Here is a 261,133-nt window from a genome sequence, read left to right on the forward strand (position 1 = left end):
AATAGATAGAATCACTAAAGTAGGAGCCTACTACATTCAATTCAAGAGACTCACATATCTTTGGGTAGCTAGTACTCTTCTATCCACCCAAAATATCCCAAGATACCCTTCAGATAGGTTGATGCTCTTGGAGATAGCCTGCCAACTCACTTTTGCACATGACAGAGTAAGGAAACAACACAAAAGGACATGGGTCTAGCCAATCACAATTGGGGCATTCAAGGTAAAGAAAAAATAGGATATTGCTACCTTTGATTCAAAATGGGATCAATATCTCTTAGAAGAATATAATTCTCCTCGCCCATACTTTGACAATATTGGGATGGTCCAACATCTAGCAGGAAAAGAGTGCATCCATGTTGAAGCCCTAGAAGATCATTGGATGAACGCAATAGATGATTACAATGTCTACATAAGGGACTATTATAGGATGAATCTATATTTAGCTAAGAATGTGCTAAAAATAAAGATTCCTCTAAAGGCTGTAGAAAAGGATGCCCCATAAGTCATGGATCCTTTGTATAATAGGGGTAAAATATATGACAAGCCAATTATAAATGCAGAGATAGGGTGAGAAGAAAATGATGACATAGATCATCAGGCTAGACATGTGGTCGAGCTAACAAGGGAATGGATTCAAAAGCCATTTCACATGGATCTAGTTCCTCAACCCATACCTCTACAAGCTATGACCAGGCCTTAGAAAGGAAAAGGTGCTAAGGTCACCATACTAAACTACACTGCTCAATCACTAGTAAGGCTAGAAATGGTGCATCAACATGAGTGGAAGGTTGAGTATTTAGAGGTAGACAAGGGAAAGAAGAGGAAGAGGGCAGCCCCTAGAGAAAGGAAACAAGTGGTTGAGGCCGAAACAACACCATCTTAGTAAGAGCTAGAGCCAACAGACTAGCCTCAAGCTGAGCAAGAGAAACCTTCAGAGCAATCATAACTAGAGAAGCAAGAGGGGGAATAGCCTAAGGAACATGGGGTCCCACCATTGAGAACTTTAGAGGAAGTCACCTCCCCCTTAGAGCTAAAGAGAGCGAGAATAGAAACAACTGTGGTGGGTGCTAAGAGAAAGAGATTGAAGAAGAAGAATACTCCCGCCTCATAGGTTCCAAAGACCAACCTAGAAGTAGAGGATGAGGAAGAAGGGGAACAGATAGAGTTTTTCCCCTTGAGCTAGAGAATCCAGTCGATCAAAGTTTCCAAAGAAGAGAGAAAAAAAATCTCTATTCAAACACCTCCATCCACTCCAAGAGAGCCTATCCAAGTGGAAACTTCAGAGGATCAATAGAAGAAGTAGATAGTAGAGATGGAAGGTGAAGGGATAGATGTCTTTGACCTCTTGAACTTTGATTTTATGCTAGTGGACACTAAGATGATGGGTGAAAAGATAAGAGTGACTCCCAAGGGTGAGCCTTTAGGAGAGGATTGGAATCAATTTCCTCCTTTGCCTCAAGGAACTCTGGGTATTTCATCACCACCATCACAGGATACAACTGCAATTTTGGATAAAGGGTAAGTAATTCCACTTCCTCCAGCAATACAAGCAAAACCACAAGGTCAGGAAATAGAGGAAGAAGAATATGAATACCTTCATGCTGATAAAGTATCAAAAGAGGGGAAAATATAAGAAACTCAAAAAACTCCCCTTGATACAGAGGCTAGATCCTTAGCCCACCAAAGCACAATAACTCCTTTTGAAGGTCTTTCTCAACATGAGAAGACTCCAGAGAGGAGTAATAAGGGAAAGGAGTCTACTTCAGGACCAACCTCTTCAGCCTAGTGCATGTCACCTATGAGGACCACACCATCATGGTTGAAGAGGGAAGTCATGTTTCAATAGAAGAAGTAGTTGGAGTTGATAGAAGAGGAGGAAATGAAGGAATTGATCAAAGCAATAAAGAGGCCTGAGCGACCTAAAGGTGATGCTAGAACACTTGCCTTCATCATTAGGAATCAAGATCAGGACCTTTTATGTCATATTTCTATTCCTCCTCTTGCTAACACCAAAGAACTAAATCCTAAAGATTACAAAATCAAGGAGGTTATGTTGGGAAAGTCCACAGTGGACACGACCAAAGTGTTGATGACTATAAGCCTGAAGGAGGTGTTCTAACATATGGATCAGGATGAATTAGAATTGATAACATTGTGAAAGTAGAATGAGCTACTGAAAGGCTACCTGAATGAAGTAGTGGGACCCATTGACCTAGAAAATCCAAAGGTCACTCTTGGAGTTATATTGGGAAGGAAACATATGGACCCATAGATGGACTCATTTTTGGAAGCATGTCAGTAATAGCGTGACAATTTTGAGGAGAGGGTAGTGTAGGTAATACAAGGCAATTTGAACTTGTTGTACAACATCCAGTCAAATGCCAACAAGTTAGTTCCCATTGTGAAAAAAGATTTTGATTTAATAGATGAAGTCCATAACTAGGCCAATGATTTATAGGAACTTAGATCAATAAAGGGCCAGAGGTACCAGATGTTGATAGAGGTATATGCTACAAAGGAGCTTGATAAGCTTGATGACTAGATAGAAAAGATATCTACGAGTAATAAAGTAATGGAGGGATTACATGAGGGTATCTAGGAGATAAAAATAAAGCTCAAGAGAAATTTTTGGAAGTAAAGAGGTACTATAACACTGCTAGCCTTGACATTTTTAAGGATGAATTAAAGGCCAAGCTTTTTGCAGTGCCATCAATAGTCCAACAATTCAGAGGAACTTTTGAAGATGCTTTGTCAGATAATGATATAAGGCAAGCATTCAAAATCAAAGAGGCATTGTTAGAACTAGACACCAAGCTTGAGAATTTTGCAGAAACTCAAATAGAAGTTAGTAACTACAAACAGATAGTAAACAATAAGTATAAGGCTTTAGATTTACCAAAATCTAGTCAAGCAACAAAGATGATAGAGAAATTCAAGAATAAACATCTAGACATCATTTTCATGTAAAGAGGGAAAAAACCCAGATGCTAGAAATTCAATTTTGACATTTAGAAGACTTTTTAGTTTTTTGGAACCTGTCACAGAGGTGCACAGGTGTGCCTTTCAAAAAGGTGCCCCAACAATTTTGAAGAAGAAGTAGTGCATTGACAGTTAACTCCTAGTTGCTAATTTAGAGCATTACATGCACCAGAAACACATGTTGATGATATTTTAACTCCCAGAAATGTCTAAAGAAGGCCAAGCTTCCATTTTTAGAGTTTCCAGAGACATCTAGATATCTCACAACTTCTATCTTCTTATATTATTATTCTTTCATTCTTTTGTGTTATGTAAAGGCTTATGCACCCATTAATAGATCTAAACAAGGGTGGAGACCTACTTAGCACCATTTAGAGAGTCGGTTTTTATATATTTAGATCTATTTGATTAGTTTTTAGCATAAGTTAGCATTTAAAGAGCTCTCACTCCCAACAGAAATGGAGCAAATGATTTCTTATAAATACATGGATGTAATATGTACTCCAGGTTGTTATTTTAATGCAATAATATATGCTATTGGTGCTCTCATTCTAAGTGTAGTTATTCTTGTCAGAGTATGTTATTTTTGTGAATGCATGTTCATGAATTATAATGGAGCCAATATTTTTAGTGTTGTTATGATTGTACGGTCTTTTAGTTCTGGTGTTTTTCTTATGTTAACAAATTTTGCTATTGTGATGAATTAGAGAAAGGATCATCTTTTTCTAGCATACTATTTTGTCTCATGTGAGTGCACTTTTTGTGGCCTCGTGATTTGATGAAACATAAAACATCATCTATTTATTATTGAAGAAGTGATGTTCCTAATTTAATTAGTTTCCTACTTGATCCTTTTGATAATTTAATTCACAGATGTGTTGTTACCTTGGTTTATGTTTGTTAGGAATTTTCCTTTTAGTTATTTTCTTTAATCTTTCATTACTCTATCTTTGTTATTTTCTTTTCAAACTCTTGGTTAAAATATGAATTCATATATTTGAATCAATAAATTGCATTCATCATAAAACATAAAATACAAAAATATATCTCTTTCGGGGTTATATTTCAAACATCAACAAATTGTACAAATTGGTTGGAATTAGCAAATGATTCCTCGTGAACATACACATTTATCTTCAATTGAGTTACCTAATCAATTGAAAAACCCACTTGAAAACTTGGAGTTGGTCCTTGATCAACTTTTCAAGAGAGGGATTTGAGAGGGCCTCTATCATTCAACATCGTGCTAAATGATAGCTTAGCCACATTCAAACTTAATACCTAGGTCCGACAGACCCTAACAATCGGTATAGAGTTGGCCAAATATATTTTTGAGATTTATTTGGGAAGTTTTGGTTTGCCAAACTTTAGAAGGCCATAACTTTCAAATTGTTTCTTTGATTGTCTATTACAACCACTTGTCAAAATCCTCAGCTTCTGATCTACAAACTTGGATTTGTGCAAACACACATCCATTGAGCTTTGGGGCCTCATCTGGGCATGTTTAGGCCTTCAAAACTAAGCCCAAAGTTTTTGTACAAAAAGTCCACAATAACTCCACTAATACTTATGATATGGCACTAAGCCTAAACTGATAGGCTGATGTGACTGAGATGAACTTCCACCTTTGAAATTAGGACATTTCGAGCTTGTATGACTGACTTATTGAGTAGCAAGTCTCCATGGATAGCAATTGAAATGAAATATTTTTGGTTGATGCAAGATTGCTCTTAAACCCAGGATGCTCCTGCATGAGGTTTTTTTCTTTACAAAATTCATGAATAATACATATGGATAATCAAACCATATAAAATCATAAAAGACCTAATTGAAAGGGTAATTGGATTCAATGCACATGGTATTGATATATCAATGAATGTTGTTTCACCAAGGTAAGAAACCTTGTTTACTAGAGGAAGGATAACACAAGATGCAATGAGGTGCACCATAAGTGACATTCCAAGCTCTAAATTGAGATTTGCAGCCATGGTTTGGGCTAAAAGCTATGTCACACCAATGGAAGTAATTATGTTCTAGGAAAGATAGCTTATGAAGTAGTTTAGATCATCCGCAATAAATCTAAAGCTGATCTATGTGGGTATCTTCACAAGAATATATTGGAAAGGTAATGAATGAGTTTTAGAGTCAAACTTTGAGATATGTGTTAGGATCAACGACAAATATAGATAATAGTTACATGCAAATATAACCAATATCAAAAAAGCAATAAATCACACAAAAGAGAACACAAGATGTGAGAATTTGACATGGTTCACCCAATCCCTAGGCTACGTCCACCAATAGCAAGCCCAATATTATTATTATTCGATGATTATAATCTGTTATCCCTTGCAGGTCAATACCACTACAAGAAGCTACAATATCATCATACATTGTTAAATCTCTAATCCTAAGCCATTTTTATACAATTTTTTCCACTTACAAAATTAGGGTTGGAATAAGTCATCCAATAGAAAAATAATAGTTGATGCCTTTTACAATAGTAGAGTCATTTTTGGCTTCGAGGTTGTAATATCCCCACTCCTAGTTAGTTTGGGATAAGTAATACTTACAAAATAATGGTTAGCATCACAACAATAACAAAACTAACTATATTATTCTACCCTCTAATTTAACCCCAATCTTAAGGATGTCTCTGGATCAAGCTTCCTAGCTCATAGCTACCTTGTCTTCCTAGGAGTGCAACCCTTAAGATTCTTCTTGGATAGGTATCCTCTATCCAAGGCTAATCACATATGCATATGTTGACATCATCAAAATATTCTGGCACATTGATTCTCGACCATGACAGACAATGGAGATCTTAATATCTCACATGCTCCATGCTTTGAGTCTCATTAATATCCATGGTGTTAACCCCATGAGCTAACACAATATTATCCACAAGTATGATTCATTAATATAAATAAATTCATAAACATAATTAAAAATATATAATCCATAAACATACCTTTCTTATTGTCTTCTTTCCCAAGAGTCACAACCTTTCATAATACAAATCCTTTGAAAAGTCACAATACTTTATAGTTATAATCCTTTTGAAAAGTCGCAACACTTCATTAATACTTTTTTTTTGAAAAGTCCCAATACTTTATAATCACAATATTTTGAAGAGTCACAACTATTCATAATTATGACCCTTTTGAAGGTTCAGATCCTTTCAATATCATTGATACCTTTTCCAAAAGTTACTTCCTTATTTTTTTCATATTACTTGCCTCTTCCATTTTTCCTTTTTGAACTCATATCTTCTCCTCTTTTTTTTCCCCTCTCTAAAATAAACTCTCCTTCCTTTTATATCTTAATTTTAATGAGTCATGTCTATTTGTTAAAACATTTCTTGACTTTTATTAGATTTAGTTAATTTATATTATTCTATATTATGTTATTTATTTACTTACTTGTTTGTGTTTATTATTATTTGTTAATAAATTTCTATTTAGAAAGTTAACATACTTTCTGCAATATTGTCTCTTGTATTTAATTTTATTTCTTTATTTACTCATTAGAATTTTATTATTTTTTAATTATTTGAAATATCACACTAAATATTATTTAATTGATAATATAGATTAAATAATTATTATTTCTTATTTGTATATTTTAGTATTAATTTTAATATGATTTTATTATCATTATTTACTTAACAACATTGTACTATCGAATTATTCTTAAAATTCTATCCTAAAATGGGGATATGACAGTCCACCCTTCCTCAAATTAGTTGTCCTCAAGCAATTAGATAATTTCTTTTGTTGAGTTGAAATATGTATTTCTTTTAGTCTAAGTTCTTAGGTTGCTATCATAGATATGTTTGAATCCTTTCTAATGGTCATTAACTTTCTATGTTACTCTTTCATATAAATTATTTTTCTAGATCATTTTTAACCATCTAGGATGACAAGATCATGCTCTAATACCATTCCAATGTCCCCACTATTAGGGTTAGTTTGGGACAGTTAATACCTGCAAAATAATGGTTAGAATCACAACAATAACAAAACTAACTATATTATTCTACCCTCTAATTTGACCCTAATCTTAAGAACGTCTCCAGATCGGGCCTCCTAGCTCATAGCTACCTCATCATCTTCTTGAGAGTGCACTCCTTAAGATTCTTCTTGGACAATCATCCTCTATCCAAGGCTAATCACATATTCATATGTTGACATCATCATAATATTTTGGCAATGGTAGACAATGGAGATCTTAATATCTCGCATGCTCTGTGCTTCGAGTTCATATTGATTATCGGCCATGGTGGACAATGGAGATTTTGATATCTCACATTCTCCATGCTTCGAGTCTCATTAATATCCATGATGTAAACCCTATGAGCTAACATAATATTATCCACAAGTATGATTCATTAATATAAATAAATTCATAAACATAATTAAACAAATATGATCCATAAACATACCTTTCTTACCTTCTTCTTTTCCAAGAGTCACAACCTTTCATAATACAAATCCTTTGAAAAGTCACAACACTTCATAGTTATAATCCTTTTGAAAAGTTACAATACTTCATAACTAAAATCCTATGAAAAAGTTCCAATACTTTATAATCACAATATTTTGAAGAGTCGCAACTATTCATAGTTATGACCCTTTCAAAGATTCAGATCCTTTCAATATCATTGATACCTTTTCCAAAAGTCACTTCCTTATTTTCTTCATATTACTTTCCTCTTCCATTTTTTCATTTTGAACTCCTATCTTCTCCTCTTCTTTTTTCCCCTCTCTGAAATAAACTCTCCTCCCTTTTATATCTTAATTTTAAGGAGTCATGTCTATTTGTTAAAACATTTCTTGACTTTTCATTAGAATTAGTTAATTTATATTATTTTATGTTATATTATTTATTTACTTATTTGTATTTATTATTATTTGTTAATAAATTTTGTTTAGAAATTTAACATACTTTCTACAATATTGTCTCTTGTATTTAATTTTATTTCTTTATTTACTCATTGGAATTTTATTATTTTTTAATTATTAGAAATAACATAATAATATTATTTAATTGATAATATAGATTAAATCATATTAATTTTCTATTTTTATATTTTAGTATTAGTTTTAATACGTCTTTTTTATTATTATTTATTTAGCAACATTGTATTATCTAATTATTCTTAAAATTCTATCTTAAATGGGGATATGACAGTAGTGCTCCCGAAAACCCCCACAGGGGTGTTGCCCCTTGACCCTATCTTGGTGGCACTGCCCCCAAATCCTTGTAGAAATAATTTGGGGAAAAATCACATCGAATAAACCAAGCCTAATTAGGCTCTACATTACAACAAGCTCCCACTTGGGACTAATCAGACTCCACAACAATAACCTCCCACTTGGAAATTGATCATAGCATTGTTAAACCTATAGCTCCCACTAGAATATCAAACCACCCTGGACTCTGTTGTTATTTTATTTTGTTCAATCTAGAAGACTAATTGAAGCTGAAGAGGAGTTCAACTTCTGCCTTGTTACTGCCATGATAAACATATCCGTTGGATAATCATCTGTATGTATCTTCTCCATCTTTAACTATCCATCACCCAAAACTAATCGAATGAAATGGTACCGCAATTGTATGTGTTTTGTCTTTGAATTTAGAGTAGAATTCTTTGCAAGATGAATGCCACTCTGGCTATCTATGAAAAATAATCATCCCTCTTGTGGTGTCCTAGTTCTTCCATGAAGAACTAAAGCCATATCATCTCCTTGGCTACCTTTGTACTAGCAACATACTTTGCCTATGTAGTGGATTATGTATTCACCTTCTATAATAGAGAAATCCAGCTCACTATTTCCCCACCAATAGTAAATACATAACTTATAGTATTTAGTCTGGTATCAATATCCCCTTCCAAATCTAAGTCAACATATCCCTCTAAATCAATAGTAAAGCCCCCAAAATGTAAATACTTACTGGATGTTTCTCTCAAATATTTGAGAATCCATTTAACTACATTCCAATGTTCAATCCCTGGATGACTCGTATACTTGCTATCAACTCCCACATCATGTGCAATATCTGGCCTTGTACATACCATAACATACATCAAGCTTCCTAAGGCTAAAGCATAAGGTACCTTGGACATCTTAGCCTCCTCTTCTAGTATCTTTGGAAACATCTTCTTATACAACTTCAAATGAAGCATGGATTGGTAACGAGGTGAGTTATTATTTTCTTGTGGAGTCCTTGGAACAGTTTTCTATCCTCAAATACCATTAGTGGAGAAATAATCTTCAAATTCATAACTGCAATACTCACCACCATTATCATATCTAAGACATTTAAATTTCTTACCAATATCATTTTCAACCAAGCATTTTCATTTCTTAAATGTTTGAAATACATCAGATTTATGTCTAAGGAAATAAACTCATACTTTTCTAGTTGTATCATCAATAAATGTAACATAAAAATGAGATCCACTTAGGGAATATACCTAAGTTAGTCCCCATACATCTGTATGCATAGGCTCTAATTATTTTTATTTATTTTTTTCGTCCCACTCTTCACAAAACTCGCTCTCTTTTATTTTCCATACAAATGACTTTTACAAAAATTCATGTTAACACATTTTAGACCTGGTAAAACTTTCTTTGAATGAAATAATTTAATACCTTTCTCACTCATGTTCCCAAGTATGTTATGCCATAGCGTCATATCAAAATTTACATCAACTATTTGTTCTCCTACTCAAGTATAAAAATTGTTTCTAAACATTCATTTTTCTCTGAAAGAATTAAAGTAGAAGGAACAATATGAATGTACAAAGATATAAGGTGCCTACTTTCACACCTTTTGCTACTACAAGGGAACCTTTTGAAACCTTCCAATTTTTATTATTAAAAATAACTATGCAACCCTCATCACCGAGTTGCCCTGTTGAAATTAAATTCATACTCAACCTTAGAACATGTCTTAGCTCATGAAGTAGCCAATTATTCCCATTTTGCAACTTAATTGTAACTTTTCCCTTTCCAAAAATCTGATAGGGTTCATTATCCCCTAAACAAACAAGACCAAAATCTCCTTAGACATATTTAATAAAATAACTTCTATGAGGTGTAGCATGAAATGAAGCCCTAGTATATAAGACCCAAGAATCATCAACACTTTCTAAAGAAAGAAGCGAAGCATCCTCTTTAGATTTGTTACTTACCACATTTGTCTCCTTGTTCCCTTTTGGCTTATCTCCTTTATTGTTCTTTTGAGTCCAACAATCTTTCTTCTTATGCCTTGGTTTCCCATAGTACCAACAATCTCTTGGTCCTCTAAATTTAGACCTCTTCCCCTTTGATTTTTCTCTAGATTTCCCATAATTTTTTGAATTACTTCCTCTCATAGTCATTCTACCTCTACTTTGTGCATTCAAAGAACTTCCTAATGAATATCCACCTGAGGGTTTCCTATGAGTTTCCTCACTCAGAATAACACTAATCACATTATCAAATTTTAGGGTATTAGATCCAGAAATAGAATTACTCACATCCATTACCAAGCCATTCTAGCTTTCAGGCACAAAACACAAAATCAATAGAGCCCTAATTTCTTCATCAAAATTGACATTCATAGAAGATAACTAACTAGTAATAGTATTAAACTCATTTAAATGATCTGAATCAAATTCACCTTTTGCCATCTAATATTAAATAAATGCTTCATGAGAAATACTTTATTTGAAGTAGAGGGCTTTTCATATAGCTTTGCTAGGGTTTGCATCAATTCTTTTGTCATCTTCCCTTTTGTAATGTTAAATGTCACTAGTGGTTCCAAGCATAATTGAATACTTCCAAGTTCCTTTCTATCCAAAATTCCCCACTCTTCATGTGTCAAAGTTTCCTATTTCTTGGATTTTCCTTCCAACAACTTCTATAAATCCTTCTGATAAAGATAGTCCTCCATTTGCATTTTCCATAACTAAAAGTTTTTCCCATTAAACTTCTCAACCTTTAGCTTACCCTTGTGTGCCATCACTCCCACTCAACCATGAGACCTTCCTGCAAAGGATAGCTAAACCAAAAAATGAAAAAAATAATGACAGTTTGTGCTAAATTAAAAAAATGATGATAGTCTAGCTCTAATACCACTTGTTAGGATCAACTACTGATAGAAATAACAGATACATGCAAATATAACCAATATTAGGAACACAATCAATCACATAGAAGAGAACACAAGACACAAGGATTTAACATGATTCACTCAATCCATGGGCTACATCCACCAACAAAAGTCCAATATTATTATTATCAAGTGATTACAATCTAGAATCCCTTACAACTCAATACCAATGCAAGAAGCTGCAATCTCATCATACATTATGAAATCTCTAACCATAAGCCATATTTATACAAGTTATTTCTGCTTACAAAATTAGGGCTAGAGTAACTCATTGAATAGAAAAATAACAACGATCACCTTTTTTAATAGTAGAGTCGATTTTGGCTAGAACAAGGCATTGCCCCTTGACCCTATCTTGGGGCCACTACCCCCAAACTCTCATAGAAATAATCTAGGGAGAAACCATGTCAAATAAACCTAAGTCTGATTAGTCTCCACATCACAATACCACAATAATATGGATCCATTATGGTATACATACTCTTCTACATAAGGGTATAATTTCCCAGATCACAAAAAATCAAATGGAGCAAAGACCAATTGATCATGGCTTAGATAGGAGAGTTATACAAAACATTGGAAGGAAAAGGAAATGCCATGATGTGGGATTATTTCAAGAATTTCTAAAAGGAAATGAATCAGAGATAAAATGATAGCCCTAGTGGGAAGATATAATGATAATATTTGCTTTCTAGCAAGCACAAATATGTACTTTGTGTACTTAACACAACCCAACACTCTATGGCTAACACATTTTGGCTATGAGGTGCAATAAAAAGAAGCTAGGCACCACATACAAAGGCTTTTAGACTCTAAGGAAATCCTTATTCTCCCAAGGTTTGGCACTTGTGTAGAAATTAGAAATAGGATCTTACTAGAGTAGAAGGAAATAACAAAAAGGAATCAAATACCTTAGAGAAGAAGAGAGTTGTCCCCTAAGGAACAAGAACCTAAAGAAACATAATCATAAGATGATACAACTGGAGCAGATGTGATCACTAAAGCTACTGAGGAAAAGGAAGAGGAAGTGCCACCTACACCTAAGAAAGGTAAGAAAATTTTGAAACCAATTCCTATCAATGAAATTGTAAGCATAGTTCTACATAATCATGATTACACTATTATCAAGAATAGATTTACAAGGTTTACCAAAGATAACAAAGAAAAAGTTATAAGTGTTGTATTATCTAGCTTAAGGATGATAGAAAGAATACCATATGATGTTGGGTTAGAGTTTGCCAAAGATTTAAGAAAAATGTTAAATAAAAAATGAAATATTGGAGAAAAGGATTACAAGAAAATAACAAAAGACTCCATAATAAAGATGAAACCTAGGATGAGTGAGTCTCAAAAATATTGCATAGAAGGAGTGTACAGAGGAAAATTTCATAACACAAGTGATGTAATAGACCTTATAACTATTCAAAGGAATCAAACAAGAACAATCATTAGTAAGCATCTAAAGTAGCTAATACTAGACATTGATGCATACCTAAAAGGTAATCAATTACTAAGTAGTGGAATGGGTACAAGAACTAATAGTCCTAAGAAAATGGGTACTAAGACCCACATAAGAATAGAAATAGAGAGAAAAGAGAAAGAAAGGAGACAAGAAACTCCTAGTCCTCAAAGGGAGGAAGATGTATCAAAAGAAGGGGAACAAGAATTGACCAAGGTAACTCAAGAGGAGAAAGAAACACCAAAAGAAACTGAGATAGACAAGTCTTCAACCAAAATAGAGAAAGATGAACAATTGGTAGACATCCCACCAATCATACAAGTGGATAACACAACAAAAAGGAGAAAGTCAAGTCATTAGAAGACATGACTCAACAAAAGATCAAAGAGACAATCAAAGTAATGGCCATTTTTATTGATTCATTAGCAGAGAATGAAGAAGACAAAAGGGAGGAATCACTTGTCATAGTACAGATACAAGATGAAGAACCTTTGGAAGACAACTCCCCAATTGTGGAAGAGGATGTGGAATTCTCATCCAAGATAGGAGAAAAGGAAACATACCCATAGAAAGAAAGACAAGGTATTATGACTAGACTTGCATTATTACAATTAAAGGTATTTCAAAGAATGACACATGGACAAGATAGAAAAAGAAGAGAACCACACTTGTCCAGAAAAATAGGTGGAGAAAAAATAAGAAAAAATAGAAAAGTAGTCAGATATTCATCCTTATCCTCATCATCTTCTAGCTACAACGATGAAGGATAATTTTATGAGAAAGATGTCAAACTAGCAGAGGGAAAGGAGGAGTTAGATGTGCTCATGGAAGGTAAGAAAGAAGAGATTCAGGACTTGGATATAGAAGAGATATACAAATACAAGCAACACTTGAAAAGGAAAGCAAAACTCAAAAAGGAGAAATGAGCTAACACCTTGGTAATAACTAGAAATATCATTGTAGAGATAGCATCAGATGTTCAATATGATCCAAATGTGGATCTCATTAACCAACTCTCTACATTGGTTGACACAGTCAAAGACGACCAAGGAAGTGTAGTGCCACTAGTTGAGAATCAATTTGAAACCAAAAAGGATGAGCATTATACAAGAACAAGTTACAAAGAAACAAACCACTCTATAGGAAGTCACATAAAATTTGAAAGAAACATTATAGACTTTAGACAAAATCATGAGCAAGTCATTAGATCCAGATGTCATATTGTCGAATCTAGAACAAAAACTTCAACAAGTTCAATAGGAGCTACAAAATATGAAAGACAACTACAATGTACTAAGTGACTCTATAGTTGACTATTTTTCCAAAACATGAGGGACACTACATCTCATTCATGAGATCAAGGAAAAATAGGAGAAATGAGCACTTAGGCTCATGGAAGCACAAAATAAACTATCTCCCATGGAAAACATCATTTAGACACAAATTGTAAGAGAAGAACTCATCATCACCAAACTCCCAAGAAACAACATAATTGAACTAGAAACACTCTTGGGGGAGATGAAAAGTGAGATAATTTCTCTCACAAATTAGAGGGCATCATGGGACACCCATCTTGCCACCTTTTAGGGCCAATATCAACATGTAATCAATAATCTATAGCCCTAGAACAACCTTCGTCATTGATGAAAAAAGAGGGGAGAAAATATATGAGACAAATAGGTGGAGAACACAAGTTGTAGAATCAGAAAGGTCGAAAATATAAGAGGGAGGCATACCCAAAGGGGTAGAATATACAAAAATGGGGAGAAAGTATAAAAGGTAAAAATATCAATTATGGAGAACATCGAAGGAGTAAAAACAAGCAATAAGAAGTGACATGGAGAGAGATAGACATACTATAAAGAGAACATCTAACACCTTTTGTCCAAGTCCATCTACTAGCATTATCCATAAGTACAAGAAAAAGAAGATTGGGGGAGTATGGTGCTAAATAATGTTTTTCCATCAATGCCAAAGGGGCAGATTGTTTGCCCCACATGCATCTTTGGCATGAAGAATAAGACAAGCATGGAGTGTTGTCATTGATGGCCAATAATATTTTTTTGGAAAAATGTATGACAACTAGTCAAGAGGATGCATGGTGGAAGAAGTCTAGAGTTATCGGCTGAGAGGCACACTAGCATATACTCTAGCATGCCTATTGGAAATAAGTTAGAAATAGATACAAGTTGATATGAGTCATCAACACAATGAGTCACTATTGATGTGATAGAAAGGAAAAGATAAACAATTCAAGTAGGCAAGGATGGTAGGCTACCGTTAGGATTTACTATAGATAGAAATATTAATTACATGCAAATATAAACAATATCAAGAAATAATAAATCGCATAGGAAAGAACACAAGACACCGAGATTTAATGTGGTTCACCCAAATCTTGGGCTACGTCCACCAAATAGCAAGTCCAATATTATTATGATCTAGTGATTACAACCTGATTACAATCTATAATCCCTTACAGCTCAATACCACTACAAGAAGCAATTTTGCATCACACATAATAAAATAATCCCTAACCCTAAGCCTCTTTATACAAGTATTTTTCACACTCTAGGGGTACAACATGTTAGCCATATGTCAACCACAAGGTTGGCCCCAACCAAATTTTTTTTCCTATGTATAGTACTTCCCTGATTAGTCATCACAAACTAATAATCTCCCACTTGGTGACTAATCAAGATCCACTCTAAACAACAATCTCCTACTTGGAGATTGATCATATAGCAATATTGCTACCACATAGGGCTCCCACTAGATCAAACCACCCTAGACTCAGCTATCATTTTATTCTATTCAGTCTAGAAGACCAACTAAAGTTGAAGAGGATTTTAGGTTCTCCCTTGTCACTACCTTTATAAACGTATCCATTGGATTGTCATCTATATGTATCTTGTCTAGCTTTAATTGGCCAGCATCTAGAACTAACTGAATGAAATGGTATTGAAACTGTATGTGTTTTGTCTCTGAATGTAGACCATAATTCTTTGCAAGATAAATGGAACTCTTCCTATCAGTAAACAAATAATTATCCTTCTAAGGGTGTCCCAATTCTTCCAAGAAGAATTGAAGCCATATCATCTCCTTGGTTGCCTTTGCAGTAGCAAAAGACTCTGCCTCTATAGTGGATAAAGCATTAACCTTCTACAAATGAGAAACCCAACTCAATGTTGCCCTACCAATAGTAAATACATAACCTATAGTACTTTGCCTGGTATCAATATCCCCTACCAAATTTGAGTCAACATATCCCTGTAAATTGGTAGTAGAGCTCCCAAAATGTAGAGACTTACTGGATGTTCCTCTCAAATATCTAAGAATCCATTTTACTACATTCCAATGCTCAATTCTTGGATGACACATATACCTACTAATGACTCCCACTACATATGCAATATCTAGCCTTGTACATACCATAGCATACATCAAGCTTCCTATAGCTAAAGCATAAGGTACCTTGGACATCTTATCCTCCTCTTCTTGTATCTTTGGACACATCTCCTTAGTCAACTTCAAGTGACTAGGTAAAGGCGTGCTAATAGCTTTAGCATTCTCCATAGAGAAACATTGCAACACCTTTGCAATATAATCAGCTTGAGATAATGTCAATTTTCTATTATTCCTATCTCTACAAATCTTCATACCAAGGATTTGTTTTGCTGCCCCCAAATCCTTTATAACAAATGCATGTGCTAACTAGCATTTCAACCCCTTAATGTGATCCATGTTAGACCCAACTACAAACATATCATCAACATATAAACATAAAATAATGTAGTCATTATCATCCAACCTCTTAAAGTAAACACAATGATTTGAATGACACCTACTATATGCATGCTCATGCATAAAACTGTCAAATTTTAGTTACCATTGTTGAGATGCTTGCTTCAACCCATATGAACTTTTCTTCAATCCACACACTAAGTTCTCCTTACCTTTGACCTCAAATCCCTGTGGATGTGCCATATATATTTCTTCATCCAAATCACCATGAAGGAAGGTTGTTTTAACATCAAGCTGCTCCAAATGCAAATCTTTAGTAGCCACAATACTTAAAACAATGCAAATAGAAGTCATTTTTACAATAGGAGAGAATATCTCATCCAAATCAATGCCATTTTTCTATGCAAATCCTTTTACAACTAACTTGGCTTTAAATCTTTTATTATCTCCATCCTCTTCTTTCAACCTATAAACCTATTTATTCTATAAAACTCATTTACCTACAAGCAACTTGCATAAATCCCAAGTCTTATTTTTCAGCAAGGAGTCCATTTCATCTGTCATTATAGACTCTCGCTAAATCTTAGTATTCACCTATAGAACTTTATAATAACATTCAGGCTCACCAACATCTGTTAGTAAAATAGAGTACAAAGAGGGAGAAAATCTTTATTGAGATCTACTTAGCCTTGTTGATCATCTAACATTCACTAGAGTGTGTGGTATTTGTGGTTGTAGTTGTTGCAAATCATGAGGAATTGCTAGAACATCGTCTTTTGGAGTATCATCCAGCACTACATAATCATCTTCCTTCTCCTCACGTTGTTGCAATAGATCTTTGTACAACACTTTCTAATTGAATATGACATCCCTACTTCTTACAATTTTATGATTTTTAAAATCCCAAAGCCTATAGCTAAATTGACCAATGCCATATCCAATGAATACACATTTCTTTGCCTTAGCTTCCAGCTTGGTTCTATTTTTAGAATCCATATGAGCAAATGCTTCACAACCAAAGGTTTTGAGAAAAGAATAACTCACCTTCTTACCACTCCATGTTTCCTCTAGAATACCATAGTCAAAAGGAGTAGAGGGACCTCTATTAATCATATATACAATAGTATTGACAACCTCTGCCCACATGTTTAAGGGCAACCCATCATGTAGCCTCATGCTCCTTGCACACTCGATTATAGTTTTGTTCATATGTTTAGCCACTCCATTTTTTTGTGAAGTCCTTGAAATAATTTTCTATCTATGAATACCATTAGTGGAGAAATAATCTTCAAATTTATGATTGCAATACTCACCACCATTATCAGATCTAAGACATTTTATCTTTTTACTAGTCTCATTCTCAACCAAGCATTTATATTTCTTAAAACTTTGAATACATCAAATTTCTAAGGAAATAAATCCATACTTTTCTAGTTGTATAGTCAATAGATGTAACATAATAATGAGAGCCACTAAGGGAATATACTTTAGTTGGTCCCCATACATCTATATGCACAAGCTCTAATCTCTCACTATTTTTTTTTTCCCTTCTCACTCTTCACAAAACTCACTCTCTTTTGTTTTCCATGCACACAACTTTTATAGAAATCCATATTAACACATTTCAAACCTAGTAAAACTTTCTTTGAATGAAGTAATTTCATACCCTTCTCACTTATATGCCCAAGTCTATTGTGCCAGAATGTTGTATCATAATCTACATCAACTGTTTGTTCTCCCAGCTGAACTGCATCAACTGTTCTTGAACATTTATTTTTCTCTTAAACAATCAAAGTAAAAGGAACAATATGACTTGTACAAAGATACAAGGTGCCTACTTTCACACCTTTTTCTACTGCAAGGGAACCTTTTGAAACCTTCCAATATTTATCATTACAAGCAACTACACAACCCTTATCATTGAGTTTCTCTACTGAAATTAAATTCCTACTCAACCTTGGAACATGTCTTACCTCATGTAGTAGCCAAAGATTCCCATTCTGCAACTTAATCTTTACTTTTCCCTTTCCAAAAATCTAAAAGGGTTCATTATCCCACAAATAAACAAGCCCAAAATCCCCTTATACATAATCAACAAAATAACCACTATGAGGTATAGCATGAAATGAAGTACCAGAATCTAAAACTCGTGAATCATCAACACTTTCTAAAGAAAGAAGAAATGCATCCTCTTCGGATTTGTTACCACATTTTCCTCCTTGTTCCCTTCTAGTTTATCTCCTTCATTGTTATTTTGAGTCCAACAATCTTTCTTCTTATGCCTTGGTTTACCATAGTATCGGCAATCTCTTGATCCTCTAGATTGAGACCTCTTCCCCTTTGAATTTCCTCTTGATTTCCCCTGATTTTTGAAATTATTTTCTCTCTCACTCATTCTACCTATGCTTTGTGAATTCAAATTACTTCCTGATGTAGATCCACTTGAGGTTTTCCTACTAGTTTTCTTAATCAAAATAACACCGATCACATCATCATATTTTAGGGTATTAGATCCAAAAATGGAATTACTCATAGCCATTACCAAGCCATTCCAGCTTTCAAGTAAAGAACACAAAATCAAGAGAGCCCTAATTTCTTCATCAAAATTAAAACCCATAGAAAATAAGTGATTAGTAACAGTATTAAACTCATTTAAATGATCTATAATAGATCCACCTTCTGCCATCTTCATATTAAATAAATGCTTCATGAGAAATACCTTATTTGATGCAGAGGGCTTTTCATACAATTTCACTAGGGTTTCCATCAACTCTTTTGTTGTCTTCACATTTGTAATGTTAAATGTCACTAATGGTGCTAGGTATAATCAAATGCTTCCAAGTGCCTTTCTATCTAAAATATCCTAGTCCTCATTTGTCATAGTTCTCTAATTCTTGGTTTTTCCTTCCAACGACTTGCATAAAACCTTCTGATAAAGATAGTCTTCCATTTTCATTTTCCATAACTAAAAGTTCTACCCATTAAACTTGTAAACCTTCAGCTTACCCTCATTTTCCATTGCTCCCACTCAACCATGAGACTTTCTTGTAAAGGATAATTGAAAAACAACCTAGTTTTAATACCACTTTTTAGGATTAACCACAAATAGAAATATCAATTACATGCAGATATAAATAATATCACAAAATAATAAATCACACAGAAAAGAACACAAGACACCAAGATTTAATGTGGTTCACAATTCAATGATTACAACCTAATTACAATATGTAATCCCTTACAGCTCAATACCACTGCAAGAAGCAATTTCATATCACACATAATAAAACTGATACAGAGCATCTTACAAATCAACCAATAAGTGGGATGCATGTTGATCCTTTCAAAATCTATGAAATAATTTTATTATACAACATGTTTTAATACAAAAACATCAACCCTTCTCCATTATTCATAATTATGTTCTATACCTCTTCTTGAAAAACCCTTTGGTGGAATTGTTCCAAATTAGACCTATTAAAACATATCCAAATCTGAGTACAATATAATATACCAATTAAAAATTATGCATCTTATATGATTTTTGATAGTTGAGAACTTCCCAACCAACTTTTGAGCCAACTTGTTACATTCTTTAACCCTTGTTTACACTTTTTGCAAAGCTCTAAAGTTGCAACATTTAAACAACTTTTACATTTTAGAAATTTTGACCTAACGACCCTATTCCAACCTTATAAACATGTCATGATGGAATATTAATCACCATTTACAATATTTTTATCCTTCATTGGGTTTACAAACAAATTTTAACCTTGTGACCAATTCATGACCTTACTAGGACAACTAGGGCAAATTGACAACATTTACAATTTATGACAAAATGGCTTCATAGCCTTTACATCTTGACCAAATACAAAATAAATGACTCAAATGGATTTAAATATCTCAAATAAGGAATCCTAACCTTCTCATGTTCTTATACTTTAGGTGCTCCTGTACCATACTCCCAACCTTGAAAAGTTTCTAGGTCTCTTGGAAGCATGGAACCAATAACCTGCAAAAAAAAATCAGACCAAAAATCTTCACATTTTTCTTCACTCAACTTATTTTCCTCTTCATACCTCTATCACCATAATCTCTTCCTTAAGGACATAGGATTGCCCTCAAAATCACCTTCTCAAATACTCCTATTAGTGGAGCATTAATGGCTACAACTTCCATGATGCCTTATTAGCCAAAGATCCACCTTTACCATATTGCTTTGAACTCACCAAAACTAAATTTCCATGTGTCTCACCTAGGAGTCCTTTTTGCCTCTCTCCCTAGTCTCTTGGCATTCATTGGACCTTCCCATGGCCCTTGACAAAACTTCCATATATGTCAACACAACAACACAAAATCTTTCTTTCGCAGCAAGATGGATGAGCACCTATAACCATCAACAAATCATAACCAAATCTTGAAGGTCTTGGTATGGATCACCTCCTTCGGCGCTCTATCCACACACTCAAGATCTTCAAGCTCTAATACCAATCTAATGCAAAGCATCTTACAAATCAACCAATAAGTGGGATACATGTTGATCCCTTTGGAATCTATGAAATAATTTCATTATATAGAGGAATCTCATGAGGCAAAACACAACATGTTTTAATACAAAAACATCAACCCTTCTCCATTATTCATAACTTCTATTTTATATGTCTTCTTGAAAAACCCTTTGGTGGAATTGTTCCAAATTAGACCTATTAAAACATATCCAAGGCTAAGTACAATATAATGTACTAATTAAAAATTATGTGTTTTATAGGATTTTTGATAGTTGAGAACTTCCTAACCAACTTTTGAACCAACTAGTTACATTCTTTAACCTCACAACACTTAAAGTTGCAACATTTAAGAAACTTTTACATTTTAGAATTTTTGACCTCACAACTTTGTTCCAACCTTACAAACATGTCATGAAGGAATATTAATCACCATTTACAATATTTTTATCCTTCCTTAGGTTTACAAACAAATTTTGACCTCTTGACCAATTCATGACCTTATTAAGACAACTAGGGCAAATTGACAACATTTACAATTTATGACAAAATGGCTTCATAGCCTTTAGATCTTCACCCAAATACAAAATAAATGACTCAGATGGATTTAAATATCTTAAATAAGGAATCTTAAACTTCTCATGTTCTTTTACTTTAGGTGCTTTTGCACCAAAAATAATCCCTAACCCCAAGCCCTTTTATACAAGTATTTTTCACACTTTAGGTTTACAACATGTCGGCCATATGTTGGCCACAACATCAACCATGACCCAAAAATTATGAAGTATGTATAGTACTTCCCTGATCAGTCACCACAAACAAAGAACTATGATTGATGTACAACTTAGATTGGAAAAGCTACCAGCCTAGACCCTAGGCATAAGGATCACAAGTTTCTTATGAAGAGAGTAGACATCGAATTCAAATTTTGAATTAAAAAATGTGTGGAACAATTTGGTTATGGGTAGTTGTGCCCTAACATCACCAAAAGGATATATGCAACAAATTTGGAAAATATAGTATTTGTTGTTGAGGTTGTAAAAAAAATTAGAGAGGAGAGTTGTGGACATAGTGAAACTACTACGAGGAGAGAAGATGTGAGAATACAAAGAATGGAGAGAGAGAAATCTAGTTGGAGAACATGAAGCAAAATGAAATAAGAACAATAAAGAACTATTGCAAGCAACTAAGAGAGAGGTGAGAATAGAGTTCTCATCAAAAAAGTAGAAAGATTAGTGCATCTTCAAAGGAGATAGAGCAAAGATCTAAACAATAAAATATGTGCCACATTCAAGTCAAATACTTAGCATGTTTTCTTACCATTGCATCTATTTGTAAGCTCCTAATAGGGTTAGCTTCATATGTAAGGTTACTCTAAAATCCTCTAACAAGGTATCTCTCAGAAGGAGACATGTAAATCCTCTAACTGGGTAGATTTAACAAAGATTTAGTAACCCTAACAAGTTGCAAGCATTCCTAATAGGATGCACTTCTAGAAGAAGCAATTATAGCTCTTAATCGGACACCCCTGTCCATGAATTACAAGGGCTAGCATGCATATTATCCCCACTTTGGTTTTCATCCTCACATTGAGGGTTTCCACATACAAAATACTTGTGTCAACTCGATGAATGCTTTTGTGTGTGAGTTGACATCTTCTTATATTACTACATTTATATTGTTTCTAAGTGTAAAGTGGGTCATATTGAGATTAGTTGGAAGAATCAAAATATTAACTAATTTTATGAATGGGATTCCCTCTTTGTACCGGTTGGGAACAATAGTTTAGACACAACATCAAAAAGAGAATTTTTTTTAACATGAAAGTGATATTATTAAAAATCTTAGGAAAGGATTGAACTCTATAGGAAAGAAAATTTGAAGTAAAGATAAGATTGCCATAAGAAAAGTTACGTTGACATCCATTGTTAATAACACTATAAACTGCAACAAAAAAATATATATTTAGTTTCATCACATATTGTTTTTAGTAAAAAATAACTATTAAAATTTGTTAAGAGGAGAATACTTTTGGATGATAGAAATTTGGAAATAAATTGGGCAATTATGTGTAGAACTCCTCATGTAATAGGATTGATGATGAAATCAAAAATTTTGAAATATCATTTTGGAATGATAATACTTGTCCTTCATCAAACACAAGGTTAGATATAATCAATATGAACATTGAATACAAAATATTAGTTGGACACAACACAACATAAAATATCTCTCATTTTGTATTTCAAATCCTAAAATATAGATTGGAAAAATATTATTTGAAAGGTTGAAGCCATATTATATCAGTAGAAACAAAGTGTTTGAAACTTTTTGTTGATGTTGTTATCATTTTGAATTTAATCTCCACCATCATGGTTTCTGAACTATTGGAGAAGATACTTTTGGTTATCAAAATGCTCGTCCTAGTAGACAAAGTGAGTTCATATAATCTATTTTATGTAACAATATAGATGATGCAGTTGGTCAAATAAATTGCATATAAGGAATATTGTTGGTCAAATAAATAGTATTAACAAATGAGTGTCAACACACTTAACCATTTTTATCATACATGTCGAGTATACAATAGATGTCAAGCAACTCAGAATAACATATGCTGAGTGATACAGGATATAACGAGAGCCAACCAAACTAGGAAACATAGTTGATGCTAAGTAATCCAGAAATAGCATGTGTCGGGCATCAATAATACTTCATGTGCCGAGCAATGCAAGATCAGCATAAGAGTTTATATTTGCACAAACTAAGATGTAAACCATTTTTGGAGCTGACTTAAACAAAGTTCGAAGGAGAAAAAGGATAAGGACGGATCATTTACATTCCCTATACAATTTGCATGCAACCAATTAGAAAAATAGTGAAGGCATGCAACCAATAAGAAAAATGCAAAGTATAAGTGGGAATTTGAGATTCAATATGGATCGTAGATCCATACCTAACCCTAAGCCTTCACATTCATTATAAGGAGAACAAATACACCATTGTATGTGTAGAAGAAAGCAACATAAGGGGAGATTATAGCAAAATTTCAATGTGAAGAGAAAAGACTTAGTGGAAAGAACAACATTTATATATCTAGTTGATCAGAACAAAATAGGGGACATATCTAGAGATCAGATCTAGCAGAGATCAGAAGAGGAAAAGCAGATAAAGTGCTTGAATCAAGTAATTTGAGATTGCATTCAATTAGGTCAAATTTTCTAATACTCTCTCACAATTGTATTAGAGGTTGAAATCCTATGGTGATAGGTTAGCTTAACAGCTAGGTAGGAGAGTATTTGGAGAAGGTCAAGAAAATCCTATGTATTAGGTGGGTTTAACAACCTTTTGTAAATCCTTCAACAGGGTGACACTTCATGTAAGTGTTTGTAAATCCTCTAACCAGGTCACTATTGACACAGTGTAAAAGCCTTTAATAGGGAAAACCACTAGAAGTGGTTGAACTCATTGCTGCAGTAATTTTTGTGGGTGTCATCCCCACCCTAGTTTTACCTTCTTATTCCTAGAGGGTTTCTGGGTCATCAAAATTTCTTGTGTTATGTGTTGATGCATGCTTTCATTTTATGTTTTGTTTATATGTTTACTTGCATGCATGATAATTTTATTTATATGTCATTAAGGGTTTGAAAAGGATTAAAAAAAAATTGGTTACTTCTTATTCACTACCCCCCACCCCCCCCCCCCCCCCCCCCCCACACACACACAAGAAATACTCTTCATATTTGAACATTTCAACAATTGGTATCAAAGCACTGGTTCTCACAAGGAGAAGCCTAATATCTTGGAGAAAAAGGTTAGAGGATGGAAGTCTTCAAAATTGGGAAGATCATTGATAATTAGGTGATTGATGTGCAACTAGCTCTACACAAAGTAGAGGAAGCCAAGGAGGAACTGAGAAAATCTTTGAAAATAAGAGAGCAGATTCACACCTCACAAGTGTTTTCCAATGGAGACTCCAAGGAATTTGATGTAACAATAGCAAAATTAATGGAGAAAAATAGAGCACAAGCTGAAGAAATCAAATTACTCAAGCTTGAACAAGAATCACAAGCCATATTGCTTTGTGAAGTGACTGAACAAAAGAAAAGAGCTATTGAAGGCAAGGCCATGGTAGAAGAGGATAAGAGAAATCTCATCAATAGGCTGGAAGAGAAGACAATTGAATTTGAAAAGATTTCAAATATGGAATTAGATACCTTTTGATATTGACATTGAGATCTCCACCTTGAAGATATTGAATGAACAATTGTAGAATGAATTGAAGAGAGAAAAGAAAATAGTAGAAAGTTACAACAAACCCAATGAGGCCATCAAGTACTTTGAGCAATTGTTAAAATCACCAAGGGCTATTAATGACACTACAGGACTTGGCTACATCAACACTGAACAAAGAGAATCATCCAAGGTTGCAGAAGAAAGAAGCACCAAAGGTAAGAACAATGAACCTACTTGTCATTTCTATGGTAAAAAGGGACATACCTCTAATGTGTGCAGAAGCAAGAATAGTCATCAGCATGATAAGCCTACAAATGCAAATTTCTATCACTAGTGTAAAAGGCAAGGACATTTAACACAAGACTATAGAACCAAGACCATGAAGACATCGAGATTTGAGGGTCATTGCTACAACTGCAAAAAATATGGACATAGAGCATTTGAATGTAGATCAAAGCCTATGTGGACACCCAATCAACATACAAGAAGAAACAACTATGCACATCACTACAATGGGACTATAATACAAGGCAAAGTTGTCACTACTGTCAAGAATATGGTCATGTACCTCAAAATTGCATAAGAACAAACTTCAAGGGGAACTATAGTAGATGGTTGAGTCAAATTACTTGTTTTAGCTGCTTGAAGACTGGACATGTTAGTAGGAATTGTCCAACAAAGGTCAAGGTGCCCAAGACTGAAGTAAACAAGGGCAAAGAAAAAGTTGATGTGGAACATATTAGGGAAGATATGAAGAAGACATGGCAAAAGAAAGGTGAATGCAGCACATCAAATAGAGAGATCACTTCACCCAAGAGATCAAGTGATTACACCTCATCAAATTAAGCACCAGAAAGGCACATGGGGCTGATACATATAAAGATGTATCATACATCAACCCAAAAGAACATAGGAGCACTGCAAAGAAGAAATCTACATAAGTTAAGATGTCAGGATAAAAGTTGGAAGATGATGTTGAGTTACCTTTGGTTGCCTAGTAAAACTATAGTACATGCTAAGTTGAGTAGTCTAGTAGCTGCCGAGTAAGACTTGATAGTGCCTGCCGAGCAATTAACAAGATCAGTAGATGCCGAGTGAAATGAGATAGTAGCTATCGAGTGAATGAAATACAGTTGATGCCAAGTTGGAAAATCCTTTGGAAGCTGAGTGACAATTGTAAGCACAAAAGCAATAAATGTTAGGATTCAAGCCTAATAAAAGGTAAAAATCATTCATTTTTTGATCATTCAAACAAAGAGCAAAGACAAGCAAAGCAATTGAGCAATTTCCTAGTGATCAAAAGGCAATTTGTAGCAATTTAACAGCAACCCAACTCTGTTTCATTGATTTACCAAGTATTTCATTCAAGTACCAAGTTACGCAGTTTGAAAAAGTTTGTTTGAATAGTAAACCCTAGTTAAGTTAGAAATGGCATCTGGTTCTAAATTTGCAAAGGGAAAGGAAGGTTTGGAATTCAATTAGTTAGCAATGAAGTTAGACAGCCAAAGTTTAGACCCATCCCTGAAGTTGCTTACAAAAATGATCCCGTTGGTGCCCTATCTGTGATTCCTTGATAAAGTAGTAATGGTTCAAGATGTATGCAAATGCTGCAACTATAAGATAGGAGCAATAGGAGATTTGGAGATTTTTAATGCATTTGATAAACTCTATGAAAATGGGATACTTAAAGATGAATTCTCCATAGTTGAGAAGAAGGGTCTGACCAAAACCCTAATTTTCCCCATTGTCTTTAAAATAGAATGGATATGTGTTGTGTTAAGCAGAATCCATGATGGAGCTTTTTGGTTAGAAACAGGGCCAGTAAAGTTTACAAAGAAAATTGTACATAGGGTTACTGGTATTCCAACCCTAGATCAGCCCAAGACCCTAAGGAGTGATAAGAGAGAGGCAATTAAGAAAAACACTGGTGCCAAGTGGAATAATAGGGGCATGACAATTGACACCATCAAATACCCCTAATTAGATTGTGTTATAATGATTATATCTCACAAATTTTACCAATCCAGCAGGTTAAACAATGTACCCTGCATAGCTATAGATGTTGCCTATAAGCTAGTGAAAAAAGATCATACTTATGATCTTGCAGAGTTGATGATGTAGCAAATCAATGAAAACTTGGGAGCCATAAGGAAATCCAAAGGGGCTCAACGCAAATTTGGCTCAATTTTGATTTGCATGTTTTTCTACATTATGAAAGAATTCCCCTCCATAGGAAAGGTGAGATGGGATCCAAATAAGACCATTGTTAATCAAATAAATGGATTCATTGATCAAATGGGTGAAAACTTTGATGCCCAAATAACCAGTTATTTTGAGGATTTCAAACAATCCATGAAATAGAGAATGAGAATTCCAGTCTCATTAGTGGAGCAACATGAAAAAGACATTTGTTTTTAAGTGGATATTGACTATACCTACATACAAGCAGTCATCCCTAGAGACAGATGGCTTAGACCACTGGGCTATGAACTTGATATGGATCAGGCAACAACAACTATTATAGCATTACTTACAGAGGAAATTGATAAAACTGCAAAGCACTTTGAAACACATGATGTTGTCAGATCAAGGGTGGTAACAGACCTCAAAATAGCCACAGTAGTGAAGAAGAAAGATAAATTGGTCAAGAAGATCAAAAAGAAATTTGGGGCAGATATTGGAGAGATATGTACTACAGAAGAAGCAAAGGAAATAAGTGATGATAAAGAAGAAGATGACAATGAAGGATATGTGCCTCAACAAGAGTCTCTATAATTGACATAAGGCTTAGGAGAGGATGAAGAGGAAGGTGCAGATAAAGAATAAGTCGAGGAAACATCCATCCAAACCAAGGTCATCAAAACAAAGGAAAAAGCACCACTTGCTCCTCAGCCCAAGCCAAAGAAAGTGGCAAAACCTGCACCCAAGAGGCCTACTACTAGAGCTACTACAAGAGCGTCTACACAAAAGGAAAAAGAAGAGGCAGCAAAGAAAAAGAAATTCACTGAGGAGACTGAAGAAGAGCCAAAGAAAAGAATAAAATTTGTGGCTCAACTTGATTCAGATGAAGAAAGGACAGAATCAGAAGACCACAGTTAGTTTAAAGTGGTAAGTCATCCACCTAAGTCTTCTATTGAAAAATTATGTGCTAAGATTAGGAATAGTGACTTAAATGATTTGAAGAATGTAGATTTTAATAAGCTCACAAAGGATGAGAAAAATAAAATAGAGAAATCTATCTATAGTATGATGGCAGAATATAAACATACACCTCTTGAACTAGATAGTTGATTGCCAAAAGAATTATATAAGATTGTAGAGGATAAATGGCATTTTGTCTACAAACTAAGAAAGAAATAAGGGAGTCTACCTTAGCAAGAATGTTGCCTAATTTGACTAAAATTCAAATAACAAATGCAGTCAAAAGGTACAACAGTAGATTTAATCCCAAATACAGGGCATTTAGTATTCTACAAAATAAAATTGAAGAGGTTGTAAGCAAAACCAGAAAAGTGTGGAATATTATATACAAGAAAATTTATGATGTATTTGATGAAGAATACAAGGTAGAAGCAAGTGCCAAAACAAAAGAAATAAAATATGCAAGAAGGAAGAAGGTAGAGGAGAAGAAGCTATAAGAGAAGAAAGTGGAGGAAGAAAAGAAGGATGAAGAAGAAAAGGATGAGGAAATGAGTAAAGAAGAGGAAAAGGGAACATATGAGCAAAAAGAACAGAGTGTGTAGGACACTCAACTACCACCTCCTAGCCCTCCTCATTCTACCATCACACTGCAGAGACAATCAATATAAAGGATGTTATTGACACGTCTGGTCAAAATATTAATCCATTAACTGCAAAGGATCTAGCAAAGATCCTTGACTAATCAATACAAGCAACTAGACTATGTTCAAGCCCAATATTGGTCAGTGTTCATGAACTCCAGAAAGCAGTAGAGAAAGCAAAGGAAGTCAACGTGCAAACACAAGAACCACCTATGACCACACAATCTACTAGATTTCTATTCCTTCCTCCACCATCTCCACCAAAAGAAGTTACTGATGCAGTTTAGGAGCTGAGTGTAGTAGCAGGGGATCACAAGGGCAAATCAATATAGTCAACAGGTACACCCCCAGCCAGAATGATAGAAGAAGAGAAACAAATTGAAGAGAAAGAAGAGATAAGAGATAAGGAGGAATCTGCAATACAAACTTTGGTTGAACTGCCCAAAATAGGTACTCCTACAAAAACTCTTCAGCAGCCAAGCACTGAAACATTAGCATTGAAAATCAGAACACTAGGCTCAAGCTCAAATAGGGTATCTAGGACAATTCATTATGGAATTCCTGAGCTTGATGAATAAATAAAGATACCCTACTATGAATCCAACACTCTCATAGAAGAAAAGATGAACGAGATACAAAGTGCATTGGATAGAAGAAGGAGACAAGAGGCACTTAGAAAGGACTACAAATATAGGCAAATATTAAATGAAATCAAGGACATATTCATGGATGCCTTCAGCGTACAGTCTCCAAATGAGTCAAGGCCAATTATAGAGCAACTATCAGATATAGTTGATCAGGTAACAAATAAGGACCATGATACAAATGACAAACTAATGGAATGGTCAGAGAAGAAGTCCCAAGGTAAGGTCAATAAGAAGATATCAAATGATATCATTTTGGGACAAGTTAACCTAGCTAAGAAAATAGATAAAGTTAAAATTGTACTTGGGAATATATTCTCCCTTTACAATAAATTGTGTGATTTTTTAAACTTCACACATGAGACTAGCCAGAAAATAATGAGCTTGGAGAGAAATCTAAAGATTTCTAGCATGCAACTTCCTACCAACCCAGCTTAGAGTGAGAAGCATTTTTCTCAGACGCTTCACACTCAAAGGGAACTAGTTGTATTATCAGCAGAGCAGGCTAATATAAAAGCCAAGTTAATGCAAATTCAATCCTCCATCACCTCTCACTTGGAAGTACTCCACAAGGAGAAACTATATGTAGAGACAGTCCTAAAGAAAGATCCCAATCTTTCTACACATGAAGGACTTGTGAACTGAGCAGCAGAGCTTGTAATCCAACACAAGTCATTGGATATTGCATTAAGCAACTGGGATGCAACTCTGAAGATACTCCTGGAGGTTAACAACTCATTTTTGGCCAAACATGGTATCACTCCATAGAACCCTTTGACATCAGTGTCAAAAAAGGAGGAGATGTATTAAAGGGGGAGAAATAAGCAAAGGAGGAGATATGTAGACATTATGGGTAATTACCAAATATTGACAAATTTTGATCATATTGATTACATTCTTTCACTCCATTCTTTCATTCATTTTAAAAATAAAGTGGAATGATTGTAAATAGCCAAAAAGGGGGAGACAAGGATTAAAGGAGTGAAGAAGAGATGTAAAATTTTGGTAATCACATGGAATACAAGGATACCACACAGATCAGATACATCATACAGGCTTAGAATGCAGAAACAAAATGTAGAAATAGGTCAAAGGACAAAGAGGATCAGGCACATTGGCACATAATTCCAATTTCAAAGGCATAATCAACTCAGGGGGAGTCATAAGGTATATTGCTACTCACAATTTTTTGAAATTTTGCATGTAAGTTGAGCAAGAAAAGAATGTACGCAACAAGCTTAGGATCACTAATGCTTAGTTAAATGTTTTTGACACTCATGTCAAAGGGGGAGATTGTTGGTCAAATAAATAGTATTGACAAATGAGTGTCAATACACTTAACCCTTTTTATCATACATGTTGAGTACACAATAGATGCCAAGCAACTCAGAACAATGTATGCCGAGTGATATAAGATATAACAGTTGCCGAGAAAACCAAAAAATGTTGTTGATGCCAAGCAATCTAGAAATAGTATGTGTCGAGCATCAGTAATACTTCATGTGCCGAGCAATACAAGATCAACATAAGAGTTTATATTTGCACAAACTAAGATGTGAACCATTTTTGGAGCCAACTTAGAGAAAGTTCGAAGGAGAAAAAGGATAAGGATGAATCATTTACATTCCCTATGCAATCTGCATGCAACCAATCAGAAAAATAGTGAAGGCATGCAACTAATAAGAAAAATGCAAAGTATGAGCAGGAATTTGAGATTCAATATGGATTGTAGATCCATACCTAACCCTAAATCTTCACATTCTTTATAAGGAGAATGAATGCACCATTGTACGTGTAGAAGAAAATAGCATAAGGGGAGATTATAGCAAAATTTTAGTGTGAAGAGAAAAGACTTAGTGGAAAGAACAACATTTATATATCCAATTGATCAGAAAAAATATAGGGGACATATCCAAAGATCAGATCTAGCAGAGATTAGAAGAGGAAGAGCAGATCAGGTGCCTGAATCAAGCAATTTGAGATAGCATTCAATCAAGTCAAATGTTCTAATACTCTCTCACAATTGTATTAGAGGTTGAAATCCTATGGTGATAGGTTAGCTTAACAGCTAGGTAGGAGAGCCTTTGGAGAAGGTCAAGAAAATCCTATGTATTAGGTGGGTTTAACAACCTTTTGTAAATCATTTAATAGGATCACACTTCATGTAAGTGTTTGTAAATCCTCTAACCAGGTCACTATTGACATAGTGTAAAAGCCTTTAACAGGGCAAACCATTAGAAGTGGTTGAACTCATTGCAGCAGTAATTTTTGTGGGTGTCATCCCCACCCCAATTTTACCTTCTTATTCTTAGAGGGTTTCTGGGTCATCAAAATCTCTTGTGTTATGTGTTGATGCATGCTTTCATTTCATGTTTTGTTTATATGTTTACTTGCATGCATGATAATTTCAGTTATATGTTATTAAGGGTTTGAAAAGGATTAAAAAAAATTGGTTACTTCTGATTCACACCCCCCCCCCCCCCACCCTCTCAGAAGTACTATTCCCATTTGAACATTCCAACAACTATGTGAAACATATATTTATTTGGCTGTTTTTCCTTTGGTAATAAAATTATTAACATCACAAAAATGATAAATTGTAAGAGTTACAAATATGTAAGGAATGAAACTATATTTGGGAAAGAATTGAAAGGTTTAGAATATGTTGAAGATGAGATAACTAATAAAGCATTTATGGAAAAATTTTAAAGTTTGACTCAATTATATATTCATCATCTTTTTTTCTAAACTAGATTTTTTTTTTCAAACACTTAGAGATAATCTTCCACTTGGAACTATTCTATCAGTTGTTGATTTTACAGAAAACTATTCTTTTGTGATCAAAAGGCTATTCAATCATAATACTATTTTTTAGAGTAGGTTACTATTATGGTACATGTGTTTTATCATTATGCATAGTTAGATATGGATGGTATTAAAAGCACATTTGTAGCACGAGTTGTCAATAAAGAATATCAGTTTTACATAAATGATGATAAAGAACATGATATTTATTATGTAGAGCACTATTTCAAGATCTTTTTTTCAAATCTAAAAGAGTGAGAATTAAATATTGATAAAAAAATATGTTTTATTAGATGGGTGTGCCACAAATTTCAGATCATCTAGACCATTTTATGCACTTTGTTGATATGATCATAATGAAAATGTACCATGTATGGAGTTTCTTTGAGAGTGGCATGCAAAAGGTGAACATAATGGTGTCGGAGCTTGCATCAAACGTGCTCTATGAAAGTATCAAATGAATTATAAGGGAGTTCACATAAATAATGCACATGATTTTTTAGATTATGGTAAAAGAAAGTTTTGAAGGGACCCGAAACCCTTTACAAAAAACTAAAGCTAAACAATAAAGCACCACTAGGGTTTACAAGGACCTAAAACCTAAGGTTTAAAACAAAAAAACTAGGTTTTACAAGGACCTAAAACCAAAATTTTAAACCATAAAAAGTGACTAGGTTTTACAAGGACCTAGAACCTAGTGTTTAAACAAGGCAGAAAGCAAAAAGAAAAACAAAACTAGAAAAACTACCTAAACTAGCAACCTGCACACCCACTCCACAACTAGCACCTACAACAACTCTTTGATAATGTTTTCCACCACTTTACCTACTTCTGCAATACTTTGGATAATGTTAGTCGGAGTAAGAATAGGAGCCTCAAAAGCCTTAGCAACCTTTTTCCCTGTGCTCTGTCTAGTTCTCTTACTAGGTCCACCTGAACTCCCCATCCCTACATTACTAGGAGACATTATCTCCTTATTACTCTTCTTACCTAAACTGGTGGGCGCAACACACAAACTAGAAAGTGACCTATTCCATTTTATGACCACTTTTCTTTATAAGGTAATGAAGCTCCTACTCATATTCTTTAAGCTTATCAGGGATGTTACCAATTTGCACTTCCATCTGAGTTCTCCTAGTGCATTCAACATCCAATTATTTCTGCATAACCCCCATTTTCTTCTTGAGAACCATTATTTCATTATACAACCAAGAATCACTCTGAAGAGAAGTCTCTGCTTTAAGCTTAGTAATGTGAAGAAAGGAAAGTTTAGCATCCTGAGAGTCGTCCCTCCTATCAACCACATCCCTAGGCTCAGAACCAACTGCAATGGTCATAGTATTAATCTAGGTATCGATATTAATACCGAGATTCTCTATCCTTTCTTCATTTTATTCTTTACTCTAGCTATTGTCCTTACCTACATGACCTTTTTCTTCAATCTCCTTACCAGTATCCTCCCCCATTTTCTCCTCACTAACATTACGAGAAGGGTGATCACTTTGTTTTTCATCATTCTCCCTGAGGGCATCTGACCCAACATTTGAGTTTATATTTCTATCCTTACTTCCCTCCACATTGTCTTTACTAGTTGACACCCCTTTACTCCCAAAGTAACCATCCAGGTTAGAGCTAAGATCCCCCATTTCTATTTTCTCATCATTATCTGAATTCTCAGATTTAGTAATTTCTTAGTCCTCTTCCATTTGAAAACCTTCTTGCTATCACTAGCCCCTTCTTCCACCTTTATTCTCTTAGAGTGGGGATCATTACTAAATCCTTTCCTTTTCTCAGGAACCAGAGAGGGCTCTATAGCCTTACTTTTACAATAGTTTTCAATAGTACAATTAAACCTTCATGAAGCATAGGATGAGACTCTTTCTTCCTATGTGCATATAGGCTTTATTTCAGAAAAAATGGAAAGGAAATCCTATCTTTGTGCCTAAAATGATTTAAGAAAATAAAGTGAAATTTATGGACTCTCTTAGCCCTACCATCAAGAATAAAATACTCATGGATGCATGACAACACATCCCTCTAGATAACTTTTATTTGATTCAGTTCATAGAAGTCACCATTTTTCTCCAAATTCTTCTCTTCAGCTTTCATCTTTGGAAATTTCTTGAAAGCCGCATTGGAGATGCTAGTCTCCTTGCTAAATTTAATCTCTTCCATAGGAAGCCCCGTAACCTCAGCAACAAATTCTTTAGTCAATTTCACCATGACCCCATGTAAAATAACTCTATCTTCAAACCGATTTTTAAAGAAGGCTTCTGTAATATGAGGTTTATACCCATGGAGTCTCTCAATGTAGGACATCACTTTACTTTTCTATAAAATCTCCCACACAAAGGCCTTAGCCTTCCAAACCTTGTAATTGCTCAGCTCTTGCTTTCTTGGTTCCCCACCCATCTCGAAAACCTAATTTTATTTGCAAAACACTAGAGTAGCGAAAACCAAAAAAGATAATAAAGTATTGAAGATTACTAAGGAGATAATAACCTTACTTACATGCTAAACGCAAGTCATTATAGCACAAAGGTACTTCCTAGGGAATCCCAAACTATCCTCCATAAACCCACCACTCTTCTTCATAAATTTTCCAATCTTAGGAAATCTTTCCTTCTCTAGCATGTGTCCTATCATAATTAACAATCACCATTAGTTCCACATCCTTGCATAGATCAGCATGCCACCTCAACTTGCTTTCCCTATAGACAAATTGGTTGGCAATCCAATCAGCAAATGAATTACCCTCTTGAAAAATATGAGAGAATATTACATTATCAAATTTCTTAATAAGGTTTTTGATTTCCATAATACTTCCTTCAATTGCCCAAGTAACCAAATTCTTGTTATTGAGCATATTAATAATGTTAAGCGAATCTCCTTCCATCCAAAGATTCAGATAACCAGTTTCCACAGCCAACCTTATAGTATATAGTGTTGTCATAGCTTGAGCTTTATGGCTAGTTGAAATCCCAATAGGGATGGAAATAACATCAACAATTCTACTAGTATGGTACCTCAAAACCCCTCCACAACCAACTTTGCCAAGTTTTCCTTGAGCAGTAGTGTCAAAGTTACCTTTATCCAACCCATAGGAGGAGATTCCCATTTAACATTCTACCTCTAATCATCAATTTTGATTTTATAGCCTTTAGTCTGCATAGGATTGTTGATTTGGATATCATCACTCAGTTTTCTATGAGAATTGAAGTTTTCTTTGATATCTCTAATTATATTATGACCAAGAACCCAGTAAGGAATTTCTTTGTCTCTTAAAATTTTATTATTTCTTTCTTTCCAAATTCCCCACCAAAGATGGGGTAGAGTTATTTTCCAAAGAAAACCAATATTAACCTCCTTAGAAGGACATGTTCAGCTCTGGAAGTATTGATCAATATTATTGTGTTGTACCCAATCTAAATTCCAGTAGTTAAGGATGTAACTCCACACTTTTTTACTATAATTGCAATTTAAGAAAAGATGATTTCTATCTTCAGAGTCATTTTTACATAGGCTACATCTATTAACCACATAAACCCCTCTTTTTTGCAAATTGTCCACTATTAAAAAAAAAAATTGAAGCAAGATCCAAAAAAAATGTTTATTTTAAGAATAAGACCTTTAATCCAAGCTTTAGTCCATAAAGGTCTAAATCCCTTTTCCACAGTTCTAAAAACAAAGGATACTTTAAAACAACCTCTCGATTCAAATCCCCAAATCATTTTATCTTCAATATGAGGATAAAGGCTAAAGGCATTGAAGATTAACTAAATACTATAAAAAGCCATATTACATTCAACAAGGTTAACCCATTCATTATTAATCAAGTAATTCTCCACAAGAATACCAAAAGTCTGTTTACATCTATCAACAAGAGTTCTATCCTCGTAATCCTTAATCAGAGGATGATCTAGAATCCAAACATCATCCCAGAACCTGACCTTTTTCCCATTACCCAATTTCCAAATACAACCTTTGATTAAAATATTTTTAGCTCCCTACACAACTCCCTAAATAGTAGAAGGAGATAAAACATTAGTATAAGAAATAAAATTAGACAAAGAAGGAGCATCAATGAGGTATTTATGTTTCCAAATAGTACTCCACTCCTTATTGTCATGATAAACTCTCCAACCCTAGGTAAGAAGAGCTTTATTCATACTCCTAACAGACCTGATCCCTAGACCACCATTCATTTTAGGCTTACAAATTTCATCCCAAGCAATTAAAACCATTGTCTTCTTATCCTCAAAACTAGACCAGAAGAAGTTCCTTTGGATTTTGTCAATAGAATTAACATATTTAGCTAGAATCCTATAGAGAATCAAAGCATATCTGGGAATACTTTGGAGACAAGCCTTGAGAAGAGTAATTTTACCAGCTTGACTCAATAAATTACCTTTCCATCCTCCCAATTTCTTGTTGAAGTTTTTAATAAGATCTTCCCAAAAAGAGTCCAAGGGATTAGGCCCTAGAGGGAGACCTAGATAAATACAAGGAAAAGACCCTATGGAGCAACCAAGAATATTAGCAATCTTACTCTATCTAGAAACAAGGGTATTGATAAAATACAAAGAACTCTTATTCTAGTTGATAAGTTGACCTAATTCAAAAGAATGGAGGTTAAGGAACTTTTTAAGATTCCTTGCTTTCCTAACCTTAGCTTTTCCCAAACATATTGTATCATCCACAAAGTTTTCATGGGAAAAAATAGAAGAGGGCGACAAACCTTTGATTTCCCCTAGAGAAACCAACTTCCCAATATATTTGCCCAAACAATCAGCCATAATAGTGAAGATGATAGAAGATAAAGGATCTCCCTGTCTCAACCCCCTAGTAAATTTAAAGAATTCTAAGGAACATCCATTAACCAAAACAAAAATCATAGTAGTAGAGATCATCTACAAAATTAGCTTCACCACATTGACACTAAAACCAAAAGATAATAAGATCTTATCAAGAAAGGATCATTCAACTCTATCATAGGCTTTAGTAATATCAACTTTCATAATAAAGCCCTAATTATTAAAAATAGATAAAGAGTGGATGTTCTCACGCACATATATAATAGAATTAAGGATTTTTCTACCAAGAACAAAACCATTATGTTGCTCAGAAATAAGAGAAGGCAACAAAAGCAACAACCTCAAAGTCAGGACTTTTCAAATAATTTTATAAAAAGAATTGCATAGACTGATAGGCCTAAATTGATCTAGAGAATCTACATCCTTTTTTGGAATAAGGCATAGGAAAGTTGAATTAATTTCCTTCAACATCCTTTTAGCCCCCAAAAAATTCTTTAACAGCATCACACACATCTTTCCCAACCATATTCCATTGCTTCTAAAAAAGCAACATAGGAAAACCATCCAACCCCATTGATTTATCCCCACCTAATGAGAAAACATCCTTATAAATTTCCTCTTCCTTAGGGATAGAACACAACATTCTATTTTGCTCTTCAATAACCATAGAAGGAATAACATCCAATAACTCTGCCTGATCAGTCAAGTCAATATTAGGATCTAAAGACATTAAAGAAGAGAAAAAGGAGACCATTTCCTCTGAGATTTCCTTTTCCTCGGTTAACTTAGTACTACCATTATTAAGACTTGAAATATGAGTTTTAGCTCTATGTTTTAAAGTAGATAAATGATTTTTTTTTGTTTCCATCACCTTCATCTAGCCAAACAGATTTGGATCTCTACCTCCAGTAAATTTCTTCTTTAGTAACAATATCATGATACTACACCATCTTCTCATTTTCTTCCATCACTAAATCCATGTATTACCCTTTCCTTTGAATTCTATCTTGGATTAATTGCAAATCCTCTTTAATTTTAGATTTGTTATTAAAAAAATGTTACCAAAACATCTTTTATTCCAAATTTTAATTTTCTTTTTGACATTTCTGAGTTTAGAAGCCACATGAAATAGAGATGTTCCTTCAATATTTATGTTCCACCATTCAGCCAACTGATCTTCAAACTATGGATGCTACAACCACATTTTTTCAAATCTAAAAGGAAAATTCTTTTTGTTGTGGATAGTCTCAGTAGTAAAAAACAAAGGAAAATGGTCCAAACCAATCTTCTGAATAGCCTTAAGAGTACACACAAAATCTTTAGTCCAATCTAGAGATATAAGAACTCTATCCAAGTGAGCTTGGATACATTCATCACCTATCCTTTTCTTACTCCAAGTGAACTCAATACCATGAAAATCTAAATCCATTAAGCCTTCCTTGTTAATAAAATCATGTCTACCATCTAGTTGACTGACATTTCCCCATTTTTTTCATGCTCATAAAGAGAAACATTAAAATCCCCCAAAAAAATCCATCTACCATAATACTAATTACTCTTCTTCTTCTTTTTTGTTAAAAATGGACAAGGCTATTATATTTTATTCTAAACTACTTCAAAGGCTCTAGGAGGAAAGAAGCAGTGAAGAAAACCTCCCTTCCTAGCTGAATGAGCAATATATATACAATGAGAAACAATCAGAATCTATCCAAAAAATGAAACTAGATTCAAAAGTAAAATACTACGTCAGAAGCCTAAAACCCCCTAGTCATCTGTCTGATACTAAATGAAGAGACTTCACCCAACACCCATGCCTAATCTTTATCATCTTTTAATGAATTGGCTAATGATGTTTGATCCCATTCAATTGACCCTCTTATCCAAAGCAACCCCTTTATTGGCTAGCCAATCAACTAACCTATTAGCCTCCCTAAAGCAATGTGAAATTTTGAATTCTACAAATTTAGAAAGTAACGCCCTCACCTCCTAGACAATATAGTGAATCTCCCAACTAGTAGACTATCCTAATGTAATGGATGAAGTTATAATTTGAGAATCCCCATCTATGTGGATTCTTCGAATGCCATTAGAAATTGCAAGACTCATTGCCAAGTGTAAAGCCCTTGCCTCAACAATGTTATTAGAACCAATTAGAATCCCAAAACATGTTGCCCGAATAACTCAAGAATTAGAATCTCGTAAGATATAACCCACCCCTAAAATCTTAGGATTTCCTCTTGAGGCTCCATCAAAATTGAGTTTAACAAAATATTTATCGAGTCGATCCCACTTAATGTCCTTCCTTCTCTCCTTCTTATTTTGTTTGTCTATTAACACTCCTTTGAAGGGGATAGAAATGAGTGGTCACCAATTCAAAATCTTGGAATCATGAGAGAAGAAAAATGAAGATGGTGACTTAGATCTGGATGTATATGCATTGATCATCTCAGACACTAATTTTTCTACAAACTCATAAACTTGAGCTATTGAACAACTCTCTTGTTTAAAAATTCTCTTATTTCTTTCCTACTAGGTACTCCAAGTGACAGCTACTGGAATCACCTACCAAATTTGAGAAAAAAAAAAGACTCTTTATAAAGAAGAGGCCATTGTTCAAGAAGGCCCTGAAGGTCAGCCAGCAAGGGGCCATTCCAACCTAACTTACCAAGTGTCCAATACCAAACATCCTAAGCAAAGGAACATGAAACTAGTAGATGATTGGAATCTTCAAGATGCTTTCCACACATAACACACTGGAATCTATCTACAATGTCTAATCTAAAAAGGTGATCACTAGAAAGATTTCTTTTAAGGATTGTCAACCATAAAAAAGAGCCTGCTTTTGGCAAGACAGCAGGGTGCCAACAAAATCTAAAGATGTGTCTACTAGGATGAAGATTATTGCTTGTCAAAGAAAGATAACCAAACTTGACTAAATACCTACCATCTGGAGCTAATGTCTAAACTAACTTGTCCTCATTATGGTTAATGTACAACATCCTTTGTTCAAAGATATTAACCAAGAATTTCTTCTGTGACTGTGTAAGTTGAAGCTGAGAGAGATCTTTCCAAACTGTCAAGAACCCATCATCTTTTGTTTTGGTTAGAACAAAATAATCCTTTACTGTCAATGCCCATTGATGTTGGAGAAGAGTTTTAACTGTTAGATCAAATTTTGGCATGGAAGAAATGGGGGGCAAGCCATTCCATGAGCCATCCCAAAAAAGAGCCTTATCCCCCAAATTTACCACCTAGGATAAATGGGGAAGGATAACTTGTCTACATTTGATAAAAAAATTCCACATGGCTGATCCAGAGGGAGGGTCTTTGATTGTAAAAATCCTAGTTGGATCATCAGAATCCAAATACTTCATCCTAATGATCTTAACCCATAAATATCTTTGATTCTCATATATTTTCCAAGATAGTTTGGCTCCTAAACTAATGTTTCTCTCAAAAAGGCTAAAGACCAACACCCCCACAATCTTTGGGTAAACAATCTTATCCCAAGCTACTAAAGGGACCTTAGCTAAGTTATCCTTATTACCCTTCCAAATAAAATCTTTAATGTATTTTCTAATATTTTCCATGACTGTCCTGTGAGCCAAGAGCATTGATATAATGTAGTTGGGAATGGAAGAAAGGACAAACTTGACAAGAAGGATTTTTCCCACAAGGGAGAGGCATCTTGCCTTCCAAGAAGTAATCCTGTCTCTTATAGATTGAACTATGTTGTCCCAAAATGAAGCTTTACATGAACCTTGAAAAAGGGGGATGCTAAGATATTTTCTAGGATTTAGATCAAGCTCAAAGCCAAGTAAATTTTGAACAGTTGATTGAATTGATCTTGGGAGATTAAAAAAGAATGTCTTTGATTTTGACTTGTTTAATTTTTGGCTTGAGAAAGAGTAGTAAACCTCCATGGTTTCCTTGATGACCCGAGCCTCCTAAAGGGAACCCTTACCATACAACAAAGAATCATCTACAAATAATGTGTGGGTAATCAATAGCTCAGAGTGATGAACAGAAATACCTTCCCAAGCACCTTGAGCATTCTTAGTGGTGATGAGTCTACTCAAGCCTTCTACTCAGTGAAAATGAGCACCCTAATTTTGAAAAGATTGATTCGCAAGAATGTGAGTTGTGTTCTAATAACATTTAGGCCATGCTTTATCCACCCAAGCACTTGATTGGAAAATCCATTGAGGTTCATTTTTAGACAAAGAGTGTACTAGTTCATCCAGCCATCGATCCGAGCGAGAAACCCTTTGGGGAACTGAGGATGCCCTAGCAGTTGAATCATGAGAAAGCTTTGCCCTGAGATCCTAAATTGGGAAAAATTGATCTACCTCATCACTCCACCACTCCAATATATCTCTCACCTTTACTTTATCTCTTTGGGTCATTCCTACCTCTCACGCCTAATCCCTAGTTGCAGATTGTGCACTCTTATTAAACCTAAACTTCTGCACTCAGTCTCTATTGGCATGACTGGGAATAGAGATGGGAAAATCTCTGATGGTGTGGTTGGAACTTGTTTTGGGGGGCCTCTACTATTGTGGGTGCCATGGGGTTGAATCCTCAAGGTAGGGGCAGGCGCAGTTGTAGACATCGTGCCCTATGTGTTGTTAGAAAGAGTAGTCCACAACTTTTTTCTTCCACTCTTGATGTTAGGTGCATACACATTGAAAATATACCATTCATTATTCTTGCACATGATGTTGTTGAATGGTGCAAAACACTTTTTGCATCAATGAGGTTGGCACACCATCAAGACTGGGTCAAGTGGCACCATATAGAGTGTTTTGGGAGATAATATGTACATGTGCACATATGTATTTTTAATCACATATACATCTATACATAGATAACTTAATAAATCACACAAACATGAAGAAAACATAATTTTGATTAATTAAATAGGTTGTTAAGACTTTTAAGAAAAATAATTAGCAGGTATAAAGCCACATTTGCAAAGTGTGTCATTATCCTTTCTAATATTGCAAAAATGACAACTTTTGAACATGGTATGGACATCCCACAAAATATGGTGGGAGGGTATTTGTTGTCACATGTAAAGGATAGAAATGCATGATAGTTTTTCTAGAATTTTTTATTGTGTTAGAATTTTTTAATATCAACATTCCACATCACACATAGTGATCCATCATTAGGATGAAGGAAAGTGCAAGAGAATAGAAAAAATATAAGTTGCAAAGTAAATCCCACTCAGAGATAAAAGAAGAGGTTGAGAAAGGTGGTAGGAGAAATGAGAGGAAAGAGTACATGAACTAGACATAACAAAGGTGAAGAGAGAGAACCCAACAATAAGAAAAAATAATAAACTTTGAATGAAATACAATAGAACAAAATAAATAAATTAAAATATATAAGCCACAAAAAAAATAAAAGAAATATGAAAGACACCACTACAAGATTCAGAGTAAGATGTACATATAAATAAAATAATAAATGAAATAAAAAGAAAAAGTTGCCCATGAACAAAAAATAGACAATACAAGACATTTAAAAAATAAATTAAAAGAACATATAAGTCTAAATCTATATATAAACGAAAAATGAATATAAGTATAATAATTTATACAAAAATAAGAAAAGACTACACACACATACATACATACATTAATATATACATATACATACATGCATATACAAATATAAACACACACATATATACATATACACACACACACACACACACATATATACATATATACACACCTACATTTATACATATGTATATATGTGTGTGTATGTATATGTGTGTGTGTGTGTGTGTGTGTGTGTGTGTGTGTGTGTGTGTGTGTGTGTGTGTGTGTGTGTGTGTGTGTGTATGTATGTATGTATGTATGTATGTACATATATGTATATATATGTATCTATATGTATGTATGTATACATAGATACATATACATATACATATAACTTATCTATATATATATGCACATGCACACAGACAAATAGGTCTACAAAGAAATGAATATGAACTACTAAACAAAAGGTAGAAAAAAGAAAGAATAAAAAGGCTATATATATATATATATATATATATATATATATATATATATATATATATATATATATATATATATATATATATATATATATATATATCCTACAAATATTGTGGTTGTACTTATTTAATTTCTTATGAATGCAAATGTGAATAATTATCTCTATTCTTAACACTATCCTATATTTACAATAGATGAAGGATACGCAATTTTTTAAACTACTCCAACTATGATGTATGAAAATAAGAAGGTGCTATTATAATGCATATTTAATTTCCCATGAATGTGAATGTGAATAATTATATCTATTCCTAACACTATTCTATGTATTTAGAATAGGTGAAGGATAGGTGAGAAAAAAAAAATTAACTATCCTAACTATGATGAATGAATACAAGGAGGCACTATTATAGAATGAAATGAGAAATTTTACTTCTGAATGTCCTTTCCAATCCAAGATTAAAAACTTTAACCAAATCATACCATGCTAAGGGGAGTACCTTCATCAATATGTGGGAAATAATGAAACTACCACCACTAACTTATTTTTACCCTTACAAAGATGCGTGTGATTCTTGGTATAACTACATACCAGAATATAGATTGTTAAAACTAGCAAGGTTGCTTCCAGTTTACCAATTATGAGCCGAAGATAGTTTTGTTTTGTATTAGCACTACCTAAGAATCAATGGAGGATTTTTCAAAATACCTTTTAGAATAGCTATGTTGAAGTTATTATTTTCTAAATGCTTGGCAAGGGAAGAAAAATATACACAATTGAAATAGAGTAAATAAAATGAGAACCCCTAAAACTAGTATGAAATGAATGGAACATACAATTGTTTTAAGTTACTCAATTGTGTTGAACTATGATTACTGGCTCTTACACTTATACCTTGACAAATATATCTTGCACTCTCCTCAAAATATACATGGCTTTTGTTAGCCAAGAATAATAAATGACATTACTCACGAAAATTAAAAAATGAAGTTTAATAAGTGTCTACTAGTAGAAATAATTCACATTCCTGTGTACAAAAATGTTAGAGTGACATCATAGGTAGTCCAACTTGACAACATACAATATTCTAAGTAAAATTATGTGTTGAGCTATGAAAATTTAGCATATGTTAGATAGATAGAAAAGTGGTTTACTCTTAGGGCCCATTTGGATCATGGATTTGGACAGGAATTAGAATTTAAAATCCTTAAAAATTCCTAATCTACTGTTTGGGTTTGTAAAATGGGAATGGAAAAAAATAAATAGAATCCAATATCCTCATTTACCCCCCAAAACCAGGATTTGGTATTCCATCTAAATAGATGGAATTAGTCAAATACTCATTCTAATTCCAATTTGCCAAAAATGAACATTCCAAATTAGTTGAAATAAATTTGTTTTTGGCATCCACTCACATTTGACCCTCACTTGCGCTATGCAAATACAAGATTTTGAAACTTGTTGCCGCCGCTCATGTTTTAGATATGGATTTCTCAAACTAGATTGTATATGTTGATCATGTTTGTTTCACTGGCTAATCATCCAAAGTCTTTAGCTTTACGATGTCATCTACGTGTTGCAATATTGTTAGAAGCATGAATGCTGATGATATTCCTATGGGGGAGTATTGTAGATATGTTACTATGATGATATTTTACATTCATGATTGAGTTTTTCATTGATGTCAACATAGCAATTTTTTGTGGTATCTAATAGAAGAGCAATAGAAAGATCAAGTTGGTACGGATGACTATTTGAGTATTCTAACTATCCGAGGTTGTGGGAGATACTTTTGAGTAACTAGTATTGTATTTAATGTCTGAAGAAGAAATGATAAGTCTGGAAGAAGTTATGTAAGTTTTGGTGATGTTTGTTCTGAGATAGTGTTTACAGAGGCATGTTCTAGTAAACTTGTTATATATTTTAGCAGAGTTGTTATTTTGAGAATTGAGGTTGAGGATTTGAAGAAGACATATTGGTGATGATGTGGCTAAGATCACTCATCATAATATTGTGTGTATGGAAAGATATTCAAGTTGCAAGGCAGAAGATTAATGTTATCACTAAGTGTAACGTGTTCTTAATGTGGTCCTATAATGATTAATTAAGAAGGTCTAATAGCTGACGTAGGGATGTTTTATGGACTTGGTATAAAGGAAGGACATTTTCCTTTATCATAAAGCATAGTTGATGATTGACGATAAGCAATAGTAAGAGTGGAATGTGAAGTTGAGCAAAGCAGTACAGAAGTGAAGGAAACTTCATTGTCGAGGTTTTACTAAGTGATCTGAGGTTTGATATTTGGATCTAAGGTTTGTGATTTGGTCTACAAGGTTTGACAGTGATTGGTTTAGTTTATAGAACAAAGGAAAGAAGAACATGATAGTAAATTGCATGTTTGAGTAGTGAGCTCTTCTTGTAGTTGAAATTGCATGTTTGGGTAGTGAACTCTTCTTGCATACATTGTACCACAACTCCTAACAAGGTTGGCACAACTCCTAATAGGGTCAGAATCTCCTAATAGGAATACAAAGTCTCCTAATAGGGACTCTATGTCCTAAATGTTGTAATAGACTCCTAACAAGGTTCATCCTCTAACAAGGAATATTTATATTAGTACATCATCTTGTAGGCGTCATTGCCACTAGGGTTTTCCCTCTGATCAAGGGTTTCCCTAGTTAACATATTTGGTGTAATTTTCTATGTGCATCTTATTATGGTTGTTGTTTACTTTAGTTGAATGGTTAAGTTTGTTTAAAGAAGATACATGTTTTAATTATTGGATAACTGATTCACCAACAACCCCCCCACCCCCCCCCCCCCCCCCCCCAAAGTTATCTTGGTGGACTATTGTTTCTAACACTATGTTGCACTATGTACAATGGCATGTTTTTGGGTCACCTAGACAAATAAATCAAATCTCTTTGGGTATGCTTCCATCTATTTTTTATTTAATTTTAAATGGGTGTTTGAGCATGGCCCTGAAATAGTGAAAAAGAGAAGAGTATTTGGTAAATGCGAGTAAGCGATCCAAGGGATTATTGGATGCAAAGTTTGTGATATGGTATTGACATCAAAAGTAGCAAAAATTTGGATGTGAAGTATGTTAAAAGACATCACACACTAGATCAAACAATTGGAGATAAATAATCAAGAGTCATGACAAGACGACTGAAGAATGATATGGGTTTATTATGTGAGTTTGAGCCTAAATCTGTCAAAAATGCTTTGGAAAATGAAGATTGGATCAAGGAAATTAATGAAGAAAATGAGAAAATTGAGAAGAACAAGACTTAGACATTGGAACCAAAACCAAAGGATAAAAATATGATTGGAATTAAGTGGGTGTTCAAAAACCAGCTAAATAAGAAAGGTGAAGTCACAAGGAATAAGGCAAGACTGGTTTGTAGGGGATATGTACAAGAGGAAGAAGTTGACTATGGCAAAAAGTTTGCCACAGTTGCAAGGTTAGAAGGAGTGAGAACTTTTCTTGCATGTGTTGCTTACATGAAATTTAAAGTGTACCAAATGGATGTAAAATATGCATTTTTGAATGGAATTCTGGAGGAAGAATTCTACATTGAACAATCTGAAGGTTTTCTTGATCCAAACAAAAAGAAAATGGTATGTAAGTTACAAAAAGATTTAAATGGTTTAAAGAAAGTCCCTTGAACATGGTATGAAAGATTACACAATTACTTGGTAAAAATTTATTTTGCAAGAACTAATGACAATAGCAATATGTATATAAAAAGTGACATTGAAAACAAGATTTTCTAGCTGAAATTTTTGTTGATGAAATCATATTTGGAGCAATGAACACAAATCTTTGTAGTATCCACCTTTTAAAAATGGTGTGCAAATAATCCTAAACTCGATCCATATTGTTGGTATAGACCCCATGCGTAGCCTACTACTAAATCCTTTATCAAGCCACACATTCTGTCAAACATTGGCAAACGCTTCCATTGGCGAGCATTGTGGTTTCAGTCATATTTATGAACTTTTCTGATGTAATCAATGTTATTGTTGTCTTCTTCTATGTGGGCTTTACTTTTTTGGCAGTTGTGTTTACTGTGAATTTTGTTTTGCTGAAGACGAAGGGAAAACCTTAGAGGATATTGTGGAGTACTTTAATAATAGATCCAAGGGAAAGAGTGATATCCCAAGCCAATTGGAGCTTAGGAATGACAAAATCAGTAAGGAACAAAAGGTGGAGAAGCTACACTGAAAAAGAAAGTAAAAATGCTTGTTTTGGTTGGTATTTTAATTCTAGAAATGTGTAAAATCAAATAGAGGAAATGTTTTTTGTCATTATGAATTCTTGATGAACCAAACAATCCAAATTAAATTCCTAAAACCATAATATGCATTTCAAGTTCTAGAATCCCATATCCAAGATTCTAAATTCCAATTCTCAAATTATATTCCAGCAACCAAATGGGCCCTTATAGTATGACTTCACTTGAATTCCAATAATAGGTCATTATGTCTAACTTGATAAAAAAATGAGTCAATTATATCATTTTTTCCTGAAAATAATATGTAAATTTGACACTGTTGACATGTGAAACCCTTGCGTGATTTTAAAGAAATTGTTTCACCATTTCATAGGTTCAACATTTTTAGATTTTAAGCTACTAAATTGAAATTCCTTATGGATGATGTAGGGTTTTCTTAATTAATGCTATTAGGACATATGCAAGTAGAAACAACCCAAGAGAAAATTTATGTAGAGGATTCATATCTTTGTATCTTCTCCAAATATGTTTTCAAGCTCATCAAACATGAAAATGATCTTTGATTTTTGGTTGAAGTTGGTACTCATGAGTTTTGGGATGATGTTGTAATGAAAAATGAAAAATTATGAGCTAGAGTTTTGTTTTGTTATTTTTCAAATATTTCTTGAGTTCATGAAAATTTTGAAAAAATCCTCTTGTTAATAATTTAATGAATCTGAACAATATTAAAAAAAAATATTTTTACACAAAATACTTCATTAGTTAGAACTTCTCATTAGAAACTGCACCCAAATGCATTATTGTCGATAGGGGAGTATGAGGCAGGAGAACTTGAAGATAAATGTAATAATCATTGAATTCCATGAGTCTAAGCAATGTAATAAGGTGTCCTAAATATGTTAGGGGCCTATGGATTACTTTTGCTTGTAATAATGACCCAATTTTAAAGCCATCTACATGTTTGACATGCATAAGTCTACATGGTCAAAATTAGTCGAAGGGTCAATAATAGAGGAGGAATTGATGTTTTGAGTTATTAGGAGGATTTTAGATCATAACGAACCTATTGATTGTATTTTTAAAGGCTTGAGTGAAAGATGTAAAAAATGTTGAAAACATGCTTGACAATTTTTTGACAACAAATTGCACCTTTTGGGCTCTGGCCAAACTAGTCCTTCCAATAATAATGAACATTTAAAAAAATAGTTGAGGGAGTTATTCCATGCCTACATAAGGTCCTATGGGTTAAAAATATTCATGGTTAGATTTTTATTTTTATGATTGAAGAAATAATTTTTTTAAATTTTCTTACAAATTTCAAATTTGTTCATGTTGTCATTGTATCTTAATGATTGGTGGTGATGTATATTGAACATGGATGCATAGGTATATGAAGTATTATCATACTGATTTTGGTAGAGTTTGGAGAATTTTATAGGCAAATTACTAAGACCAAGTCTGCAACCCTCTCCATCTCAAGGGTTTGGACTTTAAATGACTCTAACTTTTCCACTGTGGGGATTTCATGGCCCTACAAAGGAAATGAGTAGAGACCATGTACAACATGATCCCAAAAGAATTTTTGAGCGAAATATTGGGAATTTGTAGATTTTGCAAGCCCCAACTGGGTATCTTTATGTGATCAACCTATAAAGAAGGATAAATTATTGTGCATATGAGCATTTTGAATGGATCAACCCAATTTGACTATGAAATTAATATTTTGAGGGTTTTTTCTAGCAATTTTGGAGCCATTTCCTTGTTCTTTCCAATCCATTTTAAGGGCACATTCTTTGTAAGTCAAGTCTAGTTAGGCGTAGTAGACCTAATTAGCCCAATTAGTGTTCAAAAATTAGGAGGAGTTGGAACTTGTAGATCTAAAATCTCAAATAAATTGAAAAAGGGTGGTGAGAACTTGCATTTTCTTGAGGGGTCCTTTGGAAAGTTGGAGAAAAAGGGATAAATTACTCATTAGGTCAACCTAATTTAATTAGGCCTTCTTCCTAGTGAAGTTTGTGCAATGAAGACAATAGACATAAAATGTTATCAATGATGGTTGATTTGAAGAATTCTAAGCATGGTAAAGATAATTTAATCCACTCCGTGCTAATATAAATTCATTTTCAAGCATAAGGAGAGTACCCTAATTTATGTGAGATTAGATCTAGGAAGTAATCTTAAGTATCTTGTCATACGTATTACTTTTGTCTTTTGATGAAGTGTCCAAAGCCCCAAAAGAATGAGAAATGTCCTTAAGGCCTTGAAGGTGATAAGGAACCTTATGATTATTGGGTTGTAGAAAAAAATTGATTAATTTTTCACTATAGGCTAAGAACACCAAGTTTCTATGTTGGGTCTACTTCACCATCACTAGAAGCCTAATAAAATGTCTTCTAATATCTAGGTTTAAACTTCACCATTTTATGTTTAGGAACTCTCTCTAGACATCTAGATGTCAAATGACCAATCATTTTACATTTAAAAAATTTCAAGGGAAAATTTCCTTCATACTTACCTTAACCTCTTAATAACCTCTTAGCAATCATGGTTTGCAATTCTTCTTACTTCCTTTCCTCTTCCTCAATTTCTTCACATTCCCTAGCATATATACCATATCTTGCAAAACTTGTAAATTTTGTAGCAATATCATTATCAATATATTCTTTCCTTTAGAATTAGTAACCTTACATGTTGATTCTACCTTAGGTAAATCATCTCCAAGTTTATTCATTTTAAAGGCAGATAACTTATCAGCCAATATTTCTCTTGTTGCATTTTGAATAATTTTGGTCTCTTCAATAGCAACCCACTTTGGTATCATAGAAAGAGAAGACACTCAAATGCATAGTATAAAATAACATTATATATTAATGTTAGATGTATCATATAATATGTGAGATATGAAAATGCCAACATCTAAAATAAATAAAATAAAATAAGCTATGGAAAAAATTGCAATAGGTGCCATAATCATAGTATACAAAGGATAAATCAATATACATTCTCAAACCTTAAGTGAAAGATAGAAGTATATAAAAATTAAAAAATATAAACTAAATCTCAAGGAAAATTAAGAATTATATATGATTTGATAATATTAATTATAAATATTAAAGTTAAGATAAGGTTGTATGAGCTCTATCATACTCTCTAAGTTTGAAGTATACAAATATTTTCTATATTGTAGTTATTTAATTTAATTTTTTTTTATGAAAATATAAATAATTTACATGGATATAAAAAAAATTAAAACAAGCTAATAAGCTTTCTACTAGTGAGAATCGATAACCTAATAACTAATGAATACATGTAAATAGGAAATAAGAATTCTTAGTTATATAACATGCACACACATACACATGTGTGCGCATGCACATGCACACACACACACACACACACACAAGTTGGGATCCAAAGAAATAAAATTGACAAATTGATAGTTTCACTAGACGTGATGTTTGGTTGAAAATATGTGAGGACAAGTTAGGGGATTATGGAAAATCCATTATTATGGATCTATATTATACTTTTAATCTTGTACAATGTAGCACATAGACCACTTAACTTCACTTTGTGTATTGTGTCTTGGCTTATATGACTCCCATTATATATGGATTTTTGATATTTTACAACCTTGTAGGGCTATTGATTGCCCAAGGGGATATGCTCTCCTTGGTCATTTTGGACCAATAATTGAACGTATCAATTGCTATTCATACATATGTTCCTAAAACATGTGTATCAAATGAAGATTATTTTTGTATACATATTAAAGGATGTGTATGCAAATAATAGTCAAATGTTTGTTGAAATGTGAAATGGTTCAAATAAATACATTGAAATTCTTTAAACACAAGGATCTAATAGTACGACATGTCAATATGTATTTAGTTTATAAAAAGAAGAAAAGTTAAGAATTAATTTCATTTAATTTTTGCTAGGAAAAAATTGTGATTGTGACAAATATTCCATGATTACAAATTTATCTTAGGATATAAGAAAACCCAAATAACTATATATATATATATATATATATATATATATATATATATATATATATATATATATATATATATATATATATATAAAGTAAGTAGTGGGTATTATAAAGCACCAAATGAGAATTTGCACAAAAAATACTATCTTTGTAAATTGAATTAATCTTCTCATAATAAACTGCAATTATTTTTTTAAATAAAGTATGGAACATGCAAATTTTAATTTAGTATTTGGAATTTCTTTCTAATGATATTAAGTCACAGTATATCGAATACCCTCCCCCATCTTCATGTGTTAGCATCTAGGTGAATTATTAGTTCTTTCATTAAACCATATATATTTGTTCCTCTAATATTATTTCTTTTTACCACCACTCACAAGCTTCTATTCAATTGTAGGAATCAATTTGGTTGGTTGCTATCATAACAAGTCTTCTCTTACCTTTAACCTTCTATATATTCATGTTCCTATGATCATAATTTATTGAGGAGGTTTTAAGCTCATTTCTAATTAAGGAAATTTAGAGAAGAATGTGAAGATGCAGATATTTGTAAACAACCTGAGAGGAGAAACTATCACCTTTAAGGTCGAGAGTAGTGATACCATTGAAAATGCTAAGGCAAAAATTCAAGTGGGTGTTGACATTTGTATATGATTAGGTTTTCTAAATTTTATTCCTTTTACTAATTGTCATTTTAGTGAGAGAAACTTTTCTTTGAATATTTTGAGATTTTTTTTTAAAATGGGCCATGCCATCATTAAGGAATTTCATCTTTTTGTTAGGATTATTGTGTTGTAATCGATATGTTTTTACTCTATTTTTTTGTGCCTTGCATTGATCTCTTGTCGAAGATGAGTGTTTTATTTTAGTAGTGGGTTTTGTATGTTGATTTCTCTCTTGGGCATATTTCTCTACTTGTATTGAGTTTGGACTACAATTGAATATGTTGCTCTAGGATAAGGAGGGTATCCCAACATATCAACAATGGTTGATATTTAATGAGAAAGAGATGGAAGATGGATCACCTCTTGTGGATTATAATATCCAAAAGGAATCAACTTTTCTTTTGTCGGTTTCATTTAGTCTTGCTAGAAATTGGTTGAGAAGAAGAAGGATCAATAAGCATAGGTTTCTTGTTACCTTATGATGGGATAAGATAGGAATGACAATAGGTTGAGTGTTGGAAGTCTAAATTGGAAACCAAGGAACTTAGGATAAAGTGGTCAAACTATAAGATAAGGATCAATAAACATAGTTTTATTGTTAACTTATGATGGGATAAAAAAGGAATGAAAATAGGTTAAGTGTTGGAAGTCTAAATTGAAAACCAAGATACTAAGGGGGTAGGGAGGGGTGAATTAGGATCCATAACACTTTAAACTTTTCAACAATTCTATAATGCATTCACCACATTTACCATCTCATATCCAATTACTTATGCATGCATAACTTATATAATCAAATTGTAATAACATATATATCTAATCTATCATTCACATGCATGAAAAGTAATCACATGACACAAAGATTTTAGTTACCCAAAAACACTTCAAGGTGAAGAAGGTACAATTGGGGTGGGGATGACACCCACAAATCTTCACTACTGTAGTAATAAAGTTAACCTATTAGGGTTACAATGTTTGACCATATCCAATGGTCTACCCTATGAGGGGTCTACCCTGTTAAAGTATTTTGAGACTGTTAGATCTCACCCTAGTAGAGGATTTCACACTTACAACAAAGTAAGGATTTTGTTACAAGATTTACAAAGATATGTTAAGACCACTATGTTAAGAGATTTACCCTATCTCAATATATTAAAATTGATTCAGTACCTAATCCTTTGTCTACTCTGATAAGTTGATGTTGGATATCATCTTTCCAATATGATTTGATCTCTTGATTTGATATGGCTCTTTTGTCCTCCACTGCTTGACCAGGTCGCTTTCTCTATTCTAGAATAATATAACTCTTTGTCTCTCCTTCAATGTTCACACATTCACACTTGAATCATATGAATAGCTTGTTCACTCCTTCATATCAACATACACTTCACCATTCAAAACTATGTCAAGTTCTACGCTATTTAAGTATTTCATAAAGAGTTTTCTAGATGCTTCCTTATTTTGCCTCTCCATCTAATTTGTTCATCACAAAACACAGGGATCTGTGATCCACATCATAAAATGCATAAAAATCTCTGTAAAAAAAATTTAAAAGTATTAAATATCATGTCTATGTCATCCTGGAATAGTTTACATCAAAGTTTGTATCATTCCTGACTTGAATGTAAATTTTGTGTTGGTTGACACTTACTGTTTTTGACACTCAGCACTCACTATATATGCTATTGACACTCAATCTCTACTATGCTTGGTACCTTTTATGTAACTTGACTTCAATGTGCTCAAACTGCTCGATTAACATTAGGCTCAACTTACTTTTAAAATACCTGGTGGCCATATACTTTCTCAGCTCCTATAGAGCTTAGTATATACATGTTTATATATAAGTCTATCTCATGACTTAGCCTATATAGAGTAGCTTAGTCGTAGTGATGACCATCTGACTTTGCCTAGTATATGACTAAGTGTTTGACACTAATAGACAACAACAGTTAGAGAGATCAATAGTTGAGATGCAAGAGGAGGAACTACACTAGCTAGAGAATTTGATGTGGGAGGTGGTGTGTCATTAGAAATAGAAGAATTATAAGAAAGAGGTGTGGAAAGTGTAGGTAAAAGACCCTGAGTAAGGTCCTTAGGCATAATTAATAATATTTCTATGCTTATAAGCTTGATATGATTGGAAAATAAAATAATGAAGAGAAAGAGGTGTAGTATAAATAGAAGGCCAAAAGAATTCAAGGACATCACAATTCCTAGGCCTGGAAGGATGGTAAAAACTCTAATTAATCATCTTAATCTCACCATCATGAGAAAAATTGATGGATTTATGGATAGGATAAGCAATGGCATGCATGGAAGTCAATCTAGGTAAACCAAACTTCACTTAGAATCAATAGAAAGTAGGGATGAAATTAAAGTTAGTATCCACCACTTTACCACAAAGTTCAACATACAAAGAAATGGAACCATGAGGTCTATACAAGAAACCATTACAAGTATGAACCCAAGTATCGGTTGAATCATAAAAGTCAGAGTTCAAATGGTTGGTAAAAAGATGTTCCATGGTGATGACATTAACCATGGAAATAGGATCAACAAGACAACCATAAAAAGTTGACTTAGCAACCCTAACATGAATGTAAAGAGGAACATTAGGAGCATTAATAGTTTTAGAATCATCAAATGTAATAGTAAATTTGCTTCCACGCTTAAGTGAAGGTTTAGGATTAGATTGAAGTAGAGGTTTAGATTGAGGCTAAGGTTTAGATAAAGTTTGAGGTTGAGGTACACACTCCATAATATTTACAATAAAGTTATCATCTTCCATCTAGTGATCATAAACAATGTGTGTAGTGGAGGAATAAGAGGGTTGAGATAGCATGTTGGTAGTATGTTGAGGTAAATGATTAGTGTAGATTTGAATATTTTGATTAGGGGGTGCCAAAAATTTATTACCACTATCATGATTATCAACAAACAAAGCATTATAATAAATCAGGTCTTGAACCTTATGTTTCAAGGAAAAATATTGCTTAGTATCATGACCAAGTTGACGATGATATTGACAAAAGACTTTGGAATCAAAGTTTCTAGCAGGAAGAAGAGTTATAGCAAGACGAAGTATAATAACATTATAACTTACCAACCTTACCATAATACGATGCAAAGGCTTAAAAAGAGGACTAAACTTATGATTCATCCAAAAAATTGAGGAAGAAACAACAACACTTTTGGATGCAACAACTACCTATTCATCTACTATGTTCATTTCTTTGTTTATCTTGACATATTAGTTTTTAGGTTTTTTAATTTTATTGTTTCTAGGTACATTGTCACTCTTATTAGCTAGTATAAGAGCCATTGGAGTGGTGCTATCAAACTAACTCACTTGTAATTGATAATGATGAAGACCTACACAAAGTTGTGAAAAAGGTAAATTTGGTAAGAATAATCTTATCTCTAATGTCTCTTTGAAAATTGGCAATAAAAACATGTTGAATATCAATAGGTACATGATAAAAATTCTGAGCATGCAAATGCTTAAATCTAGCAATAAAATCCATCACTTTTTCCTTAGGACCTTGCTTACAACACATCAAATCAATCAAGGAGTCCTAAGGACCAATGTTGTTTTGAAGTTTTAGGATAAAACCATTAGCAATTTTATAAAAGAAAATAATGGAATAAGGTGGTAAGGAGAAATACATTGTATCACCTTGTCACCAAAAGTGTGGGAAAAAAACTTGTCTAAAATCCTATGGTCATGGGTGTAATCACTGTACACTCGAAAGTGTCCCACTCTAAACCCTTCTATCCAAACAATTCCATGAGTTGGAATGCTTAGATGCCGGCTTAGAGCTCCCTATCCATGGAGTGCAAGAGAGTATATTTCAAGAATAAAAAGGCTCTCAGATGAGCCTTAGAGATACTCTTCTTGCTAGTAAACCATGCAATGGGAGGTTCCAAAGACAAGATGCAAGAATGCAAATGTCCCAAGGAGTTCCTCAAGGATGCAATGCAAATGAAGATTAAGCTAGAATGAGAATGTCAAATGCAGCTATGCTAGAATATGAATGAGAGTGTTACAATCCAAATATTAAGCTATGTGAGAGATTATTGCAAAATAGAAGCTAAACTAACATGCAACATGAATCTAAGCTAAAATGCCATGGATGAGAGAATGTAGACAAGGAAGAGAAGTTCTCCACAAAGCTCCAAAGAAAACCTGTTAGAAAACCTGCAGCATAACAATGTTCAAAAGATGGATGGATGCTTTGAGGGGGAAAGCTCTCTCCCTTTTAAAGATGTATGGACGGTAGAGATCAAGATGAAGATGGTGGATGATCAACGGTGGAATTTGAAAAGAGGAGTGATCCATGTGCACACACAAATCAACCAATAGAATATAAGTTGACTTGTCATATAAGACAAAAGTCACAAAGCCTTTTCTTTTAATTGCAAAATAGAAAAAGGACTTTATGTGTGCACTTTAAGTGGGTTAGAAGAATGGGGTCTTTTATTTAATTAAAAGGGGACATGTTCTTTTAATCAAATAATGAACTTAGGATAGCATAGTCAAACTATAGGTTATAATCAAATAAATTGATTATTAGCAATTTGGTCTAGGTAAATGATTAAATTAATTTAGCTAAAATGCTGAGAAGGGGGCTAATAGTCTAGATGACCATTTTTAGGTGATTACATTTGCCCCTCTTTGACTAATGCGTGATCGATCTGGGAACACATTATGTCAAAGAAAATCGAAGCCAAGTAGACGATGATAGATATAGATATCTGATTCCAAAGAATGAAATGCAGAAATAGATAGCAAGTCCTGAATGCACAGCCTGATAGCGGTAGTACTGAACACTAGGAAGAGAACAATGTTAGAATTCAAGAAGAATGCTAACACTTAGCAAAGTAGATAGATGAAGAGCAAGTGAAAAGATCAAACAAATGCTCCAAAGAAGTAGATAGCTATAGTAATCAATGAAAGAGTATTTCTGCCCCCTCGGGATTGAAATTGAAATGAGGTAAGGGGATGCAAAAACTAGCTAGACATGAGAAAATTAGAATATAGCAATGTCCAAGATGACAGATAGATGATTAGAACCCAAGAATGACTATATAAATTTTTTTTGATAAAATGCCCCTGTTTGACTAGAGTTGACCTTGAAGGATATAGCATAAAAATAAGGTCAAAATGAGTAGAAAGGTGATTTTAGACATGAAATAGTGAATTTAAGTAGATATGAAGTATAGAAATGATGAAGACATGAAGAAATGAAGATGCCCGAGTGATGATTCAGAGATTAGACCTCAAAAGGTCAACTAACTGCTCAGAAGAAAGTAAAATTTTAAAAGACAATTTTGACCATCAAGATTAACTCGAATTTGGATTTTGATCCCGAAAATGAATCTAGGATGTCAAAATTATTTAAGAGGTCAAAACTTTATATAATGTGATGATAAGATAGAAAAGAGATGAAGCGAAAGATTAAGAAGGTGAAAAGACATGAACAAGAAGAAAGTAAAGAAATATATGAAAGGAGTTAGCTGATATGTCCACAAAAAGATGAAGAAAGAGAGCTCTTCCCATATGCAAGAATGCAAGACTAAGCTAGAAAATGAACCTAAAATGCAAGCTAATATGCAAAGTGGTTTACCAGCAAGAAGTGCATAACATTTAGACTCTTAATTTCATCATTGAGCATTTATTAGGGACATCATGAGATCATACAACCATCACTAGTATAACTATGAGGATATGAATATGATCGATATTAGATAGGTATGTGGAAATCCAATCTAAGCATCAGAGACATGTAAGTCAAGATAACTACACGATTAGATTCCCTAAGTTTAATTTAGCAAGATTACACCTGTATCAAGGCATAAGCGCCAGGATCAACCCTGAGTGCGGTCTTGCAAAACAGTCAAGGATGATACATCTGTAAGTCAACGTGTTGAATAGGACCAGCATAAATGCTTACAACACTATAGACAAACAAAGTATACCCACAAGCAGAAATCAAGAAGACATGCCCCATGCCCCCAGTCTTCTAGTCAATGACATCCTCGAAAGACTATTAGGGAGGGAACACATGGTAAAGAAATCATCATAGATAGCACACAAAGTAGATAAATGTCAGCATAGCTCAGTCGTTTAAGTGTTAAAGTGTGTGTGTGTGTAAGTCACTTGGTCATTTCTTCCAGACTTGATTCTGATAGTGAGAAATACCGCGACATTGGAGACCGTAGGTAAACTATCTATAAAGTGTTGAAAAACACTTGATGTCAAAGTGGGGGAGGTGTTGAGAAACACTATTTTGTGAGTTGTCAAAGAAACCCTAATGCACAAGAATACCTCAATAGGCTAAGCAGTTGTGCCCCCAAGATGAGGACAAGAAACAATTCCAATCTAGGAAATGTGTAGCGAAGTGGATGATTGAGATTGATAGACATAGGTGCAAGGGTTTCAAGTAGTGCCTGTTTCCAGGTTTTCACCACTTGACAGATTTTTTCAGAATTTTTTTCAATTTTTTGTATTTTTGTATTTTTGATTTTTTTGGTGATGCATCAAAGTGCCTATTGCTAGGTTTTCACTAAGAAGATCTTTTTTTTTTTAGGACATTTTCTGATTTTTAAGATTTTTTCAGCATCATATATGATTTTTTTTGGAATTTTTTAGAAGGTTTTAGATATCACTAGTTCTCAAGCAAGATCACATCATTTTCTCCCAATGTCTAGCAAGGTATAGGACACAATGGAGAAACAAGCCGATAGATAAGCAAAGATGCATAAGAAAGGAATGTGAAGCAAGTGAAAGTGATCCTCAAGGACTGACTCCTAAAGAGTACCCCAGCTAGGAAAAGAGGTGAAATAGTCATATGAAGCATGTTTTGGATAAGCAATGGAAGTAATGAGAAAGATAGCATGTAGGATAAGCGGCGAAGCCAACAAGTGTGATAGCATATAAGATAAGCGATGGAAGCCAATGAGTAAGATAGCATGTAGGATAAGCAGTGGAAGCCAATGAGAGAGATAGCATGAAAGCGTGTTTCATTTATTATGATCAAGACCAAGGGGTCAACGAGATAGTATAGCAATGGGATAGAGCAATAAGAATAAAGCTCAAGATAGAGGCTATGAGTGAATGGGAGAGCACAATAGAAAATCTCGTGGATAAGATAGCCAATATGCAAAGATAGCTCAACATTCTCAAGATCAAAGAGAGAAGAAGGGATAGATGGATGATGGAAGAATTACGCATGATGCCTGTTTGCCAGGTTTTCATCATGGTACTTATCCAAGGTGCCACAAGAAGTAGTTTTCACCATAGGATAAATTTATTTCTCTTTACTTTTGCTACCAAGGTGCCACAAGAAGTGGTTTTCACCAAGGCACATTTTCATTTTTTTCATTTTTTCATTTTTTTTTTTGAATTTTTAGAAAGAGCTCAAGCTTTTTGAATGTAGATAGTGCTCCTATAGAAAAGATAAGTCATGATAAGCCAAAGCCATAGAAAGGTATGCTCAAAGATGTTGATAGGGTGATGAAAGAGAAATGGTAGTAGGAAGAGTATATGGAGGATAATAGTTCATGTATAGAAAGTAAGTGTAAGCTTTAGAGGATTTCATGTGGGTAGCTAAAATATTGGACAAGATCAACATTGACACACACCTTGAAGGGTATTGGAACAATGGAGGAATCATGGATGAAGTAGCTTGAGGTTTAGATGTATGAGGTGGTAGAAGAGATTTGGAAAAAAGTGGAGTGGAAGGCTTTGGAATATTTTTAGAAAGATTTTTGGAAGAAGATGGAATGGAAGCCTTTGGAAGCTTGAATGTCAACTTTGAAGTATTTTCAATATTCAAGTCTTTTAAAAGAGACTTGGGAATCCATATAGCTTTAGATTTTCCTTTGGATACTTCAAAACACATTTCTTCAATAATGGGTTTAGGTACCCATATTTTCTTTGATTTAGCTTTTTTAATAGTGGACCTTTGTGGTCTCTTTTGTGAATTTTCCTTCTTAGCATTCACATGTCGATTAGATGGGACATAGTGATCTTCATTTTTGAATGGATTCTTATGTTTATTCTTACTTCCAAAGGACTTAGGATTTTTGGATGAATAAGGCTGATATGACTGGTTTAGGTGGATAGATGGGTGATAATTCATCAAGGATGAGCGTCTTTGTTGATCTTGAGGTATTATAGGAGAGCTAGGGAATGAGCTAGGAGTTAATGTAGGAGATGGAGGACCATAAGGCCCCAATATGGATGGAAGGTTTGAATGTTTTAGCTTAGATGGATAAGGACCAAGGATAGATTTAGAAGATGCAAAGGGATAGTGGGAAGGGATATCAACATCTTTAGAGTGAGCAACATGGTCAAAGCCATCAATAGACTCATGAGTACCTTTGATAGGAACAACATTTTTAATAGAAGCACATGAAGCTTGAGCACAATTTTGAAGTGGATGTGGCGAAGTAGAACATGAGGGGATGCTTTGATCTTGACAAGTAGCTTTGGATAGCATATGAAGAGAACTTTTCTCATAATTTTCAGTAAGCTCAAGGGAGATAATGGAAGTGGTATCTTCATCATACTTGGGGGGTGGACAAGATATAGGACATGGAGGGGAAAAATCTTGAAAGAGATGAAAGGGTGCTTGATCTTGATCTTTCTTGACATTTATAGATTTTTCTTTTTGAGAGTCCTCTTGACACAGAGCCACTTCTAAGGACAAGGGAGAATGAAGAGTGAATAGAGTAGTGCTTGGATTAGGCATAGTAGTGCATGAAAGTTGAGGATGTTTAGGATTGGTAGCATGGAAAAGGTTTGCAACCAAGTGAAGGTTAGCTTGATTTTCTTTTAGAGGTAGCCCTTGAGGGTACACATATTGCATATGGAAAGCACTAGGTTTTTTCTTTGTTGGAGGTAATTTGGAAAGATCTGAAGTGTTGAGAGATGCACGAGTGTTGGAAGAAGTGGAAGATGTAATGGAGCCACTACTAGACATAGGTTCATTAATGTAATCTTGCTCAAGAGAAGTATCCTCAACACATGAGTCACTAGAGGTTCCAAGATCAACAATCTCATCATCAATAAGATCTTGGATTTTATGTTTCAGCTCTATACAATCAGAAGTAGCATGGTCATTAGATCGATGATAGGCACAATAGGTATCCAAGAATGGGTTTCCATATGAGCTAGACTTAGGTAACATGATGATCTTATTGCCAAGAAGTTTTTGCAAAGTGTCATCATAAGAATCTTCCAAGGGAGAAAAAGTTATATTAGAAGTATGTCTAGAGTCCTTTTTTTGTTGCTCAAGTGAATAGAATGCATTCATGCCTTCATCATTATCTTGGTCAAAGATAGGTCCATCATGAAATTTTGTAATAGGCTCAAAATAGGTATCACTTGCTTGTCCTTTAAAGAGGTCTTTAGATCTAGAAGATGAAGACATTTGATGTCTTGAAGTAGAGCATGTAGACCTAGAAGAAGAGGATGACCTCAAAGAAAGTGACTCACATGCATGTAAAGACCTTAAGGAAGATTCATGTAATGATGAAATCTTCTCCTCTAACCTTTTCTCAAGTTTAGACTTCATTTCTGTCATGCGCTTAGAGAGATGAAGGTAAGAAAGATCATTTGTCTCTTCTAGTTCTTTGTATTGCGCATATAGATCTTGAAACTCTTTAGTAACATGGAGGATATCATGATCATCTAGATTCAGTTGAAGTTTGGTAGCACAAGATTTGAATTCCATAGTGGTAGATGCAAAGCCAAGCATAAAAGAGCCTAGAAGATAACTTGATGTTGAAACTATAGGAGGTAGAGTGTTTACTTGCCAAGATAGTAGAGAGAGATTAAAGTGACTTGTCAAAAAATATGTCCAACAAACTTACGACATGAATGACTCAAGTCAATAGCTAGGCAAGATGCCCAAATAGCCAAATAGATAGAGCAAGCAAGGTGACAAGTGAACAACTCTCCAACCCAAGAGTGTAGTCAAGAAATCAAGGCAACCATTTCAGCAAAAGGATAACTAGCAAGCATGCATAGACCATGAAGACAAAAAGACCAAGAGCACTAAGACCAAAGAGCCACTTTAAGCATGTTCAAGAACTAGAGACATAGAAGATAAAAATCAAATGATGAGACTCCCCTTAGCAAGAAACACAAGAAAATGTTTGCATTTGATGTTTTGACTTGGTTGACAAAGTTTGACAATAGTTGATAGCATAGCAAGTTTGATGTTCAAAAGCAATTTCTTTCCAAGCAAGATAGTGACACATGGAGTATTCTTCAAACAATCAAGAAAGGGACAAAGCAACCTTGTGTGATACAAGCATATGTGATGTCTTAAAATAAATCCCTAGAACTATCGTCATGTGTATGTTCAAAAGATTTTCATAGGTCTAGCACATTCGAGAACACATCAAGCAATATCTACCTAGAAGTCATGGTTCATTACTCAACAACTTGGCCCACGCTTGATGCTCCTTTGCCTCACACCAAGTGGTTTCCCACAAGAGATATTGGCTTTGTCATGGAAATGCCATAAGCATAACCAAGGGAACACATATGGTGAGTGTAAATCTTGGGGTGATCCGGGTAGTCCACTAGGATCAATCCTTGCACCAAGAAGTTGAGCGGCTAAAAAAGGTAGTTACTAACTTAGGGTGTTTAGATAGGGCTTCCGTTCATAGTGTTCCTCTTGCTCCCAATTACGGGACACCTCACCTTGCGATGAGTAACCGATCTCGCGATCACAAGAGTACCTTAAGCATTCTTACCTAGTGATCTCCCTATGGTTGAAATCCCATAAGCGATCACACTAAGTGAAGATAAACATTATGTCTACCAAGGTTTTGTGTCCTTGATAGCCTTGAGTTTATAGTGGGTTGGAAGAGCCAAGTAATCGGCTTGTTCCCACTTGGGTCGTTCCTCTCAGGTTGTCCGAGAGCAGGCCCTCTAAAGGATTCTAACTACACAAAGTGGATCAAATTTTGGAAGTCAAGATTTCTGGTTCACCACAAGGGTGAAGAGCATACTCTCCTATTCCAATCATTTTCTCCCAAACACGCCAAGAAGATTTAGTTACCCCTTGCTTTTGAAACCAAATGGCAAGTCAAGATTTCTGATTCACCACAAGGGTGAAGAGCATACTCTCCTATTACCAAAAGACTCCAATCACAAGTTTTATGTGCCTATGAAAAATGAACAATTATTCAATGCCACACATGAAAACAAAAAAGCAAAAAATTTGGGTTTTTATGCTTTGGGCAGCCCTGCAAACAATCGTTAGTAGCCCTTGTGCATTTGAAGCTTTGACATGCGTTCTTTTTATGCAATGTTTCAATTTTTTTCACAAGGATGGCAACCTGAAATCACAACTTGTTAGCAACAAAAGTTAGTGTGAAATAACATAAAAATTTGCAATAAAAAGTGGTGAGTTGCTTCAAAAATCTAATTTATCTTCCAACCAAGTACATGCAAAGAAAGTGCAAGTTAATCACAAATGCTTTCATTTTTACTCTTTGGTTTTGACCTAGTCAACAAGATTGGACTTTTTTGCTATGATTTCGTATCCAAAAATGAAAATGAAAAGAAGAGACCCCTATTAAAAATCAGAGAGATTTCCAAAAATGCAAGAAATTTTAAAAAATCTCTTCATTTGCTCCCTAGAGATTGATTTTGTCAAAACAGGCCAAATTTATCAAATCGAGTTTTTTGATCCTTAATACGATCTCAAAATTCAAAACACAAAGAAAGAACCCCCATTAGAATTCAAAAATCTTTCTGAAAATGTAAGTTTTTCCAAAAAATGCGCTGATTTGCGATCAAAAATGGCTTTTTATGAAAAATAAAGAAAAAATCATAACTTTCGAAAATCATGTCAAAATGCTCTGAAAATTGGACTGAGACATTTTGAGCATATACCCAACTTGCGAAAAAAATTTCAAAACCAAACTCTAAGCGGTTTGAAAGATATGATCAAATCTTTAAACCAACTAAGTTTTTGGCCTTCAAACCAATTTACTTATGGGTTGGCCTTAAAACCAAAGTGATAATTCTACAAAAGCATTTGATTAGATCCAATATTCTGCTATAAAAAACTAGAGATAAAAAAATGAAAGCAAATGGAGCTAGAACTTGATTCAAGCCCCACGGTGGGAGCTCTAAGCCGGCATCTAAGCATTCCAACTCATGGAATTGTTTGGATAGAAGGGTTTAGAGTGGGACACTTTCGAGTGTACATTTTTGGAACCTCCCTATCCATGGAGTGCAAGAGAGTATATTTCAAGAATAAAAAGGCTCTTAGATGAGCCTTAGAGATACTCTTCTTGCTAGTAAACCATGCAATGGGAGGTTCCAAAGACAAGATGCAAGAATGCAAATGTCCCAAGGAGTTCCTCAAGGATGCAATGCAAATGAAGATTAAGCTAGAATGAGAATGTCAAATGCAGCTATGCTAGAATATGAATGAGAGTGTTACAATCCAAATATTAAGCTATGTGAGAGATTATTGCAAAATAGAAGCTAAACTAACATGCAACATGAATCTAAGCTAAAATGCCATGGATGAGAGAATGTAGACAAGGAAGAGAAGTTCTCCACAAAGCTCCAAAGAAAACCTGTTAGAAAACCTGCAGCATAACAATGTTCAAAAGATGGATGGATGCTTTGAGGGGGAAAGCTCTCTCCCTTTTAAAGATGTATGGATGGTAGAGATCAAGATGAAGATGGTGGATGATCAACGATGGAATTTGAAAAGAGGAGTGATCCATGTGCACACACAAATCAACCAATAGAATATAAGTTGACTTGTCATATAAGACAAAAGTCACAAAGCCTTTTCTTTTAATTGCAAAATAGAAAAAGGACTTTATGTGTGCACTTTAAGTGGGTTAGAAGAATGGGGTCTTTTATTTAATTAAAAGGGGACATGTTCTTTTAATCAAATAATGAACTTAGGATAGCATAGTCAAACTATAGGTTATAATCAAATAAATTGATTATTAGCAATTTGGTCTAGGTAAATGATTAAATTAATTTAGCTAAAATGCTGAGAAGGGGGCTAATAGTCTAGATGACCATTTTTAGGTGATTACAATCACTACATAGGACTTGAAAAGTCTTAAGACAAGTCATAGGATCACCCTTACCATTATAAGTATCAAGGTGAGGCATATCAACTTTTTGAGGGAAAACACCATGGATAATGTCCAAGGACAAAGGACTACCCATATCACATGTAGGCACATTGAATTTGGATTAAGTTAAGGAAGCAAGTTGTTGCTACAAGGAAGAGACAGTTTGAGTAAGACAAATGATGGTGGAATTAGTAGAAGAAATAGTGGGAATTAGCACATTAGATACACTAGGAAGAGTGTATGAATTGGCATGAATATAATGTGCTACAAGTGGAACATTTGGAATCATAGTAGTAGAAGGATTAGGATAAGTATAAGGAACACAATTATATGAATGATGTGAGCTAGGCAATGAAGTAGGCAGAACACTTATAGGAAGAGAAAGAATATGATGACTCACACTAGGATGATTGGATGGTTGAATAGATGTAGTTTCAATAGGTGGAACACAAGTAGAAATGATTGATATAGGAGTGGAAATAGGAATGGAAGGTTCAACACTAGTGACAAGTGGAATCATACCTATTTTAGATGTAACTTGAGTAAAAGACTTAACATGAGAATGGAAAAGGTGAGTAAGACCACACAAAAGATTAACACCATTCTCATCATTGCAGATCACTTTCTTAATAACATCGAAATCAACAATAATATCAGTATTATGATTCTATTGAATAAGCCAATTTTACATATTTTCAATCTTAGTAGAAAGCTTATGGACTTGGGTAGGAGGAACTCTTAAGCCTCATCTTCATCATGAGATGAACGTGAAAAGTTATTAAATAGGGGGAAGAAGATTTTGAATCAAAAAAAGGCATGAGCCTATAGATTTGCATAACAAGAATGCTATAAGTAGGGCTTTAGGTAATAAAGCTCGTACACAAAGAAAGGTAAGAGGAAGATCACACAAAGGAAATCTAACCTTAATGTATGAATTAGAACATAAAGCACACAATGTAATCTAATGAAAATAAACACATAGAACATGCAAAGAAAAATCACAAGAGATGTATTTAACTAAATAGAGCAACATAAAAAGGAGGCAATCTGATCACCACAAAATAAAGAGTTGTCACAAGCGGGTTCACCAAAATGTATAATGAATATGAACACACAATAGAAGACAACAATCTAACTCCAGTAAGATAGGGCGACAAGTTTGTACAAGGTGAAATGTGAAGCAACCATAAAAGGTCTTAGTTACACCACATTTTGGGTTAGGGTTGACCTTATACCTCAAAGAGAAGTTAAGGATTTTGATCCTTTTAATTTCAACTGTAAGGCTATAAGATCTAAGTAGATTAATGTAATCCAAATGATGCACTAATGTAAACTAAGATCTAATGATTATAGAATTAGAGAAAGAATATAAGATACTTAAAACCCTAATGTAGCAAGAGCTATGACATACAATTAAGACTATCGATATGAAAAAAAGATTTGTTGAAATGAATAAGACACTTAAGTGACTAACATTAAAAAGTGAATAGAATATTGGATCCAATTTTCTGCCCTCTATACTACTCCAAACAATGAAGAAAGTTGGTTCTAAACTTAAAATTGTGAGATCTACAAAACTTAAAAATCATTCAGCTCCAGGTTAGAGTCAACTTACAGGGAGGGTACCAATCTAGGATATGGTCAATTTGTAAGGGGCATGGATGAAATACGACCTTGGCCTTTTTGTGTCTGATCGTAAAATTGATTTTGGATCTCCGAAATTCGACGAAAAGGGCATCCAAATTTGCACTCCATTTTTCCTTCTGAGATTTGTAACCTGTAAGAAAAATAGTTTTCTTTTGTTGATGGGGGTCTACCTCAGTCAAACCTCAATTTAGGAATTAACCTTGAAATAGAAATAATTGCAATATTGGAAATATAAAGTAAATAAATAAATTCACCTTACAAATGCAATAATCTCACTTTACCAAGTTGATTTGGATCAAGGTGTGAATGTAGAAGAGGGATGAATGTTGAAACCCTCCCTTGATGATAAAATTCACCATCACCAATGGAGGAAGCTAGATCTTGGAAGGTTGTGACATGAACATGGAAGATAGATGAAAAAACTCCAAATGAACTCCTTTGAAGCTCCTTTAAAGCAACTTGAATGCAAGAGATCTCCTCTCCAATAGCTTGCAAAATGATCTCCTTGAATGTACTTGAAGATAACTTTAATGCTTGAATGCTTGAATAGGCGTGATTGATGCAAATGTAATGATGAATAGGTCTTGGATGCTTGTAGATGTATGAAGATGGAAAATGAGGTAATTAGATGTTTTTATAAAGGATTTAGAATAAAATTCCTCTCATTGACCAATCGAGCAATTAAAACAATAGCTCAGATCAACCCTCACACAAGGGCCAAGAAGGGGATAGAGAATATGTACCAGGATAGGGACACACTACATCCATGACCTAGGTAGGGATGCACTACATCCATTACCAAAGGTAGGTATGTACTACGTCCTTGACCTTGGGCCCAAAAATATCTGGGATTCTCGCAGGGTCCTAGAACAAGCACTCATTTTAGAAAATTCTATGTGGATCTTGAGAAAAAACCCTATATTTATGTGGAAATGAGATTTTCATGATTAGAAGATGAAAAAGGAGGACATCAATAAGATAGGTCCTACCTTGATCTTTGCACCATAGATCAAGAATACCACAGAGGATCCATTAGATCATGTCCCAATTCCATCTGGGAGGAATAAAAAGAGATAAGAAGAAATGGGAGAATGAAAATTATGATGAAATCTCATTAAATGGTTCTATCCTTAAATTGAAGTGCTTTCAATTTAAGACAATATAGAAGGTAAGACAATTTTCTCTAGTAAAAAAAATTCTACCCTTTAGAGTAACAAAAAATAAATTTCTCTTCATGCTATCTCCTTTTTCCCCAAAATGAACTTAAACATGTGAGTTTATGATTTGATTTTCATCCCATATATGCCTACCAATCAAAACATGCTTTATCTTTTCAATCAAGCTTTGTGAACACATACATAATTAATCCCACTTGCACCATTACATGTATTGCAAGTAAAATCTCTCCATTTCTTTCATCCATCTAAGACTTTGCAAATGGTTAAGTCAAAGGTACCACAAAGTGTAATAAATTATTCCCCAAAGTGATTACAACCATTAATATCCTTTTAACAACTTGACCATTGTTGATTGCTTAGTTTCAAAGCCAAATAGTATTGTAGTCCTCTTTGGAGAAAATAATATTATCTTGCTCATAAACTATCCTAGAGTTGAAGTATCCCATTAGGAGAATTTATCCCTACGAGAAATCTCAATAATATCTTTCGTTAATGTTGCAAAAGGCTCCTTATTGTCCAACCCATTAAATTTGAATGTTCTTGAAGCTTGTGGAACAAAATAACATGTTGCATTTCTAATGTAGTTTTCAATTTTTGAGATTTTGAGCCATATATATTGTTTATTTGAATCCTCTCTTTATAACTTAATAATATGCCCCATCTTTCTCTTTCACCAAGACCATAATACCACCATGCCCTTTACCATTTGTGATTTCCTTGTTTGAAGTCACTAAGTTAACATACCTTTTAAACATAGGAGTCATGCACCCTTTATGCTCATGAGTTCTCATGAGATAATTTATGTCTCTACAATTTGCAATAGTCCCTAACCTCAGTCCCTGTCTCCATGAATAACCCCTTCAACTCCAAAAGACTAAGGTTAAGAGCCTTTGATTGGTACAAGGGACTCTCAATTGCTTCTTCATTTTTTCTTGCCCATACTAGGTTTGCTAATTTTATATCCATTAAAGAAGTTCCTGCTATTTTCTTGTTTCCATCTTTCTTCCCTGAGCCCCAAAAAGGGTTATAATTGCTTTTCCTTTGTACAACCATACCCTCTTGTTGCTCTAATTTTTGCCAGTTCCTCCTTTCTTCTAGCTACCTAATAGTCAAGCCCTCATCTAGAAAGAAACAAGAACTTCTCACTTTTTTTTTCTTAGGAGTTTTTTCTCATGTACACTGGCTAGTTAGAGCCAAAATTTGAACTAGTTAAGGAATGCTTGTCTATTTCAATAATGATATGTTGACATTAAGAAAGGACACCCTTTATCCCCTACTTCGTTTGGTTTATACATTGATAAATTAGGAACTTGATCAAGAAAAATGGATGGAGGAGGGGTCCAATTGGAAAGATATGTGGTGAAGCTACTTTTATACTTTAATGATCTTATCTTAATATAAAAAACAACTCATAGATTAATAAGTCACTTAAAGGCCCTAGATCAATTTAGTTAGGAAGTAGGGATGCAAATTAGCACATCCAAAACCAAAATTATGATTTCTCTTTAAATAAGAAAGAAAAACAATTTACCTTTCTTTTTGGAGGCAACCCATAGGAAATGGTGAAAGAATGCAAATATCTTGGGATTGACTTCCACTATAAGTTCAATTGAGAGACTTCTAAAGTGAAAGGGATATAGGGGGGTGGAAAGCATCACATCTACTAAAAAATAGGTGCAAAAAAGTTGAATTTTTTCGGACTGAAAAATCAAGATTACTCTTTTTGGTTTTCTAGTCATCTGGTTGTTCTTTATGGTTGAAAATTTTGGGGAGGTAGCATGTCAAAATATGGATGGATACAATTAGAGAGAACCCAAAAGAACCTAATCACAAGTAATCTCAAAGTTAAAACCTCAGTACCATATGAAATATGTTTAGTGGAAGCATGTACTTTTCCATTTGAGGTGTCAACATAAAATGACTAATAAACTATTTAAAGAAGGTTGAAAATATTGATAACTAACATTGGCCCAAAATTATGATGAAAGAGGGTCACGATCATAAGAAGAAAATTAGTATGCAATAAAAAAAAATAGTGGTTGAGCAAGTCTAACATCAAGCAACATGAGTGCCCTAGTATGAATGAGGAAATAAAAAAAATTGTCATTGAAAAGTTTTAGATTACCATGTGGACTACTCATACTGGTTGAAAAAAAAATCATTACATCAAAGAATCCAACCTAAAAATACCCATGGAGAAAAATCATATTTAGGGGAAAGTATTAAAGAGAAAGCAAAGTTGTTGGTGGCATAGTTGAGGATGGGCTCATATCATCTTAGGCGCAAGACATGTAGGTGGAAGAGGCCCAAAGAGTTATGGGAAGGGAGAACTTGGGTATTTTGCAAGATAGGTGCAATTGGGACAACATGCCACTTTCTCATAAAGTGGGAAACATACGAAGATATCTGTCATCAATACAAAATCATCTTAAAGGCGAACAACATGCACACCTTGTTTGATGAGGATAAGATCATCCAAATTGCTAGCTTTCTAATCAAGATTCATAATAAAGAGATATGGTATTGAAAGAAACATGAAAAGAGCTCAAGGCTGTGATCCCGTAGTCCCCATAAACTGATCAATCTTGTTAATATCATTAAAATCATTCACCCATTTAGTTATTCATCACATATATTCCGCATCCTCTAAGCCTAACAATCTTACTAGTGTAGTTCATCTCCTAGAAAATCAATTGTCGATTAAGGCAAGGGTCTCACAAGGGGGGCTTAAACTCTATTTTTGAGAAAGCGGGTGGTCTCATGAGAAAAATTTTGTTTTGTTACTGGATTATTTGGAATCTTCTCCTTAAAAATAGAAGCCCTTAATTGTTAGCAAGTAGTAAAAAAGGGGCGGGGTTGGAAAAAAAGGGCGGGGTTGGAAATTGCCCCACCAACTTAGGAATGCTTTTTGCCACTTGTCAAACATTTGGATTTTTGTTAAAAAATGTTATATAGGGGAATTAATTTTTTCACTTATTTTTATGCCCAATATTTAGAAGATGATGTTATTATTTTTTATGAGACCACCAACTTCCTTAAATTTTGGAGCTAATTTTTTTTTTTTTAAAACTTGAACTATACTACAAGTCATGGGATCACTAACTTTTGAATATCTCTACAACATAGACAACCACTTGTACTCTATATTATAGGAAGCTCGGTTCCATAAGACCCCACCCTAAGGGTGCGGTCCCATGGAGGAATGCTTCCTAGAAAAATTCAATGGGTACCATTGAGACTTTTTAGGATTATTTTAAAGTGGGAGGTCCCATTAATTTTGAAGTGGAGTTTATGCTTAAAATTAAACCTCCACAAATTATGGAAGTTGATGGTCCCATGGATTGTTTTATCCAACATTGTCAACTTACATGACTTAATAATTAAAAAATATATATGATTGACAAGTGGCAGATAAAAAGCCTAAGTTAGTGGGGCAATTTCTAGACCCCACCTTTTCCACCTGCTCAAAGTAGCTATTTTTGAGGAAAATATTCCAGTTAATCCTGTAGCATTTTATTTTTCACTTCATAGTACTTTTCACTCCATAAAAATAGATCTGAAGCCCCTCTCATGGGACCGCACCTAACCTTATGTCCCCATGTTACTGCTTAAATGAGATTTCTGCTTAAATTTAAGTTATAAAGTGTTTCCATGGAAAAAGAAAGTTAGAGGAAAATGATATTTTAAAATCTTTTCCTATTTTCACAAAGCAGTTATTTTTTAGCAAATAAAAATAAGTTGTGGAAAAAAAGGGGGGCTGAAATTAAGTAGTCACTGCTTATCGAAAATATGGACATGTGACTTCATTAAATTCTTTCCCTCCTTTACTTTCCACCAAATTCTCTCTTTTATTTTCTACCATAATTTCCATTCAATTTTTTACTCACAATTTACATCCAAACTAATCGCTACTTAAAAATAAGCAATATAATTGAGTTTGCATAAGGCCACTTCTCCATATTTTATTTCTTAAAAGATTGAAAGTGACTATTAAACAACATAAGCCTAGCAACAACATAGAGAGCTTGCCCTAAGAAAACTCTTGTTTTTATAATAACATTTATAATCCCATGTGAGTGAGTTTATCTATAGATATTTATAGGTAATATTGGGCTACGTTTGGACATGGTATTTGAAAAATTTGACACTTCGTTCTTTTTACATTCACTTTTACACTACAAGACAATTTCATAGGGTTTTTGCCAATTTCAATAAAATGATTCACTCCATCTTGATTTGTGTTTTAGTTGTTGAATTACTTATTTTCTTTCTAGTTACACATTTCTTTGACTACGTTCAAATTGCTTTATTTTCAGGCCGTTGTTTTGGCTGAATTTTGTCATGGGCAGCTTAAATTTTTTAATGCTGCCGTTTTTGATTGCTTTGGTCATGGGGGATGTTCAGGCGCAGTCCGAGTCTGCTGGAATCGACTCGTCGATTGCTGCTGCTAAAACTGATTTAGAGCGTTTGAGGTCATGGGTCTTTCAACTTGGTATATCTCTATGGCTCTTATTTTTTCTGTTTTCGTTTGGTATATCTCTGTCGAGGATATACACCATATTTAGAGCGGTCGAGGTTTGAGCTTGGTCCACATTCTCAAGGTTTTTGCAACGTGCATAAATATAAAAACAAAGAACGAAAACGAGGAGCTCAGATCAAATAAATTTTAATAATGGAGGAGGAGATTTAAATGGATAGATTGTTGCTTTGAATTCCAAAGTATCTAGGGAATCTGGTAACTGAGGTGTTTTGTCCTTTTTGGCTCATCCATATTTTAAATTTGTAACAGCTCCCCGCAACATTTTCGCAAGGTTATGTGCCGTTTTACTGTGGTAAGAGGAATTTGAATCTCCACCATGCAAGTGTTGTCCTGTTAACAACACACTAAATCTCCCATGGATCTGACATTTCTCAGAAATCATATTGGAAAGCAAAAATTTAGACCAAGTAGCATATTGTAATTTTGCTGAAATGAAACATAATGCCACACTAGAAGAGCTAGTGCATAGCTAGATAACGCTTTTTCTTTGATAATTATATTATGACTCTGTTAAATTATTTCTGTGTTCAATTCACGTTGGATTCCACCGACTAAAGTCTCGAATACATCGGAGTTTTTCAAATTATCAACAGGTTTGTGTTATTCTTATTTCCAATTATAACCGTCCTTGCAGGGTTCCAAAATTGATTGACCTGTTAGGTACCACTGTCTTCTACCATGATACATTTGATGCTTTCGTTTTTCAACCCCTAAATATTATCTTTACACGCAAAATTCTTGCCAGTGTGCTTGTCCAGATACTTGCAAATAAATGGAGTTTTGAACTCAGTGCCAGTGTTGGTACGAAAGTTATTGAAGCCGCCGAACAAAGTTTTTCTCACAAGCCGTTTGATAGAAAGTTTAATGAGGTTGGGAACTTATTATTCACGAGGGCCTTGGCAATCAACTTGGGTGCATCTATAATTATCTTAGTGAATTAAATTTTTAATGAAGGTTTTACATATACAAAGTCATATTAAGCTACCCGATTTGGGAGGACGAGTCTAATGCTGTACCTCTTGGTTAAGAGTTGAGGACTGAGGAATATCTATTTTGCCAAATTCCTATAGGGCATGATCCAGCCTCATTCCTTATTTTGATGTTGGAGCCTTGCAGTCAGCAAAACTTGATCCCTGGTGGACTCATTAAAAACCTTTCAACTTCACAACTAGAACAAAGGGCCATTGAATCTTGAATGTTCTTCGGAAGGAGAAAATAATGCAAAATTGAGAATGCAATGTTAAATAGTTTTAGGTGCAACTTTTTACTTCTGAAGAGGCGTGCCACTATTCTATGTTACTGTTATGTGTACTCCCAGGTTTGTTTTTGGCCTTTCAATCATGTAAATTTTTTTGTGTTTGTTTGCCGTTATGGTTGGTATTTTACATTGACATATCAAACTTGTCTTGCTCAGTAAGTGCATGCTTAGTTATATGAATGAATTGAGTATTAGTTCTTCTTGGGAAGGAGAAAATATAACGAAGTTGAGATTACAATGGAGTCAGTCGTGTTAAAAAAGAGTTGGTGTTGTTTTAAGTGTAATCATATATTATCATAGAGGAATTGTTGGTATTCCATGTCACTATTATGTATATTTCCTGGTCCGTTTCTGGCCCTTCCATGATGGTAATTGTTGAGTATTTGTTTGGTGTCTTGGTTGGTTTTTTGCATTAATATGTAAATCAAATGAATTTTTCTCTTACTTTTGATTCATTTGTATGGCAGAACTGAACCTAAAGGACAAAATTAATGATTTAAACGTCAAAAGAAATTTGATCATTCAAAGACAGAAAGAAATCGAAGAACAGTCGCAAACTATTATATCAGTACAAAATATGATAGAGGTTTTGCAGGTGAGATTAGTATTTAAATATTTCCAGTTACGAATTAGATTAGGGTGCACACAACTTTTCATTAAATTTCATGGACATTACATCATATCAGTGATTCTTGGTTGATATGCAGTTTCTTTGGTACCTAATGTTCAATATTTTTATACCTGAAGTTTTGAGCTGTAATATTTTGCTATTATTTTTTATCCACATTGGATTTATATATGAATGGCACCATTTATTCTTGTCATTTGTGACAAAACTCTAACAACTATTTGTAACTTTGTAATTTCATATTATTGGGAATGGTTTCTTGTTTCACTATGATTTTATAAATTTTTAGCTATAAATCTATTAAGACCTTTGAAAAATCCATAAAATGAGCCAAGATGCTTACTGTAATGTCCCCCATTTAGCAAGTTCCTGGAGTTAGGGTTCGTTATCTCATCATTGCAACCCTCGTGAGTTGACGATTGATTTTGGGGGTCTTTGTTGCGGATTTACTATTTTTTCACTTACTATTTTTAGTAAGTCACTTTCGACTAGTTCCTATTCTTGGCAGGGCAGTGTTGGCAGTGGTGGTTGCCTATTTTTCAGTCTTGGGCTCAGGATGAAATTATTTTGGGAAGTCATATTTATTGCATTTACAATGAGACTTTATAAATATTAAATGCACTTATAATTATTAATATGCTTTATATTATAAAGTAATTGCCCTTTATATTATAAAATAATGTCCAAGTGAAGAGTGTAATGGAGAAGATAGGTTGCATAAATGCATTATAAATATGGCTTTCATCTGGAGAGAGAAGCATTTTGAATATTATATTTTTTCCTTCTTGATCATCTAGCTGAGGGTTTTGAAATTCTGATAATTGTTCTGACGTTGGATTGCAAATTGTTGCTGTTGTATAACAATTTGTCAAGTTTCTCCATACTATTTCCTACTGTGTCTAAGGAGAGGATTATTCCTGAGATTAATTGATTGAATTGGTGAAGGGCTGTTTGCTGGTGAATTTCTGAGAGCTGTGTTTGATATTTGGAGTCATAATTGTGTTTGTCAAAGTCTAGCGTTTCATTTTGGGAAGCGGCTGATCATACGGAAGCTGCATTTTATTTGGATGGGCCTGTATTACTTTCTTAGAGGCCTGCATGGGCGATTTTCAGACCCTGCGTTTGTATTTCAAGCTCCTGTGAATTATTGTCAAGGTTACATTTGGAGTTGGGAGCCTGCTGTAACCTTGTTTATGACCTGCAATTTCATCACAGGCTCAGGCCACTAATTTTAGGCTTGTGTTTCACCTTTTTTGCTGGCCATTTCGTTGTTTGGCAATTGTACCTAAGTTTGGGAGGGGTTTCAATATTTCCAAGGCTGTGTTTTTGAATTAGGAAGCCAAAGTTTGGTGTGCATGCAGTGGCATATATCAGAGGAAGATATCTTGCATTTTCGAGGTTCCTTATTTGATGTTAATATATTCAATTATATTGAATTAGTTATAATTTTAATTGTGAGAAAAATCCCTTACATTTGTGGTCAATTGTTGCTTCCATATTTTACTTTCAGTCATCTTTTCTTTAAGTATTTGTTATTTGGAAAAATCCAAAATCGGCATATTTTCCAAAAAGCACAAAAAAACAGATATCTCTTAGATGCATGCAATATCTGGTATGCCACGAGGATGTTATAGATTGAGCAGTTGAGTGTAGGATCATGCCTACTCTGCAGAGTGTCGATAAGCCAGATTATTTCCCATATATTCAGCAGTTGAGAACTAAACACTCTAAGGTGTTTAATCATTTACCTCCTGGTAGACCTCTGAACAAAGGGATTGAGCATATCATAGAGCTGGAGAAGGGCACTAAGCCCATCATGATCCCACCCTATTGACATCCGAAGCGACTGAAGGATGAGATTGAGAAGACCATACAACAATTGCTTGACATAGGGCACATTAGGCCTAGTAAGTCCCCATTTGCTTCTTCAGTTGTATTGGTGAAGAAGGATGCTACTTTGCGGATGTGTATAGACTACCAAATGTTGAATAAAAAGACTATTAAGAATTGGTACCCGATTCCATGGATGGATGAGCTCATAGATGAGTTGCATGGGGTAAAGTATTTCTTGAAGATTGATATGAGATCGAGATTTCACCAGATTTGAGTTAGAGAGCAGGATGTAGAGAAAACTGCATTCAGGTGTCACTGTGGACATTTTGAGTTTTTCTCATGCCTTTTGGCTTTACGAATGCTCCTACTACTTTTTAGTCTACTATGGACAAGGTGCTTCACAGTCAACTCCAGAGATTTGTGTTGGTATTTTTGCCGACATCTTGATTTATAGCAAGACTTGGGATGACCATGTTGCTCATTTGGATATAGTTTTGGATATTCTGGATAGGGCTTCCTTGTATGCCAAGGAGTCTAAGTGTGCTCTTGGCATGACAAAGTAACTATACTTGGGACATATAATCAGTGCTGGTGGAGTTCGCACGGTTCTTGATAAGATTCATGCTATTGTGGAGTGGCCTACACTTGAGAACCTGACGCTATTGAGAGGGTTCATTGGTCTTTGTGCTTTTTACCATAGATTTGTGGCAGGTTTCTCCTGACATGTGGCTCCCCTTACAGATTTGACTCTTAAGGGTGCTTTTCAATGGACTACTCAGGCACAAGAGTGGTTTGAAAGGTTTGAGTCTATCATGACTTCATGCCCTGTGTTAGCTTTACCAAATTTCTCGAGACCCTTTGATTTGCATTGTGATGCAAGTTCATGGAGTTAGGGTTTGTCAACTCATCATTGCGACCCTTGTGAGTTGATGATTGGTTTTGGGGGTCTTTGATGTGGATTTACTATTTTTTGACTTAATATTTTTGTAAGTCACTTTCAGCCAATTTCTATTCTTGGCAGGGTAGTGTTGGCAGTGGTGGTTGCTTATTTTTTAGCCTTGGGCACAGGATGAAATTATCTTGGGAAGTCATATTTAGTGCATTTATAATGAGACTTTATAAATATTACATGCACTTATAATTATTAATGTGCTTAATATTATAATTATTAATGTGCTTTATATTATAAAGTAATTGCATTGTGATGCAGGTTCTTGGAGTTAGGGTTTGTCAACTCATCATTGTGACCCTCGTGAGTTGATGATTGGTTTTGGGGGTCTTTGTTGCGGATTTACTATTTTTTGACTTAATCTTTTTAGTATGTCACTTTCAGCCAGTTTCTATTCTCGGCAAGGCAGTGTTGGCAGTGATGGTTGCCTATTTTTTCAGTCTTGGGCTCAGGTTGAAATTATCTTGGGAAGTCATATTTATTGCATTTATAATGAGACTTTACAAATATTAGATACACTTATAATTAACAATGTGCTTTATGTTATAAAGTAATTGCTCTTTCTATAATAAAGCAATGTCTAAGTGAAGAGTGTAATGGAGAAGATAGGTTGCACAAATGCCTTATAAATATGGCTTTCATTTGGAGAGGAGCATTTTGAATATTATATTTTTCCCTTCTTGATCATCTGGCTGAGGGTTCTGAAATTCTGAGAATTGTTGTGAAGTTGGATTGCAAATTGTTGCTGTTGTATAACAATTTGCCAATTTTCTCCCTATTGTTTCCTAGTGCATCTAAGGAGAGGATTATTCCTGAGATTAATTGATTGAATGGGTGAAGGGCTGTTCGCTGGGGAATTTTTAAGAGCTGCGTTTGATATTTGGAGTCATAATTGTGTTTGCCAAAGTCTAGCATTTCATTTTGGGCAACGGCTGATCATAGGGAAGCTGCATTTTATTTGGACAGCGGCCTGTATTACCTTCTCAGAGGCCTGTGCGGGCAATTTTCAGACCCTGCATCTGTATTTCAAGCACCTGCGAATGATTGTCAAGGCTGCATTTGGAGTTGGAAGCCTGCTGTGACCTTGTTTATGACCGGCAATTTCATCAGAGGCTCACACCACAAATTTCAGGCCTGCATTTCACCTCTCTTGCTGCCCATTTTGTTGTTTGGCAATCGTACCTAAGTTTGGGAGGAGTTTCAATATTTCCAAGGCTGCGTTTTTGAATTGGGAATCCAAAGTTTGGTGTGCATGCAACGGCATATATCAGAGGAAGATATCTTGCATTTCCCAAGTTCCATATTTGATGTTAATATATACAATTATATTGAATTAGTTATAATTTTAATTGTGAGGAAAATCCCTTGCATTTGTGGTCAGTTGTTGCTTCCATATTTTACTTTCAGTCATCCTTTCTTTAAGTATTTGTTATTTGGAAAAATCCAAAAAAAGACATATTCAAAAAAGCACAAAAAATCAGGAAAACATCAAACACAAAAAAATCATTTATTATTTCCATCAGCATTTCAATGGGAGACTAGACAGAGTCTTTACACTTACTTCATGGATCTTACATACACTAAGTGTATCATCCACCACCACGCATTCAATATTTTTACTTATCAGGATGCTATAACAAGTCAGGTTGTTGCTACTTGCAGTCTTTCATGTCACAAGTTACAACCCAATTGCATGAATGATCACATTTTGAAAATTGACATCCCCTAACATCTTTTTAATAATTTTGTAGAATCAGAAATATTAAGAAAAGAAAATCAAATCATTTGCTTGATGCAAATTACATTATCCATCTTTATGAATTTCCGAATCCATGTTAAACTTTCATTCTAGAGCAATTCCTTAAAATTGGAAAGAGTCATATATTCTTTCACTCAGTTGTTCGGTTCTGTTTTGGTCCACATTGTAAGATAAGTAGTTTAATTTGATGGAGACAAAGTAACAAATTTAAATATGTAACTCATAAAAATTCAGATTCAGGGTTACCAATTTCTGTGTATGACAGCTATTTTATGAATGTTGACATCTTGGTGATTTTAACTTCTATGGTTAATCTGAAGTTCTAAGGGATTTGGGAACTTAAATAGTCTATCCTTGTTTTCTATATTCATAAGTTAAAAAAAATGGGTTTATGTATGCCCTTGGAAAGGAAACAATTCTTCACTTTTAAATTCTTTAGAGTTTTAGGTGCGGTAAGCCATATAAGTATATTTGCATTTTTTTTGATAGTGATAAAAAGAGTACTGAGATAAAAATCATACAGATCTCAAACTACACTTGCATGCCATATAATTTTACACATATTTCATTCTTCTTGTTTTTAATGTTCTGTGTCTTTTCCCTCTTTGAGAAAGAAGAGTTTTTAACCTTTATTTGTGCTTCTTGTAGAAAAAGGAATCAGGAAACACAATTACATCACTAGCAAAGGCTTATGCTGGAATTAGGGAATTGGAGGCACAGGTTAGATTATCCTTTGGTTATATATTTGAATTCTTAAGACAAATTTTCAGCTATCATAAATTGATATTGTACATGGTTTCTGTATTGCAGTTGACTAAGCTAGTCTAATAGTAGAAATATATGTCAAAATATATTTTGATCTCAGACAAAAGCAATATTTTTTTAATGAATTCAACAGGTGGAAGGGCTTAAGGAGTCTATAAGAAAGCTAAAAATAGAACAATCTCACTTCAAATTGCAAGTAGATAAAGCTGTAAAGAAAGCTAAAGACCAAGCATCGAAAAATAAAAAGGTTCAAATCTGATTCACAGTTTGATGCAAGATAACAATGTTATTTGGATGCAACATGCAATTTTGTAGTTCAGACCATTTTTTTGTGGTTTATAAATTGTGAAATAGAACAGATTTCATTGAAGGCTATCTTTGTATAATTTCCAAATTATCTGCAATCCTGCATACTTAATGCATGTGAATTCATCGCAACAAACAAGTACTTAATGTTGAATTTGATCACGTATCTTCAAGTGGATTTGAAGCGCATAGAGCAAGACATTGACATCTTTAGGTTGGACATCATATGCTATTTCATGCTAATTATATTTTTCTACCAGTCACTGGAGTACGCTCACATTTTTATTTTAATTGAGTAAAAAATTGTTACATCCCAATTTTTGCCCTAATTTCTCTTTAGTTAAAAATAGCCGTTGAACCAGAATAATTTTTCATGTTCTAGTGAAGTTAGCCGTTGTGTTCATGTGAAAATGAATATAGTTTTTAGCCGTTGTGTTCATGTGAAAATGAATATAGTTTTTAGCCGTTGTGTTCATATGAAATTGAATATAGTTTTTAGCCGTTGAGTTCATATGAAATGAATGTAGTTTTTAACCGTTGTTTAATCAGTCATTAATTATGATGAAATTCCTAACGATATTTTATAGCAAATTATGAATTATGAAATTGATGTATTGGCAAGAATGATTGTTTTTGAAGGTTGTAGGATAAAGACTCGAGAAGGAGGGGAAGCATTACGAAATGAGGTCATACAGAAGTGGGATGATCATATGACCTAGTTATTAGGAATATCAGGTTTGATCAAAAGTCGCCCTGGCAAGATTGTTAAAGCTTGACAACAAAGTTCAAAGTGGAAAGTTACATGAGCTAAAAATAATACAAGATTATAAATTAAAATAAATAAATAAATAAAAACTTCTTACCTTTATTTATTAAATAGTAAAATCATTTAATATTAAATCATTATTTTGATTAACATCACAATTAAATATTGCAAAGTGGCACTATTATATTAGGATCTATAATACAATAATGTCACTTTGTTTTTATTTAATTATAATTTAGCCAAAACAATAATATAAAATTAAATTATATTAATAAAACCTTTTCACCTTTGTTCCAACGTTTTCATATTTCCAATCGATGGAAATTCAAATCGCGTGGAGTCTTGTAACGGCAGAAGGTGAAAAGCCGACCAAATCTTTTATATTGCCTTTGTCGTTTTCAAATGGAAGGAACCATATTCCCGTCTGCTCTTGCTTTCCGCCATAGTCTCAGAGTTCTGTCCTCATTAATCCGAGTTTGAAAAATCCTTGAAGGTATTCTGCCGTGAGATATTCAGTTGACCTTTCTGCCCCAAACAACCATCGCCTGCAACACCATTCTCAATAGCCATGATACCAAATATCTGAGCATACGTGAATCAATCCCAGCACATCTCTGAGCGACGGAAATACTGTAGATATTTGAAGAATTTACCAGTCTGGGCGCACAATAATCAGAGCCAAGTAAGGGTGTAATAAAAACGAATTCATTTCCTTTCACTCACGTTTTGCATCTTTTTCTCATTCTGAGTCGAGTTGATACAAAATGCATAGATTGGAGTCTTGTTGTTTCTTTTCTTTTGCTTAGAAAAAAAAATACAATAATGCCAACAGAGCTTGATTACTTAACTGTTTATTAGAAAGATGATCTTTTGATAGAAGCCAATTAAGGAAGTAGTAAACTTATGATTCCATCTTAAACATTGTCGGATGTTACCAAATTCCATCACTTAATTCAATTATACCTTTGAATAAGGATTATATTTTTAACAAACCCTGTCATTAATCTGTAGTTTGTGTCATGAAATGCTCTGCTCTCAAACTAGTAAACGCAGTAATAATGATCACTCTGTATGCCAATGAAATTCTGAGAATGCAGAATCATAATCTTATGAATAAGATGTAACGAGTTCAGGCATCGAGGAATCACTGATCTAAAGATCTGTTGATGGTGTGAGGTGTAGATGAACTTGACACAAGAAAAACAAGAAAGGTATCAATAATTGTTAATAATCAAAATAATCTGATTAGCTCATGTAAAGCGACTTTGAAAATTAATTGTCAAGCTGAGCGGTGGAGATTGGGTTATTAAAACCCACCTTTGAAAAATCCCTGGCCAGGGCGATAAAAGGGCAACATGCCACAACAAAAAGATTGCGTTGTTGTCCTGATACTTCAGCTATTCAACCGAATAGTTGTTGGGACCTCAACCCACCTGAGTACTCCGATGACTGGATTGATGAATGTCCCAAGCCCGACCTTAGGGTAGGGAGGGCCGTTCTATTTATTTAGAACTTGTGGGGATAAGTAAAAAGGTCTGCGGTTGGGAGGTTAAGCCTACGTTAATGCTTCTCCTCACACCAAAGTCAGAGCTTAGTCAATTAATTGGAAAGGTCTCTCAAGTAAATCAGTACGTATCTTTGTTTTTTTTTTTAAGTTTCTTTACTTCTTTTATGCAATATATGTATACAACTGAAAGATTCTTTTTCCTGAAATAGTTGTATCTTAAATTGATTCTTTTTAGTATGTTAGATGTAGATTTTCTTTTCAACAATTTAGAATAGATTATTAATTTGAAAATCAGTAATTTAAAATAGATTTAGTTATAGTAGTTAGTTTAGATATATCTCAACAGATAAATTAGATTATTAAATTCAACTGACTTTAAAGTTATAGAAGAACCAGATGTTACAAAAATATATGAATTTTCATAGTGATGATAAGCAGTCATTGCAAAAAATATATTATCTGCTAGTACCATGTTAGAATATGTAGAGTACCTCGGATATCTCATTCAGTAATAACAGTTCCAGTTAGCATGTAGCATCAGTTAACAAAGATAGTAATGGTTCTAGTTAGCATGCAGCATCAATTGACTAACACCAAGTTTCAATTCCTGTTAGGATATAGGTTTAGATAGCTTTTAATAAGACTTAGTTAATCCATGCGCCAATTTTAGATGCCAACTAAATATAGACTGCATCAAATCTCAAGCACTAGCTAAGTTTATGGTAAGATTATTTTCTGTTTAGCAACGTGGGCATAACAGTGGATGTGCACAATTTGATCATTAAGATAATAGGACATTTTTATAATGATGATAAAAAATTCAACTGTATTGATGTTCTAAAGTTTAAATGGTCTTTTGACAAAAGAGATCAACCAAAGACTAAATCAGTTGCCTAGTTTTTTAAATTAATGATGATCAAATTCCTTTTTAAAGATTGGAGAAGCAGATAGAGAAGAAAGTTATGCAGGCTATATAAATTGCCAACACATATACTACCTATCACTTTCTTTTTGATATAGGGAGACTTAAGTGTGATTAATGGGACTTTGGAGGAATTTAGGCAAAATCAGTTTATAACTTTGGAGAGAGGGGAAAAGGATAAGTGATTATTGAGAATGTCAACCGGGAAGAAAAATTAACAAATCAAAGAGCATGAGTGTATATGACAGTCATCTGCCATCATTTTGAAGGCTACAAGTAATTTTTAAATATCTGCTGCTTCTATAATGTTCAGAGTCCAGACTTTATTATTTCAAAAGGTAACTTGGAGGTACACATATGGGGTGGAGAAAGGTTTATTCTTGTTTTTCAGAATTGCTCAACAGTTACCAAAGGACAATGTGTATGGATGATAATAGTGGATATTGAACTTGTAGCAGATCTTGGAGAAGTAAAAAAGAAAAGACTTCGAGGTTTAGAGATTTTGGAGGAATAATCAGTTTTTTATGTTTTGTATGAAATTTTCATTGTTCCTTTCTTATATTGAGTGCAACAGTAAATATTAGTTTATTTATGTTAGATATTCTTGACACTCTCATGAAATCTCTTGTTAAATTCCCATATTTGTTGCGAGTCTATTCATTTTCTTATTTTAAAAATATTTTCAGGCGGGTTGACTTATCAAATTCTGTTGTTCTACTTATTGAATTTGCCCAGCTCTCTATTTTCAAAATCCCATTTCTGCACATATTTGTTGAACTCTGCCTCCTGTTTGGCAAATTACTGTGCTGTGCATCATTTTTTTCTGTCGGTAAAATTATAGTATTTTATTACTTTAATAAGGATAATTACAAGATAGAGCATTTTATATTCTGTCTGTAACAGAAAACTGAAACTGACATACCCAGCTACCCCATTTCTGTACATACGCACCATCACAATATCAAACTATCAAAAATTGAGTGCCATACACAGATCTCGACCTGCAAATTCCACCCATTCCTATCCCAATTTTTACAAAACTTTACAAAATTGCCTATGAACAAGCCTATTCAGACTATGTCAACACTTCAAAATTCAACTGACAAAATTGAGAACCTGGGACAAAAAAATGTTAATTTTAGTGATTAGACTTAATCTAAGTTGCCGGTTCAGATTCTGGTTCAGATGCGGGTTCAACATTCGGGTTTGAAATTCACTCAATTTTTTTTTTGGTTTAGGTTCGGGTTTGTTTTGGGTTTGTTTGTACAAGTTTTATTTTTATTTTTAATATATGTAAAAATATGCTGCAGCAAATAAATTCATACACCACTATGCTAATATTAAAGCAATTTAATATTAATATTAAGATTGTTTACACATCGGGTGCTCCTTAAGAGCTACGACTTATTCAAGCTCCTTTCGAGCAATCACACTAGAAACAACAATTGGAAGACCAAGAGTGACAACTTAGAATCCACTTCTTACAAATGAGATGAATAGAATCAATAGAAGACCGAGAGTCACAACTTAGAATTCCACAAATTTCTCTTAGGATTTGAACTAGGGTGTCCACAATGAAAACTCATTGCTTCAACCAACTAAGCTAAACCCCTTGGACAATATTAAAGTAATTTAGCAAACAACACCACCATATATATTAACGATTTAGTTCGAATGGCATGACAAAATGTCAAAATACACCACCATATCAATATTTCAGTTCAAAAACTTTAAAATAGTAATGTCAACATTACTAATCACTAATCAATAATTACTCATATGTGATCAAATATCAATGTATCATCAAAAATCATCAAAGAATTCATCATCAGTAAGCAATTGCTGATTAGAAGCACAGTTAGTGCCACTAGAATCAACAGTCTCAGCCATAGTGTCAGGATTAGCTTCATCATCACTATCTATCTCAAGATCACCATCTTCAATTGCAAGTGCATCAAAGTGTGCTTCCAACTCTGCAGCCTCTAGTTCGACATCCCAATGTTTTGCCTCCCCCTTTTTGTAGGTATTCTCTTTGTGAGTTGGGAGCCCCAAGTTTGATTGCACAAACATCAAGTTATTTGCCTTCTTGGAGTTTAGTCGGTTGCATTTTATTGAGTGGATGAAGGAGTATGTGCTCCAATTCTTCTTAGATGATGATGAACTAACAACCTATTAAGATTTACAAATTTGAAATTATAGAGTGAAGAGTTTTGAATATATACCAACAACAAATTAGGAATTAGAATGTTAAGATTAAATAACTTACTTGTGATAAAATTTTGATGGCAATGGGCTGCAAGTGTTGGTACATTTGTCCATGGAAGTACCATCATTTATGAGCATCAACATTGTTGTATTCAGGAGCGTCAAGGCCACAATCGGTGCTTGCAAAATTCATAAATTCAGACCTCATTGCAGGTCGTAGGTGCTCGGGAAAGAGTCTTTGAAGGGCTGCTTTGTATACTTGAGCAACTTCAGGATCTCTGTATGGGGCAACTCTACTGATACTCCCTTTGAGGACCGATTGGCTATAGAACCTGGGGTTTAATGCAAAGGCAAGTAGATGCAAAGGGGTAGTCATTTTGTTCCATCTCTCTACCATGATTACTAGTAGCTTCTTGAAGAACTTTTCATTAGGATCATGCTCTTTCTTATTTATGATATTTGTAATGTCCTCAATCATGGAGTCAATGCCATCATATACCTCACGCAAGCAAGGCCTATCCATGTTAGTATATCAGATTATGCTCAATACAGGTTCGATGATCTTCAGAAGGTACTTAACACGATCCCACCGAGTCATCTAGTTTTAATGCCTTTATGGCAAATGACTTGGCACTATTAGATTGCCTCCATATGCTCCAATTAGCACTGGTTACCATACTAGACAATGCCTCTTCAACCTTGACAAAGTGTCTCAAAAAAATAGTGATGGAGGCAAAGTGGGTCTCAACAACCTATTTTAAAACAAAGTTGACTAGATTTCTAAAACATGTTTAAATTTTAAACAATTGAACTTGCCTTCAAGAGCTCCAATTTTGAGAATTGTTTGAATATGGCTTGCATCATACATTCGTTTGTGTCAGACATTTGGATATCTTTTACCTCTTCATACATTCTTTTTATCCACTCAACCTTAGTGCTAATTTTTTGCAGCATTAGGTTGAGTGAGTGCACAACACAAGGTGTCCACAAAATGTGTTCATACCTCTTCTCAACCAATAAGCCAACAACCCTACAAATTTTCGCATTGTCGGTCACTTCTTGGACAACATTTTGAGGGCCAACTTGCTTGATAGCTTGGATGAAAATGTTTACAATGAAAGGATTGTCCTTTACCTCTCCTTCACAATCCACAACTTTTAGAAACATTGCACCTTTTGTAGACACTGCAATAACATTCATCAAAGGACGGTTCCTTGCATCTTTCCATTCATCCGATACTATTGCCACACTTGTTTCAACCCATGAATCCTTGATGGACAACATGACATTCTCTACATGGGCCACCCCATCATCCAATAAGGTGGTGCTTATCTTCTTATAACCAGAGCCCTTGAACTTGTTTGGAGCCTCATTAACTGCCCTCACCATGTATTGCCAATACAGTGAGCGGATAACATTAAATGATATTCCACTTGCATAGACACATCTGGCTATGGCTTGATTGATGATGTCTCTAGCTTCATTTTGAAATAATGATTCCAAGGGTCCCATTGCTCTCTTACTTACAATCTGTTGTGAGGGGGACACAAGAATGGATGGCCCTCTGCAGTTGGTTCAGTGGGTGTGGTAGTTGAAGACATAGATGATGTTTTTCCTTTCTTTTAAGGCCTGCCACTTTCCAACAAATGTGAAGAATTTGCCCTCTAAGCAACTTCCTTTGCTTGCTTTTGTTCTTGAATATATTTGTTTACAATGTGATTTGGAACGGAGGTTTTAGGTAGCACTCTGTTTACTCTTGGCTTTTTAGTACAAAATTTAATGCATTTTTGAGGAATAAAGCACAAATGTGCTTTCACTGTACTGTAATGTTCCTGTTATAAAATAAATCAGTAATCAAACTATTGTTAATGGGCCGATTGATTTAATATGTCTCGGACCCATTTTTGTTTTGTTTCTGTAGTTTGTGTTGCAGTCAGCTATCTTTGTACGCCCTTGGAAAGTTTTTCCGATGGGTATTTAAGCATGGCTTGTAGGTAGTCATTAGGTATGCAATTTGGATTATTTTCTCTATACTGCGAATTCCTGTTGGAGTTCTCTGTTGCTCACCATTTTGGAAGTGAAAGACCTTCCCTATTTGGTTTGTCCGATTTCGGTGGGATTCGACCCTCACCCTATTTCGTCTATAACACTTTGCTTGGCTTTGGCAAGTCGGAGCACCATCTCTATAGTTGATGCATATATCTATATTCAGAGTTGTATTAAGTCTCTCATTCTAGTGTGGTATAACACATTTGGTTAATATATTGAATTGATATCAATTACAGTGCGTTACCCTCATTTTGGAAGATTTCCAACTCCATCATTCCCCTCCAAAAGCTCATTGTATGGATACCTAGTGCTACTGTACGACTGGATTTGGTCTACCGTACAGTCATCTTGGCCCACCGTACGGCCTTTTCTCTCGTCCCACACCTGTCCACCGTACTTTCTCCCAAAGATAGTATAGCTTTTAACCAGTTGTGTATGACTGACTAGTAGCTTTCTCTCCATTCCATCAGAGACTGTATGACCCTTTCCTTGTGTCACCGTACGACACATCTTCTGCTCCATACCATACCATACCATACGACCTCCCCATTGTCCGTACATTTGCAATTGACATCCGTACACCATCTCAACTCAACCGTATTGGCCTCCAGATCATCGTATGTATTCCATTTGATTGCCAAATTGTCTAGAGAAAGATTGTTTGTGAATCATGTATGGGGAACGTATCATTACAGTGGCATTAGAGCTTCGATCCTGCCAGCGCATGGACAGTGAATGAGAGTATATAGCCGGAAGAGAAGAAGAACCCATTTCGTTGATAAAATGGTTGCCGAACCGGAACCCACAACTACCGAACTTGTGGCACTACTAAGAGAGCTTGTGAGGAATCAGGCACAAATCAATGATACTTAGCGACTCATGGAAGAGACTCAAGAAGTGGTAGACAATTAAATATCCGGAGAACAAAATGGTCACAACACAGACGTGGTGTTGGGTAAAGAAAACCCTCATCAAGCATGCTCTCGACCTTCCATGCCATCTTTTCCCCCATGGATGGAGGCACCACTCGGAGGGAAGCAACCGACCTTTGAAGAAATGCAAGAACAACTGAGAGAAGACTGGAAGAATGTGAATTTGGAGGAAGATATATCCTACAAAGATTATGCAGTTCTGAGAATGAGATATTTGAGAGGCCGAAACAGAGGATATTTTAATGATCTTAGGAGGAAGTTGAGTAAAGTAAGTCTGTCATCATTTGACGAATCTGGATCCATATCTGCACAAGCGTAGGTAATGAAGGCAGATACTTTTAGCTTAATCTCATGCCAGAAGAAGAAGCAATTAAATTTGTGGCCTTACACTTGGAGGGAGTTGTGCATGAATGGTGGCATCATGACACCATCACATTGGGGCATAATCAAATAAATACCTATGCAGAATTCACTGAGAAATTGATAGATCGATTTTATGGTAAAGATCCGAAACTCAATTTCAAAGCTTTGGCACAACTGAGGCAAACTGGATTGGTTGACCAATACATTGCGGAATTTCAGAAACTTTCTATTTTAGTCACGAACATTTCTGAAAGGAGACGGATAGTTCTCTTAATGGACGGACTGACAGAACCACTAAAGGGTTGGGTAAAAGGGTTCAATCTTGCCACCTTGTTAGAAGCCATTAAGAAGGCAAGGAGTATGGCATCATCAATGATGTCATCCTCACGAAGTTACTCACATTCCAAACCGCCGGTGTTTCTGAGGGACAAAGATAACAAATCTCCATCGAGAAAGCCATCATTGGACGAAGCTACTAGACAGGAGCTCTGAAGGAAAAAACTATGTTTCAACTATAAAGGACCATGGGAACCGGGCACAAATGCCTCGGGAAAGGAAAAATCCACTACATTGAGGTTGTGTCCAATGATGAGGACGAACAGAAAGATGTACCGTCTGAAGACAACCAAACCCATGAGGACACCAAAATGGTTGGTTTGAACCATACAGAAAAAATTGCAGCATTGGTATGACACAGAGGAACTATCGCCCTAGCCAGTAGCCCGAGGTGCATGATTTTTCATGTATGGGGAACCCTTCAAGAACAAAAGGTTATGGTGATGCTCGATAGAGGAGCCACTCTAAACTTCATAAACTCATCTTTGGTGAAGTGAAGAGGTCTACCTACGGAGACACACACAGGATTCTAGGTCAAGGTTGCCGGAGGGACTCTTCTGCCCTGCACACACCTTGTCCCTTAACTAAGTATCACAATGGCAAATCACATTGTGACCAAGGATTTCTTTATAGTGGACCTTGATGACATGGAGGTTATTCTGGGCATACAGTGGATGGAGACACTTGATGAATAAACTCAGAGCTTCAAACAGATGGACTTCACTTTTGTTGTTGATGGAAAGAAGGTTGTTCTCCGCGGAACGACAAATGAGGGTCCGAAGAAAGTTTTTGCACATCGAATGGAGGCAGTTTTTTGGCATGATGATGTTGCTTGGGTTGCACATTGTTTTGTCTCAGTAGAACCTATAAAAGGGCAATGGACACCTCCCTAGGATGATGATCTCCAGAATATTTTGAGTGATCATGACAGAGTTTTTATAGACATTGCTCTTGGCATACCATCTCATTGAGGGTTTGAACACACTATCGAGTTGGAAGCAGGAGCCAAGTCAGTCATAACCACACCCTACCGCCATCCCAAGAAATTTAAAGATGAGATAGAAAGGACGATTCAGGAACTACTGGAAAAATGATGGATCCGTCCTAGTGCTAGCCCTTTCACGTCATCAGTGGTATTGGTCAAAAAGGACAAGAGGATGCACATGTGTGTGGACTATCGTGCATTGAACAAAAAGACAATAAAAGATAGATATCCCATTCCAAGGATAGATGAGTTGCTGGATGAATTACATGGCATAGTCTATTTTTCAAAAATAGATCTTTGTTCCAGATACCACCAGATCTGCATAAGGGAAGAAGACGTGGAAAAGATGACCTTTCATTGTCACTACGGGTATTATGAGTTCTTGGTCATGCCGTTCGGATTAACGGATGCAGCTGCTGAATTCCAACATGCATGAATCTCATCTTCAACAAACAATTGCGTAAGTACTTACTGGTATTTTTTGATGGTATTCTTATTTATAGCAGGACATGTGAAGAGCATTTGAAGCATCTGGATGAAGTCCTAAGGATCATGAAGGATCAGTCCTTGTTTGCTAAGCGAACCAAGTGTGAATTTGGTATGACAAAAATATTGTACTTGGGGCATGTTGTCAGTTAATATGGAGTTCAAGTTTATCAAGAGAAGATTAAAGCTATCCTTAATTGGCCTCCCCCAAAATCACTCACAGAATTGCGAGGGTTTTTCAGACTATGCAGTTATTACCGGAGGTTCCTTAATGGATTCTCTCAACTCAGTTTACTCCTAACGAATCTAACAAGGAAGGGTTCTTTCTAGTGGAATGAAAAGCCCAACTCACTTTTGATAAGCTGAAAGAGGCAATTATCACTTGTCCCGTACTTGCATTACCTGATTTCACTTGATTGTTCATTCTTGAGTGCAACACATCTAGAGAAGGCATTGGTGTGGTATTGATGCAAGATAGACACCCCATAGCCTATGAAAGTAGGAAGCTTACGCAAATAGAACACTTATATTCCATTTATGACAAAGAGATGTTGGTCATCGTACACGTACTAACCAAGTTTTGACAGTATCTGGTAGGTGCCAAGTTTGTCGTTCGTAGGGATCACAATAGTTTGAGATATTTTATGGAGCAATGAGACTTGAACGAGAGGTAACAAAAATGGGTAAGCAAGGTTCATGCTTTTGATTTTGACATTGAATATGTGAAAGGAAAGAACAATGTGGTTACAAATGCTTTGTCTAGGAAACCTGCCATCTGCTTACTAATGCAGATTTCAGTTGATTGGAAAGCACATTTGTTGGTAGAATATTCCAAAAACACATTTGCCTATGAGCTAATGGATGGCAACACCCAAGGTGATCAGTACAAAATGGTGGATGACATCATTTACTATAAGAATCAAATATTTTTAGTCCTAGAATCCAAATTGAAGCAAAAAATCTTGAAGGAGGTGCACGACTCACCCTTGGTAGGACACCCGGGCTTCCTCAAAACTTACAGACGTCTCAGGGAGAGGTTTCCATGGAAAGGTCTTAAAGGAGACGTATTGCAGTATGTAAGAGAGTGTGCAGTTTGCCAGTAGAACAAATCCGAACATACTCTACCTGCCGGGTTACTGCAACCTTTGCCAATTCCAGAACAGAAGTGGGAAAGTATCTCAATGGTTTTAATTACTGGACTTCCCAATGTGAACGGAAAGGATTGTATTTTTGTGATGGTTGATAGATTGACTAAGTACACACATTTCTTCGCCATCCCCTCAGACTTTCAGGCCACACAGGTAGCCGATCTATTTTTCAGAGAAGTTTTTCGTCTACACGGGTTACCTCGAAATATTGTTAGTGATCAGGATGGATGCTTTATCAGTATCTTTTGGACAGAACTATTTCGACTGGCAAGGACAAAATTGTCACCAAGTACTAGTTACTACCTTTAGACAGATGGATAAATGGAGATTCTGAATAAGTGGCTCGAAGGTTACCTTCGGAACTATGTTTCAACACAACAACAAATGTGTGTCAAATGGATACACCTAGGGGAATATTGTTACAATACCTCGTACTACATATCCATCGAGATGGCACCATTCAAAGCTCTATATGGGTATGAACACCTTTCCTTCATCGATACAATTTTGGGTGATAGTCACGCACCAAGGGCGAGGGACTGGCTTTAGGAGGGACAGGACATCCTAAGATGCCTGAAAGAAAACTTACAACGGACATAGAATCAATAGAAGATGTACGCTGAGAGACACTGAATAGAGAGGAGTTTCAAAGTAGGAGACTTGGTTTATCTTAGGCTCCAGCCATATCGACAATCCTCATTGAAGGAAAAGGGAAAAGAAAAATTGAAGCCATGATTTTATAGCCCCCATGGAGTAGTTTGCCGAATCGGAGAAGTCGCCTATGAGCTGGAACTTCCGGAGGGGAGCCGTATTTATAATATTTTTCATGTTTTGTGCCTAAAGAAAGCCATGGGATAGAATGTCACGTTAGCCGCAGACCTTCCGCCGCTCAATGAAGAAGGAAAGCTCATACTGGAACTAGCCGAGATCATCGAAGTACATGAGAAGACCCTATGGAACCACACGATGAAGGAATATTCGGTACATTGGAAACATTTGTTGTTGGATGATGCGACGTGGGAGGGGAGTACATTCTTTAGCATCCAGCATTGCATTTGCTTGAGGACAAGCAAAATTTGGGACGGGAGGATTGTAATGTTCTCGTTATAAAATAAATCATTAATCGAACTATTGTTAATGGGCCAATTGATTTAATATATCTCGGACCCATTTTTGTTTTGTTTCCGTAGTTTGTGTTGCCGTCAGCTATCTTTGTACAACCTCAAAAAGTTTTTCCTATGAGTATTTAAGCACGGCTTGTAGGTAATCATTAGGTATGCAATTTGGATTATTTTCTCTATATTGCGAATTCCTGTTGGAGTTTTTTGTTGTTTGCCATTTTGGAAGTAAAGGACCCTCCATATTTGGTTTGTCTGCTTTTGGTGGGATTCAACCCTCACCCTATTCTGTCGTCTGTAACACTTTGCCCGGATTTGGCAAGTCAGAGCACCATCTCTATAGTTGATGCATATATCTATATCTGGAGTTTTATTAAGTCTCTCATTCTATTGTGGTATAACATATTTGGTTAATATATTGGATTGGTATCAAGTATAGTGCGTTACCCTCGTTCGGAAGATCTCCAACTCTGTCATTCCCCTCCAACAACTCATTGTACGGATACCTAGTGCTACCGTACGGCTCGATTTGGTCTATCGTATGGTCATCTTGGCCCACTGTATGACCTTTTCTCTTGTCCCACACCTGTCCACTGTACTTCCTCCCAAAGACTGTATGACTTTCAACCAGTTGTGTATGTCGGGCCTGTCACTTTCTCTCCATTCCATCAAAGACCTTATGACCCTTTCCTTGTGCCACTGTACGACACATCTTCTGCTCCATACCATACTGTACAGCCTCCCCATTGTCTGTATGTTTGCAATTGACATCCGTACACCATCTCAACTCAACCGTACTAGCCTCTAGATCACTGTGTGTATTCCATCTGATTACCAAATTGTCTGGAGAAAGATTGATTGTGAATTGTGTATGGGGAACGGATCATTACATCTACTATAAGAGCTACTAAATCCCTCTTTGTAGTGACTACAAGTCCACACATAACCTCCTTCACCTGATATTGGTAGAATCATTTGTATATATTTCCAAAGTGCGGAACATTTTTGTCAATTTTGAAGTGGGGGTTATTGGCAACAGAAGCACTTGCAGCCATGATAGAATATACAAACAAACAAAACAAGTTACAACAACGAGAAAATAATCAAGAAAATAAACCTAAACAAATCATTTAATTTTGTAAAAAATGCAAAACAAACAACTTTCGGACTTTTAGTCATACACAACAAATCAAAGATCTGCAATCACATATTAAATTTTAATACATATGCTCTCATAAAATCAAAATACTTATACTTACAAACATATGCAATATTGAAAACAATAGTGTTACAGACTTACAATTTACAAAATTACAAACATATGATACTATGTGGATGCTCAAACTTGAGTTTATAGGAGTCTTAGAGAGTGCATCTTTTAAGCTGAATTTATCTCATGGATCATTAGTTACAGTTATTAAAGCTCATTTGTGGATTAAACTATTCTTTATACAATATATATCAGATTTGAGTGATCTCCTCTTAAACAAGTTATTGCAGGTCTTGCCTGGATTAATTGCAAGTGCACAAAACTTATGGAAATAGTTAATGAGTAAGAACTTCCACTATGCTTCCATTATGAAATATTAAGATTCATATACATTCGATAATGATCATAATAGTGTAATAAAATTAAAAAGTTTAGAAACAATTAAAAGACTAACAAAAAATTAAAATACTTGTAAATGCTCACTGCTCGAATGCTGGCAAAGTGGAAGTTTGGCTCACTATAGGTGCTCAAACACTGGGAAGTGGGAACAAATATGCACAACAAAATGAAGGTGGTCGAAAACTTAGAAGCCATTGACGACGTCGTTTTAGGTCCGCCTCTCCATAAAAGGCCAAAACAAGGTTATTTTAGGTTGAATGAAACAAAAAAGCACTTTATTGCAATGTTGAATAGTCAATAAAAAATCTTTGTTACCCAAATTCTCTATGAAGTCATTGAAATTTTGCCCAGGCTCTGTTGACGTTTATCAAATTTGCTCTAAATTCCCCCAAAGTCGACTAGGGTTCGAAATATTGAATCTGCAGGGAATTTCATAGGAAAAAGACGAATTTGACAAGACTTAGAATCGACTATGAATTTGAGAGAATTGAATGTCGAATTTGAGGTTTTTGGAGCGAATATGACAACTTAGGACTTAATTATCAAATTAGAATAGAAAACTAATAATCAAATCAGATAGAGTAAACAAGAACACAAAGACATTGCCCTAGGAAACCTCCTCCTCGAAGGAAAATCCTAGCATTCAATTGAGATATTTTATTATTGCCTTTCAAAATTCAATTACAGACCTCAGTATGTGTATACAAAGTCGCAGATCTGGGATTTTCTGAAGATTGCAGATCAATGAAGCAAAACTGATATAATCACGACTTTCAATGATAGCAGATTGCCAATATCAGATTGCAGATATCTATTCTATGTCAATAGATTGCTGCTATGAATTATATCACTGCTGATGCAAAGTATATGGACGATTGCTTCTTTTAGATACAAGGTGCAATTTCAATTCCAATCGCTGCTAGAGGGATATAGATATGATTCCAATCATTGGGAAGAGATATTATTCTAATCACTGCCAGGTAGATAATTATTTCTGAGTCAATGATATATATTTTGGCAAGTACAAGGCCTTCTCTCAAATTTAACTCCACAGGTTGGCCTAGTATTGGCACTCCAATTTGCAATTTTGGGTTAGATGTTTGGGCCCAACCCAAAGTCATGAATATTGAATAATGAAAAGGTAATAATTACGGGTCCAACCTGATGATCTATAATTGAATTATTAATTTTAATTTCTAATTAAAATTAAGAGAGCTAGAATCTGATCTAGCTGCCAAGAAAAACAATATTCCCTCTTAGCTAGGGAGGATTCTAGATAAATTCATAGATTCTTTCCATGAAATCATCTCACATTGCCTGCGGAGGATGACTCAAAATATATTGTCATTGACTCCATTATGTCCATCGTACATACCTATAGAGGATGGATCCACCTTGCATTGCCTTTAGAGGGTGGAAGAGGTCTAGGGCCTCAAGACTTCTCTCCAAGAAGGTCTATAAAGTACACTACCATCTTGCATTGCCCGCAGAGTGGATGATACAACTAGATTTATCATTGATGTTGAGACTCCTCTTCAGTGAGGATTATGTTCTCCACAATTCCAAGCCTATCTCTAAGGGTCTGTTTGGTTCGCAGAATTAGCAAAACTGGTTTTTGATTTAAAATCAAGTTTTGTCAAAACCAGGCTTTTTATTTCTAAATCTGGTTTTGAGAAAATAGTTTGCCCCGTTTGGTTAACCTGGAAGATGAGTGGGAAGATAAAATTTCTGCGTTTGGTTCGTAAAATTGGAATAGGAATTAACCTTTTTTCAATATTTTTTTAATTTAAGATTTTAAATTTATTACATTTAAAAAAAAATTTAAATTTGTTTTTCTATTCATTATATTTATATTTTATATGATTTTGTAATTTTTTTAAAATTTTAAAATTACTTTTTAAAAAAATTGGTAATTTTTTAAGTTATTGAATATTAAATTTTTAATTTATTTCTGAATAAGGTTACTTTTTGCAAGTTCCAAAAACTAGTTAAAAATAACAATATAGTCATGACATTACTATAATTTGACCTAATGTATGCATATAAAATTGTAAATAAGCTAAATTTTATTTATTGTCATTTATCATACAAAAACTAATTATAAACAAAAAAAAATTCATTTTATATCAATATTTATCATACAAAAACAAGTTATAAACAGAAAAACATGATATTTTATTATTAAAATTTATCATACAAAAACATGTTACATCATGACATTACTAAAAATTTGTCCAATGTAAGGTTATAAATCTGTAAAAAACCTTCAACATAATTATGTTTCAAACAAAAAAGTCAATCTTTATACAAAATCATAATTTTATGTACACTTACTCATATGGTCCCAGCAAAGAAGTACAAATATAATACAAAGAAGGCATCATAGAAAGATAATTTCTGCCATTGCCATAGAAGCAACCATGGCCCTATCCACCTCTCGAACCTCACATAACTTGCACTCCATTTCTTCAACACGTTGTACAGTTGTAGCTGGGGCATTATTGACCTAGTCAAAGTATCCACATCCATTATTCCCCTACAATACCAAATATATGTTGGTTCTTGCAATAATGTTTAACTTATACAATTATTTAAAAAAAATATTAACCACCTTTTTTCTATTTGGGCAACACCAAAATTGACACCCAGGATTAGTTTGTGTGTTTGATGTCTTTAACAAGCACGGGGCACCACATCGACACATTGGCACATTCAACAAAGCCATCAACCTATTATACATATTGCAATTTCAAATATTACATTATGTAGATGAATATGATGATAAAATGTATAGTCCAAATTTTATTAACATCATAGGGCAAAATAAAATGAATACACATACACCATGTAGTAAGTGGCAGGACTAGAAGGATGAATGTGGACCCTTCCACTTATAAAAATGAATGCTGAGATCATAGTGTGCTGGACATCATAGTGAAGAATATAAGGAATTGTAGTGTGTTGGACATCATGTCCAATAATGTGGAACTAAAGCTTTTGAATGTAGAGTTGCTGGTAAACATGATCCTATAGAACTAAATTGCTTTCAAACTGTTGGGTACCCTCAAAACTTGGCAAAGTTTGGGGCCATTACTCAAGTACCTTACTAGTTCTATGCTGAATGTTATCTCACTTTTATGCACCTCCCAGTGGAACACTTTCCAATGACACCTGGACTATAGGACAATTGATTCAAAACTAGGGTTTAATATGCTACACTAGCTTTGCAAAATTTATGTTGAAACAAGTTGAGTGAGGTGCAAGGGTAGGGGCAGCAGCTAGTATCACTGCTTACAACTTACAAAAAGTAGTGCAGCACATCCATAGGCAAAATGAAAGCCCATTAAATACCAACCAAAATGGAGATGCTGTCATCAGAAATGAAAGCCAACTGTCATCCAACCAACTATAGAATGAAAGCACATTCATAGACAAAATGAAGAATAATATACGAAATTCAGATTGTTAAAGACAAGATTACATAAAATAGGACAATAATAGTTATAAGTCATCACTTTCTTGCAATATGATTGTTAAAACATTGATTCGAAGGATTCATGTCATAATTCAAATCAGCAGCATTATCCATTGGTATGTTGAAATCTCCATCATCATCTAGATCAGCCGCCTCATCCATCAAGTGTCCTTCGTTGTCATGCACTGTTGTGGCTGCTGCACCTTCAGCTATGCCACTGCCCACAACGAAGGTTAATTCATTGAAGTACTGAAACGACTGCCTCTTATACACTTTGGCCTTTTTGAAAATTTTTCTCTGCAAGTTGGCACAATGAATTAATTAGTTTATTTTCTTTCAGCAAATACTTTATAAGATAGCTTATAATTTAAATCATAAGATTTTGAAACAACATATTACCTTGAGAAGCTCATCCCAGACACTTTCATTGGCATCCATACACTGAGTGGCCTCATTCCATGCAAACCCACTTGTTTTTTTCAATTCTTTCATAACTCTGTAGCAAACCTTCCATGTCTTGAGCTTATTTTTGAAATTGTCTTTTGATAGATGTAGGTTCAATTCCACATTGAACTTCCTTTCAATTGAGGTCCATGCCTCGTTTCTAAATCCACACTCTCCTTTTCTACCGAGATGGACTTGCTCCTGGAGCAATTCAAGATACTTGTGTTTCATTTCACGGGTCCATAATACCTTCCTTGCACAAGGAGGTACATGGGTTACCTGAATTGCTCCATCCATACTATTGATCAAAATTGGAACCCATAACAATGAGTTAACGAAATCAAATACATTGAGCATATAAATGAGCGTAACCAGTTTAAAACAGAAAGTATATCATCGTGCTGTATATAAATCAGCATAACCATTTCAAAAACAAACATTCTCTATTCTTGGCATTCTGAACATAACCATTAACCAAAAATTCAAAGTATGCTGTATATAAATCAGCATAACCAATTTAAACTGAACAGTATGCATTAACATCAAATGAATTAGAACAATCAAATTTGCATCTGGGTTATGAGCAACTAGAAAATGAAAACAGGAGCATCTACTTAGATAGATCAGTGTTTCAGCAATGTATACACCAACAATTCAGAATTTTGTATAGGTCAGCATTTCAGATTTTCTTGTATGATCCATCATTAAAATAATGAAGAACTAATAAGAAATGTAAATAGTGATCCAAGCAGTGTATTGGGTAGTAAGACTAGTGTAGTATAGATCAATATCTCAAATAACAAATTTTGATCATCCATCATTAGAATAATAAAAAATAAAACATTGATAAATAAATAACTAAAAAAAAGTCTTAACTTACAAACAATCATAAATAGCATTTACAATATGATAAAAGGAATCTAGTTAAATAATATGTCTTTGCACAAACCAGATGATCATGCATTATGTACCAACATTGATCTTTCTGAGACCTCAATCTTATTGAAGAAGGAATGATGCAGAAACTATTGTAAAGATCATACATAACATCAAATAAATTAATAAGAGAAAACCTCCATATTAAGTTGTAGGGGTTGAGCACACATTTGGTTTAATGGTAAAGGAATACTCGTAAAGTCACCATGGTTTGAAAGCATAAACAAAAAATGAAAAGAAGTTTTCAAACTTAGAGGCCCCAATAGATTAGATACCTCAAGTACATTAATGCTGCCATTACCTCAAGTACATTAATAAGACAAAATCAACATATTCAGTTGCAATCTTCATAAATACATATACATTAAAAACATAGCTCCAAAAATCACCTTAAAATTGCCGAAATCGCCAATTTGGTGATAAGATTCATGACTCCTGATTTTTTTTGAATCGGAAATTGTTGGAGGCGATTTTTTCATGCGAATCGCTTGAATCGCCAATATCGGCGATTCATGGCAAAAATCACCAAAATCACCATCAGGTATCGCCAGAAATCGGCTGCGGCAGCAAGCATGAAAAGTTGGACTTTAAAAAAAAAAAACACATGTTTTATTTGCTTTCTAATTTGTCTTTCCTCTTTGTTATAACCCTAAAGGGCCTTCTATTTGCTTAGCATGAGTAGAAGAGAGGAAGAGTGAGAGAGAAGAAGAGAAAAGAAAATCCATAAGTTTCCAACTGGCAAGAAGGAAAAGCACCAAAGAGATCAGAAGTCCATCTGGGGAGGCCATAAATTGCATTGGGAGCATTAAGGAGTCAATATCAACACTCCTCAACTCATTTGCCAGAGGTAAGTGCTGGTTTTTTTTTTGCATGTTAGTGTATTATGCATTTTTTGTTAAATTTTTTTAGTGTTCATTTGCAAATCTTGAATATTTTTTATTTTTACTAAATTGCAAACTAGGGTTTGTTGTTTCATAGCATTTGTTTATTAATTGCAAACTTTGATATTTTACATGAATTTTTTTATTGCAGCAACCTTTTGCTTTCATTTTCCAATTTTCACAATGGGTAAAAAAGATGAATGCTGGAAATATAATGAAGAGTTTCCTAGAAGAACCAAATATCAAACAAAATGTATATTTTGTAAAGAAAAATAAAATTCCAGAGGTATCTATAGATTGAAATATCACATTGTTGGCATACCTGGTCATGATGTCATAGTTTGCACTCATCAAACTGTTGAGGCAAAACGCACTTGTTTAGTGGCATTAGAAAAAATTGAACAAGACAAGTTGAATAGGAAAATGCAACTTGAAGGGTTAAGAGGTATTGGCTCCTGTACTCCCGCATCCGTAGCTGCATCTACATCTGCATCTGCATGAGCTTCTACATTCGTAAGTTGCAGTGTAACGAGACTCGGATTCGGCAAGGGTAACTTGACTCGTGACCTGGCTCGGCGGTGACTCGGCAAAGTGAAAAAACTTCAAAATTTTGAGATTTTTTAGGATTTAAAGAACATTCCATGCACCCATTATTGAATAAAGCGTAAAGATACAATAACATCATTAAATAAAAGATAATTTGATCATAATGCACATGCCACATACTTAAAGTTAAAAACTTAAAACTTAAAAGTCAAACATCGATTACATATGTACAATACTACAAAGTTACAAACTTACAAAGGTAAATTGCTAAAAGTAAATACTATATTACTAGTAATTAAAGTCAAACTAAGATAAATCCATGCAAACCATCAAAATGTATATGTATTATCATTTATGCATTATGAAATCCAACACATCAAGATTCAATAGTCATCATCAAATTCAAATGTTCCAAATGCTGATCATATATTAAGTTACTGTTAAACTGTTAAACAAAAAGTTAAAACAGGACTATAAGTCTACACCTATGGCTCCTAGTCGGAGTCCTCATCACCATCCTCATCCTCAGGTTCATCCTCATCGTCATCCTCATCCTCATCCCTAACCTCAGCCTCAACCTCAGGCTCAGGCTCAGGCTCAGTATAATCTATAAAATGCCTCTTAGTAAGGCGCCTAAGGTAGGTCCTGGATGTCTCAGTAGCCATAGCATTAGCTCGTGAGGTGCCTCTAGGATCAACTGTACTCTTTGCCTCTAGCTCTGCCAATGTCTGTGAGGTGCCACTAGGAACAAATGGAGCTCTCTGGTCCTCTACTGCCACAGCCACAGCCTCAGCCTGGCCCTTTCTATTTGCCTGGTCAAGCCACAGTAGGTCCTCATCATCAAAGACAGGATCAATAGCCTCAGTGATCCAATCAGACTCTGGATCAACCTCCTCTAGAGTAATCGGAGAGGTGTCACTATCCAAAATCTCCCTGATCCTAATGTGCAGGTTGTAGTGCACAACGACTAGACTATTCATTTTCTGCACAGACAACCTGTTATGCCTCTTCGAGTGGATGTGCTCGAACATGCTCCAGTTGCGCTCACATCCAGAAGCACTACTTGGTTGGCTCAAAATGCGGATGGTGATTTGCTGAAGGTTTTTGGTTGAAGGCCCAAACATTTGCCACCATCTATTTGAATTTTGAAAAAAGGAAAATAAAAAAATATTAGTCTCATTTCAAAATTTGAACTTTAAGTTTAAAGCTAGAAATTTAGAAACTAGATTGTATAAGGCTTAAGCTGCAATCTTTACCTGGCTGCAATTTTGTACGACCTTCTTTGCAAATTTGACTTGAAAAATGGGCCCTGATGCATTATTATAGGCATCCATCTCAAGCAATATATCTGTGGGATTAGGGGACATCTTCGATACCACTGTGTATAGGCTACTAAGAACCTCCTCATCTGCCTTGAAATCATCAAGGAAACAGTATGCCGGATTGAGGTAATAGGCTGTTGCGTGGATGGGCTTATGAAGCTGATTTTGCCATCTCCTATCAATTATGTCCCAAATAGGGCCATAGTTTTCTTCAACTCCTACATATTTGGCCTTAATAGTCTCCTTGACCCTATCCATACCCTCATAAATGTAGCCCATAGAGGGCTTCTCGCCATCAGCAACTCATAGGAGGGCTACAAGAGGCTCGATGATCTACAAAACAATTAAACAAAAAAAAAATTTAGTGAATGATGAAACTTTGCAAAGTTGCACAATGAAAATAAAACAAAAATATGTATGAGACAAATTAATTTATAAAATTTTAAGACTTAAGCTTTTAAAATTTAAAATTACCTCCACAATCTTCGAACATGGCTCCCAAAAATCATCATCATCATAAATGCATTTTGTTGCATCTATCCCTGCAGGGCTGCTCACAAAGGAGGAGGAACTCCATTATGGACCAACAAACATGCACCTCAACTCTAACCTTGAACTCAACAAGGATTTTAGTGTGATAAAGTTAGAGGCAAATCTTGTGATACCAGGACGAGCCAACTCCTTTCCCTTCGTGTATTTCCTCATAGTGCTGAGGACCAAGGCATGATTATAGAGGAACTTACAAAGATTTTTGGCCTCGGTAACACATGATTTCACCCATACAAGCTTGCCAATATCCTCTAACATGAGGTCGATGCAATGGGCTTCACATGGAGTCTAAAAGATTTTTGGGTGTTTCTCCATCAATAGTTTTCCTGCAGCAATTTTAAATTAGTTAGTAAACAATGAAATTTTTTGATGTGTTAAAAAACTTTTAATTTTCAAAATTTAATGAAAAACTAAAACAAATTTTTAAGAAGTAGAACTTAGAAAGTTAGAAGTTAAAATTTTACCTGCAACAACATAATTAGCTGCATTATCTGTCACCACTTGGACAACATTGTATTCCCCCACCTCTCTTATGACCTCTTCAATAGTCTCACATAAGAATTTTGCATTTTTCACACATGAGGAAGCATCTATGGACCTCAAAAACATGGTGGATCCTGAAAGTGAAAATTAAACAAAATAATTATCATTCAAGAATCAATACTCAATAAAACAAAATTTTCGTTATTCAATAATAGTATACATTAAATTTTAGACTTCAAGAAGTAGAGCATGATGAATTACCTCCGCTAGAAACAAGAAACTTTAGGAGGGTTCTGGACCACCTATCTGTCCATCCATCTGTCATGATGGTACACCCCTTTTGGCTCCAAATCTTTTTGTGGTCCTCCAACTCAAGTTTCATCTCCTCAACCATATCTAGCAAGAGGGGGCCACTCAACTCATCTTCAGTGGGGGCTTTGAACCCCGCACCATAGATGGAAACTGCATCAATCATCCCTTGCCAATAAGGAGTCCTATTACATTTATAAAAACATTTTAATTAGCATATTTCAAATTTTCAACATCAAGTTAAAAGTATAAAATTGAATGTAAATTTTAAAACTTAAAATGTAAAACAATCAAATATAAATGAAGTTGAAAACTTGAAGTACCTGGCTGCTATAAATGGAATGTCGCAGAAAAATCAAAACTTGCAAATTGCTCTTGCTCCAGCTTCATGTATCTCCCTATTCTAGCCCATGCTCTCAAGTGAGGGTTGTGCACCAGGAGTGGTACGCGGTACAAAAAAGTTGTCCAACTTACTAGATTTTCTGACTCTAGGACAAAGAAGAGCAGCACTGTTAGAAGGGGCAACAGCAGTAGCATCACTAGAAGTGCAAGGAATAGATGTAGAAGAAGCATGAGCAACAGAAGCACTAGGACGATAGGGGGGACGGGAAGAACCTTCTCCAACACAGCCTACTGACTCAAAAACATTTGCAGATGAGCGTGGAAGGGAACTAGAACCAATCAAAGCTAACTCTTCTAATTGTTTTTTTTTAAATTCTTTTTTTTGTTCATATTTTTCCAAGGCTACATAATAAAAATGTTGAGCCTTAACAGTTGCAGCTCCACAAGGCTCAATATCATGACCACGTAAGCCAGCAATATGGTATTTTAATCTATTTATCCCTCCCCTATTAATGGTTTTGTAAAATAGGCATTTTGTTTGACTTCTCTTTCTACCCGGAAATTCTATGGTGAACTTCCAACACTCATCTTTTTTGTTTGCCTTTAGAGAGCTTGGGTTTTTTACCTCTAGAAGCCATTATGATTTAATTAAGGAAAAAGGTAAAGGTTGCTGCAATAAGACATTTTAGACCAAATATTACCATTTCAGCATTGCATTTTATGAAGATCTAAAGTTATAAAAAAACTCATAAACAAACAAAAAAAATTCATGCAAAAAACCCATAAGCATAGACAAAAAAATCATCAAAATCTAAACAATCAAGTTTTACCTCTTTCAAATGCTTTGGGAAGTGTTGAGAAGAGCTCCTATAAACTTCTTGATGATCTAAATGCAAGCTCCAATGTCACAAATGCAAGCTTTTCTCCTCCTCCTTTCAGCTGGTTGCAAAACAAGAAAACTCTATTTCTCTTCTACCTCTCTCTCTCTTTCTTCTTTTCACTATAGATTGTTATGGGAGCCCTTTTAGGGTTATATGAGTGAGAAATGTAAAAAAAAATATTAAAAAAAGTTGAAAAAAATTATATTTTAATGGTCTAATTTTTGCCTGCCGCGGCTGGGTCAGGCGAGTCATTCTATGACTCGCGAGTCACGCGAGTCACTCCCCATGACTCCCCGTGACTTTGTCGCTCGCGGGTCATGAGTCATTGTGACTCGGTGAGGTTAGCGCAGCTCACTGACTCGCGCGACTCACGTGACTCGCTGCGAGTCACGTTACCCTGGTAAGTTGTGTTGGAGAGGGTTCTTTCAGGGCTCTTTTTCATCCTAGTTCTAGTACTCATGCAAGTGTTAGTGGTAGTCGGTCTTATACTAAGACAAAGTCCAACACCAACCTATTGCAACCTAGAGTGCAGAAAAATAGAATGGATAGTTACTTTGTGCCCTACACTACTCCTGGCTTCCAATCCACGCTTGAGGGCATAGGTTTGAACAAAGAGATTCATGATGTTGCCAAAAAAGAGATTTGCAAATTTTGGTACTTTTGCAACATTCCATTTATTGCAGCCAGGTAATTGATTCTTTTTGCTTTGTTTTGTTTAAAGTTAAAAGTAAAAGTAAAACTTTAATTATATCTACTTGTTTTATGATTTGAGTTTTTGACATCTAAATTTCTAATCAATATCATTATCTATTTGTGACAGGACTCATTGGCTGAACATGATAGATGCAGTTGCTATTTGTGGTCCGGGGTTTAAAGCCCCAATTGAGGCTGAGTTGAGTGGATACCTCCTGGATGAAATGGTTGAGGATATGAGGCATGAGCTTAAGGACAACCGAAAGGAGTGGATCGAAAAGGGTTGCACCATCATGACTGATGGTTGGACAGATAGGAGGGGAAGAACACTCCTCAATTTTCTTGTATCCTGTGGAGGTGATTAATCATTCTACTTTTTTACATACATAATTTTGAATCGTGATTGACTATTTCAAATTTTGATTTGTTGATTGCTAATTATAATTCGTTGTTTTGTTACTCATAGGATATACCATGTTCTTCAAATCCATTGATGCTTCTGCTCATGTAAAAAACGCCACATACTTATGTGAGGTTATTGAGGAAGTCACAGCAGAGGTGGGGGAACAACATGTGGTGTAAGTGGTAAATAATGCAGCAAGTTATGTTGCTGCAGGTAAACTTTTAACTTTTCAAGTTTTGAAAATAAATTTATTTGAATTTTGAACTTTTTCTAATTCTAACTTAGAATTTCTAAGTTTCCTAAGTTCTAACATGTTTGAAATTTGAACTTCTAATTAACTTAAAATTGTTGTAGGTAAACTTTTGATGGAGAGGCACCCCACAATATTTTGGTCCCCTTGTGCGGCACACTACATTGACTTCATGTTGGAGGAAATTGACAAACTTGAGTGGGTCAAGTCGTGTGGAAAGGGCAAAAAATACACGCAAGTTTATTTATAATCACTCATTTGTCCTTAGCACAATGAGGAAGTACAGAGGAGACAAAGGGTTAGCTCGTCTAGGTATCATGAGGTTTGCCTCGAATTTCATCACCTTGCAGTCCTTGTTGAACATCAAGGGATGATTTGAGGAGCATGTTTGTATGGCGGGAGTGGATTTCGTCTTCCTATGTTGTGACCACTGCAGGGATAGATGTGGTGGATTGCATATTTGATGATGATGGTTTTTGGAAACCTGCTAGAGAAATCCTTAAGGTAAATTTATTGCAATTTAAGATTTAATATTTTACAGTTTACTATGCTAATTGTTTAATGATTTAGTTTTACTTTAAGTTATATTATTGAATTATTCTATATTTAAGTTTTGACTCAAATTTTTGTTTTACTTTATATGTAGGCCACTGAGCCCCTTGTATCTCTCCTACGAACTGTTGATAGGGAGAAGCCCTCTATGAGCTACATATATGAGGGCATGGATAGGGCCAAGGAGGCCATTAGTTCCCAGTATGCAGGAGTGCAGGAGAAGTATGCCCCTATTTGGGACATTATTGATAGGAGATGGCAGAATCAACTCCATAGACCCATCCATGCAGTAGCTTACTTTTTGAATTCGGCATTTCGTTTCCGTCTTGACTTCAAGGCGGACGAGGAGGTTCTCACTGGATTATATACAGTGATTCAGAGGTTGAGTACTGATGAGGATAGCAGTGCTGCAATTATTGAGCTCGATAAGTTCAATAATAAAGAAGGGCCACTTTTCTCTAGCAGGATGGCCATAGATGCTCGGGAAACAATACAGCTAGGTAAAAATTAAATAATATATTCAATGTTCATAATCTAGATTCTAAACTTAAAGTTGATTATGTAATTCTAGAGTTAACTTGTAATTTGTAATTTGTAAATGAGACTAATAGTTTTTATTTTCCCTTATTTCAGATAGATGGTGGCAAATGTTTGGGGCCACAACCCCAAATTTCAAAAAATTGCCATCCGTATTCTGAGTCAGCCAAGCAACGCTTCTGGATGTGAGCGTAGTTGGTCCATGTTCGAGCACATCCACTCGAAGAGGAGAAACAGGTTGATAGTGCAGAGGTTGAATGATCGTGTCTTTGTTCATTACAACCTCTGTCTTAGGATTAGATAGATTTTGGGCACTGACTCCTCTCCGATCATTCTGGAGGAGATTGATCCAGAATTAGAGTGGCTCACAGAGGTTGTGGATCTAGTCTTCACTGAGGAAGACCGTGCGTGGGTTGACCAGGTGGATATAGAGGTTGAGGCAGCTAGAGCACGTTCTTTAGGCATTGGTAGACGCACACGCGCACGCACAAACACAGGCCCTAGTAACGTTCATGAGCCCATCTTACATGCGGTAGATATGGCTCGACAGTCCTCTAGGACCTACATTAGACGCCTTGCTACTAGGCAGACTGGATACTCAGAGGCTGAAGCTGAGGCTGCAACCGAGCTTGAGGATGATGATGACTATGAGCCTGAGGCTTGAGCTGGAGCCTTGTTTTTACATTTTGTTTACAGATATTGATATTGAATCATTGATAGACATATGTTTCAAACTTTCATGGATCTTCATCTTAGATTCTTACATACATTTATGATTTGATGTCTTATGGATCATCTTACATACATTCTATGATTTAAATCATTATGATCATTTGATTTCTATTTACTTCAGCTAGCCTACAATTTACATTTTAGATAACATAGTTACGTATGTGATGGATTTTATGTTCCAAACTTCCATGTTTATGTATGTTTAAGTTTTAACTTCTATTTGATGATGTTATAGTGTGTTTAAGTTATATTCAATAAAGGGTGCATGAAATAAGTTTTAAATTGTTAAAATCTTTAAATTTAAAGGGTTTTTTAAAATTTGCTGATTCACGATTCGTTTCGGCCTTGCCGATTCTGATTCACGTTACTTTGATTAAAATACAGATGCAATCAACTTTAGTTATAATAAGGACGTATCATTGTGACAAATATCATATCAGTACGAAGCTGCAAATGTAATGTTTATGTTTTCTTTTTTACAACTACGCACAAGATCTGTAGTCTTCCCACATTTTCTGTGCTATCTCATCTTGAAATTTTTCCCAATCATCTCTATCACGCCGAGTCATCCCATACCTCTCAAGTATTGGTACATTTATCACATTACGATCATCGTCCTCTTCAATTTTGACTTCAAATGGAACACCATCCTCTATCGTAATGTAGTTATGTAGAATGCAACATGCTAAAGCAAGCTTAGTTTGTGTCATGATTTGATAAGACGTTGCATGCTTTAAGATAGGAAAACATTGCTTCAAAATCCCAAATGTATGCTCAATTATATTCCTAAGTGAGGAGTATCGATAGTTATATAACTCCTGTAGAGTGTTTATTTGGTTTGCTCTTGAAAACTCCTTTAGGGGATAGCGTGTAGACCGAAAAGGGGCAAGAAATCCTAACACATTTGGATATCTAACATCCACTGAAAAAATTATCCTAGAAAAATGCACAAAGATGTTATTGTTATAACATTGCCTCATTTCTCGTAAATAGGAGTATATAACCATTTACAAGATGATTTGACATACTAGGGGGAACTACTAGTGGATCTGATCTTGAAAGAGTTGAAGCAAGAAAATGACTATTTGCAACAAACCTTTCCCAATTAGCAAGAACATATTGAAACTTATAATCAAATGAACAAACACCCATAACATTCTGCGACAAGTGGCTTTTTCTGTTGCGATATTTAGCTTGTATTTCCACATCGACAGTAACTGGAATATGGGATCTATCAATTGCTCCAATAGAATCCTACAATAATCACTGGAATATTCAAACGTGCACACAATTAAATGTCAAGCCAATAAGTATGTGGCACTAAGTGATTTACCTTGAAGCACGGATCAAAACGATCCTTCCCAATAATCTCTGTAGGAGTGTTTGGACCAAGGGGTAGTAGACAATCAACATGGAGTGTTAAGTTATCCTTCAAGACCTTGTGGAAATATTGGCTAACTATCTCTCCAGAGTGAGCAAAGTTGTGAGCGATCTTATGATTTCTCAAATGGTGGCCAAGGGTATGGAGGAACATCACTAGTTGTTCCTCTACCGTCATGTTTAGCATATCTTGAATGCTTCCTTTTGTCCTTAGAATATTGGCTAATTTGAAGAAAGTGACTCTACTCACACGAATTTGATCATGACAATTAATCTCATTGGAATGGACAATTCACTTATAAAAAGGAATTTCATCTCTTTGGCGTTTACGCTTCTCTCTTCTACCTTCTTGTGCAAATGTTGCTATGTATGCTATAAGGTAGGCAAGAATAGCACCAAAAACACGAATAACTCTGGTGTTCCTAACAACAAGTGCTTGGATTCTTATATCTTTAGTAGGAGCCATCAAGAACCTAAAAATAAGTAATAGATAAATGTGAGAGGCAAACCCATTATTTTTCCTTACCTTGCAAATACTAAGATAATAGCTGTTTATGCTATAAAGTATTTTCCCTTAACATATTCAACAAACTATATTTTCCCTTCAAAATATCAATCTCCTAAACTAGAAGACATGTGATGTATAAATGACTTAAAATGAAGCACAAGAAACAATTATTACAACACTCGCCATTCTACTTTCCCAAAAAATATAGTGTACCTCAACAACCTTGTCCCTCAACCCAGGTGGAAGCTGTTGTTCCTAGACCAACACTCTGATTTTAAAAAACAAAAACAAAAACCTGCACTAGAAATGGAAAACTATTATTATTGGATTGTACTCAATTACTCTACCATCTGCATTGAATGTGTCTATTTGGACTCATGCAATTGCATTTAGCACAATGCATGGATTCCAACTAACTCTCCTTGTTTTCAAACTAAAAACAATGTCCTAAATTTCTAGATGGTCCGAGTCATGACATTTTAAAAGTGTTTCATATTGAATGCAGTGGGATAGAAAAAGTATGATTGGGAGAGGGACATTAAATTCTATTTGCTGTCACTGGTGTGGTCACCTTCTATATTTATAAGCCTATATGCTATGCTTTGTAGTTAAATCCCAAGGATGTCCAATTCATCATCGTTCTTGTCGTGTGAAAACATATTTCTGATCTGACATGAGATACATATTTACTTACAGTGAGGCAGGTCCCTTGAAGTAATCAAATTGAGTTTTGTGGCAGATTCAAAAGATAAACTTGTGTCACCAATTCCCATAGTCTATGAGCCTTGCAAAGCACTGAAGCACTTGTCTTTTTCTAAGAAATTACAACTACAGAACATTTTGTTGCCTTTCTTAAGCTCTCAACTTAATGCATAGTTGACTACCATTATGTGTTGGATTACATAAAAGCTTGTATTGAGAGCATGACAATTTAGCTTGGATTTAAAATGTATTAGCTTGGATGCTATCCTGCTAACTAGATTGATGTTTGTTGAATATTTTGTGTTGGCATATGCTTTTGTTGATTTTCAATTTGTTGTTTTCTCTAGTGAATCTTGGATAAATGGTTTGAACAGCTGCTCGATTCATTTCATCCAATTTTTTTTTGTTGGGGGGTTACAAGAGTTGCCTAATTCATTGTTTCTGGTGGTTACTAGTGTTTTTTTTTCATAGTTACACCAGCCTGCGAGACGGGGGATAGTGGGAGGGGGGGACAAGTTTCCGAGACAGGGGGACAAAGGGGCCTTGATTTGGGGACGACAATGGGGGATGCAGGGTGGCGGGGGGAATAAGGGTGTATATACTATACATATGGTACTTAAAATGCTAGTTATGAAAAGATGTACTACAATTATACAATATAAGATACAAAGAAGTAAAAATTTGAAACATTGAACATTGTATTGAAGTTTTCAATTGGAACATCATGATTCATGATCAAGTGACAAATGAACATTGAACATTGAACATTAGCAAATAATAAATATTAGTCTATATATCAGTCTTCAGATCAATAGTATGAGTATCTAGATTCTACCATCTAATAGTAATCAATGATCATATGAGTCATGAGTCATGAGTCATGACATAAAGATGATTACAATAAGTATCATGTTTCATGAATCATGATATCAAAACAAGTATATAATGCAAACAAAAACTACAAGTCTCCAAGAGTCCAAATCAAAATGCCAAATCAATGATCAATGATCATCCCCTAGAGGTTGGAAGTTGAAACTCATTGCCACTGGAACTATCAGTCTCTCCAAGATCAAGAGCCAAAAAGGGAACACCAACTAGCCCTGTGGCTGGATCTAAAGCATCCTCCTCATCAATCTATGATGGCTCCTCAGGCTCTACATCCCATCGTGATGCTGAGCTCTCCTTGTACACACGTGTCTTGTGCTCATCAATATGCAACACACTGTGTACAACCACTAGCATCTCTACTCTCTGAGATGTAATTTTATTCCTCTTAAGAGAGTGGATGAAGCTATGTGTAGACCAATTCCTCTTAGAAGTTGAGGAACTAGAAACCTGAGATGAAAAATAATTGGCCAATGTGAGACTCAGGAATTAGAAGTTGAACAATGAACAATGAAAACTTAAATAGGTTCAAGTTGAGGAACTAAGTACCTAGGACAGCAAACATATAGCTAGTGTGGTGGTTGTAGATTTCACTCCATAAGCTGACCACCACAAAATGAGATTCTCTTGTGCCATAGTCTTTATTATAACCCCTAAGAGTAGCGAATTTGGTCCACGCAGTGCAAACGTTAGCAGCTGTCTCAAGGTCATACATCCTATCTATGCACTTGAAAAACCCTTCCTTCACTTGAAGAAATTAAAAAGTACAAATTATTAGCAAATAGAAGAATCAAGATGCTAGTAATGTAAATGATTTTAATTTATAAAGTGATAAGAATCTAAGTCTTAAGACAAAGTCTTAAAGTGTTATATAAATTTATAACATAAATCACCTCATCATCGTGAAGTGGTGTAACTCTACCAGGCCTAGTCATGTACCACTTCGGATTCAATGCATATGCAGCCATGTTTAAGGGTGTGTTAAGTTTGTCCCATCTATGCTGAATAATAGGCCGAATGTGATCATTGTAGAACGCTAATATGGGGTTCTCTCGCATAACTGCCCTCATCTGCCCAAGCATAGAATCAATGCACTCGTACACCTCTCCTAGTGTAGGTGCATCCCCGTCTCCATACCTGATCACCTCAAAGATTGGCCTAATGATAGAGACAATGTATTTTGCATCGCTCCAAAATACATCACTCTTAACTATTTCTTGTTTTGACTTCGAACCATCCCACCTATTCCATTCATTCGTCATAACCATTAGTTCTAGTGGCTCCTGCAACTCAAGCATTCCTTCAAAGAGAATGAAATATGATGCATATTGTGTCTCAACTGACTTTAGGAACTCTTTCCTGGCGTAGCTCCTAAATAGTGCATGTGAGGTGTGGTGGTTGCATACATCTACACATCTCTAGCATCACTCACTAGTCTCTTTATCCAGCTAATCTTCCCCATGTCCTTTAGAGCATTGTTCATAGCATGTACACAACAAGGAGTCCACCAAATATGTTGATATGTGGCCTCAATAAGCCTCCCTACAACTCTGCACAAATGAGCTACATTTGTCACTACTTGGACCACATTTTGTGGCCCAATCTCCTCAATGGGAAGAATTTGAAATTGAAAATTAGCATCTTTTCGATGCCCTGAACAATCAATTGCCCTAAGAAAGAATGGACCCTCTATATATGTGACTATGATATTGATGAGTGGACGGTGTCTAATGTCCGTCCACCCATCCATGATAATGTTGCACCCTGATTCCTCCCAAACAACCCTCATGGTCTCCATGGACTCACTAATCTTGGAATACTCATCATTCAAGATTTTAGACCTCAATTTCTGCTTTCTTGGTGGCACTAATGATGGTAACCCCGCCTTCGCTACATTCTGAAATGCCTCCTTAAAATAAGGAGACCGAGCAATATGAAGTGGAATGCCATTGGCAAATAACATTCTCCGAATGCATGCATCTAGCTTCTCTCTCGTTTGGACTGCAAACAAATTTGCTATAGGGTTGTTGTCATTAGAATGTGCCCTGCGTTTCCTCTTGCTCGTCTAGGTTGCTGCTACACCCATAGAGCTATAAGTAGAGGAAGATGCGGAGGCTGCCCCTAGCAATATAGTAGCTGAAGCTCTATACTGTGGTCTAGAAGAAGACATGCGTTGGTGTTGTTGCCCCTGTATTTTTTGCTCATGCACTTCTTGTATGGTCTGAATCTGCTGCCTATCAGCCAAGGTAGTAGGCACTGGAATGCCCAAGTCCTCTGGAACTCCCCAAAGCTTGTTGAATTCAATTCTAAACTTCAAGTTTTTGGTTTGACACCTTTACCTGTCCAAAAGAGGTGTACATTCACTCTAGTGATGCTACCATACCATACATCACCATAAATATTGCATCTCCACTTTCTTGTGCCACTTGTTCTTGATCCGCTTGTTATTCTAGTGGCAAATTGTTTTAGAGGAGATTTTGGATCAAACTTACCCCTAGCCCACTCTGCCAAAGATGGGGAGGGGTAATCAATAGATGGAGTACCAGGTAGTATAAAATTAGTACCCATGGAAGTGGAACTAGTTTGGGCCCCTTGCTGATTTGGCCCAGCCTCAATGTCACTCTCATGCTCACCCCTCTCAATGGTGTCAATCATCATCCTCAGCCCCAACCTTAGGCTTAGGTTCATATTCTGATTCACTACCGGTATTTGAATGAAGTTCCATCTCATCATCACTGTGAGTATCAATGTGGGAGCTCATTTTGATACTACATTTCGCACAATGAATTTTTTTTTTAATAAAGTTAAATAAACAAACTTTTAGCCTATGCCCTACTTTAAATTTTCTAAAATTTAAAACTAAATAACAAGAATTTGCAAAATGAAACATCAAGAATTTAAATTAGCTATTTATAAATGATTCAATGAATGAATGATAACTATAACAAAATGAAACAACACACATTTAGAACTAAAAATATTGAGCAATAATTTATTTATAAACATGCATTTGAAAATCAGAAAAACAAGTTAAGAACCTTACCTTTTGCTTGAAAAATCCTTCAACAAGATGGTAAACCCTCTTCTTTCTTCTAGGCTCTCCTTTTTCATTTGCAAACACTTTCTTCACTCTTGCACAAACCCTTATCTCAGCTCTTCACTCTTCTTCTTCTTGCTGTTGCAAACAATTAGAAATGCAAATGTGAATAAAAATGAAGAATATAAAAGGAGGAAGGAATGGGCCCCACAACCCAATATAATAAAAATAGAACCAATAAAACAATAAAATGATGCCCTAATTTAAAAATTTTTTTGTCCCTCTTTCGGTTGCCGCGAGAGATGTCCCGGTGTCCCCCCGCATTAAAGGGGATGCAGTCACGTCCCCCTGCACCCACATAGGGGATGTCGAGATGTCTCGCTGCCTTGAGCAGATGTGGCGCTCTAAGTGGTGCTGCCCGAAATGTCGAGATGCCGTTCCCTCGTCTCGGGTGCGTCCTTGTGTCCGATGCGGCCCAATTTTGGTGGGGGGACACGTCCCCGTGTTGCATTGGTTTTTTTGCTTGTTATGCCAACAACAATGTGACATAGGACTAGCCAATTTATTGTTTGTTGCTTGAGAGTGAGATAGAGGGGAGTTGTATTCTTTTGCTTACTATGGCTACAAATTTGAATTTTTCGAACAAACTATTCAGTTATTCCATTGCTGTTTTATGTATACTTTTGGTTTGTTTATGATGCCCGCAAATATGAATTTTATGACTACCCAAAATAATTTTTTTGCTAGTTATTGAAAGTCTTATGCTTAATTTGCTGTAATATTAATCGTGACAGTATTTAATTTATTCTTCTTGTTATTGGCACTTTGCATCTTTTGCCTTTAATGCCTACAAATATGGTGTTTAGGACAACCCACTTCTTTGTTTGGTGATGGTTGCTACTGTGTGTTTCCTTACAGTGCCTAAGAAAATCTTTGAAGACTACCCAATTTAATTGCATGTTGCGTAAAGTTGATATTTATAGCTACTCAATTCATTGTATGTTGTTGAATATGAGCCTTTTTGCAAAGATTGTTGAGATTGATATTGTCAGACCTAAGGTGAACTTGAGGAGGAGGTATTCATCAAATACAGATTCTCTTTGTGCAGACTCCAATATTTCTTCAACAGTTGGTTGCTATTCAATGCCAAATTTTCTTTTCCAATCCAAATCTTGACATATTGAAGGCTCTATTGCTACACAAAATGTTTCCCTTGTTCCAAGCTATTTCTCAACTACATTATCAATTCCTAGCATGGTCATAGATGAGTAAGTGCATCTGCTTTATATGAGTTAGGCCCCATAGATTTGAATGGAGATTGGACATATAGTGGTGAAGATTACAAGTTGCAACAACAAAAAGTAGTCCTTAGTTCTATTATTCTTCGGCAAAGTATCAAATGACAAGTGCTAGTCTACCCACACCATCTAAAATTGAATATTCACAAGGTTACTATCAAGGTCATTCTGCCTTTCATAGCTATATGGTTAACCCATAACCGTCAAGGGCTAAATTATGTTCTCATAGTGTTCCTAAACATAGGCCAGATTCTTTAGAGAAATCTACATCTTCGTTTAAGAAGAGAATGTCATTATAGGAGGCAGTAGAAAACAGGTTAAGTTTTAGTGGTGTGGGAACCCAAAGATCATGTTCTCATGCCCATGAGGCTCATAATTTGTACAATGATATACATGAGCCCTCAACGAATACACAACAATACAACCCATATAATTTTTGATAAATGTTTTAGAGAATAAGATAGCTGAGAACAAAGACATATGCGCAAAGAGCAAGAGCATGTGATCATTACCAACAAAGGAAAAAATCAAGAATGCCCAGCAAATACCCACCAAAATCCATGATCTCAGGTTACAAAGATGACCTTGTTTAAAGCATGGAATAGCAAGAGAAAAGGACAAATGTTGAAATTAAATAGACTTTGCGCTAGAGAATCTGCTGTAGCAATCATGGTGGAATGAGATTGTATAACAGTTGGGTACACAAATATAAAACAAGGATGGTATTGTTGGGTGGATATTTTACAACCAACAGTTTTGGGTAAAATCCAATCGCAAAATAGGATGACCAGCCATAGCATGTGAGATAGAGTCTCTCCTACCTTAAAGGGAAGGCTCCCCCTTCTCACCGTTCCTTGGATCAACTAAAGGTAAGCAAGAAGTTTAAAGATTTTGTAAAAGGGGTGTTACCAAAGTTGTTTCCTCTTAACTTTCAGGAATGAATCCACTTACTCGTGGAGCGAGTAATGGGCAGGGTGAAATCTGTAACTACACTTCTATCTAAAGTTGAAAATGGTGATACCGATAAACCAACACTAATTCAAAGGCTAGCGAAAAGTGTACTGATTTGATTCTAAGTCTGGTAGTACTTTTATATGAAAAAGCTTTAGTAATAGGGCACAAAGACTTCCCAAAGTGAAGATATCTTAACTATTTTGTGAATTAAGAAAGAAATATAAGCTACAGACAAAACTTCTAACTATATATCTCCACAATTGCTCCTAGTCAATGCTTTGGATCGAATTGCTTCTTAACTCTTTTATATTCAATTATCAAGAACAAAAGATTACATGAATCAAAGATAACATATGCGAATTATAGACAAAACTTCTAATTCACACAAGTAATAATCTCACTCAATCAAAGTTAAGTCTCAATTTTTCCTTTGTATTCACTTTTCTCTCAAAATAGCGCTACACAAACAAAGTTTTGCTGGCACAATTTCTCTAGAGCTCTCTTGCATACAATAAAAGATAAAAGATGATTTTACAATGAGGGGGTAGTCCTTTATATAGGCAAAGGAGTTGAGAAAAAGATGGATGAAAAAGTGGGAGCAACTCAACCAATGTTGACCTAGTCTAACTAGAAGAGAAATTATTGGGTTACATGCAATTGCACATGCAACTCGCATTACATCTAATTACATCTTTTCATGCAATGCATCCTCTTAGATCTACAAACCTAAATAAAAACAAAATAATAATCTTAAAGATTGTTCTTTAGTGCCTTGAACTTGATGATAACATCACGCACTATAGGAAGATAAGAAATCTCCATTGTCTTCGATATGGCCTCTATTGTTACTGCATCTACATATGCTGATTGCACAACCTTAGAATTTGCCGCCAGAGAATCTAGCAAGTGTTTTGTCAAAGATTTATACTGGACAAATTTGTTCATTGTGTGAGAACCAAAATCTTCAAAATCTAAATCAGCATTGATCTTGATTGTATATTCTTTGCCTTTTCAACTGCAATTAGATTACCACGTTCATCAAGAACCTGACATTCCATTTGTCCCAAATCACATGTGACATCTGTTTCTATTGCTTGGCAATCTCCAAGAGCTGTCTGCAACTTTGTAACTAGTTTCCTCAATGTTTCTTCTTTATAATCCATAAGCCCTTGATACCTGATTGCACAACCTTAGAATTTGCCGCTAGGGAATCTAGCAAGTGTTTTGTCAAAGATTTATACATGACAAATTTGTTCTTCGTATGAGAACCAAAATCTTCAAAAACTAAATCAGCATTGGTCCTGATTGTATATTCTGAATTTGCCTTTTCAATTGCAATCAGATTACCACGTTCATCAAGAACCTGACATCCCAATTGTCCCAAATCACATGTGACACATTTGTTTCTATTGTTTGGTAATCTCCAAGAGCTGTCTGCAACTTTGTAATTAGTTTTCTCAATGTTTCTTCTTTATAACCCATAAGCCCTTGATAATTGAAAAACATTTCACAGGATGAAAGAATATCACATGAAATCATGGCATCTAAATCAAATTTAGCAATCTCATCCCAGTCATTGAGAATCTCCTTCAAATCATCTACTTCTTGAGTCAAGGAGGAAATCAAGTTTTGCTCCGTTTTGTTCATATTTTTGATACGCTTAAGAACTGCAAATGTTTTTGTAATGGCTCAAACTCCTTCAGAGATGACTTCTCCTATCCAAGATTTGGCGGCTTCAATCAACTTTCTTTCCTTGGATGTATAAGACACAATAACAACACTTTGAGAAGATTGTTGCCGATTGACTTCATTTAAAGGAATAACCTCCTGTTTGAGTTGATTCTTCATTTCCCATAATTCATGATTGCTTTTCGATATATTAGCTAATGCATCTTGAGCATCTTGCAAACAACTCAAATGTGATTGTTTCCCAATTTCTACCTCAGTGAATTTGTAATCAGAATAAGTAAGTTGTACAACAGGTTTGTCCACCAGTGGCTCAACAACTTCTACAAACTTGGTTTTCTTCGAATCAACTAAGATCCTTGAAACAATCTTATCTTTCAAAGATTTGGACCTAGTTTTCCTGATTGGAAGGTTATCCGGAGGTACAACCACTTATCTTCTCTTCATTGTGATTCTGCTCAGCCATGCAGGCAAGCTGAAACTTTCATCTATGGAAGCAGGTACAGTGGAGACCATTGGCATTGATTTTGATTGTATCTCTATTGTGACTGAACAAGATTCAGTCTACACAGCTTAATTCATAGGTGCATGATGAGAGGATTTTGTCATGAAAAGCTCAAAACCTGTTAGAGATGTATCAAGTTGAGAAATTTAACCCTTTGTAAGAGTTGGAAAATCCTCAAACACGCTTCCCAAATGTTCATATTGTTCATTTGCTAGAATGCGAGGATTAGCTGAAGAAATAGGGAAAGACAATGTATTGACTTCTGAAATTGGAATAGGTGTTAAAACAGATCATCTATCTCATCTAGAAAAGGTGCTTCATGCATGGATGGTGCATGAGTCTATGCAAGTCTTGGGGGAGATATGATCATAACTTCCCCTTGTTTTTCCTCATGTAACGCCCCGCCAAAGGAATCGAAAAGAATTAACCTAAAGTTTTACTAAGTTTGCTAAACATTTTTTTTTTTAAAGTAAGAAAGTATAACATACACATCAAACATATAGTAGCGGAAGCAATAACATGTAATCATCAACAACATGCATAACAGGTTACATTCTTTAAGGATCCCAAGACGTTGAGTCACATTTAAATTTAATTAATTATAAGTCTAACAACTACCACATCCACATGAAAGAATAATAAGAAAGTCCAATGTCCATATAATATACATTTGTTTCGAATGCCACTTGGCAAATTAATTTGGAATGCTCAATCATCCACTGTATATGTCACAGGGTATGAAAGGCTTAAAAGAATATACATATGTAACAATAAAGATACATCATCCTCAAATCCATGATCCAAAGTACAGTAAAATAAATGAAACCATCCACCATACATGATACATCCATACATCAATAATGATAAAACATTCATCATAAAATCTAACCATCCATCATAATGATCCATGAACAGAATGAAAGTAAATGCCAACCAAGAAAGCTCCAGCCACGGTGACCACGGACGGATTTCAATGGTAAGAGTAAAAAGCACTACCACCCGACCGCGTGGAACCTAAATGGTCCACTCCCATCGCGCTAAGGAGATAGTCTCAAGTCCCAAACAGGATATCAAAACACAAAACACAAGTACTCTCTAAGTCTGGGAAATCCTAAAAGTATACTAACTCAAAGGTTCCAACATAGATAGACATCTAGACCCAGAGGCACACAAGACACGTAGGAAACCTACTATGCAAGCGGGAAAGTGTCATCACATGAATCACATTGGAAGTTACCCGAGCAATATCTCAGGAATCTTGGTCCCCAGTAATCCTGCGGCCATTAGTATCCTCTCGTACTGATGAGGCATACTATGGAATGCAAGGTCGCAACCAAGCGTTCCCTCTACCCCTTCCTAGTCTGTACTAGCACTCAAGGCATGGGAGAGAACATACAGTTATCTTATTAGGTTCATTTAAGTCAGTATTTAGGTGAGATGTTTTCGCTTATTAAAACAAACAACTTACAATGAGTCATCCCCAGAGCCACTTCGGGTCTCCCGTCCCTCATTGCCAGCCACTTCCCGACACTACACATAGATAACCTACCCTAGGCTCAAGAAATCACAAATCACCTCAGTCCTATACAAGCGACTAGAAAGCATAAAAAGATAAGCCATAATAATCACATCAGTTTTCCACGAGAAATTGGAAAGCATCAATTGATAATCATAATGATCACAATAGTTCTCTATCAGCAACTGAAGGCATCATTGATAAGTCACAATATCCAATGGTTCTCCACGAGCAACCAGGAAGTATCCCAAAATAAATCACAATACTGATCGAAGACTCCAAAATGGTCAAGTCAAACATGTCACAACATGACATCATCAAGAACAAATCACTTAAAACACCTCAGTCCTCTCAAGAAGCTGGAAAGCAATAAACACTAGTAAACACATCCATCATAGAGCATAGCATCACATTACCAAGGTTGGGTTAAGAAAGATCGAGACCAAATCATCATAACATCACAATCACATAACCCCCCGAGCCTCTGGTATACGTCATAAACTGGTCAAGCTAAAACAACTCGAAACCCCAAACATAGACATCATAAGAAACAAGGTGCAAGTGAATGTTTTGGCTTGTTTTAAATCACATGGTTGAGTTGAATATAAAGTTTCAGTTTGCATTTCAATGATCATTTTAAGTGTATAAGGTTCCCAGTATTACTGTTATAATTTAACCCGATAATTAATTCAACAAATATATATATAATTGCTCACGTTTAAAAGTTAATTTTCCTAACAAAATAATCTAGGGTAACCTTTTCATTTTATTAAGTTATAAAAGAAATCCCTTAATGATTATAAAATAATCATGATTTTATTAAAATCAATATTTTAATATCTTCTAATCTTAACAAATATTATTTGAAACATATTTAATTTAATTAGATTTAAGTTTTATTTCAATATATAATATTTATTATTAATATATCAAATTGTAAAATATTATAAAAGTTTAATAGTAAAAATACTAATAACATAAATTAAATTTGATTAAAACTTATTTAAAAAAAAAAACTAAATTGCAATTTATATTAAAAAAAAAAACTCTTAAATCACAATCAAATTTGATTGTTTTGAGACGGCATGTAAAAGTTTTAATCAAAATAAAACTAAACTAGCGATTTAAAATCGCTATCTTGCGGCATTCATACGCTGCGCAGGGTACTGCTGCGTCAGCAGTACCTGCTATCGCAGCAGTACTGCTGCCGCAGCAGTACATACTGCAACACGCGTGGCCGACAGTCTGGTAGGGGTGTGGGTCAACGACCCCCCCACACACATTTTTTATAAAATTTTGTTATATGTTAAAATTTGTTAAACACTATCATGTAAAAATATAATTTATTTAGTTTATAAAACTTTATAAATATTTAAATTTATTAAACAATTTTTTTTAATATATAACTTTTTTTTTAATTTATATTTATATTTATATTTTTTAATTCAGAATTTTAAATTCAACCCTTTCCCGATTAGATCTTATTTTTTTTTAATCCAGAAACGAGGGTTTTTTTATTACTTTTCTATTTCCCACGTATACAGAGATTATTGACAAGCTCTTAATAATTCACAATATTGAAAAGTTTAAACTTTCATCATGGAGAATTCAGATTTACAATCCACAGACACGAAGAAGACAGGAAAAGATAACTACGAAATTAATCAACGATCAAAGCACAAGACCCTACCTGATCTTGATGCTAATACGAAATCCCCGAAAAATTATGAGAGAATTCGCTCCCCTTCAATAACTTTCTTCTGAAAATCTTTTGTAGAATTCTCCTTCTGAAAATTCACTTCCAAAATTCGTTTCCCAAAATTCCTGTCTACAAAATTTGTCCTCCTTCAAAAATGAAACCCAAAGTTGTGATAAGGAGTTCTCTCCTCAAATCGGGGCACTAATTGTGCGTTCACCCGAGAGGACTCTTTGCTCAATTGAGTTAACTCTAAGATTAACTCTATTTATCTTTGCTTTATCTTTTTAATGCACATTAAATGAATTATTAAATAACTTAATTTAGTTTCTCTCTTGACTTCTATTTTTAATCTTTATTACTTTTAATCCCATGCGCACTTGATGAAATTAAAATAACATTATTATTTTCACTTATTTTATCTTTTAATTAATTTCTTTTATTTTCAACTCATGCCCGCATCATACGATCTAGAAACTTTAATAATTTAATATTTTTCAACTTTTAATTTATTTTAGAAACTTAATTGATAAAATATTTAATTAACTTAAATAACAATAATATTTAGCATTTATTTAAAAATGAACTCTAAATATATTATTATTAAATTAAATAAATATTATCACGCTCTAAATTTATCCTTAAACTTTTATCTCCAAATTCAATTCTTTTTATTTAATTAATTTCTCAATTAATTAAATATTAAAATATCATAATAATCTTCATTAAATTAAATCATTAATTAATCTTTTTAATTAGACTTAATTAATAGAAAATACACCAAGAACCCCTGAAACAACATACGAAAATCCAACATAGAAAAACACATACTAAATCAAACAAAAGGGTTATAATCACAAAATTACATCATTTGATGCATTCGAAGGGTACTCAACTCGGATACTTGTCCTAATTATCAATTAGGACAAATGGCTAAAGAGTTTAGGATTTGGACTTAAGATTTATCTCTCCTCTCTTACCATTGAGATAATGCGATAGGGTACGCTCATCCTGGCAATTCAGGAAAGTCGATACTCGGTACTTGCAACTTGCATAAAATCCACGCATGTACAGACATAATATTCTAAGCTAAACAAGCAATGGCAGGAAGTGGTGCATCGTGTAGATCTCGACTAGCAGGTGACTACGACTCTCTTCCTTAACCACATCGGAAATGCCATACATAAAGAAAACAAACACGTACACCATACACATGTAGTATGGGGTAAGTATCCATAAGAAAACACATGTGATAATAAACCATCTAACTAATCATCATCGATAACTGAAAACACTAAATAATCATCATACATACATGAAATATAGAGTACCAAGTAATCTCACTATATAATAAACTGAGTGTAAAACAATATCTAATAATCTCCAAAATAATAATACTAATCATCAAGCATAAAATTTGGCCTAAAAGAGTTTGGCAATGATAGCAAAAATGCGGAACTAGGGGCAGGCACTACACCTCATCTTCTTCATCTGATTCTTCTTCTAATTGTTCATCTGACTCTTCTGACTCTTCCTTTGATTCCTGAACTGGTTCAAGGATTTGAGATGATTTAGATCCCTTTCTGCCCATCAACTTGAATTTAAAGGACTTCTTCACATCATAAGAAGAAGCTCCATCTTTTCCTGCAATTTCTTGCTGTGACTTCCTTCTAAGAGGGCCAAAATTTCCACAATCCAAACCCAATTTAGGATTAACTCTTTTTAGGCCTTTAATTTTCAACCACTTGTTGGTTGTCATGTCCCTTCTTTTAGCTCAGTCTAGTAGAGACATGTGAGTCAACTTATTATGAAGTCTTGTAGGCTGACAGCATTGGATAGAGACCCAGTATGGTTATTCAGTGTTGGGGACTTGATGTTTCGATAGTTATTGATCAGCTGGGAGACATTCCTTGTTTTTAGGAGGCAGTTCTTACTTTTTAGGAGGTATGATCTTGCGCAGGGTTGGTTCTCCATGAAATTACTCTTTGGGTTTAGTTTCAGAGGGATAGGGCTTGTTTCCTAAATTTTAGGAACATCCTTAGATTTTAGGGATGAGACTGCCAATGGATCCTTGATTTCCGACTTCAGTCACAGATAGGTAACAGGATGATTTTATGGTTTGTGATGTTAGTTGGGCATTTTGTGGCTATTTGGGTTATATTTTTAATATTTCCTAAGTTAGCATTTAATAATTAAACAAGGCTAAGTTATTAGCCATTTTGGAGTAATAAGGGGTTTTTGGCCTCATCTAGATGCGCATCCTATGGTGTGATAGCTCGTTGGAAAGGTCTCAAAAATATTCTACATCTTTCTCTTTGGTCTCAGGGCAATTTAGTGAACAAATTTTTGTCTATGAGGAAAAAGGTCATTTCCTAGTAACATGACCACTTTAAAATAAGAAATTATAACACTTTCACTACCCAATGCCACTTGGAGACACTTAGGGTTCGATTTGCAATTGAGAGGGGTTATAAGGAGATAGAAGCTTCATTCTAAGATCATCTTTTGCATATTTGACAACTTGTTTATGAATTTGCTCTGAATGGGTGATTTCTAGTCTGGGATGCAAACCCTAGGTGAGTGATTGGCTGGGACGTAGCCCTCAGCAATCTTTGGCACCAAATCTCTTAGGCATTGTGCGTGGTGATTAAGAACAGAGATATCAATTCTCATTGGGGTTTCAGCGTGGCATATCATCTTTCCAGTTGGGACGTGGTTCATTGCAGCTTGTGGGATGCCATTTGCAGTAGATACAACACGTGGTGAATAGAGTATTGCTTGTATTCACCTCCAAATGTATGCTGGATTCAAGAACAATCTTCACCTTCCAGTTTGACATCGAAATTGTATGTGAGCTTTGGGAAATGCATTGGATTTATTGCTTGGCTCTATAATTCAGACAAATCGGCCTGGTACGGTTTGCAATAATTCTAATTTTTACTGAATACTTATTTATTTCAATGTTGTTTCATGGTTGCTGTTCCCTATTCCTTTCTATGTTATAAAACCATAAAAAACAAACAAACCTTTCTGCACTTCTGTCTAGTTCTGCAAGCAAACATAAATAAACAGGAAAACAGATTTAAAAATATAAAATTACAGTAGATTAGCAGAAGAGATCCATTAGGGATCTTTCATTGGTGTTTACCAAAGTAGATTGAAATCTATCCAAGATAGATGTACCTTCTTTTTGCTGCCATTGAATGGGAAAAGGGCACCTTTTATCAAAACTAGCTTGATGATATTCCAAATGTTGCCGTCATCTTCAATTTGGAATTCTGATGAGATCTCAAGCATGTTAAGATCAATGATTTGCTGCAAAGTTAATCTGCAGTAGTCCATCTTCATCATATCTAGTTTTGTTCACAAATCAATCCAAACATCCTCGATGTGATGAACATGTGTGAAAACCCTCTTGATTTGAGAATTTATTTCTTGGTAATCAAAGTCAAATCTGGCTTTAAACTTCTTTAAAGTAATTGGCTGCAATTTTGCTTCCATATTTTTTGCTTTATGTACAAAATTAATCAAATAATTACCAATCGCTAAGGGTTTGGCAGAAGAAATACCAAAACCAGGCCTATGCAAAGTATGCTGATTAGACTGAACTTCCATGAATTGTCTGGCTAATTCCATTAGAATGATCTTATTAGTAGCATACCTAGGTAAGGTATACGGCTCACCTTTAAAGTATCCAACTCTTAAGTAAGTAAAAGTCAGGAACTGGATAAAGATACAACCATATTGATTTACCTTTTTCCAAGCTTCATCAGATACCCTTTTGATGGATAACTATCTATCAAATAAGCACTGGAAATGCCCAAAGAAAGCATCTTGGACTCTTCTGTAATGGAACTTACTATTAGCTAGAGTGATCTGGTCACAGTAATCCCAAACTAGAATTTGAAGAGGATCTCCTTTGGTTGAGAGTCCAACGAAAGATCCCATGGCAGCAGCGATGTAAACAAGGTAGGAATTCATGTGGAAAGGCACTGAAGTCCCTACATTTTCGCAACTATTGATAGAGTGCAGTGCTAATCAGTTCTCCCCAAAAGATATGTTCTTTGTTCTCCATGATTTGGAAGATGAATTTATACATCCATGGTTTGAAATTAGTGGAATCTTTAAGACCACAAACCTTGCTAAGAAGAATGATAAGGTCTTTGTACTATTGCTTGAAGTTAGACCTGTGAACGATCTTTGGCCATCTCGAGAAGTTATTCCTTTTATTATCCAACCAGTATCGATTTACATACTTTTGATAATCTCCCTTTTTCTCATTTTAGATTTCTAATGATGATTCTTTGGTCAGATCTACTCATTTTGCATGATGTGACACTTTGAAGATTTGCTCAATAACTTTTGGAACAAGACTAATAATAAGCCTACCATCAACATCCTTGATTGTTTCTGATTTTGGCCTAAAACATTTTGCACATCCGAGAACGAACTCAAGTTCCATTGTAGCCATCGAAAATGTAGATACCAAGTGAATATGACTTCTCTTGATATATTTCATCTCATGACCAACAGGAGTTTCTACTCTTCATAGAAAATCAGTCATGTCCACGTGTCCGATCTTCATGTAAAACAAATTGTCAAGAATATATGTGACTTGAGATGGAGTTGCATAAGCCAACTCTTTGTCAAACTGATATTTCATCTTACCCTTATATTTAGATGGCAAGGGCATCTCTCGTGCTTGTGCTGCAACACAAAAATCCCAAAACATAAACACATCATTAGAGGAAACCGCCATACAAGTTGATTCTCGATCAGCAACATAGGTTCGAGTACGGATTTGAAACTTTGTAGATCCAATGAAATGATCTCAAAGAGAAATTATGTACATATGTAGAGAATGGAAATGGAAGGTGAAATGAAGTATTATGAAGGTGGAAAATAGACGAAGATGGATATGTGTGAAGGTGGAACACATGAGAATGAATGCGAATGAAGATTTTTGATTTTAAAAAGTGACTTAGGATTTCAAGATTTTATTGCATGAAAAATGGATTACATGTAAGTGCAACGTGTAATAAGGAATGGAAAGTGAGATGAGACACAAATGTGGATGAAGAATGAGCTTACATGTAATTGTGGATAATGAATGAGATGTAAAGTGTGTAATGACACGGGAAGTGGAAAAACATGTATTTGCTCATGGAGGCGTGAGTGCAAATGGAAAGATGAAAATGAAATATAACTTGAGGTGAAGTGAACTTTATAGTCATCTTGGTGGAAAAGTGAAGTCAAAGTACATGGGAAAACATGCATATGATATTTTTAACTTTTCAAAAAGTGACTTTAAGTCAAAAAATGAGTTTTGTAGATACAATTACACAAGACTTTTCATGTAATCGTGTCGTGCAAGTGGATGCGAAAAGTGGGATGATTGAAAATAGAAGTGGAAAATGAGATTACATGCGCGTGCAGATGATGAATGAGATGAAAAACATGTAATCGCATCTGATGAATGAGATGAAAAGTGTTGTGAAATGAAAAATGGAAACAAAAAGTGATGATGTTCTTGCATGAAATGAAAAGTTGAGTGAAATGAAACATGACCAAGTTTTTGGAAAAGAACTTGCTACTTCTTCAAAATGGAGAAAAATTGGTAAGCAAACACACAAAACACAAAAACTTCAAAAGAAAAACGTACCTTTGGCAAATGATTCAAACATGTCAACAAACAAAACACTTCAATATGCAATTTTGAATTTGGAGTTTGGGAAAAAATAAAAAACATGAAAATGAACCATTTCATCATTTTTAAAGGAAAAACTACACTTTCTATGGCAACAAAATCGACAAGCAGCAATCATCAAGCTAAAATGTGCATAAAATCAACAAGATAAGCACAATTTTATTAATAAGAAGGAAAATATCCACTTACATGATGATTATGTGCCAAAAATGGAGGGAAAAGCTCCAATATTAAAAAATTCTTAAACGAACTTAGACCTTTTCAAACTTTGCAAGAAGAATCTGTAGTGGGCAGCAAATGAGGCGTTTTTGATGGACAATGCCAAAACCGTGTCTTAAGAATGCTCAAACTTTCAACGTTTTTGGCAAATGCATGCCCTTGGGATGTTTTTGGAAAAAATGTGAATCTCTAAGGGCATGGAATAAGTCGTTTTTCACTTCAAAATGCAAAAATGTGACCCTTGGTGTATTGCAAATGATTGAATATGTCAAAATGGTTCTTTTCCTTGCAAAAGCGTGATTTAAATCACTCTAAAATGGACGTTTTTGGAGAAAAAAGTGACTGATAATCATCATGAAGAACTCGTTTTTAGCATAAAATCAAAACATCTATAGCATGGAAATGCCAAAGGATGCAAAAACACCTCTTCTCCTTGAGATTTTTGAATCATTCCATGATCAAATCCAAGTATTGGAGTGAAAACGGGTTCTCAAAGGGTACGGGTACACACATGAAGTTTCTCCAAAAACAGGTTTTGGAAGGGCAAGAGCATGTGTTTTAATGCAAAATGCACCTTCTGGAGGTGTATGCATATATTAAAAACATGTCTTTAGTGTAAAATACTCACCTTTTGGAGGTGTATGCAAGGGCAAGAGCATGCGTTTTAATGCAAAATGCACCTTTTGGAGGTGTATGCATATATTAAAAACATGTCTTTAGTATAAAAATTCACCTCTTTGGTGTAATGACATTTTTAAGTTACATGCATATGCAACCCAAGGGAAAAGCTCACTTTTTTTGTGCATATGCATGTAACACATGTAGCTCATCTTTTTGATGTCATTGCACATTTTAAGTGTGTTTACATTCAATGGCATCAAAAAGGTCCACCTTTAAGTGCTTTTACACTTTAAGTTGAGTTTTACATGCAATGGCATGAAAAAGGTCCACTTTTAGTGATTTTTACATGTAATGACATGAAAAAGGTCTACTTTAAGTGATTTTAATAAGCACATGTCAATTTAATTTCAATAGGATATTGCTTAAATGGGACATAGATTATATTTATGTATCATATTAACAATATAACATGCAAATATCATTTAATAAGTAATATTTACTAGAGCATTGATTTAAATGTCAAAAATTAAATTGAACTATATAGTTAATTTATTCACTTAAGTGAAAAATAAAAACACCATTCAACTTAAAAATATAACATAAAGTGCACTTTAGTTACTTTAAGTGAAAATTTAATTGATAAAGTAACTTAAAAACATAACATAAAGTGAATTTAAGTTATATCTTTCAAAAAGTGAATGTCAAAATAAAAATATAACATGATATTTTTAATTTGTGTTGTTGCATAAAAAAGGTCCATTTTTTGAGCACTAAAATGACCATATCTTTTGACTGACAACTCCGATCAAGCGCTAGGTTAGATCAAATCGAAGGGGAAACTGAAAGCTAGGACTTGAGCAAAACCAAAGGACTAAAAACCAATAAACACACACTTAAAAGCAAAGAAAAGGACGATGAAGGCCTAAAAAATCAAGCGTAGGCTAGACAAATAGAGAAACGAAAAACACTTGACAAAATCTTTCAGTAGAAGAATTTGCTATGCGAATTGGAGTGGATTGATTGATCAACATTAAGCAATTGAATAACAAATTCAACTTAGAGAGATGCGAAACTAGTTTGAAAAAGTTTCGTAGTGTTACCTACATTTTGTGGTGACAAAATGCTGGACACTAGTTATAAAATGGAAAGCTTCCATGAAATGAAAGAAGCTTCATTCAAATGATAGTATGTCAAACCCTAACCGCAACTTGATAATGGAGACAAACACACACCTTGTTGAGTCGAAATGTGGAAACAGAGGGAATGTTAACACACTTTGTTGAGCCGTTGTTGAGGGGAAATGTTGAACACCTACACGGGAGAGAAGATGCCATGACTGGGGGGAAATCCCAAACACCTGCATAACATTGCTTAGAAGAAATGGAAACTACATTACTTCTTGTTGCTCGTTTCACAGAGGTGTATTCACATGGACAAAATACAGTCCCTTTCAAATGGTGAAAACCCAAAGTTGCGGTAGAATGGTTTATTTTTTTAAGGTTTGTAACTCATCGGACTTCAAAAATAGTTCATTCTAATTTGCATCTAATCCTCAAAATGTCAAACTTGGAGTTCACTTCCCAATTCTTGCTTTCTTGATAGAAGACTCGAAACCTCATTTTGACCAAAAATTAGAATATTGGAATTCTAATTCTGTTTTGAGAATTTCGACCCAAATGCCAATTTTGTCAAAACTAGATTTTGGGTATCCCAATTCTAGAGTAATTCCGCAAAACAAATGGGCCTTAAAGTATTCAAACTTCACTCTAGTAAGAGGCTTGGTGAGAATATATGCTATTTGCTCCTCAATGCTGATATATTTTAGATGAATGACACCTCTCTGTACCATGTCTTGAATATAGTCCTAATGAGTTTCCACATGCTTTGTCCTATCATGGAGTACTTGATTGATCGACATCTTTATACAACTTTGTCACAATAAATGACCGAAAAATCCAAAGGTTGTCCAAACAATTGAGTGAGAAGTTTGCAAAGCCTTACCGCTTCCCTATGTAATGACTCAAATTCCTAACCTTTATTTAATTCGTAGTTACATTAAACATAAGCAAACTTACATGTTCATGAGCAAGGGGTTAGCTGTTATAGCAAATTAACTGGTATTTGTGAAATATCATAACTAACAAATCGTAAAGAGAGATCATTAGCTAACTGATGCATACATGAAATAGAAGGATCATTAACTAATTAATACATTTAAATATCATTTCATATATGAAAGGGAAATAATGCAATAACAACATAACTAATTACATGTCTAATTGAATTTGGATGCACAAAGAAAGGAATAAGATATTTGTTAATTGCATTAGGCTAAGAATGTAATCTTGATCTATCTTGTGCAAGTCTTGGCATTGGTGGAGAGGAGAAGCATTGATAGAGGCTTAAACACCCAACCACGGACCTAGTATATCCTCTCTCTCTCTCTCATTTGAGAATTACCCTACCTTGCGTGGGAAAAGGCACGAGAACACCATCTTGTCCTGCCACTTGAGCATCCTGGTGTTAGAGTGTCAACCACCCAGTTGGCTAGATCTTGGAACCCCTCCTAACAACCTATCCATCCGACTGTTGGCTATTTTGACCTTTAGTGATCACAACAATATCAATTGCCACTAAGCTATCCTAGCCAGGGATTTACATGAACACTGTGTGCCCAATCACCCACAGCTCGACTTGAAAAACAAGACATTCCTCAGTGAACCACCATGAGCTAACTAGGTTATAGTTTTCTCGACTTAGCTTTACTTTTCTTCTTTATATCATTACTGATATTATTCTCAATTTTGTATGACATTCCCACATAGTCCATGGTTCCATGTTTTACACCTTCCATCTTAGCCTTACTCGATTGTCCTTGATGATCATTTGTGTACTTTTCCAACATTCATGGTATTTACAAATTTCTATTTTGGAGGACAAGTCTCCCCACTCCTTAAGGGGGTTCTTATATGTGATTATGAGATTATTTCATGTTTCATAACATGAGTAAAGTGTTAGATGATACATTGTTCGGAGGTAAGCCACTCATTCTCAGAGACATATAGGGACTTTAATTTCACTTTATTTATGGCTTTCCTAGCTGATCAACATATATCCTAGCTGATATATATTACAACAAGCTTTGGCACCCACAGGGCAGTTCAGATTTTTATGACAGAATTGGTTATACAAATCATGTCATTCCATATCAAATCTCTCATGAGAATATACAGTTAAAATTCAATTATATTTGCAAGGGTCAAAAAGCCAAATTTTTAAATGGACAAAACATAATATTAACAATGAGCGATTATGAGCATTTGGGGATTTAACCTGATCAATATGAGACGTAGTAATTGTGATGCGATTGCTCCAATTGTGTGCTTCTATGATGGAGTTTGCTAGGAAATGCTATGCCAATAAGAGGCTCTCTGAATCTCTTTATGATTCTTAGTCGTTGCTCCAAGGGCGTACCATACTGGCAAGAAAAGTATAGCAAAATAAGAGTGCGGAAATGTAAGTATGCTCTTTTAGAAGAAATCTTTGAATGGTTGTAATCAAAAGACTTATAGAATGAAGCTCGGTACCATGGGAATATGAGCCCGATCAAGATAATTATGTGCATAGAGAAAATGCAAGGTGACGAGTGGAAGTTACAATCGTGAATTTAAAATGCAAAGCTGAAATAATGAGTAAAAAGAAATGTGGCCAATGGGTTCTAAGCATTAATTTAATTTGTCATAAGATCGAAATAATAAAATGTTCTCCCATGATTTACTATAATGACACTTATATGTTCCTTGGGGACGAATACCTGGCCTAAAAATAGGAGTTTTGGAAACGGGGACCCAAGGATGGGGGGATGGGTATGAACATCCCCCAACCGTCCCCAAAAAGAAAATTACCATGGGATGTCCCCGAAACTTGGGGATGGCTGGGAAAAAAAGCCGTCCCCGGTACGAAAAGGGGACGCCTAGACGTCCCCCAACCGTATCGGGTACGGCCAGCCATCCCCAAATGTTTTTTTTTAGCATGCTAGAAACCAACAAATTGAAGGGTGTAAATATTTGTAAGGCAACCACCCAGTTCATAACAAGTTATCCATATGGCCGCTACATCTATAACACTCACACACCCGCAAATATAGTAAGGTAGTCAAAAGATAGTGTCTAGTAATCATCAAATTACTACAACACAGGTTAGTAACCGGGAATCTTCCCATACGGTCAAACCCATCCAAGTTGCAGAGGAGAAACTCTCCTTTTGGGACGATAAATATAATTGGAATAAATAAATCAGTGACAGACAAATCACCTAGTACACAGACAGGAGACAAAGTAGAGCAATGAGATAGTATATTCTTGAACTCCTACAAAATGTCAGATATTCCATCGAACATCACCTTCTCAGCAAACATAATATATTTGATAAATCTATTTGTAAGATAAATAGGCCAAAGTAGAGCAGTGAGATAGTATATTCTTGAATTCATACAAAACGTCAGATATTCCATCGAACATCACCTTCTTAGCAAACATAATACATTTGATAAATCTAATTGCAAGATAAATAGGCCCAGATCTGAGATATACTGAGCTATACTGAGTTGGGAACCATATTGATAGACAAAAACATAGGAAGATCAGAATACCTCATATTTGAGTTTTCTGAATCCAAAAAAAGAAAGGAAGCAGAGGTCAAGTATCTTTGAAGGTTAGCATATTGGAAAATTCAGGCATATGCATATGTAAGGATGGATATACCTATCAAGGTTATCCATAAGGCCTAGATATGAATGAATCATCATCTTCTCAAATCCTGAGACCATCCTTCTTACCAAGGGAAGAAATACCAATGGAAGAGAAACGAATAGACCAACCCATCAATGGCACAGTAGATAATGCAAGAGCATATGGAAGCCTTTAACTTGAAATTAGGGAACTCATAACATTTGTAGAATTTTGTGAGGGTAAAAAACACGAGGGCTCTAAAAGAATAAGAAGACATATAAAAAGAGATCATAAACACAAGGTGAACAAAGTGATACTACTAAATTTTGATAGATCAAGAAAAATGACAGCTCATGCATGGCTCCAAAAATTAAAAACCTATTTTACACTTAGTCTGATGACTGTAGAAGGTGCCCTTCAATTTGCCATACCCCACCTAGAGGGAGCAACACATGAATGGTGGCACAATGGGATCCTCTCTCTAGGCCATCAAAACATAACTTCTTACTAAGAATTCTCTCAAAGGCTTGTCAAATGATTTGATCAAATTGTACCTGAATGGTACTTCAAAGAACTAACCCATTTAAAATAGCATGGAATAGTAGAAGAATTTGCAAATGAGTTCCAAAAACTTTCAGTCATGGTTCTTGACTTACCCCAAAGAAGGCTTATATACTTATTTGTTGAAGGCCTAAAAGATTCTATGAAAAACATAGTCAATCCTTTAGAACCTCAAATAGTGGAAGAAGTCATCCAAAAAACTAGAAAGGTGGAATCTAATGTATCCAAAGAAAGATTTAGAACCCTTCAAAAACTCAAAAAAAGCAAGAAGGATCAAGAGGGGAAAATAAAGATAAAGCATGTAACTTTTGTAAAGAAAAATAGAATTCGGGGCACCGATGTCAAGGTAAAGAACCAATTAAGAATAGGGATGAATTATCTAAGAAAAGGTTGTGTTTCAATTTCCAAATATGCTGCTAGACTTTCAGTCTATCCCTTTTAAGCTTCTTGCTTGATGAGCTTTCAATGCAATTATGTTCAAGTCCCTGTCTAGATAACCCCTAGGTGGCTCTCTTCTCATCAAGTATCCTAAGGCTTGCCTTTGTGTTCTTTTCGGGCTTTCCTTGCTACACTTCCCCCTTATGCCTCCATGCAGGATTCTTGTCGTTTCACTCCATTAAGGTCTTAGGTGATTTAGGTTTGGGTGGATTGTTGTGTGAGTGTGTTCCTGACGAGAAGAAAGTCCTATTCGTTTCTGCAATTTTGTTCCTACCTCAAGTAAGAAGTTTTCTCCAAATTCTGGCCCTTTCTATTGGCTATCCGTCTTTGGTGAACTTCATCAAGAAAGATTTCGAAGAATAGAGCAACAATGGCACCTGCACATATTTCTTAGGCCGATTCATGGTGAAAAAACCAAGAGAAGCAAAGATATAAGTTAAGAAATTCTCAAATTGAAAGATCCAAAGTCAGAGTTCATTTCTGTGCAGAGAAACAAAACTTCATCCTTTGAGTTGCTCATCCTCTTGAAGCGAACATCTTCTAATGTGTTTCCAAAGCAAAGGCTTTCCTTAAGATTAAGATCATATCCTGATCGTTGATGCTATTTCAGATCAAAAGCTGTGGTTTAAAAATGAATAGCTATGAGGATAAAGCAAGAGAATTCATGATCTATTAAGAAAGCTCCACATGTCCATTGGACCATGGTGCTACGTTATAAAGAAGTTAATCTGGGCCCTTGATATGCATTACCAAATGATAAATCCACGGTTAGCGATTCATCTCAAGGACATATACGGGAAATGTTTCTAACTGTATCTCTCTTTGGAAAGCGAAAGTCTCAATGGTGCTTGTCCATCTAATGGAAATACTCAAAGCTTCTTTTCCAGAGGACAAGGAAGGTAATCAATTCTAAAGCTAGATGCAAGGATATGCTCCGAAGATACCAGAAAGATGCTTTTGATGGAATTGATTGCAAAGAGGAGCCTAATACAAAAGAAATTAATTATTCAAGTGATCGAGGTGAAGAATTCATTTTGCGGCTTCCCCAAGTCAAGTTGTGAAATTAAGGGAGAAAACCTTGTGCGGAAAAGAAGGAAATAAAGTGCCAAAGTTGCCGAAGAAGTATTGCTTGTGCTGCGATCCTAAATCAAAGGAAAAGGCAAGCTTGCGGAAAGATAAGTCTATGTTTCCTCCCCCGCACATAAAGAGTTTTGGTGCGAGCCCTTCTTTCGGATTTTGAAGCAAAGATTGGAGTTCCCATTAAACCAAATTCAACTGATTCGGTAAGTGGCTAGTCTCGCTACTATATTAGATTTAAGTGAATGATATGATCATCAGATTTATGAATCATCATATGGGTGGAAGTGAAGAGTTTTAAATAGCCGTTAACCGTCTAATTTATTACAAATCCAATTGTTACGACCGTTAGTTGTGATTTATTTCATTCGTGTGGCGCCAACATTTGGATTCCCACATCTATATGATTGGATTTTCCCCAAACGGAGTTCTTCATTGTTTTAACGGCTATTTTATCAAACAATTGCTTTCTTTGTATGAAGTTATAAGCTAATATTAGGCAGTTAGGGCTGTTAGGTCCAATCGTTTAATTGGATTAGAGAGTAAGCTAAAGAAAATTTCAGATACTTCTTTCAAATTTTATGATCTGGGTGACCTACACAGAAGGCTCAATTCCCAGCCCATTCACCCAATAACCCAAAAATTGAAAGATAGTGGGTTAGTTGAGGTTGCCGGATTTTGCATGTTAGTGCAAGCTCCAGAGTTGGTAAAATAATGTATCGAAAGATACAACCCGAAAACCAAGCAAATGTTGGTCCCCGACCAATCTATTTTGCTTTCGGTGAACAGAGAATTGATGCAGTCTGCTTTCAGAATTCTAGTGAAGGAGCAGCATTGTGACATTGACTTTTCTTCTTCTGCATCAATGTTCAATGAAAAGAGGACTTTGAGAAGATAGGACATGCAGAGAACTTGGTTCCAAACTCCTCGTTCCAAAAAGAGTAAAATGACAAGAAACCTATTTGGAACCAACTTAAAAGGGAAATTGTGGACATCTTGGCATTGTTGTTAAGATTGAAAGGTCGAGAGGAGATCTTGGATTTTATCGAGCATCACTTCTATTTAGTTCAGGTCGTCTGTGGTAAGGATCTACAAGTTGATTGGGCCCAAATCATATGTGAAGAGCTAGCCTCCTGGCTAAATCGGCTAAAGCATTCAAGTAATTTTTCATGTCATCATACCTAATATATGCTTTAGCCATGCATCATCTATGGCTTGGTCTTCTGAGCATTAAGTACTACGATGAGAACCCTAGGGTATATGAATTCTATCCTCACCTATAGCTGGAAAAGAGCTTTGAAGAATACGTAAAAGGTGAACGATGCCTTCACTATGAGGCTATGCCAAGAGTTGCAAGGGTGCCTTGAGTGAAGATTCTCACCTGAAGCTATATTAGCGGTGAGCTAGTTTGGATGTTGTTTTATTCAGTTTCCATCATTTTCATACTTGAGGATCGGTGCATTTGATGGTTCTCTGAAAAGACTCCCCAGGTATCCTGAAGATAAAGTAGTGCTTGTTGAATTATGCAGGTAGATTCTAGATGTGAATACCTTATGTTCTAATGTAAAGAAGATAGCCAACATCCTCTTCCCAATCGTGGTCGGACCTTATTCTTGTGCATCTTGGTCTGATTCCTAGAATTTGGTGAAATCCTTTGAGAACAAGGTTAAATTGATCGACTATGAAGTTATAAAGCCCCAATATGACCTTGTTAGCTTTGTCAAAGATCATCTAAAGCTAGGATATGCCTATAGGCATGTTTCGGATATTGAAAACTTTTGGGCCGGATGTTATAATGAGTACCAAACAAGAGAGATGTAATTGTGTAGGCTAACTCTTGATGAAATCAATTTATATAATGATAAAATTGATGTTAGTGATATTGCAGATGATGGTTCTTATATGAGGCCCTCTACTTATGAACAAATCAAATTGGCCGTGCCTAGATAGATGAACTCAAGGCCCAAGGTCCTCCCCTCATTGAGAACCTTGGAACTCTATTGTTAGACGCAGATAGATTGAGAGAAATAGTGTCAAATCACCATGACTCAATGAAGAAGGAATTAGAAAGCGTAACAGAGCAATTGGCTTTGTTACAAGAGGTGATTAACATGACAACCAACATGGCTATAAATCATGTGATACTTAAATTTGGCCAAGAACCATTGTTTCATTGCAAGCAATCTTTGGAATTTAAATATGAGAGTTCAGTGAAGTTTGAGAATGAATTGAAGGATATCTGTGATTTGGTGAGAAAGGAGATACATAAGATATTTGAATATTTAAAGGTTTTGCATACTGAATCTTATGTCACCAATAATCAACAACCGGTGGATCTTGAGCGAATGAAGACTAAGTTTTTGGCATTCATTGAAGAAACTTCTAATCCAACAAACTTCCAAGTGGTAAACCTTCCGAAACTTACAGTAGTGGACTACGTCTTGATACGTGCAATAGAGAAGCTCCAAGCAAAGATTTCTAGAATAGAATTGACAGAAAAGCACGACTATTGGATGGTTAGCACTGACAACATCCTTATCCTATGAATCATGGAGCTGAATAATGTGATCAAAGAAATGAAAGCCTACGGAGCTAAATCCATAGCTCCAAAGAAGAACTAATGCTTTGACAAAGGCATTACATACATCCTTTTTGCAAATGTGACAAGTGTTCCTGCTCTCTCTCTCTTCTGATATTGTAGCCATATTCGACATTCTCCTCATAGGCTTAGACTTTTGTAATGGATGATAACTCTGTCAATCCTATTTTTAGTATTCATCTGTTGAGAGATGCTGTGCAATGTAATCATCCAATGTAATTGGCCATTTCTAAGAAGGCCTATAAATGTAACTTTTTGAAGAGTAAATAAGATCGGCAAATTTATTATGTGGGCAAACCCTTGTCGTTGGGACTACTGTGTGAGAATCTGTGTCTGCATCTTGAATTTGTTGTTCATTTGGTTTTTGTATGGTACTTGGAATGAAATGTGTTGTTAATGAAAGCTGTGAGATGGCAAATAAATTGGGTTTTGTTTCCTACTTTTTTGTGGTTGTAAGCTTTACTTCCTTCGTTGTAGCATTATCTTATTTCCCCTGTTCTGTACAAGTTAGTTCATTTGCATTTCATTGTTGTGTGAGAATTTTGGGTTTTGGTTAATGAAAGGGACTGAGTAGGAAGCAATTTGGGTATTGTCAAATATTACTCACTTGAGCAATCCAAGTATTGCCAAGTTGATCATACTTTCTTTTCTTATGCAGTTTGCATTGGTCGATAGTCTTGTATTGTTGTATCTTGCATTCAGAAGATAGAATAGATTGCATTATAGATGTTAGAAGAGCTTAAAAGTGACTCATGCACATTCATATCTATGGAGGTTGTAAGTCATCATCTAAAATTGGCCTGGATTGCTTGAAGTGTGAAGCAATCCGGATATACCTCTCCTGCTATTTGGTTAAGAGCATACCCCTCAAAACCAACTACAAATTCATTGCAAATATTTGCACCACAAGGGGACTGTACCTTTCAATTTAGGGGTCTTTGATAGATCACTACATTGATCCATTCTGTCATTAACTGTTTTGTTTTCCACCACACTGGGCATATTAGAAGTCAAGGTATCAACCAAGTTCCAAGGAAGACAAATTGTTAACCAACAAAATGTAAAGAACCTTGGGCACAAGATCATCAATGTAAAAGGGGACAACTACATAGAATGGAAGAAACAAGTGAGGATTAATCATCAAACAAAAGAATAAAGGTGGATGAGAAGGAAACTGGGACAACAATAGTGGTCACCCAAGAAAGTGGAAAGAGGCCTTTTCATGTCAAAGGAACACTAAAAGGCCAAAGGGTGATTGCATTAATAGATTCAGGAGCCTCTCGCAACTTCACCAACAAGGTTAAAGACTCAAAAAGTTAAAGACTTCAAGGTGATAATGGGAAATGGTACTATTGATCAATGCATGGAGGTCATTTCCCAATTAGAAATTACTCTAAGTAATCACACTATAAAAGTAGATTTCTTTGTTGTGAAACTACAAAAGGATACCATCCTCAAAAAGCCTTGGATTGACTCATTGGGGCATTTCACTATAGATAACCCCAATCTTGAAGTATGTTTCAAACAATCTAGAAGTATGTTTCAAACACAAAGGAAAAGATATAACTTTAAAAGGATTGCCTGATGGATCCCCCAAAGTGGTGTCTTGCAATAGAATAGAACGTATCCTTAGACATGGCCAAGGAGATTGGATAGCTAAATGTATGGTTCTAGATAAATCACCCGTTGATGAACTTATAGTACTTGCAGAGATACATCCAACCTTGAAGAAACACAAAAGATCTTTGAAGATATCCCTCCAGGTCTACCACCCAAAAGAGGCTTTGAGCATTCCATAGAATCAAAAGAGGGAGCCAAACCAGTCATAACTACCCCTTACAGGCACCCCCATAAATACAAAGAGGAAATTGAAAAAACTATTAAATAATTATTGGAAATGGGACACATTCAACCCAACAATAATCCATTTGCCTCCTCAGTAGTTAACATCAAGATAAAGGATGGAACTATGAGAATGTGCATTGATTATAGGGCCTTAAACAAGAAAACTACCAAGAACAAATATCCAATTCCTAGGATAGATGAGTTGATGGACGAGTTACATGGTGCTCTTTATTTTTTAGAAATTAATTTAAGATTTGGATATTACCAAATCAAAATGAGAAAGGGAGATGTCCCAAAAAAAACATTCATGTGCCATTATGGGCATTTCAAATTTCTAGTACTCCCCTTTGGCCTCAGAAACGCTCAAGCTGCTCTCTGATCATGTATGAATCATATTCTTAAACAACAATTAAGAAGGTTTCTCCTTATATTTTTTTATGATATACTCATTTATTGTAAGGCTTGGGAAGAACATTTGCAACATATCGAAGAAGTCCTAAATATTTTGGAAATCGAGTCATTATATGCCAAAATTTCAAAATGTGAGTTCGGAATAAATGAGATTCTTTATTTGGGGCACAAGATCAATGCCAAAGGAGTAAGCGTAGATGAAGAGAAAATTAAAGCTATTAAAGAATGACAAAATCCAAAGACTCTAACTCAACTTCAGGGATTTGTTGGTTTGTGCAATTATTACAGACGATTTGTAAAAGGATTCTCCAAAATTGCTGTCCCCCTTACAAACTTAACTAAGAAAGGAACTTTCACATGGAATGAGCAGGCACAACAAGCATTTTAACAATTAAAAGAAGTTATGAGTACATGTCTTGTTTTAGCCATACCTGATTTTACGATGGCCTTCGAGTTACAGTGTGATGCATCAAGGGAAGGGATTGGAGCAGACCTCATGCAAAAGAAACACCCCATAGCATTCGAGAGTCACAAGTTCACAGAATTAGAAAGGCATTATTCTATATATGACAAAGAAATGTTGGCCATCATGCATGCCTTAGCCAAATTTTGACAATACCTAGTTTGCGGAAAGTTCATTGTCAAGATAGACCATAACAATCTACGTTTCTTTTTGGGCCAAAAAAATCTTAACGATTGGCAACAAAAATGGGTAAGCAGGGTTCAAGCATATGATTTTGACATAGAATATGTTAAAGAGGTGAATAACGGAGTGACAGACACTCTATCTAGATGCCCCCATCTCAACTTGGTTACTAGCATTTCAGGAGATTGGAAAAGAGATATCATTGCTGAGTACGCATAGGACCCCAAAGCCAGCAAAATATTAGAAGGAAAAATTCCAAATGAAGATTTCAAAATCCGTGATGATGTTATATTTTACAAGGGAAGGGTATTCCTGATCCCTTAGTTAAGGACGAAGAATACCATCTTAAAAGAGTATCATGATAATCCCTTGTCCGAGCATTAAGGATATTTCATAACATACAAACAGATAAGAGAGAAATTTTCATGGAAAGGGTTGAAGAAAGATGTTCAGAAATATGTATAGGAATGCATGACATGTCAACAGAATAAGGCAGAACAAACACATCCTATAGGCTTACTACAACCTTTGCCCATTCCTAATAAAAATGGGAGTATTTCAATGGACTTCATAACCGGCCAACCCAAAGTACACAGGAAGAACAACATTTATGTGATAGTGGATAGACTTACCAAATATACTCCTTTTTTTCCAGTCAGCATTGAATCATTAGCACATTATTTTTTAGAGAAGTCTTTAGACTTAATGGACTTCTACATAATATAATTTGCAATAGAGATAGAAAATTCTTTAGTCGATTTTGGCAAGAGCTATTCAAACTAGCAGGAACCAATTTCACTTCCAGTACGAGTTACCACCCACAAATAGACGAGCAAACCGAAATAATACCGAAATAATAAATAAGTGGTTGGAAGGATATTTGAGGAGCTATGTAACCGGGCAACATAAATCATGGATCAAATGGCTGCATTTAGGCAATTTTTTCTATAATACAACCCTTCACATTTCAATTGGAATGACTCCTTTCAAAGCTTTATATGGTTATGAGGCACCAACATTTGCAAGCTTAATCCCACAAGACAACTAAGTATTGAGTGCACAAGATTTTATTCAGCAAAATAAGGATATTTTAAAAACTCTTAAGGAGAACTTACAACAAGCCCATAATCAACAAAAGATCTATGTCGACAGAAAGTGCATCAAAAGAAGATTTGATGTTGGACATCCAATGTTCCTAAGATTACAACCATATAAACAAATTTCAATTAAAAAGAATGGAGTAGAAAAACTCAAACCACAATTCTATGGACCATGTCGAGTATTTAGAAAAATTGGAGAAGTGGCATATGAACTACAACTTCCTGAAGGGAGTAAGATCCACAATGTTTTTCATGTCTCTTGACTCAAAAGGGTGTTGAGAAACAAATAGAACCTTGTGCAGAATTACCCTCACTAGATGACGAAGGTTACTTGGTCTTGGAACCCGAAGTCATCTTGGATACCCGAGAAAGGAAATTGAGGAATAGAACCATTACAGAGTATTTAATCCGTTGGAGGAATCTACCTAAGGAGATGCCACTTGGGAAAGGGAAGAAACTATTGAATTGCTTGAGGACAAGCAAAATCAAGTAGGGGAGACTGTGATAACCCCCTAGAAATAGAGCAGTAAACAAGATATAAAATGATTTGCACTTGAAAATCAACATTACTTCAATGATTCTAAATTGACATTAATTTCTAAAATAATAATAATTCAAATTTGTTGTTATTTCAAATAATAAGTAATTATTATTCCCTTATCACTTATTTTATTTCTTTCAAAATTAATAATTAATTAGACAAATAGTATCATGACTACTCGATAAACCAAGTAGACAAGAAAATCATGAAAAAAATCATAATATATATTTAGTAACATTGGATAGGCATAGCTTGGGAAATAAAAGCCACGACCAATCAAAAATCACGTCCCTATAAACTCCAGATTCTGCATATATAAATGATAGCCAATTCCTCCAATGAGGGCGTCATGGAATAGACAAGTAGCGTGAGACATCAAAGGAAAAGTGACAATCCAACCAAGGCAAAGTTTCATACCCTTCGAGCACCAATAGAAGGATAAGTGTGTTATGCAGGAGTAGAATTGATTGGAGCATTCAAACGCCTGAGAAGAGTAAGGAAGAACGGAGAGACTACCTCCACCCTAGACAAGCTTCACTCGCATCATCTCCATATACATTCCAGTCATAGAAGCACCCGTAATCAAGAAGAAGGAACAAAGATTATTGCTTGAGCACACTAGAAACCATTAAATTGAAGGATGTAACCTAGTTCATAACAAGTTATCCATATGGCTGCTACATCTATAGCACTCACACACCTGCAAATATAGTAAGGCAGTCAAAAGGTAGTGTCTAGTAATCATCAGATTGCTACAACACAGTAGAGGGTAACTAGAAAATTTCCCATATGGTCAGACCCATCCAAGTTGCAGAGGAAAAACTCTCATTTTGGGACGACAAATATAATTGGAATGAATAAATCAGTGACAGTTAAATCACCGAGTACACAGATAGGGGACAAAGTAGAGCAGTGAGATAGTATATTCCTGAACTCATACAAACCATCAAATATTCCATTGAACATCACCTTCTTCTCAGTAAATGTAATATATTTGATAAATCCAATTGTAAGATAAATAGTCCCAGGTCTGAGATATACTGATAAGGGAACCATATTGACAGACGAAAACATAGGAAGATCAGAATAACTCATAATTGAGTTTTCTGAATCCAAAAAACGACATTAAGGCAGAGGTCAAGTATCTCTGAAGTCAGTATACTAGAAAATTTAGGCATATGCATATGTAAGGGTGGATATACCTATTAGGGTTATCCATAAGACCTAGACTGAGAAATCTTCTAGGAAGGATGGATGGATACATCAAGGTTGATTATCCACAAGGTCTTAAAGAGGGGAAGTACAAATGAGAGGATGATGCTTAGTGGAGAGTTGTTCTAAACAACTAAAGCCATAGGAAGCCCTCCCCCAAGAGCTAAGCATCTTATCACAACCTCTCCTTAAGAAGGAAAACAATTGGGAATTGGGATTTTATATTTTTTTTAGTTCTAACAATTAGATCTTGTCCTATTTTGTTCATATCTCTGCTAGAATACTAACATCCTTGCAGGTGCATAAGCTAGGAGATCGGGAAGTTTAGCTAGAAGGACGAGGGACATTACATGGTACAATCTCCCATACATCATTCTTGATTATGGATTCATACTTTTAATCAATGACATCTTTTCATGTGTGCTAGTTCATGACTTCTTTGGTGCTAGAGGCTTCAAACTCAATAAGATTACACATTAGTGCAACGTATTTGGAGAACTTTTGAGTTCTCCTACTCTCCTTGAAGGTGCCTTGAGGGGATGCAAACCTTTCAGTTTCCTGAACTGTGTTTCTTACCCAAAGTGGTCTTTTCTTGCTCACTGTAATGTCTCTTGGTCCATTAGTAAGATCCATAGGCTCAATGTGATCTAATGGTTCTAGGGATTCTGCATGCTTCCTCTGAAACTCAACATTATAATCAATGTCCATAGCTTGATTATTATTGACTCATTTTCATTTTCAATAAATGTAAAAAATAACATCTCTACTTATCTCAATGTATTTCTGGCCTGGATCATAAATTCTGAATGCTTTGTAATTTTTATTGCAACCCACAAGTATACCTTTCTTACTTGATGGTTCCAATTTAGTCTCTTTTCCTTGGGAATGTGAATGTAAATTGGACTCCCAAAGATTCTCAAATTGCTGAAATGTTTTGATAATGGATATTATTGTGATTGCTGCCAGGCAGATAATTGAAATGTGAATGTAAATTGGACTCCCATAGAAACATCTGTAGGTTTTGAGCACAAATTGTTGCATTTTCTGCTTTGATAATGGATCTGTTCTTTCTTTCAGAAATACCATTTTGCTGAGGATTGTAGGGAACACAAGACTCCCTCTTGATCCCTGTTTCTACACAAAAATCATAAAAACTACCTGAGCTGTACTCACTTCCATTGTCAAATCTAAGAACTTTTATTCTTTACTTGGACAAATTTTCAGCTAAAGATTTAAACTCTTTGATTCTACTCACGACTTCATAAGATTCTTTTGACCTTAAGAAATAAATGCATGTTTTCCCTTAGAAGTCATCTATGAGGGTTACATAATATAAAAATCCACCAGGACATGCAACATAGGACCACATAAACCAGAATGAATAACAGCTAGTTTCTCCTTAGATCTAGATTCACTTTTATGAAAAGAGCCTTTAGTATTCTTTCCTATGGCACAACCTTTACATACATCGTTATGAACATGACTGAGTTTAGGCATACCTCTAACCATTTTCTCAAGGATAGGAAGAGCTCAATAGTGAAGATGTCCAAGTCTTCTATGCCATAGATTGCTAGACTCATGGGATGCATGAATGAGAGCTTGAAATGGTTTTGCTGAGAGCTTGTAGAGACTTCAAAATCTGTTACCAATTACCCGAGCTGATTTGATGTTGAAATTCTTAGGCCATGCAAGCACTCTTCCTTCTGAGAATACAATTCGCTATCCTTTATCTTGTAGAGCGGAAATAGAGATTAGATTTCTTTTAATTTTCGATACATATAAAACATTAGAAAGCTGTAAGGAAATTTCAGAATCTAAGTTAAGAGAGGTGTTACCAAAACCTCTTACAAAATATTGAACATCATTACCTATGACAAGATGAAGGTTAGATTCTTTTTCAATCAGATCTAAAAGTTTATCTTTATAACCAGTAATGTGCCTAGATGCTCCACTATCTATCAACCAAGTATCACTATCCGTAGGAATGTTACTTGATAAAGCAGAAATAAAGAGAAAGCCTTCCTTATCTTCTTTGCTGACAACTTCATTTAGGTTTGCCTCTTGCTGATTGAGTTGAGCTTGACATTCCTTGGCACAGTGAATAAATTTGTCACATCTGAAACATCGGATATGAGAGAGATCTCTTGGTTTCTTTTTTGAAGTGCTGACATCATGAGATCTGAAATTGTGATTCCTTTTGAAGTTATTTTTCTTCCAAGGGCTACCTTTCTTCTTGACTGATTGGGTAGCAAGGACTTGATTTTCTTCACCATGAGAAGTCTTGATTCCTCTTGTTGTAAGCTTAGATTCTTCTTGAATACAGTCAGCACGAAGAAGATCAAATGTAGGAAGTTTACCTCTTCCGCTTAGACCTTGAATGCATGGCTCCCAAGAGTGCAGAAGACCATTTAATGCGAGCATAACAATATCCTTGCCCACCACCTCTCCATCAATGGCACTTATCTGATTTTTCAATTGTGAAATCCTCATGAAGAGTGCCACGAGCATTGTTCATGTTGTTGATCTCATACATTCCTTCCAATTGTTTGAACATTTCTTGGGCTGTAGACAACTTGGAAATGATGGGAACAAGATGATCTTTGACTGAATCTATTAGGATCTTCTTGGCCTTAAGAGCATCCATTTTGAATTTACTAAGCTCCTCCGGATCTGTAGGTATAGATTGTTCTTCTCCTTGAACAAAGTTAGAGTAAACACAAGAACACAGACATTGCCCTTGGAAACCTCCCTCCTGGAGGAAAAACCCAACATTCAATTTAGATATTTTATTATTGCCTTTCAAAATTCAATTACAGACCTCAGTAGGTGTATGCAAAATCGCAGTTCTGAGATTTTCTGAAGATTGCAAATCAATGAAGCAAATCTGATATAATCGCCACTTCTGGTGATAGCGGATCGCCAATATCAGATCACTGATATCTATTTCATGCTAATAGATTGCTGATATGAATTATATTGCTGCTAATGCAAAGTAAATATATGGACAATCGTTGCTTTCAAATACAACATATAATATTAATTCCAATCGCTGCTAGAGGGATATAGATATGATTTTAATTGCTGCCAAAGAGATATTATTCTGATTGCTGCCAGGTAGATAATAATTGATGAGTTGATGGTATATATTTTGGCAAGTACAATGCCTTGTATATATACAAGGACCTTTCTCAAATTTAACTCCACAAGTTGACCTAGTATTGGTGCCAACTTGCAATTTTAGATTACATGTTAGGCCCCAGCCCAAAATCATGCTTATTGAATTAGGAAACGGCAATAATTACGGGCCCAACGATGACCTATAATTGACTATAATTGAATAATTAATTTTAATATCCAATTAAAATTAATATAGCTAGAATCCAATCTAGCTACCAAGAAAAACAACAAAAATGACCATGTATTTGTAGTGCTCACACCACATCAGCATCGCTTCCTCTGGTCTCGTCGGTGCACTAGGTTCCACAAAAGGAAATGTGGTCCATGGCACCACTAGCACCAATGTCTTGTTGAGTACTAACCACTACACCACCCTGACTTTGATTGTGCCTCCTTTGCGATCCACGTCCACAAGAATGCCCATGTCCTCTCTTTTGAATTTGTCTGTTGCAACTTCATCCTCGGGCATTGCTAGCACAACCATAACCATGGCCCCGACCTTGAACATCTCTCCTTTGTGCCCTCCTCTGGGTTTTTGTTGTCGGTAAAAAGTATTATAACCGACAAGTAGAAGTGGTATTCGAAAGGGCGCATGATAGTTGAGTGACCCCTTCGGGAAAGTATATGTACATTGTTCGAATAGACTATTGGATAATCATTGTAATTGGAGTTGCATATTGGCTTATATTAATAAAGTATTCTGTTTTGCGTTACATTCTAATATCTTAATGCAATAAACATCTGTTTACCCTGTACGGTAAACATTTGGTGCCATTGCCAGTTGAACTTGGTATACAAGAGTTGTTATGAAGATTAATGCTGAATCTACTCAATAAAGGTAGGAATAAAATAAAAGACAAGGATGATATACGCACAACATGGGAAGCATTGATTTTAACACAACAGGTAGAAAATAGACAAAAGTAGACACCAAGGGTGTGAAAGAGCACTGATGGAGGGAGTGCATTCACCTAGAAGACTGAGGAGTGCCGAGGACTTGCTTGAAGAAATGTGCTAGAGATTGAATTTGGTACAAGAGACAAGGGAGGAGTTCCTAAACTTGTATACATGAAGGGTAGAGAATTCGAACGGAAGTGAAGGAACCCGCACCACTCAAAGTGTCGAAGGAGCATAAGCGTGGGGTGAACTTGTCATTCCCGATACACCTGATGAGCGGGTACAAGTAGAGAATCAAACTTCACTTGAAAAATTTCTCTTTACACCAAACAACACGGTTGTCTAAAGTAGCACGGTTGTGCAGAACAACACGGGTACTCAGAATAACGCGGGTACTCAGAGCAGCGTGGGTACTCATAACAATGCGGGTACGCAGAACAACGTGGGTGCGCAACAAGTACCACAAATTTAGAAGAAATTAACAATGACAGTTTCTAAGGGAAAATTGCCGAAGTTTAATGGCGATAGGACGCCCGATCCAGTCAGACACTGTAAAACATGTGAAACAATCTAGACGATGAATGGTGTAACGGATCAAAATGACTAGGTCCGACAGTTTTTGGCAGCTCTATGGGTGTAGCGATTGATTGGTTTTCGGATGCTGATTCGCAGAAATTAGCTTCATGGCCAGACGTCAAGAAAGAATTCATAACAAAGTTCCAACTAAGGGATGATAACGAGATAGTAGTGGAAATATACAATACTAAATAGGGAAAGAATGGCAATCCGCATATATGCAAGGAGGCTGAAACAGCTAGTAGGAAAAATGGAAAGCCAACCAGTTGACGGGTTGAAGAAAAGGTGGTTTGTCGAAGGGCTATGACCAGCACTGAAAAAGAAGATGAAAATTGTACCTCTAGCATCATACGTGGATGCATATAATAGGGCAATGGACTTGGAGAGTGAACATAAAATAGGTAAAAAGAAGAAAAACAAATCATCGGATTCAGAAGATTCATCCTCTGAAAGTAGTAGCGACGAGGAGTCAAGTAAGAAGGTTCGAGCACTACAAAAGGACATTTTACGTATAATGAAGGAGTTCAAAAGCATGAAAAAGAATCCTGGCCAAGCGAGAGAAGGGGAACTGTGGTGTATGGATTGTAAGGAGGAGGGCCAGACAAAGGGCTCCTGCTCGAAGAAACAATTTTGCGATATCTACCAAATTGTGGACATTCCACCGAGGAACGCCCGTTCAATATGAAAACGAAGGGACATCAACAGGTACTACTAATGCAAGAAGTATCCACCTCGGGAGCAAGAACAAGTACAAACAATGATGCAACCTTAGGAGGGTACCGTAACAACAATCAGCGCAGATAGGGTGGTAACTGTTGATGTTTCTCAGATCACTGCAAATGTACTTGCATTGCCTGTATTGGTATATATTTTCCACATGCAACATCCTTTCATTTATATTGAGCATAGGTTATTGAATAGACATGTCTATTCAATAATCAAATAATTAATTTATATAAACTTAATTATTGTTATCTATATAAATATATAAATATATGTATATATATAAATATATTTCTCACATATAATAAGTTTATATCTCACATAGAATTATATCTCATATATAATTACATGTATATCCATAGAGTTATCCGACAGAAGCTACCAAACATTAACACTCCCTCTTAGCAAGGGAGGATAAACACAAGACAAATATTATACCATTGGTAATATTAAGGATATCTCAAAAGTTTTCCATCATCTAATATAGCATACGATATCAAGAGTATTGATCTCTAGAATATTAACATATGATATTCATCAATTTCTCAAACTAGGGTACGATATCACATTTGATATCAAGAGTCTTGATCTCCCAGAATATCGACATCTGATATTCATGGAGTACTCAAAAACAAGGTTTGATATCACATTTGATATCAAGAGTATTGGTCTCCCAGAATATTAATGATATTCACCACTTACTCAAAATGTTTAGATGTCACATTTGATATCAAGAGTATTGGCCTCCTAGAATATCAATGATATTCACCACTTACTCAAAACGTCTAGATATCACATTTGATATCAAGAGTATTGGCCTCCTAGAATATTAATGATATTCACCAAGTACTCTAAGAGTAATGGCCTCCTAGAATGTTGAGATACAAGACATTCACCATATACTCAATTTATTTTATCTCACAATACAAGTTTATTGTAAGATCGTCACCTTACAACAACTTCTCCAAGTACAAGTAATGATCATTTGGAATTCGTCACTTCCTCATGATGTACACAAGGAATAGGCCCATATAAAAATCACATGGTCACAGTCTTCTTGACCATGACAACTTATAGATCATTATAGAAACCATCTCAGCATGGTTTATACTCCCTCTTAATCAATAAAATCGAGTTCACTGAAGGTTAACCAAATAGCATCCTCAGTCTTCTCCCTCTGAATCTTAATATCCGTCTTTTTCCTGCAAGAACATTCTTGGAGGAAAAGATCAAGGCAAATTGCTCATATAGAGATATAAAATAAGAATGATAACATTAGTTTGATGTTTAGTAATTTAACTCATGCATATTACTAACAACATAAATGATTATAGCTCTTTATTTTATATTTTCAAAAATTAATATAACATAATACTTAATTTTATTCATAGTATAATACTTAATAATAATCAATTCATTTGATATCACATATCAAATATATGTATATATATATTATGAATTAATTCATAACATATAACATATAGCATATCAGATATATATAGTATGAATTGATTGAATTTTAACATTAGAATAAAACATAAAATATATCATACCTTCACCAAGAATTTATTTGGTACTTTCTAAAGGGAAGGGGGCTTAGTCGGCAAACCCCACCACCATTTTCTCGTCACCCTTCATTCGTACGGTGAAGAGAGCACTCGAGGCCACCACTAATTAACTCCTTGCTCATCTCGATAATACTCCTTACAAATTACAACATTCAAATATTTTCTTTCATTAAAGAGAAGGCACTCCTTCATCTTGTCCTTTGTATCTATTTATGTTCTCCACATATTGTATTATTATAAGGTAATGTTAGTCCAAAGACAATTGGATCAAAGGTCCTTGGTAGGTGCTCGACTTCAAAAACTCGGCAATGATGGGCAAATTGCTGAATGGGATTTAATCTGTTACGGATCATTGCTTGCACCGGTCTTTGATTTTGTGCTTGGACTTTGGTCTCAAAGACGGCTTGGAGCTCACCCAAATACCTTGGTGCTGTGATCGCTATGGGCAAATATCGTGTTCGGGTCTGTCAAGTTCCTCTTCCAATGTCTACGTGGGGTGGGATCAGGGTGCCTTTGTGGTGCGTGAGACTAATAGAATGCCGCTGTTGAAAATGTACATGTTAGATTGGGGCCTATGCAGATTGGCACTTGACAAATAGTTGGAGTGTTCAAAGGGGCTCAGACCAGAGGAATGCAATTTGGGAATCAATTTGTGCCATGTTGGATTTTGTAATGCTTCCATATCTGAGTGGGATCACCAATGATTGAAGAACCTATGTGGTTTCAATAAAAAAATCACAGGAGCTTGCCTTTGGATCTCCACTACCTCGATTATGGATGGTGCCTGTGTGATATCAATCAATTTATTGTTGCTGTTAATTTCAATATTACCATTTGCCATCTATGTAGTGATCTTTATTTAGTGCAGGCCTGGTAGGGAACTTGCTTAGATACCATGTTGATGTTTCTTAGATCACTGCAAATGTACTTGCATTGCCTTTATTGGTATATATTTTCCATATGCAACATCTTTTCATTTATATTGAGCATAGGTTATTGAATAGACATGTCTACTCAATAATCAAATAATTAATTTATATAAACTTAATTATTGTTATCTATATATATATAAATACATTCCTCACATATAATAAGTTTATATCTCACATAGAATTATTTCTCATATATAATTACATGTATATCCATAGAATTATCTGGCAGAAGCTACCAAACATTAACAGTAACAACAATAATAATAATAATGGGGGTTGAAGCTAGATATAGTATGATACGAGTGGATGGCCGATGATACAATGCCAGGTGTGCAACCTCTGGGGACACTTTGCCAAAGGTTGTACCATGAAGGGAACACCACAGCTGTTGTGCAAATGGTGTGGTCATGGAGACCATGAGGATTCGAAATGCCCTAAGCCCGAGTTGAACTTGTGAAGTATAGAAACATGTGATGATGAGGATACATTAGCCATTACTTGTGCGCAAGTGAAAAGTTATCCAAATCCGGAAGAGGAAAAGAAAAGGTTGCAGTAAGCGCGAGCAAAATTAGAAAAAGAAATGGAAGCTGAAAAATCACAAACAAAGGACATTGCTGGCACCCCAAGGAGGAGCCTGACAGAACAAAATATTATACGACAGGTAATGCAAACTGAGGTCCCTATGAAGTTGAATGAACTTCTTACAATGCCTTAGCTACGGACTGCAATCCTGAACATGACACCACTTCCGAAGATGACGAAAGAGCTAGGAAAAGATGCACAAGGTGGAAGTGACACGACCATGACAGACCCAATGCTACTTGCGCTCACTACGGGAAGACACCCTGTAGTAGTAGAGATGGGTATTCTAGGAACCATCCTCACGGGCACAATCATAGATGGAGGGTTAGGAGTGAATGTACTACCAAAAGATGTATGGAAGAAGTTAGGGCAACTTACATTATGGCCACTTACATTTCAACTGCTCATCGCCAATCAGCACGGGATCAAGCCTTTAGGGACTCTGATGGTGCAACCTGTAACCATTGGGACAACCATTTGTACAGAATTTCATGGTTATACCCTTAAAAAGAAAATGGTACGACGCCATCCTTGGTTAGGGCTAGCTAGTACAAGCAAGGGTAAAACATGACTGGAAAAGGAATACTCTATCCATGGAAAACGAAGGCCAGAGATTTATAATTGACCTACATACACAAATGGTAGGAGAGGAGGCAACATCATTGAATTCTGAAGGCGGAGGCGGAGGAGATGACGAAGGGAAGAAACAAATGGAGCTTAATGAAGAAGGAATACTGAGATTGGAAGGAGGGTCTGACGATGACGACTTGGATTTGGTGAACGACCTTCTCCCTTGGTAGATGGAGGCCTATGAGCTCTTTCTGAGTTGTAACATGTTAGGGGTCGAGGATGGAAATAAAGGAGAGGAGAATGAATTCCCGAAGGAGTATAGAGAAGTGAAGGAAGGAGAAGCATAGATAGATAAAACACTTGCGCATACCTTTAGTGAAGACAAACCTATTAAATACGAATAACTTATAGTAAAAACGATGAACTTAGGGGATTAGGCTAACTCGAAAAATATATTCGTGGGAGATGACATGAATCTAGTTCTGAAAGTGGTAGCATTTAAAATATTCATGGAATATAAGGATGTCTTTGCATGGACGTATAAGGACTTGAAAGGGGTACAGTCGGAATTATGCATCCACCATATACCACTGATAGGAGCAGTACTCGTACGGAAGCAGACGTACTGGATGAACTAAAACTATGCCGCACGAGTCACTGATGAGATCAACAACATGCTTAAAGCAGGCATTATTTTCAGGGTACAGACGAGTGACTGGGTATCACCGATTGTGATGGCTCTAAAGAAAGACACCCCTTAGATAAGGATATATGTGGACTTTTGATGCTTGAATGCAATAACGATTAAGGATCCATTCTTGATACCATTCATTGACAGTATTTTGAAAGAAGTCGCGGGGCATGAAGAAAGACACCCCTCAGATAAGGATATGTGTGGACTTTCGATGCCTGGATTCAGTAGCGATTAAGGATCCATTCTCGATACCATTCATCAACAGTATTTTGGAAGAAGTCGCGGGGCATGAAATCTATTCATTTATGGATGGATTTTTTGGATACAACTGAAGAAAGACACCCCTCAGATAAGGATGTGTGGACTTTCGATGCCTGAATGCAGTAACGATTAAGGATTTGTTCCTGATACCATTCACCGACAGTATTTTGGAAGAATTCATAGGGCGTAAAATCTATTCATTTATGGATGGATTTTTTGGATACAACCAGATATCCATTGCGGAAGAAAAATATGACTCAAACAACTAATCCACTAATTACATCAAAGTTCACAACTAAGAAGAAGGATGCATCCTTGGTGTGGTAGACGTTCGTGCTCTAAGCTCGTTCAGTTTTGCTCATAGCTAATGCACTTGCTTGGTCCGAGTCTCCAAATCTACTTTGGCCTCCATATGAATCTCCAAGGTTGTTTGCATCATCTTGGCAATATCTCCAAGCTCTGTCTCCTCCGCTACCTCCTGCTATAGCTGACTCTTCTCTTGTCTCACCTCATCCTGCTGAGCCATAAATGTTGTCCTCTCAGATTCCCAGGTTACTCTTTCTGACTCTTGAGTTGCCTTGTTAGCAGCTAGATTCGCCTTTACTACTGCTAACCTAGTCGTTGACTCCTCCCGAGCCCTCTCCACCGCTACCTGGCTTGGTTGGCTCGTCTGAAGGGCATAATAAGCATCCCGGTTTATTTGGACTATCTCTTGAGTTAGAGCCTCTATGCGGCTCTCCATACTCGACTCTCTGGTAGTGGCCCAATCCTAGTGCATCTCTGAAGTCTCTACTCTAGGCCACTTGCGCTCCTCAAAACAAACTGAGAAGGCAGTTGTCTTTTTTCGAGGAGAGTGGGACCAACAGAGAGGAGGAAGAAGATAATGAGGAGGTGGAAGTGATCACAGCAACACCAGTACTATTTTTGCGACCCACACTTTCAACAATAATGCATTTGGTTCTGGTGGGTACAACGCATATCCCAAAGTCTGGTCAGTTCAGGCAACTAGTGATGATGACTCCGCTACCGTTGTGGTTCAACTAGCTATAGAGACACCAACCATTATGGAGGTCGTAGTCGTAGTAGGGACAAAGTCACATCCATCACCGATGATAGCCGTACTAGAGGCAATGATGGAGTTACCAGAAGGGGTTGTCGGAGAGGCTTTGCTAGTCGTACTAGAGGTAGGGGCTGAGATACTTATACCCGATGGTGAGAAAGGCACTGAGGAGGGAGTGATGGAGATAGAAACGGGTGAGGTTTTGAGCACACCCGATATTCACTTGGATGTAGTGGGCTCAAATGTGGTGGTTATAGTAGATGCAACTTTGTTAGCAACACCAGCAGCTGAGGAGTTGAGTAGGGCAAGTAAATCTCAAAAGTTGACCACATACTTAAGTGCGAGGTTTAACTGCACACCAGCACCATGAGCGTTAGGCATTCCCTCACTTGTGCCGGAAATAGCGTCGGAAGGAGATCCTGCAGGCATGCAAACATAGGTGGAGGAGAGTCACCTGACGCAGATTGATGAGATAACACACTTCTCCATGAATAACACTGTCGAGCGGATGGTAGAACCAGTGAAGACAGCTATGGGTACCCAACAGTCTACACTGGGGCCAGAGACATCGATGGGAGAGGGTGTGGAGACATTTCTCGCTAGTGTAGTGGCTTGGGCTCGCTGAATGGTGATCTCTGCGCAAACACATGCGTTGGATTCAGTGGTAAAGAAGCTGGAGCACGTCATATTCTTCATGAGAGTAGGGTGCTCAGCTGCATTTTTAGTTTGTTTTGAGGAGTGCAGGTGGCCTAGAGTAGAGACTTCAGAGATGCATTAGGATTGGGCCAATACCAAAGAGCCAAGTATGGAGAACCGCATAGAGGCTCTGACTCAGTAGATAGTCCGGATATATTGGGATGCTTATTATGCCCTTCAGAGGAGCTAGGCAGACAAGGTAGCGGCGGAGAGGGCTCAAGAGGAGTCAACTACTAGGTTAGCAGCAGTAAAGGCGGATCTAGCTGCTGAGAAGGCAGCTTGGGAGTTAGAAAGAGCAGCCTGGGAATCCGAGAGGACAACATTTATGGCTCAGTGGGATGATTCGAGGCGAGAGAAAAGTCAGCTATAGCAGGAGGCAACGGAGGAGGAGACAGAGTTTGGAGAGATTGCCAAGATGATGCAAACAACCTTGGAGATTCAGATGGAGGTCGAAGCAAATTTAGAGACTTGGACCAAGCAAGTGCATGAGCTATGAGTAGAACTAAACAAGTTTAGAGCACGAATGTCTACCACACTAGGATCGCGTCCTTCTTCTTAGTTGTGAACTTTGATGTAATTAGTGCATTAGTTGTTTGAGTCATTCTTTTTTGAGTTGTGATGTATAAGTTGTCTTTATTTTTGTCATTCGGAGATGACTTTACTTTTTGGGGGGGATGATGTTGGTAAAAAGTATTATAGCAAATGGGTAGAAGTGGTATCCAAAAGGGCACGTGACGGTCGAGTCACCTCTTTGAGAAAGTATATGTACATCGTCCGAATGGACTATTGGATCATCATTGTAATTGGAGTTGCATATTGGCTTATATGAATAAAGTATCCTGTTCTGCGTTATATTCTAATATCTTAATGCGATAAACATTTGTTTACCCTGTACGGTAAACAATTTTGATATCCAATTAGGCTAAATGGAATTAAGAGGGTCTATCTAGCTCTTGGGTATCCTTAAGCGCAACTCCAATTCCCAATCGTGCACAAAATCAACTACTAGAGCTCGGGCGCTCCAAGTGTCCATATTTCTTTATATGATGTTTCCTAGCCCTCTGTGCATTAGAAAAAGGTGCATAAGTGGAGGGCCCCCTAGATATCCAAACCAGTCCCCACGATGAAACACAAACCCTCGACCTAGGACAACATATTTTTCATCCATGCCCTCCTGCCAGTTAGGGCGCATGCCTCACCATGATGCACTTCACCTCCTTCAATGAGAAATGCAAACCCACTCACAAATCAAGGCTGCGATATCTGCATTGGTGTGGCATCGGAAGTGAAATACCACATATTCCACACCCAAAAGAGCTTTGATCGCCTCCACAAAGAAAGGATGCATCAAGATGAAAACATTTCGCAATCTCTCCTTTGACACTGAACCTTTGGAGGCCATTTGATGCTTTATGGCATTGAAAGAAAAGTTTGCTTTTGTGGAACCTCTCTTTACTCCACTCCTCACAATCTACTTACCTTTTTTGTTACTGTAAAAACCCCTAGCTGGTTATAGTTCAACAATATGGCCTTAACACATCAATTTCCTTACTAATCAGAAGTTTGACATTTTGTCAAACACTTGCTAGCAAGTTCTATTAAAATTGTTGTTCTCTTTTTTAATATGTATGATTTTGCAAACTAAATACATTCAAATCTAAATTCTAGAACTGAATGCTAAACCACTGGCTTTACCAAGTAAGATTGAGTGGCAGTTGATTTCTTTATTTCAATTTCACAATAAGAATGTAACAAGTTTAAAACCTGATTTTGCATTGGCAATACACTATTTCACCATATAGTTACAAATAAACTTTAACTCTGTAACTATTTGTTGACCATCCAAATGCTCAAGTAAATACAACTTCATATGAAAACCTTGGTATGGTTTTACTTATAGAAGATCACCCATATTCTAAAGGCAACGCCTTTGTATTTGCATCAACCATCTTAAAATTGAATGGCCGCCCTTCAGACCATGAGACAATGGATTTAACATGAATCACTAGGCACATAAACAAATCACAGGCCTGCAAGGAATTAACGTAGGGCTGCCAATGAAACCACAGGGCCAAGGAAAGGGTCCAATTCGCCAATTTGCCCTCACATGAATGCTTGCAAGGTGTTGTCCAACCTCTACAACTCCAAACCAGAACACCAAATTCCTTATAGCTGCTCAACGGGGCCTCCAATACAATCTTAGTAACTCCTTAATGTGAAACGCAACTCATAGAAATAGATCAGCATTGATGAAAAGGTTCACAATTGATCTATCCTCCAGGTTGAAAATGCTAACTCCAAATTGCAGCTCTTCTTAGACACAGATATCACAGTAGAAGAGAAAAGGGCAAATTATTTGCCTTAGCATAATTTGCACACACCAACTCAGAGTTCTTAGAAATATAATTCCAATCTCCCAAACATAGATAATCACAGATAGGAGATTTAACCCACGAAACCACTATACATCAGCAGTGTCTTCAAACGAATCTTTAGAAACTCAGAAACCCTTATACTTTAACAAGGGCTCACAATTCAGAACTCAAGAAAAGCGACAAAGGCAACAAAGGAAAAAATATATTCAAGCATGTTTTTCCCAATGAAATGAACTCTCATTTATAACCTTTTGTTGGCCAAAGTTTCCTAAAAAAACTCCACTTCAGAAATTGTGGAAGTTTCCCAAAAGAACTCAACACTAGGAACTTTCCAACATGCTTTTTAGAAATATCTCTTAAAGTCATTATTATAATAATGCAGCTTAATAATAAATCAATAAATAAGAGCTCATGAAATTAATAACTATGTTTACTGTAGGTGACGACCAACTGTTGAAGCCACCCATTGCACTGCCAAAAATATACCTACTAATTAGTAAGTCCACAGCTGGGACCCCCAAAACACCCTGTTAGCTCACAAGGGTCGCTATGATGAGTAAACTCCATCAACTACATAGACTTGACAAAAACGTAGACATTACAATCCTCCTTCCGCAAGATTGCTTGTTCTCAAGCAATCCAACATCATACAAAAACCTCTCCCGAGATCCCATTAGAAGGAAGTGATGTCCTTGTCCTCACTGAACCAACAAAATGCCAATACCATCAATAGAACCAATAACATGATCTGCAATATAACACCAAACACTTGTGCCCAAGTGTCACTTGTAGTCAGATCCATAGAAGATCCTAGTATGTCCTCTACACTAACCCAATCATTTCGCCAATCATCGGACTTGGGTACAAACAATCTTTGCACAACATATGAATCTTGCACAAATCTGAAGTAGTATAGACTCTCCATAAAATATACCTCACTACATTCCTCACTAGAATCATGATTATCTCTAGTAACCCTTGTAAAAGATGAAGCCACAGGAAAAATAGGTGCAGTATGTGGTTCTTCGTTGTTCTCAACAAATGCACTCACCCCTATTGTATCCACAATACCCACATCCTCATCAGAATTGGCAAATATAGAAACACCACCAACTGTCACTGTAGGAAATTGAATTGTATCCGCAGATGGTGTAAATTGAGCCCAACTCCACTTAGGTGAGTGATCATCGTCAACCTCAAAATCAATAACATGTGTACTATCAACAACACACACCTGAACATCTAAGGTACTACTACTAAGTGCCTCACTAGATGACTCATCTATTACAGGAGTAGTTGTAGATATATCATTGCACACACTTACCCTCATTACCACTACATCCCTAGGTGAAGAAGTACGCCCTTTGTGAGTATAATATTTACTTGGAATGGATCTTCTATCACCATCCATAATGCTGGTAACCAAATCACATAATCAATCTAAAAGTCTTCAAAGTCAGCCCCGAACAAAATAATAATTGAGCCCAATTCCTACAGTTTGGCAGGAAACCGCTCTGATACCACTTAACAAACCCCTGGCTGGTTATAGTTCAATAATATGGCCTTAACACATCAATTTCCTTACTAATAAGAAGTTTGACGTTTTGTCAAACACTTGCTAGCAAGTTCTTTTAAGATTGTTGTTCTCTTTTTTAATATGTATAATTTTGCAAACTAAATACATTCAAATCTAAATTTTGGAACTGAATGCTAAACCACAGACTTTACCAAGTAAGATTGAATGGCGATTGATTTCTTTATTTCAATTTCACAATCAGAATGTAACAAGTTTAGAACCTGATTTTGTATTGGTAATACAATATTTCACCATATAGTTACAAATAAACTTTAACTCTGTAACTATTCGTTGACCATCCAAATGCTCAAGTAAGTACAACTTCATATGAAAGCCCTATTATGGTTTTACTTACAGCAGATCACCCATATTCTAAATGCAATGCCTTTGTATTTGCATCAACCCTCTTAAAACTGAATGGCCGCCCTTCACACCATGAGACAATTGATTTAACATGAATCACTAGGCACATAAACAAATTGCAGGCCTGCAAGGAATTAACATAGGGCTGCCAATGAAACCGCAGGGCCAAGGAATGGGTCAAATTCGCCAATCTTCCCTCACACGAATGCTTGCAAGGTGTCGTCCAACCTCGACAACTCCAAATCGGAACACCAAATTCCTTACAGCTCCTCAACGGGGCCTCCAATACAATCTCAGCAACTCCTTAATGTGAAACGCAGCTCTCAGAAACAGATCAGAATTAATGAAAAGGTACACAATCGATTTGTCCTCCACGTTGAAAACACTAACTCCAAATTGTAGCTCTTCTTAGACATAGGTATCATAGTAGAAGAGGAAAGGGCAAATTATTTACCTCAGCATAATTTGCACACATTAACTCAGAACTCTCAAAAAATATAATTCCAATCTCCTAGACACAGATAATAACAGATAGGATATTTAACTCATGAAACCACTATACATCAGCAGTGACTTCAAACAAATCTTCAAAAACTCAAAAACCCTTATACTTCAGCAAGGGCTCACAATTCAAAACTTAGGAAAAGCCACAAAGGCAACAAAAACAAATATATATTCAAGCATGCTCTTCCCAATGAAATGAGCTCTCATTTATAACCCTTCCTCTTTGTTGCCTGTGCAGACCGTATCGTGTGTCTTCCTTGCCACTGGTACCTTTCTGCTATATCTGTGGTTCGACGTAATACTTTCTTCCTGCGCAGTCGTACAGTAGAAATTTTCCTTCTTTTGGGTTCGTACTGTGTGTTCTGTCCTTCAGCTTCAGTCATATCCGCGTTTTCTTCTTCGGCTTCTCGTGTTGCTTCGAACATTCATTTCTTCCTTCGGCTTCTCCGTGTTCCTTCAGACATTCATTTCCTCCGTCGGCTTCTCTATGTTTCTTCGGACAGTCATTTCCTCCTTCGGCTTCTCTGTGTTCCTTCGGACATTCATTTCCTTCTTCTTTCTTACCTTCGTTGATCCTTAGCATATTACAACTTGGAAAGAGCTTTTAATCCTCTATCTGCCAGTGGTAAAGACCATTTACTGAATCCAGATCGTCATCTCCTTCCAATCGTAGGACTCCCTCCTGATCGGGTTCCATAATCTGCCTCTTCTTATCGTCTTCTCCTTCAGAATCCGACGATAGGGCTTCTTCCCCGACCATCTGAGTGTGTAGATCAATGACATACTTTCGGCCTTTGCTTTCAAGTGATAAAGTATTTTTCTTCCAATCGTGCTTTGCTTTTGCTTGTATCAGCCACCCCCGACCCAGAATGGCATCGTACCCCTTCCACTTGAGAGGAATCACAACGAAGTCCAATAGGAATGGTTGTGTTCCGATTGTCACTGGTTGCGCTGTGAGTATTCCCAATGGCTTGATTCCGTGTTGATCGGCTGTTAACAGCTGGAAGGTAGGCGGCCATAATGTCGGCTGTCCCAACTTTTTCCAAGTGTCTTCAGGCAACACATTGACACTGGACCCGCCATCCACAATTGTTTTCGTCAATATAGTTCTGAGAATTCCCATTTCAATGACTGTCGGATAGCGTCCTGATGAAAGAGCTAACAGCATCGGATCTTCTGCACTTGCGCCACTTTCCTTCTCCTTTTTGTCCACTGCACTTGCTCCACTTTCCTGCTTCCTTCCATGTTCTCCTGGTAGTTGAGCAACGGGAATGATGTTTGTGAGTGCTGATCGGAGCTGAGGCATAGTGAGCAATAGATCACTTATCCTGACGGGTATCTCGGCTTGCAATATTTTCCGTACAATGTTCTATTTTGCACAGTTCCGTACGGAGGTACTCGGCGTGTCCTTCAGGTGTACTATTTCTGCCTGTGTTGCTTTTTGGATCTCTGCCCGTGCTTCCTCCAGTCTCTTCTTTTCTTCCGCTGGGTCTGGGTACACTTTCACTTTCTTTCGCTTTCACTTTCTTTCGAGTGATTGCCAGAACTTCTTCCTCATCCATCCCAACAGTAATCAAGTTTACTCCGGACTTCGGGCACCTAGCATCTTCATGATCGCCAGGTCCACACCATCGGCATAGCAACTTCGGTGTGTTCGTCGTTGTGCACTCTCGGGCGAAGTGACCCCATAGATTGCATGCGCGGCATTGAACAATTGGCCGACCATTCGCATCGTACTGAATTCGACTCCTTTCGCCATTGTTGTTGTTGCCACCATTGTTGTTATTGTTGTTGTTTTGACCGCGCCGGTTGTTTCTGTATCTGCCCGATGTGGCTCCTTCCGTACTGGTGTTGCCGTTCCCTCCTAACAGGGATGCCTCCTGTGACAGGAACACTTGCTGCGGTGTCCTTGTTTTTAAATTGAACGGGCATTCCATTACAGAGTGTCCTAGTATCTGGCAGATTTCACAAAATTGATCTTTCGGGCAGGATCCCTTCGTATGGCCTTCTTTCTTACACTCCGTACACCATAGGTCATTGCCCTTAGTTTCCTTGTTCATGTTTTTGAATTCCTTCATCATTCGGATCATATCCTTCTGGAGGGCACGAACCTTCCTGTTGCTTCCCTCGTCATCGCTGCTATCCTCTCCTGAAGATGCATCGTCATCTGAATCGGACGAGCTGTTCTTCTTCTTCTTCTTTGTCTTCTGGTCGCTTTCGAGGTTCATTGCCCGATTGTACGCCTCATCGTATGTTGATGGTGGCACGATCTTCATCTTTTTCCGCAGTTTCGGGTGAAGGCCTTCAATGAACCATCTTTTCTGGAGTCCATCTGCCGGCTTATTTTCCATTTTACTGATTAAGTCCTTCAATCTCCTAGCAAAGACCCGTACTGTTTCATGCTTCTTTTGCTTGGTATTGAAGATTTCTGCTACAATTTCATTATCATCATGCAAAAGTTGAAATTCTGTGATGAACTCCTTAATATTATCCCAACTATTTAATTTCTGTGGATCAGCATCAGTAAACCAATCAATCGCAACACCCCGTAGGGTAGCAGGAAATTGTCGGATCCATTCGTTTATATCTGTTATGCCATTTGCCCTCCAGATCGTTTCACATGTCTTACAATGTCGAATGGGATCAACTGCTTCATCACCATTAAATTTAGGCAATTTTTCCTTCGGACTTGCCATTATCACTGTATGTTGGGGGGTTTTGTTGTGTACCTGCATTGTTTTGCACTCCTGCGTTGTTTTGAACACCCGAGCTGTTCTAAGCTCCCGCGTTGTTTTGAACACCTGCGCTGTCCTGCACACCCGCGCTGTTCTGGACACCCGCACTGTTTTCTACACCCGCGCTGTTTGGTGAAGAAGAGGGTTCGTCAACCGAAGCTGTTTGTTCCAGAAGCATATCTCGGACGAAGAGGTCACTCCACGCTCGTGCTCCGTTGGCACTCCGAGCCGTGCAAGTCGATCTCCTTCCGTCAAGATTCTCTTCCTATGGCGTATGCGGGTTCAGAAACTCCTCCCTCGCTTCTTCCACCAACTCAAGCCGTTGTCAAGTCTCCTTCAACAATCCTTTCGCGCTCTTGTTTCCGTCGGCAATTTTCTGAAATCTCCTTCGACGCTCTGTCTGCTGAGCCAGAATTAAATTTTCCTGCGCAACACATATGTCATCTTTTTCTTTTAGCTTATTATCTTTGTTCAATTGATTCAACATTTAATTCATATCCACCTGCCTGCGTACCAAGTCCATTGGGCAACGGCGCCAAATGTTTGTCCTATAGATTAATTAAGCGATGCGCATAGGAAATAGTTACGAACACGAACAGCAAACAGCAGAACTCTTATTATTATTCGCATATGCCCACAGTACATTATGCTTCGATGGTAAGATATGATCTCTACAATGCTTCCCGAAGGGGTTATAAATACTTTCCGAAGAACTTTTCCGAAGGAGCCCGTCGGCCAGATACATTATGCTCGCTACAAACTATTTACCCGTCGGCTACATAACAAGACTTTTTCCGAAGGGACCCGTCGGCCGATGCACAATTTCCTTTCTGAAGGGATCCGTTGGCTGATACACAATTTCCTTTCCGAAGGGATCCGTCGGCCGATACACAATTTCTACCGGTGACAAATAATAATAATGTAACTTAATAATAAATAAATAAATAAGGGCTCATGAAATTAATAACCATGTTTACTGCAAACGATGACCAATTGTCGAAGCCACCCACTGCACTGCCAAAAATAGACCTACTAAAAATATTAAGTCCCTAGCTGGCACCCCCAAAACACCCTATCAGGTCATGAGGGTCGCTATGATGAGCTAACTCCATCAACTGCCTAGACCTACCAAAAACGGGGACATTACAGTTACTAAAGAACTGTGCATTTGGGTTTGCAAACAAACGAATGTATAGTACCAACATTCCTTTGCATTGAATGCTTAAAGCTCGGGATGTATAAAGATAGCCTCATACAATACTAGGATCTGCCACCTTGATAGCATTGAATGCATTTTGTCCATTGTAATCAATCAAAAAATTTCCTAAGCCTCTAGCATCATGTTAGCTTCATCAACTTGGGTATGATGATGACAGCCCCCACTTTCAACTACATTGTTGCCCATCTCAGCATGCCACATCTACTGCTAACGTGGACAAGGAGTTAGGCAGTGCATTACCCTTTTGATACACATGAATGATTTTGAAATACAAGCAATTTCTTTTTGACGATCGAAATTATTTTTTGCAATCTCCTAGCAAAGGCCTTGCCTTGCCTGATGCAATGACATTTACAATGATTTGGGAATCCCCATCTAGATGTAGATTGCCATTTGTAGCCTTTGTGCTATCTCCACCACCATCAATGCAGCTTGGGCCTCAACGTCATTAGTTGTCCCATCACTCAATCTTTTATGCTCATTCACAAGTATATCACCATCCAAATTGCTCACTATGCAACCAACACACAAGCGACTTGGGTTGCCCCTTGTTGCACCATCAAAATTTACTTTAGTCCATCCTTCTTCTAGAGCTTACCATGACACTTCTTTTCTCCTTGGCTTTGTTGGATGAACCTTTGAAAACCCATTAATGGGTACTATGCATCATTGTTATACTTTATTTCCACATTACTCCTAAAAGACCCCAACAAAAAATGTGAAGTGTGTATAGTTGTTTCAACTGTTCTATTTTTTCATTTTCAATAATTGCATCCTTACTGCATTGAGGAGGGGTTGTTACCCCAATAACCGTTGAGATATGACCGAGCCAATCTGTTTACCAACAATTAGCATGTACACTTATAGCATTAGATTATTTTTTAATATTTAGCTCAATCAGTGATAATTTTATGACCCAACAAAAAATGTGATGTGTGTATAGTTGTTTCAACTGTTCTATTTTTTCATTTTCAATAATCGCATCCTTACTGCATTGAGGAGGGGTTGTTACCCCAATAACCGTTGAGATATGACCGAGCCAATCTGTTTACCAACAATTAGCATGTACACTTATAGTATTAGATTATTTTAAATATTTAGCTCAATTAGTGATAATTTTATGACATGAAATCTCCATATTCCATAATAATTGTTTGCAGATATTTGGATTAAACTATATGAAATGTTTTCTTTATTGACATTTTAGATCGAACTAAATTATCCATCATCAAGATGATAAGCACGAGAAGCGAATAGATAGTTGTGGAAGAGCAGCTGGCTACATAGACAAAAAGAGGAGCGAGTCAAGAGCCAAGATATTTAAATGGTAAGTTCAACTAGATTTTCAGATTCAAAAAGGATAATAAAGTGGAATTGAGAATAGGGGAGGACATCAATTCCATTCTTCAAAAAAAAAAATAAATTAGTTGAGAATAGGGAGGTCATTAATTCCAATCTTTCGTAAAAGCTAAATAAATTGAGAATAGGGAAACTGGGAGAGTTGGGAATAGCTCCTCCTCTTTGTAGTCAACCCTTCTATTCACAATTCCAGTTTCTCCTTTTTTAAATCTGAAAATCTTGTTGACGCCAACATTTAATTACTTTGGCTCTTCAGTCACCCCTCCCCTCATTTTTTGGGTAGCTGCTCTGTAACACATCTATCTTTTGTCTTCTCTTGCTTGCCTTGTTGATGATGGATCATGTAGTGTGGTCTGAAATATTGACGAAGAAAAAAGGCTCCCACTGTTTTAAAGTCAACAAGCAATCAATTTTTATGACAGTTTATTAGTTTTAGCTTTTGAATGATTGAAATTCATGTCAATCTTATTAGCATATTCAGGAAATTTGGTTAGAATATCTATGTGAATGATGATTGTTGAAAATGGACTACAATTCATGTGCATGACGATTCTTGTGATTATTTTATATCCCCTCAAATAATCTTAATAAATTAATAAATTATTCATTTATTTGTATCCTATTTATGGAGTTGGGCCTATCCTAACTTCTACGTCATTTAAAAATACATATTACTGAGTGTTTAATTCTTGTTTGCTGAACAACAAATTTGGCTGCTAACATCAGCTAACTTGTTTTATAACTTTGTACAGATTGAACACTTTGTTTCTGAACAGTGGGTTAGTATTCAACAAACAGAACAAGCTCTTCAGATAGCTGAGGTGTGCAAGGCTATGTTGGCAGTGAATTCTAGCATATAAGAAATCCCAAAACATGCTGCTTTTGTGCATTAACTAATCTTGAATAACTGTTTTTTTTTTTGCTGATTTTGCAACATGTTGTTATTTGACCTGTAGGCAATCATGTTAAAGGCCCAAGCTGAAGTTGCATCTAATACAGATGATTTGAGCAAGGTATTTTCAATTGCATTTCATCGATTGTTTAAATGTTGCTAACAAATGTAATTTTAGATGTTCTGTCGATCATAGTTTGCAGACTCTTTGAGTACTCCATGAGTTGCTGAGTACTTTTTTTTTTGGCTGGGTGAGTACTCGCAAGTTTAACTCTCATATTTTTATAGAACAAAAAACCATGGGTGAAAATGTCAATGAAGGTAAAACACTGGTTGAAATGTGTTATCCATGTGCTGCTTTTGCTATAAAACTATGCATTTTCTCTTTCAAAATGTCAAATTTTAATTTAATACATTTTGTAAATGGATTTTACAAATAAAATATGCTTCTTTAGGAGATTTTAGTTCTTTCTAAGTTGTCAAGTTTTTGTGAAATTTTTATTGAGTTTTCTTCGAGATTTTGCCAAATTTTTGTTGAGCTTTCTCTGATTTTTTGCCGAGTAGTCTCCAAGTCCGAGTCTGCAAACTATGTCGTAGATTATGAATGGCCATAGAATGCCAACGTAGTTTTTGGATCTCACATTATGTATTTGGAGTTTGATGCTCATAGTTGAAGTTGAGGTAAAGCATTCGTAACAAGACTTGACACTGTGATTCTCTGTAAAAGATAAACACATATAAATTCATGTTGGTGTTACTGTTTCTTTTTCTTCCACTCGTGTAAAACCCATAATGTTCTTTCCCACATTGCCTGCAACATAGATCTAAATCATTCACTTATGTGAACTCTTAAGATTTGGACTCCATTAAATTACATAACTTATAAAAAGATTCATGAAACTTTCCAAACATCAGCCAGATGGTATGGTGTAGAATGCCACTAGGTAGAGAAGGGTTCCACAAATAACTTCTCAAAATAAATATTATCATTTGCTGTTAATAATTTCACAGTATTGGTCAAAGTTGTTTTACTATAGAAAAACACACTTTCATGAAACCAATAGATAAGCGTAAATAAAACTTGCCAAAGACTTATAGATTGTGAGTACTCACAAAATAGAAAGAAGGCTGAAAGACTCATTTACCAACTTATTGAGCAGTTTTGCCATGATTTGGTGAGTATTGACAAGTTTTGCCGAGTCAATGAATATAAGTACTTTTTAAGTTTGCCAAAATTTTGCTATGTTGTTTGAGTCATACTTGTGTCTATCAAGTTTTTGTACCTAAATGCTAAGTATTACAAAGTTTTATAATAAAACAAAAGCAAAAATAACTTCATAACTAACACACCATTTTTGGTGGCTTGCCGCTAGACATTATTTCTGCAGGTGGATGCCTACTATCTGTTGGCATGATCCATATCTATAATGTAGAAATGAACCCTTATTTGTTATACTAATCATCATAGTAACATAGGGACGTGTCCCCCCCCTTCCCAAAAAAAATGCTAACATTTTCAAGACATGGACTCGTCGGGAACGGGGGGACGCCTTTTCGATGTCTCCAACAACGCCACTAGTCTGCTGCCATTTTGGCAGAGACAGGGGGACATCTCGACATTGCTTGAGGAGATTGGGGGATGTCATTGTATCCCTTGAGGGGATTGGGGGATGTGAACAAGTCCCTTGACCCCACTTGGGGATGACTGGTATCCCCTATCCAACCAATAAAAAATAAAGTTTCTTTAAAAAAAAAAAAACAATTTTCAAATATTCAATTGATCGTATTGAATATCATATTATGTTGCTCAATGTAATCATCTTCATGATGAGATACTTGTACTTTTGATATTTATGACTATTATTATTTAATATTTATAAAATAGAAGTAGGGGTTCACTAATTAGTAAACATAAACATACATAACATCATAACATATAGATCATCACCATGAAACTAACCATTATCATCAACTACAAGCACCTAATGTCTCAAAACTACCATGGCTCGTGATATATATATCAAGTCAAAATGAAATGTCATACATCTAAATCCATCAAGTATAACTGAAATAACCAACAGACATATGAAAGTGGCCTAAAAGAATATGGCAATATGAATTAAAGCTAACTATGGGTGGGCACTACATGTAACTTTTTTGAGCTTCCCCAACGTTGTTAGCTTGCTGCGATACCAATGTTAGTGTTGATAGACAATGAAGAAAAGAGAACGTGACACTGTATGTTGATATGAGCCCTTTTGATGACTTCAACAAGGTGCAATGTATGTCAGCTTCATTCTTTGTTAGTTATGATACCAAAAGATGCAATGCATATCAGCTATAACTAAATGTTATAATAGGATGCCTTGTGAACATGTTTATGTAACAGTTAACTACACAGTTGTATCCTAATAGCAATATTACAATTTGATGTCAAAGGATGTGTTGGTTCCCAAAACCGCAGATTGGAAATCCAAGAGCTTGCTACTTTTCCACTAGGATTCCACAATCATTTTTGGCCAACGAATGATAATCACCTTGATTCCCCTGCAGTTTAGGCTCTGCTACACCCAGGCGGGTAAACCTTCACCTCAAACGTTGACTGCCTGGTTTAAGAATTTTCTATAGCAAATATAAGCTTTGGTGAGTTCTTTGGTTGGCAAAATTCTTGAACTCGGTCAAAATAAAGTTGAATGCCGAGTGTTGAAAATGGTTGAATGATGAATGCTTGAACTAAATGAATGTTTTGTATAATATTTTTCGATAATGGATTTGATGCTTGTAAGAAGGAAGATATAGATTTTCAGACTTTAAATATAATCTAATAATACTTCAATGATTCAAAGGACTAGTGCCTCTTCTTATTTGGGCAACATAGTCAACTTCAATGAAGATTTTCACGTACAACTTTATAAAGTTCCATGCACTTATACTATCAACAATTTTATAATCAAGATGCGACAAATCAAATATATATGCAATCTTAAATTAGTCCATATTGAACTTTAAATCCTATGGTAGGGAGACAAAGTGGACATAGATACGGAAACAATTTGTTATTTCAATATATCTAGGACAATCATATATAAGATGCTAAATGACTATGTCCACTTATCTGATATTTAAATCATTTACAGAATCTAAAGATGATTGTAAAGGACGAATCAATTGCAGTTTAAATCTCCATGCCTTTAAAATAAACAAAAAGCAAAAAAACTTTTATTTATTATTAAAATATTATATTTGAATTTTATACTACAAAGCCATATTTTAAGCTACTTATTCCTCCTTACAAATGTTCTTATAAATACTTCTTCGAATGTATCTTGTTACAATCTATCGTCCTCGTCAAAAAAAAAAATCTCCAATTATATCACATCTAATGGATGGCGTGACTTTTAAAATAGTTAACGCATTTTCATTTGTATTTTCTTATTACCATAATCACGACCTTTTAACAAGAGATGCAATGCGTCATAGTTCCTGCCTAACGCATAATGGTTGTAGAGGTGTAGATGAGTGAGAATCTAAATTAACATTATAAATGCATTAATTTTTGCCTAGAAATGCACTTGTCATCTGATAGGATTGCTCATATTTTGTTGTAAATTCTCGTTCTAGAAATGCGCTTGTGATCTGATAGGATGGCTCATATTTTGTTGTTAAGTTCTCGTGCTATATTATTATATCTTTGAGCATTTAAGCCCAAGAATAAGAGGCCAAAGTCCCCAATATGGCACTATGTACTTAATATCATACTATGATCAATACATATATGCTTTAGACAAATTTGCACCTTTTACATTGACAACTTAAATTATGTGCAATGAGTAAAGATATAAATACCAATATTTGAATTATAGAACTCGAAGAACTGATGAAACATTTGGAGTATCACATTGTATTATTTTCATCTTGATTATCAAATGGAACTCACACTATTTTTAATCATTAGCACTCGACAAAAACTAGGATAGAGATAAATAATAATATACAACAATAACAACATAAACATATATGTAGAGGAAAAAAGGATAGATAATATAGAGGAGGAAGAGGAAGAGAGGTAAAATAATAAGATAGAGTGATAGCAACATAAGTTATGTGTGTGTGAGAGAGAATTAAATATAATTATTTTTCTTAATAAAACAAATAGTCAAAATAAAATCATGGTTATAATAAAGAATTAAAATATATTATATTTTAATTAATGAAACTAAGAATTTAATTTTTATATTAAAACTCACATTTCTATAAGGAAAAATGAAATGTATTGAAATATAAAAATATTTTATAAGTAAATCTAATTGTTTAATTTTACACAATTAGAGAAGGTTTACTATTTAATGTTTTGTATTTCCAATTTTTTTTCATAAAACTAAGTAATTTTTAATTATGAAATAATATCTATATAATTTAATATGTACATTTTTAAATAATAAATAGATGTAATACATATAAATTTGATGTTGATGAATAAATATGATGTAATAAATAAGAAATAAAATATAACTATTTAATTTTAATACATAGTTTATAAAAATCTAATAATAATTTATATATCTTTTTGAATTGAATTATTTCTATTTCGTGATTATTTCTTTAGTATTTTTTTGATATAAAATATAATTATTAATTTAATATTAAAATATATATTTAAGTTTTAAATGTATTTAAACTAAATGATAAATTGTTTAAATAAAAAATATTAATAATAATAAATAATATAATTTAAAAATTGTAACACTTATCAATTATACATATTACAAACACTATTATAAAATATAATTAAAAAAATTATTGTTAATTTATTTTTATAAAAGTAAAATAATAGTAATAATTTAACTAATTTTATTAAAAAAGCAAAGTTTAAAATAAAAAAAAATTCAAATACAAAGATATAACATATTAAAATTATATTAAAAAGACATATTTATTAGTGTTATATATATATATATATATATAATTTGAACTTATGCATTATATGAAGTTTTAGGAACAAGTTATATCAAATAGTCAAAAAAAAAAATCAATGTAAAACTAATAATAAATATATTTAAAATAAAAAATTAAAAATATTTAATAGATTGTGATAATTAATATTGATTAGACATGTTGTGTGAGGTGGAAGATAAAATGATTGAAAAAACAAAATTTTATCAACTTATCACAAATGTGAAAAAGATAAAGTTATAATTAATACATTCATTAATGCAAGATGAAGTTGTTAGAAAATATTTGTATTTTTTTGTTGAAGAAAATTATTTTTCTCCCCCACCAAATATATAGTATATAGAAGAATGAAAAATGTGATTTATAAAATAATGAAAATTAGAAAAAGATATAAACATTTGAAATCTCATATAATTTTTTAAATTTTTAGATTTGACTGGTTAGTTTTAATGTTATATTAGGATTGACATGAATGCATAAGTATTGCTGCCTTGGCAGCAACTAATAATAAATCATCGGACCTTTGATTATTAACGGTTCTTCTAAGAATTCACAGCGGGCTGTGTATATGTTTGCCGTTTATTATAATGGCATGGATTTTATTTGTTGATCTTTCACGACCAAGCTGGAGTTGAAGATTTTTGTGCTGAAGATGCCATGTGTGAAGCACAGTCTGAAAAAACAATTCTCTCTGGTCTATGTGACGTCAACGCCCTTCTCATGTTTCCATAGACGTTCCTTATTTCAACATTCCTGACGGTATATGGTAGCACAGATTATATGCAATAAACGATGTAGCCCTTGCTTCCATTCACGTCATTAACATATCACTTTTGATGTTTTTGTGAGATTGTTTGGCCCTCCGTCTTGGGCATGTCCGGCATCAAATCTTAAAATACAACCTTTATAACTGTATTTCCCCTTTTCAATCTAACTGGTGGTAAATAACCATTCAAAAACCAATGCTCGATGGACTCCTATCTCATCATTCGTACATGATATTGTCGTATGTTTGTCTTTGTTCCGACTCCCTGTTCGTTTCTTCGAAGTTTCTTATCTGTTTATGTAATTTACGATAGAATGGATTCAAATACATGTTAACTGAATGCCGTTTAAATCAATGATTATTGATATTATTGCGTGACCTCTTCAACGTGGTACATGAACAGATGCACTACAGTAAACATTATTGTCTCTGCTCTCATGATATCGCCTTCGTTATCATGCTTTGGAGTTCTTCAAATAATTTGCCACTGCCTTCGAATCATGCTTAGCGCTGTGTATGAAATCTCAATATTGGTTATCAATATTATTATATTAAGACCATGCTGTGATTGTTATTATCCCTTTCCTTCCATGGAAAATTCTGAATCATGGCTGTCTTCATCATCAATCACGAAGTCATGTTTTCCATCCGGTAGACACGCTAACTCTTCTCCAAAAGAATGTCTCCATTAATGATCAAACCTTTCTAGAAAGTTATAGGGAATTGTGTTCTTTGTAATACTAAGATGAGCTTTGTTAGCCTTTGGATTCTTCCCATCAAGGCTGCTTTTTCTTGTTCCTCTTTCTCCTATCTGGACTGAAGTTTTGCTTGACCAGCTTTCAGCTCTCATTAACTGATCCAACTCTTGCTTCAAATTTTAGATCTCTTTCTGGTGCTTCTTAATTAATAACTGCTCATCCATAATCATATTTTGAGCTGTTTGAATCTCCATTTGCTTTGTTCGATGAACAAACTCCAGCATGTTATATGTCTCTTCAAGGGTAACAAGATTTAGGAAGACACACAAATGGATGCCCAAAATTTGGGAATTTAGAGCTCCATCAGGATGAACAAAACTACAAGCATCATCAATGGCAAAGGGAATGGTTATAAAGCCGATAAATATAATATGAGTATGGAAGAGATTGTTTAAGTTAAAGATTTAAACAACGATATTAAGAAGAAATAAGCCAAATGATATCATAGTTTAAACAACAATCATTAAGAAGGAAACAATGAACATCACATACAAAATTCAGTTAGCAAATAAAGATGGGGAGAAGAAATGATTGTATGCTGAACAATGACTATCATTAGAAGCAATAATCAAAGATAGATGATGTGAAAATCTATACAAAATGTCATTTTGATATATTAGTTGGACTCAGATTAAAAAAATCTTAATGGCAATGTCAGTAACAGAGAATCAAACATATAATAATTAGGATGGAAAGTAAATTCTTCAGTGATTAACATCACAACAACATTCGAATGGTGTAAAGTTACAATAGCACGGTAAAGAAGACATGTTAATTATGAAAGAAATGATGGTGCAATCCATACATTTGAATTCATGGTGGACAAATGGCAGTGGTTATACATAGAGGAAGTCTTTGGGGGTCTTAAAGCATCAAGAGGTACTATGTGTTTAAGAATCCATCAAGAGTTTTCGGCAGCAATCGTATAAAAATATATATAAAAAATATGGAAGACGATGAATCAAAATCTATGTTTATAGATACATGGAAGCAATAATGAAAAATACAACCATGGTGCGATAATGTAAAGGATAGCGGTTTCATGAAGAGTGGTGTTGTCTTCTATATTGAAGACTTGACGACAATCGAACAAATTCATATAAAGATATAATAGAAGAATATTGATATTACTACGACAATGACATTTTATGATTAAGACAGGAAATAGATGAAGAGTCAACCACTCTTGCCAAGAAACAAGTATTCATATATAAAAATAATATATGTTTGTAAAGCTTCAATAAAACAAGGAAGATGAAGAAAATTTAAGTGATTTACAAAGTTGCCATGAAGAAAAATATAGTGCGCCTTTGTTTTAATATCAAATGGCATGACTAATGTGTAGTGGCAAATGATGAAACTTGTTGAAGAGTCTTCCCAACTTGAAGAGAAGTCTGCATATGAGGAGGATGTAATGTTCCGAACAATTTCGGTAATGTTCCTGAAAGTTTCAAAGATGCTCCCGAAAGGTTTCGGTAATGTTCCCAAAAGTTTCGGAGATTTCCCAAACAGTTTTAGAGATGCTCCCGAACGGTTTCTGCTCTGATACCACTGTAATGTTCTGAACGGTTTCGGTAATGTTCCCGAGAGTTCCAAAGATGCTCCCGAATGGTTTTAGAGATGTTCCCAAAAGTTTCAAAGATGCTCCAGAAAGGTTTCTGCTCTGATACCACTATAATGTTCCGTTCCTGGCAGTATTGGGTTGTCCGTGCTACACAGCCTTAGTTGCCCGTGCTGCGCGACTTTAGTTGCCCGTGCTATGTGGCCTCAGTTGCCCGTGTTGCGTGGATACAGACTGTGTTGCACGACCTCAATTGCCTGTTTTGCGCGGCCTCAGTTGCCTGTGCTGTGCGGCCTCAATTGCCTGTGCTGTGTGACCTCAGTTACTCTTGTTGCATGGCCACAGTTGGCTGTGCTATGTGGCCTCAGTTCCTGTGTTGCATGGCCTTAGTTGCCTATGCTGTGCGGCCTCAATTCCCGCGCTGCATGATCATAGTTGCTTGTGTTGTGCGGCCACAATTGCCTGTGCTGGGCGGCCTCAGTTGCTTGTGCTGTGTAGTCACAGTCGCCCGTGCTACATGACCTCAGTTGCTTGTGCTGTACGGCCTCAATTGCCCATATTATGTGGTAGTCAAGGGGAGGTCGTATGATAGTCCAAGGGAGGACTTATGGTAGAGGTAGCACAAGCTGTACACTTAAATATACAGGACGTACGGTAGTGTTTGGAGGATGAATGGTGGGATGAGGGAGTTTAAGTGGTGATGAGATAGAATATGGAATGAAGGCAGAGTCGTCTGTACGGTAGGAGGGAGGAAATCGACTGATGGTGTATGGATAGAGGGAAGAATGCCCAATCATGCAACCATAAACTTATATATCCGAATTCGTTAGATAAAGCCAAACAAGAATGGAGATTGAACACAAATAATCCTTCAATTAATATTTGCCAAATGATGGTGTTAATGTTTGGTAGCTTCTATTGGATAACTCTATGAATATACATGTAATTATATATGAGATACAATTCTATGTGAGATATAAACTTATTATATGTGAGAAATATATTTATATATATGTATTTATATATAACAATAATTAAGTTTATATAAATTAATTATTTGATTATTGAATAGACATGTCTAGTCAATAACCTATGCTCAATATAAATGAGAGGATGTTGCATATGGAAAATATATACCAATATAGGCAATGCAAGTACATTTGCAGCGATCTGAGAAACATCAACATGGTATCAGAGCCAATGCAAATGTAAAAATCCTTGCTTAATACATGGGAGTTTTCTAACTACTAGATGGAAATAATGGATGGAGAAAATAGACATGAAAGTCATAAACCCATCAGCAAGGTTGCAGACCATTAAAGAGATAAACATTGTGCATTTGTTGCCGAGAGAAAAATTTGGGATGTCGACGCTCAAAATAGTATTGACATTAAGAACGTAGTTCCATTCTGGGTTGTAAATTGCTTTCCCTTGACTATGGCAGAGCTCATGCTTCAAAGAACAAAACTCTATGGTTTCACTCGCCCTATTGTTGGTACCATTGACATCAGATTACTCGCACTCATCAAACATAAGTCTTATGTATCATGGTGTTTCCTGCCGCATAGTACTTTACATCTCACGGTGCCAAATTTGTCGCAGAGTAGTTATAATGTTCATCTAATAAATACACATGAAAATAATAGTATTATATAAAGTCAACAATAGTATTATTAAATGTTAATAATACATGATTAAATATTAACAAATACGGCATTCCGATTGAAGCTCTAGAGTGAGAGAGAACCAAATCTATACAAGTAAGCAAGCCACATAGCTGGTGTGATGCAATTGCCATTGCAAGATTCGTAAATGGGGTGTGCGAATTTGAGTTTGTAAATGGGTTGTTAAAACATAGAAATTTTGTCTCGCAAAGCTCCATACTCCATCATAGTCTCAATATGAAACAATCCACTTTCTGTAGTATGAGGCTTGTCATTCGAAATATCAAGGTTTGAAAAACTACTGATTCATAGAACAAACAATCATATGTGTACACTAATGGAGGATTTTATATCTAAGAATGGTTCATGCATACATGATATAATTTGCAGTGGAACATTTACATTCAATATGGATCAAAATATATAAACAAAGGGAATATACAAAGGTATTTTAAGAATTCCTGGCATCGAGTAATAAGGGTAATGTCCATTTCATATTCCTTCTTATGTTTAATACATATTCTAGAGAATAGTTGTGGCAATAAATTATATAAATGTATTCAGATTATATACATTGATTCATTATGATATTTAATAATTTAATATAATGTTTGTTAAATATGAAGAGAATCATCATGGGAGTATGAATGGTAAAGTTTGAGTATTTTATTATCGTACTTCCTTTATTGAAAATATAAAATGAAGAGTTATGCTAGAATTGTTTATGCTATTGTTAGCAATAAACGTGAGTTAAATTACTAACATTTTATTTAATGTTAACATTCTTATTTATAATTTTATATGAGTTATTTTCCTTGATCTTTTCCTCCGAGAATGTTCTTGTAGAAAAAAAGAGGGAGATTAAGATTCAGAGGGAGAAGATTGAGGACGCTATTTGGTTAACCTTCAGTGAACCCGATTTTATTGATTAAGAGGGAGTAAACTATGCTAAGTTGTCACGGTCAAGAGGACTATGACCATGTGACTTTTAATGATCCAAGTGCCAAAATCTCTCAATCATCCCAGCAAGTTGGCAAGATCACCAACTCTGATACCATTGTAATGTTCCTGAAAGTTTCAAAGATGCTCCCGAACGGTTTCTGCTTTGATACCACTGTAATGTTTCAAATGGTTTTGGTAATGTTTCCAAAAGTTTCAAAGATGCTCTCGAATCGTTTCAGAGATGTTCCTGAAAGTTCCAGAGATGCTCCCAAAAAGGTTTCTGCTTTGATACCACTGTAATGTTTCGTTCCTAGCAGTATTGGGTTGTCTGTGCTACACAAATTTAGTTGCCCGTGTTGCATGGCCTCAGTTGCTTGTGCTGCACAACCATAGCTCATGTTGCGCGGCCACAGCCCGTGTTGCACAACCTCAGTTGCTTGTGCTGTGTGGCCTCAATTGCCTATGCTGCATGACCACAATTGCTTGTGCTCAGTTGCCTGTGTTGTGCGGCCTTAGTTGCCCGTTCTGCGTAGCCACAGTTGCCCGTGCTATGTGGCCTCAGTTGCTTGTATTGCAAGGCCACAGCCCGTGCTGCACGACCTTAGTTGCCTATGTTGTGCGGCCTCAATTTCTCGTGCTATGTGACCACAGTTGCTCGTGTTGCACGGCCATAGTTGCTCGTGCTGCGCAACCACAGCTGCCCGTGTTGCGCGACCTCAGTTTCCTGTGTTGTGTGGCCTCAGTTGCTCGTATTGTGTGGTAGTCAAGGGGAGGTAGTATGATAGTCCAAGGGAGGCCATACGGTAGAGGTAGGACAAGCTGTACACTAAAATATACATGACGTACGGTAGTGTTTGGAGGATGAACAGTGGGATGAGGGAGTTTAAATGGGGATGAGAGAGTATAGAATGAAGGTAGAGTCATCTGTACGGTAGGAGGGAGGAAACTAGCTGATAGTGTACAAATAGAGGGAAGAATGCCCCAATCATGAAACCATAAATTTATATATCTGAATTCGTTAGATAAAGCCAAACAAGAATGGAGATTGAACACGAATAATCCTTCAATTAATATTTGCCAAATGATGGTGCTCCGATTTGCCATATCCAAGCAAAGTATTACATACAACGGAATAGGGTGAGGGTTGAATCCAACCAAAACTGAACAAGCCAAGTAGGGAAGATCTTTTACTTCTGAAATGGCGAACAACAAAGAATTCTGAATGGAATTCGTAGTACAAAAGAAATAATCCAAATCGCATACCTACGACTACTTACAAGCCGTGCTTAAATACCCGTCGGGGAAAACGTTTTCGAGGGTGTATAAAGATAGCCGATGGCAACACTTACCAATGGACACTAAAATAAAAATGGGTCCGAGATATACTAAATCAATCAGAACCACACATACAAATATTAACTTGGGCCACGTATTAATTAATTAAAGTAACTAATTAAAGGTCCTTATATTATTTAAATTTTGGGACCAGTTAATTAATTAATTAAAATAAAATTTCGAGACATGACAAAGGAACAACAATCAACGATTTAAAGATAGAGCAGAGACAAAGATAAGCCACAATGTAGTATAACAACATATATGTGGTTGACAACCAATAGGAGATCATCGTGAATGAAAGAAGAAGTACCAGAAGAATTTCTACTAACCACCGAGTTTTTGGGACCAACGAGTTTTGCCCAGATTTAATCGCGAATTGTTTAGAGAAAAAATTGCCAAGTTTTTTGAAAAAATCTCCAATTAATTGCGGACTATTTGCAAAACTTTGGCGAGTTTTTCAGAAAAACTCTATTTTCTATATAAAAAATTACTTTTCCGTTTAAATTTTTTTCGCTAAAAACAAAATGCAAAAAGCCTATATATTCTATAAAATAGAGAATTACAGTATGATAGTAGAGCTAGGAAGAGTAAGATGTGATTGTAATGATGTATTTACTTTTAGTTTGACACAAACTATTTACTATTATGCTTCCTGCCATTAGCATTCCGCATGAGAATGCAATTTTGTACCCACTATGCATTTATATATATATCTTAACTTTGCATGTTTCTTTTGTGTTCTCTTTAATTAATTCATTACATGTATGCTCTTATTGATTTTTTGCAAAACAAATGTATTTTGAATTAAATTTAAGTGGTTTTTGAGGTTTCCGAGTTCTCCCAAGTTGTTTATAAAAACTGGCAGATTTTTTCTCGAATAAACTTTTTGGAGCTTGGCGAGTTCTTGCTGAGTGAGAGTTTTCCAACTATGGTACCATATAATATAGCATTAAAAATAAATGATGGCCAAAAAGATTATAGTTTGTATCAATGTTCAATTTAGAGTTTTTTTATATAAAGAAGTGATTAAAAAAATTATATATTGGGTGCTAGAATTATATCTATAGATGGAATCCGATAGATGATATATGTCAGAGTTGAAAACAAAGAAACTACTATAGACTACAACGAAGTATGGTCAAAAATGGGTTGAGCAAAGATAGGGTGAACACCATTGAACTTCAAATATGCCATGACTGAACAATTAACGTCATCATACCAAGTATTTGAATCATCACAAAAAGGATTGAAACATATATACGAGAAAATGAAATGATATTGCCTGAAAAATTCAAAGGACCAGAATAACGATTTACGACAACTACGAATATTTAACCATAGCAATAATATTCATTTATAATATAATGTTTTAATGTTTAAGATACAAGTCATGATTAAAAAACAGGCAATTGGAAAGAAATGTAATTAAATCAATATTAATGAAAAAGGTCCAATCTAGTTTTGAAAAGCTGCATCTTTAAAATGGAGAAGGTATAAATAATGGAAGTATTACGAATAAAAATGTAGCGGTTGAGAGAAGATAGAAGAACAGAGCTATGCATGGAATGAATAAAAAGGATAAGAAAGTATGCAGTTTTATTGAAAATATAAAAGAAGAATTTGTGCAGAGATAAATGAGAAGTTATACAGATATAAATATCAGATTGAAGAAGATGAATTAATTCTCCATCATTAGTTGAGTAAGCAAAATTACCATGGTGGAAAATCAGTTTGTGTGCAGTGGGTTGGTGCTCACATAGACAATAGTGGGGGTTGGTACTTGCAGTAGGTCGGTGCCTACACAGTGTGGGAGTTGGAGCTTCCAGTGAATCGGTGCTCATAAACATAGGGGTTGGAGCCTACAAATCATTGTAAAAGAACAAGTTTATATAAAAAAAGAACAAATTTATAGAAAAAACACTTTTTTGCCATGGTTTTCTCCCACTTTGGGTTTCCTTGTAAATCTTGTGTCGTTGTGTTCATGTGCATAATTGTTGATTTCAGCATTTAAAGTTATTAAAGCAATTGTTTGAATAAAAAAAATTAATTGTCAAAGTTGTTATATTATTGATTCACCCGTCCTTTGCCCCTCCCCCCTGCACCCAACCTCTCTGTATAATCATGTTCTCTTCATTGATGAGCTCAAGGGGTTTTCTAATGAATGGTTCATAAGACGCAACACTTGCTGAAGGTTTTACAAATGAAGTTGCAAGTAGAGTGGATTTAATCATGGAGGAAATTCTGTGGTTAAGCACGCTTGAGCTGAAGTAGTACTGGGATGGGTGGAAGTCGCGGTGTTTCAACACTGTGAGCATGACCTAGATGCAATGAGTACTTAGTGTTCCATTCATTCTCATGAGAGATGGGTTTGTGTGAACGACTACTTGTGAACATAGGTCAATGTGTTTGACTTATAAAACTACATAGGTGAATCATGATAGTAATATCACAAGAAGTTATTATGTTTTTAAAAATCTGCATAAATATTAATTTCATCATATATTTCATAGGCATTGATTTCTCAGCTGTAGAATTTTTTATCTGTATCTAAGAGAGATGTCAGCTTAATATAAAACTGATGATTTATAATCCTAAGAATCAATTTCAAAATCTATAATATTGATTATCTACTACAGTGTTACCATTTCTTTTTTTATGTCATTTAGCATCATTAAAAGATTCTCCTCTGACAATGTTCAATTGCATATCACAATAATGAAATGGCGAATAGTTCATATTTTCTTTGGACTGATTATTATATCTTTTTGTCTATTTGAGCAGGCTTTTGGAGGTTGGCTACCTCCTTGGGTTAGAATTAATCTACTGGAATTTCAGGTAAGTCTGACTGATTTCTTTGAGATTTTGCTTAGGATGTTGAAGAGAACTACACATGCAATCAGTTGAATTATGTATTTCATCCTGCACATGTAACCTTTGCAAAGCAGACACTTGGAATGTCATATTGGGTGGAACATGCAGAATTCGTTGTGCACATTTTAAGAGAAAAGGTAGCAGCCATCCCTAGCATTCATTTCTTATTCCTTTGTTAATCATGCTTAAGAACTTGCTAATTCTCATTGAGCTACGTGAATGTTATATTGGTCTGTTATTTATGTGGCATTAACATGATTATTTTTTGAAAAAATGCTTTCCATATGTTAGTTGTTTGTATTCTGAGGAATTCGGCACTGCAATAAGTTTAACCTTTAGGCATAAAATAAATTTTTGCCAAAAAAATGTGTAAAACCACGTGGAGTTTGTAAACAGTTGTTTTTTGAAAAAGTGCTTTTCATATTTTAGTTGTTTCTATTGGGAGAAATCTGGCGCATCTATAGTAAGTTTAGCCTTTAGGTATAAAATAAATTATTTTAATGTACCTAATATTATGAAATAATTTAATTTAATAAATTTGTGTGTATGGCCCCAAAATTAAAATTGTCTCTTGGCCCCTTTTTATTTTATTGTCGGTAAACTTTTGGTCATGTCGACATGTTTTCTAATCCATAGGAAAGTTTCCCCGAAATCATATATAAGAATGAGTTAGCTGTTGTAGGAATGCGAATTTGGTATTTTCTCTTTATGTGCAAATTCCTGTTGGAGTTTGGCTGTTTGCCATTTCGGAGGTGAGGGATCCTCCCTACTTGGCATCCACAATTTTGGTGGGAGTAACTTCTCACCCTATTCTTGTCTTCTCTTAGTCCGAAAATCATTGTAATTTGAAGTGCTATCGATATTGAATAAAGTTTCCTATTCCCTGTGCAAATCTCCAGACTTATGTTTTAGTGCACCACTGTTTAGTATATCTATTTAATACTTACATCAGATTGATATCATACCAAGGTGAATTTGGCAACTGTACACATCACAAAATGCTTTAATTGAGGTCATATGACCTTTAGTTTGTATGCCAAGGTGGCAGGTAGTGACCGCATGGTCACAAGCATACCATATGAGTGGGTGATCATCTTCTGTTAGACATTTTAGGACAATAGGCATCCATTTCACTATATGACATCAGGTTTGGGAGTTTGTATGGTACAAGGAGAGGAGTAACTGTACATTGGAGAGTTTTGGCATCACCACACAACAACCAATTAACACCATCATACGTTTGATCTGTAAACGCTGTATGATGACTAAGTGCAGTGTACGACAATATAGATCATACAGTAATGTTGTCTTCCAATCGTGCATGTTTGACTATACACTCTGCCTAAGGACGACAATTAAACCAAAGGAATATCACTATGATATCCAAGATGGTGATTCAGCCAGCATGTTAGGGTGTGGATGCCTAAGGCACCCGAAGTATACACTAGAAGGAGATACCGTTTTCTAGACTTAATTGGGGAACCCAAGGACCCCGTCACTGAAGTCATGGCATATTTGAGGGAATTAACCAGAAATCAAGCACGACTCAACAAAACTATGGTCAGAGGGGAACTGTAAAGAGCCCAAGTTGGCTCTTCTAGTTATGCTAATGAATGTGATGATGCCTTTTTTGGTTTCTCAAATAAGCATGAAATGAAATGGAATTTTGCAAATGCAACATATAACTCACACCCAACTAATTTTGAATGTTTGCAATTTGCCTTGGTATCAAATCAAATGATGCAATGATAAGAAAAATTACAATTTATTCTTGAAAGAACTTGATTTTGGTTGAGAAATTCCAAAACACAAGCTGACCATACTCCAATCGCAGCTTTGAGAATACATGACAATATTGGCATTAGAGTTTGTTGAAGGAAAATTTTCCCAATGTGGGCGTGCAATGGTTCGTTCGATGGGGTTGATGGGCCCCTCCAAATGCTCGCACACTCAATGCCAAGGGCAGCTAATTGTGGCATTTGAAATTCAAGAAATTTGTCGACCACAAATGCAAAATAACTCTTCTCTAACAGACAAAGCAATTGGTCGTGTAGATGCTAAAGCCCAATCGCTGAGAAGCATATGCATAATGCACCCTTATGCTAGAATTATAAAGTACCAAATTCTTCAGCATATAATCGCTTTCTTGGTCACAGGAAAACACAATATTGGTGGCATTTGTAGTCACAATTGTTAGGGAGATTAAACCCTACTGATAATGCTAGGCCAAATGTAGCTTATAATGGCATTAGGATGCCAATGAAATTAGGGGCTGAATTGCAGGTTAAAGCAACACCTAAGAGGGTTTTATGGTACATCCTAATGCAGATGAATATGGGCGAATTGTAGCAGGGGTTGCATCAACAACACAACCCTGAACTATCTTAGTCCCAACACCAAATCGCAGAGATAAATATTATTGAGTTCCCACATGTAATTTGTGCTTAATTATGTCTTATATGTGAGATGTCTCTGGACTTGTCCTTCTAACAATTTTAAACATCTATGAAGCTCCTTACCAGTTGTACGGTTTTACTCTTGCTATTATTCTCGAGTTCTTGGAGGATGGCTGACTGCGCAGAATGTCTTGGTGGTAACCGCTAATGACCTTTTCTGTGTTGTACCCATCTTATTGTTCCAGAATACCCGTGTAAGCTGCAACGTTTCTCTGTACCTGCCTTCGTGTATCCTTCTTCATCTTCGGCTAGCTATGTAAAACTTCTTGCATTGGGATTCACTTCCTTGACTACATATGGCACATGATCTCTCCTGCGACTACTCTATTGGTTTCAATTCCATCCCCAATCACTCTTTTTTGCCCCATTTTACTTCTCATTCATCGGGCTTATACCTTCTTTGTGCTCTTTTGTGAAGGGTCACTACCATTGTCCTTTCTATGGTCGTGTCCATTTATTGGTTATGAATTGTCTTATTTGGCTTTAATAATATAATAATCGATTACTATTGTTATTATTATTATATATTCTTTATTGCCTTTTCTGACTATTATTATTTATTAATAATAGTTCTTTTAAAAAAAATATTATTATTTAATTAATTATTATTATTGTTATTTTGATTTAAAATAAAGAGTTAATAGAGTTATTATTATTTTGATTTAGAATAAAGAGTTTCTATTTGATTAATAAATAAATGATGATTGTTATATGTATTGAATGTTCGATGCAATTGTTAACTATGACTACTAGGGGTTATCAAACGGGCTGGATAAAGTAAGGCTCTTGAAGTGAATATCCTTGATGATTGAGATTGTGAATATCCTTCTATATAAAGAGGGAGTCTGACTCTTCATTAGAGGCAACCTTGTACGAGGACATCAAAAGGTTGATATCAGATTTAGAGGGAGTCTAAAATTTCATCAGAAGCAACCTTGAATGGAAAAAGTCAACAGATTAAGAGGGAGAAGTTCGAGATTAAATTCCTTGTAATACATTCTTCTCTGTGAGAGAGAAGTTTGAGGTGAAAGCCCTTGTTCCACCCTCTAGGAGCAGCTATGGTGGATCCGCCCTTTGACATGGTTCATGGTGGATATCAAATGAGTTACTATTTTGCATTTGTGGATAAATGTCATGAAAGATGACGATCTTTCATTGATGTTTCTTTGTGAGGTTGCTGTTGTAAGGTGACCGGCTTGACCTATTATCATGATGGGGTACATTAAGTTGTCTCGGAATGAGCTAGAGATCATGATTGTTATCTAATAGACTACATTTAGTTGCTGTCTTGGAATTAGCTGGAGATCAGATAACACATATCCTTCTAGGATATGACATATTCTCTTGGTAGGCATAATAGACTTGATGCTAGTGCACATACCTAGAGAATATAAGTATGATGAATATTGTATGGTTGTTATTCCTTATTGAATCATACTTCAGGTGATATCGAAAGACAACATCTATTTTGATGAATATATGTTGATATCTTTAAATATGTCTTCTCAAGAATATCATATTGAGATGATATTTGTTGTAACAACCACTTTTTCCCGGGTGTTAACTAACAACTAATATATCAAAGAAATACAGTTATTACTTCATTTTCATAGGAAGACAGTTATATCAGTTATGTTCATGTGAATGAGATTAACAGATACAATTACTTAAACGGAAAACTCATAACTAACATCTGAAAACACCATCAATAAATTTACTATGGAAATTAAAATCTACATACCATGGAATTTGAACCGAAAATCAATGTAGGGATGCTTCTGCAATCACCCAGATTAGTCCCTAGATATCACTTAGGATCAATTGACGATTACCATCAAATACCGCTATAATAAAATCAAATGATGATTACCATCAAATTATCACTATATCATTTAGGGCATCACATACCACTGTATCAAATTAGGGCATCAATTACCATTGGATCACTTAGGGCATCAAATACCACTGTATCATTTGGTATGTTAATACCACTGTATCATTTAGAGCTTTAGATACTACTATATCATTTAGGGCATCAATTACCATTGGATCATTTAGGGCATCAGATACCACTGTATCATTTAGGGTGTCAAATACCACTATATCACTTAGGGCATCAGATAACACTATATCATTTCTTTTCTTCCCATTGCTAACTGTTGCAATAACATAAGATTAGAAGATATGCTCATATTCATTATTCATATAATAAAAGACTGAAATAACAATCCATCAGATAAATCTATCTCTCGCAACTAAATATATTCCACGTTTATTTAGAAGATCAATCGATCTAGCTGGTTGCCAATTATATTAACAATAAGAGTTGCTTTCATTTAAAGAAATAACTGTAATGATGATACAACTCAATTAATCTTACCTTCTACTTGCATATACATCATAAAAGTAAAAATACCTATTTCCGACAAACGTTTGAATGCATAGCTTATCTTTGTATGATGCACTTCCGACATCTTGTGGAGAGGGGAAACATTGTTAGGGGCTTAACCACCCAACCTTGAACCATAACTTATCCCCACACAATCTCAAATGAGAAAGGCCCTCTCTACCTGGAATAGACATGGAACACCTTGTCAGCCACTGAGCATCTTGGTATCTAATCACACCACTCGACTTAACAGCAGGAGAAAAACAATAAATATGATCATAAATGAGCTACTAAATGATTCTGTTTAAAAATGATTAACATTGTTATGTCACATCTAATTCTATTTCATGTTAGTGCATATTCCTTTCTCTCACCTCTTCACCCTTTTCCTTGGCTATACAGCTGGGTGAGTTCCAAGTGTTTGAATCTCAGAGCAACTAGCTCTTTTTGTTGATTCTCAACTATTTTATGAATATTATATGGTTCCAACTTATCACAATCTGTGATTTGAAGAATGTGTTCTTAAAGACTTGCACAAAAATATCATTTAATTTTGACTTCAGTGGCATAAATAAATCATGATTTCATAACATGGTTTTTTGGCTTTTACTTGCTATAAACAACTCTAATTTAGAGAAGGTCAATCATATGATGTTAAGTAAAATGATTTGCATCATGTTGTAGACTATAGCTTACAGCTGTATAATTTGAATGTAGTAACAACTGATAAGGAAAAACATATTACAATACTTGTGTTCCAGTTAACCACATAACCTGATATAATATGGAGGAAAGATGATGTCTTGTTGACGCATACTCAATCCACCTCACTCCTTGTAGGAGAGATCTTGAATGCAAATACCAATATAAAGATTGCTCACGTTTAAATATAGAACATCGATATAACTAAGAGATTGTGAAAAGGAACACTGCAGTGGTTACTAATGATATATGCAGTGATATTGATGTTAAGATAGACGTGATCAGATTTATGGAAGAAGACGGGTAATAACATGGAAGTCGGGTGCTTGTGAATGTCTTCCGCCTCCCTCGACTTCATTATATATAATGAATAACGTGACTCCTTCGCTTCCAAGAAGCTGTAACATAAAGGAAATGTCTTGGCTCTTGGACACCAAACAAATGTGCCAAGTGTTCAATCAGTTTCAAACAAGAAAAAGGAAAAAAAAGGATGGAAGAAGATTTGAAGGTGATAAATCAAAAATAAATATTATAGTTTATATTTATCTACGTACATGCAGATACATTTGTGAGGTGGCATCATTATATTATAAAGATAATTATATTATGATCACTTTATATTTATATCTGTGTATGTACATAGGTATATATTGTTGTCAATGAACATAAATTAAAATAATATGATGAAAGATCATTCAAAACCTTTGAGGTACATATTATATTTTAATTTAATTATTTTATGTTTTAAATTATTTATTTAATAGCGCATGCGGTTCCATCGATTGTATTTTGATGTTCGAGTCGCTAGGTCCTCAACCATGGTGATTCACGATTCATACTCATTTGCCTAGTGATGGTGATGCTCCTGTGCCCAATTATTTTTTGACAGTGCTTCCACCCCTTCGACATGCTTCCTACAAGGAAATTCTCCGTGGTTAAATTATATTACCATAACAAGTTATTTAATCATAAATAATCATAACAGCTAACCACCTATTCAATTCTATGAATTCATGATAAACAATCAACTAGCATATTATCTTCACATGAAATTATAATGACCAACCATCTTACCATTTCCCAGGATTATAACAAATTTAATTGTCAACTGACTTCATGTGAATCTCAATAGCTATATTTTAAATTAGGTCAAAAATTGGGATGTAACATCTGTCTCTATGCTTGAGATAATAATATGTTCTATAACAATCCTCCCTAGCTAAGAGGGAGTGTTAAAATAGTAGCTTCAGTGGGATTAAATTGATCTAGAGTTAATCCCCTATGGTTATTGGTTAAACATTATTGCATTTGATTAATCATCAATTAGATGTGTGTGTGTGTGTAATGTTGTTAATAATGTGTAATGGAAATTAATCTAGAATAACCAATATTGATTAACATAGAGACATGTCTCTTTGACTCCTATATATATGCATTCAATTCTGCACTTGGGAAACACATAAAAGATATACTGCAATTACATTTGCAATGATCATGAAATCTTAACAATCATTTGGTTGATGTCTATGGAGATCATGATAGTACAGATCTCATAGATATTTCTTGAAGTTATTGCATTGATGTATGGCATGGTGTTTACTATGAGACATAGTATTGGAGACACCATGTGCAGATATTTTCCTTGGCAAGGATCATGAGACTTAATGCTAGTGCACATACCAATCAAAATATAAGTATGATGAATATCATATGGTTGATATTCTTGGTTGAATCATACTTCTGATGATATTGAAAGATAACATGAAATTGGTGGATATAAGTTCATATCCTTAAATATGTCATTTCCGAGAATATCATATTGAGATGATATCTCTCTCTATTTGCTTGAAAGCACTGTGTGTTGATTCTATAACAATCCTCCCTAGCTAAGAGGGAGTGTTAATGTTGTAGCTTTAGTTGGATTGATTTGATCATGAGATACATTGTTATGATTTAGTTAATCATTATTATCTCTGATTAGTAATCATTAGACAACTAATACATATATACATGCATGCATACATATATACTTATACATCCATATGATATTTAACAATTGTTTAACAATTTCTAATCAGAACCGATTGAATCAATAGTCTGTCATTAATGCAGTTATTATTATTCGGATGATTAATTTGCTATACAAATAACATCCTTGAGATCACATATATTAAATAGTGAATGCTAAAGAGGATCGGGTACTATTAGGAATTTGTTATGACTGGTATTATCTATACAAGAAGTCACATCCTGCGTAGGGACATGACCCTATGTGGCTCAAGCCACGCTCTACATGGGATGTGACTCATTGCACAAATATATATGGAACTTGGGATCGCTGAGTGAGAATATACAGATTTATGCCAATGCTAGTACAATTCTGTAAGTCCTACTTGTTACATTTAAATTACATTGATTACCATTACCTTGCAGCAGTCTCATTGGCATTCGCAGACCACATTGAAGAAGGGGTTGAAAGATACAAAGAAATTGTCCAAGATTCATATACTTCCTGCAAATAATATTAAATTTGATTCATCATCGGACTAGAAGAATATTCACCATATTGGGGACAAAGAAGTAAAAAAAAATATATTATATCTGATCCTATATTCCTTTATGCTTGATCTCCATTTTCTGACAAGTGGTGTGCCAACAAATGATTGTTAGTTTGTGAGGTCAACTCATCCACTTTTTTGGTGTAACTAAACCTTACTAATTACACTTAAGTTTACTTAGGATAATGCATTTGTATATTAGTTGTAATGTAGACACATAGGAGTTTGCATTCTATTTGAGCACATGTTGTCTCACACTTCTCTTTGTGTGATACACCATTGTGTTCTTATCCTCTAATTATTGCACGTAGTTTCATGCACAATGGAGGATAATCCACCTTTAGTGAACATGTGCTTAGTTGTTGTGCATATCACTTTCACACTCCTAGATATCTTGCATTACTTATATATTCAAGCACATCATTCATCTGAATATTGGACATCTTTATCCATTATCATTTGATCATTATTGAGATTCTCATTTGATCATCTCTTGTCTCTCTTGTGCTTCTTGATCTTGGCATTGCATTTATTGCGATAGACAAATTCATACATGATATTAGAGCTTGATGCATATTCTTACATGGTATCAGAGCCAAAGGAACATTTCATTGCATAGCCATTGTAGAGCATTTTGCTTCATCTTTTGGAGGGCCATGATTTAGAACCGGGATCAACATATTTGTGGAAGCGTCTAGAGCAAGATCAGACCTAACCATTGCGTTCGGGTGGCCATTCCATTGAATTTTAACTATAAGTTTGTCTATGTTGGACAAAATTCAAATATGAGGCAAAAGTGTTTTGCAAATTGAAACCTTAAAGCTTGATCTACAAATTGATGGTACAAGATCCGAGTTTTATATTCAAAAACAAAATTTCAATTTTTTTTGTAGAATCCACATTTTTTCTCGTCCTTATTTTATTGCATTTTTCTACAATTATTCATGGGACAAAATTTGTTTGGCCAAATTGACTACTATACCTCTATTAGATAGTCACTATAATGTTGTGCATTAGATAGTCATTGTAACATTGTGCAGAGAATATTCTTGACTAGTATCACACAATGGGAGTCTCATTTTCAATGGTCGTGGGCCTTAATATTTAAAGGAGTAAGATATCAATTAAGTAGTGGATGTGGGATAAAAAATCCCACACCCTTGTGCCCATATCGTCACCGAGCCGAGCCGTAGTGACAAGATTGGTTCAGGTGGGTCTTTCCCATAAGCCCGAGCAGTAATTCTCATCGAAAGAAGTCACTCTGTATTGAACCCAAGTTCATAACGACATATAGGAAGTTGGAGCGTGACGATTCATTGTGATCCAAGCATATCCCTCATTCTAGTGAGCATCCCATCTTGATTGTGCGCGATATCAAAGAGCAACATGCCTTGCTCAATCCACCTCAGAAAAGCCTATAATCAACGTTGAAGGCTCTTTGGTACAGTGGAGCTACGAGCCTGATCTCCTTGCACGAGCACATAGTTTCCTCAATCCTAGTAGATCAAGCACATTGTTGGCAGCATTTTTCACATGTCGACGCATATCTCTATGGGTTGAGCAAGCCAAACATTTGAGTAGACCAAATCAATCTGATCACATGGATTTGACCTTCGACCCATGTGTGATCCCATCTCGAGTAGTGTTCATCTTCTGCCAGTGACCATTGAAGATTATCAGGCTAGTTTGAAGGAGGCGAGGTTATCAAACTGTTCTTCCTCATGTGACACTTTGCTCAAGATCATTGCCAACGATCGCATTAGAATTGACACCATTCTTACACAACCCTTTGACCCACCAAATAGATCTAGCTCAAGCAACTTTTTTGGTCACATTTTCTCCAGGCTGCTTTTGCACGAAAGCTGAGCTCACAAGTTTCCTTGGCAATGTAGGCCCAACAAAACCCGATCACATTGTTAATCCGAGGACATAGATCTCAGAGATGCAAAAGATCCTATCATTGGCAACTTGGTTGGATAGTTGGTTTAATCCCTTCATTGGCGGCACCCATTCACATCAGTGCAAAACCCCTTCACATTAGGATCAAAGCTCATTCGCAGTCACATTTGGCAACCTGTGATCCAACTTCCTCATGAATCCAACAATTGTGACCGAGGTTACATTTCAAAGGTGATTTGAGGTCCGAGCCCAAGCACAAGCAATCCGTAGGTAGTACCTGACTTGAGTGGATCTTCCCCTTGTATTGGGACGCTAAGCATTGATCTGCTCAACTTGATCCACCTTGGCATTGATACATGGGACCCTCCAAATCTCAACTACTTGACCTTTTCCTAGCAAAATGGGGACTGACCTATAAGTTTCTTACACAATCAGCATACTATCTAGTCATCAGTGACATTAGCAGAGCCACATCAACAATACACAGTTAGACACCCTATTGGTACTCAAGTCATCATCTGGCCCTTTTTTGCCACGAAGTCCAACCTACCATACTAAAACTGATGCCCATCAAGATGTCAAATACAGGTAGGAGGATTTTTTCCTGTGACTTCGATACGACTATCAAATTTGGTCTCAAAGATTGTTGATGTCATCAGGTGTTGACTTTTCTGACCCCTCACGGTTTGCATTTCCGATTTTGCAGTCTAACTTTGCAGGGCCATAACCTTGTCATATTGACTCCAAATCAGATGCAATTGTTTTTTATTTTGTCCTAAATTTCTGATGAATCAGAAAGTGTAGATTTTGGAAATTGTAGCTATCCAATCCTTGATTTTGCAACTTCAGAGGCTTCGTTTGGGCTCATATAGACACATTTTTAGGTGCTATTTTTTTTGAAAGTGCAGAAGAGCAATCTAGATTTTCTATCATAGAATAGAATTATTTGCATGACAAATATCACTTTCAGCATTTGATCTATTTTGGCTTATTGGGTACTTGTACTTCATTGATCCTATAGAGATCTTGTGTCCTAATTGAATTGAGTCTCTTGTCTCATATTTGTATTAATCGGAATTAGAAGTCCACTTTGGCCAATTGAGCAAGTGGCAATTGTACTTGCACTACATATAAAGTGCCAAAATCATCTATTTAGGGGGGGCGGGGGGGAGGGGGGTTTCTTTGATTCATTGCATTTTGGGGGGTGCATTGATTAATACATCATGAATGAGGATGATTTAATTATCTTGACAACATAAAACTATAAGCAATGGAGTGAAATAGTTCTCACTTATCTTAGTGAGCATAATGCATTGCCATATGTGAAAGGACTTTCATACAATGGTGACACTTTTGAAATTGTTTTGTTGTGCAATTTATCTACATATGGCTATGGAGGTTATGGATTTACTTGATGACATGAAGTCAACTGATCCTTATGATATTTGGATCTATCTTCAGGAGGTGTATGGAGATCCAAATGTTTCTCCATTACCAAAAGATCTTTTACCTCCAGTTGCAGTTTCGACTTCTCCAGTTGCAGTTCACATCTATTATTGCGGATATGGATTCAAGTGATTCAGTGCGACGAGAAATTCCTTGTCTTCCATCTATAGCTCCTTGGGATGACTACTTCACAGACATTATAGGTTTGTTTGTGAAGTCCTACATTGCAGATTTGGGAGATAGTATCGATGATGTACATCTTCTCTTTGCTGAGGATGATCCTTCTTCAGATGTTACGAGGGAACATTCTGACCCTCATGATTCTCCACTCGATCTTTCTTTCAAGTTTGACATGATTGTGGATACTTTCAAACAATAGTTGGAGGTCTCTTTCACTTCAGCGAAGACAGTTCAGTCTTTGGAGATTGATTTTCATGAGTCTCACACTTTACTTGAGATGGCATATTGCATGGTTGATCATACTCATGTGTTGCAATTCCTATCCAGTTTCCTGAGTCATCATACATTTTGAGGGTTCTTCCTACTGATTGGGGAGGATTCTTGGAGACACTTATGGCACTAATTCTTCCACAAGGGAGGAATGTCATTTAGTTTTCTTGGTGCAGCTTCTACATTGATCCAGGAGCATCTATCATGGTTGTGATTCTACATTGAGGGGGGGCCTTCTTTGCTTCTCCTCACTTCTTTTGAAGAGGCATCTTTATCTTTGGAGTTTGGACCACATTCTTTCATGGATCAGTTAACTGTTGGTTCCTTGTTTGTCACCTTCTTCTATTGGGCTTGATCCTGATTGGTTTGTGACATCTTCATCAAACAAGGACATGGTGACACATCTTCAAACTTTAGAGACATCATACTTCATTTGGATTCCTCTTCCTTCTTCCTATCCACAATGGGAAGCATATTTGCATTTGTTCTTGGTGTATCTTCTTCCTAAAGGGAGAAATGTTGTTTGTAGACACTCACCATACTTGTAGGACATTACTATGGAAGTAATCATCATGTCTCCTTATTTCCTTCGTATGGAGGGGTTCTATATTGTATATTGTATATGCATGATGTATGTCATAATAGGGGGGTCTTGATTACTCCATCCATGCATGCATCTTGCCTTTTCTTCATCTCTCCTTTTGGGGAGGTTTTTTCCCATGAGGTCTTCCCTCTTTCTCCATTTTATGAGAGATTGCATTGCATATCTTTTGCACTTGCATATTGTACATGGGTACCTAACATGGCCTAGTAGCTGAGACCCATCTTGCATTGTTATCTAACCTTGTAAGCTCAAGTGCATTCCCCTAAGTTGCACTTAATGGGGTTTTTTGGTGTAATTAAACCTTACTAATTACACTTTACTCAAGTTTACTTAGGATAATGCATTTGCATATTAGTTGCTATGTAGACAACTAGGAGTGTGCATTATATTTCAGCACATGTTGTCTCACACCTCTCTTTGTGTGATACACTTTTGTGTTCTTATCCTCTCATTATTGCATGTAGTTTCATGCACAAATCCACCTTTAGTGGACATGTGCTTAGTTGTTATGCTTATCACTTTCACACACCTCGATATCTTGCATTGCCTATATATTCAGGTACTTCTACGATGTATTGATCTGAATATTGGACATCTTTATCCATTGTCACTTGATCATTATTGAGATTCTCATTTGATCATCTCTTGTCTCTCTTGTGCTTCTAGATCTTGGCATTGCATTCATTGCCCTAGACAAATTCTTACATGGTATCAAAGTTTGAGGTAGATTCTTACACACTTCTACAAAAAAAGTAAATAATAAAAACCCACATCTTGGAACAATAGTTAATTGTGTCCTAGTTTGCTTGCAAATTGCAGAAATGTTTTACTTTAGGCAGTCTACAACCTAGTTTACCTAGGATTGATGCAATTTGAAGTTTACATGGTTTAAAAATATAACTGAAAACAAGATGCATTTTCTAAGAGTGGACCAATGTATCCATATCTGAAAGTGTAGAAAAACAACTCCAAAATTTGTGCTAGGCTTCTCAATCACATTAGAATCATCATGGAATTGTGATGTCACTAATGAATTCTTGGGATTTGACGAGAGAGTTGGCAAATTTTTCCACAAAATTTTCCAACCTCTCAAATACTGAACTCTATATGAGCACACAAGGAATGAAAGTAGCACTGTGAGATTTACCATGATGCAAGAGCATCCTTGGTTCTTGGCAATCTTGCATCAACCAAAAATATTTGCTTCAGTTTTGTTCCTATTCAGTTCAGTTTTGCAGTGTCCGTGTCTCTCTCGGCATCCTTTAGTATTTACTCATTTTCTCTTGTGAACTTGATTGACACATTCTTGTTCTCATGTTTGATCTTACTTTGGGTTTGCAACTTGATCCTATTCTTTATGGTGGAGTTCTCTATGATATTTGGCTCAACCTATTTGTTCATCACATTCTCAGCTGGCTGGATTTCCTAATCTTGTAGAGCATTTCCTTGAATGGCAAACTTGTTTGGCTCCTCATGCAATGTTCCTATGCTCTTGGTCGACCTCTCTAGGGGTTCACTCTCCATTTCAGATCTTGGGGGAGGGGTTCTTCATGATTTGGATCTGACCTATATTTTGCATATTACATTTTCCCACCCTGAGGTTTGTGATCTTTCTTGGCTGACTTGATGCATTGTGAATGCTATATGATCCTTATAGACAGTGAGCTTAAGGGAGATTAATTCTTGAAGGTCCGGTAAGAGGTTAATCTGGATTTTGATCTGTAATTAGGCCCGTATACCTACAATGTAAGCCTGCATGTAGCTGGCCAGTTGTAAATCAATTTATGAACTTTTGGATGTTCAATCTTGCATTCTCTCAATTCGGTGTTGTCTCTGTTGTGTGACTCTTGTTGCATCGTCTGGACTGTTCTCCTTGAGGACCCTCCTACCATGACTGCATCATACCATAACTAGAATTGGCAAGTAAATGATTTATTTGGGAACTTAGTTTCTCCTAGATTAAGGGTTCAAAAACCTTAGATTTAGATTTTTCTCGAGGACGAGTATGGCTCCTTCCGAATTGAAATAGATCCCAAATTCTTTGCATCCAGATTATTTATTTTTAATTGGTAAATGCCACTTCAAGGTGTACTTAAGCTTCTACAACATGACTAGGGGGTATCTCTATAATCAAAGCCACCCCAGGTTTTGTCATTTCTATGCTATTCATGCCATGGAACTTTATCATCTATTGTGTCTGTCACTAGGGACATCAGGATGTAATGGGCTATGACATTTTTCCAATACTATGTTCAGCCTAGTTATACGGTAGATTGTTTCTGCAGTTTCATCCTCTATTCTAGCTGGCAAATATCTGTCATTGGTAAGGATACCAACCAATCTTTATAGTTGGAATAGATGTAGTCAGAAAGTAGGATATTTTTAATAATAACAGAAAGAAATAGCAAATACAGAAGACGTGGCATTGAGTTTCAAGTAGCTAAATACTTCTTTTTACAATGTACAAATGGTTTATAGTTGGCATTTGCTTATTGGATGTTATGGTTGGTGAAACTGACATACCTGTTGTGGCCCAGTCGTATATGATAATCTTTTGGGTATCTACTGCATGGCACGACTTCTGGAGATATCTTTTATCATAGTTGCTTCTAACAAAAAGAATAATATTTTCATATCTTGTCTTATTTAAGATTTTTTATTTTTGGCTGATATTTCAATGCATTTCATTGTTGCATAAATGTTATTATATCATTTTTGTGTTTAGTGTATCTGCTTCTTGACGTTGCCCTAGATGGAAAGTATTTACTAATTTGTTAAAGAATGATTTCCAATATGAAAGACTGTTGCGTGTCAATAACAGATCAAGAATTTGTTCTATTTTGGGTTGGAATGAATAATTAATGATATTGTCGCTAGAAACATTGGTTTGTTATTTAATGAACTGTTATGCAACTGTTTCAAGATTTCATTGCAAACAAGTTACATGATACAATGTTTTTATATCAACCGTTCAGAATTTCTATTCTTACAAAACACATTTGGATATTGATTTCTTTTTTTGGATGTTCCAGGGTTCTGTATTATATTTATTTCCTCTATTTGGAATATTTATGCTCTTTCCATTCATCTTTGGGTAAGTCCATATGCACCTAATTTTTTTGTCTCTCTAGTATCAAATTCAAAGGAGTATATCCAAAGAGCGCCTTTTACAAGTTCATTTTGCAATGATATGATTGAGCAGAACGAATAAAAAAAATGCCAACTCTGTTCCAAGTAGCCCTTCTCCGAATGCACGAAGAAAATTAAATCGTAGACATTCTAAGAAGTAGAATTGAGTGAAAAATGCGACATTTTTCGTGTCGTGTTGAAGGCAATTGGCTAGACATCTGGCATATGGTGAGAAACGTAAGATATTTGATGATCAAATGCTCTAATCCTGTTTCATTTATTTTTTATGTATATAAATCTTACCATATTAGTTTGATAATCAAGCCGTCTTTTCTTCTTCATTTAATTATTACATTTTCGTTTGGGTACATTAAGCACTGAAGTATCCATTCTCTTGATAGACACAAAATGTTGTGTGCTAAGGTTACGCAAATGTTATATATTTTGACTCAGGTTTTTTCAAATAACAGGCTTAAACGAAATTTAATTGGGTTCTTTGATGCGGTGTACTAATGAAGATAACTGGTTCTTTAAGATGTAATTTAACCATTGTCTTAAAAAAAACATAATACATATAAGACTCTGAAATGTCAACAACGTAGACAAAATTTATGATAAAGCTTTTGCAGAATCGAAGCCATTTTCTTAAAAACAACATGATACATATAAGACTAAAACATTAACAAAGTAGACAAAATTCATTCTAAATTTTTTATAGAATATAAACAAGCAAGAGTTTGCAGTTAAAGTGGTCAGCATAAAAACTAGAAGCAAAAGAGGAATATTTAGGAAAAAGTTTGCGTCAGAGAAATGCCTTGAACATGAAGAGGTAAATCTATGTTTGAGTAAAATAATATTTTTTGCATTGTAGGGGAGACGATTTAATAGCCGCCCACGTTCCAATGACTGAATATTTAGGAAAAAGTTTGCATCAGAGAAATGCCTTGAACATGAAGAGGTAAATCTATGTTTCAGTAAAATAATATTTTTTGCATTGTAGGGGAGACGATTTAATAGCTGCCCACGTTCCAATGACTGCTATGTTTACTGTCATACATCCCCCTAATTACCACATCCTCCTAATTACCGCTCATAAAAACCCCCCCAAAATGATAGCACACATGCTAATAGTCGATCACACATGTACTAATAGTTGATCGTTTTTTAAGCTTTCTTGGTTGCTGATTGGTCCATTTGTGCAAAAATATTATTTTTTTATGAGTGGCTTTTGGGGGGTGAATATAACGGGTTCACGGCAAATGTTTTAAAATGAAACTTTTAAACCACCTCGTGTTCTACAAGTTTTATAGAGAGATTTGTAAATGCAAAAAAGCCAAAAGATTAGCTTTAAGCTCTTCACCAAAAAAATCGGCAAATTTTGACTTTACGAATCAGGCGTTCTAGGTGCCCAAAATTAGCCTGAGTGGCTACTGGGTCATCTACCATAGTGATATATTTTTTAGGGATCATTTCCATTGCATGTATTGCTGTTTAAACTCAACCAGTTAGATCTTCTAATGTTGCATGTCTGTCTTGATATCATTCCAAATTTAATTTTTTTTAATATAGTTTTTAACAAGAAAAAATGAAGGATTTATATATTATATAATACTATAAACAAGCAAGTTGTTTCTAAATTGTGAGTTTTATATAATTATTAAGTTATATGTTATTTTTGTTATTTTGAGAATTTAATTTGATTTTTTATTTTATAGATTTTCAAAAGTAGTTTTAATGTCTATTAGGCTTATTTGTTTTAATCAATAGTGATTTTTATCCTAATCCACCTATGAAGGTTCAATGGCTTCTCACCCTATGAGACACAAATTAGGCACATAATGTGCGATTTCATTTTGTTATATATTGATGGAGATTACAAATTATTATATTCAATTTTACATTGATATATGAATGCTTGACTACAATAAATTTTCTATTTATTTATATATAATTTAAAATTATGTATTAAAATTAAAACTTCATTTAAATTGAAATCTAGAACCTATTTTTATTAATAGCTATTCTTGTAGTAGCAATGTTGAATTATCATTAAGGATAAATTTTTGATTTTAATATTTTGACATCTATTATATTAAAAAAATGTGAGTATGCATTCCATGTAATGCAAATGATGAAAACTCAAAGTTAAAATCTATCTAAAAAAATAAAATGATGAAAACTCAGAGTTAAAATCTATCTAAAAAAAATGACATCTTCCAATTAGCATAACATTATTGATCTTCTATCTATCAAAAAAAAAAAAAATTATTCTTTTATTATCTATTAAAAAATACATTAGTGATCTTTGAGTAGGTTTAAAGGAAATTTTCAAAGTCTAATTTTATATTACTATTATAAAACTAAAGACATTTTATTAGTTTAGTTTACCATTATAAAAATAAAGATGTTTGAATCTTATAGTTGACGAATTTATAAATGAATATTTTTAATGACAATCATCAAATTATATAGTATAGAGAATTTTAGGATAGAAAATTTATTATTATCTAAGAAAAAATAATAGAAGAGTTTTTTTTAAAGTCAGTAATAAATTGAATTAGTAAAAGCATAACTCTATCAGTTAATTCTCTCCCCCTCCCCTACCATTTATTAGTACAATATTACTTTCCTTATTACAATCACTTTTTTAATTTATTAAATGTTTATAAACAATTTTAATTTTAAATTCTAATATTTCAATATTTTCATATCAGGAAAAATTAATTCAAAATGCATTCTCTCTAAGAATAACCATACAATTTTTGCATAGTTAGAGAATAATATTTATTTATTAAAATAGTTTAAATTGGTATTCATTATATTATATAATTAAATATTAAAAATGTACAGTACTTAAATAACACTTTTTACTTAAATTTTTTATGATGTTATATTGTGATAGACATTACTAATTATTGTATTCAATTTACATTGATATATGAATGCTTGACTACAATAAATTCTCTATTTATTTATATATAATTTAAAATTATGGATTAAAAGTAAAACTTTATTTAAATTGAAATCTAGAACCTATTTTTATTAATAGCTATTCTTTTAGTAGCAATATTGAATAATAATTTAGGATACATTTAAAAAAAAAATATTTCGACATCTATTATATTAAATAAATGTGAGTATGCACTCAATGTATTGTAATGAAAGCTAAAAGTTAAAACCTATCTAAAAAATAATGACATCTTCCAACTAGCATAACATTATTGGTCTTATAAAATCTTTGCCCCCGTGAATGTTTTCTCTCGAGTCAGCTTTCGCTTATGACCAGACCTCAGTGCAGGCCTCTTCCAAGGGCATGGTCATGGCTGGGGTTGGCTCAGCATTTCCTCTCATTTACCTTATGCGAAAATGCCCACATCCACATCCACATCCTTGCCCACAACTGCGCCTACGATTGCATCTTTGCCACGACAGACATTTGCTCTCGGGTCAGCTTCAGCCTTTAACCAGGCCTCGGTGTAGGCCTCTTCCAAGGGCATGGTCATGGCTGGGGTTGGCTCAGCATCTGCTCTAGTTTCCATCTTGCGCGGTGATGCTCTAGTTGGGTCTCTGTCCTCTCTTGCTTGTGGTGCTGGTTTTGGCGACCTCTTTGTGTTTGTTCCTACTGGGACGACTACTGCTTTGCCTCAAGGTGCTGCTGGTAGATCCGCCATCTCTTATGTAGATGTTGCCACTTATGAGGCCGACATTGGAGGTTAGACTGTGCGTTCGGGGCTCTGTGATGTTGTGCAAATGGCTGTAAGTAACCTGATGATTGATTTAGAGCCTGAAATTGTAGATGAGATTCCCACTTATGTGGATGATATCTCCTCCACTGCTGCTATCTTCCGTTTTAAGGGTTTTTGGCCCTTTGTATCGAACTTGCATGCTTGGATTTGCCGTGTTTGGGAGCCCTTCATTTCAGGAACAACTCAGACATACCCTATGGCAAGGGGTTTTTTCATTGTAAAATCTGATACTACTGAAGATAGAAATGCTATCTTGCGCTATGGTTTCTCTTGGGGGGAGAAGTTTCCCTTGATGTCTAAACCTTGGTATAAGGATTTTGACCTGTCGACAGAATCCTAAAATAAGATCCCTTAGTGGGTCAGCTTGTCGAATATCCCCCTTCACCTATGGTAAACTTGGAGGCGGTGGGGGATGCCTTCAGAGAGTTTTTGTTGGTTGATACTGCATCTTCCAATGTGTTTCGGATGATGTATGCTCGCATCCTGGTTGACATCGACATCTCCAAGGGACTCCCTATAACACCGCTCGGGAACCCAAAAGAAAAAAACCTAACATGTTACAATGTTTATTGAACTATATATATATTTTAAAGGTTTGAACAACATCAAGATAACATTAATGCGAAAGTAATATGAACATACACATCAAATACACATTAGCAATTATAGATATAGTTTCGATTCTTCAAGGGTTCCTTTACATTGAGTCACATTTAGGAAGTTTAATTTAATTAGTTTAAGTTTCAAGTACAATGTCTTATGAATAGAAAGAAATACCAAATGCATAATCACATAAGCAAAGCATAAGTATAACTTATACAATGAAAGTACATCCAATTAATAGCATCCACTGCACATTTCGCAAGGTATGTGAGAATAAATACAATACATCAGAACACATGATAGCATTATTACATCAACTGGAAAGAAGTCTCCGAGATAAGAAATAAGAATGATAAACGTACACCTTCTGCAACGAACATCCATCAGTTGGCAATATGAGGGTTATGTATTAAAATTAAAACTTCATTTAAATTGAAATCTAGAACCTAGTTTTATTAATAGCTATACTTGTAGTAGCAATGTTGAATTATAATTAAGGATAAATTTTTGATTTTAATATTTTGACATCTATTATATTGAAAAAATGTGAGTATGCATTCCATGTAATGCAAATGATGAAAACTCAAAGTTAAAATCTATCTAAAAAAAAAAAATGATGAAAACTCAGAGTTAAAATCTATCTAAAAAAAATGACATCTTCCAATTAGCATAACATTATTGATCTTCTACCTATCAAAAAAAAAATAGTATTCTTTTATTACCTATTAAAAAATACATTAGTGATCTTTTAGTAGGTTTAAAGGAATTTTTCAAAGTCTAATTTTATATTACTATTATAAAACTAAAGACATTTTATTAGTTTAGTTTACCTTTATAAAAATAAAGATGTTTGAATCTTATAGTTGACGAATTTATAAATGAATATTTTTAATGACAATCATCAAATTATATAGTATAGACAATTTTAGGATAGAAAATTTATTATTATCTAAGAAAAAAAAATAGAAGAGTTTTTTTTAATGTCAGTAATAAATTGAATTAGTAAAAGCATCAACTCTATCAGTTAATTCTCTCCCCCTCCTCTACCATTTATTAGTACAATATTACTCTCCTTATTACAATCACTTTTTTTATTTCTTAAATGTTTATAAACAATTTTAATTTTAAATTCTAATATTTTAATATTTTCATATTAGAAAAAATTAATTCAAAATGCATTCTCTCTAAGAATAAGCATACAATTTTTGCATAGTTAGAGAATAATATTTATTTATTAAAATAGTTTAAATTGGTATTCATTATATTATATAATTAAATATTAAAAATGTACAATACTTAAATGATAGTTTTTACTTAAATTTTTTATGATGTTATATTGTGATAGATATTACTAATTATTGTATTCAATTTACATTGATATATGAATGCTTGACTTCAATAAATTCTCTATTTATTTATATATAATTTAAAATTATGGATTAAAAGTAAAACTTTATTTAAATTGAAATTTAGAACCTATTTTTATTAATAGCCATTCTTTTAGTAGCAATATTGAATAATAATTAAGGATACATTTAAAAAAAAAAAAATTTCGACATCTATTATATTAAATAAATGTGAGTATGTACTCCATGTATTGTAATGAAAGCTCAAAGTTAAAACCTATCTAAAAAATAATGATATCTTCCAACTAGCATAACATTATTGGTCTTCTAAAATCTTTGCCCCCGTGAATGTTTTCTCTCGAGTCAGCTTTCGCTTCTGACCAGACCTCAGTGCAGGCCTCTTCCAAGGGCATGGTCATGGCTGGGGTTGGCTCAGCATTTCCTCTGATTTACCTTATGCGAAAATGCCCACATCCACATCCTTGCCCACAATTGCGCCTACGATTGCATCTTTACCCTCACAGACATTTGCTCTCGGGTTAGCTTTAGCCTTTAACCAGGCCTCGGTGTAGGGCTCTTCCAAGGGCATGGTCGTGGCAGGGGTTGGCTCAGCATCTGCTCTAGTTTCCGTCTTGCGCGGTGATGCTCTAGTTGTTGGATACAATTAAGTAATTGTGTATTGTCCTTGATGTTACACAAATGCCATATTAGTTATCAGACAGAGTCTACCGAGTTCTGTCAGTCAGGAAAATAGTTTACAGAGTCTACCGAGCTCAGTCGGTCAGTAAAGCCTTTTGCAGTGTATACCGAGCATTCCTGTATGTCACACGGTGAGTTAGTGTTAACCGAGTTTGCACGGTAAGCTAAGGAAAGTTTAGTTCTTACCGAGATCACTCGGGTATCAAAGGATTTTGTAGCGGACAGTTAGTGTTAACCGAGTTCGCACGGTAAGCTAAGGAAAGCTTAGTTTTCACCGAGCTCACTCGGTAGTCGAAGACAGCTTTTACCGAGTCTAGTCGGTTTCCAAAGGAAGTGGCAGGTTTACCGAATTCCTCGGTAATTGTAGTTTTTACCGAGTTCTGCCGGTTAACACAGGAAGCAGTTTTTTTTTTTTTTTGTTCTGTATTGACAGAGCAGCGTCGGCAAGTGAAGAGTTTTGTTTTGATTGTTAGTTCAAGCCGACTTTGGAATATGTTTTGTCAAGTTGGTTGGGCCGACCTAGTATTATGTATAGTATATAAAGAGGTGCTCAAGATGCGAAAAAGTGTGGAATAGAGAATGTATACGGATAGTGCAAGGAAATGCAAGGAAGAGACTTATGTGTGCCTAAGCAGAGTTGAGCAGAGGGAAATCTTGGAGCTGCAAAGATATATTTAATCAGTAAGGATCTTGTGGAGCTAAACTGAGATCTGTATTCAACAAGATAAGTTGCATGTATTTTCAGATCATTCATTGTTGCTTTCTAACCATTGTAACAGTGATTCCAAAATCTCCTAACAGAGTTGGTTTAACAGCCATTCCATAAATCCTTTAACAGGGTGGCAATTCGGTTGAATTGTTCTAAAGACCTCTTACAAGGCCACTCCTAACAGGGTGATTAAATCCTCTAACAGGGTCACACCTAACAGTGTGTTTTGTAACCTTTAACAGGGTTGGCTCCTAACAGGGCTCACTTCAGAAGAGTGAAAATTGGTGACTAGTTGCTGGTGATTTTTCCCATATTGGGTTTCCACGTAAATCTGGTGTCTACTGTGTTCATGATTACTTTCTTTTGCATGGTCGCTTATTTCAGTAAATGCTTAATAAATTAACTAAACATCTATCAAATTTTAAGCAATAATTTATGTGTTTACCGAGTAGCAGCAGCAACTAAGTTTAAGGCATCTTTGAGACTGTTGAATTTGTTTTTGTGGTAACTAATTCACCCCTCCCCTCTCAGTTACCCCATCTTCATTTTCCAACAATTGGTATCAGAGCTTTTGGTGCTTGTAGGAGGAGATTTCAAAGATCTAAGCCAAAGATCAAGATGTCTTACAAGAGGGAAATCCCAAGGCTTAACCGAAACAACTTCTCAGCATGGCAGGGATTAATGAGACTTCATCTAGCTTCCATTGGTGACACTGGTCTGAAATATCTTGATGAGAAATATGTAGAACCATCAGGTACATTATCAATCAATGACATTGCTATAAAGAAGACTCATAACATTATGATGATTGATATTGCATCTGCCTTGAGTTATGAAGAGTTTGATGATGTCAAGGACTGCACTACTGCCTATGAAATGTGGGAAAGACTGAAAGAGATCTATGGTGGAGATGACAATGTCATAAGAGCCAAAGCTGAAAGTCTGAGAGGACAGTTCGATCAGATGAAAATGAAAGAAGATGAAAACATTGCCAAAAATGTTGAAAGAATTAAAGCATGTGTCAGTGCTATCAAAGCTTCTGGAGGAAGTATCAGTGAAGAGACAGTCATAAGTAAAGTTCTTAGAACTCTACTTCCAGTTTATGCCATCAGGGTATCAGCCATTCAAGAAAGAAGGTGTGAGGCCAATCACAAGATAAACCTAGAGGCCATAGTTTGAAGATTGACAGCATTTGAACTAGATAATTTTGATAATTATGTTCCAGCTGCAAAGAACATTGAGTCTGCATTTGAAGCCAAGCTTTCACTCAAGGACAAAGGCAAGAAGAAGAAGGAATCTCAGTCAGAGAGTGAAGATCAATCAGATCAGAGTTCTGACAGCGACCTTGAAGTAATTGAAGCTCTACTTGCAAGGAAATATTCAAGAAGAAGAGGTAAATACAAAGGTAAAGTACCCCTAATCTTCTTTTCATGTGAAGAAGTCGGTCATATTGCTGCAAGGTGTCCAAACAAGAAAGATAAAGATGAAAAGAAAGATAATAAATGGAACAGTAAGAAAGATCTCAAATCATTTAAGGATAAAAGTAAGAAATCATGTTTTATGGCTAAAGATTCTAATGATTCTAATGATGAAGAAGAGGATGAGATTGTTTACATTGCTGTAAAAGATGAATCTGACAATGAAGAAATGACACTCATCTCTCACATAAGTAAGAATGATACATGGATCATTGATAGTGGCTTCTCACATTATATGACTGGAGATAAAACAAAGTTTGATCAATTTGAAGAGTATGATGGTGGCAGTGTAAGATTTGGAAACAATGAACCTTGTTGCATCAAAGGAAAAGGAAGAATCACTCTAACCCAGGAACTTGTATGTGATAATGCTTATTGGGTAGAAGGCCTAAAGCACAATTTGTTGAGTGTGGCACAGTTACTCAACAATGGACTCAAAGTAGAATTCATCCAAGGCAAAGCAAGACTGCTGAACGGTAAAGGAAAGCTGATTGGATCTAGTACTCAAACTAAAGGTAACTTGTTCTATCTTGAACTTGGTGAACATTCATGTTTTATTGCTCAAGTAGAAGAGAGTTGGTTATGGCATAAAAGGTTATGTCATGTGAATTTTGACAATTTGGTAAAGATAAGCAAATTCAAGAAAGTGAGAGGCATTCCTGATTTAAAGAAACCAGAGGTCGGTTTATGCAAGAATTGTCAAATTGGAAAGATGGGTAAGTCTAGTTTCAAAAGCAAAAATTATCAGTCTGAAGATTTATTAGAAATTGTGCATACTGACTTATGTGGACCTATTGGAACTGAAAGCTATACTAGTGAAGAATATTTTATTCTTTTTGTTGATGATTATTCAAGAATGATGACCGTCATGTACCTAAGGAACAAATCAGAAGCATTTGAAAAATTCAAATGGTATTTGGCAAGAGTAGAAAAAGAAACAGGGAAAAGATTGAAATGCCTAAGGTCAGACAGAGGTGGTGAATTTATTTCACATGAATTCAATAACTTTTGTATTGAAAGAGGAATCAAAAGACAGGTTTCAGCACCAGGTACTCCTGAACAAAATGGCATAGCTGAAAGAAGGAACAGATCCATCATGGATTGTGCAAGAACCTTGATGATAGAAAAGAATGTTGCTATCAAATACTGGAAGGAGGCTATCAGTACAACAGTTCATACCTTAAACCGAGTACAGTTGAAAAAAGACTCATTCAAAACTCCCTATAAATTATGGTATGGCTATAAACCCAATGTAAGTTATCTAAAAGTATTTGGAAGCAAATGTTATATCTTGAAAGAATCTAGAAAAGGTAAATTTGATGTAAAAGGTGATGAAGGTATATTTCTTGGATACTCATGCAAGAGTAAAGCATATAGATGCTTGAACTTATCTACTCACAAAGTCATAGAAAGTATACATGTGAAAGTTGATGAGTTTGCAGAAAAGACTGAAGAAGAAAGCAGAAGAGAACCAGAAGATTACAAAAGATTCGTCTTCAGTGAACCGAATATAATATCAACTGCATCTGAGAATCAGAAACCTTCTTCTACCGAGTCATCACTAACCGAGTTGCAGGAAACATCTACCGAGCCAACGTCTACCGAGTCAGAGAATACCGAGTTAGAGATTATCGAGCCAGAGGTAACCGAGCATGTGCATACCGAGCTAGTTGATACCGAGCCAGACCAAACCGAGCATGAAGGAGAAATGCAAGAAGATAACAACAAGATTCATCCAAAAGGAAAAGAACCCGTTCTAGCCAAGTATGTCAGGAGACATCATTCAACAGATCAGATCATTGGAAATAAATCTGAAGGAACCATCACAAGAAGTAAGTTGAAAGGTACTTGTTTACTTGCTGATTTTGAACCTAGAACTGTCAAAGATGCATTAGAAAATGATAATTGGATTGAAGCAATGAATGAAGAAATAGAGCAGATAGAGAAAAACAAGACATGGACTCTTGTACCCAGGCCTAAAGACAAAAATGTAATTGGTACAAAGTGGGTTTTCAGAAATAAGTTGGATGAAAATGGTAAAGTATCAAGAAATAAAGCTAGATTAGTGTGCAAAGGATATTCTCAAGAGGAAGGCATAGATTATGGAGAAACTTTTGCTCCCGTTGCTAGATTGGAAGGTGTTAGAACCTTATTAGCATATGCTGCTTACAAAGGATTTAAAGTTTATCAGATGGATGTCAAGTCAGCATTTCTAAATGGTATACTGGATGAAGAGGTCTACATTGAACAACCTGAAGGTTTTATAGATCCAGATAAAAAGAACATGGTTTGCAAATTGCACAAGGCACTGTATGGTCTGAAACAAGCCCCTAGAGCATGGTATGAAAGATTGCATAGCTATCTTATTCAAATTGGATTTCAAAGAAATAATGATAATAGTAGTTTGTATATGAAGGAAGGACCAGAAAATAAGATTGTCCTGGCAGAAATATTTGTAGATGATACTGTTTTCACAAGGAATGATGATCTTTGCAAAGAATTTTCAGAACAAATGAGCAAGGAATTTGAAATGTCAATGTTCAGTGAAATCAAATTCTTTGTTGGACTTCAAATTCAGCAGAACAAGAATGACATCTACATCACTCAAGCAAAATACATCAAAGAGATATTGAAAAATTTTGGTATGGAAGATTGTAAACCAGTTGGAACTCCCATGTGTACTGGACTAAAACTTACCAAAGAAGATGATTCAAAGGAAATAGATCAGACATTGTACAGATCTATGATTGGAAAGTTGCAATATGTAGTTCATACTAGGCCAGATATTGCTCTTGCAGTTGGAATTGTGGCAAGATTTTCAGCCAAACCAAGAGAAAATCACATGATGGCAATCAAGAGGATAATGAGATATCTGAAAGGAACTGAAGATTATGGATTATGGTATAAATTTGGAGGAAACCTAGACTTAAAAGTGTTTACTGATGCTGATTGGGCAGGAAACCTTGACGACAGAAAAAACACAAGTGGAGGTGCATTCTTTCTTGGAAAGAGGTTGGTTTCTTGGACAAGCAAAAAGCAAAATTGTACAGCTCAATCAACAGCAGAGGCAGAGTATGTTGCTGCAGCAATAAACTGTTCTAATATTGTTTGGTTCAAGCAATTGGTACAAGGCATGAAGATGGAAATCAAGGAACCAGTTGTCATGTTTTGTTATAATACAAGTGCAATCACCATATCTAAGAATCCAGTAATGCATTCTAAGACTAAGCACATTGCAATCAAGTATCACTTTGTCAGAGAATTGGTGTAGGACAAGGAAATCAGATTGGAATATGTCCATACAAAGGAACAGATTGCTGACATATTCACAAAGCCTTTACCTAAGGATGCATTTTTGTATCTCAAAAGTAAGTTAGGGGTCATTCCCCTATCTGAAGTTCACTAAAAATAAGTTTTAGTGATGCATCAGCTCTTACAAAATTGAACAATCATCAGTTGATGCAGCAAATCAAGGAAATATTGCATATGAATCAGTACTAAAGGTACAATGAAATTCATTGAAATTGGATTGTCTTTGGCATGTATTGTCAAAGAGGGAGAGTTTTACTGTCATATCTTTCCGAAATTTGATTATGTAATTCCTTCACAGAGGGAGATTACTGTAAGAGGGAGAGTTCTCTATCTTAGAGGGAGAATTGTTAATTGTGTTGTGTTGCTGTAGACTTGCTTTCAAATTTCATTTTTGCTATGACATGTTGTGTTGCCATCAATGCCAAAGAGAGAGATTGTTGGATACAATTAAGTAATTGTGTATTGTCCTTGATGTTACACAAATGCCATATCAGTTATCAAACAGAGTCTACCGAGTTCTGTCGGTCAGGAAAACAGTTTACAGAGTCTACCGAGCTCAGTCGGTCAGTAAAGCCTTTCGCAGTGTATACCGAGCATTCCTGTATGTCACACGGTGAGTTAGTGTTAACCGAGTTTGCACGGTAAGCTAAGGAAAGTTTAGTTCTTACCGAGATCACTCGGGTATCAAAGGATTTTGTAGCAGACAGTTAGTGTTAACCGAGTTCGCACGGTAAGCTAAGGAAAGCTTAGTTTTCACCGAGCTCACTCGGTAGTCGAAGACAGCTTTTACCGAGTCTAGTCGATTTCCAAAGGAAGTGGCAGGTTTATCGAATTCCCCGGTAATTGTAGTTTTTACCGAGTTCTGCCGGTTAACACAGGAAGCAGTTTTTTTTTTTTTGTTCTATATTGACAGAGCAGCGTCGGCCAGTGAAGAGTTTTGTTTTGATTGTTAGTTCAAGCCGACTTTGGAATATGTTTTGTCAAGTTGGTTGGGCCGACCTGGTATTATGTATAGTATATAAAGAGGTGCTCAAGATGCGGAAAAGTGTGGAATAGAGAATGTATACGGATAGTGCAAGGAAGTGCAAGGAAGAGACTTATGTGTGCCTAAGCAGAGTTGAGCAGAGGGAAATCTTGGAGCTGCAAAGATATATTTAATCAGTAAGGATCTTGTGGAGCTAAACTAAGATCTGTATTCAACAAGATAAGTTGCATGTATTTTCAGATCATTCATTGTTGCTTTCTAACCATTGTAACAGTGATTCCAAAATCTCCTAACAGAGTTGGTTTAACAGCCATTCCATAAATCCTTTAACAAGGTGGCAATTCAGTTGAATTGTTCTAAAGACCTCTTACAAGGCCACTCCTAACAGGGTGATTAAATCCTCTAACAGGGTCACAGCTAACAGTGTGTTTTGTAACCTTTAATAGGGTTGGCTCCTAACAGGGCTCACTTCAGAAGAGTGAAAATTGGTGACTAGTTGCTGGTGGTTTTTTCCATATTGGGTTTCCACGTAAATCTGGTGTCTACTGTGTTCATGATTACTTTCTTTTGCATGGTCGCTTATTTCAGTAAATGCTTAATAAATTAACTAAACATCTATCAAGTTTTAAGCAGTAATTTATGTGTTTACCGAGTAGCAGCAACAACTAAGTTTAAGGCATCTTTGGGACTGTTGAATTTTTTTTTGTGGTAACTAATTCACCCCTCCCCTCTCAGTTACCCCATCTTCATTTTCCAACACTAGTTGGGTCTCCATCCTCTCTTGCTTGTGGTGCTAGTTTGGGCGGTCTCTTTGTGTTTGTTCCTACTGGGATAGCTACTGCTTTGCCTCATGGTGCTGCTAGTAGATCCGCCATCTCTTATGCAGATGTTGCCACTTATGAGGCCGACATTGGAGGTTAGACTGTGCGTTCAGGGCTTCGTGATGTTGTGCCAATGGCTGTAAGTAACCTGATGATTGATTTAGAGCCTGAAATTGTAGATGAGATCCCCACTTATGTGGATGATATCTCCTCCACTACTGCTATATTTCATATTAAGGGTTTTTGGCCCTCTCTATTGAACTTGCATGCTTGGATTTGCCGTGTTTGGGAGCCCTTCATTTCAGGAACAACTCAGATATACCTTATGGCAAAGGGTTTTTTCATTGTGAAATTTGATACTACTGAAGATAGAAATGCCATCTTGCGCTATGGTTTCTCTTGGGGGGAGAAGTTTCCCTTGATGACTAAACCTTGGTATAAAGATTTTGACCTGTCGACGAAATCCTAAAATAAGATCCCTCTGTGGGTCAGGTTGCCGAATCTCCCCCTTCACCTATGGTAAACTTGGAGGCGGTGGGGGATGCCTTCAGAGACTTTTTGTTGGTTGATACTGCATCTTCCAATGTGTTTCGGATGATGTATGCTCGCATCCTGGTTGACATCGACATCTCCAAGGGACTCCCTATAACACCTCGCTCGGGAACCCAAGAGAAAAAAACCTAACATGTTACAATGTTTACTGAACTATATATATTTTTAAAGGTTTGAACAACATCAAGATAACATTAATGCAAAAGTAATATGAACATACACATCAAATACACATTAGCAATTATAGATATATTTTGGATTCCTCAAGGGTTCCTTTACGTTGAGTGACATTTAGGAAGTTTAATTTAATTAGTTTAAGTTTCAAGTACAATGTCTTATGAATAGAAAGAAGTACCAAATACATAATCACATAAGCAAAGCATAAGTATAACTAATACAATGAAAGTACATCCAATTAATAGCATCCAATGCACAATAAATACAATACATCAGAACACATGATAGCATTATTACATCAACTGAAAAGAAGTCTCCGAGATAAGAAATAAGAATGATAAACGTACACATTCTGCAATGAACATCCATGAGTTGGCAATATGAGGGTTATGTATTAAAATTAAAACTTCATTTAAATTGAAATCTAGAACCTATTTTTATTAATAGCTATTCTTGTAGTAGCAATGTTGAATTATAATTAAGGATAAATTTTTGATTTTAATATTTTGACATCTATTATATTAAAAAAATGTGAGTATGCATTCCATGTAATGCAAATGATGAAAACTCAAAGTTAAAATCTATCTTAAAAAATAAAATGATGAAAACTTAGAGTTAAAATCTATCTAAAAAAAATGACATTTTCCAATTAGCATAACATTATTGATCTTCTACCTATCAAAAAAAAATAGTATTCTCTTATTACCTATTAAAAAATACATTAGTGATCTTTTAGTAGGTTTAAAGGAATTTTTCAAAGTCTAATTTTATATTACTATTATAAAACTAAAGACATTTTATTAGTTTAGTTTACCATTATAAAAATAAAGATGTTTGAATCTTATAGTTGACGAATTTATAAATGAATATTTTTAATGACAATCATCAAATTATATAGTATAGAGAATTTTAGAATAGAAAATTTATTATTATCTAAGAAAAATTAATAGAAGAGTGTTTTTTAATGTTAGTAATAAATTGAATTAGTAAAAGCATCAACTCTATCAGTTAATTCTCTCCCCCTCCCCTACTATTTATTAGTACAATATTACTCTCCTTATTACAATCACTTTTTTTATTTCTTAAATGTTTATAAACAATTTTAATTTTAAATTCTAATATTTCAATATTTTCATATTAGGAAAATTTACTTCAAAATGCATTCTCTCTAACAATAACCATACAATTTTTGCATAGTTAGAGAATAATATTTATTTATTAAAATAGTTTAAATTGGTATTCATTATATTATATAATTAAATATTAAAAATGTACAGTACTTAAATGATAGTTTTTACTTAAATTTTTTATGATGTTATATTGTGATAGATATTACTAATTATTGTATTCAATTTACATTGATATATGAATGCTTGACTTCAATAAATTTTCTATTTATTTATATATAATTTAAAATTATGGATTAAAAGTAAAACTTTATTTAAATTGAAATCTAGAACCTATTTTTATTAATAGCTATTCTTTTAGTAGCAATATTGAATAATACTTTAGGATATATTTAAAAAAAAAATATTTCGACATCTATTATATTAAATAAATGTGAGTATGCACTCCATGTATTGCAATGAAAGGTGAAAGTTAAAACCTATCTAAAAAGTAATGACATTTTCCAACTAGCATAACATTATTGGTCTTCTATAATCTTTGCCCCCGTGAACGTTTGCTCTCGAGTCAGCTTTCGCTTATGACCAAACCTCAGTGCAGGCCTCTTCCAAGGGCATGGTCATGGCTGGGGTTGGCTCAACATTTCCTCTGATTTACCTTATGCGAAAATGCCCACATCCACATCCTTGCCCACAACTGCGCCTACGATTGCATCTTTGCCACGACAGACATTTGCTCTCAGGTCAGCTTCAGCCTTTAACCAAGCCTCGGTGTAGGCCTCTTCCAAGGGCATGGTCGTGGCTGGGGTTGGCTCAACATCGACTCTAGTTTCCGTCTTGCGCGGTGATGCTCTAGTTGGGTCTCCGTCCTCTCTTGCTTGTGGTGCTGGTTTTGGCGGCCTCTTTGTGTTTGTTCCTACTGGGACGGCTACTGCTTTGCCTTATGGTGCTGCTGGTAGATCCGCCATCTCTTCTGCAGATGTTGCCACTTATGAGGCTGACATTGGAGGTTAGACTATGCGTTCGGGGCTCCGTGATGCTGTGCCAATGGCTATAAGTAACCTGATGATTGATTTAGAGCCTGAAATTGTAGATGAGATCCCCACTTATGTGGATGATATCTCCTCCACTGCTGCTATCTTCCGTTTTAAGGGTTTTTGGCCCTCTGTATCGAATTTGCATGCTTGGATTTGCCGTGTTTGGGAGCCCTTCATTTCAGGAACAACTCAGATATACCCTATGGCAAGGGGTTTTTTCATTGTGAAATTTGATACTACTGAAGATAGGAATGCCATCTTGAGCTATGGTTTCTCTTGGGGGGAGAAGTTTCCCTTGATGACTAAACTTTGGTATAAGGATTTTGACCTGTCGACAGAATCCTAAAATAAGATCCCTTTGTGGGTCAGCTTGCCGAATCTCCCCCTTCACCTATGGTAAACTTGGAGGTGGTGGGGGATGCCTTCAAAGACATTTTGCTGGTTGATACTGCATCTTCCAATGTGTTTCGGATGATGTATGCTTGCATCCTGGTTGACATCGACATCTCCAGGGGACTCCCTATAACACCTCGCTTGGGAACCCAAGAGAAAAAAACCTAACATGTTACAATGTTTACTGAACTATATATATATTTTAAAGGTTTGAACAAAATCAAGATAACATTAATGCGAAAGTAATATGAACATACACATCAAATACACATTAGCAATTATAGATATAGTTTCGATTCCTCAAGGGTTCCTTTACGTTGAGTCACATTTAGGAACTTTAATTTGATTAGTTTAAGTTTCAAGTACAATGTCTTATGAATAGAAAGAAATACCAAATACATAATCACATAAGCAAAGCATAAGTATAACTAATACAATGAAAGTACATCCAATTAATAGCATCCACTGCACATGTCGCAGGGTATGTGAGAATAAATACAATACATCAGAACACATGATAGCATTATTACATCAACTGAAAAGAAGTCTCTGAGATAAGAAATAAGAATGATAAATGTACACCTTTTGCAATGAACATCCATCAGTTGGCAATATGAGGGTTATGTATTAAAATTAAAACTTCTTTTAAATTGAAATCTAGAACCTATTTTTATTAATAGCTATTCTTGTAGTAGCAATGTTGAATTATAATTAAGGATAAATTTTTTATTTTAATATTTTGACATCTATTATATTAAAAAAATGTGAGTATGCATTCCATGTAATGCAAATGATGAAAACTCAAAGTTAAAATCTATCTAAAAAAATAAAATGATGAAAACTCAGAGTTAAAATCTATCTAAAAAAAATGACATCTTCCAATTAGCATAACATTATTGATCTTCTACCTATCAAAAATTAAAAAATTGTATTCTTTTATTACCTATTAAAAAATACATTAGTGATCTTTTAGTATGTTTAAAGGAATTTTTCAAAGTCTAATTTTATATTACTATTATAAAACTAAAGACATTTTATTAGTTTAGTTTACCATTATAAAAATAAAGATGTTTGAATCTTATAGTTGACGAATTTATAAATGAATATTTTTAATGACAATCATCAAATTATATAGTATTGAGATTTTTAGGATAGAAAATTTATTATTATCTAAGAAAAAATAATAGAAGAGTTTTTTTTAAAGTCAGTAATAAATTGAATTAGCAAAAGCATCAACTCTATCAGTTAATTCTCTCCCCCTCCTCTACCATTTATTAGTACAATATTACTCTCCTTATTACAATCACTTTTTTTTATTTCTTAAATGTTTATAAACAATTTTAATTTTAAATTCTAATATTTCAATATTTTCATATTAGGAAAAATTAATTCAAAATGCATTCTCTCTAAGAATAACCATACAATTTTTGCATAGTTAGAGAATAATATTTATTTATTAAAATAGTTTAAATTGGTATTCATTATATTATATAATTAAATATTAAAAATGTAAAGTACTTAAATGATAGTTTTTACTTAAATTTTTTATGATGTTATATTGTGATAGATATTACTAATTATTGTATTCAATTTACATTGATATATGAATGCTTGACTTCAATAAATTCTCTATTTATTTATATATAATTTAAAATTATGGATTAAAAGTAAAACTTTATTTAAATTGAAATCTAGAACCTATTTTTATTAATAGCTATTCTTTTAGTAGCAATATTGAATAATAATTTAGGATACATTTAAAAAATAAATATTTCGACATCTATTATATTAAATAAATGTGAGTATGCACTCCATGTATTGCAATGAAAGCTCAAAGTTAAAACCTATCTAAAAAATGATGACATCTTCCAACTAGCATAACATTATTGGTCTTCTAAAATCTTTGCCCCCATAAATGTTTGCTCTCGAGTGAGCTTTCGCTTCTGACTAGACCTCAGTGTAGGCCTCTTCCAAGGGGACGGTCATGGTTGGGGTTGGCTCAGCATTTCCTCAGATTTACCTTATGCGAAAATGCCCACATCCACATCCTTGCCCACAACTGCGCCTACGATTGCATCTTTGCCCCCATAGACATTTGCTCTCGGGTCAGCTTCAACCTTTAACCAAGCCTCGTTGTAGGCTTGTTCCAAGGACATGGTCGTGGCTGGGGTTGGCTCAGCATCTGCTCTAGTTTTTGTCTTGCGCGGTGATGCTCTAGTTGGGTCTCCGTTGTCTCTTGCTTGTGGTGCTGGTTTTGGCATGCTTGGATTTGCCGTGTTTGGGAGCCCTTCATTTCAGGAACAACTCAGATATACCTTATGGCAAGGAGTTTTTTCATTGTGAAATTTGATACTACTGAAGATAGAAATGCCATCTTGCGCTATGGTTTCTCTTGGGGGGAGAAGTTTCCCTTGATGACTAAACCTTGGTATAAGGATTTTGACTTGTCGACGGAATCCTAAAATAAGATCCCTCTGTGGGTCAGCTTGCCGAATCTCCCCCTTCACCTATGGTAAACTTGGAGGCGGTGGGGGATGCCTTCAAAGACTTTTTGTTGGTTGATACTGCATCTTCCAATGTGTTTCGGATGATGTATGCTCGCATCCTTGTTGACATCGACATCTCCAAGGGACTCCCTATAACACCTCGCTCGTGAACATAAACATAGTTATGTCCCATACCACAACACCCATAATGATCAAATTCGGTTCCTTAACAGAAAACCTAAAAATAAGTTGGTTCTCCAACCCAAGTACACATAAATGCTCCACAAAGTAAACCTCATAAATATAATTTTCATTTGAATCACAAGACATATCATGACATCCAGCCACATAAATGATATAAAAGAAATCTCACAAAGCCTTTGGTGTACATCCTAGTTTGGCTAACTAAACACTCACAGGAAAAACCATCATGAAATTAAACTACAATACTTTAAAATGAAATACATAAAACATACAAAGTTTCATTCACAAAATAAACTCAATTGTATTTCAATAGTCTAATTTGACCATAAGAATAGATAATAATAATAGAAGACGATATACAATTATTAGTATTTAATTGTAATTAAAGTTTTATCCCTATAGTACTTGAAATCAATCTTTCTAAGATTAACTAAGGTAAATATTTGAATTACTTAAATCATTAATGTTATAATTAATGATCTCTTAATGAATTAAGTCCGATCTTATTAAAAATCATTATCATTATAAAATGAATTGATTTCTATTAAATACTCGTTTTTAATTTGATCTCCATTAAATTCTATTTATTTAAATTGATTAGTAAATCATTAGATTGCTTCAATTATTAACTAATCTTAACTAAATTAAACTTAATTAAATTAATTAATAAATTATATAAAACTAATTAAAAATTAACTATGCATTGATATTTAAATTAATAAATAATAATAATACTTGTTAATAAATATCATAACAAGTAATATTGAAATGTATTAATAAATATTATTAATTAAAATAAAAATTAACAATATTATTAATCTTTATTGATAAATATTGTTAATTAAATTAATAATATATATAAAAAACGTTATCAACGAATACTATTAATCAAAATAATAATTAAAAAGAAATCCTTATAACATTATAAACTTAAATCCAACGCGTATATTAAATCTAGCGCATATATTAATAAAGGAGGCCACTTTAATTAAAGAGAGGGCCGTGCGGCTGTTTAAGTCTGCGGTAGTTCTGCCGTAGCCGTGTACTACAATGGCGCCAGCTAGGGGAGAGGACCCAGTACTTGAATGGGTTCCAATGGTTGTGATAGAAATTGTTTACTTTATACCTACACTTGCTGACTTAATGTCCAATTTTTTTGACAGCATTGCACCAATACTTGTGACTTGAAAGTTGTTAGTACAATGATGATTACCAAAAAATGAATGAAAATGTACCCTTTGATCTAAAAAGTAACCAATGATGTGATGCCACATCAGCTGTTCAACTATGGGTACCCTTTATGCATGACCATTGATCTCACTTTTTTTTGGGGCTGTTTTGGACAACTTGGCAAAAAACATGCTGATGTGGCATCATAACGAGTGATGTGGACTTGAAACCTTAGTTATAAGTAGATGACTCGCCAAGTAAGCTACTGTAAAAAATTGGGAGCGATTTGAAATTTTTATGTAAGGTTTTGATAAGTGCAAAGTTAGGATGTTCAAGTATCGGGTCCTCTCCCCTATAAGGTAAGGGGGGTGCAGTGGGGTATAAACCCTGCCCACCCCAAATTATATTATTTATTATTATTTTTAATTTCATTTCATTTAAAATTTAATACGAATTATACATACACACATACATACACACACACACACACACACACACACACACAGATATATATATATATATATATATATATGAAATTTAAGAATTGTTTTATAATTTTTTAGTGTTTATTTTATTAAAAGTTATGATATTCATTGTAAACAAACTCCACAATAATATAGTTAGTATATATATATCCTTTACATTATTAGTCTGATAGGAAAACTAAGTTTAACCATTCAAATTTCTAATACAAAATTTTCTTTTTAAATCTCAAATCCTCCCTAGATTTAACTACGATTTACTTTTACCTACAAATGGGATTTCCGATTGATTTATTTTTCTTCCAGCTTTAATATATAGATGAGATATAACACAATATCATAAAGTTCATAACTAGAGAGCGAAAGATTCATACAAAGATACCCGAAAATTCGATTAAAGATACCTAGAAATTTGATTTAACAATCACAAAGAAGACAAGATTATTTAAATAAGATAATTCTACTGGGTGAATGAAAACTCAAGAACCTACCTGGTTTTGATGCTAATACTTTGACAACTAGATGAAAATTCCTAATGCAAGCAAAGTCCTTCAAACCACAAAAAAGTCCCTTCTTTTCCAAACTCTCCGAGTTGCTCTCCAAAACCTGTGTGTGTTATAATGACCCAAAAACCCTCTAATATAGAGTCTAATTACCTTTTAGGGTTTCTCTCTCCACCAGAATTAAATTACAATTATTATTTCTTTAATGCATAATTAGTTTGTTTTTAATTAAAATATTATTTTATTATTCCTTTCATGCACGTCAAATAAATTATTAAATTACTTTATATAATTTTCCACTTGACTTCGCTTTTATTTAATTTATTAACATTTAAATCTCATGCGCACTTTATTTAAAATATCTTTATTAAGTTCACATATTTTATCTTTTAATTAATTTCCTATATTTTAATCTCATGCACATATCATGCGAACTTAAAACATTTTTTATAATTTAATAACTTTCTCCTTTTTATATATTTTCGAAATTAATTGATAAAATATTTATCAACTTAAATAATAATAATAATAATAAGCATTTATTTAAAAATGAACTCTAAATATATTATTATTAAATTAAATAAATATTATCACGTTCTAAAATTTAAACTTATAACTTTTATCTTTGAATTCAGTTATTTTTATTTAATTAATTTCTCCATTAATTAAATATGATTAAATATTAAAATGTCATAATAATATTCTATTCAATTAAATCATTATTTTAATCTTTTAATTAGACTTAATTAAATAAAAAATTCATCAAGGACTCATAAAACAACATACACACAAATGACTCACGGGTTTTAAAAAGGGTAGACAGTCTATTATGAGTCCTCCTTGCAGGACAAGTATTTTAGGCTATGGTTGGGATTGGACCTGATCATTATCTTCTTATTCTCACCATTTGAGTATTTGTAATTGGGCATGCTCATCCTGGCAATTCAAGAAAGTTGATGCTCGACACCTGCATCTTGCATAAAAGACAAGCAAGTACATGTATATAATATATCTAAACTAAACAGGCAATGGCCGGGAGTAGTACATCGTGTAGATCCTGACTTGCAAGTGATTATAACTCCCTCCCTTAACCACATCAAACACGTCAAACAGAAAGATAAAATAAACACACGCACCATACACATGCAAGTATGGAGTAAGTATCATAAAAAATCACAAGTCTAATCATTAAATGCTCAGGTATAATAATGCATCTCTATCAATACAAACATAGTCATCATTAAAAATATCATGTTAACATTGTTATGAAAGAAACCACATTTACTAATTAGGAATCATCAAGACATCATTAACATCATGTGAAATGAAATCAGCTAAGCAATTATAACAGATATATTGTAATCCAAGACATGAAATAATATCATAATATTGTAAATCCAGTATCTCTAAAACTAATCAATGCACAAAATCTGCCTAAAAGAATTTGGCAATCAGAACATAAAAGCAAAACTACAGGTGGGCATTACACTCCTAGGAAAGATTAAGTTGGCCTCTCTGATTGGATCTTGGATCCAACTACTTGATTATGAGCATATCCCCTTTCGATGCAAGAAATGCCAAGAGATCGACCACCTTGTAGCTTGATGCTCCTTTGAAAAATCTAGATCGATGAAGTCTCCTTCTTGGTGGAAGGGGGTTTCAGATGATCATTACGCGGTTCAGAAAACCCCCTTTGTTGGGGACGGTGACTCTTCTCAGGACACTTTAGTGGCAGATTTGACTGCTATCTTTGACGGTATCACTGTTGCCCCTCCGATGGTGACCACTTCTATTCACCCTTTTCAGATTTCTCTGGCACTCTGACTATTGCCCCTCCTATGGCTCCATCTCCGAATGTTGCTACCCTGTCTTAGGATGTTGCTGTCCCTTCTTCTACTGCGGTTCGTTCCCTAGTTTTGGGGGTTGGTTGTGGTGTTGCTGACTTTGCATGGCAGAAGGTTGCTGGTTTGGTGGAGGATGGATGGACCATAGTAAAATGTAAAAATGTCAAGTCCTCCACTCCTTTTTATATGGCATTACAATCTCAAAAGATGGGACCAAAAGGGAAAGCTTGAGTCCTTGTTGTAGCTGTCTCGTTTTTGGTTCTCCTGGCAGTTTGACTTGTTGTTCTTTGTAATCTGGCATGGTAAGGGGCTTATTGTCTATTCCTCTTTTTTACCACAGGGTTTCAAGTGCCTATTAAAAACTTGTTTGTGTGGGTGGTTGATGAGTACTGTGTTATCTGTGAGACCACCCTAGTCACAATGTCTTGGTTGTTGACCTGTTTCACCTTTGGGTTGTAGTTTTGTTTGGTTTGGGCTTCATTTAAAATTTTATGATTTGTAAAGGGTTTCTGGAACTCTTCAAAACCTGTTTTCCTTAATCAAAAATATTAGTGGTCTTCTATTACTTATTAAAAAATACATGTGTGCTCTTTTAGTGGGTTTAAGGGAGTTTCCAAAGTCTAATTTTATATTACCATTATAAAACTAAAAACATTTTAATATTTTAGTTTACTATTATAAAAATAAAGATGTTTGAACCTTTTAGTCGACCAATTCATAAATGAATATTTTTAACGACAATCATAAGATTATATAGTATATAGAATTTTAGGACAAGATAAGATAAATATATTAATGTCCAACAAAAGACCACAACATGGGTCTATGGGACTAGAAGCTTACAACAAGAAGAAAGTAGACAAATAGAGCACCAAACGATGTCTAAAATAGAACAAGTACAACAAAAGAAGAAGAAAGCAGGAGACATCACAACAAAGATTAGGTATTTGTCCTCACAGGAAAAAAGTTTGACAACGACTGATCTGTGCAGCTACCAAAGGCCTTATGATGAAGTTGAGTGCTACAAGAGGAGTGTTGCTGGTGAAGAGATCCCCTGCGGGGTCTCACAGATCTAGAATGGCCCATGTTAGGGAAACTGTATGGTCGCTTCACACCTCGAGTTGGGGCTAAGTGTGAGAAGAAGGTCGTAATAAGCTATCCCTCGGTCTAACTCTCGAGAAATGAATGTTGTAAAGTATGGTCACGAAGCTATAAGGACTCATGGAGATAGAGCGCAATGCAACTTTGATCTGTGTACCTGAAAAAATTTGAGAGGGATCTGCAATCTCTAAACAAAGAATAAAATCTCCCTCAAATCTTGTAGTATATGGGGCATCTGAAAAGGAAGTGGATCTTAGATTCTGCCTTTGCTAAGGTACAAAGTCTATACACCCGATACTCTCTAGCAATATGGTGATCAACCTAGCTCCGAAGTCTATGCGAGCCTACCTCGAAGGAGCCAAGGGAGATACACAGAGCATGTGTCCAATATCTGTGTAAGTACTCAGGGTGTACAATAATCCCATTCCGAATATCTAAGATGTGCTCGGTGTAGAAAGCCATCCTCCAATGTAGTCCCCCTGGAGGATCCACGCAAGTCCGTATGATATACTGCCTGTAAATATCAAGTTTGACATGCCCATTCAATTCCTGCCGAGAGGGGAGTAGATGAGAACTGGTAGGGAGGGAGATGGTCAATGTCGATCCCAACTGAACTCAGTAGGATAGTAGCCTGAGCATTCCAACAATAGGCTCTAGTGGCTGGATTAGAGTCTGCAATAGCAACTGAGGAGCAGTAGGCTAAGTAAGGGTATTTGTGTTGGCCTTCAACCAAGTTTGCAAAGCCATGAAGTGTTAATTATTGTTAGTTGGACAGCTGTTATTTATGACCCAGAAATAGCATTAGTATTTATGGGTAGCTTGGACAGCTGTTCGTCCTTATCTATATATAGTAGCATTAGTTATGGGTAGTTTGGACAACTGTTTGTCCACTTGCCAAGAATTAGTAAATGGTTATTGCAAGGATAATTATTTATTAATTTTAGTGATTCTCTTTTGGACACCTTGCAACCAATTCTATTATTGGCTGTCGAGTTGTCTTAATCTCAGCCGTTGGTTTGATTTAATCTCGGTCGTTGGTTTACCAATAGGAGTAGTATAAAAAGGGGTCATTGGGTCATTTGGAGAAACAAGTTTTGGAGAAGCATTTTGCAGTGATAGCAAATTGTCTTGCAGTGTTAGCAAGGGCACAGTGTTAGCGTGGGGATAGCAGTGGGGAATATCAGCGGGAGAAATTAGGAGGTTGTCGGAGTTCTGCCAGTGAGAGGCAAAGAATTTTGTATGTCTTGATTTGCTGGAGTTTAATATAATTCCTCATCTGTAGAACTGGTTTTCCCTTAGGGGTTTTTTCAGGGACAATTTGTCCGAAAATATTGTGTTCATTGTGTTGTTCATTTCTTTCCGTATTTTATAAGTGAAGTTGCAGTTGTGTTATTTTTCGATATTAGCTGGGAATTTATTTTCAGTAGTTTAATAATCATTTATGATAGGAGATTAATAATCAGTGACTGCAATAGTTGATTTTTCACATGGTATCAGAGCATTGTTAAGGGTAGAAGAGTTTTTCCCTAGGAAAGACATTTTGATCTCTTTAGATTTATTATTGCTTTAAACCCTTGAGATGGCTTTAGCTGGTTTGAGAGATCAGGATAGATTGGATGGTGCCTCAAATTTTGGTGTCTGGAAGGCCAGAATTTCTTTATTGTTGGAAGAGAATGGTATCAAGGATTATGCTACCAGTGTTGTACCTGTACCAACAGATGCAACACAACTTGCAACATATAGGAAGGACGATGCCAAGGCGAGGAGGATAATCCTTGATGGTGTCAAGGATCATATTGTTCCACATATCTCAGAGCTAGATACAACGAAGAAGATGAGGGACGCCGTTCTGAATCTATACCAGAATGCTACCACCAACAGGAAGTTGATTCTCAGAGAGAAGCTAAAGAATACCCAGATGAATCAGGGAGAAGACATCACAAGTTACCTCACCAGGCTCAGACTTGTCAAGGATGAGTTAGCAGCTGTTGGAGATAGCCCTAGTGATGACGAGCTAGTGAGAATAGTCCTAAATGGGTTTACTAAACAATGGAGTGTCTTTGTTCAAGTTTTTAGTGGACGAGATACTTTACCGAGTTGGGATTGACTATGGACTGATTTCACTCAAGATGAGTTTAGACTAAGTCTTGTCAATGGGGCCAACAAGAGTCAGAAAAATGAGGTGGAACAAGAGAACGTTGCCCTAGTGGGTAAAGGGAAAGCAAAGAAGGGATCTAGTAAAGGATCAAATTCACAAAGTGAGAGGAAGGACCTTTCTAAGGTCAAGTGCTTTGGATGTCACGAGTTTGGCCACTATGTCAGTGATTGCTTAGAGAGGAAGAAGGGTAAGAAGCAAGTGGCAGCTTCAGCAAATGCAGAAGAACTCTCCAGTAGAATGGAAGATGAGTTTGCACTCATAGCTTGTATGGTTAGCGCAACCTCACAATGTGTTTGGTATATAGATAGTGGGGCGTCATTTCATATGACAGGAGTTAGAGAGTACTTCTCCAGTTACAAGGAGGAGGACACCAACATCCAGATTTCTATGGAAAACTTGTCCAAACTCAACCCTGTTGGGAAAGCGACTGTTCAGTTTCAGAGGGAGAATGGAAAGATAATTCCACTTCATGATGTGTTATATGTGCCAGGCTTAGGTATGAATTTGATTTCTGTATCCGTTCTTTAGGATAGGGTGTATAATGTACTCTTTAGAGGGACAAATGTGTTGATTAAACACAAGGATTGGAAATCACCCATAACTATTGGAGTTAGGAGTGGTCAACTTTATAGATTGCAGTTTGATACTCCTAAGGCACTTATGAGCAATAGTAATCCTAGATATCTTGGAGAGCTATGGCATAGGATGATGGGCCATATTCATGATGGAGCACTTAGATTGCTTTGTGAGATGGTGACAGGTGTTCCAGAGGTGAACACAGAGCATGACAATGTATGTAAGGGATGTGTGTTGGGGAAGTTTGCGAAAGCATCTTTTCCAAGGAGTGACACCAGATCTAAGGGTGTTCTTGATCTAGTACATTCAGATGTTTGTGGATCGATATCAATGAAATCTCTCAGAGGATATGAATACTATGTTACTTTTATTGATGATTTTTCTAGAAAGACATGGATATACTTTTTGAAGACTAAGGATGAGGTTTTCAGTCGATTCCAAGAGTTCAAGGCTCTTGTGGAGAACTGGACAGGAAAGAAGATAAAGGTTCTTCAGTTAGACAATGGAGGCGAGTACAAAGGAAATGTCTTCCAGGAGTTCTGCACCAGAGAAGGAATCAAGAGAGAATGGACTGTTCCCTACAATCCACAACAGAATGGAGTTGCAGAGAGGAAGAACCGCTCTATATCGGAGGCTGCAAGAGCTATGCTACATGACCAGGACATGCCTCGTTACTTATGGGCAGAGGCATGTAATACAACAGTCTACATTCAGAATAGAGTTCCACACAAGGTGCTAGGGAAGATGACACCAGAGGAGGCTTTCACAGGGAAGAAGCCAGATGTTAGTCATTTCAGGATATTCGAGAGTTTGGCATATTGCCATATTCCTGGAGATACGCGTACAAAGTTAGAGTAGACTGCAGAGAGGGGGTACTTTGTTGGGTATAGTGAGACCTCAAAGGCATACAAGATTTTCATTCCGGGGACTAAAAGAATTATTGTTAGACGGGATGTCAAGTTCATGGAGGAAAGGGCATTCAGGAGATCCAGAGATTTGCCAGCAGATGATCAGAGTGAGTAGTCAATAGAAGCTCCAAGACCAAGTCAAGAGCAACAAAGCTCAAGTACAGTTACCAGTACGAGTGTAGACTCAGTTAGTGAAGATTCACAGAGTATGGAGCAACAGGTGCAACAGGAAATGCATCTAGAAGACTTAGAGGTTGACATTTCATCCTCTATAGTTGGCAGCAGGAACCATGTGGTTCCAAATACACAAAGGGATACTTAGGATTTTGTGGGACCTCCTAGGAAGAGTACTAGATAGCAAAGACAACCATCCAAGTTCAATGACTATGTGGCATTAGTTAGTCAGTTGGTAGATAGTGAGCCTTCTAGCTATCAGGAAGCTGCAGAACATCAAGTATGGCGAGATGCTATGGTTGAAGAATATTCTTCAATACTGCAGAATGATGTGTGGGAGGTAGTACCTAGACCAACAGATAGGGTTGTAGTTGGGTCACATTGGATCTATAAGATAAAGCACGGTGCAGATGGTAGCATCGAGAAATACAAGGCAAGGTTTGTGGCAAAGGGGTTCTCTCAGAAGGAGGGAATAGACTATGAGGAGACATTTGCTCCTGTTGCCAAGTATACTTCTATACGAGCTGTAATCTCACTTACAGCACAGATGGGATGGAAAATCCATCAAATGGATGTCAAGATAGCATTCCTTAATGGTGAGTTGAAGGAGGAGGTATACATAGAACAACTAGAAGGCTTTGTAGCACACAACAAAGAGACAGACTCAAGCAGGCTCCTAGAGCGTGGTATGAGCACATTGATATATACTTGCAGAAAATGGGCTTTGTGAAGAGTGAAGCAGATGCTAACCTCTACTACTTGATGGTTGGGGGTGAGATTCTCATTCTTGTTCTTTATGTGGATGACCTATTTCTTACAGGTTCACTAGAGCTCATAGTGGATTGCAAGAGGAACCTTGCAGAAGAGTTCGAGATGAAGGATTTAGGACTTATGCACTACTTTCTAGGCATGGAAGTGTGGCAGATAGATGGGGAGATTTTCCTTGGTCAAGGGAAATATTGCATTGAAATCTTGAAGAAATTTGGGATGGAGGATTGCAAAGCCATGTCTACACCCATGATCACGAATTGGAGGAAGGTAGATACAATTAAGGAGAAAGATGTAGATCCCACTTTATATAGACAGTTGATTGGTTCGCTTATGTATTTGGTCAACACTAGACCAGATATAACATTTGCAGTTAACTCTCTTAGTCAGTTCATGGTTGAACCAAAGAGAATGCATTGGATAGCGGCTAAGCATGTGCTACGTTACTTGCGTGGTACAGTCGAGTATGGGATCAGATATGTTCGAGGTGAAGGTATCAGGTTGATAGGCTATACTGATGCAAATTGGGCAGGAAGTACAATAGACAAAAGGAGCACTCCAGGGTGTTGTTTCAGCTTGGGATCAGGAGTTGTATCTTGGTTCAGCAAGAAGCAAAAGTCTGTGGCTCTAAGTTCAACAGAAGCAGAATACATAGCAGGGTAAAAGCACAGATCTGTGTCATTGTTTGTGATACCAAAACCTGTTTTGGTCAAATCTCATTTTTCTATCAAAACTCAATTTTTTTCAAAAACTAAAAATACCCTTTTATAGATCTCAAATTCAATATCATTATTATATAATTTTTTGAGTGTTTTGATTGGTTATAATATGTTATAATCTCAAAGTATTATAAGTCGATATTTCAACATTTCAGAAGATGCTCCGTCAAAAAAGGAAAAAAAATAGTAATCATATCAAAAAAATTAAAAAATTATATTTATCTCTAGAGGAGAGAATCCTCTTCATGAATATATAATTTTTTTTCAAGAAGGTATAGATTTGATAGAAAAGTTTTGACGGGAGGAAAAAACTATTGGATTCTGATAAGGTCAAACTTGAGTACTTATAACAAAGAAAATATACATCAATTTTAAATTTTTTTTTTTTTGTGCACTAGCTATACATGTCATCTATAAGATATTTTCAAATTAGAACAAAAGAAGATGATTTGCATATATTTGTTTGACGGGAACTACATGCTATATTTTTTACAGTTAAAAAAGGGACTTCAAAATAAAATAAAATAAATAAATTCTTACTCAAAAAAATTATAAAAATTATAGGCATGAAATTCATCCAATTCTACACATTTCATCAGTTTACATCATCTTCATATTTTAAACACAAATACCATTTTTTTGTTAGTAATGTTGAACTGTCACACTCTGATATCACGTTTCTTTATAAAAGGTGACACAGGTTTGTGCTCTTACCCAGCAGCTAGCATGGCGACATGCGAAGCTATATGGCTTCAGAAGTTGTTAGTAGCCTTGTTTGGTCAGAAGGTTGAGACTACTGTGATATATTGTGACAATCAGAGTTGCATCAAGTTGTCTGAGAATCCAGTATTTCATGATAGGTCTAAACATATAGATATCAGATATCAGTTCATCAGAGATTGTGTACAAAGGGAAGTTGTTCAGCTACAATACATACCTACAGAGGAGCAGGTAACAAACATTCTGACTAAGGCATTGGGGAAGGCAAAATTTATCTTCTTCAGAGATAAGTTAGGTGTCTTGCAGAATAGCTTCCTCGCTAAGAGAGAGTGTTAATTATTGTTAGTTGGACAACTGTTATTTTTAACCCGAAAATAACAGTAGTATTTATGGGTAGCTTGGGTAGCTGTTCGTCCTTATCTATGTATAGCAGCATTAGTTATGGGTAGTTTGGACAACTGTTTGTCCACTTGCCAAGAATTGGTAAATGGTTATTGCAAGGATAATTATTTACTAATTTTAGTGATTCTCTTTTGGACACCTTGCAACCAATTCTATTATTGGCTGTCGAGTTGTCTTAATCTCACCCGTTGGTTTGATTAATCTCGGTCGTTGGTTTACCAACATGAGTAGTATAAAAAGAGGTCATTGGGTCATTTGGAGAAACAAGTTTTGGAGAAGCATTTTGCAGTGATAGCAAATTGTCTTGCAGTGTTAGCAAGGGCGCAGTGTTAGCGTGGGGATAGCAGTGGGAAATATCAGCGGGAGAAATTAGGAGGTTGTCAGAATTCTGCCAGTGAGAGGCAAGGAATTTTGTATCTCTTGATTTACTGAAGTTTAATATAATTCCTCATCTGTAGAACTGGTTTTCCCTTAGGGGTTTTTCCAGGGACAATTTGTCCGAAAATATTGTGTTCATTGTGTTGTTCATTTCTTTCCGTATTTTATAAGTGAAGTTGCAGTTGTGTTATTTTTCGATATTAGCTGAGAATTTATTTTCAACAGTTTAATAATCGTTTATGATAGGAGATTAATAATCAGTGACTGCAATAGTTGATTTTTCACATGAAGATGGTGGAGAAACGTAAAAAATGGTTGCGAGCTTGAATGGGTGAGCTCCAAACTCAGCCAAAATAATACTATGGGGGGTGGATCTATGACATTTGATAATCTGACGGAGGAGAAGAATCTAGGTATGCTCGATCATGGCCCAATCCAAGTTGAAAAAGGAAGGACCCAAATCACTAAACCATAGAGCACTTTGGGTCTTACTAAGGAATCCGAGAGGGATAGAAATTTTATTATTCTCTAGAGAGAATAATAGAAAAGTTTTTCTAAAAGTTAGTAACAAATTGAATTAGTAAAACATCAACTCTATTAGTTAATTATACCCCCCTCCCCCACCATTTATTACTACAATTGCTCTCCTTATTATAGTCACTTTTTTTATTTCTTAAATGTTTATAATCAATTTTAATTCTAAATTCTAATATTTCAATATTTTTATATTAGGAAAAATTAACATTTAAAGGTTGGATCGGATTATATTATTAAATTAAGTATATTTATAAAATGATAAAATGAACAATATCTAAAACAAGCACACTTCAAAATTAATAATATTCAAATGATTAAATTTTATAATTGAAAAAATGAAACATGCACCTCATTTTTTAGAATCTTTAAACAAAGACTCAAAAATTCAATTGACAAAATTTGTGTTTAAATTGTCACATTGTATAAACTCTCACTTATTAGTTAAAAAAAAGAATGAATACATTAATTTTTAAATTTATATATTGATTTACATATTAATTATTAAGTCGAAAGACTTTCTATAATAGTATCATTCATCAATGTGAACATTTAAACATGTAAAAAAAGATATTTAGTTGAAAGTTTTAAGATGAATGGACAACTGCAACTTCATACACATATTGTCTAACAATTAAAAATAAAGCAGAAGTGAAAAATAAGAATAAAGTAGAAGTGGATAATATGAAATTGACACAAGCGCAAGAACATTCTGTTACAAACATGCTTCATGGGAATTACTTTATATGTTTCAGTCACAAACGCGTCATAAACATTCCAAATAATTTTATATTTTTCCATAACTACATTTCAATTTAACTTCAAAGACATTTCTTAATCGCAGTAGTGATACATTTTGATAATCTCAGTTCTAAAATTTGTCTTAAGACTTCTTTCTTATCTTGGCATGCATAATACCTACAAATTTGATTTACAATACTTTGATTACTGTCGATGCTTGGCCATTGGCAAGAGATGTCAATATGTTGAAAGATCCGCTGCAGTTGCGTGACAAAAAAATGGTGCATATTTTTGGTTATTGTGGGGTCTCTGATTTTGGTGGCTCGTCTTTTTCTTCGTTATGATTCTTTCATTGTAGATGCGTCATCTTCTTCAACTATCTTTACACAACTCACCAAAGCTTCTTAGTGATGCAAGTACAAAGAAAACCCAACTAAATATACAAGTCTCAATCTGCAATAACATTCTTTTACCAGCTTTTGCTCACATTAACATTCTACTAGCCTTCCATGTAGTTTCGCCCACACTGTTGATATTGGCTTCACAACCAAACATTTTATGTATAAACTCAAGAAAACCAAACAAAATCGTTACCCACATTGAAGGGTTTTGGATGTCATGTTAACCACAACAAGAAAGACCAAAATACAAAATATGTGATATGAATGGTCATGTCGTGTATTCAAAAGAGTCCTGGAATAAAATCAATTGTGAAAATAGAATAGGATAGAGAGGATGGAATAATGTCATTTCAAATTAATCCTCTAGATGTCCCTGCAGGAAACGACATTCCAGAAGAAAACAAAATATAAAAGTTAAGAGGTCCAGTTTGAAATGTATGTTATTTATATTCGAGTAGTAAATTTAATTTACCGGTATAATATCTTTTGAATCCATGGGTATTGATTCGCTGGTTTTGTCTATTTGATTAACATTTCAAGATTTCATTATCAAATCCTTAGACCCACTTTTCAATTGATTTGGTATCGGTTCTGATTGTATTTGGGAAGCCGAATCATGGTTTTAAAAACCAGTTCATTCACTTTTATGTTTCGAATTGCATAGAGTATCTGATTTGCAGCAACATAGATTCAAATTGATTGATTAGATTTATCCAATTAATTCAAGAAATTAGACATGCAATAATAAGATTCAATTTGATGCTAGAATGCATGGTATGGGGTCTGTGTTTTATGAAGCCTGGAACAAGATATCAAACCAGTTTCAGAATCTTTAAGTTTTTGTTTAGTTTGACATATAAATCTATATCGATATATATTATTGAACCGTTGGATTTCTGTAAGTTTTGGATACATCGTGATCAACCCAATATCCTACTATTGTACTGGAGCGATTTTCAAATTTAGTTATACTTTGGAAGATACCGATGTTTTAGTAGGGCCTGTCTTTTGTTCTGAAGTAAAATATGAATTGGTTTGTTAAGACTATTAACATGGTCTCGAAAGGCTATTTTATCGCTTCATGTTGTGCATATGGTCAGTCTAAAGCTTTTTGTTTCATTGTCAACTGAAATTATTAAAATTTTAATAAAAAGTTTTCCTTCATTGTTGAAAAATAATCAGGTCAATTTGGTGGACTAGTTAAAGAAAATGGTGGGAAATTGACGCTTTGATGGAGTAACAAGACCTAAAATTAGATAAGATAAAGCTATCATTATGTGCTTTGAAATGACATTCAAGTTGGTTTCTCTTTGTTGTATAAGTTCAAATTCTCCAAAGCAACAAAAGTTGGGTGATAAGATAGAAGTGAAGTTATTACCATGGGCTTTGAAATGACACTCAAGTTGGTTTCTCTTTGTTGTATATATTCAAATTCTCAAAAGCAACCAAAGTTGGGTGATGGATAGACATGCTTGAAGTACGTTATGGAGATGGATACAATAGTGATAAAAATATATGGACAATTAGCAATGTTTATCATAGAACAAGGTGTAGGAAATATGAAAGATATAGAGAACAAAAAACTCAATATTAACAATGCACACAATAGGTGTTACAGTTTTGCAAAGCACTTATTCCAAGGCAAGTGCAGGTACACATAAAAGAAGAGAACTTGCCAATAGTACATTTGTGGTATATTAGATAAAAAAGCACGTCATTCTTGAGATTATTTGCATTTTTAGCTCTTTTATATTTATTTATCATGCACACATAGGATTGCACCATTCATAATGAAAATGACTATTTAATTTGTATTTGTATTTTCTTTTCTAATTTCTTATAGAACTTATAATAAAGAGGGCCATTGTATTTATTTAAAGGCTTAGAGGTGAAATACAACTTTTGGTGAGATATATAAATGTATACATTTTAGTCTAATTTGAAATTTTTTATTTGTATGCTACTTTTGTATATGTATAATTTCAAAAATTGACAATTTTTTTTTTTAAGGAACATGCACTCAACCAAGATCATAGTAGATTTAAATTGTACATGGCATGTCATACTCCTTGGAACATAATTCAATGCAACATGCTACAATTGCATGAATTTTTGAATGCTTGTATGTTGAAGATATAAGAAATATCCAAAAGCATGGCTAAATTGCATTTGAGTTGATGTTGATATGGTCCTTTCATACATTCTCCACATAAGAAATAAAATAATACGTTCTTTTGAAATATATAGAAGAAACATGCATGTTTTGGTTGATGTATGTTCAAACTGAAATGCAAGCATACAATGTTAAGTAATTATAAGATATAAGTTTTATTATAGTTTGTTATGTCTTAATGAAAATGATACCTCATAGTTTCTTAATTATAAGATCTTGTGAGCCATAACTCATGAAACACAGGTCCATGAGTTTGGCACAAAAACTAAATTATTGAATCCTAATAGCAATGTCACAATATGAATTATTGTGGGAAAGATATCCTACTTATTAATGTTTGAGCTTAAGGGTCTTCTAAGTGTTCCATTCACTCTCATGAGAGATGGATTCTCGTGAAATGCTACTCATGAAATGTGGGTCAATGAGTTTGACTATAAAGTTGCATGTTTGATTACTGATGAAAATATCAAAATTTAACTTGCTATCGAAAATAGCACCCAACCACACTACAGGGCCTCTAGTACCTATTGGCCATATTCGTCGTTGTTGGATTTTTTCCCTTTGAAGATAGATACCTAATCTTTTCTGAGATGTCTCATGCTTTCTTCTTCATTTATTGTGCTTGTTCTTTTGTGGACACTATTTGGTGCTTAGTTTGTCCACTAACTTTTTGCTTGTAAGCCTCCAGTCCCATAGACCGAAGTTGTGGTCTTTTGTTGGACATTAATAAATTTATCTTTATCTTATCTTATCCTACTTATCAATGTATAAGATTAAGGGGACTTCTAATTATTTGTTTATAAGGAACAACACTTATGAAGGTTTTTCAAGTGGAGTTGTCAAGTAAATTGGGGTTAATTATGGAGGAAACTCCATCGTTAAGTGTACTTGAGCTGGAATAATACTAGGATGGATAACCTCTTGCGAAGTTGTGATGTCTCACCTATGTGAGAATCAACTAGATGCACTAGATAAGTGTTCGTTCATTCTTATGAGAGATGGGTTCTTGTCAACCACTACTCATAAACCATGGGTCAATGAGCTTGAATCAAAATCTATATGGTTGAATCCTAATAGCAATATCTCAATTTGACTTGTTGTGGAATATATGTCCTACTTATCAATATATGAACTTAGGGGAATTTATAATGAATGGTTCATAAGGCCCAACACTTTGTCAAGGTTTTGTAAATGGGGTTGCAAGAAAATTGGGCTTAATAATGAAGGAGACTCCATAGTCCCCATAAGGCGTGATTGCCAAAATTATTCCACTTGGGGTTCTTTTTCAAAAGAAAGTCTTTTCACACATGGCTTCATACCATAGCAGTGTGAAAATTTGTAGCCCCATTTTTAATAATTATTATGGAGTAAATTTTTACCTTCCAATTTTCCTTCTATTATCATAATTGGTGTTCATCATTTCCAAGAGTTCAGAGGTGGAAGCTTTCATTGTAATATCGATACTTGTAGACATTTCTTCCCTATTGACATGTTGGAGGATTTAGAGAGCACTACATCAAACTGTGAAATGGGAAGGGATATGGTCATAAATGAACCCCAAAAAATTGAGGGTAAATGACATAAGGACCTATGTGCCTAGATGACAATGAGAGAAGGTGAGGTTTTTCCTTTCATGGAAGCTATGGAGGCTATAATGAGACATTCTCCATGCAATGAGAAAGGTAACCATTGATAGGATAACCTTCAAAATCAACAAAGATATCATAGCTTAGGCCATTGAGCTTTCTATAGAGGGTAGGAAGTAGAAAAAGTTTACCAAAGTGTCTAATGAGACCAGTCTCAATTGATTCTTCAACGGAAAGGAAGCTACTATTAGGTTGTGTTGTGGTTGTGATACGAAACAACTCCTTGATCCTTGGAGCATGATTTGCTTTCTGATTATGACATATCTCACTTTGGAGGGGCATTTTGGGGTAGGTCACTATTATCACTTCCCTCTGTTTGAATCACTTTCAGTACCATGATTTGGTTTCTATCCCATTTTTTCTTCTTCATGACCTTGAAGCCTCCATCATAGAGGCTCGAGAAAGAATTCAATAGGGGAAAAAAATTGTTACTCTTCACCAAGCCTCGATTCTCCACCTTTACAATTTCTATTATGTTCTTTGCAAATCCTCTTGATAGTTTAGCTAATCCTACCCCCCAGATGTCTCAAGATACCCCTCCTATTAGTGAAAAGAAAAATAAGAAAGCCCCAACCCAAACTACCTACAAGAAGAAGCAAGAACTTGAACTTCTCGTTGTTTTGGGTGATTCAGATGTGGAGTTGGGAGCTCTATGTAGACATTCCCAAAGAATTGCCTCTAATCCTAGGAAAAATCAAATGAGAGACATATGCTACAATGTGGGTAAGATGGATTTGAGCTCTGAATCCAAATAGAGTGAGAAAATTAAGGGGACTAAATTAAGGGAAAAAATAGAAAGTTGTTAGGATAAATTATACATAAGAAGAACATGAGCTTTTAAAGTTGTAGACTAGCAAAGCCTCCTCGGAGGATGATGTTATTGTTAGCAACAAGGAGACAATTCATGTTTCTCCTAGCTCTAAGATGGATGTTATTGATCTTACTTTCAAAGATGCAGCTGAGAATCTTAAATACACCTCCCCCATGATTGGCACCTAGCCCCTTGCATTGGTTACTAAGGATACTTCAACCTCATCCCCTGATAATCGCCCCACAAAGGCAAAAAAAATCTTGATGATCTTTCTAACCCTTGATTTATGCAAGATGCCCCTACTAGGAAAGCCATGATTGGTTTCTAGGATTACAACCCTTTGGCATAAGACCTAAAGTGCCTTAAAAAAGAAGTTGAAAAGTTGAATGACATGATTTCTATTTTGGATGAGAGTTGCAAGAGATCTCAACATGTTGAAAGACCCACTGCAATTTCGTGAAAAAATAATATAGCAACTTCTTGGTTATTGTGGGATCTCTGATTTTGGTGGCTCATCTTTTTCTTCATTATGATTCTTTGACTGTAGATGTGTCATCTTGTTCAACTATATTTACACAACTCACCAAAGCTTCTTCGTGATGCAAATACAAAGAAGACCCAACTAAATCTACAAGTCTCGATCTGCATTAACATTCTTTTAGCCACGTTTACTCACATGAACATTCTACTAGCGGGTATGTGCAAGATCACGGTGTGCCAAAAAGTGGTGATGTGAAAAAAATAGAGTTTGAAAACATCTAAAAGCACTTCAAAATCTGCTCTAACTTTTGTCACCCATCCTGACACCAAACTTGAAAAGTAAGGCCCAACCCTTATCAGGTATCGAATTTCATATCAGATACTTGATATTATATCGGATATCCAATAATATTGGGTATCTGATATTATATCGGATACCCGATAAATGATAGTGTTATTTTTTTAAAAAAAAGCACAACCCGTGAGTTGTGTTTCGCAATCAAATATCGGGTTTTAAGCATAGATATCCGTTTTTCAATGGGATACACGACAAAAGGTTAGTTTTTTTTTTTAAAAATCAATTTTAATATAAATTTAATAAATTTTATTATAAAATTGTTAGTTTTAGTTGAATTTTTTAGAATTTAGGGTTTTTTTGATAGAAATTGTTAAAATTTAGGTTTTTTTAATATAAATTATGTTTTGCAAATTAATAGGAATGGCTAATCAAAATGATGACCATGAGGCAAGAATACTATTCCTTGTAACCCCCCACCAAATGATCTAGTGCCGCCACAAAATCATCCACCAAATGATCCTTTACCCCCTCAAAACCCTCCTTGAATCAAGGATAATTAAAAATCTAATCGAATTGAGGGCTTTGCGAACAACATATAATAATGTACCCGCATTGGTTCCTATGTTATCCATGTTAAACACCATAGTGGATAACATTGAAACTCTTACCAACGAACAAAATGTCGCTCTTCATTGGCCTGATGAAATGCATGAGATATTTGATGATGGCTTGGACTATGATGAGATTGTGGCCCTTAATATAACTAAAGATGATTTGGTTGGCCTTTTTGCATAAAAATCTAAACTATCAATTAAATGGTGCACAAATGATGCAATACATGCAAGCTTTTGGGATCGTTGGTGGATGGTTTTTGATATCCCTCCACATAGAAATTTAGAGGTGCCATTTTATTTCCTTAGAAAATTGTACGCAAAATTTGTGTTGAAACTTAAAGTAAACTATTGGAGCATGAATCCCAACATGGGTGTAGGACTAGGAGCTCCTTAGGATAAATCCTCTTCCCAGCTAAAGAAAGGTAGCACTTTTGTCCCTCCTATTGATGTCTCCCCCCCTCCTTGAGTGCAACATCATGATATTATTGTAGAGGCCAGCTCTTAGACCATTAGAGCCATTCATAGACTAAGTAGCCTATTGATATCTCGGACTAGGTTAGCCTGCATCCTTGTGTTGATGATGCTGGCACCAGTTCATCATCGACTAGCTCATCACACGTTTGTGTGCCTCACACTTGCATTACGTGTAAGAATATTTGCCTAGGTCCCATAGGTGATCTTCATGAGTATCATTTTGTATTAGACAAGGATACACTAGACACATGTACAGAGGCTACAAACTCTAATGCGAGAGAGGAGTGGAATGCAAAGGCATGGACTCCTTCTGTGTCGGTACGTGTATAATTTTTTTTGTTATGACATGCGATTTGAAGTTAATTTTTGTAATAGAGTAATTTTAATTTTAAAGCCAAACTGACTTATACATGTATGTGATCTTCATTCATGTTTAGTTGATGACTGAGGAGGAGCTAAGATAGGTTGATGATGCCATGCTCTCGACCATTTCATTTGGCCTTAAGACATCTACAGTACATTATGTTGTGTTCTCATTGTTTTTTCTATTTGATATTGTAGCATATATGGTTTCTAATTTTTCTTTTATCTTGTAGGTACCACCTGTCCCTGGGGGACAAAGTGCAGGGGATGAGCCAGCACCCATTGACAAAGGAAAGGTAATTAGGTGCTTTCTATTTGATTAAATATCAATGCATTCTTGTAAAATGTTTATGGTAATGAAATTTAATTACATTCTTTATTGTATATAGGGCGTGGCTACTGGCGATGAGCCCATACAGATTCTGCGTCCTAGACGCTCAGGCATTTCCATTTGCACCGAGAGCTCCATTGTATGTATAAGTATCATTTATTTTTTATTTTCTTTATCTTCATAAATAAATTCAAAACTGATTTCCATGATATTAACAACTACTATTTTGTATCTCATAGGAAACTCCTAGTGCACACGAGGTTCGATGAGAGAGTTTTGTATCTTTGATAATGTAACCACTATATCCTGAGGAGGAGCCTACACTAGTAAGTTGTAGTTTGAATTCTTGATTAAATATGTTATAAATTTAGCATGCTATGAATTATAATGTTATAGCTTAAGTTGTAGATTCATCTGACAAACATATTTGAACATACACAAGCCAAAATTAGCAAGGTACAAGCATTGTCGAGGGCATACAAGAGGACTCCTAACTGGCACATGAGGTTGACGAGAGAGGTATTTATTATGAAAGTTTAATAGCATAAATCTTCATTAAAAAAAATGATCATTATGCATTTCAGTAATTCAATGTTAGATACAAAGAATCATATAAATTTAGTAGTCTAACTTTGGGTTTTCTTTTTTTGTTTATGCAGGAGGTTTCCGATCCACTTAGTGCAATGAAGAGGCTGCATTTTGATCATCTACCAACACCCTAGGATAGTATAGTTATCGTAGAATGTGTCATGAGACATTTTGAGATGGCGTATGCTACATTGTTTACAGAAATATTGATATTATACACATTCCAATGGCATGATTAGCCACATTTTGTATATGGATCTATGTACTTTGATATATATTTGTGTACTGTCTATGGATACATGATCTTTGATATATATTTGTGTAATTTGTCTATGGATACATGTATTTTGATATATACATTTGTCATGTATGTGCACAATGATATACATATTAATTTAGTATCTAGTGTTATTCAATTTATCGTGGATCATTTGTATTATTCATCTTTATGGAATATCATTAATTTTGATCATGTTTATTATATTCGATTCAAATGCAATAATTTGCGAATAACATTTTAACAACCTTTATTATCAAATTTGGATGCAATATTTAATTTGAAGTGCTATCATGACATAAACACACTTGTTAACCTCCTACGCAAGGTTCACATAACCCCAAATCTGATTTTGAACTCCACCTTCAACCTTGAAACTAACTCTTGGCTTCAAATCTAATCTCAACACACTTAAGGACTCCACTCCTCAACGATGGATTCTATTCTCAACCATGAACTCATTCCTAGACTCATAATCTTTGATAACTAGCACTTCACTTTGTTACTATCCTCATACTACAACTTTTCAATTTCAACATAACCTCAAAATATCCCAACTTAAGAGACTTGATTAGATCAAACCTTTTTAACTTGGTTCTCCAATACCATATCCATATGAATAACATCTATACATTTCTCACATTGATCATATTACCCATACTGATCCACTTAACAAAGTTGGCTCCATTAATACATGTTATCATTTCACACTTTATATAGGTGTTTCCAACCTTGTATGGTCATGCTCAAACCCCTAACTAACTCTTTGCACTCATTTTCACTTTGCAAGAAAAAGTTATGGCTCATTTTCCTATAGCATTTGACAGTTCATTGATAGCCCTCACGAGCTCTTAGTTAAGGCCCTTGGAAGATCGACCTCAAAACACACTTAGAGCACCTCAGAGTCTCCTCGGTATGGGGTGGCCGCAAACGATGAATGGTCTCCATGGCTAGAACAAAGGTGTCACTAGGGTTCACCCCCCCATCCGGAGCTAATGGTGTTGATGATTCAATGCCAAGATCAATAGTTTCAAAATTATGTTATGGTGCACCTATGAACTAAGGCACACTACGAGTTTTGGCATCGAGCGAGATCGTTGTGTCGAATCCAAACAAAATGTGATCTCTCAAAAATGAGATAGGTTATTTTAGGCCTCAACATCACCGTCCTATAGCATTTGACATTTCATCGATAGCCCTCACAAGCTTCAAGTTATGACCCTTGGAAGATCGACCTCGAAATGTACTTAGAGCACCTTGGAGACTCCTTAGTATGGGGTGGCCGCGGACGATGGAGGGTCTCCGCAGCCAGAACAAAGGTTTCACTAGGGTTCACCCCCCCATCTGAAGCTAATGACACTAGCAATTTGATGCCAAGATTAATAGTTTCAAAGTTACATTGTGGTGCACCTATGAACTAAGGCACATTGTGAGTTTTGGCATCGACCGAGATCACTGTGCCAAATCCAAATGGAAGGTGATCTTTTGAAAATGAGATAGGTTATTTTGGGCCTTGGCATCATCGTCCTATAGCATTTGAAAGTTCATCAATAGCCCTCATGAGTTCTGAGTTATGGCCCTCAAAAGATCGACCTCGAAACACACTTAGAGCACCTTGGAGACTCCTCGATATGAGGTGGCCATGAACGATGGAGGGTCTTTGTGGCTAGAATAAGGGTGTCACTAGGGTTCATCCACCCATTTGGAGCTAATGACACTGACGATTCGATGCCAAGATCAATGGTTTCAAAGTTACACTATGGTGCACCTATGAACTGAGGCACACTGCACGTTTTGTCATCGAGTGAGATCATTGAGCCAAATCCAAATAGAAGGTGATCTGTCAAAAAATGAGATAGATTTTTTAGGCCTCAACATCACCGTCCTGTAGAATTTGATGGTTCATTGATAGCCCCATGAGCTCCGAGTTATGACCCTCAGAAGGTCGACCTCAAAACACACTTAGAGCACCTTGGAGACTCCTCGTTACGGGGTGGCCGTGGACGATGGAGGGTCTCTACAACTAAAATAAGAGTATTACTAGGGTTCACCTGCCCATCTAATGGTGTTGATGATTTGATGCCAAGATCAATAGTTTCAAAGTTACATTTTGCTGCACCTATGAATTGAGGCACATTGCAAGTTTTGGCATCAAGCGAGATTGTTGTGCTGAATCTAAACGGAAGGTGGTCTCTTGAAAATGAGAAGGTGGTCTCTTGAAAATGAGATAGATTATTTTAGGCCTCAACATCAATGTCTTATAGCATTTGACATTTCATCAATAGCCCTCATGAGCTCTGAGTTACGGCCCTCGAAAGATCAACCTTGGAACGTACTTAGAGCACCTTGGAGACTCCTCAGTATGGGGTAGCCATAGGTGATGGAGGGTCTCCACGGCCAAAACAAGGGTGTGATTAAGGTTCATTCACCCATCTGAAGCTAATGGCACTAACAATTCGATGCCAAGATCAACGGTTTCAAAGTTACACTATGGTGCAGCTATGAATTGAGGCACATTGCAAATTTTGGCATCAAGTGAGATCAATGTGTCGAATTCAAATGGAAGGTGATATCTCAAAAATGAGATACATTATTTTAAGCCTTGGCATCATCGTCTTGTAGCGTTTGATAGTTCATCGATAGCTCTCATGAGCTCCGAGTTACGACCTTCAAAAGATCAACCTCGAAATGCACTTAGAGCACCTTGGAGACTCCTTGGTATGGAGTGGTCATGGACGATGGATGGTCTTCGTGGGTGGAACAAGGGTCTCACTAAGGTTCACCTATCCATTCGGAGCTAATGGCACTAATGATTCGATGCCAAGATCAACGGTTTCAAAGTTACATTGTGGTGATCCTATGAATTGAGGCACATCGTGACATCGAGTGAGATCGCTGTGCCGAATCCAAATAGAACGCGATCTCTCAAAAATGAGATAGGTTATTTTAGGCCTCGACATTTTTGTCTTGTAGCATTTGATGTTTCATCAATAGCCCTCTTGAGCTTTGAGTTAAGACCCTTAGAAGATCGACCTCGAAATGCACTTAGACCACCTTGGAGACTCCTTGATATGGAGTGGCCACAAATAATGGATGGTCTCTGTGGCTGGAACAAGGATGTCACTAGGGTTCACTTGCCCACCCAGAGCTAATGGCATTAACGATTTGATGCCAAGATTAGCAGTTTCAAAGTTACGTTGTGGTGATCCTTTAATGTCGTAGAATGTTATTTTTATGCACTTTTATGGATGTGTATTTGGAAATATGTGTTGCATTTCTTGTGTTGTTCTTGGCATGGAATTGATCAACAAATGATTAAGTTTCTAGTTGCAGGGCATACAAAATATCAACATTATACACCATTCACATATATCACAATGACAATAATTTTAATAAGAACATTAACAAAGCACATTTACAAATTCACATTTATTAAAGAACCACTGAGGCATTGTAAGAGCCAAGTGCATACAAATTCTCATTGCATATACCAAATGCATACACAAGATGACAAATCACATAAAGTCAAGACTCCCAAATAGAATAATGAAGACTTGAAAATAAACATATCAACAAATCAACACATGAGGAACCAATGCTTAAATGAACTCACATGCCAACTTGAGACCACTGCACACATCATACATCGGATGATGCAACTAGTTTGCAACCATAACATAGGAAGCGAGGGTTTCAATTATTACCACTTGGTAAATTATAGGCCAAAATAAACAATATGTCAATTGTTGCCCAAACCATCAATGATAATTATGGATAAGGAAATTAGTTGGTCATTCGATTAACTCCACATTTAACCACCATCTTAGTTATTATATATCTTTTTGGGTATGCTAGCTCATCCCTACCAATTCAAGGGAATCCAATGCCAATTCGTTAGTACGAGAATGAAAGTACATGCACATATATCAAATAGCAAAGGGGCTGGAGATGTCATGTGGATCTCACAAATAAGTGAATATCTCTTTGTACAAATGCATCAGACAAACTCTAACAGAACTAGTAACATAAGTATGTTGTTGACCAAACATTAGTAGATGTGTGCATTAGTACATCAATGATTTAAAAACATGTAAGAAACCACCTAAATAATCAGCATTCCATGATTTTTTTTAGCCAACATGTCATCCCGATCAATTATTAACCACAATTATCAAATAACCCCATTATTGTAGCTAGGTGTTATTTCATTCACAATTAAAAAATGGCTATACATTAACGCTAGTACATTGGTATAGCAGTTATGATTATCTCTTTCTACATCCAAGCTAGAGCCCATGGCTACATTACCTTCACAAGAAGTGAGGTTTGGGTGGCACTACAATATTTGTGAATAAGTATGTTTACCAATGGTGTCGTTACAAATCTCATGTATACTTGCTTGGTGTTCCATGCATTGATGTGATAAAAAAGTGCATGGAATGGTTAGTGATTGTGCATACCTCATGTATGTGTTACTTGAAATTTTTTTTTTTGATGAGATGTGGTTGGTATGTGATCGATTAACAAGCTTTCATAGCATAAGTATTGTTGGATAAAGGATCAATTTTCTTACTAATTCAAATGGGTGGGCCTAAGGGCTCAACATGTTTGGGTGATATTGAATCCACATGGAAATCAATAGCTCTTCTAGAGATGCTAAAGGGTGTGGACTAGCATCCTTTAATATTGTAGAATTTCATTTTTGTGCATTTTTATGGATATGCATTTGGAAACGTGTCATGCATTCTTGAAAACTCTTTTTATTAGATGTACTAGGTATGTGAATGATCGACAACCTTGTATTTCATTAATTTTATTGGACTAAGAAACAATTTTCCTCTGAGTTGGAAGGGTGGGCCTAAGGGTTCAACACTAATGGGTGATGTTGAACCACCTTGGTAATGACTAGTTCATTTGGGGAGGCTTGAGATTGCATGCAAAGGGAGTCTTGTCAATTTTAATCTTGTTTCAAGGGGTGGGCCTAAGAGCTCAACATGTTTTGGTGATGTTAAATCACCATATTAATGAATAGCTCATTTGGAGATGCTAAAGAGTGTGTGAAAATGGACTATCATCCTTTAATGTCACAAAATGTTATTTTTATGAACTTTTATGGATATGTATTTGGAAATATGTGTTGCATTGCTTGATTAAGTTTCTAGTTAAAAGGCATACAAAAATCTCAACATCATACACCATTCACATACATCACAATGACAATAATCTTAATAAGAACATTAACAAAGTACATTTACAAATTAATGTGGAAAAAAGGACATTGGGTCAATGTAGAACCTAATGCGTGCATATAATTTCATGAAAGGTGTTGATTAATGTGTGTTATTCCCAATCTTGGAATGCAGTGATACCTACCATGTCTTGTAAATGCATCGATGGTGTTGTTACAACTCCCTTGGTGTTCCATGTAAGCATGTGCACGCAATGGTATGTGATTGTGTATGCAATATTGCAAGGAAACTCTTTTTTTTGAGATGTGTTTGGTATGTGAATGATTGACAAACATATTTTGCATGAATATTGTTAGGCCAACCAATCAATTTTACTCCCTTTTCTTCGTTGATAATCATGGGCATCCCATGATGATGAAAGGATGCACATTCTTCATTAATTTGGCATGAGGAGCTGCAAATAAGAGTGTTTCATCATTTACAATATATCAAGTGTTTCATCATTATTACATCAATACGCAACTACCAAAAATTATTGTGTCATAAGTAGTAGTGTCAAAAATCATAGTATCAATAAAAGTATTGTAAAAAATCGTAGTGTAAAAAATAGAATAGATTTTTCTTCATTCTGCTCCTTATTTAGCTTTTTATCTTCATGCCTAGCTACTCTTCATGATGTACCTACATTCCAATATCATTAAAAATATTAGTAACTTTTTGTATTAAACAAGATAATCATCAATTCATTGAATCATTATGAAGAAAATAACATAAGAAGTAAACATACCTAGTCGAGTGTTCTAGTAGGGTCCTCTCTTTGTTTTAGGGTCTCCAACAGGGCTTCGTGATCAACATTAGTAATAGTAAAAAGTTCTTTTATTTTTGGTCTTCCTTGATGCTTTAACAACTTTACATTTGTTGCTATAATAAGATGTGAATATATGAGAATTATCTTGTGCTTTTGATAGTCTTTGAATGCAAGAATTACATTCCTTCTAAGCATGTATGTCCGTAGCCATGTTCCAGCAACAACCACTGAACTAGTAGGATATGTGAATCCATCATCATCTGTGATTGGTTGTGCAAGGTTTTATTTACCTCTTACACAATGTGATAACCAATAATTAGATTTCTCATTATTCTCCTATGGTGCAACCAATGCAAAGACATGTCCTGGTTGAAGAAGATCTGATAGATGGTTATGCTGAAGTGAACTTTCCATGTCATCATTTTTGATAGAGGGTATGATAAAAAATGGAGTAAGATAATGTGGAGCCCATGTGTCTACCCACTCACTCGACTCACAATGATCCCAATCACACTGAAAACAACCAGAACAAAAGCAAGCTAGCTGTCATGTCCAAATGGTCCATGTACTAGAATCAGGGCTCGGGAATGAATGCATTTTTGACGAGTCTCTCACTGTAGCACAATTTGATCTATCACCTATGGAACCTTCCTTTACTAACCAAAAGAAACTGCATTTGACTTGGATGACTCTCTAAATTCTTTGAATAACATAATTTGACTTACCTCCAAATAATGTTTAGGATGTGACATGTGGTCTTAATGCCAATTCTCAACTTTAACATGTCTTTAACATTGGGCGATACTCATCAGCTAGAGTGCCAAAATTGTATAATTTCTTCCTTCACATATTTGGATAGCTTCTTATCAAAACGTGGAAGTCTCCCACCAAAAGCCCATGTTTCATTTTGAAGAGGATCATAAATTCTCTCTCGTCTGCTAAGTGCTCTTCTCAAAGTAGTATGATTTAGGTTCAAGTCAATACAAGTTTGTCTCATATATCTACCCTTTCTCAAATGATGACTTACCAAGGAGGTTGTAATAACCCTTCAAGTAGCTCTCTTGTCCTTCTCCCTACTATTTTTTCCAATTCTATTGAGAGCACTAAAAAGATTCTTCACAATAATGGAATTTCTTTTCAATTTTTGATTGACACGAATCTTCAATTTGGAAAGCATAAGTCTCATCTTTTGCATCTTTAATAAGTGCATAAAAAGTTGACATTGTTCCACCACTATCTTGTTGCCGAAAAACATCTTATATAGTCTTGAAGCCCATAACCGAATGGTTCTTTCTAATTTTTTCCCTTCTAAATTGGTAATAATCATTTCATCAATTTCAATTATCAATTTTGTGTTCTAGAACCTTCATGTTGATTATAATTAGGAGATATGTAAGGTTCCTATGCATTGTCATGTTTGGTATGGTCAATCATGCAATTTACATTATGACCTTGTAGTATTTCATCCTCCAAATTTTCATTCTCTAAATTTTCAATCCCAGCATTATGGTTTTCAATTGGTACATTTTCATTCCCCAATTGCACATATTCATTATCTGACTCTATGATTTAACCTTCGACTAATTCATCGTCAACTTGACTCACATTTAACATACCTTGTCTTTTCCTTCAGTGATTTACTTTGTCACTTTCCCTATATGTTGCGATGTCTTCATTGGATACCTTTTTTTTGCGTTTAGCCTTTTGATGATTGCTGCTCCCCATTCAGATGACAATATTGGACACCTAATGATATATTATCAAACTTTTTTCGATCATTTGGGCCCCAAAACGTGACTTTTCCCAAAACTTGTAAAAATGGCCCACAAAAAGCACTGTTGTCAGGTCTACAGTCATAGGGAATATTTTGGAAAAATCATGCCACTGAAATTGGGTATTCGATCTGAGATTGGATACTCAATAAAATTGGATATCCAATTTCAGATATGATATCCAATATGGAGGCCAAAATTTTGGAGGGAAAGAAAAATTAAGATTAAGATTATAATGTATATAATGAGTTATGAGTATATTATATTATATTATTATTAAATTATATATTATGTATAATGAGTTATGAGTTATATATTAGATTATAATGTGTTATTCTATTATATTATATTATTATTAAATATAATAATATATGTTATTATTATTATAATTTATAAATATATATATAATAATGTATATTATATTATTATTATTTTTAATATTATTATTAAATATAATAACATAATTTATATGTTATTATTATTATGACTTATGTTATTATTATATAATAATATATTATGTTATTATTATTAATATAATCTATAAATATAATATATATATGATTATTATATTATATTATTATTAAATATAATAATGTTACAATATATTATACATTTTATTAATATATATTATTATTATTATAACAACAACATATAATATTATTGTTGTTATTATTATTATTATGACCTATGATCCATTTGGTTGGATCTAAAATGCATCGAGAGGGGTTAGAGGTTAACCTATGACCCCGATCGACACATTTCATGACAATGTATGTCCCTAGGACCCCTAGGGATGCATTTTGTTGATTATAATGCGTCAAGAGGCATCATAGGTTAACCTATGACCTCTCTCAACACACGTTTCATGACAAGCTATGTCCCTAGGAGTCCTAGGGCCCCTAGGGACACATTTGGTTGGTTCCAATGCATCAAGAGGGGTCATAGGTTAACCTATGATCCTGATCGATGCATTTCATGACAATGTATGACCCTAGGGGCCCTAGGACCCCTAGGGATGCATGTGGTTGGTTATAATGCATTGAGAGGGATCATAGGTTAATCTATGACCCCTTTCGACACATTTCATGACAATGTATGTCCCTAGGAGCCCTAGGAGCCCTAGGGATGCATCTGGTTGGTTTTAATGCATCGAGAGGCATCATAGGTTAACCTATTATAGATCTCAACACATCTCATGACAACTTATGTCCTTAGGGGTCCTAAGGGATGCATTTGGTTGGTTCCAATGCATCAAGTGGGGTCATAGATTAACCTCTGACCCGATCGATGTATTTCATGATAATGCATGTCCCTAGGGGCCCTAGGACCCCTAGGGATGCATGTGGTTTGCTATAATGTGTTGAGAGAGGTCATAGGTTAACCTATGACCCCTCTCTATGCATTTAAAGACAAAGTATGTCCCTACGGGCCTTAGGACCCCTAGGGATGCATGTGGTTGGTTCTAATGTGTCGAAAGGCATCATAGGTTAACCTATGACCCTCTCGATGCATTTCATGACAACCTATGTCCCTAGGAGTCCTAAGGCCCTTGGGGATACATTTGGTTGGTTCCAGTGCATAAAGAGTGGTCATAGGTTAAGCTACGACCCTAATCAACACATTTCATGATAATGTATGTCCCTAAGGGTCCTAGGACCCTTAGGGGTCATGCATTTGGTTGGTTATAATGCTGCGAGACTCTTGACACATTTCATGACAACGTATGTCCTTAGGGGCCCTAGGACCCCTAGGGACACATGTGGTTGGTTCTAATACATCAAGAGGTGTCATAGGTTAACCTATGACCCCTCTCGATGCATTTCATGACAACCTATGTCTGTAGGGGTCCTAGGGTCCCTAGGGATGTATTTGGTTGGTTTTAATGTGTTAAGAACCTATGACCCCAATCGATGCATTTCATGACAATGTCTGTCCCTAAGGACCCTAGAACCCCTAGGGATGCATTTGGTTGGTTATAATGTGTTGATAGGGGTCATAGGTTAACCTATGACCCCTCTTGATGCATTTCATAACAACTTATGTCCCTAGGGGCCCTAGGACCCCTAGGGATGTATGTGGTTGGTTCTAATGCATTGAGAGGCATCATAGGTTAAACTATGACCCCTCTCAATGCATTTCATGACAACCTATGTCCCTAGGGGTCCTAGGGCCCCTAAGAATGCATTTGGTTGGTTCCAATGTGTCAAGAGGGGTCAAAGGTTAACCTATCACCCCAATCGATGTATTTTATGACAATGTATGTCCCTAAGGGCCCTAAGACCTCTAGGGACATATTTGGTTGGTTATAATGCATCAAGAGGGGTCATAGGTTAATCAATGGATTTCATGACAATGTATGTCCCTAAGGGCACTAGGACCCCTAGGGGTCATGCATTTGGTTGGTTATAATGTGTCGACAGGGGTCATAGGTTAACCTATGACCCCTCTCGACGCATTTAATGACAACATATGTCCCTAGAGGCCCTAGGACCCCTAGGGATACATATGGTCAGTTCTAATGCGTCGAGAGGCATCAAGAACAAACCAAATGCTTCCTTAGGGGCCCTAGGGCCCCTAGAGACATAAGGTATCATGAAATGCATTGAGAGGGGTCATAGGTCGATGCATTTCATGAAAACCTATGTCCCTAGGGGCCCAGGGTCATAGGTTAACCTATGACTTTAATCTATGACCCCTCTCGATGCATTTCATGACAAACTATGTCCCTGGAGACTCTAGGGTCCCTAGGGTTGCAACTTATGACCCCTCTTGACACATTTCATGACAACCTATGTCCCAAGAGACCGTAGGACCCATAGGGATGCGTTTGGTTGGTTTCAATGCATCAAGAGGGCCTGATCGATGCATTTCATTACATTGTATGTCCCTAAGGTCCCTAGGACCCCTAGGGATGCATTTGGTTGGTTATAATGCATTGAGAGGGGTCATCAATTAAAATATGATCCTGATTAATGCATTTTATGACAATGTATGTCCCTAAGGGCCCTAGGACCCCTAGGGGTCATGCATTTGGTTGGTTACAATATGTTGAGAGGGGTTATAGGTTAACCTATGACCCCTCTCAATATATTTCATGATAATGTATGTCCCTAGGGGCCCTAGGACCCCTAGGGACGAATGTGGTTTGTTCTAATGCATCGAGAGGTGTCAAGAACCAACCAAATATGTCCCTAGGGCCCCTAGAGCCCCTAGGGACATAGGTTTTCATGAAATGCATTGAGAGGGCTCATAGGTTAAACTATGACCCCTCTTGGGGCATTTCATGACAACTTATGTCCCTATGGGTCCTAGGGCCCCTACGGACACATGTGGTTGGTTCTAATATTTTGAGAGGCATCATAAGTTAACTTATGACCCCTCTTGACACATTTCATGACAAACTATGTCTCTAGGGGTCCTAGGGCCCCTAGGGATGCATATGGTTGGTTCCATTGTGTTAAGAGGGGTCATAGATTAACCTATGACCCTAATTGATGCATTTCATGACATTGTATGTCCTTAAGGGCCCTAGGACCCATAGGAGTCACGCATTTGGTTGGTTATAATGTGTTGAGAGGGGTAATAGGTTAACCTATGACCCCTCTTGATGCATTTCATGACAACTTATGTCCCGAGGGGCCCTAGGACCCTTAGGGATGCATGTGGTTCATTCTAATGCATAGAGAGGTGTCATAGGTTAACCTATGACCCCTCTCAATGCATTTCATGAAAAACTATGTCCCTAGGGGTTCTAGGGCCCCTAGGGATGCATTTGGTTGGTTCCAATGTGTCAAGAGTGGTCATAAGTTAACCTTTGACCCCGATCAACACATTTCATGACAATGTATATCCCTAATGGCCCTAGGACCCCTAGGGATGCATTTGGTTGGTTATAATATGTCGAGAGGGGCCACAGGTTAACTAATGACCTCTCTTGATGTATTTCATGACAACATATGTTCCCCTAGGATGCATGTGTTTGGTTCTAATGCATCGAGAGGTGTCAAGAACCAACCAAATGCATCCCTAGGGATCTTAGCACCCCTAGGGACATAGGTTGTCATGAAATGCATCGAGAGGTGTCATAGGTTAACCTATGACCCCTACTGATGCATTTCATGACAAGCTATGTCCCTAGTGGTCCTAGGTCCCTAGGGATGCATTTGTGAAATGCATTGAGAGGGGTCATAGGTTAACCTATGAGCCCTCTCGATGCAATTAATGACAACGTATGTCCCTAGGGGGCCTAGGACCCCTAGGGACACATGTGGTTGGTTATAATGCGTCAAGAGGGGTCATAGGCTACTGATGAATTTCATGACAACCTATGTTCGTAGTGGTCCTAGGGTCCCTAGGGATGCATTTGGTTGGTTCTAAAGCATCAAGAGGGTGTCTGTAGCCTATGACCCCTCTCAACGCATTATAACCAATCACATGTGTCCCTAGGGGTCCTAGGCCCCTTAGGGACATAGGCTGTCATTAATTACATCGAGAGGGGTCATAGGTTAACTTATGATGCCTCTCAATGCATTAGAACCAACCACATGCGTCCCTAGGGGTCCTAGGGCCCCTAGGGATATACGTTTTCATGAAATTCATTGAGAGGGGTCATAGGTCGATGCATTATAAGCAACCAAATGTGTCCCTAAGGGTCCTAGGGCCCCTAGGGATATACGTTGTCATGCAATGTGTCGAGAGGGGTCATAGGTTAACCTATGACCCCTCTTGATGCATTGCATGACAATATATGTCCCTTAACCTATGACCCCTCTCAACGCATTGCATGACAACGTATGTCCCTAGGGGCCCTAGGACCCATAGGGACCCTTTGGGAATGTGTCGACAGGGGTCACTAGGGGCCCTAGGGACATATGTTGTCATGAAATATGTTGAAACCTATGACCCATTTTGATGCATTTTATGAGAATATTATATTTAATAATAATATAATACTATATATTTTAATATAATAGTAATATATTTTAATATAATAATAATATATTATTAGATTATATAAAAATATAATCATATATGTTACTAGATTATAGATTTAATAATAAGAATAACCATATCTATTATTATATATAATAATAGTCATATAATATTACTATATATATTTAATAATAATATTTATCATATATATTACTATATTATATTTAGTTATAATAAGAATAATTATATTTATAACTATATTATATTTAATAATAATAATCATACATATTACTATATATAATAATAATTATAATTGTATATAATAATAATAGTTAATAATAATAATAATAATCATATGTAATAATAGTATCAATGTCCACACTTGCCCCAAATAGATTTCCCTCTAAAACACTCTAAAGTTTCCCTCTCAAATTTATTTCCTCTCAAATTTCCCTCCCTCCAAAATTGCAATTGGAATATCTTTCCTCTCAAATTTTCGTCCAAATTTTCAATTCAAAAATCACATACCTGATTTGATTTCAGGTATCTGATTAGGCCCAATATTTACCAAGTTTGCTCGGTCAACCCAAAAAATGTGTTTGAGAAGAGTTTCACTGACACTCAGACTTCGGGCAGCTATCTGACAATGTTATTTTCATCAAAATTGAATGAAAAGAAAAGGATTTTTTTATAACATTCTCAAGATTCCATCAATATAATTACTGTCAAATTCTGAGTTCAATAAGTGCTGATTGAAAAATAGCTATAGCTTTCAAATGGTGTAACATTTTTTAAATCCAAAAGTTGCATCACATTCTATGCTTCACCTAGGATAAGAAAATAATTTTTTTTGGTAAAGTTTTCTATTAGTTAAGGTGGTCAGACATGGTAGTTTTTTTTCTAAAAAAGATTTAGTAGAAAATTCTTATTTAATTATTTATTTGGAATAAAAATACCCAAAAATATACGTCAAATCTAGGCATGATTCTACTTTTTATATCTATAATTATATTAAAAAATATTATCATTTGATTTTGATTAAGGTGGTTAGACATGCACCTACTTTTTATTTTCGCCCTAAAATTTTCATAGTATTGCATTAAAATTCAAACTTTTGACCAATCAAATATTTTTTTCTCCAGATAAGGCCTAATAGTTTAGAAACTAAATTCAATTTCCTATAGATTATTTTCTTACAACCTTTTGATGTAAAGTCCAGAACCACTTTAAAATTATGTGTCAAGTTGACATAACCCTGATTTGTTAGTTTTTCACTGCCACTTAAGGCCATAGTTTGGTTTGCCATGATCTTGCACATACCCTAGCCTTCCATGTAGTTTAGACCACACTTTGATATTGGCTTCACAACCAAACATTTTATGTATAACTCAAGAAAACCAAACAAAATTGTCACCCGCATTGAAGGGTTTTGGATGTCATGTTAACCATAAGAAGAAAGACCAAAATTCAAAATATGTAATATGAATGGTCATGTCGTGTATTCAAAAGAGTCCTGGAATAAAATCTATTGTGAAAGTAGAATAGAATAGAGAGGATGGAATAATGTCATTTCAAATTGTGCTCTGTTTGTCTGTTATCTTCTTGGTTGTAAGCTTCAAGTCCCATATATCCATGTGGTCTTTTGCTGGACATTAATAAAATTACCTTATCTTATCTTATTTTATCTTATCTAGTTGTCCCTACAAGAAACAACATTCCAAAAGAAAACAAAATATAAAAGCTAGAGGTTAAGTTTGAAATGTATGTTTTTAATTGAGAAAAATAGATTTTGAAGGGTGCTTGAAACCCTTTACAAATCAAAAGATTTACAATGAAGCCCAAATCAAATAAAACTACAACCCAAAGGTGAAATAGGTCACCAACCAAGACAAGGTGACTAGGGTGGCATCACAGATAATATAGTACACTACAACCGCAAAAATAGGTTTTGACCTGGCACCTAAAACCCCATGGTTAAAAGGGGAATAAATAATAAGTTCATAACCATGTCAGACTACATAGAACAATAGGCCATAAGAGCCAAGAGAGCCAAAAATAGGACAACCACATCAGGGTTTCCCTTTTGTTCTTGTCTTTTGAGAATGTAATGGCATATCAAAAGAGGGAGTGGAGGGCTTGACCTTTTTTCCTTTTACTATGGTCTATCCATTCTCCACCAAACTAGTAGCCTTCTACCATGCAAAGTCAGAAACACCATAGCCAACCCCCAAAACCCACCTAGTCCAGGAACAGACTGTATCAAAAGAAGGGAGTACAATATCCTGAGATAGACCAACAATAGCCTGAGAAGGATCTGCAAGAGGGGCCATTGTCGAATTGCTAGTGATAGAATCTGAAAGAGGGTGAAAAGACGAGGTCACCACCATTGGGGAAATAATTGTGCCATTAGAGACAACAGTTGAGTCTACCACCAAAGTGTCCTGAGAAGAGTCTCGATCCCTCATAGAGGGGACCTTCTAGACTGTGTAGTGGTCATATGAAACCCCCTTCCACCAAGAAGGGGACCTCTTCGGTCTAGATTTGTCAAAGGAGCAACAATAAGTAAGGTGACCAATCTTGTGGCATTTCCTACAGCAGAAGGGGATACCCTCATAATCAAGAAGTTGAATCCAAGATCCAAGAGGAGAGGCCAACTTAATTTTTTTAGGGAGTCCCTTGGGTATGTCGATCTCAACTAAAATGTAAGCATACATCATTTGAAACACATTGGACGATGTTGTATCAACTAGCAAGAAGTCCCTAAGGGCTTCCGCCACTACTTCCAAGACATAATCCACCCATAGGTGAAGGGGGAGATTCGACAACCTAACTCACAGAGGGATCTCATTAAAGGATTCAATCAATGGGTCAAAATCCTTAAATAGGAAGGTTTAGCCATCAGGGGAAACTTCTCCACCCATTAGAAGTCACAGTGCATGATGGCATATCTATCTTTAGTAGTTTCAAATTTCACAATGAAAAAACCCCCAGCCATAGGGTATATCTGGGTTGTCTCTGAAATGATGGGCTCCCAAACACGGGTAATCTAGGCATGCAGATTTGAAAAAGAGGGCCAAAAACCCTTAAAATGAAAGATAGTAGTAGTGGATGAGAAGTTATCCACATAGATGGAGATCTCATCAACTATGTCAGGTTCTAAATCAATTATAATCAAGTTACATATCACAACAGGCACAACATCATGGAAACCCAAATGCATAGTCTAACCTCCAATGCCGACCTCATAAGTAGAAACATCAACATAAGAGATGGTGGAGTTTCGTAGAGCACGAGTAAGAGCAGAAGCCATCCCATTAGGAACAAACATAGAGGAGCTGCCAAAACCAACACCAAAGGCAAAAGTCGAAGATTGAAACCCATCTAGGGCACTGTCGTAGAAGAAGGAATCATGGGCAAAAGAAGAATTTGCAAGAGGTGCCGAGCTAGACCCAACAACAACCACACCCTTGGAAGAGGCCACATAGGGGCCTAGAAATAGATGAGAGTTGACGCCTATGCAAGAGAAGCAGACGCAGACATGGCCATAGGCAATGTGGGCTTCGTCGTGGGCTTTTAAAATTTTTATTGATTCTTGGTTGTAAGCACTATAGGAAAGAAGCCCCACTATTCCAGCCTTGAAATGTATGCTATTTACATTTGAGTAGTAAATTTAATTTATCAGTATAATATCTTTTGAATCTGATATTGATTTGCTGGTTTTGTTCATTTGATTAACATTTCAAGATTTGGTTATTAAATCCTTAGACCCACTTTTCAATTGATTTGGTATCAGTTCTGGTTGTATTTGGGAAGTTGAATCATAGTTTTAAAAACCATTTCATTCACTTTTATGATTCAAATTGCATAGAGTACCTGATTTTCAACAACATAGATTCAAATTGATTGATTAGATTTATCCAATCAATTCAAGAAACTAGACATGCAATAATAAAATTCAGTTTGATTCTTAAATGCATGGTATGGGGTCTTTGTTTTATGAAGCTTGGAACAAGACATCAAACCAGTTCTAGAATCTTTAAGTTTTTTTTTTTGTTTGACATATAAATCTATCTCGACAAAAGGGGCATATAGTATAATTGAACCATTGGATTTCTATAAGTTTTGGATACGTTGTGATCAACCCAATATCCTACTATTGTATTGGAGTGACTTTTAAATTTAATTATACTTTGGAAGATATTGATGTTTTAGTAGAGCTTGTCTTTTGTTCTAAAGTAAAATATGAATTGGTTTGTTAAGGCTATTAACATTGTCTCGAAAGGCTATTGGATTGCTTCATGTTGTGCATATGGTTAGTTTAAAGCATTTTTTTTTGTTGTCAACATAAATTATTAAAATTTAAACAAATTCCTTCATTGTTAAAAAAATAATCAGGTCAATTTGGTGGACTAGTTAAAGAAAATGCTGGGAAATTGACGCTTTGATGGAGTAACAAGATCTAAAATTAGATGTGAAGCTATCATCATGGGCTTTGAAATGACACTCAAGTTGGTTTCTTTGTGTTGTATAGATTCAAATTCTCAAAAGAAACCAAAGTTGGGTGATGGATACACATGCTTGAAGTACATTATGGAGATGGCTAACAAAAGTAATAAAAAATATGGACAATTAGCAATGTTTATACTAGAACAAGGTGTAGGAGATATGAAGGATATAGAGAGCACAAAACTCAATAATAAAAATGTACACAATAGGTTGTACAGTTTTGCAAACTGCTTATTCCAAGGCATGTGGGGGTACACATAAAAGAAGAGAACTTGCCAATAGTACATTTGTGGTATATTAGATAAAAATGAGGTCATTCCTGATATTATTTGTAGTTTTATCTCTTTTACATTTATTTATCATGCACACATAGGATTGCGCCATTCATAATGAAAATGATTATTTAATTTGTATTTGTATTTTCTTTTGTTAATTTCTTATAGAACTTATAATAAAGAGGGTCATTATATTTATTTAAAGGCTTAGTGGTGAAATACAACTTTTGGTGAGATATATAAATGTATACCATTTTAGACTAATTTGAAATCTTTTCTTTGTATGCTACTTTTGTATACATATAATTTCAAAAATTGACCATTTCAATGAAGGTTATAGTAGAATAAAATTGTACATGACATGTCACACTCCTTGGAACATAATTTGATGCAACATGCTATAATTGCATGAATTCTTGAATGCCTGTATGTTGAAGATATAAGAAATATCCAAATGCATGGCTAAATTGCATTTGAGTTGATGTTGATATGGTCCTTTCACACATTCTCCACATATAAGAAATAAAACAATACATTCTTTTGAAATATATAGAAGAAACATGCATGTTTTCATTGATGTATGTTCAAACTGAAATGCAAGCATATGATGTTAGGTAATTATAAGATATAAGTTTTATTATAGTTTGTTATGTCTTAATGAAAATGATACCTCATAGATTCTTAAATATCTATAGCTATAAAATTAGTGTTTAACAATGTTGCGAGAAATTATTTCAATCTTATCTTTTGCCTTGTAAAGGAAATTATTTTTCTTTTAAAGAAATATTATTTTTTTATGATATTGTTCAGAATTATACTATATAATTTAATTTAATTGAGACCTGAATAAATATGTTATTTTAATTGTATTTTTAGAAAATATATTTAACTCATTTTTAAATTTTAAGTTTGATAGCTATTGAATCCTTCTTTAAAGAGCTCTAATCTAATTTATTAGGGTTGGGGATCAATCAATATTATGGTTAGAATTAGAGTTTAAGTCGAAAGACAACCCTAATGCTATATATGGAAACCTAATGCTAATGCTAATTATTGAACCTTAATTCTAAAGGCAAAACCGTAAACCCTAAACTTTAAATATAAAACCTAACCCTAAATTTAATCCATTACCATACCTTAACACTAAACCAAATCATAACCCTAAATCTCAAATGTTAAATCCTCATCCTAATTGGAAATGTTAAACACCTATCCCAAAGAAGGTGTATGTGTGTGTGATATATATATATATATATATATATATATATATATATATATATATATATATATATATATAGAGAGAGAGAGAGAGAGAGAGAGAGAGAGAGAGAGAGAGAGGTCACAAGGAAGAAGACACAATAATGCAATATTTAGTTTTCTATGAAAAACATATTGCAATTTCCCAATCATTGGTGTATATTGTATTTAGTTCACATCAACAAAGTCATTATTCTTAGATAATTTGTGTCTAGTAACCATAAGTGTAATAACTAGTTTAGAATCTTCCATCCCAAAAGTTTTCATTGTCTCTTTGATATATTTGGATTAAGTAATGAAGATACCTTGCTTCATTTGACACACTTGTAAACCAACAAAGAATTTGATCTCACCAAACATTGACATTTCAAATTCCTTCTTCAATTCATTAACAAGTGAGTTGCATAATGCTTTTTCGCCTCCGAATATAATATCATCAAAAAAAATTTCAGATAACAATACCTCATTGTTTCCCTAGCACGAGGGTTTCGATCTTGTAAAAGAATCTTTTTTTCATATGCCTCTTTGGGTTTTACTCCCTAATCTTCCCCTTCACTTGTAGCTAGATTCGGTTCTTGAAGCTATGGGAGATGTCATTGGTGACTTCCAAATGGTGGATTCCAAATCATCTAATACCCTGCATTCTACTTATACTCGCATCCTTGTGGTGGTGGATACATCACAAGGACTACCTAAGAAGATCAAACTTGAAGTCCCTAATGGTTTCTGGATTTACACTCTTGACAATAAATATATTCATTTCTATTGTAGGGTCTACTCTGGGTTGAGTCATGTTGTTGTGTGCTACCCTATGAAATTAAGGAAATCAAAGAAAAGACCCTCTTGGTGGTCTAGGGCTTTAGTTCAACATTATTCTATCCTTAAAGATGATGCCCTTAAGGATGCCCCCAGTCTGTGGGTGTTGAGGGTGATAGTTTCTGCGCACTGGCTAGTCCAGATCTTGATTCGTTAAAGGATATGGTGACAATAGTTTCCCCTTCCTCTATGGTTCAGGTTCCATTGGTCAAAGGTTCGGATGTGATCTTACCTGTTTCTTCAGTTAGTTCAGATGGAAAGGCTTTGGTTTGGAAGAAGGAGGCTTCTCAGGTGGAGGAAGGTTGGACAAGGGTTAAAGGCAAAAAATACAAACATTCCCAACATTCCTCAGACCATCTTCTTAGATCTCACTCTTTTGGGAGTAGGAGGTCTTAACTATTTTGAGTTGTAATTGGTGGCACAAATGTACTGTGTTATCTGTAGGGCCGCTCTAGTCATCCTATGTTAGTTGGTGACCTGTTTCTTCTTTTGTCTATGGTTTCTTTTGTTTGGGATCCATTGTAAATCTTTTGTGTAAAGGGTTTTAGGCACCCTTCAAAACCTATTTTCCTTAATGAAAAATAGTACCTCATTGTTTTTTTCTATCTTCAAATATATGTTGTTGTTATCATTTGTTGTTGCAAAACAAATCCTCACTAAATAATTATGTAGTCTTTCCTACCATGCTCTAGGGCTTGTTTCAAACCATATAAAGATTTATGCAATGTACAAACCATATTCTTATTGTTGAGATCTATAAATACTTTAGGTTGTTCTATGTATACTTCTTCTTCAAGTACCCCATTGAGAAATGTAGATTTGACATCCATTTGATATACCTTGAATCTTTTATAAGCAGAATATGCAAGCGGTGTTCTAACTCCTTCTAGTCTTGCTACAGGGGAAAATGTTTCTCCATAGTCAACACCTTCCTCTTGTGCATATCCTTTGCATACCAATATTGTCTTGTTCTTTATGACTTCACCTTTTTTATTCATCTTGTTCCTTGTGACTTCACCTTTTTCAATGTTGGTCAATGGATCTCTAGCTGAGTTCTTCCACTAGGAGGAGACTAAGATAGGGAGACCCTCTATTGCCTTATCTATTCATTATGGTGGCTGAAATTCTAGGAAGGAACCTTTTGGCTATGGTGTCTAGAAGGAAAATTATGGGGATCAAATTTTCTATGACTCTCCCAATAGAGGTGTTAGAAAAATTTGTAGATGATACCTTTCTCTATGGTTTATCTTCCATCAAAGGAGAAAAGACCTGGAAGCAAGTGTTGAATAGGTACACCCATGTCTTAGGACAACATATTAACTATTAGAAGAGTAGACTCTACCTTTTCAATACCAACTTGGCTTTGCAACAAAAAATTACCAGGGAGATGAATTGTCAGGAGGCGAATCTACCTGACACATACCTGGGTCTTCCTCTTACTGTAAAGGAGGTTACCCCCCAATTCTAGAATACTATAGTTGAAAGTATGTAGAAGAAGCTTGCAAGATAGAAGGGTAAGGTGCTCAGTCATGTTAGGAAATTGTAACTTATTGTGGCCTCTTTATAGAGAATCCTTGTTTATTTTATGTCTTAATTTAAAATATCTAGTCAGGTCAGAGATATCCTACAAAAATACAAAGGAACTTCTTATGGTCAAGAATGGAGGAGAAATCAAAACTAAGTCTTATTAGCTAGGAGAAAGTTTGTAGATCAAAATCTTCATGGTGGGGGGTGTTGCGAGATTGTTGGAAGCATGAATGCTAATGATATTATGGGGGAGTATTTTAGATATGTTACTATGATGATATGTTACATTCATGACGGAGTTTGTCATTGATGTCAACACAACAATTTTCAATGGTATCTGACAGAAGAACAATGGAAAGATCAAGTTGGTATGGATGACTAATTGAGTATTCTAACTATCTAAGGTTATGGAGATACATCTAAGTATCTAGTATATGAAATTAATTTTAGAAGAAGAAATGATAAGTCTGGAAGAAGTTATGTAAGTTTTGGTGATGCTTGTTTTGAGATACAATTTACAGAGGCATGTTCTGGTAAACTTGTTATATCTCTTAGCAGAGTTGTTATCTTGAGAATCAAGGTTGAGGATGTGTAGAAGACACGTTGGTGATGACGTGGTGAAGATAGCTCATCATAATATTGCATGTATAGAAAGTTATTCAAGTTGCAAAGCGAAAGATTAATGTTATCGTCAAGTGTAACGTGTTCTTAATGTGGTCCTATAATAATTTATTAAGAAGGTTTAACTACCGACAAGTAGGGAATTATTTTATGGACTCACTATAAAGGAAGGACATTTTCCTTTATCATGGGATATGCATGGATGGATGAGGAAGATATTTGTAAGCAGTACAAGAGTGGAATGTAAAGTTGAGCAAAGCAGAGCGGAAGTGAAGGAAACTCCATTGTCAAGGTTTTGCTAAGTGATTCGAGGTTTAATATTTGGATCTAACATTCTTGACCTAGTGTACAAGGTCTAACAGTGTTTGGTTTGGTTTATAGAACAAAAAAAAAAGAACATAACAGTAAATTACTTGTTTGAGCAGTGAGCTCTTCTTGTAGTTGAAATTGCATATTTAAGTAGTGGGCTCTTCGTGCATACATTGTACAACTCCTAACAGGGACTCAATGTACTAAATGCTGTAATAGACTCCTAATAGGGTCCATCCTCTAACAATGAATGTTTATATTAGTACATCATCTTATGGGCATCATTCCCACTAGGGTTTTCCCTTTGATCAAGGGTTTCCCCAGTTAGCATATATGGTGTAATTGTCTATGTGCATCTTGTTATGATCGTTGTTTGCTTTGGTTGAACGGTTAAGTTTTGTTTAAAAAAAAAAAATGTTTTAACTATTGGATAACTGATTCACCCCCCAACTCTTAGTTATCTTGGTGGACTATTGTTTTTAACAATTGGTATCAGAGCATTAGGTCTTTGAAGATAAAGTTTAACAACTTTGGGAGATCCATGGTGAGCATTTTAGGAAAGAATGTCTGAAGTTTGACGGAACAAATTATGAGAGATGGAAGGAAAAAATGAAGACACATCTGTTGTGTATGGGTCTAGGATATTGGATCTTGACAAAATCAACAAAGACAATCATTGCTAAAAAGGATTTGGAAACTTGTACTAAAGTAGAAAGAGATCTTTTTATGTGCGACATGAGAGCTAGAGAAGCCCTATTGACTGCACTTCTTGAAATTGAATACAATTAGATAAGTCACTTGCTACTTCACATTTGATTTGGAAAGCTTTGGAAAACAATTTTGAAGGTGATGAACATCC

At 35.3% G+C, this 261,133-nt stretch overlaps 3 protein-coding genes across 5 annotated transcripts; all 3 read left to right on the forward strand.

The window, feature by feature from the left end:
• The first annotated feature begins 72,274 nt into the window (after positions 1 to 72,274).
• LOC149546932 (uncharacterized) lies at positions 72,275 to 231,437 on the forward strand. Of its 3 annotated transcripts, none has more exons than XR_016353797.1 (10): positions 72,275 to 72,530; positions 74,304 to 74,431; positions 79,654 to 79,725; positions 79,904 to 80,017; positions 166,331 to 166,399; positions 166,535 to 166,591; positions 181,323 to 181,460; positions 196,860 to 196,921; positions 197,030 to 197,184; positions 231,390 to 231,437. XR_016353797.1 is itself a non-coding variant. In XM_089791436.1 (10 exons), the coding sequence occupies exons 1-10, from the start codon at positions 72,380 to 72,382 to the stop codon at positions 197,115 to 197,117; spliced, it is 858 nt and encodes a 285-aa protein (XP_089647562.1). In that variant the 5' UTR covers positions 72,276 to 72,379; the 3' UTR covers positions 197,118 to 197,454. The 3 variants fall into 3 exon arrangements, 2 of the variants coding, with proteins under 2 accessions (XP_089647561.1, XP_089647562.1); XM_089791436.1 differs by lacking the exon at positions 231,390 to 231,437 and adding an exon at positions 181,234 to 181,287 and having other exon boundaries at positions 72,276 to 72,530; positions 181,398 to 181,460; positions 197,030 to 197,454; XM_089791435.1 differs by lacking the exon at positions 231,390 to 231,437 and having other exon boundaries at positions 197,030 to 197,454.
• LOC149546933 (uncharacterized) lies at positions 105,497 to 105,979 on the forward strand. The gene is made up of 2 exons (XM_089791437.1): positions 105,497 to 105,720; positions 105,830 to 105,979. Exons 1-2 carry the CDS (start codon positions 105,507 to 105,509, stop codon positions 105,943 to 105,945), a joined length of 330 nt encoding a protein of 109 aa, XP_089647563.1. The 5' UTR covers positions 105,497 to 105,506; the 3' UTR covers positions 105,946 to 105,979.
• LOC149546934 (uncharacterized) lies at positions 106,121 to 107,079 on the forward strand. The gene is made up of 2 exons (XM_089793640.1): positions 106,121 to 106,520; positions 106,663 to 107,079. Exons 1-2 carry the CDS (start codon positions 106,401 to 106,403, stop codon positions 107,077 to 107,079), a joined length of 537 nt encoding a protein of 178 aa, XP_089649766.1. The 5' UTR covers positions 106,121 to 106,400.
• Positions 231,438 to 261,133: the final 29,696 nt, after the last annotated feature.

This window comes from Cupressus sempervirens, chromosome 7 (genome assembly GCF_028749045.1).
Source record: "Cupressus sempervirens isolate cs-2001-9-10 chromosome 7, ASM2874904v1, whole genome shotgun sequence".
Classification (NCBI taxonomy): domain Eukaryota; kingdom Viridiplantae; phylum Streptophyta; class Pinopsida; order Cupressales; family Cupressaceae; genus Cupressus; species Cupressus sempervirens.

Excerpts from the sequence above, each read along its gene's own strand:
- LOC149546932 (XM_089791435.1), top strand. The coding sequence starts at position 72,380 with ATGGGCAGCTTAAATTTTTTAATGCTGCCGTTTTTGATTGCTTTGGTC. Across the intron at positions 166,400-166,534 it reads AAGCTCTTCAGATAGCTGAG|GCAATCATGTTAAAGGCCCA; the intron begins GTGTGCAAGGCT and ends TTTGACCTGTAG. Across the intron at positions 181,461-196,859 it reads TGCACATTTTAAGAGAAAAG|GGTTCTGTATTATATTTATT; the intron begins GTAGCAGCCATC and ends TGGATGTTCCAG.
- LOC149546933 (XM_089791437.1), top strand. The coding sequence starts at position 105,507 with ATGATAGATGCAGTTGCTATTTGTGGTCCGGGGTTTAAAGCCCCAATT. Across the intron at positions 105,721-105,829 it reads TTTTCTTGTATCCTGTGGAG|GATATACCATGTTCTTCAAA; the intron begins GTGATTAATCAT and ends TGTTACTCATAG.
- LOC149546934 (XM_089793640.1), top strand. The coding sequence starts at position 106,401 with ATGTTTGTATGGCGGGAGTGGATTTCGTCTTCCTATGTTGTGACCACT. Across the intron at positions 106,521-106,662 it reads CTGCTAGAGAAATCCTTAAG|GCCACTGAGCCCCTTGTATC; the intron begins GTAAATTTATTG and ends CTTTATATGTAG.